At 52.6% G+C, this 238,307-nt stretch overlaps 13 protein-coding genes and 2 long non-coding RNA genes across 33 annotated transcripts; 8 read left to right on the plus strand and 7 right to left on the minus strand.

Annotated features, from left to right (window-relative positions):
• Positions 1–1,810: 1,810 nt before the first annotated feature.
• Positions 1,811–28,583, minus strand: MAPK14 (mitogen-activated protein kinase 14). Of its 2 annotated transcripts, none has more exons than XM_057404009.1 (12): positions 28,392–28,583; positions 21,545–21,674; positions 18,738–18,796; positions 16,721–16,832; positions 16,185–16,214; positions 15,721–15,768; positions 15,189–15,303; positions 14,109–14,180; positions 5,627–5,706; positions 5,060–5,138; positions 4,578–4,751; positions 1,811–4,163 (listed from the first exon to the last, which is right to left on the minus strand). In XM_057404009.1, exons 1-12 carry the CDS (start codon positions 28,505–28,507, stop codon positions 4,096–4,098), a joined length of 1,083 nt encoding a protein of 360 aa, XP_057259992.1. In that variant the 5' UTR covers positions 28,508–28,583; the 3' UTR covers positions 1,811–4,095. The 2 variants fall into 2 exon arrangements, with proteins under 2 accessions (XP_057259992.1, XP_057259984.1); XM_057404001.1 differs by lacking the exon at positions 5,627–5,706 and adding an exon at positions 7,856–7,935.
• A 3,567-nt stretch (positions 28,584–32,150) lies between these two features.
• On the plus strand, positions 32,151–51,305 carry SLC26A8 (solute carrier family 26 member 8). Of its 5 annotated transcripts, XM_057404055.1 has the most exons (19): positions 32,151–32,396; positions 35,355–35,494; positions 36,138–36,254; positions 37,129–37,286; positions 37,708–37,872; positions 38,556–38,705; positions 38,921–39,003; positions 39,373–39,520; positions 40,424–40,537; positions 40,617–40,694; positions 42,143–42,238; positions 42,775–42,881; positions 44,543–44,612; positions 45,662–45,754; positions 45,840–45,974; positions 47,525–47,866; positions 49,068–49,122; positions 49,251–49,429; positions 50,533–51,305. In XM_057404055.1, exons 1-19 carry the CDS (start codon positions 32,230–32,232, stop codon positions 50,719–50,721), a joined length of 2,586 nt encoding a protein of 861 aa, XP_057260038.1. In that variant the 5' UTR covers positions 32,151–32,229; the 3' UTR covers positions 50,722–51,305. The 5 variants fall into 5 exon arrangements, with proteins under 5 accessions (XP_057260038.1, XP_057260016.1, XP_057260005.1 ...); XM_057404033.1 differs by lacking the exon at positions 50,533–51,305 and having other exon boundaries at positions 49,015–49,122; positions 49,251–49,388; XM_057404022.1 differs by lacking the exons at positions 42,143–42,238; positions 50,533–51,305 and having other exon boundaries at positions 49,251–49,579.
• A 4,355-nt stretch (positions 51,306–55,660) lies between these two features.
• On the plus strand, positions 55,661–83,142 carry SRPK1 (SRSF protein kinase 1). 2 transcript variants are annotated; one of them, XM_057404068.1, is made up of 16 exons: positions 55,661–55,757; positions 55,850–55,910; positions 67,528–67,646; positions 69,385–69,493; positions 70,319–70,406; positions 70,615–70,702; positions 72,090–72,196; positions 72,844–73,009; positions 73,686–73,711; positions 74,200–74,413; positions 74,674–75,099; positions 76,705–76,805; positions 77,681–77,788; positions 79,071–79,140; positions 79,584–79,676; positions 80,688–83,142. In XM_057404068.1, exons 1-16 carry the CDS (start codon positions 55,694–55,696, stop codon positions 80,870–80,872), a joined length of 2,025 nt encoding a protein of 674 aa, XP_057260051.1. In that variant the 5' UTR covers positions 55,661–55,693; the 3' UTR covers positions 80,873–83,142. The 2 variants fall into 2 exon arrangements, with proteins under 2 accessions (XP_057260051.1, XP_057260062.1); XM_057404079.1 differs by lacking the exons at positions 55,661–55,757; positions 55,850–55,910 and adding an exon at positions 63,710–64,363.
• On the plus strand, positions 60,148–61,635 carry LOC130596461 (uncharacterized). Its single transcript, XR_008971526.1, has 2 exons — positions 60,148–60,212; positions 60,250–61,635. It is a non-coding gene; the product is annotated as an uncharacterized LOC130596461 (long non-coding RNA).
• An 842-nt stretch (positions 83,143–83,984) lies between the features above and the next one.
• Positions 83,985–87,989, minus strand: LHFPL5 (LHFPL tetraspan subfamily member 5). Its single transcript, XM_057403709.1, has 4 exons — positions 87,513–87,989; positions 84,847–85,083; positions 84,498–84,530; positions 83,985–84,240 (listed from the first exon to the last, which is right to left on the minus strand). The coding sequence occupies exons 1-3, from the start codon at positions 87,922–87,924 to the stop codon at positions 84,514–84,516; spliced, it is 666 nt and encodes a 221-aa protein (XP_057259692.1). The 5' UTR covers positions 87,925–87,989; the 3' UTR covers positions 83,985–84,240; positions 84,498–84,513.
• A 1,996-nt stretch (positions 87,990–89,985) lies between these two features.
• Positions 89,986–90,957, plus strand: CLPS (colipase). Its single transcript, XM_057403743.1, has 3 exons — positions 89,986–90,125; positions 90,618–90,740; positions 90,820–90,957. Exons 1-3 carry the CDS (start codon positions 90,030–90,032, stop codon positions 90,955–90,957), a joined length of 357 nt encoding a protein of 118 aa, XP_057259726.1. The 5' UTR covers positions 89,986–90,029.
• An 8,505-nt stretch (positions 90,958–99,462) lies between these two features.
• Positions 99,463–134,598, plus strand: LOC130596296 (uncharacterized). The gene is made up of 26 exons (XM_057403753.1): positions 99,463–99,523; positions 110,463–110,591; positions 111,718–111,862; positions 112,088–112,230; positions 113,048–113,162; positions 118,212–118,368; positions 119,288–119,378; positions 120,021–120,104; positions 120,939–121,124; positions 122,029–122,268; positions 123,812–123,904; positions 124,718–124,790; positions 126,599–126,797; positions 127,214–127,256; positions 128,698–128,833; positions 128,946–129,089; positions 129,608–129,742; positions 129,976–130,089; positions 130,201–130,335; positions 130,501–130,592; positions 130,777–130,950; positions 131,821–131,933; positions 132,360–132,468; positions 132,661–132,759; positions 133,033–133,204; positions 134,151–134,598. The coding sequence occupies exons 2-26, from the start codon at positions 110,487–110,489 to the stop codon at positions 134,282–134,284; spliced, it is 3,231 nt and encodes a 1,076-aa protein (XP_057259736.1). The 5' UTR covers positions 99,463–99,523; positions 110,463–110,486; the 3' UTR covers positions 134,285–134,598.
• On the plus strand, positions 117,113–117,576 carry LOC130596463 (uncharacterized). The gene is made up of 2 exons (XR_008971527.1): positions 117,113–117,346; positions 117,474–117,576. It is a non-coding gene; the product is annotated as an uncharacterized LOC130596463 (long non-coding RNA).
• Positions 134,599–139,332: 4,734 nt separating the features above from the next.
• Positions 139,333–162,866, plus strand: TEAD3 (TEA domain transcription factor 3). Of its 5 annotated transcripts, XM_057404113.1 has the most exons (14): positions 139,333–139,551; positions 151,109–151,362; positions 154,188–154,252; positions 156,233–156,295; positions 156,426–156,488; positions 158,908–158,919; positions 159,234–159,371; positions 159,586–159,629; positions 159,737–159,798; positions 160,121–160,254; positions 160,931–161,104; positions 161,451–161,591; positions 161,788–161,940; positions 162,564–162,866. In XM_057404113.1, exons 2-14 carry the CDS (start codon positions 151,227–151,229, stop codon positions 162,675–162,677), a joined length of 1,299 nt encoding a protein of 432 aa, XP_057260096.1. In that variant the 5' UTR covers positions 139,333–139,551; positions 151,109–151,226; the 3' UTR covers positions 162,678–162,866. The 5 variants fall into 5 exon arrangements, with proteins under 5 accessions (XP_057260096.1, XP_057260102.1, XP_057260111.1 ...); XM_057404119.1 differs by lacking the exon at positions 158,908–158,919; XM_057404128.1 differs by lacking the exon at positions 156,233–156,295 and having other exon boundaries at positions 139,334–139,551.
• A 3,637-nt stretch (positions 162,867–166,503) lies between these two features.
• On the minus strand, positions 166,504–167,303 carry LOC130596304 (octapeptide-repeat protein T2-like). Its single transcript, XM_057403767.1, has 2 exons — positions 167,284–167,303; positions 166,504–167,242 (listed from the first exon to the last, which is right to left on the minus strand). The coding sequence occupies exons 1-2, from the start codon at positions 167,301–167,303 to the stop codon at positions 166,504–166,506; spliced, it is 759 nt and encodes a 252-aa protein (XP_057259750.1).
• Positions 167,304–167,311: 8 nt separating this feature from the next.
• Positions 167,312–172,317, plus strand: SMPD2 (sphingomyelin phosphodiesterase 2). Its single transcript, XM_057404663.1, has 10 exons — positions 167,312–167,893; positions 168,312–168,408; positions 168,528–168,604; positions 169,463–169,556; positions 169,647–169,736; positions 170,079–170,161; positions 170,373–170,505; positions 170,579–170,683; positions 170,762–170,918; positions 171,598–172,317. The coding sequence occupies exons 1-10, from the start codon at positions 167,610–167,612 to the stop codon at positions 171,936–171,938; spliced, it is 1,461 nt and encodes a 486-aa protein (XP_057260646.1). The 5' UTR covers positions 167,312–167,609; the 3' UTR covers positions 171,939–172,317.
• Positions 172,318–172,601: 284 nt separating this feature from the next.
• Positions 172,602–181,126, minus strand: MICAL1 (microtubule associated monooxygenase, calponin and LIM domain containing 1). Of its 3 annotated transcripts, none has more exons than XM_057404279.1 (24): positions 180,843–181,126; positions 179,935–180,142; positions 179,716–179,832; positions 179,430–179,525; positions 179,195–179,350; positions 178,849–178,949; positions 178,341–178,598; positions 177,848–177,963; positions 177,641–177,767; positions 177,297–177,369; positions 176,672–176,822; positions 176,409–176,596; positions 176,194–176,303; positions 176,066–176,116; positions 175,904–175,981; positions 175,419–175,590; positions 175,247–175,329; positions 174,695–175,157; positions 174,534–174,604; positions 174,285–174,383; positions 174,099–174,189; positions 173,916–174,015; positions 173,752–173,825; positions 172,602–173,664 (listed from the first exon to the last, which is right to left on the minus strand). In XM_057404279.1, the coding sequence occupies exons 1-24, from the start codon at positions 181,089–181,091 to the stop codon at positions 173,534–173,536; spliced, it is 3,363 nt and encodes a 1,120-aa protein (XP_057260262.1). In that variant the 5' UTR covers positions 181,092–181,126; the 3' UTR covers positions 172,602–173,533. The 3 variants fall into 3 exon arrangements, with proteins under 3 accessions (XP_057260262.1, XP_057260255.1, XP_057260268.1); XM_057404272.1 differs by having other exon boundaries at positions 174,096–174,189; XM_057404285.1 differs by lacking the exon at positions 179,430–179,525 and having other exon boundaries at positions 174,096–174,189.
• Positions 181,127–186,187: 5,061 nt separating this feature from the next.
• On the minus strand, positions 186,188–206,446 carry FANCE (FA complementation group E). Of its 2 annotated transcripts, none has more exons than XM_057404364.1 (24): positions 206,273–206,446; positions 205,925–206,155; positions 204,879–205,503; positions 204,752–204,796; positions 204,474–204,533; positions 204,249–204,392; positions 204,047–204,170; positions 203,408–203,483; positions 203,237–203,303; positions 203,019–203,144; positions 192,544–192,695; positions 191,482–191,528; positions 191,041–191,117; positions 190,823–190,886; positions 190,458–190,533; positions 190,211–190,238; positions 189,480–189,620; positions 189,230–189,361; positions 188,598–188,745; positions 187,775–187,827; positions 187,134–187,184; positions 186,932–187,014; positions 186,738–186,851; positions 186,188–186,390 (listed from the first exon to the last, which is right to left on the minus strand). In XM_057404364.1, the coding sequence occupies exons 1-24, from the start codon at positions 206,314–206,316 to the stop codon at positions 186,231–186,233; spliced, it is 2,868 nt and encodes a 955-aa protein (XP_057260347.1). In that variant the 5' UTR covers positions 206,317–206,446; the 3' UTR covers positions 186,188–186,230. The 2 variants fall into 2 exon arrangements, with proteins under 2 accessions (XP_057260347.1, XP_057260354.1); XM_057404371.1 differs by having other exon boundaries at positions 205,925–206,151; positions 206,268–206,409.
• A 664-nt stretch (positions 206,447–207,110) lies between these two features.
• Positions 207,111–209,979, minus strand: LOC130596307 (probable E3 ubiquitin-protein ligase makorin-1). The gene is made up of 8 exons (XM_057403783.1): positions 209,588–209,979; positions 208,919–209,038; positions 208,526–208,824; positions 208,205–208,377; positions 207,896–208,116; positions 207,556–207,666; positions 207,355–207,484; positions 207,111–207,269 (listed from the first exon to the last, which is right to left on the minus strand). Exons 1-8 carry the CDS (start codon positions 209,638–209,640, stop codon positions 207,123–207,125), a joined length of 1,254 nt encoding a protein of 417 aa, XP_057259766.1. The 5' UTR covers positions 209,641–209,979; the 3' UTR covers positions 207,111–207,122.
• A 2,354-nt stretch (positions 209,980–212,333) lies between these two features.
• Positions 212,334–229,935, minus strand: PPARD (peroxisome proliferator activated receptor delta). 6 transcript variants are annotated; one of them, XM_057404761.1, is made up of 8 exons: positions 229,750–229,935; positions 228,876–228,965; positions 217,238–217,472; positions 216,445–216,596; positions 215,234–215,372; positions 214,473–214,675; positions 213,633–214,086; positions 212,334–212,660 (listed from the first exon to the last, which is right to left on the minus strand). In XM_057404761.1, exons 3-8 carry the CDS (start codon positions 217,371–217,373, stop codon positions 212,413–212,415), a joined length of 1,332 nt encoding a protein of 443 aa, XP_057260744.1. In that variant the 5' UTR covers positions 217,374–217,472; positions 228,876–228,965; positions 229,750–229,935; the 3' UTR covers positions 212,334–212,412. The 6 variants fall into 6 exon arrangements, with proteins under 6 accessions (XP_057260744.1, XP_057260738.1, XP_057260769.1 ...); XM_057404755.1 differs by lacking the exon at positions 229,750–229,935 and having other exon boundaries at positions 228,876–229,085; XM_057404786.1 differs by lacking the exon at positions 229,750–229,935 and having other exon boundaries at positions 213,633–214,083; positions 228,876–229,082.
• Positions 229,936–238,307: the final 8,372 nt, after the last annotated feature.

Genomic DNA, 238,307 nt, shown 5'->3' on the forward strand with positions numbered 1-238,307 from the left:
GCTGCGAGACAGGTTCATCCCAAGATCTGCTTGTGTCCCAGGCTTTGCCGGGTCTTGTTCTATCTCCTCCAGCAGATCTAATCCCTTCTCAGGCAGCACAGTGCTCAGGTTCACTGCTGCACCCACCAGGACCAGGCCAGCAAACCCAACCCGTCAGGAAGTCCATTCCTGGTGAGCACAGAACACCTCGACATTTTGCTGCAGCTTCAGGAGGCTCCGGTGGGGCTCCCACACGGGAGGTGGGTGATCCTACACACTTCCCGAAGGAAGTGACTAAGCTGTGCCTTACCAAGCCAGCCCGACCGCTTACAGAGTGCTTCGCCACCCTCACCCCAACCCTGCCTGTAGCCTGTGTGCCTTCCATCCATGCCACCCACAAAGGTGGCCCTGCTCTGAGTGCATCCGCATGGCAGGACCAGAGCCAAGCTAACCTGACAAATGGGAATTGCGGGGAAAAAAAAAAAATGAGGGGGTTTGGAAAAATTAATTTTACCTCCTTACAGGCAACCACTGTGGTACATATCAACCCTGACCTCTTCAAACAGCCACAGCAAGGTTCTACAAACCACCACCAAGGTGCTATGGCAATGTTTTATCCTTGCCTATGCAAATACATGTCAATAAACCACAGCAGTAGCAACAGCAGTCAGGAAACCAACCTACAGCAGGCTTGGTGCTATAAATACACCTGTGAGCAAGAGGTGTTACAGCAAACTCCCTGGACTTAAGCAAGCATGTAACTTGGTTGTTATTTTATGAACACAGCTCTTGCTCAACTACACATGCACACACAGGTCATCGTGCACAATTAAGGAGTTCTAAATATCTAGGGCATGTCTGGGCTGTAGAAAGATGAATTAATTCAAGTGACTGATCCAAATTGAATAGGAACCTTAAGTGATTTGATTTTGTATAAGGAGTTTGTTTCCCCAATCCAATTCTGATTTTAAAGGTTTTTTTTGCTAATCAGGTTAGATGACCTTGAAGTCCCTTCCGACCCTAACCATTCTGATTCTATATTGTAACTGAGCTCATCCTGGAATTGTCTATCTTGGGTACTCTGGATTTTTTTCCTCCCAGAAAACAGTGTCAGGTCCTGGTGGGGCTTTTTCCCTCCTCCCCTCTTGGTTTGCACCAAGGCAAGCAGAGGGTGAAGCAAGCAGGAGGGCAGCTCCCACACAGCCAAAAGAACACCCCACACTGTTCTTGTACTCACTGTGACTGCTGCTGGGGAGCACATGTGTGGTGGGTATCTGACCTGGATAAACAGGAACCACCTCAGCAGATAAGGGCACTGGGAACATCAGTTACTGAGGATTTGGTCAACTTCAGTCAGTTGTTCTTCAGCGTGAAGTGCACCAATACTCAACAGAAGTCAGAAAAGCTTCACCATGGAGCCGTGATGCTCCTGCCAACACCCTTCCACCACCAACTAGATGGCAGCTGAAGAGGAAAACAAATCACTTTTAAAAAGAGCAAACAAACACAAAGCGGTGCTACTGGGGAAGGGTCCCCAGTCTGGACAGGTACCAGGTTGCTGGTCTATTGTGGTTTTGTACCAAACAGAAAATGAAAATATTTTGTTCTGCGTCCAGTACTCGTGGACAGACTCTGAGCTATTTTTCTAGCAAGTAATTTCTTTGGGACAAGTACGGACACAATACAGTGTCAGCCAACAGGTCCCGTGGCCTCAAACCCCATGCCCCAACCACCACACACAGGATGCCCTTCAACACAAGAGAGGAATAGACACTGCGTGAGCACCAGCCCCTCAGAGCAAGAGGTTTGCAAGTACCATGAGTGCAGTAAATCTGAAAAATAGGTTTTATTTTTTAAACCAGTGGTATCACGACATATTCTCTGTCATAACCAATTACAGCAAAGTTCATGGATAGAACCCAAAGAGCAGATCTCTTCTTGCAAGTGCGTCCTGTTCAGGCTGCACTGCAGGCAAGGGAGTGCATCCCACATGGTCTGCCTCCAAGGACAAGCTCCGGATGGAACATTCCCACTCACACACAGACACACACACAGACACACACACAATGTCTAGATTGGGTTTTAAAATCTTTAGCAATATCTGCACAAAACCACACTGTAGCATCTACACATAAAATGGCAGATTAAAAATAATCTTGCTGTAGGTTTAGAGTGTATCTACATTTTCATTTGGATTCCTGGACTGCTGGTCCAGCAGAAAAGGGAGGGGTTTGTATCTTGATTTTGTCGGGCTGAGGAGAGTTTTATCCCAGAGCATGACGTAACTGCTCTCTTCACCTCACCTCACACCTTAATAAAGTGTTTGACCTGAAGAGATAACTGGAAAGAGGCCTATGAAGAATCAATTGTCCCATCCCTTTGTGCAGCCTCTCCAAACAGGGTAAAAAACACTACTAACGATTCCTCTCCATCCCATAGGTAACAAGGGTACAAAATACTGCAAAAGCCTTTCTCCTCACATACACAACTACACTGTCCACACATAAATGTCTAAAACCATCTCCTTGAAGTCCTAAAACTGGGCTCCTGAGCTCCCCAGGTGCAGTTCCAGCACACACACATGCTGGGAAACCTCCTTCCTGCAGGTCTCTACCTCTGGGTGTTTCACTCATGCGGAGTCCTATAAAATTCAAAGTATCTGAACTACGTTTGCATTCAAACAAACTCCCTTTTTCGTGTTTCCTCAGGCAGAGATCAACCTGCTCAAAAACAGCCAAGCAGCTCTTACCCAAGAGGGTAAAAAAAACCCACAACCTTTAGTAAATGTTAGGTTTTTATATATAAATATTTATATTTATAGATATAGACAGCAAAAGGGAGATTGTGGATTTATGCATGCTTATTTCTTTGCTTTGGATTCCAATACTTCTAAAAACATCTTGTCAGGAAATAACTTAAGTTGTGGCACAAGACGCCATAGCTGGTTCTTAGAATATTTTACATTTGATCTCACAAGAAACCCTTCATCCCAACCTCTCCTCCTCTGAAACCAAAAGGTCAGAACAAACTAAAAGGTGCATGTGTCTATGCCATATGTTTTCTCCTTTCCTCCTCAGAGCCTCCAGCATGGCAGGTATTTCACAATGAGCTGCAACACATGAGGAAGGATGCTGTGATTTCATGGCACTGGCTGAGGTACTCGGTGTTCACTGATGGTTTAACTGCCCCACTGCCATCCCCGAGAAGTAATGAGAAAAATCAAGCAGCTCTACATGCACAGACAGCTACGACATGCAAAACCACCCCAGCTTGTAAGGACAAAATACACCAATGTGTGGCTAGCAAGAATCTTCTCCAGCCTCTGTCTCCTGGGGATTAATGCTGGGAAGCCTCAGAATGAGAGGAGGGCAAGAGGGAAAGATACAGGAACACTCAATCCAGGGGTAGAGGCTGCTGCCTTGGAAAGTTATTTCCAGATAACACAGAGTTCATGCCTCACTATCTGGGAGCCTTCCCCCCCCCCAAAATCCAGCAGGTCAGATTTCAGCTCTAGACTTCATTTCCCCTCTCTCCCCATTCATTTAAGGCACAAACATATTTACAGGTTCAAACAAAACCTTTTCATGATCCATGAACTGGACATGAGAAGGCCTGTACACTCTACTGTACCAGGAAGACCTGGACATAAATCAGCCATCTGGCATTGAGCAAGGACATCCCTCAACACCACCTGCAGTCCTGTAGGAAACAGAGGACTCTCTAAGCCTATAAACCAACTTCCACTCTTTTGAGGTTATTCAGTTGTAGAAGAATTGATAAATGGCAATGATTGTAACCAAACTTAACATCACCTTCCCCACCTCGCCCCAGCAGTGCAAACTGTTTCTGCACTGTTACTCTGGCAGGACTAATGCGCGGGCACAACAGGTTCTTCAGAGGCTTGCTCCAGGCTGGACACAGAATACAAGAGAGCATGCAGCATGTTTACATAGACTCAGCTTCTTCCCTCCCCCTCCCACCCCCCCAGTTCAACACACACAAAACCCCTCCACCAAGGAGAATATTGTGACGAGGCACTTGAATGATAGTTGGAGAGTCCCTACGAAAAGGCCTTCCCCTCACAGTGAAGTGGGACGAGCAGAAGAGAGCAGTTTCTCAGGACTCCATCTCCTCTTGGTCAAGTGGTGGTGGCACAAAGCTGATGACTTCATCGTAAGTCAGGCCTGGTGGGAAAAGCACGACAGGACCTTAACAGGCAGTACTGAAGACATCCCTTGTGCAAGAAAACCTGCAACAATCTTAGAGGGTCCAACACTATTTTAAACAAAGAACGTGGTTCAATTAAGAAAGAGAATGGTTCCTCCATTCTCAGGCACTACCATGCACAATAAAAGACACTTCCAGAGCATCAAGGAGGTGTCAAGAAGTTTGAATATATGGAAGACATGAGCAACTATGTCACCTACATGCTTGTATGCTTACAGTAGTAATTAGCTACCAGGGACCATGCTCCTTTCATGCACAGCATGTAACAGCTTCGCTCATAACAGGACACCTGTGGTCTTAGCTGTTTCTTTTGTGCCTCAACTCCCACAGCTCACCAGGGATTCTGGCTCCCCTCCTGCCCCCCAACTCACTTTTCCATTCCTCAATCTCAAGTTCTCTGCTTTCAAAGGACTGGTCATAGGGGTCTGCCACTGGTTCATCATCCGGGTCATGATACTGAGCAAAGTAGGCATGAGCCAGTGCTTCTGCTGCGGTAATTCGTTTGTCCGTATCCAGAACCAGCATCTTCTCTAGCAAGTCCACAGCTGGGAAAGCACCACAACAGGAAAGAAAGGATTACACAGTGAGCTCTACAACACTGCTCCCTGAAGTATACGGTTGTCAGAGGAATTATTTTTTGAGGAATCTGTAGTTTCTGAGGACCCACTCACCATCCACAATCTCCTCCTCCTATACCTGCAGCCCACACATACTTTGTAAACTCTGGAAATGGGGCATAGTCCTGTTCTGAACTACTTCTGAAGTCAAAACTGCACTTAAGGAAGTCAGTGTGTCCCAAGACCCTCTATAGCTGCAGTCTCCAAAAGAGCATAGCATCTGAGAAGCTCCTTACCTAGTGGATTGGCGCCAATAAACACGTTTTCAAAGTTCATTTTTGGCATGTAAGACAAAGACTGAATGTAGTTTCTTGCCTGTGGAAATAAATGCTCTGTTGAAGCACAATACAATCCAGCCACCAAGACAAAGTACATCTCAATCATCCTGAAGCACTGATTACGGTCGGTCTCCTTGCTCTGCTTTCTCCTTACTTAGTCTGGTACTTACTAGCCCATCAGCAACAACTAAAGGCCACTCAAGACAGCAGAGGAAGAGCTGACAAGACTCAGGGTTCATGCAAGACTCGAAAGCAAAGAGGTGCTGCTCAGAGTCCCAGTGAGGCTGTGTGCAGCACAGTGTCAGCTGGGAAGCTGCACAATATGGCACACGACACAAAACCCACTCGCATCCAAGGCTCTCCCCAGTCTCTGAAGTGTATGTCTGAGTAGGTACAGTCTTCATTTAGTACAAAAGTCTTGCCGAAGAGCAGGTAGGGAATTGCCCACCCCATGCCACATGCGAGCACATCACTTCCAGAAGCAGCCCTGGCCCTGCAAACCCCCGTTGTCTGCTCAGATCTCACCTCGTGGCTGGGCATCCTGTTAATGAGATATGCAGGGGGTGTCCCCGTCAGACGCATGATCTGCTGAAGCTGGTTAATATCTTAAGTGCCTAGTCAAGGGCTTTGTTAAAAACAGTGCAAAAACCATTTTAAACACCAAACAGCTACATACAAAGCATCTCTTCTGCAAACCAAAACGCAAAAGCCATCAGCAATCATCAGGGCCCACTGATTTCTTCATAGACTCATGAAAAGTTTAGTAGTTGCACCAGGGAACACTTAAACCAACAAGGAATTACTGATCAGTTGGTAACAGTGTCAGAACATGAAGTACTTCTGCCCACCAGCAATAGCTTTAATTACAACATGGCTGCCTTGACATTTCCCAGGAGTTTTAAGCCACCACAGTAGATGTTTCCTTTGGCTAAAGCTGCTTGTCAGAGATTTCGCTGGGCTGCTGCATTTACATCCAGCCTCAGGAAAATGAACAAGAATTAAAACAGAAACAACAACTGTACTCCCTGCACTGGTTACCAGCTTTTTTTCTTGCTGTTCAGAAAGTACTTAAGTTCCTTAGGGTGCAAAGTGGCATTGGCTCACAACCGACACCTCCTTCTAAACAGCTTTGAATGCACTTTAAGATGTGGGTGAGGTAACAGAAGGCAATAAATGCAAAATTAGCAAACCATTAGCATTGCATAAGACAGAGTTAGCTGATGGCAGTGAACCCAGAGGAAGAGTAAGTAATGCAACAGGAAAACACAACTGGTTAATGACACGCTAAAGCCCTCAATAGTTTTGCTGTCTCCACACAATGGAGAGAAATAGTAGTAACTACCACAGAATCAGAGAAGCCCAGGTTGGAAGGAACCTCAAGGAGGTCCAACCTTTCTAGTTAAAGCATGACCTAGACTAGACATTACTGCATTTATTTTTAAGCAGACTCTTGATTTGGACCTGGCTAATAGCAATTATTCTTTTTATTGTGCACCGTTAAATAAAAAGACCGACTTCAACCTTATGTATGCGAGTTAATCTTGTGCTTGACCTAGTGAACATTTAAGCTTATCTCTCTAATCCCCAGCACTTCATATACCAGACTACCCTCAGGTCAGTTCACAGGGCAACCAGCTCCAGCCCCTTCAAGGGCAGAATAACCCAAGGCTCATTCTATTGGTCTGATACACAGCAAGTTACCAACAGATTCCAACTTGCACATATCTGCCTTTATCAACTGCAATTCAAGGCTAACCTCACATCTTGCATTTACTGTCATTGTTAGGTGAAAAAGAACATAAGGTGCTGTACAAAATAAGCTCATCATCACCCTCCACCATGCTGATCCTCTGTTATATATCAGGAACAGCAGACTGACTCACTCCAGTACACTGGTAGTTACCTCTACACAAGCTCATTGCGCACTGTGCAGTAGCTTGTTAATCCGTGTTGTTATGGCATGAATTATGGATTAGAGCAGCTCTTGCTCTAACTTTTATGCACTTCACCTTCAGAAACAGGTAAAATTAAATGCCATTTAATAGTGTCTCTGCTCAAGTTTCAGATTGCAAGAGTCAATAAAGAAATGGCTGAAAATAGAGGTCCCCATTTAAAAAGGGAACTGCAGAAAGCTTTTCACTACTACCCTGCCAGAAGGGCCCCACACACAGCAATACTCTTTAAATACACAGCACAATAAGATATATTCTCAGTAGACTCTGTGCCATGGAACTAGCTACCACGTAAAAGCACTTAAAAGGCATTTTGGCTTCTAGGCTACAAAACCAAAGACTGTGGCAGCAGTATTTCAGACTTAATCATACTACAGAAGGGACTGTGTGTTCAGAGGATAACACATCTGCCCCTGTTAAGAAAGAGCCCTGGGTAGGCTATCAGGAGAAACAGTAATTGAGATGACCCTCAAGCTCTCAGCTGTGAAAAATACTTCCCCAGCAGCACCTGAGCATATATTAGATCACAAAGTATAAACCCACAAACTGAAAGAAACATCATGAGGCAGTAAAATGAGACTAGAGAAGGAGGAAATCATACCACAGACAGAGGTAAGAGGAATAAAGATCAGATACACACAGCAGAAGAACTCAAAGCCATCAAAGAGCAAAGAATGACAAAGGAATTAAGAAAAAATAGAAAATAAACCCCAACACATACTACAGATAAGACTACAGGAGGGGAACGCACAAAGTGGGGACTTCCGAAAGGGCAGATATTACAATCAAAGTGTAAACTCACAGACTCTGAGGAGATTTTCTTCAAAAGCTCAGGCCCTGGGGTTCCAACGAGTCTCAAAATGAGCTTCAACTGATCAATATCTAATGATGGACCATAAAGGAAAATGCTGGGACAAATCAAAATGAAAAGCGTAATGTTATCAGCCTGTTGAAAGTTAGTTCCTGCCAAGGCCTCAACTGAGAAGCTGTTTTAAGCAAACTGCATTCATTGAATACCCCCTTATAACACAGCTCAGTCTGTACCCAGACAGATGGAACAACTTGTCTACAAGCGAACCACATGCATTGGATCAGCCACTGCATCCTTCACTACCACAGAGCAGGAGCCAGAGCTGCTGCTCCACTGGCAAAGGACCAATTCACATGCCCACTGTGCCTGCTCAGGCCACGCACAACAGTACAAGCAGTCAATAGGATTAGGCTGTGTTAGTGACAGATGAAGTGAAGCAGGCGACTCACAAGGGTAAGAACTGGTATTAACAAGAGTCAAGGCCTTCTGTGAATGCCTTCCAAAGTAATTCAGCCACTTCTAAAACTTAGAAAGTAAGAAAACAACTGGAGCCTGCTCGTGACCTGCAGCGTTGCTCCATCAGAAGATGGGGCTCACATTTAAAGTCTCTCCGCAGAAAGCCCTCAGGACATCGCACTGCAGAGGCAAAGAATGTGTTACCCACATACACATCCAAGCTACCCTCTCTGACAAGACCCAAGTGCCAAAATGTACACTTAAGGGAAAAATCCACTAAAGACACTGCTGTATTTCTAAACCTCACAGTAAGGAGACAAAGGTGTCTTTGATAAACCATTAGAAGAATAATCTCCCTTCCTCTCTGAATTGTTCTCCATGCTGCCCTTCAAAACCTACTAGTGATTTCAGACTATGTCTGTAATGTTTACATTTGCCCTTAAAATTGTATCAAACCAGTCACATATTTTCCTTTCCACAGAAGTAGTCTATTCACTAATCTATTCACTAGACTGGCCTACTCACCAGACAATGTTTCTTCCAAGATCAATCCCTTCCTCATGTTTTAACACACAGTTACAATTCCTGGTTAGAGTATGTTGAGTACTGCAAGAACTTCAAAACCCGTCTTCTGTTTCTTAAGCTAGCCTCAGTTCCTGCAATACTGGCAAACTCTATAAGAAAGGAATCACAAAGACTTTGCTAAAACCTTTACCTTTTCATGTAAACTCTGGTCTAAAGCTGATCTAAAGCTTTCCACATGACATGAATTAAAAGCCCTGGAAATAGTACTTTGTCAGAACAGCCGAACTAACTTCTCACTTCTCAAGTTGCCTGGCCAGCTCCCACCTACTTAAGACACTCGAAACCTAAGAGTAAATCCAATGCATCTAGTTGGATTTAGCTTAGCTGCTGAATTGCCAACTCTTAATTGTCAATGTTTAAAATGCAATCAGTATATCCAGTGTTGAGTTAGCAGAGGGTGCTATCCCAACCCCAGTTAGGATAGCATCTAAGCCAGCTGTTCTTCAGGGCCATTTCAAACAGCCCTTAACACAGAATCATAGATTCTTTCAATCATTCTTGTGCAAGAAACCCTTGTGCAAATTTCAAGCTGCTGCTGCTGTGCTTCAGAAGTCACATGCCATACCTATATTTAAATGCTTTTAAAACCATGTGCACCAGGTGTGCCAACAATATTGCTGACACCTCTTTTCCCAGGAAAAGTGCTACTGGAAGATCTTTGTGCAACATGCTTCAGTGGCTTCTCAGATAAGCAAGAGAAAACACAGAACATGAACTCTCTTGTATGGAGATTTCATCCTCCTTGCACACTGTGAAAAAGTTCCATAACTAATGAAGCAAGTCTCATGTGCTGCAGGCACAACAAAAGCCAACCCCTGCTTCTCAGGCTCCTTCTATAACCTGCTGAACTGCAGCATTCATTAACTACATGTCTTACCACATCCCAGAGTCACAGAACCAACTAGGCTGGAAAAGACCTTTAAGATCATCAGAGAAATAAGCCATAAACAATTAAAAGACAGGAAAAAGACTTAGTAAATACAAAGCAAAAGAAAATACAAGCCAGAAACAAACATGTGCATGGAGAAGAAAAGCCCAGCATGCAAACCCCAAGTGCCATCAGCAAGGCACCTCCAGTGAGGCTCAGTGATTCCAAATTTCAGAGAAGAACCTGCCAGCAAGCACTGCAGGGCTTTGAGAGCTTACCCAGGCAAAGCTATGTTCTGTTTTAGCTGCCACCACAAGCAGGAGCGAGATGTATCAGAAGAACATGTAATGTCAGATTGGTTAGTTATCAGGGAAGTTTCACACTACTGAAAAAAATAGTCACAAAAATGCTTTTCAGAGTTTAAAGGGAATACCATCAATTTAAAACATACAGAAAATTGGCTAAACTAGTACAAAACATTCAAGATTTTATAATTTTATGCAAGTCAACTTTCCTACTTATTTCTATGAATTGACAACAGTTGTAAAAACATTCAGAATATACATGGTTAACAAAAACTGATCCTGACACAAGACCAGTATGATAATACCCCCAAAAAGCCTCTAGCCAGGCCTCACATGAAAAGCTTGAAGGAGTCTGATTTTCATTACCTCCACTTTTTTGTCTCTGACTTGTCTTTCTCACAATCTTGTTGGCCTTCTCCACCTCCTGGCAGAGATCTGACCCATATTAGAAATCCAGCTTTCACCCAAGTATTTCCACCCCTAGATCACAACAGAACGATTCAAATAGTTTACATTCAGTCTGAAGTCCTGCACAGCTGAGCCACATTAATCAAAGGATTTTTTCTAAGTATATCTACAACTGTTTCTTTAAGTCAATGACAGCCATAGTCAGAATCTCTACAGATTAGGTCCTTCATAACTTCAAACTAAATTCAGCGTTAAGTTTATCACTGGCACAACCATCACAGCAGAGCACCATCTCAGAATACAACTTGATTACTTACCAGATTAACTTTACAGCCTGCCTGTACAATATATGCATCTCCAGGCCATATAAAGAACTATCCGATACCCTGGAAATAACATTACGCCATTTCTGCTAAATCCTTGGTGAAAGAGCCCAATGTTTCAACCAAGAGAATCATCTGAACAGGAGAATGACTCGGGGGTATTGGTTGATGAGAAACAACATGAGCTGGCTTCAGTATGCGCTTGCAGCCCAGAAAGCAACCGTATCCTGGGTTGCATCAAGAGAAGCGTGACCAGCAGGTCAAAGGAGGTGATCCTGCCCCTCTACTCTGCTCTCGTGAGACCTCACCTGGAGTATTGTGTGCAGTTCTGGTGTCCTCAACATAAGAAGCACATGGAGCTGTTGAAGCAAGTCCAGAGGAGGGATACAAGGATGATAAGAGGCCTGGAGCACCTCCCGTATGAAGAAAGGTTGAGAAAGTTGGGGCTGTTCAGCCTGGAGAAGGGAAGCTGTGTGGAGACCTCAGAGCAGGCTTCCAGTATCTGAGTAGGGCCTACAGGGATGCTGGAGACAGATTCTTCACTAGGGACTGTAACAACAGGACAAGGGGGAATGGGTTTAAACTTAAACATGGGAAGTTTAGGTTAGATATAAGGAAGAAGGTTTTTACTGTGAGAGTGGTGAGGCATTGGAACAGGTTGCCCAAGGATGTTATGAATCTTCATCCCTGGCAGTGTTCAAGGACAGGTTTAGACAGTCTTGGGTGACATCGTCTGTGTGGTGTCCCTGCCCCCGGCAGGGGGGCTGGAACTAGATGATCTTAAGGTCCTTCCTAACCCTAATTGTTCTATGATTCTATGATCATCATCCTGAGAAAGCTCTACCTACTCTGTCACTATATATGTCATTTTGGAATGTGAGGTTATATAGTGAGAAAATTAATGTCTTAACAAAAATCAAGAAGAATGTCAAATTTTCTGCTGTCAAACAGGAGCTGTTTCCAGCTTCCTGAACACACAGAATATAAACTCCCACTGCCTCCAACTGCAAAGTGAATTCCCTAGAACTGCAGTGGATTTGGATGTACTGTATCCTCAGCTACTAGAGGCATAGAATCAGAGTGGTCTAGGTTGGATGGGACCTTTAAGTTCATTCAGCTCCAACCCCTGCCACAGAGCAGCTTGCTCCAAGCCCCCGTGTCCAACCTGGCCTTGAACACTGCCAGGGATGGGGCAGCCACAGCTTCTCTGGGCACCCTGTGCCAGTGCCTCAGCACCCGCACAGGGAAGAGCTTCTGCCTAAGAGCTCATCTCAGTCTCCCCTCTGGCAGGTTAAAGCCATTCCCCTTGGCCTGTCCCTACATCCCTTGTCCAAAGCTCCTCTCCAGGTTTCTTGCAGCCCCTTTAGGCACTGGAACTGCTCTAAGGTCATCCCTTAAGGAGTCTTCTCCAGGTTTAACAAGCCCAGCTCTTTCAGGCTGGCTCCAAAGCAGAGCTGCTCAAGCCCTCGGAGCATCTTTATGTATGACTAATGGTAAAATAGACCCTGAATTAAGCACATTAGCTGCAAAGTCAGGCAGCAATTGCACAGTGACACTGCAGGAGTAGCACAGGCCTCAGCAAATCTGTGAGTACAAAGAAACTGTTAAGAGCCCAGAAGCACCCAACAGGATCTACATCGGGAAAATTCCTAAAACTTTCTCCCAAAATCATGCATGTATAAAGACTTCAAAAAGCCTTCTGAGGGAGAAGCTACAACCATTTGTAATGTTACTTCTACTTGCTGTCTTTAGATATGAAGAAAACTGGAGCGTAAACTGACAGCCTGGGACCTTTCTAGATACTTGGCTAAGAGTTACATGCACAAACAAAACTCATAACCACCAACCCTGCTCCCCTTAGAGTCCTAACCTCATGATAAATGGCACATATGTTACGTGAAGTCTGGAACTTGCACACAAAGACTGTAAGAACTATAGTACTACAAAATTTTATCTATGATGGGAAAGGATCAAGCCTTATTTTTCTTAAAATCTAACCTACTCAGAGCAGAAAAAGCATTTAATTCAAAAGTTTTATTACCATCTGTAAAAGAAATGGAGCATTTCAGGTAAAGAATCGCAAGTATCTGCTGGGAGACATAAATTAGTAAAGTATCTTAATATGCCAAAGCAAAAAATGTAGATCCTAACAGTAAACTTTAGTTTGCATTGTGGATATTATTTGTTATAATTTGGAGAGAGATTATGAAATGGAGATAGGCAGAAGAGAAGAAAAAAGATCAAGCTAAAGCACAATGAAAAGGGAGGTGAAACATGTCAAAACTGGAAAGAAAACCTCTCCCCCCATGAAAGAGTTTTGGAACTGAAACGCTTTCCGCAAGTAACCAAGTAAACAGGAGGCCAGCACTTCCAACACCAGTTTGTTGGGCTTTTTGTCCACCAAATGCTAATATATTTCAATTAACAAATATAAATAGTAATTAATAAGTTAAAATAAACAACATGTGGTTGAAAGAATAAGCATTGCTAAAAGGTGGGCAATGTCATTTTCTCTGGCAAACAAAGTCCAATTTCTTGGCAAAGAAAAACCTTGCTGGCAGTTAAGTTATCCCAACATGTGCCTGAAGGAACAGAAGCTGGAAGGTAACAGCTTGATTCAGGTCTTAGCTCGAATTTCATGGGGGAAAGTCTGACCAACTCTCCCAAAGTGCTCTCTCAAATCTGCTCAAGTGTCCTGCCCAGCCCACTTCAGTGCAGCAACAAAATGCTTTTGAAATGATGTTGTTAGAGGCTGATCTTTCATGTTGATATAAAGGTACAGTGAAAGAAGGCTCACAATCTGGTAACACTCAAGAATGGAAGTGGAACCTAAATGTTTCAGAGCAATATGGCATGAGTTATTTGGCACTAAAGCATCTGCAAAGGGGCTGCATTCACAACATTCCACCACGACACAGAGAAAGGCCAGAAGGTATGCTTCACATTCGCTAGGAACCTGAAGTGTGACGGGATTCTTAGCAGCCAGCCTACTCTATGCAGTTATTTTCTACAAAGTCAAAGAGCAATGAATTTAAATGAACTTAAAGAAAGGTACCTCCCAGAAACAAACATGCGGGTAGTTCTGGTATGTTAACAGACAATAAAGAGGAATAGAATTGCCTTCTTGCAGTGATTGTTTTGTGTGCAGCAAAATCACGAAGTCACCTCATCAGACTGTGAGTAAAAGAAGCCATTAATTTAAGAAGAGGATAAACCCACCCCACAAGCAAACCCAGAACTCTTACTGTGAAGCCCACTAAAGTGAAGATTCCAACAAATATATTTCTTTTAAAGGATACGGTCTGTTCCAGGGAACAACGTTCTTCCAGTCAACAGTTCAGCCATAATGCATCCCACTGACCAAATATCAACTGAACAAAATAAAACACAGAACAATGTAATGCAGAAGAGAACAGTCTCAATAGAATCACCCTGTCCAAAAAGTATGAACAGTTTTATCCTTAAATGAGCTTATGACATTGAAAGGACCTGAGATACAGTGCAAGGTAACTGACTCTGCTCAGTAACTGCATCATCTCAGATGTGTCCAGATAACAGAAGTCAAGATCAGGCAGATTTTGCTTCCAGAGTATAACATGTGTTGAACACCAAAGAGCTGGGCAGGAAACTACACAACCAGAGAGGAAGGAACCCATTCAGGACAACCCTGAGGAATGAATTCACATATGGCCCAAGGGAAATTCTACCCAAACCACCACCAGCTATTAAGCTACAGACGCAAGACAAGTCCACATACATGCAAGGGGAAAAGAGAAAAGCATCAAAAACAGTGGAGTATGAAAAGCACATTATTTGCTCTCCTGCACAAGAACTATTCTCAGCCTTTGCTTTTCCTCTCAGTGCCTGATCTAGAAGCATTGCACGGAAGCACAGTGTGCTGCTGAGAAGATACTGGAAACTGTGAGGAAGATATAATTGTGAAGGAGCTGCTGAGAAAAAAAGAGAGAAAAGGAAGGGAGATTTATACTTTATGGCATTTCTTCACACCTTAACTCGAGATACTTTTCAGCGTATTTCCAGTAGCTTCCTAGAAACACACCTTCTCCTCATCCAGATACATTTCATTCACTTTAAAAACCACCATGCTAAGATAGTATTTTGCTGATTATGATTTTGAAGGTTTGAGTTTAAAGAAGTTTTATGAATGCTATCACAGTGATTCTGAACTTACTAAGGTTCAGTAGACTGTAGTTCCAATACTCATTCCATGCCTTCCTTCTTTTAATTACCCTCACTGAAACGTAATTCCCGTGACTCCCAACTTAGGTGATGAAACGTAAAGCAGCACATGTTAAGGGTAACTTCTTTTATTCCACAATTCAGGAACTGAAAAGCCTTGTGTTAATTAACTGTGTTACCTGTCTGGTTGTAATGCATCCAGTTCAGCATGATCTCGGGGGCCCTGTACCACCGGGTAGCCACGTACCCAGTCATCTCATCATCCGTGTGTCGGGCCAAGCCAAAATCCAGGATCTACAGAATGGAAGAGACATCCACCAACTGCTGCAGTGAACAACTCAAACTAGGTAGAGCAATTAGCTAGGCAGTTATTGGATTGGGTGGAGGAGAGGTGGCGCAGCTGCAAAAGCAGATGATGAAGCACATTTCACAAGCTGTTAAAAGACACCAGAACAGCGTAAGACTCAACACACTGAATTTTGTATGGATACCATGTCTCTAAACCAACTAAACTCAAACCAAATTGTTAACTCTCATTGAAAACACAGAAACGGATACAGGAAAACATCCTTACAGCTGGGAAGGACATTAGTATTTTGGGCCACAAAAATATTTCTGCAGGAATTATTTTGTCCCTTTAGTTTCAAACAACATCCACGTGGCATTCACTCAAATCCCAGTCAATCCAAACAGAGCTTATGATCACACTACCTTTAGCTCACAGTCTTCATTTACAGCCAGGTTACTAGGTTTTAAATCCTAAAAAATGAAACATTGGCATTAACAGTGGTATATATGTTGTTTCACAAGTCTAAAGTAATTAAAATGCAAATGCAGAGCGAATATAGATTCTAACTGGTCATAAATATCAACTCTCCATACTCGGGAAATTATCCCAAAGCCTGTGTCACATCTAAGTGAAAACACATAAAAGATTATTGCAACACTAGTGCTGCAGATGTGTATTTAAATAGAGAAGCTATTTCACAAAGATACAAGCCAAACATCTGCAGGAACAGAAACTAAGGATCTTGACAACCACCTCCCACATTTAACCTTTTGACTGGTTAACCCAAATAATTCTTGGAAAATTTCTTTTTTTCTATAGGTGCTGCATTGTAAGATTCTGTGCTACAATTTTAAAGCCCTTGGTTCAGTACAGGATATATACTCACCCTGTGTATTATGTCAGCTGAATGGATGTACTGTAAAGCAAGATGACAAGTTTTATGTAACAGTCCAAGCAGCCTCCTTCATGTTTCTTCACTAGACAATTATTGTCCTACCCCATCCCTCCCAACCCAAACTCCACAGCTTGTCTGCAGGAGGAACCGGGCATTGTCTCACACTGCCTCTCCTCAGGATCACCCAGGGCAATGCCACCCTGGGGGGGAACACCACAACTAAACAAAACTGAAGAAATGGAAGATTCACAGTCAGAGCAGATGAGAGGGCAGCTCAGTTCATCATCTTTCAGACTCTGCCTAGAGGTATGTGCAAAAATATTTTCTTAAATGATAACTAACTTTACTATCAGAGCTCCAAAGAGGTATGAGTGAAAGAGTAGTAAAAGGTTATCCCATGATATGTTAGGAAAGTTACAGAACTCCCACTATGTATTGATATGAATCTCTGAAAAAATGACACTCATCATGAACATCCACCTCCCACTGATGAGCTTCCGACATTCAGGAAGGACAGGGACAAGTACCTTCAGTCCCCGAAGAATCTGGTATATGAGGAACTGCACATGGTCATCAGTGAGTTTTTGGCATTTCACAATGTTGTTCAGATCTGCTCCCATCAGGTGCGTCACCAAGTACCTAGGAATAAAAGAAACAGGCTATGAAGCAATCCTTTCTCCTGGATTAGGATAAGAACTCCCTATGAAGGGCCAGCAGCAGGGCTGACTGTTCCAAAGCATGTTGCTGAATGAAACATGGCTCATGACACTAAATACAGTCATGAACTCTATGTATCAGGAGGCTGATTCCTACAGCACTGGTCAATAAAACACAAGTGAGCAAGTCTGTTGGGTCCAGTAGTTTAGGATGTTCCAGGATCTTTTGTGTTGGAATTCAGAACTGCTCAAGAATGGTGGCAGATGAATTAAGGTGGCAAATACGTGTGTAATCATCTGGGACCTGATGAAATCCATCTGCGGGTCCTGAAGGAGCTGGCGAATGAAGTTGCTAAGCCACTGTCCATTATTTGAGAAATCATGGCAGGAAGGTGAAGCTCCCAATGACTAGAAAAAGGGTAATATAACCCCTATTTTCAAGAAGGGGAAAATGGATGACCCATGGAATTACAGACCAGTCAATCTCACCTCTGCACCTGGCAAAATCTTGGAGCAGGTTCTCCTGGAAGGCATGCTAAGGCACATAAAAACCAACAAGGTGCTTGGTGATACCCAGCATGGCTTCACTAAGGGGAAATCCTGCCTGACCAATTTGGTGGCCTTCTATGGGGCTACGAAACTGATGGACAGGGGTAGAGCACTTGACATCATCTACCTGGCCTTGTGCAAAGCATTCGACACTGTCCCACACAACATCCTTGTCTCTAAATTGGAGAGACATCAATTTGATGGATGGACCACTCGGTGGATAAAGAACTGGCTGGATGGCGGCATGCAAAGAGTTGCGGTCAATGGCTCAAGGTCCAGCTGGAGACCAGTAACGAGTGGTGTCCCTCAGGGATCAGTGTTGGGACCACTCTTGTTCAACATCTTTGTCGCTGACATGGACAGTGGGATTGAGTGCGCCCTCAGCAAGTTGGCCGATGACACTGAGCTGTGTGGTTCGGTTGATACCCTGGAGGGAAGGAATGCCATCCAGAGGGACCTCGACACGCCTGTGAGGTGGGCTGATGCCAGCCTCATGAGGTTTAACCATGCCAAGTGCAAGGTCCTACACCTGGGTCAGAGCAATCCCAGGCACAGCTACAGGTTGGGCAGAGAAGAGATTCAGAGCAGTCCAAGGAGAAGGACTTGGGGGTATTGGTTGATGAGAAAATGAACATGAGCCAGCTTCAGTGTGCGTTTGCAGCCCAGAAAGCAACCGTATCCTGGGCTGCATCAAAAGGAGCGTGACCAGCAGGTTGAAGGAGGTGATCCTGCCCCTCTACTCTGCTCTTGTGAGACCTCACCTGGAGCATTGTGTGCAGTTCTGGTGTCCTCAACATAAAAAGGACATGGAACTGTTGGAACAAGTCCAGAGAAGGGCCACAAGGATGATCAGGGGGCTGGAGCACCTCCCGCATGAAGACAGGCTGAGAAAGTTGGGGCTGTTCAGCCTGGAGAAGAGAAGGCTGCTTGGAGACCTCATAGCAGCCTTCCAGTATCTGAAGGGGGACTATAAGGATGCTGGGGAGGGACTCTTCATTAGGGACTGTAGTGATAGTACAATGAGTAATGGGTTAAAACTTAAACAGGGGAAGTTTAGATTGCATGTAAGGAGGAAGTTCTTTACTGTGAGGGTGGTGAGGCACTGGAATGGGTTGCCCAAGGAAGTTGTGAATGCTCCATCCCTGGCGATGTTCAAGGAAAGACTGGACAAAGCCTTGGGTGACATGGTTTAGTGTGAGGTGTCCCTGCCCATGGCAGGGGGGTTAGAACTGGATGATCTTAAGGTCCTTTCCAACCCTAACTATTCTATGATTCTATCTGGGAAAAGCAAGGAAGACACAAAAAATGTTTTGTTGCAGTTTTAAGAGAAGTTACCTACACATCATTGAATTCTTCTAGAGACTTGGCAGGGGTGAACACATCCAACAAGCCAATCACCTAGAAAGAAAACAGTACAGTGAAAAAGCTGGGAAATACATTCATAGTATAATATGATACAGTTACCAAGATCCTTTGTGGAACAGAAGCCACTCATTCCAGTAGCTGTTTCATTTCCAACTACATGAATTATTCAGATATAAACACATTAGTATTTATACAAGATCAGAAGCAAATGTTCAATTCTTGCATAAAAGAATAGTTCAGGTTAAAAATATACAGCTGTCTTTTCACACCAACCACCCAATTAGAGCATCAAATGGGAGCTGTAACTAAAGGCAGGTGTAAACAGTGGTTGAGATTAACTTACTTCAAAAAGCATCTAAAGTTTTGTTCAGGAAATAAATGGATGAGAAAACAACAAAAATAAACCACCAGACAAAACTGCCTACTTCCTGCTAAGTTCTTAGTTACACTGTTGACTCCATGCTAAAATCAGAATTAGGAGAGTATTACGAGAGCATCCATCAGGGACTGCAGTGATAGGACAAGGGGTGATGGGTTCAAAACAGGGGATGTTCAGGTTAGATATTAGGCAGAAGCTCTTCCCTGTGAGGGTGCTGAGGCGCTGGCACAGGGTGCCCAGAGAAGCTGTGGCTGCCCCATCCCTGGCAGTGTTCAAAGCCAGGTTGGACACAGGGGCTTGGAGCAAGCTGCTCTAGTGGAAGGTGTCCCTGCCTGTGGCAGGGGGTAGGAACTGGATGATCTTAAGCTCCTTTCTAACCCAAACAAGTCTGGGATTCTATGATTTGTTTCACTTGTCCCAAAGTAACGGGTAGAAAAATTCAAGGATCCATAACACAAGCAATGAATAATAACAACTACAATGGAAGAGTCAGGAAAACAGCCATGCAATGAGCACACAATTTTCACACACAGCTGACAGTTGTGACAGTGTCACTTGTATTTTCTGCCAAAAGAGCAGAAAGACTTTTCAATATGTACCTAACCTGCTGTATCAGAGAGGAAAAGGATATGCTTGTGTTACTCGGTGGGAAAGAACTCTACCTTATTATCCCATAATTGTCTTCTAGATCAAGCATTAGAAAAAAAATGTCCATTTGGTTGATAAACTTTATTCTTATTTTTCACTGAAATGTGCTTTTAAACCTTATTTTCCTCATCCTAATAGCAAATATTATTCTATGAATATATGAGCTGAAGAGACGGGTTCTCTTCATCTACCCCTAAAAACCCACTGAACCTTCCAGATTTGCCCCTGCCATCTGTACCACGCAAAACCAAGCAGTTTACTTCCAAATTGAGACTATTCAAGACACCAGCAGTGATGATCCTGCCTGAACCAGCTCTGAACATCTCTGCAACTGCAGGATTTTTAAACCACAAGCTAGATAAACTTCCCAGAGACAGATGACAGTACGATGAACTGATAATAAATATTTCCATATACAAACAACTTCCTTTTATCACTCACTCCTAAAGCTACATAGGCTTTTAGCAGCACTAATCCAAAAATATTAACTTATGTCAGACACAGAACTTCTGTAGCACCAGTCACAATATCATTTTCATTGCTTAATCTTATTATCTTAGAAAAAATGGATTCATATGCTGCTTGGTTGGTGGTGTTTCTTTTTTTTTTTGTATAGACACAGATATTAAAAGCTTTCATCAGCTATGAGAAAATGTCCAGAAGAATTCCAGGAGGTGGATATTACGCAGGATCAAATGCTACCTCTGCTGTTGAGGCATGGGTATCACACAGAGGTGCTGAGGAAGAACTGTTGACAATAGTGGGAATACGCATTAAAACCTCCAATTATATCAGTCACACTAAAAATGTCAAGAAGATTTAGGGGTAATGAGCTGCTGACTGCAGTGCTCTGAAGCCACAACGTACAGCCACCACTGCCACAAGAGATCTGAACAGACCATTCAAGGAGAACCTGCCAATGAAATCAGGCTCATTTGGCTTTCTGTGCTAGATAAAGGTCCTGGGCTTGCTCAGCTTACTTCCAAAACAGTATTTCCCTTCTGCTAAGCTGGAGTTTGCTCAGACAAAAGAAATCAAGAACCTTCCTTTCCTTTTGAATTCTGACAGCTCTACAGAGGGCAGGCTATGAAACTATTTGCTCCAAACAGCATGCAAAATAAATGTGACGGTATGTTAATGGCTCAAACGCACAGCACTGGTCAACCAACTTTTTTCTACACCAAACTAGGGTTACACCAAAACACAGTTTAATATAACACTAGTCACATCCTATTTGTTTTCCCTATTGATGATTTAAGTGGCTGGCTCGTATGATAAGCCATCCAATTCTCACCCCTCCTTTTACCTATAGAAATAGTGATCATCTGCTCCACATCCTCCTGACAGAGGCAAGCCAAACCAAATATCACTTGTGTCCCAAAACCTAAAGACAGCATGTACCTGCGAAGCAGCAATTTCCAGATCATTCTAGGAAATACTAGTTTGGTTATGTATTTAAGATACTGGTTATGTATTTATTGGGTTTGGGTTTTTCTTTTTATCTATGTGCTTTTCCACAGCTATCCCTGGACCACCAAAAGCCTTGTATTTAGCATTAGGAGAAAAGCACAGAATCATAGAACGGTTTGGGTAGGAAAGGACCTTAAAGATCATCAAGTTCTGACCCTCCCTTTTAATGGGTAGGGATGCCTCACACTAGACCAATATCCAAACATCCAATCCCAATGGATGCTCTCTGGACAGTCCAACTTCAGGCCACTTTTTCATACTTCACTTTTACTCCTTCAACTTACATTTTCATGTTTCATGTGCTTAAGCAGCCGCAGCTCTCGGTAGGTCCTCTTGGCATGGATGATAGACTGAAATGGTCGGGACAGCTTCTTTACAGCCACACGCAACCCCGTTTTTGTGTCAAAGGCAGAGCTATGACAAAGTGAAATCAAATTAGCAAAATCATTTTTTAATAAACACCTTCAAATCCACATTTGACAACTCCAGACAGCAGCTACCTGGGACACTAAACCACAGTCAACAGCATTTCTTCATCCCTGCAATGAAACTAACTTCTAGAGATCCTGGTCCACAATCCATGTCCCCACCCCAAACCCCCACATACTGACACAACTGTTGGTTTCTACAGCAAATGTATAGAAGATGAGTCTTGTTCACACAGTAAAGGGAAATATTGTTAAATATTAACTGTATTCCTGAACACATTTTCATAGACCACACTTCTTCACAAAATGCTGCGCTCAAAATACTTTTATGATTTAAAGTCCGTATAAAAATCCAAGGTATGTGCCTAATAAAAATCAACCGTGATGGTTAATCACATTTGAAGCTGAAGTCACATTTCTTCGGTAAATCACATGTAAAATTCAAGTCCTGTTACCAAAAACATGTATACAAACAAATCATATTAAGCTGTACATGACCAAAGCTTGTCCCTTTAGCAGAAACTTTGCATATATAAATAATATTTCTTATTAGAATCCACAAAGACTAACTCCATACGATCTGGTAATTTTACATGTATATATACACTTGGTATTTTGTAATGTAAAACCACCTTTTGAAGTAAGTCCTTATACAACTTCTTTATAATATTAAGAAGCAGAAGCCTAATATGTTTGAAACAAGAATCTCACACATTAAGAATTATGTTAAATTTCTGATACATTGCATAAAATCTTCCTGAGCACAGGGCTTATATTTGAGGAACTAAAGAACTGTAAAGCTATTTAGCTCTGAACCAAATTACTCCTCTTTCGTCTCTTCTTTGATGTTCTTACCTAAAACAGCTCTGGTTTATCAAAAAGGAAGGAGAAGGAGAAAGAGAGGATGTGAAATCCAGGTCATACAATACAAGGTAACAAACAAGAGGAAAGCATGGACTGGAGAAAGTCAGAGAAGGACAATACTTGTTTATTTTCCTGCTGCAGTTTGATTTAGGGCAAACTCCCAACTCCATTTCAAAGTGAGCATGCACTAGTTCTTGATAAGCACAGAACCACAGAATCAACTAGATTGGAAAATCCCTCTAAGATAAATGTGCGTAGCAGCTCAGCTAACAGAAGGTTCAAACCCAATCACCCCAGAACAAACTCACAAATGTATATTCCTTCTCCCCCCTTCCCCCCCCCCCCCATGTAGTTGTCATCTATTTTTAAAGCAACTAACTGGAATTAACTTGCAAAGACACTCCTTATCTCAGAGCTGCTCAGTTTCCATGGAACTTGCTAGATGAGGTTTATCAGAAATAGAAAACAAAATAAGAAGTTTGTTTCTACCAACAGCAATCTCCCCCTGCCAGATCTTGCAAGAGTGGGAAAACCCACTGGGCAGTCAGGAGGAAAAGCATCTCCTCTCACTGTAAAGGGGCACATTCACACACTGAGTGGGAAGAGCCATGGCCATACAGCTACACAGTAGATCACAGGATCACCAAGGATATGCCCATTACTGACTGCCCCAGATCATGCCCATTACTGACCATTTCCACTCACCAGATCCCCTCATTCGGCTTGGATGAACAAAAGCAGATATTAAGGATTCACTTTTTAACATTGTTTTCAAACCAGCAAGTTCTCACACCTCACTAGAATATTGGTATTCAGGTTTTTTTGAAGTAAACCATTTTGCAATATACAAACTTCCCTAATTCAGGCTGCAATTGTATTACAGTATTTTAATGATAATCAAGATGGTTTCTAGGATTTAGAGCAAAAATAAGGTTACTCATCATAATTTAACACATTGTTGGGAATTAATCAGGTATCTTTAGCAGTTTTCAAATGTTTTGAGTACAAAGGCAGCATACACCAGTATCCCTCTCATCTTGAAAAGAAGGGGATCCCCTTCATATTAACCATCTTCATGGCTACACAGTCAGATCCCTCTCTCATTTTCCACCAGGTTGTCTTTAAAACAGAATTGAGAGCCATCAACATCAGCTATTTCAGACTCCAAAGGAAATTCAATTTCATCTTTTTAATGACGTTTTGGGGGCCATATCAAGTCATCATTCCCCTGTAGATATACAACTTCCAACGAGAGATGCAATCGGCAGTACTGAGAAACCATTTAACCAACATAAAACCATTTAATCAACATAATGCACAAGCCCAGGAAAGAAAATTTTCTATTACTGTACATTCACAACCTAAAGCTACTCTTGAAGTCAGAAGAACTCTATATTCAGTCATATTTGAGGCCTAAAGACTATTTCCCTGCAGATAAAGGCATGCTGAATAATTTTCTGCCGATACACATAACTGCCTTATGTTTTCACGCGTAGAACACACACTACAGAAGAGCTGTCAGGCTGGAGAAGGGTTTAAAGAACATTAAGCTGACTTTCATCACAGACTTAAAACAGCTGCATTACACTGATGGTGTTTCAGCTAAAAAAAGCCCAGATAGGAAACAAAATGCATGAGCCACAGTTTTAAATCCTTTTTAAAACAAGATCAGCAGGAATTCTGCATTTATCATTTTTTTTTAACTTATTGCATGGTATTGTGCTATGGCACACAAACTGCATCCACCTCACCCTAAGCAAGCTAGAAGTATCATTCTGAGCTAACTTGAACTGAATCCAGAACAGAAGAGCTAGAAGAAAACAGCTATTTTAGAGAATATATCCACTGGTTCAACATCTAACTTCTAAATGTTACTTCTGTAACATTTGAAGTTCTCTGGGGAATTAAAGTACACACAAAATTAAAGAAAGCAATTTATTTAAACATTTGATAATCAGAACGTTAATTTTTGTGCAGACTTTTACCAAACAGCATGCTGCTTACCATCAGCACCTATGCCAATACCCAAGGCAACTGAACCTTTTTGGTGGTACCTTTGGAATTTACTTATGCACCTCTAGTTACAGGCAGAAAAAAACCACTTGGCAGCTTATCATGAACACCTGCTGCTGCAGAGTTCAGTCTACATGGGCATGTCAGTCGGTTCCCTCACAAAACACTATAAAAAGTCGTAAGTCTCATTCTCCTCTACTCTGTTGGCTGCTGCTTCTCAGAAAGTTGCAATAAAAATCTCTGTAGGACAGATGTGCTCACAGTGATGTCATTTCTTACCTTCACTTTCAGAGCTCCTCACCTGTGGAATTCCCCCCTCCCGTGTTCTGCTAATCCGACCTGTAAGGCTGCTTCATCCTACTCACTTTTATATCCTCTTCATATCACTCCTCACCTATCTACCACACCTTACTAGAGCAGCCGGCACCTGTACCTCCGAGTGCATACATACTCTGGAGGCACCTGAACACTTTTGATAAGGGATTAGTAAACTTAAAGTGCATTAGTAAAAAGAAACAAAAAGTCCATGGAGGCACAACAAAGGTGAATTTAGGGTGGTTACTTCATTTAATTTTCATTTTGAGGAACAGCTGAGGGAACTGGGATAGTTTAGTCTGGAGAAGTCTCAGGGGGGACCCTACTGCTCTCTACAGGAGACTGACCACCTGACAGGAGATTGTAGTCAGGTAGGGGCTGGTTTCCTCTCGAAGTAAAAAGTGACAGGACGAGAGGAATCAGCCTAAAGCTGTGCCAGAGGAGGTTTAGACTGCAGATTAGGAACAATTCCTTCCCCAAAGGGTGCTCAGGCATTGGAACAGGCTGCCCAGGGGAGGGCTGGAGTCACTGGCCCTGCAAGTGTTCACATACCATGTAGCCGAAGCCTTCAGTGCCATGGGTTAGTGGTAGCCTTGGCAGTGCTGGGGAACAGTTGGACTGGATGAGCTTAAACATCTTTCCCAGCCTGGTTGATTCTGTGATTCCTCTGGAGCCTAATGTTTCAAAATTTTTTAAACCAATAATGTTTCTATGTTAGTTTAAAAACAGGGAAATTATCTCAGTATCTTTGTAATCTCCAGGATATCCAGTCGGTGTTGGTACAACTGTGGGCCAAATGGGAGGAAGTCACAGGTTTTGGAAGGGCCACAAAACTCGACAGTCTACAAACAAGCATTCTCTACACCCCTCTCCTCATGTGGAGTATTACAAGACTGATATGTCAGGAGCCCACATGTCTTTTAGCGTAGACCTGGTTACAAAAATCTTCTTCATGCAAGATATGTTATATGAATATACAAAATTGTTGCAAGAATAAATGAAATAGCATTTCACACAACAGATGTCACAGCGACTGCTACGTGACTTAGTAATGATCAATCTGAGGACACATATCGGTATTTCTTGAAGGTTTGGAACTGAATCCCTACTTGCATCTCCACATACTTCCAGTTTTTTTTAAAAACAGGTACTGAAACCCCCCCAAGTTGGCCATTTGAATGTCATTTTTCTGATACTACATATAATACTTCAGAAAACACTGGGGTATGTGCTCTAAGCATGGTGCTCCATGCCCATTTTCCTTTAGAAAGTGCTTCTCTCCAGCCACTGACTGCAAAATAAAGTCGGGTTCTTGTGTTGGGGTGTTCCGAGTCACATTCACACTAGACACTTGAAGCAGCGTATAGCATACAGCTCCATAGTCTAAATTATTATCTGCTAGTTTAATTATTTTTTATTAATTCCCCCCTTCTACAAATTCATTTATAAATGCCTCATCTTGACAACTAAATGAAACCCAGAACATTTTATTTGCTCTAATATAATGATACAGTAGGCATACATGGAAGTATATTTAAACATTCAGTTTAAGGGTAGTTAAAACCCTGCAATTTACTATTCAAACACAGAGGGACAACCTCAAAGTCGCAAATGAAACCAGGTAACTTATTACTGAGGAGAAAAATCTCCAAAGGGACAGAGAGCAGGACAAGTCGCTGCAGGAATATCCTAAATACATCATCATTTGCAGCTTAATAAAAGATATATATGCAAGGGGGTTTATTTAATTCTGACACCCTTTCCACATCACCAGTCTTTCTGGACTATATCTTTTCTGAAACGTACTTTTAGAACATACAGAAAACCATTAACACAGAATGTAAAGAGACTCGTGCCACATGACTGGAATCGCTTCCAACACCGAACTGTTTCATCTGCTCTGAACACAGTTGCACAATCTTTGAAAATTTTGACACAGCAAAACAGGAAATTCATGATGCAAAGCCTCCAGTTATTGGTTGTGAAAACAAACTTTGTAAGTATCAGAGGCACAATGGAGATTGGGAAAAGGAGGGGAGGGAATAGAAGAGGCATGAGCTAGAAGGTGTAGGGGCAACCTTCAAAATACAATGGACAAGGCAAGGCACAAATTGAGTTCCCATTACATTTGGGGGGTGGTGTCATTCTGCGGCACTAACAGGGTATTTATCAGCTGTGGCAGAGAGGCCCAAATGTTATTTCCACCAGACTAAGCCCCTCTATGTAAAAAACCTCAGAACTACAGTGGATAGTCCTGCAACTTGACTTGACCAGCCTTTGTCATGAAATACAAGCATTTGCATACTTGAGGCATAGCAGCTTTAAGAAATGCCTGTTACTTAAGCTGAACTTCACCTACCGCTATAAAATTGCTGGTAAGAACAGCTGAGAACATGTTTTTTTTTTTTAAAACTGCAGCACATGCAAAACAGCTCCTTTTACTTTACTAGCAGACTGCAGCATGCATCCCTCCTTAGCATGGAACATGATATTCATAATACGAATTTGCATGTTATGCCAAGAAATATGCATGCCTGCTCAAATCTAGCAGCAATCATGATGCACACAGATTTGAAAATTGAGATCACACCTAGAGAGAGCCAAAGAATAAAAACCAGAATGTTCATGTGGAAAACATTTCCTATTTATACTGTGAACACGTTTGTACTACGTGACTGCTGAAGTCCAGACATCAAACTGATTCAAATACAACCCTGTCTTTAAGATTAAACGATGCATGCAATCCACTTAATTTATGTTTAATGATCCAACATACTTCAGCAGAGAAACTACATATTAAGTCAGTGCTGTATTTCGCATGTGTAACCAGTCAGATGCTCTGCTCCTGAAACATTAAAAACGAAACTCTTATCTTCAAGCTCTCTGTATCTCTGCAGCTCTCATACAAGGACTTTACTCTCCCAGGCAGTGCATACTGCAGTAATTCTGTCATTCTATAGCAATAAAACGAGTTTTCCTCTGTTGATCTACATTGCAAGAAAACGTCGATACTGGTAAACAAGGCAGGGATGCAAAAACAGCTCTCTTAGCCTTCCCTCTACTTTCCCTGCCCATCAACAGATTAAAAATACAATTGTCTCAAATATAATCTATTCTTCAGGTCCAGAAAGGCACAGGGACAAGAGCTGCCAGGCCCTCAGCTCTGCAGAGGGACTTGCCAGTCTCCATCCCTCTCCACCCCCCACCTACGAACTGCAAGGAAGCTCGGTGAAATATGTCCATATGAGATCACTGGGGGGGGAAGGGTTGGAACACGATTATCTTCCCCTGCAAAAATGTTTTAGTGCCACCTGCCATGTGGTGCAATCCCCGCCGCATTCCAAAGACCAAGACTGCGGCTTCCCGGCAGCACCGCTCCCAGATCGGGAGGAGCAGCGCTTCTTGCTGGTAAAAACCTTGCGGACTAATAGGAGACCGCGGAGGCCGAGGGAGCCCCCGCCGCATACACACACACACCACCACCACCCCCAGTCCCCCTCCCAGCACTCACCACACGGAACCGTAGGCCCCGGAGCCGACGGGGGAAAGGTTCTGGTAGCGCTCGGGCACCTCCCACACCGTCTTGTTCAGCTCCTGCCGGTAAAACTTGGGCCGCTCCTGAGACATCTCTGCTCCGAAGCCCGCCCCGCCCGGCCCGGCGGGAGGGGAAGGCTCTGCCCGCGGCTGCAGCAGCACCACCAGCACCACCAGCACCACCACCCCCCCACCGCTGCCGTGCCGCCACCTCCCCCAGCAGCAGCACCAACTTCTTCCTTCTTTCCTCTTCTCCTCTCCCCACCTCGCTCCTCCAGCGGGCGGGGGCGGCCCCGCACCAGCACCGCCCGCCCCGCCGCCGTCGCCGCCGTCGCCGCCGCCGTCCCCTCACGCCCGCTCGCGCGCGCGCGCGCCCCCTCGCCTGGCGCGGCCGCTTGCGCTGCCCGCTCCCGCCTTCACCTCACCTCAGGGGCGGGCGGCAGAGCCTGTGTGAGCGGTTTGCCGGGTGGGGGTGGGCCTCGCGGAAACGTTTTCCGGTGCGATGAAGCGGTAATTCGGGAATTGGAGCCCCTCTTTCTCCCGTGCTCGAGCCCTGCCTGGCTCTCCTGCGCAGTGTCCCTGCAGGCTGTGCTTTCATTAAGCAAAACGAAGGAACCCTTCTGAGGCGCAGGGTGACCTGCCGGTGTTCCTGCAGAGCAGCAGCCCGCCCCGTGTCAATCAGGGTAATTGCAGCTCTACTGCTTATAAAGTCTTACAAGCTCTTCCTGTGGACGCTTTGTTCCATTCCAGTGGCTGGAAGCCCGGTGAAATGGGGCGAGCGACGATCTCCCTGCCCAGATTGCCCTGATCTTCCTGTGTGTGTTTCAAGAATAGACGATACTGTGGTAGGCCTTGCAGTATCAAAGAGAGGTATGTGCTTGCTTTCAAGTACATGCTTAAGACTTCATGAAGTCAAGTGCTACAGGTTAAGCATGTTTTTGACTGGAGCCCATTGTGTCTTCACCAGGTTGTAAGTACAGAATCATAGAATGAATCAGGCTGGGAAAGCCCTTTACTCTCATCCAGTCCAACCACTGCCCAGCACTGCCAAGGCCACCACTAACCCAGGGCACTGAGGCCTCGTCTCCACGCTGTGTGAACACTTGCAGGGACGGTGACTGCAGCCCTGCCCTGGGCAGCCTGTTCCAATGCCTGAGCACCCTCTGGGGCAGGAATTGTTCCTCAGCTCCATCTAAATCTGCCCTGGGGCAGCTTGAGGCCGTTTCCTCTTGTCCCATCCCTTGTTCCTTGGGAGCAGAGCCCAGCCCCTCCTGGCTCCATCCTCCTCTCAGGCACTTGTAGGCAGCCATCAGGTCCCCCTTGAGCCTTCTCTTCTCCAGCCTGAACCCCCCAGGTCCCTCAGCCCTTCCCCATCACACTTGTGCTCCAGGCCCTGCACCAGCTCCGCTGCCCTTCTCTGGCCCCGCTCCAGCCCCTCAATGTCTCTCCTGCAGTGAGGGGCCCAGAGCTGAACACAGGATTCGAGGTGCGGCCTCACCAGTGCCCAGCGCAGGGGCACAATCCCTGCCCTGGCCCTGCTGCCGCACTGGTGATTGTATAGGCCAGGAATATCACAGCAAATAGGGATTTGTGTTTAAGGAAATATTGCTTTTGACCTCAAGTTTGAAGAAGATGAGTCTCATTTGCAGTCCTGTGCAGGACAAACGTATTCTGTTTTAAAAACATTTTTCCACAGCAAAACCCTTCTCTGTGCAGCATAATAATGTGGGACCCTGTCCTCTGCTGCTGCGAGCCATCACTGAAGTGCAAATAACGGGAGTGAAAAACTGTTCATTACCACTGCTTGCATCTAACAAAGAACTACTTCTTGGTGTGCCTTTTCAATACCTTCACTTTGCCAACTCTAGCATCTTGTTAATTTTGCTTCTTGATTACCTAGCCTTGAAAAGAGGAGATGGTGCTCAAAGATGTCAGCTCAGGCTTCAAATGTGTGGACTGGTTATAAAAAGCTAATGAAAGAAATGGCTCTTAAATTCATCTGTGAAAGACATTGATTTATCTCCTCTTTAAAATGAGGGAGAAGCTGTGCCCTAGGGAAGGTGTTTGAGACTTGCCTACTACTAAATCTCTGTGGTTTAGAATGACTGGGACTTGTGTATGTGTTGGTGGAGGTCTCACAAGACAGTAAATACTACACTGAGTTGCTGGATCAGAAGTAGCAGATCTCAGTGATGCAAAGCATTAGACCTATAAAAACTGATCCTGGTGGGTCAGGAAATTAAAGATGAGGAGAAAACTTAAATCCCAATGATTTGCCAACCATATCCTGGGTTGGCATGACCAGAAGGTCAAAGGAGGTAATCCTGCCCCTTTACTCTCATGAGACCCCACTTGCAGCACTGTGTGCAATTCTGGTGTCCCCAACATAAGAAAGACATGGACCTCTTGGAGCAAGGCCAGAAGAGGCCATGAGGATGATCCCAGAAGAGGCCATGAGGATGATCAGAGGCTGGAGCACCGCCCATGTGGAGACAGGCTGAGAATATTGGGGCTGTTCAGTCTGGAGAAGAGAAGCTGCATGGAGACCTCAGAGCAGCTTCCAGTGTCTGAAGGGGGCTCCAAGGATGCTGGAGAGGGACTCTTCATCAGGGAGTGCAGTGATAGGACAGGGGGTGATGGGTTCAAACTGAAACAGGGCAAGTTCAGGTTAGGACTTAGCCACAAGTTCTTCCCTGTGAGGGTGCTGAGGCGCTGGCACAGGGTGCCCAGAGAAGCTGTGGCTGCCCCATCCCTGGCAGTGTTCAAGGGCAGGTTGGACACAGGGGCTTGGAGCAAGCTGCTCTAGTGGAAGGTGTCCCTGCCCATGGCAGGGGTTGGACTTGGATGATCTTAAGTTCCTTTCCAGCCCAAACCATTGTATGATTCTATAGTATTTTTACTCGAAACTTAAACTGCATTCTGAGTAGAGTTTCAACTGCCTACTTGCAGACTTTTTATATTTCCTCTTTCTTAGTTCTGCCCATAGCAAAAAGTATGTTGCTACATGTCACCACCCTTCTTAAATTCACTTTTACTTGGTAGCTCTGGATTTGAATTTATTTTCTGCCTCAGCTGTTGGTATGAGAACTTCATCTTAGATCTGCTCTTGCACCGGCCTTTTACTTTATTCAGTATTCACTTTGGGAACACACAACTTACCTATTCTGAGAGACAGTGATTGAATTCAGATCTCCTTCCTGGTGCTAAAATTCTAAGGAATGCAAGTCAGTCATTTTCAGGATTTAAAAAGCTGAATGGTATCAGATACCAGTTTTATACAGCAAGTTGTGGCATTTTAACAGCCACAGATTTAGCTGCTCTCTGTATGATTCAGACTCAACCTTTTTTTCCCCAAGATTGGAAACAAGGAGAATTCAAACTGTTTCCTCAGCTGTGATAAGTTTATGGAGAGTGACTGTATTTAGTTCCCTAAACACAGCCCTGCTTTTGGGATCACAAAACAGAGGGGTGCTGCTTTTCCCTAGGAAAAGTAGGAACAAGACAAATAAGAACAAGACAAGTTCTAGAAGGACCCGGTATTCCTACAACTGATTTGGCAACTGATTTGTTTGATCCCAAGAGCAGCATGTCTTTCATGGATTTCAGTCTCCAGAGCCTTGCTTATCCCTGCTGTAACTACTGGCTTCACAGGACTTACTTTGGGCAAAAACTTACACTTTTTGGTTTGGGTTTAGTAGATACTTCATCAGTGATCCTGTTTCTTTCTTCCAGTCTCAGTGCCAAGAAGGTGTTTCTGGTGGTCTCCAGCGTTTGCTGTTCCTCTGTATGTGCCTGACTCTGGTCAGAAGGAAACCATGGCGCTCAACAACACCATGGGCACTGGCAGGCAACCAGCAGCTTACAGGGTCCAAAGAGAAATACAGACTGAGGAACACTTGCAGGCATACTATGAAAGAGAAGTGCCCTCTGCCTTGGGGAGAGACCTACAAATCTCAGGAAAGAACAGACGGCTGTATTGCAGGTGAGTTCAATGCTAGGTTTTTATCAGGGGTAAAGAAACCAAGGAGAATCTTCAAGCTCAAGTGTAAAAAAAAGATGCTAACTAAAATGCTGAACTGCACTGATTGGTAACCAAAGCAGAACACCCAATTACAGCAGCTTCCACCTGAAGCATGCAAGACTGCTGCACTACCAAAGGTGGTCTTTGCAATCTGCAAAAGCATCTGTTCACTTCAGGATTATGACAGAGAAGGATAGATGAAGTGTAAAGAGAAACTGCCAGCAGTTGTAGTTGTATCCATTGCTTCTGTCAGACACAGGCTTTCATTTGCTGTTTTCTGATTTATGCCTTTTAATACTTCTTACATTTCAAGAGCCTTTTTCGGTTCCCTCTTAGCTGAGGACATGGAAGGTTGCACCATGGTATGATTGAGATTGACTGAACTGCTTTTCATTATTTTGGAGCTATGTTCTTGTGTTTCTTGAGGAGAGTGGGTGAGGCCAAGGTACTGATAAGGCATTAAAGCTTCCACAGCCTCATCTTTCTATCTGACACAATTCTCTTTTGGGCATTTTACTGGTAATAGAAACATCTCTTCTGCCATAGAAGTCCTGCAGACTCACCAGAATGTAGCCTGCAACTCCACTTGGCAGTGAGACTCCTGTGCTGCTTTGTTGGCAGCAGAGGAGAATTCCTGATGTTCAACCAGCAAAGGAAATATAATAAAAAATAGGATGCCCATTCATCACCTTCCCCTTTAGTTTAGTTTGACGTAGGAGGGGATTCTACCCCTCTGCTGCGTACTGGGGAGACCCCCCTTGCAGTCCTGATCCAGCTCTGGGGCAGCAGCACACAAGAGACGTGGAGCTGTTGGAGTGAGGCCAGAGGAGGCCATGGAGATGCTGCGAGGGCTGGAGCAGCTCTGCTCTGGAGCCAGGCTGAGAGAGCTGGGCTGGGTCAGCCTGGAGAAGAGAAGGCTCCTGAAGGGGAGACCTGAGAGCAGCTCCAGTGCCTAAAGGGGCTGCAGGAAAGCTGGAGAGGGGCTTGGGACAAGGGCCTGGAGGGACAGGCCAAGGGGAATGGCTTTAACCTGCCAGAGGGGAGATTGAGATGAGCTCTTAGGCAGAAGCTCTTCCCTGTGAGGGTGCTGAGGCGCTGGCACAGGGTGCCCAGAGAAGCTGTGGCTGCCCCATCCCTGGCAGTGTTCAAGGCCAGGTTGGACACAGGGGCTTGGAGCAAGCTGATCTAGGAAGGGGTCCCTGCCCGTGGGCAGGGGTTGGAGCTGGATGAACCTTAAGGTCCCTTCCAACACGAACTAGTCTGGGATTCTATGACAACAAGTATCTCAGTTTTCTTTCTGAGTCACTTTTTGTATCCAGAGTGGACTGTCAATGGTTATGGCTATATCTACTCCACACAGTCCTCCTAAGAAAGTAAATACAAAATCTCTGATTCATCATTTATCTGGACTTTGTTTCAGCATTTACACTGAACATACACTGAAAATTAAACTGTCTTGAGACCCTGGCAGGACTTGAGACTCAAGTCTACTATGGGTGAGGTTCCACAAGGTGTAGTGAGCTAATCTATCAGCTTGCTATACCAGAGGGGACAGGACCACACAGGGAAAGGAAGGTAGGAGAGCCAGACCTCTCTCTTTCCGTATAACTAGCTCTTACATCAGCTCAGCTCCATGTGGGACTGCAGCCTAAAACTGTGGGTCATGTCTGATTTACACTGCTGTAAAGTAATTTCCTGGTGATAAGTGAAGGCAAATGGAGCCATGGTTTGAGTTGCTATTGTGTTTTCTACTTTTCACTTACCAGGAAGACTTGTCATCTAGATTAATCTCTGTAATAGTGAGATTCTTCAAGTTGTGCAATAGCCTTCTGTTCCAGTGCTGTCTTTAAATACAAAAAAAAAAATGAGTCAGAGAAATAAAATGACTTGGTCAAAAAGGTTGAATTGTTTAGAATTACAACATGTGGTCTAGAATTAAAAGTCTGTCCACCCAGAAACACCTGGTGCAATAAAATAAGTCTTGCCCAGCTATCAGAGGGAGAATTTTGCTTTAAAGTCACAGCTAATATTATTGGAAACTTTTATCATTGCACTCAATGCTAAATAAGAAAATCTCTTTATTCTCTCCTGCAACTTGTCATTGAAGAACTGGGTCTGCCTTGCTACCTCATACTCTTTTCCCTGTTTCTTTTCCACTTCCCTATCTTGTGTGTTTCCTCTGTTCTCCATTTTGTATCTGCTTGTCAGCCTGGTGCGTAGTCACCTTTGACAACAAAGTGATGTCGCCTGGGTTCAGTCCCCACAGCCACTGCACAAGGCAGCCAGGAGCCTTGGGCAGACGCTACATCACTTATATTTGGGTTGTAAATAAAAAATCACAAACATTGCCAAGGGATTGAAAAGGGGAAGAAGGAGCATGGGGTCATGGGGTTAGTCAGTTTACCTACTGGAAATTCTGATTCAAAACCATATCCACAAACTAAATCACATAGGCCAAGTCCTGCTTCCATCCCGTTAGTCAATCATGTCATACAGGAAACATTTAACTGGTTTTTTGGAGATGGGGTAGGTTTTTTGCCACCCCCGATGTGGTGTTTATATGCTTTTCTTCCAGATCAGGACAGGAGGAATCAAAACACCATCTCCTATTTGTCTGTGGTGTTAATGAGGTCAAGTAATTGATACATTCAGTGCTGACAGACTGTCATATGAATGCACATGAGAGTATTTGCAGTTCATCTGAATGGCATGCAAAAGCAGGGGGGTGCCTGTGTAGGATCCATGTTGGGTGCCAGCTGGATTCATGGGAGGCTGATGCCTATGTGGTTCACAGGACACCGTGCCTGCAGAGAGCTACCACAGCTGTGTGGCTTCTGTGCAGAGCGTGAGCCTGTGCAAAAGCACTGCAGAGACTGTAAAAGACATTGCCTGTGGCTTAGGTTACCTGGGTCTTTTCAGATTCTCTTGGAGAAGGTTCAGAAAGATGATACTCATGATGTTCCCTATCCTGAACTGGCTGTTTTCCTATCGATTCAGAGAATGGATCATGAGGGATCTACATGCAGGCCTAAGTGTTGGGATGTTTCAGATTCCTCAAGGTAGGCAGAGAAAAAAAAAACACACTAGTTTCCTTTGGTATATCATGCTTTTCATAATCTATCTTCTGTGTGTGCTTCTGTTCTATCTAACATCATCAGGTTGCACGGGAAGTTCCTTAAATCATTAACCTCTTTATTTGCATATTTGCAGATCTTCTTTTCTATAATCAGACATTACATGGTGTCATTTCAAGGACAGGACACTACTCAAAATACAAACTAATAGCAGCATTTTCCTATACTTCACACAAAATAACACAGTCTTTAAAATCTGCCTTGCAAAATCAGGTCTGTTAGATACTCACATGCACAGTCCCCTGCTAATAGGTGGCCTAAATGAAGAGTGGTTGCCCAGAGAAGCTGTGGCTGCCCCACCCCTGGCAGTGTTCAAGGCCAGGTTGCACAGGGCTTGGAGCAAGCTGCTCTAGTGGAAGGTGTCCCTTCTGTGATTTCTAGTTAGCAAGGGCCGTGTTGTAAGACAATAGCTGTTGTCACTAACTGTCCTGGCTTTATCAGGTCCTGAACTGGGATTTTTGTAAAGGTTGTCAGGTTTTTATCAGCAAAATTTTCCTTTAAAATAGTAACCAAAGATAGAGCACCTTCCCAATGTACTTGATTTTAGAAACAGATCTTTGCTTTCCAGGGCTTCTGGGAATTTGGCTGACCAGGTTACCTCTGCCAAATACCAATGGCTTCCTTTCCGCGTTCTGCTGCTCCATAACGTATGTTATATTTGGGACTTCACATCATATCTCAATTGGTGAGTTTTGTTTTGTTTTGTACTATGAAATGTTTCTACAGGACTTGGAGACTATATTCCGTGCTGCTTCAAAAAGCAGGTGAGATACCCTATCTGTATCATGTAAGAGGCGGATGCTGTTTAGGTGAGGTGAGAATCCAGGCCCCAAGATTCTCAGTTCATTGTTGTTCCACTTCTGCAGCTCATCTGTAGTGAGAATTCCACCAAGTCAGTCATGCTTCAGCTGTGAGGTCCTTTGTACCTCTGAGGATGTGTTAGCTCCTGTGTCACTCACACCAGTGCAAGGGAGATGCTGGAGTGTCACATACACAGCTCCTACATAAAGGACCAGTGGAAGCTTCTTCACATTTACCCCCAGGATGTGAATAATGATTTGGCTTCTGGGCTTCTGCATGGTCTTCTACATGCAGTTCTTGACATGACAGAACTCTTGATTTGTTCAGAAGCTAGTTTATTAAAACGCTATTATTTGTGAGAAGGCCTTTCATGTTACCGTACTATGTGCTTATGTGGAGCTGTGGCCTCTTAGATAATGTTGCAGATCTTTCTCTCTTTTTCACTCTTCCAGGCAGCTCAATTTTTTATACTTTACATTAAAATCTTCTTGTTGTGCATCTGACAAAGTGAAGATGTCATTTGTATAATGATAGGAATCTCGAATTTTCAGACAGGACTTTGAAAACTTTAGGTACTTACTCAGAAACAGTAAAAATTAATGATACATATTTGGAATATATATATATGAATGAGAATAGACTGTCTCATACTGCACAGGCATATGGTGGAGGGAAGAGATGGTTCTGTGGGTTTAAGATAAAGCTTTGTTGCAACATGTCATGCAGTTCCATTTTCTGTTCTGTTCTGTTGGTTCCAGGCTCATTCAGCATCCTAAATATGGCAGCAACAAACATTCTGAAGACTCTTAATTTCAACCAAACCTTGTCCTCTAATAGTTCACCAGACAACTACTCAGACCCTTCTCAGGCCTTGACACTTAGTGCATCAGTAACATTTTTGACTGGCATCATTCAGGTAGAGGAAGAATCTATTTTATATCCTTAATTGATGTATCCTTATGTGCATTCTTCATACAAATGGAAGGATTGGAACTGCTTGTGTATTTGTACCACAAAGACTGAGCTCAGCATATTTCAAAGTGGGACAGGAAGATCTGTCTCTTCCTGTCATGCTGTGTGGAAAAGAAATGGTGGGTTTAAGATTCATGTGCTCTGCAATATGTGGATGCTTATGTAGTCCTCCATAACTTCACACACTTGATGTGAACTGCTCCTGCTTTGGTTTGGCAGTGTCTTACTTAATTGTGCGTAATGAAAATGGTGTGTTCAAATAACTGTCCATCATGTGTGGCAGTGAAGAGTCACATGAAAACAAGAAGAGTGGGTTTAAACATTGAGAATTATATCACATCTCGCTTCTCATTTGTTCCATGCAGTTGCTGCTGGGCTGTTGTTGCCTGGGGCTCGTAAAAACATACATGCCGAAGACTCTCATCAATGCTTGCCTCACTGCAGCAGCAGTGCATGTCATTGTAGCACAGCTTACCTTTATTTTTGACATCGTGCTTGACATCCCTGCAAGGCCCCTGGACATTTTCTGTGTGAGTCAATTCATTATTAGTCAAAGAAATGAATGTTTCTTGGAAGGGAAAGAAAAGAATAGCTTCAGAAATGGAAGGCAACTCCATTCTAATTTAGTTGTTAAGGGATATTTGTGCCAGGCTCAGCTGTGGTTTACTTCACCTTCCCGGGGGCTTGAACTATATAGGGAGCCTATTGTGTGAGATGCAAGAAGAAAAGGCTGTGTGCATATTTTAATTACTTACATAGCTTTAGAATGTATTTTCAGCACCTCTATAATTGTAGAAAGGCAAAGGTTAGAGGAAAAGGTACTTTTTTCCTCAATAGATGATCATGGGCAAGCTGTTGGGCACACAGTATCTTTCTGACAAGAAAGCAGCAGACTCTGAGCTAAAGACAAGTTAAAGCTAATTCATTCTCATTTACTTTAATAATGTCAATCAGCTTGACAGGAAGGTTGTGTAGAAGAGAGAATGACAGTAGTAGATCTGAGCTATTTGTGCAAATCTGTATCTGCAGATAGACAAGATAGATTTCATTTTTAACGCTTTTATGCTCTTAGCATCTCTCTTTTTCTAACTGAAGATCCCACGGTTATCAGAGAGGATGAGTTCAAGTGTCAGGGCAGCCTATGTCAGCCTCCTGCAGTATAAACATAGTTGTATTATCTGCTCTGATCCGCTCTGTGATGGTTCTTTTTCAGAATCTATATCATTTCTTCCTGGCTATCCCAAAGGCTAATGCCACCAGCATATTGCTATTTTTGCTTAGCATGGCTGTACTACAAGTCACCGCATCACTCAGGATAGTTTATAAACGTAGTCTTATGGCATTTCCTATGGAGCTTCTCTTGGTAAGTGATCTTCAGAATGCCACTGAAATAACACAACTAACAGAGCATATAATATACTTTATTTCACAAAACATTTCACATATTCCTTGCACACCGAATCTGTGCTGAAGTCCTTTAAATACCCCTACAGAATTAACTACTTTTCAGAGATTGCGTACAGCTTCATGAGCAAATGCTGTCTAATCTCTGGTATTGTTTCTTGTTTTCTTTCCCAGATTATCACAGTCACCATTATTTCTAATTGCATTCGTCTTCACGCTGAATCTAATAATGCTGTGATCAGTATGATTCCTCAGAGGTTAGTTATCTTGCTGTTTATGAGGTTGTACTTTTGAGATAAGAAAGAGATCATAGATGTTTCAGCCTGTTGTTGAAATCTGACATGGGTTGATTTTACTGGCACATACAACTAAAGGAATAGCTCTTCAAAAGTTTTAACTGCATCAGCATTTCCAAGCATATGTAGAATTCAATCAACATTTTTCTGCATTAGGTTCAGGTTTTGTCTAGCACACAGAGGAAGGAATTTGCATTTTGTGTGAGGTACAAGTCTTACAGACTGAGAGCATCTTGTGTGGGGTGCAGGGTGCTTGTGATGGTGATCCTGGATTTGGAGTTACTGTGGACAGAGCTCAGGTCTAAACTCATCTGTTTTCTGATTCTGCAGGTTTCTGCCTCCTGCAGTGCCAGATGTATCAAACCTGAACAAGGTCATACTACATGCCTTCTCCATTGCTATTGTAAGCTATTTCCTCCTTGTTTTTGTTGGGGAGAAGTATGCTTCACTTCACAGCTACCATATCGCCAGCAATCAGGTGAGAACACAACTACACGTAAATTTCCTAGGAGAAGAAACAAGCTGAATTTGATTTGCAAAGCCACTAACTACCTGACAGTGGTAGAAATGCAAATGGATATGCCAGATGATGGTTTTGTAACAACTTGTTACCCTTTCCTATGGAAAGTGGATGTTGTAAGCCAATAATATGAAGGCAAAAACACGGCTGCCTTTGACCAAGAGGCTGTTGTATATTCACAGGGATTGGGATGAATCTCATGCACTTGTAGTACTGTAACTGACCATGGAGGACCATTGCTCTCACGAATCCATGAGACTGTAAAAGCATAATAGCTGGAATTGTAAATGGCCAGAGCAGCTGTAGTTGTTCTCTGTATGTGGCTGCTATCCCAGTATATGGATTCTCTGCTTAGTGTTTGAGAGGCTTTTAAGCTAAAACCATGTTAGCTTCCAGTGTGCTAGAGTTAGCATTAGGTGTTTTGCATGTTTAGCTTGTTATGATGGCATTGGATCTTTACTAGAATGGAACTAAGCCAGTAAGGAAGCTGACCTGAGTTCCCAAAGCCTCTGGGGATAAATGCAAAGGGAATGTCTTCTCCACTCAGCTTTTCTCCAGGTGCACTATGCTGCATACTGAGATTTGCCATTTGGCAGCTCAAAAGTCAGTGCTTCATAGCTTTGGGGTTCTAGGTGGGTTTCTTTGAAAAGAGGAACTGAATTGTTTGGCCCACGCAACACTCAGCTGTGTTTTAAGAGAGGTCCTTTAGCCCTGCTTTCCAGAAGGTTTAATGAGCTTAGCAGCACAAATGAGCAACCAGTAAGCGTGAGCAGAAGGAAAGGCATTCCTGATAAGCTACTTCTATGAAGGTAAGTCACTTGTTTGGGGTTTGCTGTGCTTCCTTCTGTGTCTGTTTTACAGGAGCTCATAGCTGTGGGGCTATGCAATATCTGCAGCTCATTTTTCAAAAGCTTTGTTGTTAGCTGTACTATTTCTGGAACTGTCATTCAGGAGAGGACAGGTGGAAGGACACAGGTGAGTTGGGTTTTCAGACTTTACTTACAAGGAAGTAAATGATTCCGCCAGGCCTGTCTGATGTGGGATTTCTGTTCAGTTAGCAGCAGCGATTGGAGCATGTGTGATGCTGGTGATTGCGCTGAAGCTAGGACACTTTTTCCAGATGATACCTAATGTAAGTGAACCTGAAGTAGTTCCAGCAGCAGCCTACTTACTTTTAGGCATATAATGAAGGTTTTTCTAAGCGTAATATGAAGATTTTTGTGGATCATTAAGGATTAATCAGGCTCTAGAGTTAAATTATTTTCAGGGATGGGCCAAACCAAAGCAATGACTCTAAACACTCCTAAATTTCAGCAGGCCAGCATCTTAGGTAATGGGTATGTCATCTCTCCCATCTCTCACTAATCAGTACAAGCTGAGCTTCATGGCCTAAAACTGCATTGCAATTTCACTGCCAGTCTCAGTAAGTTTAACATTGTGTTTCACTTCTAGTTTCACATCTTGAAGTGTTTGCACATCTGTGTAACAAATTCATCACTATAAGCAGTTCCAAGATGGGTGCTTCAAAATCTTTAGTGTAAATAAAATTTTTCAAATGGAAATTTGGGTTTAGTAGCTCTGATTCTATCTCAGTCTTTGAGGTTTATTTTAAAACCATGGAGTCTTAAACTGCCTTCTGTGGATTTTGCACTGCCAGTGCAATACACATAAACATTTTGTTATTGTGGATTATTGACTGTACTCAGTTTTCCACTTTCCCCTTATATTTTTATCTAGACTTTCCTTTTATTCAGTAAGTTTTCTTAGGGAACCAATTCCTGACATTTTTTTCCTGGCCTCCTTGTAAGATGGGAAAATAAATCCCTTTCCCAAAACCAGTCGATAAAACAGAATTTAACCATCTACTTCCCTTCAGTCTCCTCCTCTTTGCTAAGAGTCTGTTTCAACAAATGGTGTCAGACAACTTCTTAAATCTGGCCATGAACTGCCTGTGCAAATTGAAACCATTCTTTGAAACAGCAACTTGCAATGCTGCAGATAGTGTTGGCCTTTCTCCTAGTGCTGTAGAAGTACTCAGTAATGGAAACTACACAGAGCATTGCAAGAGGAAGTCCAAGTTGTATTGGCAGAAATAATTGTGAAATCATTATATGTTGGTTTCAAGTTGGTTTGCAGATCAGAGGAATGTTATACATATCTATAAGTGTCAGCTGTGATAGATCTGCTGGAGGAATGTTTTTAATTGCAAGAGGATCACAGAATCATAAAATCATAGACTCATAGAACCATAGAATGGTTTGGATTGGGAGGGACCTTAAAGCTCATCCAGCTCCCCCCCCTGCCACAGGCAGGGACCCCTTCCACTAGAGCAGCTTGCGCCAAGCCCCTGTGTCCAACCTGGCCTTGAACACTGCCAGGGATGGGGCAGCCACAGCTTCTCTGGGCACCCTGTGCCAGCACCTCAGCACCCTCACAGGGAAGAACTTCTGCCTAATGTCTAATGATGGAAATAAAGCTATGATAAGATTTGAACTTCAAGCAGGTTGTCATGGGTATCTGTTTGTGGCTACAAACAAAAAAATAACAAAATAATAGATGTTATTCTTTTGATTTGCACAGTGTATCCTGGCTGCTATTGTGGTATTTAACGTGTCCCCTTTTCTTCAAAATTTTCGGGACATCCGCATGCTGTGGAGACAGGATTTGTATCATTTCGTAAGTGCCAAGAAAACCACCTAGGATTTGGGATGTGTCTTAAAGGGAGAAATGGATGTTTCACAAGGGCAGGGCAAAGCAGTGGCCATTCCCTTGGGAAAGGGGTCCTTTGAAATATGTCCTGAAGAAAAGTGTATTGCTATCTCTTCAAATCAATTTTCAATTCATTCTATGAGGGAAAAATTATTATTTCTTCCCAGATCCCTTAAGAAGGCAACTGTCAAGCCGCCAGACAGAGTCACATGCTCATGTCAGCTCTTGTGCAGGATTTCTTATAAAGACCCTCAATATGATGTAGGTTTTCCTAACTATTGAGGCCCTGATAAAACGTCTCAAGATTTGAACTGGAATTTGCGATACTTGCGATGTTTGCAGCTGCTTCCAGGACTGGGTTGGTCTAGATGTGCCAACAAAGTTTTTCACATATTACCATTTCCAGGCCTTTATATTGTCTGCAGTCTGTAAATGCTAGGGCTGAGTTAGAGATAATTTTTCATGTTTTTAATGCTCATGTTCTCTCTCTCTCTCCTTCAAAGGTTATTTGGCTGGTAGCTTTTGCTGCAGTGCTTTGTTTTGGTCTTGATATGGGTTTAGTGATCGCCACAGGATTCGCGTTCCTCCTTATCACCATTAGGTTACACAGGTACTTATAACTTTTAAAACAAAATACTGGGGTTTTTTTGAGTTGATGTTTTAGAGAGAGTTATACATGTGACAGTGAAAAAGCTGTTTCATCTTCATCAATATTTAAGTCAGGTCATTCTGGATGACCTACTCATAGAATCACAGAATCATAGAATCATAGAATGGTTTGGATTGGAAAGGACCTTCAGATTGTGCAGTTCCAACCCCCTGCCAGAGGCAGTGACGCCTCACCCTAGACCACATCACCCAAGGCTCTGTCCAGCCTGGCCTTGAACACTGCCAGGGATGGAGCATTTACTACTTCTTTTGGCAACCTGTTCCAGTGCCTCAGCACCCTCACAGTGAGGAACTTCTTCCTTACATCTAACCTGTTGCTGTCACCATCCAGTAAACTCCTCAAGTTTATGGTCCCTTCTTCAGGTGTTTCATGCTCTTGAAGGCGGCTTATTGTACTGTAGGCATCAGCCAGGAGAGGTGATCTCTATACACACTTGTATAGGGATAAAATGAGATGTTGTACCTTTATTTCAAATACATTCCTCAGTCTTCACTGCCATCTACCAAGTTGCTTTATCTTCCCCGTCAACTCAGTTTGTGATAGGGGAGGGAAGTTATGTCAGGCATGCATTACTCAGTTTATTAGCTGCTAATCCAAATGGGAAAATCATTCATAAATCCAAGCCACACCTCATGAGATTTGCCATGATAGGGAAGCGCTTCTCTGGGTAGGCTGAAACCTCTCAAGCAACATGGAAAGAGTTAGGAAGTAACTCAGTTTCTGCAAATACTGAACTGCTCATGACCTGATCGAGAGTGGCTCTGTGAGGATACCTCCAGGAAGACTTTCAGTTGCTGTCTGACACTCACTGCATTAGCTCTGCTCAGTTATGCTCTTGGGTTTGCCTTGGCATTTAATGAGCATTGTGAAAGGGCATTTCTGCAGCCACAGTTCAGTTAAGTTTCCCTGTTGTCCATAGTACGTTCAGGATACATTAGTGCTTATCAATTTCCTACCAGTGAAGGCATTATGCTCAAAAAAACATGGGAAGTTATCTGCAAACAGATTGCCTTGAATAGTGTCTTGACAACAGTTTTCCATAAACCAGGGTACAGTCTTCCAGTTCCCCAGCAACCAGCCAGCCAGCCAGCCACATGTTTATTCTACTCATGCCCCAAACTAACCAGAACTTGCCCCAGAATCATGCAGCACCATTAGCAAAGCATGGTCCCCAAACCAGGAGATTCTCCTTCAAGGCAAAACCCTGAGTTAATGCTTCTGCATGAGCTCTGGATCAGATCCAGCCTATGTGCAGCTCCAAGCACAGGTTACAGCTGCCTCCACCAAATGCATCTTTGAGGAGAGCTGTGGGGAGACTAAAGGGAACATGCTTTCTAGTGTAATAACAATAACCCAAATGTTCCAGTGGTAGAAATGGGACATTATACACTCTTGAGGACACCAGTGTGACTGAAGGCTGTGCTTGTGTAGTGCTCCCCTACTCAAAGAACCCTGAATATGAGTGAATAACTTTTTGTACTCACACCCTCTAAGTTACAGTTGGTGTATCTAGTGGAGAGGAGAGAAATGGAGATCAACCTTTTGGGAACAGATGGTATTTCTTGGTTCTCTGTGAAAACCTAATAAACCTCTTGTTTCAGGATGAAGACGGTGATGCTGGGACAGATTCCAAACACGAATATTTATAGAAGTTTATCCGACTACAAAGCTGTAAGAGGAAACAAAAAAGAAATGTTTCATCTTTCTCTGTAATCCAGCTTCTTCCCTTCAATGCCTGGGGGTGATCATTCAGAGTCAGCTCATTTGATTCAAAAATCTGAAGAACACTGAAGTACTTGCAGTGTGAAGTGATGCATATACCTCGCTCAGCCTGCTCAGGCCTCTGCAGTGCCTTGTCCACCTCTGCTGCCTCCATGGTGGAAGCTGCTCTGCTGTCCTTTCCAGAGCTGTTTGGCATTTCTTTTTTGCTGAACTGCCTTTCTCAGTCTGGTTTTGTCCATACTGCATGTGTTTTCACAGTGGCTGTGCATGTACTAGACTGACTCACAGGTTCTCCCAGTGATGGGAAAACAGGCAGGACCTTTTTAACACGTTCTTTTCAAGACCTGCACCATACAGAGGTAGACAATACAGCAGTAGAGTTTTGCCTTTGCCATGTGGGTACATTCCCATTGCTATGCTAATGGTTTGCAAAAAATAGACTAATGTAAGGACAAGGTTAGTAAGACAAAGATATAGTGTATGTTTTCTGTGATGAGCAGTAAAAATAATTTGCTTTATTTTATATCAGAGCGGCCAAGTGTCAGCTGTGATAGATCTGCTGGAGGAATGTTTCTAATTGCAAGAGAATCACAGAATCATAGAATGGTTTGCATTGGAAGGGACCTTAAAGCTCCTCCAGTTCCAACCCCCTGCCCCAGGCAGGCACCCCTTCCACTAGAGCAGCTTGCTCCAAGCCCCTGTGTCCAACCTGGCCTTGAACACTGCCAGGGATGGGGCAGCCACAGCTTCTCTGGGCACCCTGTGCCAGTGCCTCAGCACCCTCACAGGGAAGAGCTTCTGCCTTAGATCTAACCTGAACTTCCCGTTTCAGTTTGAACTCATTACGTGTGTTCCCAATGCCACTGCCAGGGTAGTCAACAGTGAGACCAGCCAGACTCCATCCTTAGGGTAGCACCCTGCAGGCTACAACACAGTCAGTAGGGGCAAACCAGCTTCTGCTGATTACAACCCTAACAGATACAACTTTTGTTTTACAGGCAAAGGAGATTGAAGGAATCAAAATCTTCCAATGCTGTTCTTCCATCTCTTTTGCCAACATGAATTGCTTCAAAACCTATTTGTTGAACAAGGTAAATACCACTTTTTCAGTCAGCAGAAGTTTTATAAGAACCTGCATTAAGGAGATAAAAACTCAAATCTGCCTTTCTTTTTCAGATGGATGTGAAAACAGTGCCTCTAGATGTAAGTGAAATGAGGGCTTTTAGTTCACATCGTCTGGCTGCCACTACAGGGGGAAGAGAAGATCGTACATGCTTTTGTGTCTATGATCCACCTCTACCTCCAACTACGGTCAGCTTTAACAGTGTATTTATCTAGTCTGTTGCTCTGAGGTGCCTGGTTTTACATTACTGAAGAAACCATGCTTAACTTGCCAGTACAGCCCCAAAGGGCTGTACATGTATATATAAAGTATATATATATTTGCTGTATGAAAATAAGCAACCATTACCACTGTATTTCTTTACATATACTTTATGTGATAGAGTAATAGTAGCTCATCTTACTGGACAAATTTAACCAGCAGTTGAAGTATTCAACATATTCTCTTCACAGCTACAAGAATTAGGTGCTTAAGTAGGGATTTTCTTATTTCTCCCTATAGATTGAGGAACTCCCTTGCTTATGAGGAATTTCTTCCACTGCCAAGTGCAAGTACAAAATACCTCGGACAGCTATAAATATCATCATAAGATTATCATGTTTAGAGGATTTCTCATATTTGTAATTGTTCACTGTGCATCTTCTAGAGTCACTCATATCAAATACTCTTTATTTGAATTCTCTGAAATGTCTTAGAAAGGGACTTCATGGAATGGACAGTCTCCAGAAGATATTTCCCAAGCAGTTACATGTGATTTGTAAAAGCCATTGTACAAGAAATGGGTTGAAAGACAGTGGTTAGGAACACATCTGCAACACCAAGGTCCTTAGGAAGTGGATGTGGTAGATAATTTAACATCATCTTCTGAAGTACAAAAATGCAGACAGTGGCTTTTCCTTTCTTGCCTTAGAAAAAGGAACTATTAAGAAAGAAGACATGATTAAATTGGTTTGTTCTGTAAGCAGCTGCCGTCCAAGAAGCAGATGAATCAAAGGTCTAGAGAACTCAGCCAGTAAGGGTCAGCCTTCTGTTGCCCAGAAAGGCAGTGGTCACAGGCCGTCTTTTTATCTTCTTTTCTTTTCTGAAAGGTAGAGGTCACAAGTATTCCAGATTCCAGTATCACAGGCCACTGGAAGTCCAGGCCATTCCAGTATGGAAGAATGAGGTACCACTGTACTATAGGGTGGCTGAAGGTGCTCTGCTAACCACATCTGAGCCTTGCCCAAGATGACTTGCTACTTCACATACTCTTGTGTGTTTGTCCTATATTTAGTGTTATTTCAGATGTGTTTTTTACCATGAGAGAACTATTTTAGTGCCTAAAGGGCCAACAAGAAAGCTGGAGAGGGGCTTTGGACAAGGGCCTGTAGGGACAAGCCAAGGGGAATGGCTTTAATCTGCCAGAGGGGAGACTGAGATGAGCTCTTAGGCAGAAGCTCTTCCCTGTGAGGGTGCTGAGGCGCTGGCACAGGGTGCCCAGAGAAGCTGTGGCTGCCCCATCCCTGGCAGTGTTCAAGGCCAGGTTGGACACAGAGGCTCGGAGCAAGCTGCTCTAGTGGAAGGTGTCCCTGCCTGTGGCAGGGGTTGGAGCTGGAGGAGTTTTAAGGTCCCTTCTAACCCAAACCATTCTATGATTCTATGATCATATGATTTACAGCACTGTCTTGCAGCAGATAAATTCCCACCTCCTCAACCCCATTCGTCCACCCACTTGTGCACTCTCTGTTTTCCATCTTAGATACTATATAGAGAGAAACTGGTGAAGCGACATTCCACAGACAGCCAGTCCTCATCATCTTCAGTGAATTTGGTACGTTGGTCGAAGTATGGAGACAAACTCAGCTCCAGGACGTTGCTGGTGGGAGCTGCTGATGCATCCCCAGACTTTCACAGAGGGGTTAGGACTGGAAGGAATGAGCAGGACAGAAGAGCCTGCCAGGCACCGGGCTCTGCAATCGATAATTCCTCCGTACATTTTGATCAGGAACAACAGCCACTGCCCTGCCCAGTGCACACCATTATTTTTGACTTCAGCATGGTGCAGTTTGTGGATTTGACAGGTTCAGATTTACTGCAACAGGTAAGTAACCCAACTGCGCAGAGATGAGAAACTTGGAAGTTTACCCAATGTCTTGTGCTTCTTGTTAGCCTAAAATTTCCTGATATACAACAATCTGCACCTCTTCCAGCTGACCTTTACAGGCACTAGATTTATCCATGAAGTTTCAGAAATCAATAAATTCCCACTTTATTTTTACAAACAGAAGCCCCACTATGCGTACAAGAGATGCAAACCCCTGTCCTCCATTGTGACCAACTCTAGAATCATGTAAACTAAAAAGGCATTTATAAAAATGTCTACTTTGGTTTTTTTGCCATTTTGGCTGTTTATTTTTGCTTCTAACTGAACAATTAAAAAATGCTGTCCTCTCAAAGCATCCAATATAAACCCACCAGCTGTCTTCTCCTAGAGTGATTTTGATGTTACTAAACCCTGATTAGCCTTTTCTTTGACGTATGCCTGGGACTTTAAAGTCTTCAAGTGGGGATCCGAGCCAATGGAGATGTATCTATAGTAAAAATAGATGTCATGTGGATGTGCTTCTCAGCAAGATACAGTTCCAGGTGGATTCTTAGTCATCTCCCTCAAACTCTGTAGCTCAGAGTTTTTGTTTAATTAAACACAAATAAAAAGATTTGTTTTTAATAATTCCCACCTATTGGGAATAATTGTGGACTGAGCCAATGCCCCCAAATCCTTGAAGATTGACTTGCTACCCATTAAATGACCCTTCCACTGGGGAAGAGGGTAAGTCAAAGACTTTCCAGATTCCTTCCAGCCCCATGATCTGAAATTCTGTGATTCTCTGAAATAGCAAGTTTAATTGACTTAATAAAACCCCCAAACCAACTTTGAGATGTTTTAATTACAAAGGGTCAGGGATTGAGAAAACGATGAGAATCTATCCTCTCTGAAATCTGATTCCTTTCACACCAAGTTAAAGGACTATATATGATATATGTAATACAGATGTACATATATAGAGAGATATATAGATCTACAGAGATATACAGATACCAATACAGACACAGATACAGGCACAGATGTAGATGGCTGTTGAATGCTGAACTCAAAATCAGGATTTGAGATACAGGAATAAGGGTTTTCTTTGGAGATAAAACACTACAAGAGAGGCTTTATTTCCTTGTTTATCTTTCACCTTCTAGTGCACTTGTGTAATGAGAATTGCTCTAATGCCTGCATGGAATTCTTTCCACAGATCATTCATATGTTTCACAATATTGGCATTACAGTCCTTATAGCTGGCTGTCACTGTGAGTACAGTATTTGTTTATTAACATTGACTTATCTCCAAGGATAAGTTTTAAACTTAAGTGAAATGATTTAGCTGTACTACTTGGTGTGATTTTGCTACTTTATTTATTTCCCCCATTTTTTATAGCCTCCATGGTAGCAGACTTTGAGAAGAATGATTTCTTTGACAGCTGTATCACCAAAGAAAGGTTCTTTCTAACTCTTCATGATGCTGTGCTGGCTGCTTTGAACAAGCATCAGAAGCCAGATGAGCTAGACCAGGCTGTGAGAGAGTTCGCTGAAGGACCACCACCTGAACAGAAAGAGGTAGAATATTTAGCTTAACATTTAAGCCCTTTATGTTGTTAAATTATCCTGTCTGTAACTTAAACCTTGTCATGTGGCTGAGGAAATAGGGCAGAGCAGGTGCTCTTTTGGATTCTCTGGTTTTTCACAGGTACTCACCTTTTTGCGTCCGTAATCCCATTTGTTTATTTGAGCCCTGTATTCCTGTTTGGGGAAAGGCATCTTTGTGTGTTGGCTGGAAAAGCATCCAGCTGAGTTTTGAGGCAGGGAATGACTCTTGCATTTTAAATTGTTTCCATTTCTCTGACAGAGCAAGGACCCTGCCAGGCCAGAGCAAAAGCTCCAAGTGTTTTATTTCCAGAGGTTACTACACCAGCTCCCTTGGGGCTGATGGGGAAGCGAAGGACAGTGCTAGCTTGACTTCCTGAAGAACTGAAGTTTATGCACATGCTCTTTCTGTCTGTATTCTGCAATAATTTTTGAGCTCTCTGGCTGTCCCAGACAAGTTTGAACAGGGCAGAACAAGTTCCAGGAAAAGCCCTTGTTCTGAGTAGAAGGTTCCAGTAATTGCTCCACCTAGGGAAAGAACCCAGCTGTGGCTATGTGTACAGCCAGGCTGGGGTCCTATGGCTGAAGGAACCAAGAGTGAAGGCAAAAACCAACACAAAACTGCAGGAAAACAGGGTTCTCAAGTCTGCTGCTCATGGCAAAACTTGTTTAACTCCCCTATCCTGGCATGGCTTCGAGCAACCTGGTCTAGTGGAAGGTGTCCCTGCCCATGGCAGGGGGTTGGAACTGGATGAACTTTAAGGTCCCTTCCAACCCAAGCCATTCTACGATTCTATGAATAGTCTACCGCAAGGATGCTGACCTTCTGTGGTGTCACCCTCTAGTGTATATTCACCAGTCTCCCTTTCCTGGACATGGACGGGAGGGTTGGGAGCAGCCAGCAGGCAGGAGGTGACAGTGGATGGAGCTGGGCTGGGGTGTGCATGAGACCCCCAGCAGTGTGCTGCTGTGGCCCCTTCTCACTGCACACAGGATGGTGCTTTGGCACAGGAGCTGCACTTGAACAGCTCAACAGCTTGGCCACCCCCTACAGTAACATTTGTGTTATGTTTCAGAGGAGAAGTTTGCTCTCAAGGAAGAATAAAGATCTTTTCTCTGGAAAGAACTCTTACAACAAACACTGGCATGAAGATGCCTCATGCTCAGCGCCAAATGAAGCAGGTCCAAGCTCTGTCCAGCAGTATCATACTCAACCTTATCAATCGGATTTCCAGGACCCAGGCTGGGTGAGGAGATGGAAGTAGAGCAGCAAGGCCTGAATTGCAACTGCTGGAGAGTTGGGATTTCAGCAGAGAGAAGAAAAGTACAGTTAAGCAACAGTTCCGGTGATTTTTATGAGCTTTTGATCCTCTTTTTCCTGTTCCAGAGTTCTTAAAATATACAGCCTAATGCCTCCTGTAATTGTGCTGTTCTAAACAAAAAGCAACATTTATGTTATTATTTGCAAGTCTTTTCCAATAGATATTCCAGCCAGCAATGCTGAAAGCAGAGACATTTCAATGTGTGAGATAATTCCTAGTTTTGTAGCTAATTCTAGCAAATCATTTGCACTTGTTTTCTGAAACTCTGAAGAAGTTTAAATGTCCTAACCTAGCACTTCTTAGATATTTATTGCTGGTTAGTAAGTTAAATTAATCTGCCATATTTCAACATGCAGGCAGTTTGAGTATTCTCAGATGCATTTGGAATGATGTGAAGCTTCAAAGAAAACATTTACTGTTACTCTTCAACACTATTGTCTGCCCTAACATGACATGCTGCGCATTATTTATTCCTCAGTCCCTTTCTAATCCACCAGAACTAAATCCCAGTAAACAATCTAATTTTTTTTCATGGTTTTTTAGTCCTTTACTGAAATGGTTCAGAATGGGAGAATATCTTCACTTTGTTCTGAAGAAGCAGGAAAATTGTAGCCTTAGATACAGTTAGCACTTGATAAAAAACTCCACTTAGTTGTATTTTCTGGAGATCAGCCAGAGTTGGATGCAGTAATATTAGTACAGAGGCATATGGCAGGATTCCCCTGAAAGCAGAAGAGTTTTATACCAGCAGTACACATCACAAGGCTTCACCCTGCCCTCATCTGTAGGATTATCCCATAGCACAAACTGCCAAGGAGCTGCAGGTGAATTAACTTCAGCTGGATGGCCTGCACTGTGTATAAATACCATCCAGACCCCATTTTAGGGCAAAATTGGGTTTAAATGATGTATCCTTTGTGTACAGATCCTGGGCCCTGGGCTGAATTCGTTAACATGTGAACAGATCTGGCTTTTGCTGCTGGTCATCATGTGGTTCCTGGATGTGCAGCAACAGCAAGGTGGCTCCTCTGAATTCTGCTGCTCCTGGCTGCTAAAGTTTAGCAATAATACAATGGCTAATAGTAATATTAGTATTAAATTGTCTGTAATTTATTCCAGTGAGTTCTACTAATATATATATATATTCAATTTAAATTCATACTGCTTCCAAGCAGTTTCTAGAGGGAAGCCACAGCACTGCCTGTGAAAACTGCAGTGGTGAAGGATTTTAGTGCACATTACTGTGTGGAGCTGCTTACTGTAGAGGAAACTGAGTCCTGGAACTCTCATACCTTTTGGAATGAAAGACAGGAAAAACTGAAAGCTCAAATGGTATTGAGTAATTCTCAAACCACATATGCTTCCCTGCATTGTTTTGGACAGTGGCTTTACGCCAAGGTCCTCTGGGCTCTGTTCAAAACAGAGTAATACAAAACCCATGAACAGTATAGCCCTAATTTCCAGATTCTGTTGGCTCTCCTACAGCAGTCTTGATTTAAGATGAAATGGCATCCCAAGCTGTTTGCAACATAGAAAGTCTCTGTTGCAAACTTAAGAGTTGTTGGTGGTTTTTTGGCTCATTCAGCAAAGTTTTGAGTTTTACCTCCCTACCCCAGGACACCAGGGGACAACTCAGACGTCAGTGTTCAAATTATGGGTGTTCATGTTGCAAACCAAGTATCTTGCTGAGAAGAATTCCAGACAGTCCCAGTCCTTTTCCCTGAGAGCTGTGCAGTGCCATACCCCTGCTCCCGCATCCGTACACAAAGCTGTTGTGTTGAGCCAAGCACAAATCCCTGGACACAGGCTGTGAAATGACAAAGCACGTACTCCATGGCCAAGGACTTACACCTCTGAAAAGCCACAAAGTTGGGGTTCAAAAGCCTGTCTATAATTAAGTGTTTGCAGGCAGCTTGACGTTCTCGCTTGACCTACTTGCAACAGCTACGGTTGTTCTGGGCACACAGCAACTTCTTCATGTCCTTTGCAGCCTGTGTAATGCCACAATGTTTTTGTAGCAGGAAACCCAGACAGATCTCCCATTGCACTGAACTAGAGGATACAGACCCTCAAACATACACATTATCATTGCAGGTGGTGCAAAGCATATATAACCACCCACACCCCCGTTGTTTTATTATTGTCATACTCTGGTGTGTAAATGGCTGGAGGGGGAAGCTCAGGAGTCACACAGAGCATGGCAGAAGCAGTTCTTGTGGCCACGCACTGTGGTGTGTGACACTGCGCAGGAAGCAAGGAGGAAGGACCAGACAAACTAGTTACGTATGGGCATAGTCTGGGGCATTTATTCTGCTTTAAAAACAAGTGCCAGGCTGGTTGTGGAAAGATGATTCTGTCTTTGCTAAGGCCTGGCCCAGCAGCCTTCTGGGGGGGTGCCCCAGATTGTGTTTTTCTGTCCCAAATTAGAAGAGTCATGGAAGAAACCTGACAAGAGCATGAGTGCTCAGTAATAACTTGCCTCTGCAGCTGACCTGTGCACAAGGTCCTTTGGGCTGCAGCGTTCACCACAGTTCCCTACTGTTGAACGGAATATGATACATGTCCTCACACTTGCCTCACCCCAGGGTTTTCCAAACCCAGCCACATGCCATCTCTCATGTCCTCACGTGAAGAAACCCAGCCTAGGCCAGCAGCAGCGCAGAGCAGAGCCGGTGTGAGCATACACCAACTGTCAGGGACAAGCACAGAACAGCTGGAGGGCTACCTATAGATCATCATTACTCACACTGCGACTTCTCTGAGGTGGGAACTTGCTGTACAAGGGGGACCCCATTGTGCTTGAGGTCTTTCTGCTCAGTTACTTTGAACGCTGCAGCTGTGCTGAAATTTGTCCGTTTCTGCTGCCTCCCCATCACAAAATCTTGTGATTTCTCACATCTCTCCTTGCAGCAGAACAGATGTGCTAAACATCTGGTGCTTGTAGTGAGGAATAGAGCAACAACTACAAATTAGGGAAAGGGCTTTTTCCTGTCTTCCAAACGCCACACAGGCACACCTGCCCCTCCGTGGAAACATTCATAACCTGGTACCATGACACGTGGAGGTGCCGTGTCTGAGGAATTAACCCAGAGGAGCCGCCGTTCGGGCCCTGGCCACAGCCGGTGCCCGGGGCTCCCTCTGCCGACAGGAACGGGTGGCCAGAATCCCTGCCAGAGCCTGACACAACGTGGAACGTGCTGGAACGGGGCTGTGGGGAGTTCTTAGGAGTAAACTAATGATATGCAAAGCTACAGGGAGGAATAGAGCTTGCGGGAGGTCTGAGGTGAATGTACAAGCACCTTAAAACACGGGTTCTTTGTTCAGCACTTAACAGCTGAAGGCCTGAATGGCCCAGTTGCTGAAAAGTTTCATATTTTTCATGGTAATTACAAAGTAATTTAATATTCTCTCATTCTAATGGCATTTCACTGTGAAAGGCACACACCTTCCAGATCTCCTCAGTGCAAAGCTTGACAGGCTGAGGGGCGTGGCGGAGGCCTCCGGGCACCCCGCGGAGCACATGCGGTTCACCCTCTGCTGCGTGTCCCCCACAATGAGCAACCACCACCTTCTTGGGCCGGATGACAAGTCCTGGTGTCATGGCCCCGCCACTGTTCTTCCTCCCATGGGGCACCTGGGGTGGGTTACAGATTCATAGAATCATGGAATAGTTTGGGTTGGAAGAGACATTCAAAGCTCATCCAGTCCACCCCCCCTGCAATGAGCAGGGATGCCTTCAAGTAGACCAGGTTGCCCAGAACCACATCCAGCCTGGCCTGGAATGGCTGCAGGGATGGGGCATCCACCACCTCTCTGGGCAACCTGTGCCAGTGTTTTGTCACCCTCATTGTAAAGAATTTTTCCTCACATCCAGCCTGAATCTTCCTCTTTTAGTTTAAAACCATCACTCCTCGTCCTGTTGCAAGAGGCCCTGCCAAAAAGCCTTTCCCCATCATTCTTGTAGGCCCTTTTTAAAAAACTGAAACTCTGTGGTTCCTGACCACCATGACCGTCCATGAGTCCACCTCTCCAGCCTGTCCAAGTCCCACTGGATAGCTTCTTGTCCCTTGGGCATGTCAGCTGCACCACTCAGCTTCGTGTGTATCCTCTGTGAACTCGCTGATGGTGCACTCAGTCCCACTGCCTACTGTGTGCAGTGTCCTCAGTGTAAGGAGGACATGGAGCTGTTGGAGCACGGCCAGAGGAGGCCACGAGGATGCGCAGGGGCTGGAGCACCTCCTGTATGGAGCCCGGCTGAGAACACTGGGGCTGTTCAGCCTGGAGAAGAGAAGCTGTGTGGGGACCTCAGAGCAGCTTTCAGTGTCTGAAGGGGGCTACAAGGATGCTGGAGAGGGACTCTTCATCAGGGACTGTAGCAATAGGACAAGGGGTGATGGGTTCAAACTGAAACAGGGGAAGTTCAGGTTAGATCTAAAGCAAGAAGTTGCCTGCTGTGAGGGTGCTGAGGCGCTGGCACAGGGTGCCCAGAGAAGCTGTGGCTGCCCCATCCCTGGCAGTGCTCAAGGCCAGGTTGGACACAGGGGCTTGGAGCAAGCTGCTCTATGGAAGGGGTCCCTGCCCGTGGCAGGGGTTGGAGCTGGAGGAGCTTTAAGGTCCCTTCAACCCAGACCACCCCACGATGCGCGCACTGACGCCATCCACCACACACCTCCCTGTCGAACGCCACCGCGCCCGCAGCGCTCACGTCACAGCTGCCCCAGCCGCCGGCGGGGCCCGCGCCTCCACCACCACCACCACCGCCGCCGCCGCCTCCCCGCGCCTGCCGTGCGGCGCGGCCCCCATGCCGGTGCCGTGGCAGCGCCGCCTCGCGGCCGGCGGCCGATGGAGCAGCTCGAGCTCGAGCTGGAGCGAGGATGAGGCCTCGGGGCGGCGCGCGCAGGTGGCCAAGGCGCGCATGCGCATCCGGGCCCGGGTGCGGGGGCAGGGACGCCCGGCGCTGACGGCCATGGAGCGGAAAGGTGAGACCCGCGGCGGCCCGCACCGCACCGCGGCGCGCCCCGGGCAGTGCTCCTCCCGCTGTCACTCAGGTCTTTCCGTTCTCTCCCCTCAGTGCTAGCGCTGCAGGCCCGGAAGAAGCGGACCAAAGCCAAGAAGGACAAGGCCCAGAGGAAGTGAGTGCGGCCCCCGCTCCCCTCCAGGCGGCAGCTCCCGCCGCCTCAGCGCTGCCTCCTGCCGCCTCTTTGTTACCGCCGGCCCTGCCCGCGGGCACGGGGCTCACGGGGCGACGGAGCCTGCAGACCCCTCGGGCTAGGCGGGTGTTGGAGGCGGCTTTAATTGAAGGCACGTTCCGCGGCACGGGCAGGCGGCTGGTGGCCCGGGGCGGCGGGTTTTGCTGCCCCGCTCTCCGCCGGGCCCTGCCGCGGGTTCCTGGGCGGGCTGCGGAGCGAGCTGCCGGGGTGAGGAGGCTCCGCGGCCCCGGTTTTCGGTGGTGAGCTGCGGTCGTGCTCAGCCGCTTCGGGCCCTGCTGTGTCCCCGCAGACCCCGTCCTTCAGCCCCGGGCTGTGCCTGGGGGCTGCCGGCGGCATCTCCCTTCTCTGACCCCCCGCCAGGCAGCGTAGTAACTACTGCCTTTAGGAACCAGCTTCTCTTGAATCTTTCCCCACCACCCCTCGGCTTTTATTATTTAATCTCGCCGTAGGAACGCTGTGATGTGGTGTTGACTTCTTTTTCTACCTTTGATGCTCTCCTGTGGCTTCTCCTACCGCAGGAATGTCACAAGCCTTTATATGTGGTGAGCTTTTGAATGCATATATAAAATTAAAGGATCTCAAGTATGTACTGAACAGTGGCTCCCACCAGACTGCATTAAGTACTGCCTTCAGTGCTGCTCGGGATGCCTTTAGAGTAGAAGGCGGTGGAAATCTTAGTGCCAGTTATGTATGTTCAGTAAAATGCTGCTTCTTTGTGTAAAAACTTGGGTACCTCAGGAGGTTTTATACTCGCTGGGGCTTAAAAACAAAGGTATTCAGTGAGTAAGGCTTTGGGAGGGAGCTGGAGATGGTTTTCTTTAATGCTTTTTGGGTAACTTCCTCTGACAAATCATGAGGATTTAAAATACTTTCTGAATGTCTCCTGCAAAGATTCGGCTGGTTTGAGATGGAGCTTCTGAGGGGTGAAGAGCATTAGTTAAACTCCAGGAGTGCCTTAAGTTACCGTGCTGCTTTGTCTGTCTTCCTGGTATTTCTTGATGGCAGCATTAGGATAATTTCTTAAGAGCTCTCCTCTTTCTAACCATGATCTGCATCCTAATTTCTGAACGAATATTGTTGTTTAATTCTCTGTTACTTTTTCTTGCTTGGCTGCAGACACACAATACTGACTGCCCATAGAGTCCTGCAGTTGGAAAGACCCATTTCTGTGTCAGTTCTGAGGTTGCTGAATGGTAACTTTCAGTTCTGGATGGTATTTTAACTCCTTTTAACCTTAAGCCTTAACCTTTAACCTTAAGCCTGAGCAGGTTAACTGCACTGCTGCTTAGTTGGTGGGTTTACCACTAACCTTGATTTGAGTGAAGAGCTAGTTGTAAATTCTGCATTTATCGTCTTAAACATCATACTTCAACTCTCTTTCCTGGTACTGTGAGTTTCTTGGATCCTGCCTCAGGAACTTGCATGTACTTTTTATGTACTTTATGTTGTACCACAAAAAGAACCCAGTGTCAGCCTCTAACTTCAGGTGCAGCTCCACAACATTTATGCTCTTTAAATACAAAGCTGTTTTAGTTAAATCTTCTAAAATAAGCGTAGTTGGGTTGTTGCAAGATTTTTTTTCTATAAAATATAAACTTGAAACCACATGGAGCATCCTTTTAACATCTAATGTTCCCTTGTAGTTGGTTAGATCACATACATGTAATTTTTGCTGGATGAAGGGCAGTAAAAAGCATGAAAGGACTGATTTTAAAAGGTTAAGATTGGTAAGTATTAGGAATTATCTTTTTATAGGTAACTATAAAAATGCAGAGAATGTTCTGAAGGGATTTAGAGCAATTCAAAATAGCTTTCACTTTAGAAATGAGCTACACCTGGTTTAAGTTTCCCTGTCCACCCAATCCAGTTAAAACCAACCAAAACACCAGCTTGGATAAAAATAATCAAAATGGGCTGTGTATAGTACAAACCAGGAAAGTTAGGGCTTTTTTTCATCATTCACAAGTTAAAACTGCTACTATTTAGGTTCAGACAAAACCAGCCTAAATTGGCTATTTTCAGAAAACCCTTGTAAATACTAATTAAAGTTCCATCTAGATGATGATGGTTTTTTTTAATGTGAAGGTCAATCAAATTCTTCATTTACCACAAATTCAGGATGTTCCTGTTTCTTCCCATTCTTCCTGTCTTAAAAGTTTTATTTGGTATCAGTGATGGAGTGAATGTCCCCCTAGGATGAGGGGAATGGCTTTAACCTGCCAGAGGGGAAACTGAGATGAGCTCTTAGGCAGAAGCTCTTCCCTGTGAGGGTGCTGAGGCACTGGCACAGGGTGCCCAGAGAAGCTGTGGCTGCCCCATCCCTGGCAGTGTTCAAGGCCAGGTTGGACACAGGGGCTTGGAGCAAGCTGCTCTATGGAAGGGGTCCCTGCCCGTGGCAGGGGTTGGAGCTGGATGAGCTTTAAGCTCCCTTCCAACACAAACCAGTCTGGGATTCTGTAAGTGTGCATTTGTCCTCACATACTTCTCTGTGGAAAGGGCACAGGTGAGGTTTCTTGGTAATGCAAAGGAGAGGTATCCATGTCTTCTCACCTAAAATTACCCCTAATCTTTTGGTAGTCTGGCAGAACCATGAAACCAGATGTCTCAGATCTGCTTAGGAAGCTTCTGCTTGCCCACCTCATTGGTCCTGTGGTTGCAATTGTGGAGTTGGAAGAATATAATTTTCAGTTTCTTCTTATCTCAATCTTTTCCATAAAAAAGGCAAGGAATTAGGATGAAAATTTCTTTAAATTATTTTTGGAGATGAGAGGCAACCTTCTGCTAGTCTTTTCCTTAATACTAAGAACATCTCAGGAAATCCAGACGTCACAGCTGTAGTTGCTAATAAAGCCCAGGGAGTTTGATACATTGGCTACTGTGGTATGTACTGCTGCCAGGAAAGAGCTTTGCTGAAAGCTATCTGGGGTAATATTTGATGTGTTAATTTATCATTTTGTGAGCATCTTGGGCACTAAAGGTCAGTTGATTCCCAAAGGTGCTCAAAAAAAGCCCATCTTTTTAAAAGGAGCTTTTAAAAAGTACGCTTCCAAGCTTTTTTCTTACTAGAACTTTAATAACTTAAAGTCTTCCAACAGCTGTATCTGATGAGGTGCATCCAGGTAGTAATTTTTGCCCAATTGTCCATAATGCAGGAGATCCTTGCACTTTGAAGCAGTTAATAGTGTCTTTGAGGTTTGGTGTTGGCAGACAAATGCGATGGGCCTATTTACAGCCGTCCTTAGGAGGGTGAAGGAGCTGCTCAGTGCTTTCCTGGGAATGCTTCTTGTGCTCCTTTTCGTTGTCTGACTTGTAGGGAAGTGAGAACAGAACTACTCCTGTGTTGTGGTGGTGTGTGAGCAGTGCTGGATGGGGACATCCATGAGCACAGCAGGAGTAAGGAGTGATTGCAGTTGAGCAGTTCCGCCTTTCAGTCACCACGAGGTGGCTGCTTCTTGCTTTGCAGGTCCGCATGCCACGTGTGTGCGGTAAGGCAGAGTCTGCTCAGGAGGCAGTGCAGGCAAACAGGAGCTATAAAGCTTGATTTTTTTATTTTTCTTTTTTTTTAAAGACCCCAAATGCTGTTTGGAGGGGATTGTTGCTTGGACTTAGTTCCTGTATGGATATAACGTCCATTCCTGGTTGAAGTGATACTGGAGCATGCCATCTGCATGCTTTCAATTGCAAAAAGATTAATGTCCTGTGTTCTAAGGCTGTTGAGCTGTGTGAACCAAAGCCTGATACGTGAAGAAGATCTGGTACTTCAAAACCGAGCTTCTCTTTGAAAAGACAAGCTTCTATTTGAACTAAAATACAAATACAGGTGTACTTTACCAATGGCTTTATTAATTTGTAATATAGTCAAGCATGTTTGACTGTTAGACCATAACTGCCAGTAAAATACCCTGGGTTTTTTTGGTTTTTTTTTTCTGTGTTGTATTTTGCAAACCTTGAGAAGCTCAAACTATTCTCTTTGTCCTAGGAAAAAAATGAGGTTTTAGATTACTGCTGAGATTAAGACCCAGAGTTTTAAAAACAGGCTAAAAACCCCCATCCGGATTCAAAATAAAACAGCCAAGAAACTGAACAAAAAGTTCTGTGTTATACCTCATTTTCTCTGAAATGAAGAAAAATAGCATGTTACTAGAACTGGGCTTACAGAGCTGTATGATGTGTAGGTGACGTGTGCGGTTTTGGCAGGCCCAAATGATAATGCTGTTTCATCAAGTCCAGTGTCTTGCTTCAGCAGTGTCTTTTGTTCCAGGAGAAGCTGGCTGACTCGTGCACAAACCCAGCAGTTCTCTGTAAGGGATGTTGAACCAATTGTTCCTCAAAGCAGAATGTTATTTCTGTGAGCCTGCATAACTACAAAGGTAGTGGCAGCCCCCCAGTTACAGTGTGTGGCTTGTTCTGGAAACTCGAGCTGAAGTTGCTGTCTCCTAATTCTGTGTGTGCTGATGAATTTATTTAATCCTTTCTTACAGATTTACCGAGTTCTATAGAGAACTCGGTTGGTCTTTCTCATTTCTGAGTTCAGTTTCCTTTTGTTTCAGAAGGAAATTTAAGTGTTGTTTTTCTGATCTTTTTCGCTGTTCTTGTATTTGAATTTCCTAAAAAGCAAGTTTTCAAGTGAGCTCTTCAATATGAGCTTAAAAGATCTTGATTTTCAGTCCTTGTTTTTTCACTGGCATTCTTCAGCTCCTGGAGATTGTGTTGAAGTGCTTCTTTTCCAGACAACACTTCTTCCAATTCTTCTTTTAAGAGTTCCTTTTTCAGAATCCTGAATCAGGGATCTGTGTTGTATATATTGAGCTGCATTTTCTCCCTCAGGCTTCACAAGTAGTTGCTCTGGCTCCCTCTACCGCTGGAGGGAGGGCAGTGGCAGAGCTGAGTTGGTACCATACCCCTGTTTTACTTCCTCTTCCTTTTCCCAAATGCCTGCAATATCTGGTATTTTCAAGGAACTGATCTCCAGTTGTCTGCAATCTTCTGGTCAGACTTGTGACACGCAGTGAAGCCTCACTTCTTTCTTCCTCCTCAATAGAATTGCTGTGAAGAGAGACAAGGAAGTTGGTGATTTTTCCATCTGTGCTGTGTGGGGAGCAGAAGGTTCTGATCAGAAGTCTGATACTCCTCAGTCTGTTATTGCATCTCTCGCTTGCATTGCTTTCCTGCTGCCTTTGTGGAGCCCTGGAGTTCTGATAATCCTCTCATATTCTTCCTCAACTTCCTTATTCAGAGCTTGGCCTGGGATCAGGATCTTGGATTATGTTTTCCTCACCTGTCTTTTATAATTAATATCAGGGCTACATCTTTCATAGCTCTTTTGAACATAAGTTTAAGGTAGAGTCAGAATGCATCGCCCACAGGATTTTTTCGTTCACATACAGAAGTGATTATCAGACTGTGACAGGACACAACTGCAGATCTGCTGGTTTCCATGGAAGTCCCTTGGTTTGGAATAGCTGGAACAGCAGACGGTTTTACAAACAGCTTGTTTAATGCTTGTGTGGGTGAATGGGTACGGGGAGCAGGAGACTTGATTGCCTGTTATTTGTGTGCAGTGCTACTGTTCTGTGAAATTACTACCTATGTTCAAGACTGAACTCCCACGGAGCCACTGAACAAAAGTATGTCTTAGTACCTCTGAGCACTCTTCCTTCAAAACTAAACGTTAGACCATTTCAGGTCTTCTGAAGGTCTCAGCGGTGGTGTTCCCGTAGCCCTGGGACAGCTGCCCCACAGCAGCAAGTACTGTGCATTTGCCCTGCTGGCAGAAAATACTGGTTCTGTATTCGGAAAATTGGGATGCAAGAGTGAATGAGTGGCAATAATCACAAAATAATGTGGGTTATAGACTTTTAAGTCTCCCCTCCTAATCTGTGATTTATAATTCCCTCAGATCCCCTCAAAGCCTTCTTGAGCAGAACGGTAAAGTGTATACAAGCAAGGAAAATACTTTTATCAACTCAGACCTGAATTCATAGTGAAAGTTTGAGTCTAAGCAGTACAATATTTATCAATCACTGGGTTTGCCATCAGATCTGTGTGTAAGTGCTGGAGGCTGGCACCAGAAGCAGTTGTTCTGACTGGGAATGCCTTAACATGATTCTGGAATTACAGGCACACTATAGCATAGTAACGAGATGCAGTCTGACAAGCATACTGTACTTAAATAGGCATTGTCTTAATGCGTGCATGTGAAAGTGGGAGAGAAATTTGAAATCCTGGCTTTTCACCATCCCATAAGGAGCCTTTTTCCCCCCTATTTCCCCAAATGAAAATGATCTCAGTAGCACTTGGAGCAAGCTCTGGCTGCAGTGGGTGTGCAGCCCTGGTTATCCCTGGCTGGGTGGTTGAGGTGGAAAGCGATGCAGGAGTCCCTTAGTGTGTTGCAGGGCTCTTACCTGTGGCTCCTACAGTATGAGCTGGATTCCTCATTAGCCTTGCATTCCCTGAACTGAATTCTCTTTGGGGATGTTTCAGGTGTGTCATTTGAGCTTACAAATAAGGAGTGACTGTTTGTAAAGATTATGCTGCCGGTGGCTTAAAAATCACTTAGGAAAGCAGACTGGCATCCTCCCTGCAAGTGTCAAAGAAACTGAGGTGAAAAGGAGTCCAAGTATCTCTTCTGTTAGCACATATATAAGTATGTTCGATGTGAGAAAAGTAATTTGGATTAAATGCTGTCTTCCTTGCTTGGAGGTGGATGGGGCTCTGCTTTTGTATCTGCTCAAAGCAGGTAGGTAAGTAGTATGGGTGGTGATACTTCTGCCATTTTGGGGACAGGGAGAAACACTTCCTGTACAAAATAGAGTTTTGAAGATGTCAATGTTAATGCTCTTGATTAAGAGAATGAAACACCTCTGCAAGTATTTTATGTAAGTTACCGGGCTAGAGAAAGCAAGTTCTGAGGTTTGGTGGTGAAGTTGAGACTTGACCACTGTGATGGCTTCACTGGTGATCTATAGAGGCAGCCAAGGGGCCCATGCTGGTGCTGCTCCACAGCACCAAGAGCACTACTTTTCATTCCACTGCCTCTGCTAACAGGCATGACTGGTATCCCATCTTCTCATCCTCCTGATGCTGTTGGTTCCACCTCAGTGCAAATCTGTAAGAATACACATCATTTTTAATCACTTTTTACTTTTAGTGCATGGACCAGATAAATGATTCTGTGGGAAACTGGCAGGAGAAACTCTAGAAAGAAAACTCGAGACTCTTTGAACACTTTTTGTGAGGAATAAGTGACTGACTGAAAGCTTAGTTCCTGCAAATACCTGTTGCTGTCCCTGCTGGGCATTGCAGGGGGAACAGAGTTGTCAGGTGATACATTCAATCAGTGTGGAGCAAAATCTTGTCTACAGTGGAAAATACTGCATGTTGTTAATACCTCTTCTAATGTTTGTCACTGTGAGGCTGTTAAATGCTCACTGAAATTTGAACATCCTTTTAAGGTGAAGGTATGTTAGATCTACAGTCAGATGAAACCAGTTCTCCTTGGTTTAAAACTGCAGGGCCAGCTTCAGAGTGTCTTTCACTAATACACAGTCCTCCACAGCAGGGAAAAATCTCTAAATGACTGCTTGCCATGTCACGTTGTTGCTGACGTGTTTCCCCTATCACTTGCATAAATGAGCAGGATAAACAGGCACAGGAAATGGAGGATGATGATAAGTGCCTGCTACTTTGAAGAACCCTCAGTTCACCCTTTTTAAGGGAGATTTGACTCCTTCGTCTGCTTGTGTTGTTACTTTTAAACATAAAGGATCAGTTTTGTGTGTAATGCTGGATGGGGAGGTTTGGAATTACATCAGAAAATTACTCTTTACTTTGAAGGCCCTTTCTCTCCTGTGTGATCATGCTGGCATTTCTGTATCAAAAGGGTTGTACTGTCAGCAATTACCATGAGCCTTGTCTCCATCCACGCTTTGAATCCAGTGGACTATTGAATAGGCAAATAAAACCGGCTTGTTCAGGAAGATGAAGTGAAGTATCTGACTGAATTTCTACTTTCATTAGAGGGAAGATTGAGACAGGGTGTAAACATCAAGAGGAGGTGAATCTCTTTATGCTCAACCCCTAACATGAGTGAATTTGCAGGGAGATCAGTGGAGAGCACCCCCCAGCCTTGCTGCAAGGCCCTTCACCTGCAATGCAGTGCTGTGCAGCTGCAGCTAGGTGGTGGAGGCAAATCCCTTTTCTCTCTCACTCTTGCACAAAGCTTTGCTGCGTTTGAGAAGAACCAGCCCCTCTGCTTGCCCTTGATGTCCCCCTCTTCCTGACCAGTGTGGCAGCTGGGTTTTAATGGCTCTTTCCAAAACTGTTGGGCTGTCTTCAGGAATATCTTTATCAATGGGAGGCCGTGCTTCATGCAGGTAGGTTACCCTCTTCAGTTTTTTCTTCATCTTATGAATTTGCACTTCTTCAGGCATTCTTGAGAAAATAAGGACTTTTGGGAGGGTCTAGATATGGATATAGTTAGATATGAATAAAACACTCCATAAAAGATCTAGCATTTTGCTTTCCGTGTTGTTTTCCTTAAGTAAAATACTGCTCTATAGTTGTAGAGAGACCCTGCAAATACAGTGAATTCTGATGATGAAATAGCACATTGAGAGAGCGAAAGTAAAAGGTGATCAAGGTGTTCGTAAGTAGAACAGAGATGGCTATGCAAAGAAGTACCCCAGAACACTTCATTTTTTTTTTTTTAATGTGTAACCATTTTTATAGGCTCTTCATATATATTATGTGCACTTTGCAGTGTTGCTGGCAGCTGTATCAGTTGTCATCTTAGAATACAGAGTAAGGATTTTTCTGATGTCTTTAGCAGCCTTTTGTGCCTCTTCAAATACTGTGTGTATGAGGAAGCAGATGGATGAGGGCTGTGGTTTTGTGTGTCTGTTTTTCGTTGGTATTAACACATTCTGCACTGATCAGATCTCTGTCTGCAGCTGACATGGTCACTTTGGGGGAAGAAGGTGGTGGGATGTAGTAACATCTAATGAATGTTCACAGGGAGGGAGAGGAATGAGATTTGTTTTGGTGGTGATTTCATAAAGGAAATAGTGCAGTAAAAATGTATGTGACCTAAATGTAGCTCACTATTACATAGTTGGTATAATAGATGATAATATAGAAGCAAAATGCTTTTGGATCCCCAGGACAGCCTCAGATGCATACTACAGGGTGTGCAGGTACAAGGCTGTCGGCAGCACGATTCATCAGCCCTTTCTGAGAGAATGGGGTTTAGTGCTTCCAGTAACTTCTTCCTTGATGCATGAAATTACTATTACTGCAAAGCACTCGGGCTGTGGTTTTTCAGGTGAATTTTCTTTTGAATCCACTCAAATCCCTCCATCTTCGTCAGTTACAAAAGTGAAGATCTTTAAATGGTGTTTGGAGAAATACTCTACTGCTTATGCTATGGGTGTGGCTACTGGCCTTAAATACTCCTTTCTATCCAATTGTGCATCCTGGCTTTTTACCCTGTCAATAGGATCCTGTTATATAGGGAGCATCCAGTCTCACCTTCCACCATTCTGTCCATGGTCCTTTCTTGCCTTTGCTGTCCGCTCTTCATTTGTGGACAGTTGACTTTATTTGTAGCTTAGTCGTTCCCAGAGGAATGCAGCACTTGTAAAGCAGCATTTTGACCTCCAAGAGTTTTCCCCTCTTCCCCAGTTTCCTTTTACCTACCCCTGACTTGTAATTCTGTGGCTCATGGGGGCAGAAAGTCTAAATACTGAATATCTGAGGGCTGGCTCAAGCTACAGGTTGTTAATATAGGTCTTATTAGCCTGGCAGCAGTGGAATGGACTGTCTGGCAGGCTTGTTTTATTGTTTAGGATCACTAATCTGAGTTGCTTATCTCTACCTGAATTAAGATATCAGCAGGACTTGCAACAGACTGAAAATAAATGGCGAGTGGTTTAATTGTGCCCAGGATGACCTTTGTAGCTCCTCTTTACTTAATGAACTTCAGTGTCAGATTGTAAATGGCTACAGATTCAGTCATGATCAAATTGGAAAGCTCGTTTCTTCCTTTTTATGCTCCATAGATATTTAAGATGGCCATAGCCTGAATGGTAGTAATGTATTTAGTGTATGAAGTCTCAGCAGAGTGCATGTGTAAACACTGAATCTTCATTCTGCTGTATAACTAGTCAAAATTGAAATACTAGATTTGTCCTGTGGCATAAGATCAGTGGGACCGCCCTGATATGATGTGCAGGGCTCCAGCTCAGTTATAAGTTACAAGAACTGATCCAAAAGCCCACATTCATTAGCATATCCACATCCATTGCTGTAAAGAAATGTGTTGCCCACCTCTTTGGACAACTCCAGCTTTATTTAATATCTCATACTTCTAAGAAGAAAAGCTCAGTGTATCCTGCCGTGCTTTGCCATTAAACCTTGCCAATGCAAATGGACTATAGGCATTGCTTTCATGTCCTTGCTTCAGACAAAAGGGTAGTGAAGATTAAACTTTGTAGACATTTAACCATTCCCTGTAATGCTGAACCCAGGACATAAAGTAAATAACTTACCTAGTTTAGCATTACCATTTCAGGAGCTTTTTTGCTGTAAGCGGTGTGCTACCACAGAGGAAGAGTTGGGGTACAGGGGATGTGGGGATGCCTTAGCTCAGGGAACTTGGCCACAGCTCAAATGCTCGAGAGCAATGAGGTGGCCTTTGCCAACGTGATCACGAGCAGGAACTTGGAGTAACACATTTGGTGAAAGTTAAACACACAAAATTAATGTTTTTGTTTATAAATGTGGGAGTGGAAAGAAAATACCGCCTTGGTGCCTGATCTCAATCCATCTGCAGTCACAAGCTCTTTGAAGGGTTGACAGAACATCTGCTCTGTGGATTCCCACTCACCACAGCTCAGACAACTGTCACCAACTTTAGACATGCAGTGAAGAGGCAGACTAGGGATGCAGCCCACCACACTGAGAGCAGGAGAAAGCCAGCCCAGTATTGTGGGGTTTAGAGTTCTGAAGTGTTAGAAGCAGAAGGATCATTAAATGTTCATTTGATCTCAAAGGTGAAAGGAACAACGGGACCAATTTCTAAAACACCAGTTTGATTTTTTTACCAAAGGAGTCAAAATTAATTAATGTTAGTTTTTAAGATAACATTAACCGGCATTTAAATCTTCAGCTCTTATATGAGGTGACATCTTAAAATATAAATCTACTTTAGAGAAATCCTCACTGAATGAAAAACTGAGAAGGGGTTCAGTAATGCGTTGGTGGGATTACCAAGCTTTTTAACTTGCTCTCTTGTTCAGTCTTTTCTTTGTTCCACTGTAAAAATGAATCTAGGGCATTAAGTTGTATTTCTCACTATTATCTGAAAAATTGTTTGTGTCTACTTTTATACTAGCATAGGAGTAAAAGCATTTAAATGTGAAAATAGATTTCTGGAGGCTGATAATTGCATCTCCTCCATTATCAGCAATCCCTGATGTGAAATGAAAACTACTGAACTAAAGAGTAACGTGTGTGAGACATGCAGTGTGTTCTCTTTCAGACCCGACACTCAGCATCGGGGCCCTGCTGCTCATTCAGAGAATGATATTCCAGAGCAAGAGGAAGAAATCCTGGGATCAGATGATGATGAACAAGAGGATCCAAATGATTACTGTAAAGGTGAGGACTTGCTTGTTTCAGGACAGGATTTTCAGTGTAACCAAAAATTTCCTTCATTTTTCCATCTACTGTAGAGAATGAAAATAGACTCACTCTAACAGTTTTTTGAAACTGTATGACAATAGTAATGTTTTTCAAACTAACCTGAAAAGGAGGAACTATTTTCCAGGGTTTCCTCTGCTATCAGTCAATATTTGAGTTGAAGCTGATTTTAATGAAGGTATTTAAAGCCGTTAGCTTTACCTCTGTGCCAGAGGGCTTTCAGAATCAGTAAAAGCAAGTAGGCATTCAGTTCCTTTTTGATTTTCATCAGAAAAAGGACACCTAAATCCTTCAAATCAGTTTCAAATTCTTCATTGTTTTCTTTTGAAGATCATCTTTGTACCATTCTTCAGATAACTTTGTGTCTGCAAATATAGGCTTCCACTCTTTCTCAGAGTAGAAACTAAATACAGAGCAAATGGAAACACCACAGTATATAATTGTATATCAAAAGGGTCAGACTGGTTTTAACATGGCAAATACTTTAAAAATGACAGAACACTGATGATACAAATTTAACTCATCAATTACTAGAAGCTTGACTACGTGCCCCCACCTCCAAGTGCTTTGTAAGACTACTTCTGTGATACTCTATTGTCAATATAAAGGCAGGGAGAAGCATGTAACAAATGCCATATATATGGTATAAAAAATGCACAGTAAAATAGCACAGGGACCTCTAATTGCAGTGTTTCTTCTGCTTCAGTGCTTTACTTCAAAGCATTTACATTACTTCTGGCATGCCACCCAAGTATTTGTGGGATTTTGTTAGTTGTAAAGCAGGTGGGAAGAAGAAAAAGCCATTGTGTGACTGCAGTCGGTACAGCTGTCACTGTTGTAACTGAAATCTTCTAGTGAAGAAAAAGGACTTCTGCTGCTGGAGCTAACAAAGTAATGGATAGTAATTCTGCATTTTGTTTATGAACCAGCCAATCAAGAGAGACAAATCTTCCTGACAAAGCACGTGTTTCATGGGTGGTACTTGCTCACCACAGTTGAATAGTAAGTGCCTGGAATCGAGGGTGCAGTTCCAGGTTCTGGCAAAGATTTATACCTTAACAGTCACAGTTTATTCTCTGTATTCTGTTTCCTGCAAATTCTGTTGTCTTTGTGTCTTTGCTTCTGTCATGGAATCCTCCTGCATAGTCAGCAGCTTGGGAGATACTGGGGGTACAGGGAGGAGACTTTTGTGTTTGTAGTCATGTTACATGGCAAAGTGCCTTTCAGTCAGGAAAGCAGTTGCAGGGGGAACTCCACTGGGGTCTTGAGTTCAGTTCTCTTTCATGTTATGAGGACAAAGCAATGCTGGTATTCAACTGTAAGATTCTGCTACTGAACCTCAGAAGCAGTGCTTTCCGAAGGTGCTTAGTTCAGTAGACTTCAGATGCTTTCACTGAAGAAATGCTGTTTAGTGGTGCTACAGTGATGGCCTACATTAAAAAAGGAGGAAAACTTGGTCATTCTACTTCAATTATATTAAAGCTTTTCAGGCAACCAGAGGGCTGTTGGCAGCTCTTCTTCTGGCATGCTTTATATTTATTCCAGTGAGATCCAGTTAAAGAAACATTTGCATTTGTTTATATGATTAAAAATGTAAAACACATCAAGTCTGCCTCAAGTGGTGATGCTTGTTTCACAGACTGCTCTTCAGTGCTTGTGAGATCACTTCATAGAACTTTCCCACTGTTTTTCCTAGGTGGTTATCACCTGGTGAAAATAGGAGATCTCTTTAATGGACGATACCATGTGATTCGGAAGCTTGGATGGGGCCACTTCTCCACTGTGTGGCTAGCCTGGGACATCCAGTAAGTCTTTCTGTTCTAGCTGGTGTTTCTGGTGGGAATGCACATTCTAACACAAGAGTTTCTGTATTCTGGGCCCCTCAGTTCAAGAAGGACAGGGAATTGCTTGAAAGAGTCCAGCGCAGAGCCACAAAGATGATTAAGGGGGTGAAACATCTTGCTTATGAGGAGAGGCTGAGGGAGCTGGGTCTCTTTAGCTTGGAGAAGAGGAGACTGAGGGGTGACCTCATCAATGTTTACGAATATGTAAAGGGTGAGTGTCAGGATGATGGAGCTAAGTTTTTTTCAGTGATGTCCAGTGATAGGACAAGGGGCAGTGGGTGTAAACTGGAGCATAGGAGGTTCCATGGGAACATCAGGAAAAATTTCTTTACTGTGAGAGTGACAGAGCACTGGAACAGGTTGCCCAGGGGGGTTGTGGAGTCTCCTACATTGGAGATATTCAAGGCCCGCCTGGACAAGTTTCTGTGTGATGTACTCTAGGTTACCCTGCTCTTGCAGGGGGGGTTGGACTAGATGATCTTTTGCAGTCCCTTCCAACCCTTGGGATTCTGTGATTGTGCATACAAGTGTGCAAGAGGGAATTAACAGAACAAACCATATGTGTGGAAAGAGTGCTTGTGTGTTTGGCAGTCTCTGAACTATTATTTTATGAGAAATTACTATTAAAAAAAAGACTCAAAGACAGTCTTCATGAGTGCTTAAAACTTATTTTTCCATGATGCCTTAAATAAGTAGCTCTCTTGTACGCAGAAGAGTTAGTATAATCCTGGAAAATAAGTTCTTTGAGCATTAACAGTCTCCAATTTACTTATTCTGTGTGTGTAGAGGTAGGAGATTTGTGGCAATGAAGGTGGTGAAGAGTGCAGAGCACTACACAGAAACAGCACTGGATGAAATCAAGTTGCTAAAATCGGTGAGTGCCCAAGAGTGGGGTTCTGATGTTTTATTTTATTTTTTACTTCATTTGGGGGAGTTCACATTTATCATGCTTCATTCTGGATCATCTGGCTGCAGAGAAGTTGGAGAGCAACCTAACAGTAATGCAGTTGATCTGACTTCAAAATATATTCTGGCCTGGTAATTACCTCAAGAAACACAAACCTCTTTTATTTTCTCTGCAGGTCCGCAACAGCGATCCCAATGATCCAAGTAAAGAGAGAGTTGTTCAGTTATTAGATGACTTCAAGATTTCAGGAGTTAATGGTTCTCGTATCCTTTTGAGAAATAAAGGCAAAGAATTATATAAAGATGGGAGTTAGCTAGGTAGCTGTCACATCAGGACTGCTGCTCAATGTCCAGGCAGCCCTTTCACTTCCCAAGGAAACCTGCTGTTGAATTACCTGCCTCAGAACTGCCTGCTCAGCTTGAGAAGGATCATTCAGTCTGACATAGTATGTGCAAGTGGTGGAGACTGCACTGCTTAGTTATGCTTTGAACAGGAGAGATCATGTTAACATGAGGGTGGCTGCATCTGCTTTCCGATTGAGGACAGAATGGCTCTGTCAGAACCCCTCAGTTTCACAAGCAGCCTGGTAATAACCCCTTACTGAAATAAAACACTATAAAATACTAAGAGCAGTAAGTAAAAACAGCAAACACATGCACACTGTAACTTGATAGTAAGGTGGGTTTCTAGTTATGAAAGCATCTTACCTTGGACTTCATAAAAATTTCTAGGAGGTTTAAAGTGTATTGCTTTGAAAATCCCCTCTAGTTCTGTGAACAGCCTTCTTATGGGCAGTGATTTGTGGCAAGTCCCAGTAGTGAACCCTTAAAATTAGAAAGTTGGATTTCTGTGCTTGTTGCCCTTGAATTTGATTTCAGTGAGCTGTAGGCTCTAAACCTTCTAACACTTCTAGAAAACAGTAGCCCCATAATGTATCTCCTCTATGAACTTTCTGGTATTTAGCATCGAGTAAATGTTGAGTTCATCTTGAATTTATTTCACTCTTGTGAAACACTTTCTGCCAGTGTAGAAGAAAAGCAACCTAATAAAGTGGAAGTTTAGCTTCTAAAGCAAAAGCACAATAAGGTGTTACTGGAGTGACTGTAGCTGTTCAGAACTTATAGACAAAAGGCAGATAATGTAAATATTGTTGAAGTTGAGGCTTGTCAAAAGTTTATTTTGCTGGTAAAGAGGCAAGGGAGGGTGGAGAATGTTCCAAAGAAACTTATGAAATGCAAATTTTATTATCTTTTCAGGTAGTGCTGGCACAGAATGATCTGGCATTAAGTTTTGCCTGGGGCAGGAGCCTAGGTTGTTCCAAAATGTACACTCTTGGCTGGAAGCTGCCTCAATACTAGCAGGAGCTACTAATGCACACTTGCTTGTGTAGCTGGCTTTCGCTCAAAGCCAGAGACTGCTGCTGCTGTGTTAGGACCCGTGTCCTAGCCATCTCCATCCCTCTGTGCTTTACATAACAACACTGATGTGTGGGACAAGGTGATACTGTTAAGGAAGGCAGCTTGTGTTAGAAGGATGAGAGTTCTTTAATACAAAGCATATAGCTGGTATGGTTTTCTTTTGATCCTCAGTCCTGGGACTTCAGGGCTCCTTGCTTCAGAATTTCCATCTTTTTCCTTGACCGAGCTCCAGATATCTGTATGGTGTTTGAAGTTCTAGGGCATCATCTTCTGAAATGGATCATCAAGTCAAATTATCAGGGGCTCCCACTCCCTTGTGTCAAAAAGATCATCAAACAGGTCAGTTCCTGTTCAGTTCTGACTGCACTGTTCCACTCGACCCAGTGAGAACTCTTTCACTAATCCTCAGTTCGAAGAAAACAAAAAGCACTGGTATCTTTCTCATGCAAAACAAGTCATTCTTGGGTTAATATTTTCTTTCTCTACTGCAAAAACCTGTTATTTTCTGACACTTGAACCATGGTGGGAGGCCAGCTTTGCTTTTAACCTTTTGTTACCCTCGTTATTCCTTATAAGTGCAAATATTTTTCTTTTAAACTCTGTCTCAGTAAATATGGTGCTTAATGATGGAAAGAGCAAGAGAAACCTGTTCTTCATACTGGATGGTTGCCTAAGAAGTACCACACACCTACATGTGAGGTGAAGGGGCAGAGGAGAACATGATTTTATTGTAGGGTGTTAAGATTAGATTTTCAACTATGATAAATTATGAGAGTAAAGAGACAGTATTTTAAGTTCACAGCTAAAATCTATATGTGAATCTTGTATTTCCTGGAACTGAGTAGTAACCACTGATCACATTAGCTCTAATCTGGAGTATTCTCACAGAAGCCCTTCAGTGGTCATCTTAGGCTATTTTGAGTTTTCCTTCACTCTCTGTTTGCTTGTCCTTTGCTTTTTCTAAGGATCGGTTTCCCTCTCTGCAGGTTCTTCAGGGTCTGGATTACTTGCACACAAAGTGTCGAATCATTCACACTGACATTAAACCTGAGAACATTCTCCTGTGTGTGAATGACCAGTACATCCGCAGGCTGGCTGCAGAAGCAACAGAGTGGCAAAGATCTGGGGCTCCCCCACCATCTGGCTCTGCAGGTGACTTTTCCTGCAAATTGGTGTTATTCCCCCCCCCCCCCCCACATTGTCACTGCTCACACTAGGGAAACTTCCTGAGTACGGTGTAAAAAAGATGATTTACCTGGTGTTTTTGCAGAAGTCTGGAAAACTTGTAACAGAAATGGCTTCCTTAACGTGAAACATCCCTAAAGATCTGAGAGCAGCCTTTCTCTCATTCCCAGTTCCTTCTGTTTCTCTCCAGGATATCCATTGTACCTGTGACTAGTTGTGAAGAACAGCTGCAGTGTGTTGGAAGGCTGTTAGTCATAATCTTACAATCCTAACATTTAGCTGAGCCCATCATAGTATACCTTAGGGAAGCTCCCTCAACTTTGGTATTTTAATGCTTTGGTTTGCATTTTGTTTTTAGTAAGATGCGTAATACATGCAGTAAATGAAGCTGCATGACAGGAAGTTTAAGTCTGATATCAGTCAAGCAAGTCTATTCTCTGGAATTCTAATTATGCATTTCATGTTATTCTCTTTTTTTTTAATTCTTCTACTTCTGTAGAAAAATGAGCCTTCAAAATAACATTTGCTGATATATTTTTAATGTTACCAAACCACGTAGCAGATAGCTTACCTTTAAGATAAGAACACAGTTGCAGTTTTTACTTACAAACATACTAATTTACTGCTCTTCTTTCTCTTTCAGTGAGCACTGCACCACAGCCAAAACCAGTAAGTGTAATAGCTTTCATGTGTAAGTATCCATCTGCTTAGAGTATCTACTGCATCCTTTTATAATGCAGTCAACATTAAGGGAAAGCAACCTTGTATCAGAAGGTAAAGTGATCTGTGTTTGTCACAGACATAGGCGGCAGGTTCAGTGCTGTCTTGGAGATGTAAGCAGTGTTAGCTCATAAAGCACCAGAATAAGTAGTCTTTTTGGTGGGCTCAGGGTATGTTGTGAAGGTGCCTTTATTCTGCTTACTTGCAATTCCTTGTCTGGAGACTACCACAGGTTTCTCAGGTTAGGACAGAAATGCATGTAAGAGCCATAGACAGCTGTTCCAAAAACCTTAATGTGTGCTTTTTATTTGGAAGAACTGTCTCCAGAGTTCTCATCCCAGACTGTTTCCTCAGATCTAAAATAAATTAAACGACGCATTTTAGATTTGCTGAACTACCAAACGTTCAGTCCAGTTTCTCTGCTTGCTTCCACATAGGCTGACAAAATGTCAAAGAATAAGAAAAAGAAGTTGAAAAAGAAGCAGAAACGACAGGCTGAGTTGTTAGAGAAGCGAATGCAAGAGATAGAAGAAATGGAGAAGGAAGCAAGCCCTGGGCAGACACAGCCTGAAGAAGAGGAAGAAGCTCAGAGCCCTCTGGAAATGCTCATAAAAGTTAGCCCACCAGAGGAAAATGCCATCAAAAAGACAGGTATGGACCTAAAGTTATTGCTAAAGTAGCACAGTGTTGTCCTTTCACTTGTGCTGGCATGAATGAGCACCTTTAATAGAGGTGGCTGTTACTTAACCTGTTTCCATTGCATTCTGCCCATCTAAAGAGGCTAGGATATTTCCTATTAGAAACTTAATTCATAAATTACATGTTGAGAGCCTCCTACTTCTCCCTTGAGGCTCCCTTGAGCAACTTCAGCTATTACTTTTAGACTATGATCTTCTTTTCCACTCTTGCAGCTGAAGTTGTACAGGAGCAATCTGTTCTGATGGAAAGCAGTGTGGAAAAATGCTTAACAGAAATAAACTGCAATGGAGTAGTACAAATGGCAGACTTCCCAGAATCTGGCAATCAAGGATCTGTGCGACTTGAGGATGACCTTCATAATGCCAATGACTGTGGTGATCACACTCTTACACAGAAGAAGGAAAACTTGCATAGTTGTGATTACAGTCAGCGTAACGGTGACTTGGAGAATAGGCCTCAAGAAGCAATGTCGGACTCCTTTGTGCCCTTAGCTTCAGAAGATTCCATGGTGTGTCAGCCCACGTCCAATGAAGAGCAGTCATTCAGTGAGCAGGAGATTAATCATTTGCAAGAAAGCATCCGAACAGAAATACCTTCAGAGGACGAGAATGAGAATAATAACCCATCAGACAGCAAAGGTATAAGAGGAACCCTGTAAGGGCTCCTTTCTCCTTGGTGAGGGAGCGTTGTGTTCCAACGCTTCAGGGTATTAATAGGAACCTCTATTCTGGAGGCTGAATGGTTTGTGTTGGAAGGGACCTTAAAGCTCCTCCAGCTCCAACCCCTGCCACGGGCAGGGACACCTTCCACTAGAGCAGCTTGCTCCAAGCCCCTGTGTCCAACCTGGCCTTGAACACTGCCAGGGATGGGGCAGCCACAGCTTCTCTGGGCACCCTGTGCCAGCGCCTCAGCACCCTCACAGGGAAGAGCTTCTGCCTTAGATCTAATCTAGATTTGAAGTGATCAGAACCATCTGTTTGAGTGGTTTCCTGCCAGGAGTAATTAACATGACAGTCCTGCTCCGAGGTACTCACTGTTTGTAGCTTCCATTTGTAGCTGTACCTTAGTTTTGACTATTGAATGCATAAGTATTCCCACTTTTAAATACCTATACATTTGTTTTTCAGTATAGGAACGTTTCCTCCTTTGTATCAGGTGTTGCTTATGTGATTTTCATTGTTAGAAATATAAGTCTACAAATAGTCACTGGCTGTTAAATTATGGGATAAATACTGCTGTTCTGATAGTTCTGAACATGGAGCATAGGTAACTCCTCAGTTACTTAATACAAATAAATGCTCTCCCAGAACTGGAAATGCAGCCTGACTGAAATAAAGCATATACAGCATAGGAAAAAAACCCTCTTTAATGCTTTTGTTTAAACATGATTTGTTTCTGTGGGCAAAAACCGTAAGTCTTGTGGGTTTAGGAGAGCATAAGACACAGTGGTGAACAGCACTTTAAATCCATTCCAGGGGTGTCTGTGCTAAAAAACCTTGAGCCAATTACTAAACCTGTCCTTTTGCACTTTGAGTCAAGATCAGGCACAGTATATCTGCTTGGAGAAGGAAGGAGAAATTAACATCCACAATTCTTCCTGTAGCCTTTTCTTGGCAGATTACCACTGGAAAGTTGTAGGGATGAAAAGTAGCAAGTGAAATTTAAACTTGAACTGCATTTAGTTGGATGCCCCTGCTAGATAAGCTTAGGTGTCTTTTGCTTTTCACAGATCTCCAAAGTTTTAGAGCTTCAGCTGGATGTAATTTACTGACTTATTTGCTTTCTGTTGTGTCACTGTGGTTTTTCCCAATCTGTACCTTAACTCTTGTAACTGTCTACTACAGCAGTGAGTGATGGGTATGTCAGAAGGACGCTCTAATATGCGGACTCTCCTCCTTCAAATATTTAGGAAGACTTAAGGGTTGAGAGGGTTGTTTTGTTTCTGGCAATGCCCTTATTTAAATCTTCCTGTCTGGAAATGGACTTTTTAAGGCTGCGCAGAGAGCCTTGGAAACAGTCCCTCTCGCGTACACTTACTTGTCCTTCTGCTTTCTAACACCACGCGGGTCCTGATAGTGGAAGCTGTTCACAGTGCAGAGTGATTTTTATACCCAGGCTTTGGAGAGGGAAAAGTTCTGATCTGTGAGACCTTTCTTGTGTAGGGGGAGTGCAGTAAGATTTGGGTGACAGATGGTGACACTGTCCATGTAGCTTTAATCGGCTGTTGTACACATTGCCTCTAGGAAAATCAACTGCTGGGAATTTCCTTCTTAATCCTCTTGAGCCCAAGAATGCAGATAAGCTCAAAGTGAAGATAGCTGACCTAGGAAATGCCTGCTGGGTGGTAAGTGTGCAGTCTTTTCACATTGATTGTTTAAACCTGATAATTCATTCACAGGATCCCAAGATGGGAAAGAATTTGCAAAGTAGATCTATCTTAGACCTGCTTGTGAAGGTAGCGACAGTTTGAAACTACTTTGGGGAGAAAAAGAGAGGTGAGCAGGGATGCAATGAAAGAAATCATCCTTTAACAGAGGATTTCAGCCTGTGTGCCACAGTGGTCATTAGATGACTTGTGATACACCTGTGACCAGTGACACACATAATATGTAGAAATCTGTGAATATGAAGCTTCTGAAGGAGTCTGTTGTGCTCTTGGAGAAAGAAAAGTGCAAACAATTCCTCTGACATGCTGGTGCTATAGTTCATTAGCTTGTCAAACCTCTTCAGTGGATTCATCAGTACATGAAAGAGACTCATAGTTTTATTCTTTGCTTGTGCTTTTCTGCTTTTAGAGTTTGATGTTTCATGTAGAAGAAATGTCTGTTTTTTCTTGGCTGCTTAAATGGCAGAATACTTCAGATCGTATGGGAGAGATGAGTCCTAAACTCAGAACTGCATGTCAGGCTTGCAGTGTCTGGCAGGGTGGTCTCTTACATTGGTGTTGCTTTGCTTTTAAGGTAGCTGAGTCATGCTCAGATAGGAGAAGGGTGCAGCTTCTCAGTCTTCCTTTATGCTATTTTTGTGGTTTGCTGGACTCATGAGTGTCTCATGTAGAGCATTTGAACAGTATTTGTAGGAAGATAAATATTGAATGAGGATGTATATTTCAGATGAAGTGCCCTAGGAATGAGCTTTGAGCTACTCTGGCCTTCCAGGTTGTTGATTCTCCTCTTGTAAAGTCTCACAACTGTTCAGTAAAACATTTCTTCTGTTTAGCACAAGCACTTCACTGAAGACATCCAGACAAGACAGTACCGATCCTTGGAGGTGTTGATAGGATCAGGGTATAACACCCCTGCTGACATTTGGAGCACAGCATGTATGGTGAGTGCTGTCACTAGGGGATTTCTAACTGCTTCCATGGAGCGCACGGTGCAGCTCTTGTGTGCTCTGGGCTGCTGAGTTACTAACCAAGCCTGGCGAAAAACCCTCCCAGGTTTTAAGACAACTTCCAGACTCGATGAATAGCATGACTGCATACCAGAGTGGTTTCTTTATTTCCTTTGCCATATGTGGCTTTCCTTTTGAAAGTTAGTTTTGTTCTACAGGACCAGCAGATTTCAAAGATGATTGGAAGAACATGGCAGCTATGCAGTTCTGAAGACAAGAGCCTTTCTGCTGCATCCAGCACTGTTACACAGATGTCTTCAGTACAATTTCATATTTTAATTATCTTCTGCATTTTTCATTGGCATGAATGGCAAAAATTTTGTATTTTAATCGTCCTCTGCATGAATAATTGTATAATCTGAGTGATGCTGAGATGAGGTTGAAGCTGTTCCTGCAGTAGCTGGCAAATGTAGAATATGGTAATTAAAAAACCAAATCGGTCTAGCCAGTTCCTGTGTGTACCTCTGGTGTCTTCATTCTGTGTTTTCTGCAAATTCAAGGCTTGGCTTTTATATTTTAAGCTTGGAAAATAGCGAGTGAAATAATTTTCACTGTCTTGGACGAATGTAGCAGAGTATCTGATAGGATCGTGTTGACTCTGCAGAACCTGTGGCCAGAATCACACAGTGGCTACTCCAAGCGCCTGATTGAATAGTTTGACAACAGCAGTCTGTAAAGAAAACTTAAGAATACAGGTCAGAGGTTCTGTTTTGATTAAAAGTGAATATGTAAAGGTGTTCTGGAATTTAGGAATGGTGAGTTGAAATGAATGCAAATGTTTTTCTCATTTAAAACATGGTTTGGTATCTAGAGAAAAATGTTCAGAGAATGACTGTTTGAAAAAGGTCTTTTTCTGTCTGAAATCCAGGGAGAGAGGAGAAACTTTGTAAAAAGGAAAAACAGTCTGGAGTTTGGACGTCACATCATTTTTCAAAATGCTGTTGAGGCAAACAGGCTGAGTTTGTGAAATGCCTTTGTACCATTCTACACAGGATTACTTGATGCAGAGTTCATCCAAGCTATGCCTAGGATGGTTTTTACTGCAGTTGTTCAAAGTGTTGCTAAGTAATTGCACATCTTAAGATGATAATGGTGTACCAGAGTTCTGCAGGTTTTTTGCTTCTGGCCCACAGAGAGAATCAGAATCACCCTGCAGCACATCTCACTGTGTGAGGTGTATTAAAGTGATTTAACATGCTCCTTTCTGTGTGTTTAGGCCTTTGAATTAGCAACAGGAGACTATCTGTTCGAGCCTCATTCTGGGGAGGATTACTCACGGGATGAAGGTATGATTGTCAAAGTCTTCCCTTTTTCAAATGACGCATGAAATAAAATGCTTGCTTCCTCAGAATGAGCCTTCTCTTGTGAGTTATCAATGCAAAGGCTCCTTGTGAAAAGATCCTTTACCCAAATCAGCACCAGCTGTGCTCTGTGGTAACGCATGGTGCAGTAAAGTCCATGTTCTTGTTCTGGTGTTTCCAGTCCCTCCTACTGCTTATTCTCTTATCATGCTTTGCAAAATGATCATTTTCTCAAATTCTCCTTCCCTTTTTATTCCACTTCCCCCTTGACTTTGTCACTGCTTAGCGTAATCTGATTTCAAAGTGGATCTCAAAGTGATTTTTAAGGGAGACGATGTCTTTGTCCTTGTATCACAGAGAAGGAAACTGGGGCATAGAGATGTCTTGTGTGAATTTGTCTCACTGTCTTTTCTCTTGAAAAACTACAGATCACATTGCATTGATCATAGAACTTCTGGGGAAGATACCTCGCAAGCTCATTTTGGCAGGAAAATATTCCAAGGAGTTTTTCACCAAAAAAGGTAAAAGGAAACAAAGCAAATGTCACTTATCCCTCATCCTCTGTGCCAGATACATGAGTGCCTTGCTGGAAATCCCATTTTACAACAGATGCTTCCAAAGATGCTTCTTTAAGCCTTTCCTTTCTTTTATGAAAGACTTCATCAGTAAAACTACAGCTAAATATAAGGCATTCTTGTCTGACTGCTCAAGGTTTCCTACATCCTACTTGACATCTTGATGTTGATCAAATGCAGCAGGTAGAAAAACAGTACTGTAGATACTTCTTCAGACTTGATTTGGCTTTATTTAGCTGATCTTTGTCAGTTGGAGGTGTTGTCTCACCTTTGAAGTCTTCTGTAGACAGCTTTGTCCCATTTCCAGCCTGCCAGACACCTAAACAGTGCCTTGCATCCTGTGCCATGTTGCTCAGGACACTTTATACCCCTATCATAAAGCTCTAAGTACCCCAGAAGTATATTGAGCCTCAAGAAGAAGGTAAAATACTTTTATTAAACAAAACAAACCCTTTTTTGTCAGTAGTATATTGCTTCCTCAGACAGTGCTGCATGTATTGGACAGACCCTTGGGCAACACAGTCTAATGTGAGGTGTCCCTGCCCATGGCAGGGAGGTGGAACTGGATGATCTTAAGGCCCTTTCCAGCCCAAGCCATTCTATGATTCTGTGTATTGCATGTATTCCACAGTGTTTGGCACAGTTGTCCACCATGTCAACTAGTGTAATTGGAGATTTAATGAAGCTAATATTTGCTGATAATGGACCAGAAATAGCAGGAGGGGAAGAAAAAGAAGCCATCAAGGAAGTACCTTTACAGAGCAGTCTTCAAAAGTGGATAGAAAGGGGGTTTAGTATAATTTTTCTTCCTCCAGCATGCCCTAGCATTTTATGCTCCCTGTGCCCCAACTATTAGAACAGTTTCTGAGCTCAGTCTGTCTTGTTCGCCTGTTTGGCCTATTTTGTTCAGCTGCTCTTTTCCCATGTCTCACACCACCTGTCTGTCTTGGTTTTCAGGTGACCTGAAGCACATAACTAAACTGAAGCCCTGGGGCCTTTTTGAAGTCTTGGTGGAAAAATATGAGTGGTCCCAAGACGAGGCAGCTGCATTCACAGACTTCTTATTACCTATGTTGGAGCTGATCCCAGAGAAACGAGCTACAGCAGCAGAGTGTCTCAGGCACCCCTGGCTTAACTCCTAGAAGCTTCAGCCCAATGCCACAGCACTACACTCTGGTTTACAGCATAGCCTACATGCACCCAGCTGCCCCTTCCCCAGATCTTCTTTTATCCTTTTTCATTTTCGGTGTGAAGCTCTTCCTTCAAGGCTTCCAAGATTTTAGATAAATCTAACCTGTTCTGCTGACTTTGCTTGCGTGACTCCATGGGGACTCTCCTCAGCCACTGGGCATCATCTGTATTTTGCCTTGATTGGACTTTGCCAAAGACTGATTGAGTAGAATATGAAGTTTTTCCTGTGAGTCTCCTCACTGTTATGTCCCACGTGTTACAGCTCAGCTGTGCTCAGTAAGCTCCCTTAGCTAAATTTCAACTCTCTTCCCAGGGGAGGGGTGTGAAGATGTGAACACCTCCTTATCTCCCTGAGTCAGGAGTCAGTTTCCCACTGTTGGCCCAGAAATGGGGTGAGAAATAACAGATGGCACCAAGGTGGCATTAGTTCCTTGTAGAGCAAAGGTCTTGAAATCCTCCATAGTTTTCAAGGTGCGTGCTGCGTTCTTTGCTTTCCACTCACATAATTTTAGTTCTAGTTGCTTAAACCTTTTAAAAAGAGCTATTTAAACCTAGGTTTTAGGATCCTTTAGTTCTTCCTCCAAAGTGCCCTGCTCCTTTACTTTATCCTTCCCTGCGCCCATATAGAATAGTTTCTGAACTCGGTGACGTTTTCTACTGCAATGCCTGTGCCTCAAAGGTGACAAGCAAAAGCTGGAACTAACTCCACGCACAATCCTCAGCATACAGATGGGTGCACCCTTTGGGTGTAGAGAGGGAGCCTTGTTGCAGGCAACTCTTGAAGCATTTTAGTGAGCTGTAAGGGTTTTTTGTTGTTGGTTGTTTTGTTGGGGTTTTTTTTTAATCCCTTAGTGGCACTTTTTTGCCTTGCTTGAGGCAGCTGCTGTATCCATGGGGCTTTCACTGAGGCAGTTTACTCTGGCTTTTAATTTCTGACCATTGTCTTTTTTTCCCCAAGTGGCATCTGTATGACAGCCACACTGTAGCCCTTGACTTTCCAAATCAACCCCTGAAGGCCCAGTGTAAAGACCTTTTTTTTTGCTTGCTTCAGGTGCTGGCCTTCAGAAAGAACTTCCCAGGATGGGACTGCCTTTTATTTTCTGGGCCATTAGCACAAGGAGAGGTAGCAGAAGTGGACTTTCTCCATGTAGAACTGGATTAGAAGCTGGTTTTGAGTTACCCCAAGCCCAAATGTTCTATGGGGTTTCTGTATAAGCTCAGAGGGGGTTGGATATAGTGAGGAAATGGGTTAATTTTAATTAAATCACTGTGGCATTTGATAGTTTTATGATGGCTTCCTTCTAGACTTGCTGATCCTATTACAGATTCAGTGCGTCCTTCTCTAAAACAAGATTTGGCAGCGTTGAGACTTCAGAAGCACTTCCTTACCCTGGACCAAACAGGCCTTTGGATTTGTGGTGGCGCTCAGAGGCCAGAAGTCACAGCAGGAAAATGCTGGAGGCCACGTAGATGCAATCCAAGAGGATTACACTGCCAAAGCTGCCCAGACCACTGTTAATGTGTTGCTTCTGTATGAGCGTTTGGGAATCTGTTTTGTAAGGATCGTTGATTCATAAACCTTGGTGTCATTTAATCCACTTGAAAAGAGTTTCTCTGGTCCAGTGCCTGATTGGGCTTATAATGCAAATCATGCTGCATGTTCGTTTAGGGGTAGATCAGGTTCTCTATGCATATAATCTAAAATTAAAGGAAGGTCATATACCAAAAGAGTTTTAACCTGCTGATTTGACTTTTTCACTTTCACCTGGAGTTCTCCAGTTGTGTGTTCTTCCATACCTGTTACAGAAGGACTGCAGACAGGATTGGGTTCCAAAATACCTGCTCTCTGCATACTGTGAAGATACATTGACAAATTGCAAACAATTTCTGTTGTCTGGAAAGCTCACCTGGTCCTGTGCACTTGAGACTGGCCCATTAAAGATCTTTTCCTAGAAGGGATCTGCACCTTCAGCTCCAAGAGTTCCTTCCCTCTGCCACACCAGACTGGAGGAGGAAGGTTCTTCCGATGATGGCCAAGGCTAAAGCCAACTTGTGAGTTGAAGACGTGCAGAAGCCACTGTCAGGATTCAGTCTTGTACTGTGTGCTCATTTGCTTGGGGTTTGTTAAATCTCCAAATTGCCGTAAAGTGCTCACACTAAAGGATTTGTACTTGCTGTGTCAGTCTAAAACCTGAAGGAAAATACATTTTTATTCTTTCTATTTGGGTGCTTTGTCTTATTTTTTCCTTGTGAAAGCCGTAACAATAAACAGATTATTTAATGACTGAGCCCTGTTCCTCTTACGCTCCCTCTGTAAGTGTCCTTTCTGAGACATGGTCCAGTGATTGCATTTTCTTTGCTGGCAAGCTCTTAGTTGTGATTTGCAGAATGAGACACTGGAAGAGGATGCAGGTGAAGATTTTGTTGCTGATACTATGATCCATTTTAAAAAGAGAAGAATAATCAATAGCAGGGCAGCTCTGCTGCTATTTTCCCACTCTTAAATATGCTTTTCTCCAAGTCTCTCATATATCTGCTCTTCTTCCTAGCAAAGAGTCGCAACACAAGCATCCCAGACTGGAAGGTGTTTGTCAGAACCAAGGGAATTGGCTGCTGCAGGAACCAAAAAATGAAAGCAAGTAGAAAGAAAAATCACAGTCCAGGCTGCCGTGGGTTCTGACTAGGCAAGAACGGGATGGGGCGATGTGCTGCTTTGTTCTCTGTAGTCCAAAGGCTGGTGCAGGTGCTGGATATGGTGAGAAATGTGGCTAAATCAGATTACTCGGGTACTGCTGTGTGTTGCCCCTGCCTGGCAGCATCCACAGCTCAACATCCACTGTTGGTGGGTGCTGTTGCAGACCTGTGGCCTCACACACTGGGTTTTCCCCCCAAAAGTGCTCTCTTTGAAAGGTGCTGTGGTTACTGCTGCCCAGAGTAGTAAGCTGATACAAAGCTTTTCTAGGCATTGGCTGGGTCTTTTTAAGTACAACCTGGGACCTGGCAGACGACTTCCCCTGCTCCAAGGAGATGAATGAAATCCCAAACACTCATTCTTTTTAATTTGGAATCGATTTCCTTGAAAGAAGGTATACAAAACCCAAGCAGCAACAAATCACCATCCCTCCCCTCTTGCCAGGTTTGCTGGTGGACTCCAGAAGCTAAAACCTGAGTCCAGTTTGGGCTTTTCTGTCAAACCAGCTGCGGGGGTGCTCTGAGCCAGGCAGGAAGAGCAATTGTAGAAATCCACAGCAGTAAGTTTGAGGCTCTTGGAAAAGTCCTTTAAAGAGAAGGGCTGATGGAAGTTGAGCTCTGGGTGTCCCTAAGAAGAGGGAAGGTCACTTGTCACCCAATGCCAAATGACTTCAAACTGTAAGCTGGTTTTTTTTAGTCACTTGGCAAGGATTTATGTTTTCCCTGAAGGCAAAGCAAAGATTAATTCCCCTTTAACCACAACTAAACCCCGTCTGACTATAGCCCAAAATACAGAGTTGTCAATCCTTTAGTAATCAAAATACAACAGCAGTGCTACACATGCTGAGGAGAAACAGCAGAAATCACCCCGGGGGGATCACTTACATGGTGAGTAGCTCTGTTAGTGGTTTCCCTCTTCTGTAAAACAAAAAGAGAATGATGTTAATGGGTTGTGGTATAAAACTGAAGGTGTGGCTGTGTTTTGCAAGGTTTGCTTTCAAAAAGGAATAAAACCAATTTAAAGCAGGACGGGGTGAAGCCCCTCAGCTCAGTCTGGGTTCCTGCCTTGTGCTCCATTGATTTTCAGCCTGCTGCTGGCTCGCTGTAGTACTAGGACACAGCAAGATGCTCATTACAGCAATCCCACTTCTCCCATGGAAGGAAGTCACTGTCCTTCCAAAGAGCTGCGGTCAGAACCCTCAGCAGCAGGACAGGTGCTCACAGCTGCCTTTACCTTTATTTTCCACTTTAAAATCGGATGGGAGGAGGTTGTCCTGTCGGTTCCCCAAGACAAAGCCCAGGAAGGAAAGGATGAGAGCATCAAGGATGCCGATGATGCAGAGGATGTAGGCCCAGCGGACAGTGCAGGCACCCAGTGTGTACTTGTCCGTCTTATCCCCACACATGCGCTTCACCTCGGTTGAGTCCCAGCCGTCGGGGTAGATCAGACAACCAATCATCAGCCCAGTAGCTGTGGGGAGAAGGAGATGTGACAGCACAGAGTCATGGAATGGTTTGGGTTGGAAGGGACCTTAAACATCATCTACTGCCAGCCCAACTGCCACAGCCAGGGACAGCAGCCACAAGCTGCCCAATGAGCTGGTGTGTGGAGATGGCAGGTGGAAGATTTAGATCACACACTAGGAAGAAATACTTCCCTGTGAGGGTGCTGAGGCGCTGGCACAGGGTGCCCAGAGAAGCTGTGGCTGCCCCATCCCTGGCAGTGCTCAAGGCCAGGTTGGACACAGGGGCTTGGAGCAAGCTGCTCTGTGGAAGGGGTCCCTGCCTGTGGCAGGGGTTGGAGCTGGAGGAGCTTTAAGGTCTCTTCAAACCCAAACTAATCTATGATTCTAAGAGCATGACCATGATGCTATGGACAGATAAGATACTACGTGCCACCAACCAGGCTTAAAGAGCTCTGTGGTTGCTGGTCACACATGGCTCTGCTCTACTGCCACTGCTGCAGCCAGGGAGGAGCAGGGCACAGCGCACTGCATTCCAAGGAGCTCCCTATCAAGGACACACTGCTGCAGCATCTCCCTTTGTTGCGTTGCCCAGGCAACACCTCTCCTGCCTCCTCACACATCCCAGGCCCTGTGCCTCCAAAGAAACACTTCCTCCAAGCAGCACCCGGATGGGTTTAGTCTGTGCAAGGTGGAGAACCTGCTGTTGCTTCATGCCTGGCCAGATTTTAGCTTATGCTTTGCTAAGGTAGAGCTGCCGGCAGCAGCTCTGCAGATTAATTCTGCTTGTTCAGCTGTGGTGGTTCCAGCCCAGCCAAGAGCCACCAGCCCCTCCTGTGGCTGCTCCCAACACCCAACCCCAACACACACAGCCCAAGAGCTGCAGGCTCTGCACATTGCCTTTGTGGCTTTGCCACAGGAGTGGCAACAAACTCAGTGCCAAAGGGCCATCTTCTGCCAAAAATGTCCCAAGATCTCCAAAGCGCCTTTTTCTTTTTTCCCACACACACATTCAGAGAAATGGTGTTTGCTCGACAAGAATGACCAGGCTCAGGAGGGAGAAGCTGAGCTCATCCGTGAGGCTCTGGGGTGTGATTCAGTTGGACTTGATATCAGCCCAAACCATGGTTCTATGAAGCAGATGTTTGTCTCTGCTCTTCTTGGACATCTGCAGCCTCCTGCAGCAGCAAGCTGCTCCCTGCCATGGCCTCGTGCCTCTTCTCTCTCAGGGGACATTTGCCTCACGCTTTGCTGATGGTTTTTCCCTGGGGACAGAAGAGTGGCAATGCCAGCAAGCAGCATCCCAGACTGCAGGGAGCATTTCTCTTAATTGAGAAGCAGCTGTTTTTTCCTGTATTTGATTACTGTAGCTAGCAGGGAGCAGGGGCACAGAGAAATGGGGTAAGGTGCCCAGAAACCACCTCTTTGGGGAAGAGGCACCCTGGAGCACAGCAAAAGCCACAAAATAGATCCTCTTGTCACCGTCATAAAATAACCCTCAGAAATGCTGCAGCACCAGCCCCGAGATGGCTCCAAAGCTCTCTGTTTGGGGCAGAGAAACCAGCTAAGGGATGATTCAGGCTCATCTATGTGGGCTGAGCACCTGCATCAGGTTTCTCTCCGCCATCCAGCACAAAAACATATGTAAAAGCCCCAAATACAACAGCAAAGCCCTTCCCTGCTAGCGCTCCCCAGGAGGCTGAGCTGCCCCAAGCCTCTTATCAAAAACTTGGCTTGAGCTCACTTTTTCAGCCAGGATCTGGAGCAGCCCCGATGCCATGGGGGGTCCCTGCCATGGGACGATAGATTGAATCCATGAATGATTCAGGAGTGGCTGGGTTGGGTTTCAGCCGAGGCTTCAACCACAGGAGCTGGGTTACCAGTGTCTCAGGTGTCTTCTTGTGCCAGAGGAGAAATGGAGAAGGCTGGAGATCCACGGGGATGAGCAGAGGGATGTGGGGAAGAGCAGAAAGACAGGAAACTGTGGGTGGTGGTGCCGAGTGTTACAGTCAGTCCCCTCCTCCTGTTCCACTTCCCCAGTACATCATCCCCTGAGCTCAGGGAGTTACCACAATAACCCAGCAAACACCAGCACTGTCTCCCTGCTTAATTCCCGCAGGATCGGGCACACAGGAGGCCCTGCAGCGCTCAGTGCTCTTGGACTGATGATGCTCTGAAGTCTCAACCCCGCTGCTGCCTGGATTTGCAGCACGGAGCATGGAGCATCAGGAGTCTGCTGGGTCTCAGCTGCTCTGACAGGCTTTGCCTGCTGCAAAGTCGCCACTGGTAACCAGTAATGGAGCAAATGGTGCTTGAAGGTTGCACTGGGGACCACTTCCTGGCCAGGCTCTCCCCCGGCAGAAGCAAAGAGGGAAAAGCAGCTCCGGATGGAGCATCAGCATCCCCCGCCCCCGAGCATCACCCCGAGCCCCCTCACCTGCTGCCAGCTGCATCCAGGCACAGACCTTATAGACAGTGGCTGCGTTACAGAAGAAGAAGAGGCTGAAGCAGAGGATGGAGCCGATGATGAGGAAAGTGGAGATGCCTACGAAGAACATGGCTGTTTTGAAGGCGCTGGAGGGGATGGTGCCGAAGTCGAGGGGGCTGCCCTTGCAGATGAGCTCCCCGGTGAGCGCGTTGCCGATGCAGTAGGAGAAGAGGCCGAAGTAACCGGCCTGCGGCGTGTCGATGCTGTCACCGATCCAGTACGGCTGGATGAAGGTCACGACCATCAGGATGGAGAAGCAGAGGGTGAAGAGGGCCCAGAGCAGCCCCATGGCCCGCGCGTTCCTCACGTAGTTGGTGTGGTAGATCCGCGCCGCCTCCTGCGCCGGCAGCAGCTCGGGCATGGCGGGGGCTCACGCACCGGCACCGGCACCGGCACCGGCCCCGCACGCGGGCGCCCGGCGCTGCCCCGCCCCGGCGGGAGGCTCCGGAGGCGGCTGGACCGCCCCGGGGGGCGGCGGCGAGACCCCCCCCCCCCCCCCGGCACCGGCAAAGGGCAGGGGAGGAGCCGGGAGGAGCCGGCGCGACCCCGGTCCTGAGCTGGGGGAGCGGGAGGAGCCCCGGGATGAGGCCTGCACCGCCGGGATGTGCCCTGCGTCCCCAGGGTGAGCCCCGGCATGGGCCCTGCACCCCCACGATTCTCCCTGTGCACCCCCGGATGTGCCCTTGCGATGGGCCCTGTGTCCGCAGGATGCACCCGAGGATCTGCCTCTGGGATGAGCCCTGTAGCTCCAGGATGTGCCCTGTGCCCCAAGGCACATTGCCTCTGGGATGCGTCCCGAAGCTGTGCTCTGCACCCCTAGGATGCTCCCTTGGGATGTGCCCTGTGCCTCCACTGCGGGATGCACCTTGGGATGTGCCCAGTGCCTGTGGGCTGAGCCCTGTGTCCCCAGTGTGCGCACCAGGACCTGCCCTGGGCTCTGTTCAGGGTGCACCATGTGTGCTCTGGGGTGCACCCTGTGCATCACTGTGCCTCTCATAACATGCTGTGTTTGCTGGGTTGTGCCACGTTCCCCCAGCATGTGTGTCAGGATGGGCCTGGGCTGCACCATGCAACCCTGGGCAATGCTGGGATGCTCCCCAGGATGCGTGTTGCCTTAAATGTGTGCCTCAGGATGTGCCAGGGGATGTGCTGGAGCCCCCAGCATGTGCCGTGTGCCCCAGAATGTCCCCTGGGTGCTGTGCTCCTGTGGCTGCTCCCCTCTGCCCTGCCTGCTGGTGTCACCAGAGTCTTCCTCCACTGGGTGCTGCATCACCGTGGTGGGGGCTGGATGGCCTGTCAGCTCCAGGGCTGGCTGTAGCTGCAGGCAGGGAGGGGACTGCCCCAGAGTCCCATGTGGAAAGAGAAACAGTTCATGGGGCTGCCAAGACACCCCACAGCACCATGGGCAGCCCCAATGGGCTGTGGACACTTGCAGGGGACCTCTCTCCAGAATCACAGAACCACTGAACCATAGAATGGTTTGTGCTGGAAGGGCTCATCCAGTTCCAATCCCTGCTGTAAAGCTTCTCCAGCTCCAGCCCCTGCCATGGGCAGGGACCCCTTCCTCTAGAGCAGCTTGCTCCAAGCCCCTGTGTCCAACCTGGCCTTGAGCACTGCCAGGGATGGGGCAGCCACAGCTTCTCTGGGACCTCACAGGGAAGAGCTTCTGCCTAAGAGCTCATCTCAGTCTCCCGTCTGGCAAGTTAAAGCCATTCCCCTTGGCCTGTCCCTACAGGCCCTGATGAAGAGTCCATCTCCAGCATCCTTGTAGCCCCCCCTTCAGATACTGGAGAAGCCGCATCTGCCCCACATCCCAGGGGACCACAGAGGCATGTGCCAGCGCCATGGTCACCCCACAACCAGCACCAGCCTCAACATCACGCCTGCGGCCACTGAAGGCCATAAGCATAAGCATTGCCAGGCAGGAAAAGCTGTGCCGTTCCCAGGGCTGTTTTCCTTTCATCAGCCGCAAAATAACCAGCAGTATCTGGCAGGACACAGGCCCCCATGGGCTGGGGACCTCGGTGGGCTCCAGAGCACCCAGTGAGGCCACACCAGCAGGGGCTGGACTGGCTCCTGCCACGCTTTGGGACTTCTCGAGCGGATTTCTTGGTGTCTGTGCTGGTGACGTTTGAGGGGTGGAGGATCTGATGGAGCTCCTGCCATAGCGCCAGCTCTCCCTGTGAGCCCGTCATCAGTATCCAGCACAGAGGGCACCTCAGAGAGGAGGGAGGAGTGGAAATTCCCACTGGGAAATGCAGGAATGCCGTCACTTCTTTGCCAAAGGAGGTGCCAAGGGGGATGTGGGCATCGTGGGACTGTCACGTGGGGACAGCCTTGGCAGCACTGGCCTCGCTGCCCCGATGCCATGAGCTGGGGTGCGATAGGAGCAGCCGCATCAGCTGACGGAGCCACCGGCTATAAAGCACCCGCCTGCCCCATGGCAAAGCCACAAGCGAGCCCACCATGGCCAACGTCCTGTACCCCTGCATGCTCCTGGCCATGCTGCTCCTGGCCGAGGCTGTGCCCATGGAACAGGAGCGAGGGCTCGTCTTCAACTTGGTAAGAAGGACACTGACCCCCACCCTTGGGACAGCCCGAGTGCTGCAACGGGGCACGGCAGGGGGCTTGGAGGGGTACGAGAGCAAAACGTGCTGCGACTGCGGAAACTGAGGTGGACGGGGATGGCCTTGGTTGGCTTCCTAGGGTTGTGAGGGGTCCTGGAGCCTGGGAAAGCAGCTGTGTAAAAGGCGATGGAAGCCTGAAAGTGCACGAGACCGCAGCTGTCAGCTGCCTGTGCCAGCCATTCCCATTCACACAAGGAACGGGGACGGGGAACAGGCTTTCCCTGCGCTGCCCCCGCCCTATTCCCATGAATCCAGCAGAAAACAGCAGTCAGAGGGGGTGCTGGGGCCTGAACACGGCCCCGCTGCAGGGTGGGAGGCTCGGGAGCGCTGCTGAGCAGAGGAGAGGCAGAGCTGGCTCCCGACGCCCCCCAGAGCGGGGGTCAGGAGGGAGCAGCGACCCGGCCTCACGGCGCGCCCCGCGGTGCAGGACGCGGGGGAGCTGTGTCTGCAGAGCGCGCAGTGCAAGAGCCACTGCTGCCACCGCGACAGCGGCCTCAGCCTGGCCCGCTGCGCCCCGAAGGCGGCCGAGCTCCAGGAGTGCTCCAGGAAGGTACGTGCCGCCCTGCGCCCGGGGGCACCGCGGGAACCGGGCCGGCCGCCCCCGCTGCACCGAGCCTTGCTCTCCGCAGAGCCTCTACGGGGTGTACTACAAGTGTCCCTGTGAGAGAGGCCTGTCCTGTGACGCCGACATGTCCATCGTGGGTGCCATCACCAACAGCGACTTCGGCATCTGCCAAGACCCTGCGGAAGCCCAGCAGTCGCGATGAAGGAGAAGACCCCCTAGTACCCCGCCCCTCCCCCCCCCCCTTTTCCCCTCCCCAGGGATGCCAGTACCTGCCTGCACTGCCCCGAGGAGTCTGTCGAGTAAAGAGCATCTTCTACTGAGCTGCGAGCCGGCCTCTTCACTCCATCCATCCCTCCCTCCATCCCTCCATCCATCCATCCATCCATCCATCCATCCATCCATCCACCCACCCATCCACCCACCCCTCCATCCATCCATCCATCCACCCACCCATCCATCCATACATCCATCCATCCATCCATCCATCCCTCCATCCATCCATCCATCCATCCATCCCTACATCCATCCATCCATCCACCCACCATCCATCCATCCCCATCCATCCATCCCTCCATCCATCCATCCATCCATCCATCCCTCCATCCCTCCATCCCTCCATCCATCCATCCATCCATCCATCCATCCACCCACCCATCCATCCATCCATCCATCCACCCACCCCTCCATCCATCCCTCCATCCATCCCTCCATCCCTCCATCCATCCATCCATCCATCCATCCATCCATCCATCCATCCATCCATCCATCCATCCATCCCTCCATCCATCCATCCATTCCTCCATCTATCCCTGCATCCATTCTTCTATCCCTCCGTCATCCATCCATCCATCCCTCCATCTATCCATCCATCCCTCCATCCATCCATCCATCCATCCATCCCTCCATCCATCCACCCACCCACCCATCCATCCCTCCTTCCCTCCCTCCCTTCCTCCCTCCACCCACCCACCCACCCACCCATCCCTCCCTCCATCCACCCACCCATCCATCCATCCATCCATCCATCCATCCATCCATCCATCCATCCATCCATCCATCCATCCATCCATCCCTCCAGCACGGGCTGGGGACAGGAGGGCCTAGGAAAAGCCACAGGGCTGTGATGGCTTTACCCGTATGTGTGTGCACATCGTACGTAACTGTACAGTAACCTGGGCCTGGCCAGCAGTGAGCCATGGGGTGAGCTCTGCTCAGGGGGTGCGTTGGCAAAGGGGGTGCAGGGGAAGCTGCAGCAGTGCTGGGATCAGAGGAAGCCTTTGGGTTGGGCCAGACACGGTTTATTGGCTCCTTTCTGGTTGGAAAAGTCCCGTAGAAAAGGTTTGTCACTGGAGAAGAAGGACTTGGAGGTGGTGTGGAAGCTGGGGGTGCTCAATGTGTTGGTGGTCATGTCCACCTCTGCATGCGGCTGGCTCAGGGACTGTAGCGACAGGACAAGGGGTGATGGGTTCAAACTGAAATAGGGCAAGTTCAGGTTGGATCTAAGGCAGAAGCTCTTCCCTGGGAGGGTGCTGAGGCGCTGGCACAGGGTGCCCAGAGTAGCTGTGTCTGCCCCATCCCTGGCAGTGTTCAAGGGCAGGTTGGACACAGGGGCTTGGAGCAAGCTGCTCTATGGAAGGGGTCCCTGCCCGTGGCAGGGGCTGGAACTGGATGGTTAGAAGGTCCCTTCTAACACAAACCATTCCATGATTCCATAATTCCATGATTCTATAGAATCTATACAGACCCTGCACTCCAGGAGCCCTCCTCCTCCTCGGGGTCTGCAGACGAGGCCATGAGGATGCTGAGTGTGAGTCCTCCTTGGAAGGTGCCGCACAATGGCAGTGGCTGTACATGCCATGCAGGGGGATGGAACTGGATGATCTTAAGATCCTTTCCAACCCAAACCATTCCATGATTCCATGATTCCCCTCGTGTAGCACCTCCACCAGCAGCAACTCTGGGTGCAGGATGTGCAGGAGCTCTGGGAACTCAGGCTGGAGCTGGGGAAAGGCAATGGGGGGAGCAGCCCTGCAAATCCCCTTAACCCTGCCCTGGGCAGGGCAGCTGCAGGGGGTGATGCCCAGCTCAGAGCTGTTGGTTTGGGCATGGGAAAGGGATGCAGACCTGCTGGGGGGAATGAGGAAGAGGAAAAGGCACCTACCTGGAAGAACTGGGGGGGCAGCAGAAGGCGAGGGGGTCATTGCAGGGCGATTCTCTGGGGACATCTTACATGTTTCTACCCCTGGAGACAGAAGGAGCACCAGGCACCCACAGGCTCTGGAAGTGGCTCTGCACTGGGTTGGGGGGGGGGGGAGGAGGGACAACACAGAGGCCAATTCCTGAGGATGCCCTGCAGGAAGCCTTCTTTCCAGGGTTAGGGCATCTGCCGCTGCAGAACCCCCAGGGGATGCAGGTGGGAGGGTGCCGCAGACACCCGCAGAGGGGTCCCTGCTGCGGTGCTGGGGACATGGGCGGCAGCTTGGGGACAGGGCAAGGGATGCTCTAGGGCTCTTCAAGCCCGGCTCAGCAGAGGTGTGAGAGGGTAAATGCTGACCTGGAGTTTAGTTCTAAACCCGGGGTGGGTGGCAAGAGCCTTGAAGGTTTTGGCATTGTGACTGGGGGGTCCTGGGCAGGAGATCACCAGGTCCATGTCCTCAGGAGAGAAGCCCGGAGGAGGTTGAAGATGGGGAAAGGGACAGGGACAGCGGTGCCTCTCCTGTGGGCAGAGCGAGGGGACACAGGGACATGGGGAGACTCCCCAGCCTCACCATCTGCATGGGGTCCTCAGCCATTCCCCACTCCGGAGAGGCTGGTGTCACCCAGGAACACATCCTGAGGCTACCGGGAGCTCTGCCTGAATAGGACCAGATCTGTCTGGGGCTTTGCATCCCTGGCCTGGGCAGGATACGGCCAGGCCTGGGCAGAGGACCAGCAGAGGACCAGCACAAGACCAGCACAGGACCAGCACAGGACCAGCACAGGACCAGCAGAGGACCAGCAGAGGACCAGCACAGGACCAGCACAGGACCAGCACAAGACCAGCACAGGACCAGCACAGGACCAGCAGAGGACCAGCACAAGACCAGCAGAGGACCAGCACAAGACCAGCACAAGACCAGCACAGGACCAGCACAGGACCAGCACAGGACCAGCACAAGACCAGCACAGGACCAGCACAGGACCAGCACAGGACCAGCACAGGAGCAGCACAGGACCAGCACAGGACCAGCACAGGACCAGCACAAGACCAGCACAAGACCAGCACAGGACCAGCACAGGACCAGCACAGGACCAGCACAAGACCAGCACAGGACCAGCACAGGACCAGCACAGGAGCAGCACAGGAGCAGCACAGGACCAGCACAAGACCAGCACAGGACCAGCACAGGACCAGCACAGGACCAGCACAGGACCAGCACAGGACCAGCACAGGACCAGCACAAGACCAGCACAGGACCAGCACAGGAGCAGCACAGGAGCAGCACAGGACCAGCACAGGACCAGCACAGGACCAGCACAGGACCAGCACAGGACCAGCACAGGACCAGCACAGGAGCAGCACAGGAGCAGCACAGGACCAGCACAGGAGCAGCACAGGACCAGCACAGGACCAGCACAGGACCAGCACAGGAGCAGCACAGGAGCAGCACAGGACCAGCACAGGACCAGCACAGGACCAGCAGGGGGCAGCCGCAGCCCGGAACCCCCCTGCCGTGGGGATCCCCCCCCCCAGCCCAGGGGCAGCTCAGCCTCGGGTGTGCGACGGGGACCCTGGAATCCCCACAGCCCTGGAGCCCCGCTTTGGGGGTCACCCCTTCTCTGCAGAGGGGGGACCTTGGCGGGGGAAGGGTCAGCTCCTGGTGCCTACGATGAGGATTTTGCATGTACCTCATCGTTGGGGTGTCCTTATGTTGGCAGGAGGAGGATGGGGGAGGCGGAAAGGTGGGAATGGGGTGGCTGTGCTGGGAGGGAGGGCACACATGAGCACACCCCCCCCCCCCCCCCCCCATCTGTCCCTGTATTTACTGGTGAAGCGGCAACTTTATTTTGGCAGCTCGGGACTGGTAAATATTGGCTTAAACCGACAGCCAGACGCCTGACTCACGGCGTCTTGACAAACACAGGAAGGGGCCCCCAGCGAGCGCGGGGTGCTGCCAGCCCCGGGGGGGCCCTGCGCCAGGGTGGGGGCACCCTAAGCTGAGGGGGGGAACAGGGCATCCCCCCTGGGGGGAATGGCACGGACCCCCCCATCGGGGACCTTGCCTCATCCTGGGGTGGAAGCATTGGGGTGCTCTCCCCGCACCCCATCGCCGCACTCCGCACCCTCATCTCCGCCCGTTCACCCCGGGGCTGCCCCTGATGTGTGCCCCCCCCCGCCGCGGCCCTCCCCGGGCTGTTCCCCCGAGGGTACAGGATGTTCTCGCCTCCCTCTCCCCAACCTCCCTCCTCCCTCTCTCCCCCTTCCGCAGCCATCGGCCTTCACCTCTTCTCCGCCGCGCTGCTTTAACCCTTCCCTCGGCAGAGCCGCCCCTCCTGCATCGCTCGTTTCTATCGAGTTTCACCCCAAAACAAGGCCGTGACGCTCCTGCTCTGCACATCCCGGGGGTCCCTGCACCCCCAATTGTCTGCGCCCCCCCCTTGTACAATGTAGCAGCCTTCCCAGTTGGTGCCCACCCAAAGCCCGTCCTTGCAGACCTTGCAGACCTTGCAGACCCCTCCTCAGCACACACAGAGCACCCCCAACCCTGCCAAAACCCCCCCAAAAAGGGTGTTGGGGGGGACGGCCAGCCCCAGGGAGGTAATTCCTGGGGGGTTGAACTGGAGGACCCCAGGCAGGCAGCAGCCCCATAGCACCCTGCTTGGGGCAGTGATAGATGGGGTGATTCTCCTGTCCCCCCCTCCAGTTTGCTGCAGATTGGGGTCATGCAGGGGCCTGATCCTGTGGCAGGGCTGGGGGCACTCATGCAGTTTGGGTTGGAGAGTGCTGGGGGTGCCTTTGCTTCGTGGGTGCTTGTGCCATGGGAAGTCACCCAAGGGCTGCACGGAGGCATCTGGGGGTGCACGGAGTAATTTGGGGGTACCCCAGAGGGGGGCATCTGGGGCTGCCCCTCGCTTTTGGCTGGAGGTGGCCACTTGTGGCTGCAAGGCAGGGGCTGTAGGGATGAAGCACGTCCCTGCAGGGTGAGGGGCAGCCCAGCCAGCACCCGGGGCTTGGGGCACTCCAAATCCCCCAGGAGATGCTCCTGGTCAGTCACCTCATGCCCCATCCCTGGCAGTGTTCAAGGCCAGGTTGGACACAGGGGCTTGGAGCAAGCTGCTCTATGGAAGGGGTCCCTGCCCATGGCAGGGGTTGGAGCTGGAGGAGCTTTAAGTTCCCTTCAACCCAAACCATTCTATGGTTCTAACCCGTGCCTGCAGCAGCAGAACCCTCACAGCAGGTCCACAGTGGGGTGCAGCCACACCACGCACCCAGCTACTGCCTCTTTAGGAAAACCCGATGGGGTTTTCCTAAACCTGGGCCAGGTTTTCCCAGGTCCCAAGGAGGTGGTTTGGGATGGAGCTGATGTCCCTTGAGCTCTTGCTGGAGGAACCTTTCTAGCAACAGCAGAATAAATATAACGGATTCATGAAAAGCTCTGGTTTGCCTCTTCTTGCCAAAACCAATTGTTGAAGATTTCTCCCGGCCTCTCTGGCTTTGCCTTCACATGTGACGGAGGGAATAGCGCCTGATGCTCTCCTGTTTTTCCACTCTGATAGTTTTCCCGGGGGAAGGACCCGGTGGGAAGGGAAAACCTCAGCTCTGGGCAACCCCAAAACCTGGCTGGGGGTCCCTGTCACTCCTCTGGGTTGTTTTTGGGCTGGGAGCACGGCCAGGTCCCGTGAGGGACCTGTTAGGGTGATGCTGTGGAGATGCTGAGGAGTGCCAGGAGTGGTGCTGGTGAGGTCATGGTGGGGAGGGAAGATGCTGGGGAAGGATGCCGGGGGCCATGATGGGGGGTGACGCTGGGGGGGATGCCTGGGGAGGATGTTGGGAGGATGCTGAAGGGGATGTGATGGTGGGGTGCCAGGAGTGATGTTAGGGGCTGATGTTGGAGTGATGCTGGAAGGATTACCTGGCGGGAAGGGGAAATAGGAAAAGGACGTTGGGGGCTGCTGGGGGAGTGCCAGGGTGATGTTGGGGTGACCCCGGGGGTTGTTGGGGTGATGCCGGGGGGTGGCACTGGCCTCCGCGCAGCTCGCCAGCAGCCCGCGGGGCGGAGCTGGGCCGCGGGGCCGCTCTGCCCGGGTGCTGACTCAGGCTGTTCCCGGCGCTCCGCGGCCGGTACACGCTGTCCCGGCCGGGCCCTGGCAGCCCGCCCGCCGCCGGGACGGGGTGCTCCGGGCGGGGGCCGCTCTCGACCCCGCTCCCGCGCGGCCGCTCCGCGCTCCCGGTGCGGCTTCAGGGGCACAAAATCCCGGAAGCTTCGGGGTGTGGGGGGGGGGACCACGACAGCAGCAGAGGCCTGAGCCACGCTGCTGTGTGTGCTGTGTGTCCCCCCCCCGGCTCCCATCAGCGTTGGGGCACACAGAGCCGTGTCCCCGGCGTGGTTTTGGGGTGCAGCTCCCTCCGGCAGCAGCATCCCCGTCGCGCAGCGCAGTCTCCATCCCCAGGGGCTTGCATTCTCCTCATCCCTGCACCCAGCACAACGAGAGGGACCAGCCGGTACCCTCCAACCCCCCCCGGCCCCCCTATCCCGGCGGGGAGCCCCCGCCTCGGCGGAGGCTGGTACAGTTCGTTACGTCCAGACCGGAATGTACTTTGTGTTAGAAGTGGCCGCCGGCCAGGACGCCGGAGCTGGACTTTATTTATCCTCCCTGCTCCGGCTCTGCGGCATCCTGCCCCCGGTGGTGTGGGGCTGGGGGACCCCTGGTCCATGCCTACTCACCCCCGACCCCGCTCTCACCAGCCGGGGGATCCGGGGATTTCCCTCTTTTCCTCAGCGGGGAAATAATCTGGGAAAACAGCCTGTTCTTCCAGCCCGTGTCCGGGAGGCAAATGGGGACTCAGGGGTGGATCCAGCCTTGGAAAAGCCTCTGGCTGGAATTGCCCCCGCCTGCTTGCATGCGTTTGGATCACAAAGCTGGAAATTTATGGATTGGAAATGCACAGGGAAAGGGGCAGCCCTGGCCACACTGGGGGACGGGGCAGGCACTGGCCTGTGATGGAGCAGGGGCTGCTCAGGGGGTTCCGGGGCAGGTCTCTGCCCTTCTGCGGCTAAAATCTCATTGCAGGAGCCGTGAATCGAGCAATGAGGGAGAACAGAACCAGAGGAGGGACCATCCCAGGTTGGATCCGGTTGCTCACCACCGGCCAGGCTCCATGAGGACACCAGCATCCCTCCCACCACCTCTCCAGTGGGAAGATTTAGGGAGGGCTCATGCAGACAGCAGCTTGGCAGCTGCTTTGCACCCCCTGGGTCAAGCATCCCCACACAAAGCAGGGGTGAGGTCCTGCCCTGCTGCCCTCACCCCGTGTCCCCGTATGTCCCGTGTCGTTCCCCCCCCCGCCCGTCCATTCCCTGCCGCCGGTGCAGCTGCACCCACGGGCGGTGGTGAGGACACGGTGTCCTCCTGCACTCTGCTCCGGTTGTGCAACACCCGGCTGCACCTCCGGTAAACACCCGGCTTCCACCACGCTGCGCCCCTGCGCCGGGCACAACCCGGGCCCTCGGAGCGGGCACGTACCGGGGAAGGGGGGTGCAGGCGGTGAGACTATGGCATCACCCGGCTCCCAAAAAGCTCCTTTGCTCCCCAGAATGGGCATTGGGCAGGTATCTGGCTGCCGGGGGGGGGAGGAAGGATGCATTCGGGGTCACCCGAGGAGCATCCTGCGTGGGTCACCTGTCCAAGGCCACCGACTTACAGTCGGGGCCATCTCTTTGTGTCGTGACACGGGGAGAAAACCCATTTCCTCTGCTCTCCAACGCGCCCCCGAGTCACTGATGTGGCTTTTAGACGTGAAGCCGAGGCGGAGGGACGCGAGGCAGATTAACGCCGGTTATTTTTAGCAGAAGGCAAGGATGAATAAAAATATCCCCGATTTTTAGGTTTATTTCTGTTTTCGTCAGGAACTGCTGCTCTCACATCACACGAAGTGCTCGGGGATGGACGGTCCCTGGGATCTGCTCCTCGTTTTGGATGGGGGGCAAAGCTTCCCCCAGATCTCCTGTCCCTTCGGGGCAGAACATGTGCAGGCAGCTGGGGGAACAGGCAGTGTCCCTGGCAGCCACTCCAAACCCAACCGGGATTATTTATGGAACAGATTTCTTCCAGGTTGTGTTACAGGGATGGAGGGGACGAGGCAGACCCCAACACTAGGGTTCGGGCATCCCACCCCACAAGAAAGCAAAGTGAGCTGGTGCTGGCATCGCAGTAATTCGCAGATACCTGTTAAAACCCCACCCTGGTGCTGCTTTGCCCGTATTTTGAGTTTATATTGTATATTTTTAATGCAAACAAAAATTGGGGTGCAAGGACAGTTGGGGTGCTGGACCCCTTCACTGCTGTTGTCGGATGTTTCAGAGCTTGGGTATTATCTGAGGGGCCTGCACGAAATTCCTGATGTTGGGAACACCCAGTATTTCTTTGGTAAATGGGAATTTAAAGCTCCCGGGCAGGAAATGTGTAAAACCCGGTAACAGAATTCATCCCGGGTTGTTTTGCGGCCGGGGAGACTCAGCCGGTACTGGCGGGCTGGGTCACTCGGAGCCGGGCGGTGGCGGCAGCAGGTGGGTCCGTGCGCCCGTCGGTGCCCCCGAGCGAGGTGCCCCGGAAGGATCGGGGCTGCCGAGGGCTGCGGGGCCCCGCGTGGGGCTGCGTGGGGCCTGTGGGGCTGGGGCGGTTCCGTCTGAGGCTGGGGAAGCGCTGTAGGGGTGTGCGTGGGGCTGGAGAAGCGCTGTAGGGGTGTGCGTGGGGCTGGCGTGTGGCTGCGGGACCCTTCCTGGGGCTGTGTGAGGCGTTGGGTCCTTCGTGGGTCTGGGGAGTCGTGTGGGAAGGGCATGAGCACAGTTATTTGTGTGGGTTTTGTGTGCTGTTTCCTTGGAGGTGCCGTGGGTTTGGGTCAGGCAGTGATGCTGCGACTTGGATATGCTTAGGTTCTATCTCCAGCCTGGTGTTCCCCGAGCAGGAGTAACTTCCCAGGGGGGCTCAGTTTTGCAGCCCAAAGGTGGGATGCAGGGGTCCCTCACTGCGAATACTAGAGACCCTGTTGGGATGCTGGTCCTTGGCCCTGCTGTGTTGTAGGTGATAACAGCAACACACACAACGCAGGAGGATGAAGGTGAGGGTGTGATGGAGCTGGGCGCCCACAAGGATGGGATGCTGGTGGAGAGGTGTTTGGGGAGTTTTTTGGGGGGTTGGGACTTGTGCTGGAGGAAATGTGTGATAGCGTGAGGAAAAAAAGCCTTAAACCAACAGGTTTCTGGTGCAGAGTTATCGCTTCTGCTGCAGCCTGCTGGGAGGTGACGGGATGTGGCCTCTCTTACAGTTTCGGGCTTGGAGGATGGAGTGGGACTGGTGCTGGAGCCGTTTAGGGGGGAAGGCTGGTCCAGTGCGGCTTCTTGTCCTGCCCGGAGCAGAGATGGCTGCTGGCCTGGCAGCTTGTGCTCTTACTTTTCTTCTTTCTTACACAATTAAATAATCATAGCTTCCCAAGGTTGTATTTGCCCAGCACAGGCTTGAATTATGTTGATCTCCTTTCCCGGCGCTGTTAGAGCATCTTTCTGCTGGGATGAGCCAGCAAATAAGGGCAATTCCCAAGTAAAAAACCAAGTTGCATCCTTCAGGAGTATCACTGCTGTGTAACTGGGTGTGTTTTAACTGCCAGCTTGCAGATTAGCTGTAAAGCTCGAGATGCTCAGCACTGAGACCCTGCTCTGTCCAGCCACAGCTCCCTGGGCTGGCTCAGAGCAGGGGAATGTTCTTGAAGTGTTTGAGAACAATTGTTCTCATTTGTTTCTACTTCTATACTGTTTAATATTTTATTTTATATTCACTCTCTCATATATATGCATATAAAGTTGTTACAGCCCCTTGAGGGATCACTGGAGCTCGTGCCAGTCTCATGCATACATATCACAAGGAAATAATAAGTTTCTTAGCAAAGTTGGGGGGTTCTGTGTTTATTTAGTTTAATGTGGTATGTTTGTGGGTGTAAGGAAATGGCCATGACTGTTCTACTGTACGAGTTGTTCTTCTCATGGCCCTGACAGGCTTTTTCTGTAATCGGTAACTGTGACTGCAATCAGGATTTCTGCTTTTGCTAGTGAGTGTGTTGGAAAATGAAAAGAATCGGAGTAAAACTGTCAGAAGTGAAGAGGTGGGGTGAGGAAGAACTGAGATTAACTCTTCCTCTGCCCCATCTGCATCAATGGTAGCACCGCTTTTAGGAAATTAGCCTCTTTAAATCCAAGAGTACTTGAAATGGGAATATTTCTATCATAGAATGGCTTGAGCTGGAAGGGACCTTAAAGGTCTTCCAGCTCCAACCCCTGCCACGGGCAGGGACCCCTTCCACTAGAGCAGCTTGCTCCAAGCCCCTGTGTCCAGCCTGGCCTTGAACACTGCCAGGGATGGGGCAGCCACAGCTTCTCTGGGCACCCTGTGCCAGCGCCTCAGCACCCTCACAGGGAAGAGCTTCTGCCTTAGATCTAACTTGAACCTCCCCTCTTGAAGTTTTAACCCATTCCCCCATGTCTTACTGCTATTTATGTTCAATTTAATCACTTAATTCAATATAAGGAGTTGTGGGACGCACCACCTCACCAAGAGCCTCATCTCTGACGTGTGACCCCCATTGTGGCTCCCCCCTCATCCTTCAGCAGTTCACGTGGGTGTGTATGTGTGTGTGCACTCATGTTCACATGCATGTTTCCACTGGGCTGGTGGGAATGAGGGTGACCTGGTGGGTGTGTAACATTGTCCCCAAAGCCACAGCATTCTCAGCATCATCCTGATCCCCGAGTACCTTGCAGGGTCCCCCAGTGACGGCAGTCCTGGTCCTCCAGTGTCATTTTGGCCATTCGTGGCATTTCCTTCTCCTTTCCAAGAAACCCTGATTTGGCGTGGGAACAGGCTGGTGTTCCACATGCTGGGAATTGTCATTTGCGCGATGAAATTTGGCGTTTATAGAGCCCTGGTACACACATAGCTTCATAAAAAAGTTCCTGGGTGCCAGGTTATTTCTGGCAATGCCAGATGCCAAGTTGGGGATCCCTCCTTTGGGATCTCAGGATGCTGCCAAGTGCTTGTGCATGGGGATAAGTGAGAACATAAGGATAAAATACACATTCCAGCTGCTGTGGGTGACAGTGACTGGGTGGAAAGTTGTTTGGAGTCTGTTGCAAGCAATGAGATGATTTTAGAAATTAAAAAAGATGAAATAAATCCAAGTTCAATTGTCAAATTTATTCTGAAAAAGAAAAAAGGCCAGATTAAGACAGAATTGGCAGACAAGGTGTTCCTTGTTTATTCCCATTGGGTTTTTATTTTAGTTCCCCCAAGCTGGTTCTTAAAATGGGGTTTGCTCGCAATGGTGTAGCTGCTGCCAGGAGGATACTCTATGGAGGGATCAGTGTTACCAGACTGTGCTGTCCAGGGAATGGAACTTCATGTTTTATAGCCAGAGGTGGAATATTTCTTTCCAGTGTCCCGAAAAGCCTGGCTAGGTCTGTTCTCCCTGCTTGCGTTGACCAGGGGAGAAGACACGGTGAAAGGAGCCTGCACATTTTCAATGGCAGAAACCCCAGTTTGAGGTTGCCAGGGAGTGGGTCGCGGGATGTCGAGCACTTTCTCACTTTTTAGGGGTGGTTTATGTAACCTGCTTGACTATATTACTGTATTTTTTTCCCCTCTCCAGTTACATAATCCTAATTTCTGAAAGCATTAGGAAATGGAGTGCTATTCTGTGTCTGGATAATGGCCTCTGAGCTTCTTCGGATGCTGCGATGGGCCCCTCTGCCAGCAGTCTCCCGGGAAGCTGAGGCAGGGCTGAAACAGCCCATTCTACACTTACTATTACTGGTTCTTAACTTATTTTTTATGTTTTACCATCATCTGAGACCGTGTTAGCTCCTCCAGGAGTGGGGTGGGTGCAGGCTGTTGCCTCTCCCTGCTTTGCTGCTGGCTCCGGCATTCCTGGGTTTTCCAGTATTTCTGGGATGTGCTACCTGTGGCAGAGTCTTGTCTTGATTTTTGTGCTGGGAGCAGCTGAAATCCTCAGGGGTAGGAGCAGAAGAGCATCAGTGTGTAAAACCCTTGATCGTGTCCCATCCTGGTACTTTCTCCTCTTGAAAGAGCAGCAGCCCATAAATGTTTATGGCTTTTGCTTTTCCCAGCATGTGTTTGTGGTTTGGAATAAAGGAGAGGGAAAAATATATTGCTTGGGGGTTTTTGTCCATTTTACTTTAGAGGGTGTTGTGTCTCTGGGCACTCACACTGAGGGGATGGACCACGGGCTGCTGATGGGATGCTTGCTAGAGAGCCAAAACGAGCTTTATCCCTGCATCATCTTACTTGAAGCAACCTGGAAATAAATGATTTGCTAATAACCAGATTGTCTTTAATGGGTTTATATTGTAAACTGTGGTTGGGGGGCAACACCTTGTTGAAAGCCTTTTGCATGTTGCCATGGCTCCTGGGGGATGCAGAGGGGCTGAACCCATCCGTCTGTTGGAATATTTATCCTGGCAGGGAGCAGCAGCCATTCTGCTCAGTTGTTCTTCTCGCTGCAGCTGAAACTTGAGGGCAGCCTCTTCTTCAACATATTTAAAAAGGGAAAACCAATCATTTATGACTTGGATCTTAACTAAAACTGCTTCAGAAGCTCAAAAATATTAGCTGGGCAAAATGATTAGCTAGGCAAGTGTGATGGGAGCACATGCTGTTGTATTTAAGTTAGCCTCATGCAGTAGTTCCTTTCGGTGTTCTCTTAATTGCTTAAAACTCTTCCCTTGCTACCTCTCTTCTGTTACAGCACCAGCACCTTCTGGTCCTTGGGAGGTGGTGGGTGGGCACATCCCTTTCCAGGGTGTCCCGCAGGGCAGGTGCCACTGCGATGCTCAAGGGATGCTTGGCAGGTACCGGGGTCTCCATGGGCAGGAGTTACCCCTGGAGCAGCAATCATGGATAACCTTTGGTCCCTGGATCTGTTACGGTTTGCCCTGGCCAAGATGGAGGTTCGTCAGGGTGCTGGGCCATGAAAGCAGCTCTATTTGTGTTTTGGCTTTTTGTTTGAATCAGAGTGGCCGTGATGGGCCCAATGCTTGCACAATGTGCATGCTAGGATGTAAATCAATCCATGTGAGTCTTAGATAGAGATAGTTTAGATTTAATGGCTTCCCTATTTATGTTAAAGAAGGGGTGGGAAGTCAGAAACATAATTAATCTCAAATTGAAGCTGTGATGTATGAGTGGGAGAAGTGGCACTTGATGTCTGAGTGCATCCTGCTGTGTCGGGATGGGGCTGAGGGTTACGTGGTGCTGCTTTGGTCGGGTTTAAGAAGGTCATGTTTTCTCAGGAATCCCAGTTTTAATTTATTCCCAACTCACACACCATCTTCCTGGGTCTCTGCTTCTCGGGCTTGTGTTCCAGGAGCCTTAAAACACCCTTGTCTTGGGGAAAACATTGCTCCGGGCTTCCCTCTCCCGCAGTGTGGGGACTGTTCACTCAGGAAGCAGGGTCTCTGCTCCCAAGGAACAAGGGATGGGACAAGAGGAACCGGCCTCAAGCTGCCCCAGGGCAGGTTTAGATGGAGCTGAGGAACAATTCCTGCCCCAGAGGGTGCTCAGGCATTGGAACAGGCTGCCCAGGGCAGGGCTGCAGTCACCGTCCCTGCAAGTGTTCACACAGCGTGGAGACGAGGCCTCAGTGCCACGGGTTAGGGGTGGCCTTGGCAGTGCTGGGAATGGTTTGGCTTCATCTTAACAATCTTTTCCAGCCTGCTTGATGCTGTGATTCTCTGATTTTATTAGAAAAAACTAGTTTTTGTAATTAAGGGGAAGCAAAACCACGGTGGGACAGCGCAGAGAGCCTGGCTGCTGCGCTGGGTAGGCTGGTCTTCGTTATCTGCCGGTGGCTGCAGTAGGATCAGGTCCACAAGCTCCTGCCTAGTTCGAGGGCTGGGATTTGGGGCAGTGCTCACTGCGATTTGGGGCAATGCTTGTGGCATTTGGTGTGAGGGTCACCAGGATGTGGGGCCCCATGTTTCCCCCTTGCTGGTGCATTCAGATTTGCTGGTTTTAGTCTGACCTTTTGCATGTTAAACTCCCTCCTGTGTTGCAATCAAAAGCTTTTAAGGCTGTTGTGGTGCCATAGAAGTGCTTTGTGCTAAGTATGTCTAAAAAAAACCAAACCCCTGCTCTTATTTTTTCATCGTGCTAGTTTTCATCCTGACTTTCAGCACCGGTCAATAAAAAAGTTGGACAGAGTATAGCCTTTTCTGTTTCTTCTTTCTTTGTTCCCCCCTTTTTTAAGCTGATGGTACGATGCTGAGTGCTGTTTTATGGAAACAGACGGTCAAAACGTTGTCCCGTGGCTGCAGGGAGCAGGGGAGCAGCCATGGGAGCTTTTGTCCATGGTCTTATCACCCCTTTCTGACCATAGTAGAGCTGGGTTTGTGGCTTAAAACAGCCGTCTCTGTTCTCCCTTCATTTTAACCCCTGTTTGAGCATAAAGTGTATGTGGGTTTTTTATGTTACTGTCTTATTTTTAACTACTTCCTGTCTTCTTTACCAGGTTTTGGTGTGAAATCCTCACCCTGCCTCTTCTGGGTGCGCACATCCAGACCCTTCCTGGACTTCCCGACGTTCTCCAGCGATCGCATGGTGGCAAGGTGAGAGCCCTCAAACCCCTCCCCAGCCTTTCTGCTGCTTTCCCCTCGGGTGAGCCTCTGGCAGGGATCTGCAGCAGAAAGTTTCCATTTGGAGCTGGCAAATTCCCGGTATGCTGATTTCTAGGAAACGTGGCTCGGGCTCGTGTGCTTGGTGAAACCCTAGCATGTGTGATACCTGTCTGTCCTCAGCCCGGCGTTGGACATCTGCATCCCATTCTCTGCTCGGAAAATAAGAATTTTCTCCTGTTTCTTCAGGCTGGAAGATAGCAGCGCTCATGTAGAGAGGGAACTGCAAAACTAAACGGCTTGGGTTTATGGTGTGGATCTTTGTGCAGTGTGTGTTGCTGTTGTATGGTGTGCATCCTCCTGGTACCATCGTTGGAAAGGCATGTGCAAAGAGGAAAGGGCTCTGAGGTGTATGGGGCCGCTAGTGATGTGGTTTCGTGATAGATTTGGCATTGCTGGGGAAAAGGTTGGACTTTCTCTTAAAGGTCTTGTCCAACCTGGTTCATTCTGTGGTTCTCTGTGCCCACTGCATTTCTGCAAGTGCCCATGCAGTGCGCTGGTGTTCCTGCCAGCCTGAAAACCACACACCATTGAAGGGTAATGAAGGTGGGGAAGGCACCAGCCATTGCCCAGCTTAAAAAGACATCAAGAAAAGCCCTTTGTTTCACCTGCTTTAAAAAAATAGACAAAAAATGTTTAATTATCTGATGCCGCAGCTGAATTAATGTCTGTTTGGCAGTGCTAAAATGAGGAATAAAGTCACAACGGGACATGCCGGAGGATGCTCAGTCTGGGCAGCCTGGCCCTTCGCAGGCAGCTTGATTGCACATGGGCATCGACTGCTCATGAGTATCAGTCGTGGTGATGCTGCTTTTAATCTGGAAGAGGGAGCAATAATATTTGCAACTGCTGGTGCCAATGTGTAGGACAGTGTTTGGGAAACCAGCAGATTTGCAAGAAGGATGGATGCAGCCTTGTTGCTTTTGAGCAGTTGAAGGGGTGGATGAGAAGGTGCTGCAAGGGCTGGAGCATCTCTGCTCTGGAGCCAGGCTGAGAGAGCTGGGCTGGGTCAGCCTGGAGAAGAAAATGCTCCTGAAGGGGAGACCTGAGAGCAGCTCCAGTGCCTAAAGGGGCTGCAGGAAACCTGGAGAGGGGCTTGGGACAAGGGCCTGTAGGGCCAGGCCAAGGGGAATGGCTTTAACCTGCCAGAGGGGAGACTGAGCTGAGCTCTTAGGCAGAAGCTCTTCCCTGTGAGGGTGCTGAGGCGCTGGCACAGGGTGCCCAGAGAAGCTGTGGCTGCCCCATCCCTGGCAGTGTTCAAGGCCAGGTTGGACACAGGGGCTTGGAGCAAGCTGCTCTAGTGGAAGGGGTCCCTGCCCGGGGCAGGGGTTGGAGCTGGAGGAGCTTTAAGGTCCCTTCCAACATGAACCGTTCCATGATTCTTTGAGTTTATGTTCCTTTAGTGGGGCGGTGTGCTGGCACCGTGGGTCAGGATGTGCTGGTCCAAGTGAAGCGCGTGTTGCACACTTGTAGGAGGCTTCTGAACTCGCAAGCCTCCTTGTTTGCTCAGCTAGAAGCACTTTAATATCTTTTATGTTAATTAATGCTGAGATAGTTGCACTTGAAAAAGATTGTGTCCAGATGTTGAAACCTCTGGATTTCAAAGCTTGTTTATTATAACTCGTAAATGACAGATTATTACACTGAATTTTCAGGTCATCCAGTAGAGTGGGGACTGATTAAAAGCAAATGAAACCTCCAAACCCTTTCCTTCAGCAGTGAGGAATAAATTCATCCTTTTGTGTGACCTGGGGAGGGTGGAGTTGGTGGCTTTGGGTCCTGACCAGCGACTGGAGGTACAGGCCAGACCCCAGCACCGTGCTTGGAGCTCAAGCAGGGGTATTTGTGGGCTCCGGGCTCCTTCAAAGGACTTTGCTTCAGAATAGAGGGAATCAAGTTGTGCAGAACTGCCCCAAAGCAGCTTTCCTGGGCGGTGCTCTGGACTTTTTTACTCCCTTGTCTATGGCTTTTATTCTCTGTGCATGGAAATTCCTTTTGTCTTGGTGTCCTTTCAGTGATGTTCTGATGCATTGCAGGATTGCTGCCCGTCTGGGTTGAAGAGGGCGCCCCAGCCTGAGGGGGTTTAACTCTTCAGCACCCTCTCTTCCATATTTAGACCCCAGGGGAATAAAGCAGTGTGGGCGATCAGAGCGTTTAACCTGGCTTCACTGACAGACTGACAGCATTAAGCTTGTGGCTAAGAACAACGGGAGAGCAGGATCTGCTTCTCGTGTCAGAAATACCCAGAGGCTTTTGCACGGGGTAATGAATTGTTTGTATCCCTGCTTGTATCCAAGGCACACGTGGTCCTGCAGCGGGAAGATCCGCACTGACAGCTCCAGCAAGCTCGCAGGGCTCTCACCAGCAGTCCCTGGCTTCCCGGGGGTTAAATTCGGGGAGTAGCAGATATCCCCCCCAGCTGTTTGTTTCACATTAATTGGGATTTTGGACCCCAGCCAGTCTCCTCCCGTTGCTCCAAACCCGAGATAAGTGGGAGCAGCGTGGGGTTTTCTCTAACCTAGGTGGAGCCGCTCTCACTGGATGGAGAAGTCTTGAGCTCTTTCATAATGTGGACCTCATCTTCATAGCCGGTCTTGTGGGCTCCATCCCTCCCACTGCTTCTGACGCAGAGCGTGTCCCCTCCTGCCTGCCTTGGCCAGCTTCCCTGGATGACTCCACTAATTGCTTACGTAGAAAAATAATGAGAAGGATGCGTGTGGTGTATTTTTAGATGTCTCTTGGTGGGATTTAGCAACCGGCAAACCAGAGCCAGCACCTCCCCATCCATCTTCTGCATCCCAGCACTGGCTGCTTGGTGGACCTTGGGAGGTTCTTTCCTAGGAGGTGGAATTTCTTATGCAAGCTGCTCCCCTTTTGTGCTCCTCCTGGCCCTTAATACCACAATAAATGGGTTATGGATGTGGTTTGTGTCCCTGATGCTGCGCAGGATCTGTGTCGGGAAGCCCTGAGCCACAGTGCCAGTGATGGGCACCACCACTCCTCACTCAACTCCAGAAGGATGGCCATGGTGGTGCTAGGTGGCTTGGAGACCATATCAGCACCCAAATCATAGAATGGTTTGGTTTGGAAGGGACCTTTAAAGCACATCTAACCCAGCACCACTGCAAATACCAGTGACACCTTCCACTAGAGCAGCTTGCTCCAAGCCCCTGTGTCCAACCTGGCCTTGAACACTGCCAGGGATGGGGCAGCCACAGCTTCTCTGGGCACCCTGTGCCAGTGCCTCAGCACCCTCATAAAACACTGCTTCCAAAGTAACCCATGGTTTGTTTTCCAGTTTATCATCACCCAGAGATAATAAGCCTCTCCACCAAAGCTGCTGGTTTTAGTGGTTTTATTTAGGTTTATTATTTAGGAAAGGCAGCAGACAAAATCTTCATTCATGTTACCCCAAAGCCTGTGATAATTGAGCACTGCAGCAAGTAGTTTCTTATTTTTTTATTTGCCTCTTCCATTGCAGGACTCTTTGTGTCTCAGTGGCTTCCTGTGCTGGGGGGGGTGGCGAGTTCCAGCTCTTCCCTTTCCACTCGGGTGCGAGGAGCTCAGTTCTTCTTGCAGCACAACTTATCTGTCCTTGGAGCTGGAAACATCCTTTGCTCTTTTCGTACCCCCTGAATGAGTGTTTTCTCCTGCTGGTTAACATCAGCTTCCACACCAAAGACTATGGGAGCGTTTTGCAATTCAAGTGACTTTAATAGTTCTGGTTTATGTCTTAAAAAACCCATCACTTTTCATTCTCCATCACATGTTTCCTTGATTACGTGTCACGCAGCAGTGCAGCTACCAAAATAGCCTTATGGTCTGAAGGAAATCATCAGGAAATATGGGTTTTAAGCCATAGGCAATTCTCTTTTCACCAGGCACTGTTGGAAAAAGAATGTGTTTGACGAAAAAGCTTTTCTGGCGCCTTAGTGGTGACGTTGGGAGTGTGGAGCTCCAGCAGGAAAAAAACTCCACTTTCTTTGAGTCTTGCTGTGAATTTTCTCTTTATCCACCCAAATAGCTGGGATTCTTTTGGTGTTTGGGTTTAGTTTTTGGAGAAGATGCTTGCTGCGTGTTCAGGTCTTTCCGTGCAGGGGGATGCTTTGCTTGCCTGAGACTTGGAACCTGCTCTGTCTCTTTGGAGTGTTTCTGGTGGGCAAGAGAAATCAAAGTTTGCCTGGGATTGATGTGCTGCTTTCCGAATTACAGTGTCTCTGACAAAAAGGTGATTCCTTGTGGGAAATAGTCCTGAACTGTATAAAAGACCCTCAAAAGGCAAATGCTAACCTGGTACCTGTATTTCTAGCACCTGTGCCCAAGAAGTGCTCAGTTCTATGTGAGCCAGAAAGGATGGGTGAAGCTTGGTGGGCAAGGTGATCTACTTGAAGATGTCCCTGCTCATTGCAGGGGTTGGACTGGATGAGCTCTGAAGGTCCCTTTGAACCCAAACTATTCTATGATTCTGTGGTAGCCCCCAGGCTGAAGGTGAGGTCTGGGGACCACTGCGAGCGTCCGCACCGGTGTGGCCAGACAAAGCTGAGGGGCTGTCCCTGGGCACTGCACATCAGGGTTTCCTGTGCCCTATGGTTCAGCAGAGCTGGGGTGGCCCCTGGGAAGGGATTTTCCGCTCTGTACGCTTGAGATGTGCTCAAAGCTTCCTGCCCTGGCCCCACAGCACAGCGAGCCACTTACTTTCTTTAACCCTTTCCTCTTGCACCACTTCCCAAGGTCCTGACAGGCTGACGGGGTGGGTGTCGTGTCTCCCCAGGTCCGGGGCTTATGCAAAGAGACCATGACCACTGATGAGGCCACCAAGAGTGAAGGGGAGGTGCAGGCGGCGGCTCTCGCTGAGCATGGGGAGGACATCACACCGGCTCGAGACCGAGGGGTCCTGAAGGTGAGGGGGGCTGCCAGGAGGGTCCTGCCTTTCTTTCTGCATTCTGGGGAGCACAGTCACATTGGTGGGCTGCATCTCCAGCCTCTGGGGTCATGTAGTACTTCGAGGGCTGTAGGATTGGTTTCCTCTCTTTGAAGGGCAAAGGAAATGAGCATCACTTGTAATAAAGAAGGATGGAGTGGTATTTGGGACTGATGGATTCAGGCTGCTCAATCAATTTCACTGCTATTGTGTTCCTAATCAGATTATTAGCTGTAAATCCACAAGGCATTTTTGTGTGTGACTCAACAGACATTAAAAAGAGCACACCACTGAGGTCATGCAGTCTGCTCCACAACCCGTTTTTCATATTCAGGGCCGTTTCTGGATAGTTCTGCTCCCCAGCGCTTGTTCTTCTCCAGTTGAATAGGACCTTTCCTCTAAGAATAGCATCCTCCCCTGCTCCATCCTCAGCTCGAGAACTGCATGTTCCAGGCTTGTAGTATTCAAAAGAAGTGTTGACAAGAAGCGAGTAGTGAAATGACACACCCCTGCGAGTAAGATGTGTACGGGCAGAAAGCGAGCGCGGTCGCCTTTGCGTCGGGTTTCGAGCCACGGTGTTTATCCAGGCAGTGCCGCAGAGAACGGGCAGGTCTCAGCTCCCAGCCCTGTCCCATGGGGTTTATTTTTAGGGGCTGATGGAAGGACAAATTGAATGGCTCCCCCCCCCAAGCCTTCATTTGGTTTAGAGCAGCACTGAGGTGTATATGCATGTGTGTATATAGATTTTTATGTATGTGCATGCATATATTTATATGTATGTGTACATGTGTACATATATATGTGCATGCATGTGGTTTATGTATAAAAATGCATGTATGTATATATGAAAATGCATGTGTGCCTATATATGTCTAATATCTATGTATCTAAATAGGTGTTATATGTAATACCTTTAACTATAGCTAGGATCTATAGCTAGTATCTATAATATAGATACCTATAGTTAATATTGATATCTGTATGTATGTCTCTAATATCTGTGTATCTAATATCTGTGTCCCTATCAAATACCTGTGTATCTCTCCACATGCATCCTTAGCTGTCCCACAGCCTCCCTTTCTCACGGGTGGTTTCTCTCTCTCAGATCATTAAACGACCTGGGGGTGAAGATGAGTCCCCCATGATTGGGGACAAGGTTTATGTCCACTACAAAGGCAAACTGGCCAGTGGGAAAAAATTTGACTCCAGCCGCGATCGGAACGAGCCCTTTGTCTTCAGCCTGGGCAAGGGTGAGCTGGGCCGGGGGGATGCTTGAGGCTGGGATGATCCTGGAGGGGATGGGATGACCGTGGGGGTGGTGGGACCCTGTTGCTCAATAGATGGTCGGTGTAAGCCCTGCATTAAGTGACTTCTGAGGGTGCTTTTTCTTGGTTTGCCGTCCTTGGAGCACCCAGGCTGGGTATTCCCTGGGCTGGTGGTTGTTCCCTCCTGCCTCACGTGTGCCTCTCTCCTAGGTCAGGTAATCAAGGCATGGGACATCGGGGTGGCTACCATGAAGAAGGGAGAGATTTGCTACTTGCTGTGCAAACCCGAGTACGCGTACGGCTCCGCTGGCAGCGCCCCCAAAATCCCCTCCAACGCCACCCTCTTCTTTGAGGCAAGTAACGCCGCTGAGCCGGTGCTTGGATGAGTCCCTTGCTCCCTTCCTGCCTTGCCAGCCAGCTCAGAAAGGAAGAAAAACCCACCCAAAACCAACAAAAAACCCAGCTTGGATTCCTGAAACGTGTCCCTGCGCTCCAGGAACCGTTGCCAGGGTTTTCTCAGAAATGTGTGTCTGCGCTGGGAGGCTGGGACTGAAACCTCCGGCTGGGGAGAGCCCCGGAGCCAGGGGGTAGAGTGGGCAGATTCCTGCTTTAAACATGGATGTGGGAAGGAGAAGGTGGCTGGGAAAAGCCTCCGGGTGCTAAAAGCCCATTCATGCCGTGGGGCGGTTGGAGAGCCGAGGTTTTGGCACAGGGCAGGGCTCGTCGGGACCAGGCAGTGGGAGGAATGGGTCTGTCCACTTTCAGGCGGAGTCTTTCCAAGTCAAGTGGGGACAAAGCCGTGGGTCGGAGCTGGTCCTGGCTGAAGGGGAAGCTCCTGCCCACGCTGGTCCTGGGCAGCTTTCGCAGCATCTTGCAGCAATGACTGTGTTGTACCCTTACAGGCTTAATAAACTTATTTGTACTGTTACTTTGTGTTGTGCTTCAGGTACTGGATGTGTCCCAATTTCTAATAAATCGGGTGTATTATGCTGTGGCTTGGAGCTGGCTTTTATGAGCAACTTCTGCTCAGCAGCTGAATGGAGAATTGGTTGACTTGGCTCTCCAGGCAGGGGATGAACTGCTGCTCTGTGGCTTCTCTGTTGTATTTTCTCTTCTCCTTCCCCTCTCCCTGAGCTTTGCCCACCTTTTCTTTGTTGTTTTATTTTTTAGGTTGAGCTGCTTGACTTCAAAGGTGAGGACTTGTTTGAGGACGGAGGGATAATCCGGAGGATCAAGAGGAAGGGAGAAGGTTACTCCAACCCTAATGAAGGTGCTACAGTAGAAAGTGAGTGCTGGTTGCTGTGGAGGGAGGTGCTCTGCTGCAGGATCATCCCTCCAGCCCACTGGCAAGGAGCTGTTGGCACTATATAGGTTGCAGGTGTTTGTACATCGCAGTGGGATGCTGTGATGTCCACGTGGAGGCTGGATGAGATGGAGAGGTGCTGGAGGGCAGTGGTTCCCTGCCTTCCTGGGGATGTTCCCTGAGCTCTCCTTGGCTCTGCGGGAGCTGCTGGCTGGGAGGGTGGATTGGCCATGGGAGCAGCCAGAGATGCTGGAGGGACCGCTGCAGTGTAACCTGTGCTCTGTTCCCTCAGTTGCATTGACAGACATTGCTGTGAGCCCTGGAGCTGCTCAGCCAGGGCTAGGATGAAGGAAGCAAACCCTCACATGGGGTTTCAGGGCTGTGGCTTCTCCGCTGACCCTTCTGCATCCATTGTAGTGTCCAGGCTGCTCTGGGATCCGCTGGCTGCCAAAACCCCTGGCTGTGCCCTGCCTGGAAAGCATCAGTTGCCAGGACATCCTCCCTTAATGGCATCTCTTTTGGGCACTGATGCTGGTGCTCAGCAGCTTCTCTGGCATACTTGTTAGAATCCCATAGTGGTTTGGGTTGGAAGGGACCTTAAAGCTCCTCCAGCTCCAACCCCTACCACAGGCAGGGACCCCTTCCATAGAGCAGCTTGCTCCAAGCCCCTGTGTCCAACCTGGCCTTGAGCACTGCCAGGGATGGGGCAGCCACAGCCTCTCTGGGCACCCTGTGCCAGCGCCTCAGCACCCTCACAGGGAAGGGGCTGTTTCAGCCTAGATGGTAGTTTTGGTGGGGTTTATTGCATCTTTTGCAGAATGGAGCCTTTTCTTCCCCTGCGGCCAGAAGGCTGCTGAAGAGGGCAGGGAGGGACTGCAATGCTAGGACAAAGGGTGATGGGTTCAAGTTGAAACCAGGAAAGTTCCAGCTGGAGATAAGAAGCCTTTTAGTGGGAGGGTGCTGAGGCGCTGGCACAGGGTGCCCAGAGGAGTGGTGAATGCTCCATCCCTGGCAGTGTTCAGGGCCAGGTTGGACAGAGCCTTGGATGACATCGTCTAGAATGAGGTGTCCCTGCCCATGGCAGGGGGATTGGAACTGGAGGATCCTAAGGTCCTTTCCAACCCAAACCATTTTATGATTCTGTGAAATGAATCAACAGGGTTTGCTGGGGCCAGGATGGTCTCAGCTGATACAGGAGAATGAGGAGCTCAGTCTCACGGGCTGTTCCTGTTCTGATCCTGTTTCTGGAGCAGACATTATTTGGGTCTGGATGGGGGAAGCCAGGCTCATTGATCACGGATTCAGTGATCTTAAAGGTCTTTTCCAGCCTAGCTGATTTTATTTCTTTTCCTTCCCAAGAACCACTCAGCCACAGACTCAGAGCTTGTTCTGTATGGGAGCATTTCCTTTCTCTCTTTCAGAGCTCCCGTACACAAAGATTAACTCCCTTTAGCAAAGGAGAAATTGGATCTGAGCTGTGACAGCTCATAAAGCTCCCTGCCTTAGATGACTGGTTCTTCTAACGAGGCTTCCTCGTAAGGAAGAATGAGTTTCTGACTCAGATTGCACTGTCTGCCTCTCCCGCAGTGAGCATTCTAGCTGGGGACCAGCTGCGAGCCGAGCTTCGAGCTGGCTCCGCACCCCCAAAGATTAAACTAAAAGACTAAATGTAATGGCAGTCATACGGATTCAGCGTTCCTCTTTATTTTGATGATGTGTGAGCACTTCACAGGCAGCATCGTGCCCAGTGCGGAGGATGGGGAGAGCCCTGGTCCCTCTGTGGTTTTTCCCTTTGCAGCTTGAGGTTTTCTGGAACATGATGCTGCTTTGATGGCTCAGGAAGGGACTGAAGCAGGGAGGGAGGGCACCAGCCAGGAGTCATTTCTCTGAAAGGACATAAGGAGCCAAAAGTGAAGCTCCTCACACATGTGATAGTGCCCTCCTATTATCCCTGCTCTACCTATTGCAAATGAATGCGTCCATCAGAGCAAACACTGCAAGCAGGAGCACGCTTGTGGTCATTGTGATGATGGATGTCCTGCCTGTGGAGAAGGCAGCTACAGGGAATGCTGCTCTGATCCCACTGGCATCATCCCGCTGCCTCTGTTCGCAGCTTAAATGGCCCTCAATTCATTTAGTCCCATACATCCCTCTTCATCCAGGGGCTGGAGATCCTTAAATACATCACTGTGAGAGAGGACAAGGAGGAGCCACACAAGGCTGCCCTGCAGTGAGCAGTTTGGGTGCAAACTTACACCTCGAATCCTGTGTTCAGCTCTGGGCCCCTCACTACAAGAGAGACATTGAGGGGCTGGAGCGGGGCCAGAGAAGGGCAGCGGAGCTGGTGCAGGGCCTGGAGCACAAGTGTGATGGGGAAGGGCTGAGGGACCTGGGGGGTTCAGGCTGGAGAAGAGAAGGCTCAGGAGGGACCTGATGGCTGCCTACAAGTGCCTGAGAGGAGGATGGAGCCAGGAGGGGCTGGGCTCTGCTCCCAAGGAACAAGGGATGGGACAAGAGGAAACGGCCTCAAGCTGCCCCAGGGCAGGTTTAGATGGAGCTGAGGAACAATTCCTGCCCCAGAGGGTGCTCAGGCATTGGAACAGGCTGCCCAGGGCAGGGCTGCAGTCACCGTCCCTGCAAGTGTTCACACAGCGTGGAGACGAGGCCTCAGTGCCATGGGTTAGGGGTGGCCTTGGCAGTGCTGGGGAACAGTTGGACCGGATGGGATTAAAGGGCTTTCCCAACCTGGTTCATTCTAGGATTGTATGAAACACACTTTTTTAAAGTTAAACCCAAACCCAACAGCTGCAGCACTGTTCATGGTGAGCACTGTGCTGGGATGGCACAGCAGCCATGGGGACAGCACACAGCCCACCTTTGGGCACGGCTGTGACCCACGGGAGCAGCGATGGTTTCTCGGTGCCATGTATCTGGGAGGTGTTTCTTCCAGCCTAATTCCAGCTGGGATACCACATTTCCAGGAACAAGCATCTCCAGGCTGGAGTTCTGAAAGCTTTTATTTAGGTTTTAAGTTACACAGATCCTAAAATCACGGTTCTGGTCCTTAAAACCGGGGCTGCAGTTGAAATCTGGCATTCCAGCTTTTGTTACAACCTTTCCCCCCCATCCCTCCTCCTTCTCCGTTTTTAATCTGAGCACAAATTGCTGTCAGCACATCAAGTCCGTGTGCCAGCCGCACTCGGTACACTCTGTTCTCAGCTCTTCAAAAACAAAATCGCTGCAGGCACCGAGAGAACAATAAGTCAGAGCTGCAACCAGAGCGATGTTCCTCCGGAGCCTTCCCCCCTGTAATCCAAGAGCGACTGCAACCAGCTGACCTGCTCCTGGAAACCCAAGCGGAGATTCCCACCCCCCCGCTTCATCCAGTGTATTTTGTGTGCAATTAAAGTAGAGCAAAACAGTTCTTGAAGGGAAGGATCGCAGCATCCTCCTGTGCATCCTGTTTTAAAGAGGAACCTCGCCGTCGCTGCCACGTCCCGCTGGGGACAGGGAAAAGGGGAGAGCTGTAGTGCTGCTGCTTTGGGGCTTGGGGATTATGGATCCATGCTCTCTGGGAACATGCATGGTGCTGTGGGTTACCTGTATTTTAGGCTGAAATTTCCACTTTCTTATGCCTAAGACAACAGCTGCAGCTTGGTTTTGGGTAGTGCAAAAGCCAAGGTCAGCCCTGGAGGAGCTCTGGGTGAGCCTGCGCATGGTCACCGCGTGCCAGTGATGGGTGCAGGATGTGTCCCAGGGTGCTGCTGAGCTCGGGTCCCAGTGTGGCTTTGGTGGCAGGAGCAGGGTGGTGAGGCAGAGCTTGGTGTCCTGTCCCTGGGGTGGAGAGGGCATCCTTGGGTGGTTATGGCAGCGTAGCTGGACCTGCCCTGGGGTTGGAGCTCTGCTGCACACTCAGTCTGTGAGTCTCATTCTGGTGACTTCCCATAGGTTCTGGGACAGGGAAGTGTCTGTGGGGCAGAGCTGGGTGGGTTTCCTTCATCCCAGGCTGCAGCTCTCCCATATGGAGCCTGGACCCTCTTGTCTGTGTCTGGCGCAGCGTCTGCTTTGGCTTGTCCTTACACTTGCCTCCTGCTGCCCTGACACCAGGGTGAGGGGCTCAGTGCACATCCTCGGGTCACATCCTGCTCCCTCTGCTGCAAGGAAAGGTAAAGCTCATGTCCTTCCGTGCTGCGGAGCCGTTACACACAGTTCTAACCACGTCAATGCCCACTGTGGATTTTTCTCCTAACAAGTGTGTTTTGTGTTGGCTTTTTTCCCCTAACGGTACATCAGTTCCTCAGGAAACTGCTTTTACTTTACATTTGCCTGCACGTGTTGTGCCTTGTACCTTGCAAGCAGAGTGCAGAGAACATAAAACTGTCCCCAAAGCTGGGAACGGCTTCAGGAGGGAATAAATAAAGCAGAATCTTGCTGTGGAAAGGCAGCCAGCAGTACCAGGTGGTGAATGTGCCAGGTACCTGGTGTCCGCTCTGCCTGCGCTTCTGCCAGCGGCTGGGGCTGTTCCTGGTTGAAGATTAAGGGGGGGGGAAGAAGAGGCAAGTTTATCTTGTACTTTGAGTTCTTGGAGGCAGGAGAACACAGCCGTGCTCTCGAGGTGGAAGGCAAGGCGCTATAGCACTGTATAGGAGGTCTGTAATCGCCATGATAAACTGCGTGGCTGCGTGCCAGGAGCAATATCCAGTTCCAGTAAGACTTGACTCGTGCAGTTGAGAACAAGGGGAACATATTAGTCATGATGTTTATCTGTTGTCTGCTCCTTGGGTAGATGAGATGGGCCTGCCTTGCTCTTCAGCAGTGTTTCCAAGCCCTCCCCATCCCTTTCTCCTCCCCAGGGGCTCTTTGGCTACCCCCAGCCCTGTGTCTTCCCCACTTCCAGAGCTGGAGGTTTTGCCTGATTTCAGGAGATCTGCTTTGTATGCTGCTTTACAAGATGTTTTCTTTAGAGCCCACCTTGCCTTGGTTTGGGTGGCTCCAGGTGCAATCCTGCCCTGTCCCCTTTTCCCCTCGTAGTTCATCTGGAGGGATTCTGTGGTGGCACCAGGTTCGACTGCAAAGATGTGAAGTTCATTGTGGGTGAAGGGGAGGACCACGACATCCCCATCGGCATTGACAAAGCCCTGGAGAAGATGCAGAGGGGAGAGCACTGCATCCTCTACCTCGCGCCACGGTAAGGAGCACCCCTGCGGGGATGCCATCTAGTTCTAAGCTTCCAGCATCCAAAGTTGGTTTAGCAGTCATGGAAAACAGCAATCCTGAAAATAGGACCCTCCAGGAAAGCCTTGGGTTAGCGCTGGTGGGGATGGCAAGAGGGACCAGTGGCACGTAGGTAGGAATCTGGAGATGCTTCGGAAAATCAGGTAAAAGTTTTATCCAAGTCCTGTGGCTGAAAGGAAAATGTCTCCCTGGAAATCGCATGGGATTTGTCTTCACTGGATGGAAACCTGTATAAAAAGATGGATTTGATTCAGATTGGAATCATAGTGGAAATGGTGATTCCCACTATATAATGAATTGAGTGTTGTCAGGTATCTTTGTGGAGAGTAACATAGAATCACAGAATCCCAGACTGGTTTGGGTTGAAAGGGACCTCAGAGCTCCTCCAGCTCCAACCCCTGCCACGGGCAGGGACCCCTTCCATAGAGCAGCTTGCTCCAAGCCCCTGTGTCCAACCTGGCCTTGAGCACTGCCAGGGATGGGGCAGCCACAGCTTCTCTGGGCACCCTGTGCCAGCGCCTCAGCACCCTCACAGGGAAGAGCTTCTGCCTAAGAGCTCATCTCAGTCTCCCCTCGGGCAGGTTCAAGCCATTCCCCTTGGCCTGTCCCTACAGGCCCTTGTCCCAAGCCCCTCTCCAGGTTTCCTGCAGCCCCTTTAGGCACTGGAGCTGCTCTGAAGTCTCCCAGGAGCTGCCTTTTCTCCAGGCTGACCCAGCCCATGGCTGAACATCACCTTGGCCACGAAACACTAGAAAGCTGCAGATGTGGAGTTGGGGGTGAGATGGGAATTGGCAGCCTGGGTCTGAGTTCATGGCCAAACGCTGACGAAGGGAAGATTCCCCCTTCTCTGACAGCTCCTTCTGCCCGGTCAGGTACGGCTTCGGCGAGGCAGGGAAGCCGAAGTACGGCATCCAGGCGAACACGGAGCTGGTCTACGAGGTCACACTGAAGAGCTTTGAGAAGGTGAGGGCAGGCGCCAAGGTTCCCTTCGCAGTGCCCACCCTTTGCCCCTGGCATGGCTGCAGCCCAGCCCCTGCTGCAGGGGGGACGTCACCAGGGATCTCTTGGGCTGGGCTCCAAGCCTGGGTCTCGTTTGTTCCTCACCTTGTTCCTCTTGTACCTTCTTAAGTTTTTTTTCTCCTTTTTCTCCCCCCCTGCCCCGGGCTGCACAGATACAAGTCAGTGTGCCCAGCCACTGTGCTCGCTGGGATACTGGGGACAGGATGCAAGAGATGCCCATGGGATGGGCAAGTGACGCTGTCCTGCATCCCTGGCTGGGTCCCCTCCTCAGGCATCACTCTGGTCGGAGCAGGAGTGAGACCCACCACATCTCTCAGGGCTTTTCCTCCTGTAGGGTTCAGGTGGATAAATCACCTTGGCGCAGTGAGAAATCCCAAACCTGGTGGGGGTTCCACTCTTGTAAAAGGCTTCAGGTCTTCACCCCTGTACATGCTCTGGGTGTATCCTCATACCCATTGCTGCTGGATCTACCCTTGGTAATAATGCCCTGAGGAGTCCTGCTCATTGCAAGCAATCCTGGAAAGCTGTGTGGTCCTGCTGGATGCGGTGGGCTGCCACTGGGATTGCTCCAAGTATTTCTTTCAGGCCAAGGAGTCGTGGGAGATGGACACAAAAGAGAAGCTGGAGCAGGCTGCCATCGTCAAGGAGAAAGGCACGATGTACTTCAAGGTTTGTAAGGTTGACGATTGTGGAACAAGGGAGCTAGACATAAATTCGGGTTGACCATCAGATAGATGACTTAGTAGATACTAGATCAAGATTTAGATCATCCAGTTCCAACCCCTGCCATGGGCAAGGACACCTTCCACTAGAGCAGCTTGCTCCAAGCCCCTGTGTCCAACCTGGCCTTGAACACTGCCAGGGATGGGGCAGCCACAGCTTCTCTGGACACCCTGTGCCAGCACCTCAGCACCCTCACAGGGAAGAGCTTCTGCCTAAGAGCTCATCTCAGTCTCCCCTCTTTTAAGGTTGAACCCATTATCCTTTGTCCTATCACTGTAGTCCCTCATGAAGAGTCTGTCTCCAGGATCTTTGTAGTCTCTTCTCCAAGGAACAAGGGATGGGACAAGAGGAAACGGCCTCAAGCTGCCCCAGGGCAGGTTTAGATGGAGCTGAGGAACAATTCCTGCCCCAGAGGGTGCTCAGGCATTGGAACAGGCTGCCCAGGGCAGGGCTGCAGTCACCGTCCCTGCAAGTGCTCACACAGCGTGGAGACGAGGCCTCAGTGCCATGGGTTAGGGGTGGCCTTGGCAGTGCTGGGAATGGTTGGACTGGATGGGATTAAAGGGCTTTTCCAACCTGGTTGATTCTATGATTCACAGGGGCTGCACAGCAGCAGCTTGAGCCAAGCCCTGGTGGATTTGTAGGTACTTGGCATCGTCCTCCATTTATTTAGTGGACACCCCACGTTAAACTTGTAACCTGTTTGCAGGATGTTTCGGGAGCAGACTGAGCGTTGTCAGCACAGGTTCCTCTAGCCTCTTCTTCTTTGCTCCACCCCAGGAAGGCAAATACCTGCAGGCAGTGATTCAGTATGGGAAGATCGTGTCCTGGCTGGAAATGGAATATGGCTTGTCTGAGAAAGAGTCGAAAGCCTCCGACTCCTTCCTCCTGGCTGCCTTCCTCAACCTGGCCATGTGCTACCTGAAGCTGCGAGAGTACACCAAAGCTGTGGAGTGCTGTGATAAGGTAGAGGTGCACAAGACAGTTGGAGCATTCTCTCCTGCTGAATGTTTTCATTGGGAGTTTGGGGGGTTTTGAGTTTCATTTCGTACGAGAAGCAATTTCCAAATGGCAGTGTGATGGTGCCACCATCTCTTCTGCGCCTCAGAGTCTTTGTGGATGCTGTGTGTTTGGAGCAAAAGTGCCTTCTGGGGTTCAAAATCCACCTGGGCATGGGCTTAGGACAATCCAGATCCATAGAACTCGATGCTGCATGGGCTGGAAGCCTTCAGATACTGTTTGGGTCTGCCTGGGCTGGATATGGGCATTTGGTGCTGATCTGGGTACAGCAGGGACAGTCTGCTAGAGCTGCAGCTGATCACTGGGGGATGGGATGGGGCTTTGCCAGGCCCCTAAAGAGCAGCAACCTCATCCTTGTCAGGAAACTATTAATTCTTTCATAAAAGGCTTAGATGTGAGCATCTCCTCTTGCACCCGGGATTAAGGCTAGTTGCCTTAATCTGAAAGGTAAGTCATCTCCAAGATGCGTTTGTGGCTTTTAGTAAAGGAAAATAATGTTCTTGCTAAAGCAGGGACACAAAAGCACATTCAGTCCATTGATTCCCCACCTCTGAGCTGCCTGTGATCTTCTGGGCTCACGTTCAGCATTTACACCTGATTTCTTGCCTGTGGGTTTGTCTCCCATCGACTCAGCTACTCTCAGGGGGATTTTAAGCCTGGAGACATAAGTAAACCATGTTATCAACCTGCCAGCTGCTGATGGAGACGAGTCAGTTCTTCAGCAAGATGCAAGTGCTCTGGAGACTTGAAGCCACCTTGTCCTAATTTCTGCACATTTAATGAGGGTATGACCCTAAGGGGGTCAGTTGTGGGAGCCCCAGTTTGCTAACGGGGACCTGTGTGTTTGCAGGCACTAGGACTGGACCAGGACAACGAGAAGGGTTTGTACCGAAGGGGCGAAGCCAGGTTATTGATGAACGAGTTTGAGCTGGCAAAATGTGACTTTCAGAAAGTGCTGGAAGTGAATCCACAGAACAAAGCAGCAAAATCCCAGATCTCTGTGTGCCAGAAGAAAACAAAGGAACACAACGAGCGGGACCGGAGGATCTACGCCAACATGTTCACAAAGTTTGCAGAGAGGGATGCAAAGGTGCGTGTTGCCATCTAGCAGGATGCTCAGCTGGTTTGTCATGCAAAGAGACGAGTTAAAACGAATTATAGATCAGGTTGAGGATGGAGGGATAGAGCCTGCTGCAGTGGGAAGAAGTGGTTTATTTCTGGGTCTCTCTTAGCCAAAGGCTGCCATCAGATGCTCAGTCATCAATGGAAGTATTTGTGCTGTGAGCTCCCGAGAGCTGATAACAGGGTGAGCATTTGGACTCGATTTTGCTGTTCCCAGCCAGTGAGTGTTGATGACCTCTTGGTCACTGGTAAAATGAAATGTCATTCTGTCTCTGGCACGGCCAAGGGTATTTTGAGACATGATAGGATGGATTTCCTGCAGCTGGTAAGGCAATAGCCTGCTCCTGTGCTCGAATGGAGAGATCACCATCTTGTAACAGGCTCTCATCCAGCATTCCTCTGAACAAAACCTGGTGTACTGTAACAAGAGAGGACATGGCTTTGCAAGCCATCTGTGTAGGTCATTTATGGTTTAATCTCTTCTGAACTGGGGCCTGGCTGTGGAATAAGTGACTAGGAAGCAGTGTGCTGGGATAACCAGCTCAGGTCAGGGAGAGTGATGGCTGGAGCAGGCGTGGGGCTGTGCTGTGCCTTAGTGCTCCTCTCCTGCCCCCACAGCCAGTGTATGGGCTGTTACGTACAGCTCAGGCTCTTACATCCCCACTCCGATGTTGCTGCCTTAATTACTTGTCCTGCTGCCCTGTTCCTCTCTCCAGGCTTGCTCCATGTCAGTGCCTTGCTTCCATCATAGAACCAGACTGGATCGTGTTGGAAGGGACCTTAAAGCTCCTCCAGCTCCAACCCCTGCCACGGGCAGGGACCCCTTCCATAGATCAGCTTGCTCCAAGCCCCTGTGTCCAACCTGCCCTTGAACACTGCCAGGGATGGGGCAGCCACAGCTTCTCTGGGCACCCTGTGCCAGCACCTCAGCACCCTCACAGGGAAGAGCTTCTGCCTAAGAGCTCATCTCAGTCTCCCTTCGGGCAGGTTAAAGCCATTCCCCTTGGCCTGTCCCTACATCCCTTGTCCCAAGCCCCTCTCCAGCTTTCCTGCAGCCCCTTCAGGCACTGGAGCTGCTCTCAGGTCTCCCCTTCAGGAGCCTTCTCTTCTCCAGGCTGACCCAGCCCAGCTCTCTCAGCCTGATCCAGGTGGGTTGCACCATTTCCAGGGGATCCCATCCCTTCCCCAAAGGCTTGCTGAGCTGATGAGCTGTAACCTTGTCCAGCTGCTGAGCCAAGAAAACAAGAGCCCCCAGTGTGAACTGCAGTTGTGTACAGGCAGGGAGGATCTCACATGGGGAGGAATTCCTAGGATGGGAATTTTGGTTTTGTGGTGGCCTTGGCAGTGCTGGTGTAAAGGTTGGACTTGATGATCTTAAAGGTCTTTTCCAACCTGGTTGATTCTGTGATTTGCCTGCTCTACCAGGCTTGCCTGCACCCATCCCCAGCATCACTGTAACTGCCTGCTCTTTCTCCTGTTCCCAACTATGTGCTGTATTTGCCGTCCTGCAGGAAGCAGCTAGCAAAACCCGGGTTGAAAAAGTAGCAGAGAGAGCAGCTTGTGAAAAGGGATCAAAACCTGATGCTGAAGATGCTAAAGGACATGTATGATGGAGGAGGAGGGGAAGGGAGAGCCTCCTGCCCATAGAAGAAGATTGCTGTCAGACCTCAGGACTCGCCAGTGTTTTCTTGTAAGCTTGTTACAGTTTGTGTGATCGTGGAAGCAAAAAGGCACCTTGCAAAGGAAAATCCGAACCCTGTCCCACCGCCCTGGGCCGAGCGGGAGTGGCGGGATGCTGTGGGACCACCACACGTGGAACAAACAGTGTGGAAACGGAGAGAAAGACAAAAATCATCATCATCATCATCATAATAAAAATTGAAACTCTTGCCTCTTGGGAGGTTTCCGTAGGCAGCTCGTCCCAGCTCCTCTGGCTTTGTGTCAGCTGTCCTGGGTCCTCCTGGGATTGGGATGTGGGAGATGCTCCTTGTACACTGCAGTGCGGCCTCCGGTTGCTGGTGCCGGTGAGGGGAGTGCTGCTGGCATAGGCACGGGTGGCACCCAGCTCCCCACAGCACCCGGTGGTTTGACACCTGTGGGTACTCACTGGGGTGGGCACAGAAATGGGTCTTCTCTCCTGGTGGTTTCTTGTGTGGCCAAAAGGGTTGCAGTGTGAAGCCGGGGATGAGGGTGAGGATCTGCATCACCTCCATTGCAGCCACTTGGTGATAGGATGTGGCTTGCCTGTAACCAGGGTTTTGGTGAGCACTTTATCCTTTGAAGAAGCCAGTTTCTGTGTCCTTGGAGAGTAAAACCTGTCCAGCTGCACTGCTCGCAGGCAACCAATCCATGGCTTGCAGCGCATCCCTCAGCACCCATCTTTAAGTGATTTTATTGCTTATTTGGGCTCCTTACAGGGGAAGAAAAGAGCAGGGCTTGAGACGTTGTTGGATCTGGGCTGGGACCATGCGTTCACAGCTCGCTGCTGTGGTGAGGGGGGCTGGGGCACATTGTGTCTTTGCACCGGTGCTGCTGCCACCTTGGCTGTGGTCGCCCTGCATCCTAAAGGGACACTGTCAGAACAGCTTTAGTTTTCCTGTCTGTTCTTTGTAAAGCCCTTTTTGGAGCTTAAAAATAAACAACTGAAGAAAAGAATAAAGAAGTGTTTTCTCTGGATCCTGCTCAGCAAACGGGCTTGCTGGGGGGAGGATGTGGAGATGCCCCGGCTCCAGCAAGGGATTTGTTAAGGAATTTACTGGTGTCCCTTTTTACCAGCACCATCCTGGGGGGAGGGTGGCGGGGGAGGATTGTCCTGATGCTTTTGTTTTTTTGCCAGTGCTTACCTTTGGGAAGGGGCTCCGGCGTGGATGGAGGAGGTTTGTGTACCCTTGGTAGAGGGAGCAGAGAGCCATGCAGGTCCCTCTGCACCCTCTGCCTGTCCCTGTTACACCCCCTCTGCCACAGTCTTGGGGTATAACCCAGATTGTGTTAGAATTCCTCTTCTTTAGTCCCACCAGGTGATAGCTGAAGCACCATTTCTCAAGCCTGCCCATTTTCTTACCTGCGGCTGTGCTGCTGCTCATCCAGGTCTCTGGTTTTACAGCATCCCCCGGGTGTTTCGGAGCCAGCAAAGCATCTCTGGGGGTGCTGACCAGGGGCTCTGCGAAGAATTGGCTTCTTTTTGTTGCAGGCAAAGAAAAAAAAGTCATCTGAGGGCAGCCCAAGCCACATTTTCCATGGGAAACAGCACAAACCCCACAACTTGCTTTGCAATTCCTGGGTTCCCTTCCCTTCACACCCCCCCCCCCCAAGGAAATTTATTGCTTATTCCGCCCTGAGCTTTTACCCCCGTGGAAAAGAAACCGACCGCGGGCAGGTGACGCCGTGCGGTTTGGGGCTGAAAGCGGAGCGGGGAGCACTTTGCACCCAAGGCGCCGAAGCCGTCGGGGCGCGGGTGGGTCCCGGTGCGCGGTGCTCAAATGCCCTCTAGCGGCACCGGGAGGAAGTGGGGCGGCGGGGGGGGGGGGTCTGGGGTGGGCTGGGCAAGGCTGAGGGGTTATGGGGCGCACCCAGGACACTTGGCTTGTCCGGCTTTGCATGGAGAGCATCCAGGTGGCCTTTGGACGGGAATACAGTGGCGTTAGCGGGGTGAGGCAGGAGCAGTGACCTGAAGGGACCTGGGGATGGGGGATCCGAGTTGGAGCAGAGCTGTGGTCCATAGGGAAGTCCTCGGCATTGCCTGGAGTTGGGATGCTGCCTTCCCCCATGCACAACTCCCACGAAACAGCCCAAATCCTGCTTTTCTATCACAAAATAAAAGACATGCCCCATCCCTGGCAGTGTTCAAGGCCAGGTTAGACACAGGGGCTTGGAGCAAGCTGCTCTATGGAAGGGGTCCCTGCCCGTGGCAGGGGTTGGAGCTGGAGGAGCTTTAAGGTTCTTTCCAGCACAAAACATTCTGTGATTCCATGCTTTTTGGGTGGAAAAAAGCACATTAAGTGAGGTTAACCTCTGCATTCCTCTGCTCATACCAGGCTGGAGAGAGTGGCTCCACCATGCCAGGGAACCCACCCAGTGTGCGGAGGAGCTGTGCACCCCCAAAAGGCACTTGGGGTCCAATTGACCCCCTGTGCCCAATGTGCTCCCTTGGGGCTCCCTTTTCCTGGGATTACTGCCCTGCCAGCTGCTCTCCTGGCCGGCAGCCCCTGAAATCCTATTACTGAGTTTCAGGAGAAGTAAAAAGTTAATCATCTCCTTCGCCTGCTCTTCCTGCCACGGGGTTCACAGAGGTGGATGAGCTGATGCGGTGAGGCCGCTTGGACCATTGTGGCTGAGCCCATGGACCCAGCACCAGGCTGGTAGGGACCGCAGAGGTCAGCAGCTGGTGCTGGGAGGAGGGAAGGTTGGGGCAGGAGAAGGGAGCAGCCAGCTCGACACTGGACCAGGAACCATGCCACTGCAGACAGAGATCCTGCGCGAGGTCTGGGCTGCAGAGAGGTGAGTGCCAGTGGGCAGGATGTGACCTGTGGGCCGGGAAGTGTGCTGGGCTTCCCCATCGGTGCCTTTTTGTCCTATTTCCAGTTAAAATGCAATTTAAGGAGCTGCTTTATCCGGGTTGGTTTTTTGCTCTGGGGTTGGTGTGGTAATGCTTGTTGGCCTACAGAGAGACAGTGTTTGTTGGTGGGGGTGTCTTATATTAACATCATTGCTGTCACCCTCGGCCAAGGTCTATCCTGGGCTCCAGGAAGGATGCTATTGTCTGAGCTTCACCCAGTGGAGACAGGGCGAGTTGCTCCTGCAGCCAAATGAAGGCTGACTTTCCTCTCCCCAGAAATGGGGTGCTGCCTGGCCAGATGGTCTCGGAGATCATGGGGTCTCTGAAACCCCTGACCCCTTTTCTCTGTGCCCCACAGCCCCAGCGAAGAGCCGGGGAGCCCCCAGCACAAGCCCAAGCAGGTGAGAAAAAGCCCTTCCTCCCCCACCCCCAGCGCCACCATCCTTGGCTGCAGGCCCAAGGTCTGGAGACATCGGAGACCCCCAAACCCCAGGGCCCCACAATGAGACTGACTTGGGGCTGGACAGGATGCTCCTTCCGGATGCTGCACCCCAGGGGAGCTTTTGGGAAGTAAAGAAAATCCCACAACCCCCCCCCCCCCCCCCCCCCCGCTTCTTTGTGCATCCTTCCAAACCCCCTTCCCACCAGTTTCACACAGCCCTCGAGGTGAGCACTCAGCGCTCATTAAGGCTTTAATTAAGCCCCTCAGTTAAGCCCTTGGCTGTGACTCACTTTCCCCTGGCCATGACCCCAAGGGCCAGACCCTCCTCAAGGGGCTTCAGCCCAGCCCTCAGATGCTGCCCGGCCTCTGAGGGGTCTCAGCAGCGATTTCATTCACACCTGGTTTAATTAGCAGCCCCTCCTCAAAGGGCTTCCTTAAGGCCTAAAGGGGTTGTTATCCTCCACCCCCCCCCCCCTCCAGCTGCTTAAGGGATTAAAGGATGCAAAGGAGTTTTTAGCTGTGAGCTGATGACATGGAAGAAACCAGCCAGTTCCCAGTTCCATTATGGGACCCCCAGCTTTCCTCCCCCAAAATCCGCAGTGCTGGGATCCATCTAAAGCCCCTTCTTGCCAAACACCTTCACCCATCATGCTGGAGCATCTGGCAGGGACAGATGGCTGCATCACTGCAAGGGGCAAGGTGCATGGTTGGGTGGTGGGTGCACTGGTACAGCTGGATTTGATTAAATCACTTTCTGAGGGTCTCAAGCTGGCACCCATTCCTCAGATATCTCCTCTCTGAAGCCAAGCGCTGCCCTACATGCTCCGTGTTTGGTAAATGAAAGTTATTTATAGCCCTGCCTAACCAGGATTAGGTGTGTTGTGCCTAATCCTCTGCTTCCCCTCTCCTGTTGACCTCCATCTGTAACAGCCCCACCGCTCCTTGTCTTTGTTGGGAGCCTTTTATGGGACCAAGAGGAGATGGGGATGTGGAGTCAGGCTGTTGCTGTCCTCATGTCCCCTGTCCCAGCTCAGGTCCCCTGGGATGCCCATGGGTGCTTGGGGTGGCTCTAGGCCAAGGTCCCTGTGGCACAGTGTAGCTTGTCCCTCTCTGCTGGTGTGGTCCATGGTGCTGGGGCAGTGCCAGCATCATGTCCCTTGGCCCCGGGGCTGACATGCGGCTGGCTGGCTGCTAACAGCCCTTTTTGTTTTCCTCCCTCTGCCTTCTCGGTGGGGCTGCCCCATGGTAAGTCTCTCGTTTTAAGGTGTGAGTGTGTCCCTGGGGTCCCTGCTCCCATGTGCGAAAAGCCTGGCTGTATTTCGGAAAGGGAGCTGGTGCTGTATGATCGGGGTTTGCCTTGCCAAGGAAAAAGAGGTTTAAGGCAGGCACTGTCTCTGCAGCACCACCCGCAGGGGCAGAAGCTGAAGAAGAAGCGGCAGGAGCCTGCTCCAGAGCCCGAGGCAAAGCCCCGGCGGCTTCGGGTGAAGAAGCCAGGCGAGGGGGGGGCTACGGAGGAGCCCCGAGCCCTGGCACAGGGTAAACGCGGACTCCCCAGCTCCCATGGAAATGGGGGGACACCAGCGTGTCCCCCCATCCTGCACCCGCAAACAGGGGCATCTCTATCACAGGCATCTCTTGAAATACACAGGGGTGAAGAAGCTGAGGAAGAAGAAGGAGGAGAAGGGGGAGGAGGAGAACAACAAGGACCCTAAATTCACCAAGGAGCCTCGGAGGAAAAAGGAGAGCCCAGCCCCCCGCTCACGTGTGGTCAAAGGCCCCAAGAAGCAGCAAGGTGGGGGTTAGCACCCACCCCTCTGCAGGCACCCACTCATGGCATCCTATATCCCCATCTACCATGTCCCAGTGGTGCCATCGATGGCAGGGATGCCATGTCCCACTGGTGCCACCAGTGCAGGGACTCTGCATGCGTCTGAGGGGCTTTTGGACCAAACCCCAGCTGTGGATCTAGGAAGAAGGGGGATGTGGCAGGGGAGCTGTGTGCATAGTGCTGGCTGGGGAGCCAGGATTGGGTTGGGACACGCTCCCGGGACATCTTTCCGGGACAAAAAGCTGGGGCTCGTTCCCCCGCTCTGCAGCCAGGAGGTGGCAGTGTGCCTTCGCCTGCTGTGTCCGGCCCCGGACACGTCCCATGTGCCACTGGCCACCAGCCGCGGCTGGCCTGGTACCCACGGCCCCAGCACCATGGCCATGGTGGGATGGGTGCCGCGGGAGGTTCCCTGCTCGCAAACCGTGATGGCCCGATGCAGGAGGCCATCGCATTGCTGATGCCTTGGTGTCACCTCTGGGCAGAGCCAGCTGAGGACTCGGAGGATGAGGAGGAGGAAGAGGAGGTGGAAAGTAAAGATCCACCAAAAAAGCTCAAGAAGAAACTACCTAAAGAGTCCCCCTCGGGTGAGAGCCGGGAGAAAAAGCTGAAGCCAAAGGGTAAGTACTCAGGGGACAGGGATGGCTTGAGCTTGGTTTCGTTGCCACTTGAATCTGTCCTTAGTGGGATGAGAGGTCCGTAGCATTCCATCACCATTGCTCAGGTATCTGTGGGGCAATTGCCCCCTCCCCAAATCTCCCCTGAGCTCAACCCTTCCTGCCACTTCCCTGTGCCCATCACTGCCTGTACCTGTCCCCTGTCTGGCCACTCATCAGCTCCTCCATCGCACCAGGCGACAAGGGTGACCCTGACAGCAAAGCCAAATCTGCTAAAAGCACCAAGAAGGAGCCGATGTCCATGTTCCAGGTGAATGGGGAGAAGAAGGAGAAGAAAAACAAGAAGAAAGGTACAGGGAGAGCAGGGATAAGGGGTAGCAACCAGTGCTGCTGCCCCATAGCATCACCCTGAGCTGATAGTACCCAGTGCTGCATGACAATGTCTTCCATATCCCCTCCAGCCGCCACCAGCAGTGATGAAGAGGATGATTCCGATTCCAGCACCAAACCCATCAGGTCGGGAAAGAAGAAAAACCCAGCATCCCTCTTCCAGACCGGCGGGGACCCCCCTAAGGAGAAGAAAGCCAAAAAGAAAGGTGGGAGCCCAGCACTGGTGATGTGGTGGAGGGCGGTGGGTGCTGCAGGAGTGTGGGTGAGCCTGGCCATGGAGAGGGGGTTATGATCAATGGCTGTGGGTCTACACAGAGTTCAGGTTTGGGGTTCAGCAGAATCAGGCTCTTCCCTCCATGCCCTGCCTGCAGCTCCTCCCAGAGCAGCTGAGAGTGAGGACGAGACCCTGGAGACCCCACAGAAAAACTCCAACAAGAAGGGGAAAGGGAAGAAATCAAAGAAGGTACAAAGAAAACCCTTAGAGCCGTGGGAGGTGGCAGCTCTTCCCCCCCAGGGTGGGTTGGGGAGCTGGAGCATCATCTCTGAAGCTGCAGCACTACAGTCCAGGGGAGGTGGGGAGCAACGAGCTGGGGAAGGAGCAGGGCACAGGTTTGGCTGTGGGGCCACCATCCCCTCTTGTGCTGCAGCCCAAGGAGGAGAGAGCCCCATCGCCTGTTATTGAGGTGGACAACCTGGAGGAGTTTGTGCTGCGGCCGGCGGCACAGGGGGTGACCATCAAGTGCCGGGTGACACGGGACAAGAAGGGGATGGACCGGGGGCTTTACCCCACCTATTACCTTCACTTGGATAATGACAAGAAGGTGAGTTGGGGTTGGGATGTGGGGCTACCCCTGGGACTCTGCATCCATGCAGGAGCACCCTCAGGCTTTTGGGGAAATGCTCACCTGCATCCCAGAGGCACCTCTCCAGTCCAGAGGAGGACACGAGGATGCTCAGGGGCTGGAGCACCTCCGATACAAAGACAGGCTGAGAACATTGGGGCTGTTCAGCCTGGAGAAGAGAAGCTGCATGGAGACCTCAGAGCAGCTTCCAGTGTCTGAAGTGGGCTCCAAGGATGCTGGAGAGGGACTCTTCATCAGGGACTGCAGTGATAGGACAAGGGGTGATGGGTTCAAACTGAAACAGGGCAAGTTCAGGTTGGATCTAAGGCAGAAGCTCTTCCCTGTGAGGGTGCTGAGGCGCTGGCACAGGGTGCCCAGAGAAGCTGTGGCTGTTCCATCCCTGGCAGTGTTCAAGGGCAGGTTGGACACAGGGGCTTGGAGCAAGCTGCTCTATGGAAGGGGTCCCTGCCTGTGGCAGGGGTTGGGGCTGGAGGAGCTTTAAGATCCTTTCCAAACCCAAACCAGTCTGGGGTTCTATCCCACTGTGGTGGTGGGTCCCGGATGGGGCTGTTCCCTTCCCCTGCAATTCCTCCTGGGAAGTGCCTATTTCACAGGGTACCCGGGATGATGAGCAAACGTTGGCTGGAGAGCCATGCTGGTGCCAGGCTGGGCTCAGACCCTCCTGGCCCAGCCTGTATTGTGGGGATCATCTCCAGTCCATGACTTCCCCAAGCTTGTGACAGTGACCTGTTGGGCTAAGCCTTGTGCAGAGGGCACGGCAAGCTGGGGACAGTGGTGGTGATGGCCGTGATAATGCCCAGTTCCCACAAAGTTCCCCTGTCCTGGCAGGTATTCCTCCTTGCCGGGAGGAAGCGGAAGAAAAGCAAAACTTCCAACTACCTCATCTCCATCGATCCCACCGACCTGTCACGGGGAGGAGAGAACTTCATTGGGAAGCTCAGGTAGGGCTGGCGATGGCACCCCATTGCTACATGGGTTGCTGGCTGTCCCAGGCGATGGCTGGGTCAAGCAGGAGGCTAAATTCAGTGTTCCCTGTTGCTGGGTCCAACCTGAAGAGTGTCGGGGGGGCCGGGAGGGGAAAACCAGCTTGTCTGGTTCCTCCAGGCAGACAGGTTATGGCTGGAAACAGTGCCCGGCAAGTCCCAGCGTGCTGCACCGCTGGCAGCCGCACAGCAATTGCAGGGGAGCCCCCGAGGTGGCAGCACCCTCTAACACCCCGATTCAGGGGTGCCCTGAACCCAAGCAAACAGCTAAAGGATGGGAAGGATGGCACTGGCCATGGGTGTTACAGCTGGAGCAAAGCTGGGCTGGGGGCATAGAGGGGACTTGGTGGCACCGGCTGCGGCCATCTCCTGTCCTCACTGCAGATCCAACCTGATGGGTACGAAGTTCACAGTGTTCGACAACGGCGCGAACCCCGACAGGGCCAACGCTGACTGGTCCAACGTGCGGCAGGAACTCTCAGCTGTGGTCTATGTAAGGAGCCCCTGGGACGTCCTGGGCAGGGGCAAGGGGGTCCCTGACCTGCACCCCTTCACTGGGCTGCTGCCAGGGGGTGGCGGGGATGTGGGATGGGGCTGGATCCATTCCTGAGCCCTCCTACAGCTGCCCGCAAGAGGCTGCAGCCTGCAGTGGTTGCTGGTTTTAGGGATGGGGTTTCCTTTGCAGGAGACCAATGTTTTAGGGTTCAAAGGCCCCCGGAAGATGACGGTCATCATCCCTGGGATGAACTCTGACAACGAGAGGGTGCCCATCCGGCCCCGAAATGTAAGTTGGGGAGGAACTGCTTGGGGCCTGGATGTGCTGGGGATCACCTTGGATTTTGCCCATTTTAGGGTATGGAAAAGATTTCAGGTGTCCCTGAGATTCAAAGCACCTCCCTGGGAGGTGGGAAATGTGGTAGCTGTATTGTTTTCTCCATGCTGGATCCCAGCTCCCAGCTGGATACTGCTGCAGAGCATCCTCTGGGCACCCCATGGAGGGTAGCAGGGCTCTGGATACAGTCACCCCAACTCTGCTCCCCACTCTCACCCTCCCCAGGATAACGATGGTCTCCTGATGCGATGGCAGAACAAAAACATGGACAACGTGATTGAGCTGCACAACAAGGCGCCGGTGTGGAATGATGAGACACAGTCCTACGTCCTCAACTTCCACGGCCGGGTCACTCACGCCTCCGTGAAGAACTTCCAGATCGTGCACAGCAGTGACCGTAAGCTGGGATTGGAAGGGGGGTGATGGGGGAGCACCACCTTCAGCCGGCCCCAGCACCCCCTGGTTTTGCTGAGGTTTAATTTTCCCACGTGTGGCTGCTTTTGGGGTGCCGGGGTGAAGCCACGCAGGGCCTGAGGCACCGTGTGCAGGCAGAGGGAGCGAGCGTCATCTGTTGCCAGGCAGATTAGGGCAGTGACAAACCCCGCGGGGTGCCGAGCACCTCCAGGACGTTGACAGCCCCCCCTTAGCCCAGGCTGCCCCAGGGCATCCCCCCCATACGCACCCCACGCTGCCCGCGGGTCACCTCGGGGTGCGACGCGCCCTGGGGACAGTCCCTTGGGGTGGCAGCGGCTCTGCGCCGGCCGTCGTCACCTGTCGGGCGCAGTCAGAAGCCCTCGGGCTCGGGTGTTGGGTTACGGGACAGAAACAGCCCCTCGAGGGCCCCTGGTTATTTATACAGATTTCCTGTCACCCGCCCTCCGGTCCCAGCGGTCCCACGGGGGGGTCCCTGTCCCCTGCCGGGGGGGTCCCTGCCCCTGCGGGGGGACTGAAGGGTGCTGTGGTTCGTGCAGTGGGGAAATGATGCTTTTTGGTAATACGCACTGCGGTACTGGGGGGGCAGCAGGTTCTTTGGGATGTCACCATTGGAAAGAGGAAAGGGCCTCAAGCTGCCCCAGGGCAGGTTTAGATGGAGCTGAGGAACAATTCCTGCCCCAGAGGGTGCTCAGGCATTGGAACAGGCTGCCCAGGGCAGGGCTGCAGTCACCGTCCCTGCAAGTGTTCACACAGCGTGGAGACGAGGCCTCAGTGCCATGGGTTAGGGGTGGCCTGGGCAGTGCTGGGGTCGGACTGGATGAGCTGAAAGGGCTTTTCCAACCCAGTTGATTCCATGGCTCTATGGAAGGGTGGGATGGGTGCCCAGCCTCTCACTTTCTCTTCCACAGCTGACTACATCGTGATGCAGTTTGGGCGCGTGGCGGATGATGCTTTCACCATGGACTACAACTACCCCCTCTGTGCCGTGCAGGCCTTTGCCATAGCTCTCTCCAGCTTCGACGGGAAGCTGGCCTGTGAGTAGCACCTGCACAGGGACCACGTGCTGGTGCCCAGTGGATGCTCCTGTGTCCTTGTCCTGCTCCACTTCCTCCATTTCCACCTTCTTCATGGTGAATGCTCATGGTTACAGCTGCTCCTGTGGTGGTTGGAGGTGCACGACGCCTGCAGAGCACAGTGGGACACTTATCCAGGCAAACTGGGGCCAGATGGCAGAGTCAAGCTCAGGGTATATTTAGCAGATGAGGCTGACTGTGATCCCAATCTCATCCCTTTGAGACATTTCTTGGACTTAGATCCTGGAAACTCATCCCCCTTTTTTTATTTTTGACCGTTTTAGATTCTGGTTTGCATTTTGTAGCTTGGTCTCTCAGAGAGGGGGGGGTTGGTGGTCTCTGTGTTTCCTCATCTGCCTATGAGTGTGCACAGACACCCCCCACCCCACCCCCCCAGCCACTGAGCACCAAACCGCTTTATTCATGGAATCATAGAATCAATTAGGTTGGAAAAGACCTTTAAGATCAAGTCCAACCTTTTTTGCCCTATCTTTCCCTGGTGCAAGCAGCCATGCAGTGCCCGTGATGTGTTTGCACACCCAGGGCTCTCCATGCACTGGGTCTAATTCCACTACCTGGAAACCTTTGGGAATTTGGGTCCCTAAGGAGCAGCTTGGCACCCAGAGCCCTGGCACCGCGTGGGCACGTGCCAAGGGGAGGCACCGGCAGCCACGTGAGGCAGAGCTGGCATCACCAGCACGGGGCTGGGCAGGGGCAATGCTGCCAGGAGGGACCTGGAAGGGAAAACTCTGGGTGCACCAGGAAGTGCTGGTGGGTGACTCACCAGGTGTGGTGCGGTGCTGAGTCACACTCAGCACCCAGCCAGGCTCCCCGTGTCCCCCCATCCCTCCAGACCCTCCTGGGCTGGTGGTGATCTGGAGCCCTGCACACCCCATAGGTTCTTCCTGCTCATGGGGAGGTGCAGACGGGAGATGCCACCTCAGGACATAGACCCATGGATGTTACAGGGGTCTGGGGGGAGTCATTGGGAAGGAGAGGTGATGGAGAGGGCAGGTTGGGGGGAGCAAGGCAGCCTGTGCCCCATTTCCAGCACTAATGCACCTTTGTGGGGTGAGGATTTGGCTGCATGGACAGTCCCAAATTTGATTAATTCAGTGTGAGAAGCAATGGGACATGCCAAGGTGCCCCACGCTGTCCTTGACCCCCTAATAGTACTCTCACCAGTTCAGCTCATACACTGACCACAGGGTGGCCTGATACAGTTTGGGGTCCCCTTCCCAGGACACACACAGTTTTTTCCCCATTCTGTGGGTGATCTAAGCCTCCCAAGTTAATACTGTGAGAGGTAGCTGGGACAGAAAGGCTGAGGAGCAGGAGATGGATGAGGCAGATGTGGTTGTGCAAGAGGGATGCTCATCGTTGCTGCGCAGTGTCACAATGATGCTGTGGCCTGAAACTGTCTCTCACAGTGATTGCAGGACCGTGAGCTGCAGAGAGACCTCTGGAGAGCATCTGCCAGAGTGGCTTAATGGGTGGAGCCAAGGTTTTCCCACCATCTGCATGAATGTGGGCTCCGTGATTCATCTGCATACATTTGTGGTGGGGCAGATGAAGGCAGACAGCTCAGGGACAAAGGGACTGCGTGGGACATCGTTCCTTATCCTTGTGGTGAGATCAGAGACCTTCTTGTAAGCTAAAGGGAGAATCAGCGGTTTGGGACCAGCATCCCCTGGCTAGGTATGAGCACCAAATGTGGGGAAAGCAAGAGCTTTCTGTCCACAGATCCAGCTGTGATCCCAACATCTGTTTGGAATTGGGAGCAGCTTGGCTAACAGTTGAGCCTAACACTTGTCCCTGTCCTCTCTGATGGAAGCAGAAAAGCCAAAGTGGGGTAAGAAAAAGTAGTTAGGGCTCCCCAGGCTCTCACTGGAGCATGAGCTGCTGATACCCCAGCTGCTCCCTGGGGAGTTTCTCCCTCCCCTCACCCAAAAAGCTTTTGTGTTGCCTATTATTGCTTGCAAACCCCTTGGCGTTCCCAGCCTGCAGCCCAAGCAGAGTGAAACCCTCTGCCATGGGTGACCAATGCCATGCCACCCCATCCCAGAACCCCAAATCACTTATATAAACCCTCTAACCCAAACCAACTGCAGCCAAAGGAACAAATGCAAACAATTCAGTAGGGCGATGGATGCTCGGGCTCTTTGTTTGCGCTGGCTGTTAACACCAGAGGAGACAGGAATGGAAGCAGTTGAAATGTGTATCTACTTTGGCCGACGGAAAGTGTGACGGATGCGCCGGCAGACCAATGGTTGGGAATGCCGGGGGGTGCGTGGGTGTGAAAGGAATGCTTGCTGCAAGAAAAGATCAGGAAAAAAAGGAAAAGAGAAAGAGGGAGCCTTATCAACAGCGTTTGAGCCCAACGTGCCCATCTTCCTTGGAGAAAGGGTTTCCTCTTGCCCCAGGGATGATGCGTTCCCTACACCAGGAAGGCTTTGTGGCTTCTGAAGCTTCATTTCAGGTGGTCGACAGTGCAAGGATAGATTTAACCCCATGAAGCGCGCACAGGCACAGGCATGGCCGATGGCCAGTGGCGACTGCTGGCAGCTCCTCAAGGGAATCTCCTGGGAAATGTGCTTTAGTTTTTGCAAAGATGGCTATAAGGCAAAGGGGAGGAAAAAAATAAAGGAGGTTCCAGCCTGATGCTGAGCCAGGACCAACGTCACTGTGATGCTGGTGGCTCTTGCAGGCGCTGGGTGCTGCATCCCCATCCCGCTCCAGTGGGTGGAAGCACGCTGGTCCAGAGCTGAGCAGGAGGATGGAAATGGGGGGCTCTTCTTTGCTTCTCCTCTGCCCCAGACCCCATGTGCCCAGCACTGAGCACTGACTCACTCTCAGGGGGGATGTGGGGTATTTCTGCAGGGCTTCAAAAGGCCAAATGCCCCATGGATGGGGCTGGATGCCACAGGGGCTGGATGCCGCCTGTGGAGGGAAGGGGCTGGATCCGTCCCAGCAGGTCCAGGAGCGAAGGCCATGTGGGATAACTTCTTACCAAGCAATGGAAGGGCTAGAGCTGTCGGGTGGGTTCCCAGAGAGGGCCGTGCCCAGCGGAGAGCGCTGCCTCAGCTTTGGGGGCTCTTGCTCCATGCTTTGAAGTGGTGATACATTAATGAACTAAAGAAGTGATGGGGACGAGGTGTTTGTCTCTCCCTTGCCCTCTCTGTGTATTTATTTTGGGGACATTTTTGAGAGGGAAAGGCAGACTCGTGGGCTGTGGGTTTGCAGGATGGGCTCTCGCTTGCCACAGCAAGCGTCAGGCAGTACTGGGAAAGCCAATGTTTTCCAAGTGCTTTAGAAAGGAATCATTTTTTAATTAGTGAATCCATTCTGCAGAAGTGTTGGAGTTTTACAATGTTGTAGCTGTTCTTGGTGTCTTGCCTAGACTTGGATGTTCTGGCCATAAGAAAATATTATTTATGGCGTTGCTGCTTGCAGCTCTTTTATATTATAATTTGGGAAAGGAAGTTGCTGTTCCCACCAGTGGACGAAGAAAAGCAGAAACAGGGATTATGGACTTCTGAAGGAGGAAAAGAAATACAAATAAAGAGACAGGACTGAAACAAACCACCAAAGCAGGCTCGGATCATTGCAATCCAGAACCAGCTCATCCCAGTGGTGCCAGCAGTTGGGTTGGATTCTGTAGCCAAGCTGAAGCCGGAGCTGAACCAGGCCTGGCACAGCGGTGACCCCCTTGGTACTCCCCTGCATGGAGTTCCATGTGTTCCTAAACGTTTGCAGATCAGGCTTTTATTCATGGGCTAATGCACGCTTGTTTGCTCATGCCTTACTCAGCCTAAACTCCTATTGAACTCAATTAAGGCTGTCATCTCCAGGAGCAGTCAATGTCATTTTTGCCCAAGTAAGGGATGAGTAACGAGGGATCTGAGCGGCCCTTGGAGAATAGCAACCATTTTGTTGCAGTTTTGGAGCCAGATTTCTTACAACTTAGCACCAGGCCAAGGGTGGAAGAATGCGATATGGCTTTATTAATCACACACGATTGCTGAATGCGCTGGATGCTTTGGAGACCGCCGCTTTACAGGCTGAAGCGTTGGCTTGTCTTGTCCCAAAATGCTTCAATGCAACCGAGCTTGTCACGAAGATTAGAAAAACATGTTTTGAGAAGGGATGGGGTGCAAAGAGCATCCCCTCTCCAAGCAGGGCGCAGGGAGGAACGCTCTCCCTGATTTACCTTGGGGGCTTTTGGGTACCACGGAGCGTGCTGGACCCCATGGCCACTGAGGCCAGGGTTTTGTCACGTGTTGCCCGTACCCGGGGCCGCAATTCCCGACAGTCGGGCTGGGTCATGGCCAGGGATTTGCATGCGATCAGCGGCTGTGGCTTAGCACGTTACCACCCATCGGCTGGCTCCTGGCTGGGTTCCCCTGGGAAATCGCAGTGGCGTGGGCTGAGAGCCCCATCCTGGGTATCTCAGGGTAGGGTGGGTGTCTGGGAGAGATGGGTATGAGGGGCTGAGGGTGTGTATGGGGGGGATAAGAGGGGCATGAAGGTGTTTGGAGAGGGGTGAGGAGGGGGATGAAGGCGTTCGGTGGGGTGTGAGAGTGTGAGGATGGCGATGAGGAGGGGGATGAAGGTGTGCGGCACGGCGCGAGGGCATGCAGAGGACAAGGATGATGTGTGGAAGGGGAGAAGGTGAGCGTAGGGAGGTGGGTGAGGATGAGTGGAGCGGGATGAAGATGTACGCGGAAGACCCTGGCAGGCTGGCGACGGGGCGGGACAGCAGCGCCGGCCCTGGGCTGCATCTCGGGGCTGTGGGCTGGAGGAGGGAGGAAGAGGAGGAGGGTGAGGAAGGCTCCTAGAGGGCGCTGCCAGGGCGCGGGACGAGCCGGGCTCCGGGGCTGCCCTTTCCCTAAAAACGTCCCGGCGGAGGGGAAGCCGCGGAGCTCGCAGCCGCTGCCCCGGGGGTGAGAGCGGGAGGGAGGGCGGGAGGACCGGTGGGAGGAGGAGGAGGTCAGCAGGAGGAGGAGGAGGAGGAAGGCCCGGCCCCGCCGCCTCCTGATTGACTCCCAACTTTCTGCTCCTCCCTTGCATAAACTTTCCCGTCCCTGCGCCTGGCTCCGTGCGCGGACCCGGGAGCCCGCCGTGCTCCCCGCATTCCTGCCGCCCTCCCCGGCCCGGCCCCGGCCCGGTCCCGGCCCGGCCCCGGTCCCGGTCCCGGCACCCGCGGCCGGCCCAGCCCCTCCGGAGCACGGAGCAGGTAAGCGCTCGCCGGGAAGAGACTCCCAACCCCCCTTCCTCCTTCTCCTCCTCCTCCGGCGCCTCCTTCCTCCCGGCCCTCCGGCTGCACCGAGCCCCGCCGGGTGCTGGGGAGGCGGCGGGGTCGCCCCAGCCCTCGCCCCCCCAGCACCCGGCAGCCCCGCCCGTCCCTTTGGGGCTCCCCCCCGACGGGGGTGTTTGTGTGGGGCACAGCCGCGGTGTCCCCAAGGTGTCCCCAACCCCCCCCCCGTTGGGTCCCCAGGGTCCCGCCCCGTCGGGGCTGTTCTGCGCTGCTTCCCCGCTCCGGCTGTTCCCCTGTAGGGACCTACGGGGTTACAAAGAGGCCTTGTGTACGGTATAGCCCGTACGTCGGGAGCAGGCGCCAGGCGTTATAGAAAGAGATAAACGGCCCGGCTGCACCCCCCTCCCCCCGGGAAACAGCACGGGACTGGGGGGCTGAGCCGGGCGGGGGGTGGGGGCTACACGCATGTCACGTTACATGTGTGTCACACGCATGTAGGGGATGACCATACACTGACTGTATGCTAAACACTTTGTGCCTCGTCATAGGGGCGCATTGCTAACGAGGCAGCAATTAGGTGTATAATTTTCAGCCGTGTGTCATCTTTATTATTATTATTATTATTTTATTTTTACACCCTCCTTGTTGGGGTTGGAGTGTGTTTTTTCTTCCTTAACCCCTTTGGAAGGAAAATAAGGCCAAGCCCTCGCAGTGCCACCCGTCTCCACTCCCCGAAACTGCTCAGGTCTGTACTTGGGTGAGAAAAACACCTGTATTTTGGGGAGAAACCATCTGGAAATGGTAGTGGAGGCCCTGCCAGGGCAGTGGGCACCCTGCAGCCTGCCATTGCCGTTGGGTGGTTGGCACGGGGAGAGGTGAGGGCAGAGATCTGGGGGTTTTTGATGCTTTGTGGGGAGCCAGGGCAGGCGACCGTCCCACGGCAAAGCGATAATCTCCGGTGTCAGGCACGCTGGGGTATTTTGGGCTCCGGCGTCCTCTGTCCCCTCCTATCGCTTTACCCGGCACGGGTACGTGCGTGCTGTGAGTCAGGGCTTTGGCACTGTCCCGGGGGGCCCTGCCAGTGGGGCTGCCACCCCCCTACCCGGTTTTGGGCTGCTTGTGGTGATGGGTAGAGAACTGGGGGGCTGCCAGGCTGGTGATCCCCTCCCCTCCACCCACCGGCTCTGGGGGCCTTCATGGCACCAAAGCTCTTCCCTGCACCCACTTTTGGGGTGGGTTGTTTCACTTTGGGATGAGAGAAGAGGATCCCCAAAGTGGATGTGGAGCGAGGGCTCGCCAGGGTCACCCAACAGCAAAACTGGGGGAGAAATGGGTGTGGGGTGGTGGGGCTGGGACCCTGCTTGTGGGAAAAGTGACTGTCACCGTGGCGCTGTCTGAGTGACATTCCCGGCACTTCCCCACTGGAGAGGATGGGCACAAGTGCCCCCTTGAGAGAAGGCCCTGGATTTCGTTGTTTGGGTTTGTGGGGCTGGCGTTCCCATGGGAAGGGGTTGTGGATGAGTGTGGGGTGAGCAGTCACCCCCTCCCAGGTGAGTGACACGGGGGGATGTTTCGGTCCCCAGGAAATGCTGGGCACCCAGATCCCTGCCGGGGCTGGCACCGCACTGGCTTTTCTAACAAAAATAACCCTTTGAAAGCAGCGAGCTCCACAGCGGGCTCCAGCTGCCTTCTGTGAGTGGCACTGGGTATTGCAAGGACCCTCGTCCCCACCGGGGCGCCTGCAGTGTCAGGGCTCAGCTTGGAGCAGGGGGATCCTTCAACCAGGGCATTTTGGGGAGCAAAGTGGTGCAGAGATGAACCTTCCAGCAGCCATCTCACCTCTACCATCACCTTCCTGCAAAGCAAAACCGCCTTCAGCCCCCACGTGCATCAGTAAGAGGGACTTGCATCCATTTCCCATGACATACATGGGACATCACTATCTACCATGAGACCAGAAACAGCATCTCCCTGTAATTGCCATTTAATCCCCGTCTTGCCACCACCAGAGATGGTCGGGAGGTGAATCCCGGTGGCCCTGGCATTGTGCTGAGGGAAGGAGTCTTTCCTGGTGGTGTGGAGCAAGTTGGCTCTGGGAGGAGGGGGTGGCACTGCCAATCAGCTGTAATTAATGTATTAAATAGCGAGTAACTGCATGGCTCCTGTCAAAAGCAGTGAGCACGAGGCCGGTGGCAGGTGAGCTCAGCTGGAAACTGGGGGCATGGGCAATTTTGGGCTGTTTGCAGGAAAATAGTGTGTTTTCCTGCTTTAGTACCTCTTCTGTCCATGGAAGCAGAGAATGGAAGAGCAGAATGGGCTCCAAAGCCCTAATGAAGGGTGCTGCCAAGATTTGCATGGCAAGAGCCATCCCAGGGCTCTTTGTGGGGTCAGGATCCCATCACCGAATGGGACGGATGCTGTCCAAAAAGTGTCCTATCTCTAGGTGCTTACCTCTTACTAAATTCTAGATAGCAATTGCAAGGGGCTGGCGGGGCTGCGAGGTGTTACATCCACTGCTTTGGATGCGATATAACCAAATAGCTTTTATTTCAGGAGCTCCCATCCCTAGGGGATTTGCTGGGTGGCCAGGCCATGCTCTGAGCTCCTCATCCGCGTGTCCGAGGTGTAACCTGGGGTTGGTGCCCAGGCACCTGCGTGTTGCAGCTGGGGCAGGCTCCCGGCGCGCATGGGCGGGCGTTCGCTATTGCCACCGTCACGTGGAGGCTTATGAAATGTTTTTTTGGAGGGAGGAAGGGAGGGAGGTAATGATGGGGTGAGCAGTGGGGCCGTCCCCGTGCCAGCCTGCAGCGGGCACGTGGCAGGGGCAGCCACCCCCCCTCTGCGATAACGCGCGGCCGCATCCTGCTGCAGGTCTGGACATGCTGCTGCAACTCCCGGTGCTCTGGTTTTCCCCGCTTGGTGCAATGAGAGTGAGGGGCCCAGCAGAACCTCCTTGTGGTGCTGGATGGCCACTCGCCTACCCGTGGTGCTGGGGAGTAGGTGGATCATGGCACTGGGCACTGTTTTGGGGTCCCCATGCAGGTTGTTGAAGGGTTTGTGGTGAGCACATGTGGCTGAGAAGTTTGGAGGTGACAAGCTGTGAACCCCACGGTCTCATGCTTGGGGTGGCAGCTGGGGATGATGTTCGTATAGGGCTCTGCTTTGGCAGAGCTGATGGGGTCCATAGAAACATGAGTGTCCAGTTGTTGAAGAACATCTATCCTGGTGATGCAGATCCCATTGGAGTGTGTCCCCTCATCTGGTCCCAAATGGATATAATGCTCTCATGTCCCCAGCATCCCGTTTGTTGCCACGAGACAGCAGCAGCACCAAAACCCAGCATGCCCAGTGCCTTCCAGGGCTGTGTCATGAGATGTGCCAGGTCTCCATTGGCTAAAGCCAGCCCACATCTCACCCTCATCCATCCTTTTACAAGCCAGAAGGTGACTTCAGGGCTGCGTTTCACCCTGTAAGAAATAACCCAGGAATCTCTCGCTCGCAGGTGGCTTGCAAGATGCAAGCAATGGAGGAGGCTGGTTTATCCCCTTCCCCCTCGCTGCCGGGGGGGATCAGACGGACCCAGCGTGTGCTCCAGAGCTCCTTCTGCGGGGGGTGGCCGGGGATGGGCCGGCCGAGCTGGAGCTAATTTTAGGTGGTGGGCAGAGCCTTGCGGGAAGCAGCCGGCTGGAGGGAGGGATGTGTGCGGTGCCCAGAGCAGCGGGAGCGAGCACCAGGGTCTGAAGACGCTGCTGTGGGGTTCGGGGTGACCCTGCATTGGCTGGGAGCAGCCGCGGGGCAATGGGGCACACACAGGGCAATGCCTCCACGCCAGGTTTGCATTACCCAGGGAGATGCTGAGCCTCGCGCCGCTCCGTGCCTCAGTTTCCCTGCTGGTGGGTTGGAGGCAGGCGGGCTGGCCGGGCTCAGGGATCCTTGCCTGGGAGCGCCAAGCCTTATTATTTTCCCCCCACGACTGTCTCCTCCTCGCTGCTCGCACAATTAGATCCAGCTGTTCACAATAGCCACTAACTTCTCTCCGGAAGATGTTCAAAGTTTACAGACGCGGCGTGCGTGGAGGATGGGCTGCGATCCCCATGCCAGCTCCTCGCCGCCCGCCCTTCCCCCAGAGGCAGCCAGCTCCTGCCTTCCCCCCCCCCCCTTCCAAGCTTAGGCAATTCGGGTTTAGGACAAAGCACACCCGCACGAAGGCACGCGAGCCCCCGACCCAGGCAAGCGTCGGGTTTTTATTAGCAGGAAGATCCGGGTGCTTTGTAGACCGGGAGCAAAGGTCTGGGGTAGGAGCTGTAGGATCCTGCTTTTTCGCTGCCCGGCTTCTTACCCGCACTCTTGGTTGGGTGAGTTGGCCACGGTGCTGGCTCAGTGAGCCCATACTCACTGGTGGCACGAGTTTGGGTTCTGGCTCTCCCATGGACCTCACTTGCAGCCTTGTCCAGGCGGCATCAAGGAGCAGAGGGTCAGGGTCTGGCTCCGATGTCTGGGTGCTCCCCGGCACTCTTGGGCCACGCTTCTTGCCAGAGATCCTTCCTTCTTTTACCAAGAATCCTGCCCTCATGTATTTTTAGCAACTTTCCTCCCCGAGGATTCCAGAGCAATTTTTCAATCTGCGGGAGCGGGAGTCGCTGTGCCCGATTCCAGCTCTCAGCTTGGGAAGTGGTGAGAGGTGCTGGGAGAAGGCGATGCTCTGCCACGGGCACCCGGCGTGCATGAGGGCGCGTGGTAGAGTGGCGCTACCCCAGAAATATCCCTTTTTGGGAATAAATCACCGATGCAGTTTGGGCAGCTGTAATCACAGAATCAACCAGGCTGGGAAAGCCCTTTCAGCTCATCCAGTCCAACCCTTACCCCAGCACTGCCCAGGCCACCCCTAACCCATGGCACTGAGGCCTCGTCTCCACGCTGTGTGAACACTTGCAGGGACGGTGACTGCAGCCCTGCCCTGGGCAGCCTGTTCCAATGCCTGAGCACCCTCTGGGGCAGGAATTGTTCCTCAGCTCCATCTAAACCTGCCCTGGTGCAGCTTGAGGCCGTTTCCTGTTGTCCCATCCCTTGTTCCTTGGGAGCAGAGCCCAGCCCCCTCCCTTACTACAGCCTCCTTTCAAGCAGTTGGACCATCTCCTGTGTTAAACGCGGACTCTGAGCTTCATGCTCATCATGGTGGGGCAGGGAAGTGTGTCCCCTTCGCAGGGGTGGCACTGCTGTGTCACGTGGGGTCCCAGACCGGAGCATCTCTGTGCCTGAGCCCCCAAAACCTTGTGTCTCCGGTGCTGGGGGGGACCGGTGTTTGCGCCCCAGCCCCTCTGTGTTCCTCTCCCTCCCGGTGCTGAGCGCAGTGGTGCTGCAGCTCGGGCAGCTGCTCCCGGGGCAGGGTTGGGTTTCGCAGGGGTGGAGGCAGCCGGGGGTGGGTGTGAAATGCATTGCAGCCTTCCTCATCCTCCTCCTCATCCTCCTCATCCTCGCCTGCCAGCCGGCATCCCCAGGAAGACGCTTTCCCTGTCCTTGCTGCAATGGCATTAAATAGGGTCAGCAGCACCTGAAACTCCTCCATGCAGGCATTTCTCCACCCAGGAGTAGGTCTGAGGGCTGGAAGGTTATCCGGGACAACTGGCCCACCTGCATGAGGGGACACCAAACTACTGCTGGCCCTTAGGGCTTCCCTGCTCCCAGAGACGCTCTGGACAAGCAGTGCCAGGAGCCCCTTGGGATATGGGACACAGTAGCCACCCTGAGCTCATCTACAGGGGATGTTCAGTATGAGACATCCCAGGTTGGGTGTATTTTGATGCGGGACCAAAGAGAATTCAGCGGTCCCCAGTGGGTGCCAGTGCCTGGCACTGGCTGTGCCACTGGCCACCGGTGCTGGGGATGTCATGGGATGGCCACAGTGGTGGTGGCCTGTGCCCGGCAGGCGACTCCAACCCTGTTGTTTCCATCCAGAACATTTCATAACACAGAGAGCAATTAATGCTGCAAAAGCTTTCTATTTATGCTGGGTGAAACGCCCCGGCCTGGCTGGGCAGGGCGGCCGTAATTGGGCCAGGGAGGGTTACGGTGTCCATCTGTCCCCTGCCCTCTGGTCTTGAACCTGGAGGCTTGAGCAAAACTGGCTCAGGTCCTCCAGCAGCCGAAACCTGGCTCTGCTGCTCTACCCAGGCTGGAGGAAGAGGATATGGAGGGGTTGGTTTGACACCCATGGTTCTGCCGTTAGGAGGAAGCATCTTGGGCTGTGCCCCAGGGTTTGCCTGGTCCCCTCCCTCCTTCCTACCAAAATGTTTGGGGCCAAATCACTTGAGTTTCCTCTTTCTTCACCCTTTGGATGAAGGGTCTGAGCATCCCTCAGCCTTGGGCCGCTGGGTGAGGACCAGCCACATCCCTGCGAGCAAGGGCCTAGGGATTTGCTGGGAGCTTGGGGGACCCTTTGGCTGTGGGGATCCAGTCAGAGCTGGGAGGCACATTCCTGGGGCAGCCCTGGCAGCACCGTGGACCCTGGTGGGATGCTGCCACGTGGCCTCCTGCGGTTTCCCCGCTCCGATTGCTTCCTGAGCCGCCCGCCAAGCCGGAAGGGACAGGAAGCGATAGAGGGGAGGAAATTATTCGAGCTGTCTCACGGGGAGCCAGGCTGGTGTATGGGGGGCTCTGCCATTGCCCTGTCCCCAGTGCACTCTGGGGTCCCTTTGGAGTGAAGGTGGCTGATAGTCCCTGGCAGGGAGGTGCAAACCTGGGTGGGACAGGGCAGAGCGGCCGCTCTTCCCTTCCGTTCCCAAGCTAGGGGATCCCTCACTGCAGCCCGAGAGCTGTTTGCAAGAGGAGCACGATGTAAACAAACTTCCTTCCATTGCCCTCCCCACCGAGCGGGGTCTTGCTTGGCTGCTGTCGCCTGGCTCAATGGGTGCTGGTTGTCCCTGGGATGACTGAACGCAACTTGGATTGTGTTCCCTGTGGGACTGTGGTAGGCTCTGGGGCACGGTGTTCCCAAAGGGTCCCTGGTCGAGCTGCCAAGGGGTCCAGGATTCCTGTGAGAAGCACTTGGCTATTGCAGGCAAAGCGCTGTTGGGTCGTGCTCAGCTGAGCTCCGTGCCTGGCGCTGGGGTCGGCAGGGGACAGGGCAGCATCTTCCCTGCTGTGTCGTGGTCTTGTTGGGGTCCCCTGGGAGCCCTGAGGTTTCTGGGTTTGCTCTGAAGGGCTCTCCAGGCTGGTGGCCGTGGCCGTGAGGGCAGCGTTTATCCAGGGCCTGTTCCCAGTGTCACGGTGTGGGCAGAGGCAGCAGCAGGAACACTGCCCTCAGCCAGTGGTCCCCTGCCTAACACGAGGAGCACGTTAACAAAGGCCTCTGCCTGCCTGCAGCCTGCTGTCAGCCCCCCCAGCAATGTTCGTGCTGAGCCCCATGGGCTGGGGAGGAGCTGGGGTGTGCAGGATCCTCAGCTTTAGAGTTTGCTCATTTGGGGTCTCACAGAGCGGGCTATGGGGGTCTGCAGACTCAGCACGAGGGGCGATGGGGGCTCCTTCTTTCCCCTCACCCCTGGGTGTGGATGCCACTGGTCATGGTGATGGGGAGGGCTGCCGGTGGCCTCGCAGTGCTGCGGCTGTGAAGGTGCAAGGTGAGCACTGCGCGGTGCCAGGCCTGCCCGGGCTTGTCCATGAACTTTTATCCTTTTGCTGTGGGGTCTGTGTGCAGGAGGGAGGGAGAAGGGCTGGATCCCTCCAGGCCTCCTGCACGGGAAGGTGGGATGGAGCTGGGATGCAGCCAGACCCCCCCACCTGGGGTCTGTTGTCCCACCAGTGTCCCCAGCACCGCAGGTGATCATCCTGTTGGGTGCTGGTAGTGCCCTGCCATGGGTTGGGGGAGCCCCCCTTAAGGAGGGAACCTTGGTACTGCTCTTGTCCCCTCAAAAATGGTCTCCACAGGGAACGCTCTGTGCTGCTGACCCCCTCGTGGGCAGATGCTGGTGGCCATGCCCTGAGTCCCTGGTGGACTGTGGCAATAGCATCGCAAAGGGCAATGCTGGACCCAGAGATAGGTGACACAGCCACCAGCCACGGAGGTCAGGGGTGGCTGGGGTAACGCTTTTGGGGCTGAGCACACTGGGGGAGAGGAATACCCCATTCCCCCCATCTTGGTGGCATGGGACAAAGATGGGGACAGGGAGCTCCCCATACCCGGGGGCTTTGTGGGGCTGACAGCCTTGTGGCCCTGCAGCCCTCAGCAGTGATGTCCCCGTGCTCCCATTGCTCTCCCCTGCACTGATCCCTATCGTGGCTGGTTGTGCTGGTCCCGGCAGCACCCTGCTCCTGAGCTCGGCACCCGCACCCAGCCCCAGCGGGTGCCCACCGACCGCTCTGACCACAGACCCTGCCTCCACAAGATTTCCTTCCCGCCACCCAGCAGAAAACACCCTGTCTGAAGCAGCCTTCCCCTGTGCAACCTCCCCTTTGCTTTTGCAGGGGTTAAAGAGGCTTCTTGTGGCTTTTCCAGGCTCTGCAGCCCTCAGCAGCTCTCCCTGACCTGCACAACGGTCTGCGTCACACCCCCACACATGGTGCCAGGGCCAAGCACTGTGATCCTGTGGGAACACCATCCCCTGGCACAGCCTTGGCCTTGCAGGGAGATAAGGGCTTCCCCGGCAACATCCTCCCCTGCCTGTTGTGTGCACCCATCCTGCCACGACTGCGGGACCTTGCAAGGGTGCAGCCCCCTTCCAGCACCCACTAAAAGCCTTGGACTGGAGCATGGTACCCCACAGAGGCATGGGAAGAGGGAGCTGGACGTGGGGGGGTGGTCCCCCTGGTGTGACTGCCAGCCAGTATCCCTGCTTATGGGGGCAAGCATCCCCATGGTGGGGCAAGCATTCCCATGGGAGGTGAGCATCCCCATGGGGGTGAGCATCCCCACCACAGGTCAGTGGTCCTGGGGTCCCCAAGCCCTGCAGAGGTGCCTGCACCACGGGAGGGGTTTTGTCCCCCGGTGCCTGGGGAGCAGCCGAAGGCAGGAGCTGGTGGCATGTTTCCCAGCAGGTCCGGTCACCTCCCTGCCCGGAGCAGGTCTGGCCGGTGGTCCCTCCGCAGCCCGTCCAGCCACACCAGTTTCCTAATTGCTGCTGTTGGTGGTGTTTTGTAAGGGCAGGGTGGAGCGCGGCCCTGGCCGTGCCTTGCGTCAGCGCAGCGCCTTGCACACTCCCTCCAGGAAATCCAGTGTCTCAGCCCAGCCGAAAGCAGGTTCGGTGGAAGAGGAGGAGGAGGAGGAGGAGGAGGAGGAGGAGCTGCTTCCTCGCACCTTGGCAGGAACCCCGGCATCACGCTCCCTCCTCTCCTGGCTTCCCTGCAAAGGCTGGGCTGGGATTTTCCTGCTGCGGGGGGAGCAATGGAGTGGGAAGGGGCTGGGGAGCTCTGGGCTGGGGGACGTGAGCTGGAACCCTGCCTGTGCCTGCAGCGTCTGGCACAGGGACGGTGACCCAGGGCACTGGTCATGCTGCTTGATCCAGGATCATGCCTGCATTGGTGCAACCAGCCCCATAGATCTGCTTGCAGACCTATAGCTTTGTCCATGGCCCTATAGCTTTGCCTTTGGTCCTGTCGCTTGGCTATAAAAGCACCCTTCAGCTGGGGAGGACAGGGGGTCTGGTGGCTCCTCCTGGCAAAGCAAAGTCACCCCCAGCATTAGCTTTTGGGGTTTTCCCCTCTCGTGGTGCTGTAGGGTACTGGGATTCTGGGGGTCCTGGGCTGGTGCAGGCCTGTGGGGCCCAGGCCCCCATGGGCTCTGAGGGCTGCAGGGTCTTGGGCTGCTGTGCTGCAGCTGCGGGATCTCTGGTTCCCCTGTCTGGGGGTCCTGGTCTTCTGGGTGTTCTTGGGCTGCCACAGTGGAGCCAGGGCTCAGCACCCAGCGAGGCAGTTGTAGGTGCCACACTGGGACGGAGCCCTACTGCAGGGGAGGACCCACTGGGGCCATCTCCATGTGCTACCTGCATTATCCCTGCCTGGCACCTAGTGTCCTCTTATCCTCCTATATCCTGGACAGTCCACTCGGTTTGGGCAACACATCCCTCTGGAGGGCTGCCCTGTGGAGCAGCACGGCAGCAGGCACAGGATGCTGTGGGATTTGAGGTGCTGTTGGTGTGCTATGGGACTTGGGATAATGCTCAGGATTTTGTGAGACTTGGGGTGTTGTGGGACTTGAGGTGCCACAGGACTCGGTGTGCCATGGGATTTGGGGTGTCATGAGACTTGGAGTGCCATGGGACTCATGGTGCCGCAGAACTCAGTGTGCCATGGGACTTGGTGTGCTGTGGGACTTGGGATAACGACTGGGATGCGGCAGGACTTGGGATAATGATTGAGATGCTGTGTGACTTGGGATAACGGCGGGGGTGCGGTGGGACTTGGGGTGCTGTGGCACTCGGGATAACGTGGGACTCATCCTGCCACAGGGCGCTGCGGGACTCGGGTGCCCCGGGCCCATCCGGCACCGCCGCCGCCTTGGCCGCCTGGCTCCATCCTGCAATCCAGTTCTCCTTATTTGGCCACAGCGCTCGGCAAGAGGGGGAGCAGCAGGCGGGGGGACGGCGGCAGGGGCGGGCGGCAGGGACCAGGGCGGGGCTGACATCACATCAGGACGGGGGAAAGAGAGATGGGGACGGGATGGGGACGGGATTGGACGGGATGGGGGGGGGGGGATTTCTTGTTTTATAAAAGGAAAAAATAAAAAAAAAAAAAGAGAGAAGAGAAGAGAGAAAAGAGAAGGGCTCCGGGCGCCGGAGCCAGCGGCGGCTCAGTTCCTTTAAAAGGAGATGTCTGCGCCGGAGACCTTTGTACACTCCCAGCCCGTCCGGGAAGCGCGGCGCAGGAGACACCTCTGCGCTCCCACCGCCCGCAGCTGCCGCCAAACATGTTATTGCAAAACAGTGCGCGGGGAGCCGGGCAAGGGCAGGAGGAGGAGGAGGAGGGGGGCTGAAGGCTCCCCAGCATCACCGCGGAGCGCCCGGGCAGAGCATCCTCAGGGCCGGGGGCCTCTCCCGGTGCCAGGGGTAGGGCTCTGGCACATGGTTCCCATTAAGGGGGTCTGGCTTGGAGCAGCCCAATGTCTCCTTTCACATCCCAGCTCTGCCTTTGCCAGCAGAGTGCGGGGTTTGGGGCTGGGGGCAGTTTTTGAGTGTGTGTGGGTGCTGGTGTGGGGCTGGGGCTCACAGGCTGTGGGGCTGCTGCTGCCCCGTCCTGAGGTGTCACCCATGGGCACCATGTGCCCAAGCTCCTCATGGATAATGCAGCATCTGGGCTGTTTCCTTCCCCAAATTTTCTAGTTTGACCCTGGGAGATCACTGGTGGCTTGGATTTGGGAGTACTCATAGAAATCAAGGCTCTGCCCCCAAGGAAAGCCTGTTTGTGGGTGTGATGCCTTGCACCAGGATGCTGCTCCCAGCTGTGGGTACAGCAGGGGACAGGGCCAGTGCTAGGAAATGACCTTCATGCTGTCACTGCAGCTCTAGTGAGGGTCTCTGGGTCTAACTGGTGTCCCTGTGTCCTGCAGGTTGTCGTGTGTCCGTGGGGGCTCGGGATCGGAGCCCAGAGCAGCCAGCACCATAGCGTCCAACAGCTGGAACGCCAGTGGCAGCCCCGGGGAGGGGCGGGAAGATGGCCAGGACGGCATGGACAAGAGTCTGGACAATGATGCCGAGGGTGTGTGGAGTCCGGACATCGAGCAGAGCTTCCAGGAGGCGCTGGCGATCTACCCCCCCTGCGGCCGGCGGAAAATCATCCTCTCGGATGAGGGCAAGATGTACGGTGAGTGATGGGGTGAAGCAAAACCTCCTGCCCCAAACCCACACTGGGGCATCACCTTCAAGCATCCCCCAACAGCAGAAGCAGCTACTCTGGGTGCATCCCAGAGCTGGACCAGGGAGGTGGCAGTGACCCGCATCCCCTCCCTCTGCCTGGCTCTCCCTCCTGCTCCCTCCCTCTCTCGGCCCTGCCGGAACGACTGGTTTGGTGAAGCCGTGGGGCAGGGAGCGGGTGCGGGACTGCGGGGCCAGCACCAGCCCTCCCGTTCCCGCGCGCCTCCGCATCGCTCCCAACCCTTCCCAACCGGACCTGGGGATGGGCAGCACCCTGTGGTGAGAGCCACCAGCCCACCCTGAGCCACCTGCACCTGGCTCAGCTGTCAGTGGCTTTGCTGGCAGCAGCAGGGCTGGTTGGCCCCACTGGTGCAATGAGTTTGGGAGTGCTCTCAGCCTAGTTTCTGGTGTCTCTTGGAACACTTCCGTCCTGGCAGCTCTGCAGTGGGGAGGAAGAGGATGAGGATGGATGATGTGGACAGGAGGTGATGCTGGCACGGGGTGTATGGTGCCACCAAAGAGCAGGGGAAGGTGTCATGGTGTCCCCGTCCCTCCTCCCCTCCACCTCCCATGTTGTCACCCCCAGGGCTGGTGACCTCGGGCATGGCTCACGATGTCACCATCACCCTGCAGTGCCAAAGGCTGGCACCTCCGTTCCCAGCCTCCAGAATCCACCCACCCAGGATGTCACTTGCCGTGGCTCACAGAGAAGGGCAAAGAGGCTGAGGCTTGGTGGTGATCACCGTGCCACTGTCCCCATCCCCAGCTCCCTGTGCCAGCCTGCTTGCTGGGGCCCCCAAAGCGGAGTGGGGGGGGTAGCACAGGGCTTCCCAAGCGGGTGCATTTTTTGGATTTCTCCGGGAATAGCTGAAGTGCCGCCGGGAGCCTGGCCCTAACGCCGAGCCCCGACCGGTTTTTCCAGCCTTTCGGAGACATCTGGCAGCTGCTTAAAGAGGCAGCGCCCCCCCCCCCCCCCCCCCCCCCCCCCCGGCAGATCCTTTTCATCTCCCTCCACCCTCCCCAGCACCTCCCCACTCCAGGACCCCCAGCCAGTGGTGCTGAGCTTACTGGGGACCCCAAGAGCCACCGGTGGCACCGGCGATGCCAGCATCTGACATAAAGGTGCTTTGGGGCCGCTGCTTTCCACCACCCACCTCTTCTAGGGTGTCCCATGGGATGCCCATGGCCACAGCAGCCTGTGCCCCACTGATGCCAGCAAGCAGGTGGGAGCTGGGGGGCTGGGACTGGCCCCCGCTCTCCACTCGCTGCCCGCCGGGTTATTTTTAACGCAGCCCGTCCAACTGGTTCACGTGGTGGTGTCAGGGGAGAGGAATTTGGGGAATGTGGTAATTTGGAGGAGGACGTGCCCTCTCGGAGGGAATGGCACGAGCCCTGGTGAATCACGGGGGACAGGGACCGGCCTGGGTGAATCATGGGGGACAGGGACAGTACAGCCCGGGGTGGTGGCTGGGGCGAGGTGCGAGGCAGGATGGGTGCAGGAGGTGCTGGCTGCTGCCCACAGGAAGGCACCCACATTTATTTCCCTTATTTATTTATTTCCCATATTTATTTCATATATTTATTTCATATATTTTCCTTGGTCTGGGTAAGGAGAGGAAGAGACTCAGGAGCTGATGTGACCTGGAGGCTGCTGCAGGGCTGGGTACCCCCAGGCTGGGGCTCAGCACTGGATCCCCTCCACCCACACCCCACAGCAGGCATCATCTCCCTCAGCTTTGGAGGACACCCATGTGGCCTTTCCCTTTGTTAGGCACCGACGAGGCCAGGGCGCAGGCTGGGAATAGCAGCAGCAATGGGAGCTGTGCTCAGTGCTTCAGGGTGCCACTGGGATGCGCCCCATTGCCAGCACCCATCTCGAGCACAGCGCAGCCATCCCCTATGGCACCTGGCCCTGTCTGTCCCTGTGTGTGTCCCTCCTCCTCCAGGAAGTCCCAGTTGCTCCAGGGCTGGTTGTGCTGGAAGGATGGGGGGGGGGGGGGGGAGTGATCGTAGATCTACTTTTTAAGGGATGTATTTTTTTGAAGCCAAAACCCGCTCCAAGGGCATTTCGACAAGTTCCAACCGCGACCATCTGGTCCATGGAGCTCCATGTGGCGTTCCCGGCCGCCCCCGAGCGCGGGGGGCACGGCGGGGGGGGGCCGCGGCCGGCACAAGAAAGCTCCCGGCTGCTCTGACGTTCGAGCAGAGATTGGCCACAGCTGGCCCCCAAAATGTGGTGCAAAAGCAACTTCTGCTTCGAATTAGACCCGGGACGTTAGGAAATAGTGGTGGAAAGGCCAGCGCCAGCTTGCGAACGGGAAGCAGGGAGCCGGGGGGGGGGCGCCCCAGGGTCCTGGTGGGAAGGGATGCAGGGAGCGGGTTCATGGGTCCTCTCAGGGTGCCCTGTCTGGGCTTTGAGGGGTCTGTGGAGACCCGTTTGGGGACAGGGCTGTGGTGGGGTCCGTGGGGGGCCGCTGTCACCCCCCTTGAGCCCCCTTGTGTTTGGGGGCTGCCAGACCCAGTGGGTGCCGCTGGCCTGGAGGGGTCTGGCCACGTCCCCTAGGGTCACCCCAACATCCCGTCGAGCCACCCCATGTCCCCTCGGGCCAGAGAGCTGTCGTGGCAGCGCCATCTCCTGGCAGTGCCTCCTTCGTTAAGAACTTGCCTCATTTAAGGAGTAGCCTCATTAAGGACCAGCATCTTCAGCCTGGGTTGGGGGGTGCTGGTGCCCCTGTCCCCCATTTCCCCCGGGCTGACCCTTGGCTCTGCTGGCAGGTCGTAACGAACTGATAGCCCGGTACATCAAGCTGCGGACGGGGAAGACGCGGACAAGGAAGCAGGTGAGGGCATAGCTGTGCTTCTCCTCTTGGGGGGACTCTGGGGGTGCAGGGGGAGGGGTCAGGTAAGCCTGGGGGCGAGTGGGTGCCCGGCTGCATCACCCATCCTCTGTATCCCCTCCTGGAGCCACCGTTGCTGCCAGCAGGACCCTCATCCTCTGCAAGGAGCTTTGTTTTCAAGCACAAACACCCTCGGGATGGTCAGTGCCAGCCTGATCTGTGGGTGCCCTGAAATCTGGGGTATGGGGCAGGCAGCACCCAGCCCTTCCTGGCTGTGCTGGGGTCACCCATGGGAGCAGGAGCCTTGGAATCTCCCATCTGAGCAGTGTGTGCATCCACGCACATCCATGCATCCCTTTGCTGCTCCACCTGGATCTGGAGACCGTTCCCACCTCTGGCCCTTAGAATCATGGAATCAACCGGGCTGGAAAAGCCCTTTAAGCTCATCCGATCCAACCTTTACCCCAGCACTGCCAAGGCCACCCCTAACCCATGGCACTGAGGCCTCGTCTCCACGCTGTGTGAACACTTGCAGGGACGGTGACTGCAGCCCTGCCCTGGGCAGCCTGTTCCAATGCCTGAGCACCCTCTGGGGCAGGAATTGTTCCTCAGCTCCATCTAAACCTGCCCTGGTGCGGCCTGAGTCTTTATGCTGATTGTGCCAGACACCACAGTGAAGGCATCCCAAAGCCCCCAGGCTGATCCCAAGGTGTCCCCATCTGGCCAGGGGAGAGGCTGTGCAGGTCCTGGGTACCTGGGAGTCCCACAGAGCCTCGCTGCCCTGTAAGGATTGGTGCTGAGGGAAACCGGTGCCAGCAGGGCAGGGAGCAGGCAGTGGTCCTCCATTGCCTGCATGAGCAGGGTCTCATCCATCCCAGCAGCTTCACCCTTCTGGCAGAGATCAAACCTGTGTGAGGACACACTGCCCTTGAAGGGATGTGTCTGTTTATCACATGTCTGGTGGCTTTTTCCTCCCCTCTGTGGTGGTCCCCAGCCAGGAGCTGGTGACCCATGGTGCTGGGAGTGGGTTTGTCTCCCACTGCAGGGGACTCATGGGTTTGGAGCATGGGGACACTTGTGTTGGGACTGTCCCGTGCCACAAGTCCCTTCAAGGGAGGGACACTGGTCCCCAGGCACTGGCTGGGGGAGATCCCTCCAGGACTGATGCTGGAGGGAGAGGGACCAGGGTTCAGCCACTGTCCCGGCGTTCAGACCAGCGCTGAGAAGTGCTTTATTTCTGGCTTGAAGCCTCAACTGGCTCCCTGGACCCCTTCTTCATGTGGGGAAGGATTCAGTGCTGGGTGACAGCACTCCCAGGGGAGAGTGCATGTGGCACTGTCCCCTCTGTGCAGTCGTGTCCTGCACAGCCTGTTGTCCAGCTTGGCGCTGGTGGGAGAAGTATCTTGCCTGTCCCCTTCCTGCCTGTACATCAGCCCCTTTGCTTTGGATCCTGCTCTTAGGAGGGCCTAGACACCAAAACCTCACAACACTTCTCACCTTTCCCACCTGCAAAATCAGCAGGAGCCTCAGGGGAATGAGCTGGTCCCTCCTGGAGCTCCCTTGGGACCTGCATACCCGCTGCAGGATAACCCAGGGGCCCCTCAAACCAGCCGGTTTGTACCCTCAACACTGCAAGCAGCAGCTCATTGCACTCACAGGGGCTGGGGGTTCTGTCTGGGAAGCCCCAAGACATGGTAAACATGGACCCCCCCCGAACTGCATCAGCTTCACTCTGAGGAGCTTCGCCCCAAACAGGGGGGCACAAACCAGCATCAATCAGTGCAGCAGCACCAGAGCCCCTCCAGTTTTGCTCTCTCCAGCTCGTGGCAGGCACAGGACCCTCTGCATCTCCAGGAGCATCACCCCCTGCGCTCCTCCCCTTTTCCATGCTCCCTTCCCCAGGAACATCATCCCACCTCGCAGGGATGAACACATCTTCACGCTCTCTGTGTTTTCCTTTCCGAACGGCATGGCGGGCGCTAGGTGTCCAGCCACATACAGGTTCTAGCTCGGAAGAAGGTGCGGGAGTACCAGGTTGGCATCAAGGTACGTTGGTGCCCTTGCCCAGGTGTCCGCGGCGGTGTCTCTGTGAGCATGGGCAGCCCCTTTTTCCTCCTTCCTCCTTTCCTCTGGTTGACGGCTCTGCTGTTCCCCCTCTCCTGCTCTCTCTCTGCAGGTCTCTAGCCACTTGCAGGTTCTTGCCCGGCGGAAATCTCGTGAGATTCAGTCCAAGCTGAAGGTACGCGCCCGCCGCCGCGCCCGCTGACCACTAACGCCCTCGGCTCTGCGGTGTGCCGCTTGCTTTCCTTTACTACCTCTGGTTTGGTGGTTTTGGTTTTCCTTCCCCCTCCCTCGGCTTCTGGGACCAGATGGGTTTTTAGAGGCATCACTGCAGGATGCACAGAGAAGTGCAAGGATGGGAGGGGAGGCAGAGCCCTTCCTTCTCCCCCAGAAGAGTGAATTTGGGTGCCAAATCCCCTCCTGTCACCCAAGCAAGGACTCCACTATGGGGAAATGGGGGTTTAAACCTCCTCTGGTGATCCGTGGGGCTGCACCCCTCTTTTGGGCTATCAGGAGTTCTCCCAGGAAGGGTAGGACCTCCTCCCCAAGAGCAGCCAGCAAGACAGTGAGGGTCAAACAAGGGGTGCAAAGGGCTGTCCCCCTGTAAGCTGAGACCTGGCCCCACTGGTGACGGGTGCTGGTAGGACATGGGCAGAAGTAGGGGGGTCCTCGGGTCTCTGCAGGCTGCCAGCTCAGAGACTTCTGATGGACGAGGGTCTGAATATGGCCAAGGTGGCAGCTCAGGGATGAGGACGGCAGTGGGTCCAGATGGGGCCATGCTACTGTGGAGGGGACACAGGGGTCCCAGGAGGAGAAGTGGGGGTGCCAGGGCAGCCCGTGATTCCAGGAGCCAAGGGAGCCGAATGAGGAAAATCTGGATCATCCTCTCTTCTCTGGTTCGCTTTTCTTTCCTTCCTTCCTCCTAACTGGAGCCCAACTAACCCTTCCGTAACTGGTCCCACTGTGCTTCGTGGCGGTGGTAGGGAGGATGATGATGGGGCACGGGCAGGACTGGGGGCATTGACAAAGGACCGAGCCCTGCTCAGATTGGACCCGCATGGTGCAAGGTGTGGAACAGAGTGGTCCTCACTGCACTGCCACCCATTGAGGACAGCAGCTCCAGGCTGGGCTGTGCACGCTGGGGTGTTCCCAGCTTAATCCCAGACTGTCACACCAGGAAGCATGTCCATGGGCAGGATCCATGGGGGACACCTGCTGCCTTGCCGAGGAGCCCAGAAAAGGTTCCAGCTCCCTGCCATGACCTCCAGGTCCCAAAGGCATCATCTGCTCCCTGTGTCCCTGTCCTGGATGCTGTGCCCGAGTGTCCAGCACTGAGGCTGGCAGTGGGGCCACTGTCAGAGCTGGCGCTTGCATTTTGGCACCCAGAGCTTTAACAAGCTCTGGCTCACCCTGCCCGGGAGCCCACCAAGCCATAACCTCCACATCCCTTCAGCAGGGACACTGGTGCCCCATGAGTGGGGTGCCAGGAGTGCTTCCACCCCCTGTAGGTTTGGTCTGGGGGGGAAGCTAGGAGAGGGCACCCAAAACTATTTTGGGAGGCTCCTCTGGGCTCATGCACCTTAAACGCAGCTCCCAGCCCCGAATCAAATAGATAAAAACCAGCTTCCCTTATTGCAGGGCCCAGGGCAAGGGGGAGTCAGAGGCAGGAATGACCCCTGGAGTTGGGATGGAGGCCAGTGTCCATGGCTGCGCTCTCCGTCCCTGGCCATGCTGCCTGGAGGAATCCAGCAGGGAACAGCCAGGGCAGGGATCCCTTTAAACAATACACTGTGGATGCGAAACATCTTTTCCCAGCCATCCTGGGAGGCAAAGCCGGGCATGGGCACCCCTCTGCCCTCACCCAGTGCCTGTCCCATTGAATGGAAACTCCCTCCCGTGAGCAATAGAAGTATTTTAAGCTGCAGTCATGCACGTGTTAGTGCTGCGTGCGGCTGCATGCCCATGCTCCTGCGCTGCCCCAGGTGGAAACAGATGAAGTGATTGATCCCTGAGGAGGGTTCAGAGGGAAAACAGGCTGTGCGGTGGGACCAGCACCATGTGTCCTGGTGATGTGGCTGGAGGAGCAGCCCTACCGTGAGGGAAGACCTCAGAGCCCTCCGCTCCTGCCCAGCAAAAGGCAAAGGCAAAAAGAATTGGTCTCCTATAGGAACGTACACAGGGCACAGATGGGTTGTGCCCAGGGTCTTCCTTGTGGTGCTGTAGGGAATTTGGGGCTGGGCAGGACAGGAGCTGGTGGCTCTTCCTCTCTGTGCCCTGGCTGCAAGTGTTGGGGTTTGCTGAGGAGGTTGTGAAGGATGTTAAAGGTTGCAGAGGTTATGACAAAGCCAACAGAGATGCTGGCTGACAATCCCCCAAGACAGTGGGCAGGCTTTGGCGTCCCATTCGGGGGGGCTGGGGTTAAGCCCAGGCATCGGTGCCCACCATGTGCATCCCGTGGTCGAGGGGCTCAGTCCCCAGACCAGGCTGTGTTGATGAGCTGGGGGGGGGGGGGGGGGATACCCCACTGGGGGTGCACACAGTGCCCACAGGCTCCCACGAGGCTCTAACCTTTGTTTTTTCCTTTCTTTTGTGGACAGGCCATGAACTTGGTAAGTTGAGCTTGGGTTTGTGATGCCTTTTGTTCCCCATTGCTTTTGCCTGCTCCTGTGGAGGGGCTCAATCCTCTGCATCCCCGAGGGGGTGGACAGGGGCGATACCTTCCAGCCCCAGCGGCTCTTGCCCAGGGGACGTTTGCAAGCTTCAAGCATTTATTAACAAGAGTGCTTTTGGGGTGGGGGGGGCATCCACTTGCCCTGGCCCTTTGGCTGGGCTGCACGACCAGCTCCAAGCTTTTGTACACTCAGACTGAGGGGGGGTCTCAGTTTGCCCCTATAACTCCCCATCTCCCTCCTGTCCCCCCCAGGACCAGGTCTCGAAGGATAAGGCTCTGCAGAGCATGGCTTCCATGTCCTCCGCGCAGATCGTATCAGCCAGCGTCCTGCAGAACAAGCTCAGCCCCCCTCCTCCTCTTCCTCAGGCTGTCTTCTCCGCTGCCCCCAGGGTGAGGACAGCCCCACGAACCCATACAGGGACACCCTGGGGTGGGGGGGACACGGATCCTGCACAGGGGACAAGGGGATAGTGTTTGATGGCCATGCTCAGCCCTGGTGGCAATGCAAGGGGGGATATGGGGACTCAAGGCAGTTTGAAGCAGGCAAGGAGGGGAATTTGGGGGTGTCACAAGCCGCTGACTCTTCCCTGTGCTGTTCTCCCAGTTTTGGAGTGGGCCTATCCCAGGACAGCCTGGACCCTCTCAGGAGTAAGTATGAGACCCCTCCACTGCCCAGTGCTGGGCAAGACCCCCCCTTGGTGAGGGGCTGGGGTAACCCAGGCTTCGTTAACCTAATGATGCTCTTTGCTTTCCAGCATTAAACCATTTGCACAACCAGCTTACCCCATCCAGCCACCCATGCCTCCATCACTAGCCAGTAAGTGCTACCCTTGCCCTCCTTAGAGGGACTGCAACCTGCTTGGTCCTGTTTGTCCTCTGCCCTGTGCCACCCTCCCACCACCTCCTGCAGGTTCTAGGGGAAAAAAATGGGTTTAAACCCAGCAAAAAGCTCCAGGATGAGCAGGACCCTGCTGCTCCCGGCTCTGTCTCCTCCCACCTCCACGTCACTTTCCCTTTTCATCCCATGTTTTGGCCATCCCATGGGAAGGCCCCTGTGCTGGGAGATCTGGGTGGGTGGGGGATACAATAGGACAGCAGTGCAGGGGGGTTCACCCCATGGTGTCCGTGTCCCCCTCCAGGTTATGAGCCCTTGGCTCCGCTCCCACCAGCCGCCTCGGCCGTGCCGGTCTGGCAGGACCGTACCATCGCCTCCGCCAAGCTCCGGCTCCTCGAGTACTCTGCCTTCATGGAGGTGCCACGGGATGCTGAAACGGTAACGGTCCCCTGCGTGTCCCCAGCACCTGGGTGGGATGTGCCTGTCCCCATGCTTGGTTTGGGTTGAAGGGACCTTAAAGCTCCTCCAGCTCCAACCCCTGCCCACGGGCAGGGACCCCTTCCACTAGAGCAGCTTGCTCCAAGCCCCTGTGTCCAACCTGGCCTTGAACACTGCCAGGGATGGGGCAGCCACAGCTTCTCTGGGCACCCTGTGCCAGCGCCTCAGCACCCTCACAGGGAAGAGCTTCTGCCTTAGATCCAACCTGAACTTCCCCTGTTTCAGTCTGAACCCATCACCCCTTGTCCTATCACTGCAGTCCCTAATGAAGAGTCCCTCTCCAGCATCCTTGTAGCCCCCTTCAGACACTGGAAGCTGCTCTGAGGTCCCCACACAGCTTCTCTTCTCCAGGCTGAACAGCCCCAGTGTTCTCAGCCTGGCTCCACACAGGAGGTGCTCCAGCCCCTGAGCATCCTCATGGCCTCCTCTGGCCTTGCTCAAACTGCTCCATGTCCTGGAGCAAGCAGGCTCCATGAGAGCAGCGCAGAGGGGCAGGATCACCTGCTGCTACCTCTTGTTTTGATGCAGGCCAGCACAAGGGTGGTTTCTGGGCTGCAAGCTTACCTCCTGCTTCACCTCACCTCTCGTTTTCATCTCCCCACCCCGGTCCTTACAGTACAGCAAACACCTCTTCGTACACATCGGGCAGACGAACCCCTCGTACAGTGACCCACTGCTGGAGGCTGTGGACATCCGCCAGATCTACGACAAGTTCCCCGAGAAGAAAGGTGGCCTCAAGGAGCTCTATGAGCGTGGGCCCCAGAACTCCTTCTTCCTCGTCAAATTTTGGGTACGATGCTGGGAGGATGAAGATGGGGAGGGTTGTCCTTGAGCCATGGGCTTGATGCAGGTTGCCAGCATAGTGAGAGCATCTTGGGCAGCTCATAAGCTGGTGTCCCCTATTCCCATGGAGAGCTGGGTGGTATGTCACCTAAGAGGACCCCATCTCTGCTCATTGTAGAACCATGGAATGGTTTGGGTTGGAAGGGACCTTAAAGCTCATCCAATTCGAAACCCCTGTGTCCAACCTGGCCTTGAACACTGCCAGGGATGGGGCAGCCACAGCTTCTCTGGGCACCCTGTGCCAGCGCCTCAGCACCCTCACACTTCTTCCCTCTATCTTACATCATTTCCAGGCGGATTTGAACAGCACGATCCAGGACGGGCCAGGGACTTTCTACGGTGTCAGCAGCCAGTACAGCAGTGCAGAGAACATGACCATCACGGTCTCCACCAAGGTGTGCTCCTTTGGGAAGCAGGTCGTGGAGAAGGTGGAGGTGAGTCCCACGCCCCACTGCATCAGGAAGGGGTGGGAATCGGGTCCACAGTGGGTTCCAGGATGGAGAAAGCCCCAGAGCTGGGTGTAGGACTCATGGGAGCGGAGAGGCCATCTTCACCATGTCCCAGTTGGCCACTGTGTGGTTTTCCGTGTGCCATTGGGTTCCCAGTGCTCACCCTGGCTGTGCCCCACAGACGGAATATGCACGGCTGGAGAACGGCCGGTTCGTCTACCGCATCCACCGGTCTCCCATGTGCGAGTACATGATCAACTTCATCCACAAACTCAAGCACCTCCCTGAGAAGTACATGATGAACAGCGTCCTGGAGAATTTCACCATCCTGCAGGTAATTCCCTTCCTTTTCCAGGGAGCATTTCCCACCCTGACACAGCCTGCTGTGTGCTACCTGATCCCAGGGCACTCAGCCTTGGCAGTGCATATACACCTGAGCCCCCAAAAACTGGGTAGCAAGCTCTTGGTAGTGCAGTTAAATTGGTTGTGCCTAAGCCTGTGCAACACCCCAAATGTCTCTACAACTGCCTGACAGGAGGATGGAGCCAGGAGAGGGCTCGGCTCTGCTCCCAAGGAACATGGGAGAGGAAACGGCCTCAAGCTGCCCCAGGGCAGGTTTAGATGGAGCTGAGGAACAATTCCTGCCCCAGAGGGTGCTCAGGCATTGGAACAGGCTGCCCAGGGCAGGGCTGCAGTCACCGTCCCTGCAAGTGTTCACACAGCGTGGAGACGAGGCCTCAGTGCCATGGGTTAGGGGTGGCCTTGGCAGTGCTGGGGTAAGGGTTGGACTGGATGATCCAAAAGTTTTTTTCCTACCTGATTGATTCTAGGGTTCTAAATAACAGGTAGCACATTTTTCATGGTGCAATTAAAGTGTCCGAGCCCATCAACCCCACGAGTAACAGCATCTCCCCATGGGCACAGCCCCATCCTGATGCACTGTGTGCTCTGCCGCAGGTTGTTACCAACAGGGATACCCAGGAAACTTTGCTCTGCATTGCCTTCGTCTTCGAGGTGTCCACCAGCGAGCACGGCGCCCAGCATCATGTCTACAAGTTGGTCAAGGACTAGGGGCCCTTGGGGACAGGTGGGGGTATGAAGGGTGCGGGGTGAGGGGGCTGTGCTCAGCAGGCACCCGCGCCCACTGCCTCGTGAGGAGTCATTTGAAGTGAGGAGGAGGAGGAAGAAAAACAATAGCCAAAAAAGACTGACTTGTGACGCAGATGTTTTCGACTTAGGAACAGTTTCTTTTTTTTTTTTTTTTAAATAAATAAAAAAAAAAAAAAGAAGAATGGGAAAGGAAGTGTAGGGAGAAAGGAAAACCGCATCCAGAGCTGGATGGGGAGAGGCTGAGGAAGGCCGGGAGCCCATCGGTCCACTGCCAGCAGCGGGATGTCGGAGCAGAGGACAACCCCTCCTCTCACCCCGCACCTGAGGGTCCTGATCCCAGTCCTGAGCGGAGAGGAGCGAGTACGGATGGGCTGGAGGGTATGGCAGCAGCATCACTGCAGGTCTGATCCAAATCCGATTGGCATCAGTGCTGCCTGGAGGCTGGTGGGGACATGGGGATGGAATGTTGAGGTTGGGGACATGGGGATGGAATGTTGAGGTTGGAGCAGGGTAGGACAGGGTGGAGAGGACCCAGGATGCTCCTTCTCCATGCCCCGGTGAGGCACTGGGAGCTGGTGGCACAGAACTGGGAGGCCATTGACGATGCAATCTTGGTTTTTTATGGCTCTTTTTTTTTCCTTTCTTTTTTAAATTAAAGTGCTTTTTAATACTTTTTAAGAAGACACCATGCTTGTAACCAGGACTGTGACCCTCTGTGGTGTCCAGGACCTCCTTTCACCCCCTGTGCTGGTGATGGAAGAGGTGACACAATAGTTTGATGGGTCAGAGTCATGCTGGGCTTGGGGAACAGCTCCTGTAGGGAAGATTTGGGGGTGTCCCCATTCCAGGAGGGGCTGCAGACGTGGCAGTGGGATCCCCTGAGCTCTGCACTTGGGGTGACCCAGGCTAAACGTACCCTCTGTGGTTGCTTGCTGAGGAGTATCAAGGAGAGAGCACTGTGGGTGGATTTGCCTGATTTACTTTGCATTTTCCATCCTTTTGTTGGAGTTTATTTCACCTTTTGGACTTTTTTGGTGTTGACTGTTGTGGTTTCAGCTGCTCCCCGCAGCCGCTCCGGCTGGCTTGCCTGTATCCCATGGGAAGCAGCTGGGGAGGCAGCTGGAGCAGGGAGAAGCAGCGCATTGTGCAATGCAAGACCAGGCTGCGAGCGGGCAGAATTTGGGACAGAGAGGGACAGAGAGGGGGCAGAGGACAGGAGGGACACCAGAACAGGGGACTGGCTCTGCTTGGAGGTGCTTTTGTGGCTGCATCCCAAAATCGGCCCAGGCAGCATGTCCAGTCCCTAGGCTCTGCATGGGCTGAGCATCCCCAGGGTACAAGAGGGATGCAGAGGGGCGGAGGTTGGGATTTGAGGGGGTGGCATGGTACAGGGTGGCAGGAGGCTGGCAGGGGGACGAGGAGCCTGCGATGGGCAGGTCTGGCTGGGTTTCTTGTGGAGTGAAGGCAGCGGGAGGTGCAGGACTGGGTTGAGGGGTGCTGGAGCCAGGGGTGATGGGACTGGGGGGGGTTTAGGCTTGATGCTGCCAGGTGTAGAGAGCAGGGACAGCCCCAGAGCTTTGGAAAGGGCCTTGGCTGCCATTGTGGTGCCACGTTCCGTGAGATGCGGGGACTTCAACCTCTCGCTGCTGAAAGAAGCCACTCGGTGGTGGGCCTGGATGGAGCAGGGACAGCAGAGCATGGGGGAAGGAGAGAGGGAAAAATCCAGGGAAAGGCATGGGCACCCCATCCCAGGGCTGTGCCGGGGCTGCCCGGCCGAGTTCTCATATGTAGCATGCTTCTTTGTTGTTTCGTGGTTCTTTTTCTTTCTTCCATTTCACTCACTGACCTAAAAACTCTGGGAATGAAAACTCAGCACTTCCCCACCATAGAACACAGGCGTGCGCTGCTCCCGGCTCTGCTGGGGGACAAAGCTCTTCATGAACTGGACTGGTCTGTGCCTCCATCCCTGCCTTCATCCCTGCACCCTCCATCCCGGGGTGCCCACCCGCACCCCCCGCACACGCTGCCTGGTACCCAGAGACACTTTCTCATCCCCCCCCATCCCCTCTGTTCTCCTCCAGTGTATTTATGAATTTCACATGAAGTACTGTTTTATTTTTTTAACGACTTTGTAAAGCTTACCAGGGTTACAATCACCATTTTTAGAGCTGTGTCAGTCCACAATGTTAAAAAAAAAATCCTTTTTTTTAATGTATTATATTTTTTGTGTATTTTTTTTTAATCCAGCTGTGATGGGTTGTATCATATATTTGTTGTGTTTACTGTATCTGTCCAACTTCAAAGAGAGGAGACTGTGGAGCTCTGAGAAAACTACAGTCTGCTGAAAAGAAAACCATTAAAATTATTTGTTCATGGGTTGGCTCAAGTGGTTCTGAAGTTCATATTGGTTTATTTCTTGTGGTTTTCTTCCACCAGACAGGACCATGAGGGTTGCTGCAGCCCATGAAACCCCTTGGCTGGGTCGCGCTTCACCCTGGACCACAGTTCTGGGCATTGCAACACCACATCCAACAGCATTTTGCTGTGGTTGCATCACCAGGGGTGGTTTTGTAGGGAAGGTGACTGCTGGATTAGCCCACCCTGGGGCAAACGCTCCACAGCATCACTGGGTTCATGGACACATATTTTAGGGGGTCACATCCTTGCCCACACTGGCATCAGGTGACAGAGGACTGAGTCTGACCAACCACTGAGAAATGCAGCCCAAAGGGCCAACCATATCCTGGGCTTCATCCATGGCAGTGTTCAAGGCCGGGTTGGACACAGGGGCTTGGAGCAAGCTGCTCTATGGAAGGTGTCCCTGCCTGTGGCAGGGGTTGGAGCTGGAGGAGCTTTAAGGTCCCTTCCAACACAAACCAGGCTGGGATTCTGTGATTTCCTCAAGCCTCCAGAGACCTCTGAAAGTCATCCCATCAAAGAGCAGTAAGGGGAAACTGCTTGGCTTGGGCAGTGCTGCTGCTGCATCAGATAATGACTGGTCCTTGGCTTGGGTGAGAAATGACCTGGGGAAACTACCCATCCCAGAGCACAGCGGCTCTTTGCTGTCACTTGAAGCACCACAGGGCCTGTGCAGTGTGTGGTGTTTGCCAGGTCATCTGTCCCTGGGGGGGAATTCACCTCCTTCCATGATTCTGTGGTTAAGGCATCCAAGAGACTTATTTCTAACCAGGCTCCCTGTGGAGCTAATCCAGCCTGAGCCATAGGCTGGGAATGGCAACAGAACACACAGGCAGGATCGAGAGAGACCCTGACAGCAGAGTCAGGCTCACCAGCACCCCGTGCATAGCCCCTGCTTGAGAGCATCAGCGCTCCGGGAACAGGCTGTAGGACGTGCATGCAGTGCCATCATAAGGGCTGTAAAGGAGGAGGCAGGGGAAGAGGAAAGCTGCTCAAATACTGGGCACTGCCGCCTTTCCCATGAGCCCATGGACAGGACCTGCTCCCTCCAGGACACGAGTAGGGAGCGGAGAGCAGGAGAAGGGGCGGGGAGGGGAAGGGAGAGATGCCCGGAGGGCTGCGGGATGCTCCCGAGTTAGACCTGGGACCCGGGTGCTAACGAGAGAGGATGTCAACGACATCACGGCGGATCCCACAGGCCTCCGAGAAGATGCTGCGATGGGCGCCCGAACTGCCAGGAGCTGCGCGGGCTGCTCTGGGGAGGCGCGCAGCAGCGCAGCCGCCGTTACCGCTGCTATCCCCCAGTGCGCCTCCCAACGCACCCCATCAGCACCCCATCAGCACCCATCACACCCACACCCGGCCCCATTCACACCCTCCCGGCCCTGACCCGCCTCCCGGGGCGGCCCCTTTCCTTCCCCTTCCCTTTCCGTTCCGCTCCGTTCCCGTTCCGCGCTGCCTGCCGGGACGCGTAGTCCCGCGGCCTCGCACCGCTCCCGCTCGCACCAGGTCCGGTCCCAGCCCGCTCCGCGCCCGCCGATCGCTCCGCGCTCCCTCCGCTCCGCTCCGCTCCGCTCTCCCCCCGCTTGTTGCGCTGCTCCCGGCCCCTCTCCCGGCCCCGCTCCGCCTGTTGTTGCTCCCGGTCCCGATCCGCCTGTTGTTGCTCCCGGTCCCGCTCCGCCTGTTCTTGCTCCCGGCCCCGCTCCGCCTGTTGTTGCTCCCGGTCCCGATCCGCCTGTTCTTGCTCCCGGTCCCGCTCCGCCTGTTGTTGCTCCCGGCCCCGCTCCGCCTGTTGTTGCTCCCGGTCCCGCTCCGCCTGTTGTTGCTCTCGGCCCCGCTCCGCCTGTTGTTGCTCTCGGCCCCGCTCCGCCTGTTGTTGCTCCCGGTCCCGCTCCGCCTGTTGTTGCTCCCGGCCCCGCTCCGCCTGTTGTTGCTCCCGGTCCCGCTCCGCCTGTTGTTGCTCTCGGCCCCGCTCCGCCTGTTGTTGCTCCCGGTCCCGATCCGCCTGTTGTTGCTCCCGGTCCCGATCCGCCTGTTGTTGGTCCCGGCCCCGCTCCGCCTGTTGCTCCACAACCCCATCACCGTTCCACGCCCGGTCCCGTGGGGAGCTGGGTGGGGGAAGCGTCCCCGGGGGTATTACCGGTAATACCGGCGGGTACCGCACTGCATGGGGACGAGATGAGCCGCCCGGTGACCCGCCGGGGCAGGCAGAGCCCGGCTGCCCGCACCCGTCACCCTGGAGCCCCGGGTTACTTTCCTGAGGCTTCTAAGCGGGCAGCGCTGGGGCTGCTCCGGGAGCTGCAGGGTCCTCCCGGGGCTTGGGGTGTCCGAAAGTGTCCATGGGCTCCCCAAGCGCGGAGGGGGGGTGGGTGTCCCGTGCCCGTGCCAAGCAGATTCACTTTGAAACTGGAGTTAAAGTTCCAGGGCTTGAGCCCTGAACCCCATCCCTGACTCACTGGTGTCCTCGAGCGTGGGATGCAGGAGTCACCCATCTTGTTCGGGTGCATGGGTCCCTGTTTAGGGGCAGGTTGGGGTTTGGGATGGCCTTTGCAGGTGGGAGAGGAGGGGACGGCCTGGGCCAGGCTGGAGCACCCCGGGTGCTCCTTTATCCCAGCCTGGCTCCCCAGATCTGAGCCGTTCTCTGTGCCAGCTCCCCGGGGCTGTCACCCCAACCTCATCCCTACAGGACCCCCTCTGTCCTGGCGAGCAATGGAGGGAGATTCCACCCTGCAGCTCCGTGTCTTTGACCTCAACTGCTGGTGAGTCCAGGGGCTCGCTGGGGTGGGGATAGGGACACCTGCACTGGTAGATGGGTCCCAACCTTTGTGTCCCCTTTGTTTCAGGCTCACACTGCTCTCCCAGCCCTGCACTTGTCAGGGTTGTGCTCCCATCCCCTCTGTGCCTGCTCCTCCCAGAAAAATGCCCCCCTTCATCCCCCAACCAGGGATGAGCTGCCTTGATCCTGCGGACAGGAAAAGCTGTCCCCAGTGAGCCTCCTTGTACATCCCTCTTGTCCCCATGTTCCCCAGTGGCCCTTGCCCCCTCCCCTCTCCGTCTGCCTCCTGCCCATTGCAGTCCTGGAGCCCTCACTCCCCCATTTCAGGTGCTGGCAGCCCACATCACCCCCTGTCCCCCCGTGTCCCCCCCCAAGCTGTGACCACCCCTTCTCTCCATCAGGGCCATCCGCTACCTGAGCAAACGGCGGCAGGAGCGCGTGCGGCTCATCGGGGACGTGCTGCGTCAGGAGCGCTTCGACCTGGTCCTTCTGCAGGAGGTGAGAGCAGCCCGTGAGCTGAATGCGCCTGTTGTCAGCCCCGCGCTGTGACACGAGTTGCGCCCGTTCTCAGCCTGAAACGAATGTGCCCCTTCTCGGCCCATCCTGCTGTTCTCCAGGTGTGGAGTGAGCAGGACTACAGTGAGCTGAAGGCGAAGCTGGGAGGCTGCTACCCCTTCTCCCATTACTTCCGGAGGTGAGAGGGGCCAAGCTCAGGGCTGCCTGTGGGGCTGTGACACGTCCTTGGTGTTTGCAGCATGGAGACACCAGTGCAGGTGCTGTAGGTCACCTCTGTCCCCATGTGGAGAGTGGGGTGCTCACGGGAGCACAGTGGGACCCTGGAGTCTGAGGAGCCCCTTGGCTTGGGGCTGGCAGGAGGTGGTGGTGGGGGCACCATATACTTGTGGTTAAGCCAACCATATACTGGGCTGCACCAAAACAAGTTTAACCATCAGGGCGAGGGATGTGATCCTGCCCTTCTGCTCTGCTCTCATGAGACTGCACTTGCAGCACTGTGTTCAGTGCCAGTGTCCCCAACATAAGAAGGACATGGAGCTGTTTGAGCAAGTCCAGAGGAGGCCACGAGGATGCTCAGGGGCTGGAGCACCTCCTGTACAGAGCCAGGCTGAGAACACTGGGGCTGTTCAGCCTGGGGAAGAGAAGCTGCGTGGAGACCTCAGAGCAGCTTCCAGTGTCTGAAGGGGGCTACAAGGCTGCTGGAGAGGGACTCTTCATCAGGGACTGCAGTGATAGGACAGGGGGTGATGGGTTCAAACTGAAACAGGGGAAGTTCAGGTTAGATCTAAGGCAGAAGCTCTTCCCTGTGAGGGTGTTGAGGTGCTGGCACAGGGTGCCCAGAGAAGCTGTGGCTGCCCCATCCCTGGCAGTGTTCAAGGCCAGGTTGGACACAGGGGCTTGGAGCAAGCTGCTCTAGTGGAAGGGGTCCCTGCCCGTGGGCAGGGGTTGGAGCTGGAGGAGCTTTAAGGTCCCTTCAACCCAAACCAGGCTGGGGTTCTGTGTCTACACTTCTCACTGTGCTTTTTCCCCCCTGCAGTGGGGTGATCGGCAGCGGCCTCTGCGTCTTCTCCAGGTTCACCATCCTGGACACCCTCCTCTACCAGTACTCACTGAATGGGTACCCCTACATGGTGAGTGGGGTGGGGGACGTGTGGCATCACGGTTCCTGGCCCCATGGAGCCTCGCCAGCCCCCCAACCTGTGCCGCTTCTCCTCTGGCAGCTCCAGCACGGGGACTGGTTCTGCGGCAAGTCCGTCGGCCTTGTCATCATTAAGATCTCTGGGATCATCTTCAATGTCTATGTCACCCATGTGAGTGCCCTGGGGAAGGACCTGGCACTGGGGGGACAATGGGGAAGAGGGGGATGAGTGGCTGTACCCCCCCTTTGCTGTCCCCTTGCTTTAACCACTGCTCTGCACCGTATCTCATGGGACTATGTACTGATGTAATGAAATACTGCTTTGGAGAGGGGCAGAGACCCCTAACCTGGCTGAGCATCCCAGGCTGTCCCCAGGGGGGTGAGATGAAGACAGAGGGGTTATCCAGACCCCAAAGGGACCATCTAGAGGGGCTGGGTAGGTGTGCAGGGAGCCAAGGAGCAAGGAAGGTGCCAGCATGGGGGTCATGGCCACTTTGCCCCCCACCCTCACCAGCTACATGCGGAATACTGCCGGGAGAAGGACGCCTACCTGCCCCACCGCCTGGTGCAGGCCTGGGAGCTGGCCCAATTCATCCGGTGAGCAGCTGTGGGGTGTCCCAGTCCCACGGGGTTCCCCATTGCAGGTCCCCGGGCTGTGTGTGGTCACCCCTGTGCCTGGGGCTTGCACTGCAGAGAGCTTCCATTTGCATCAAGTCCCAGTCAGGAGTAAGGCTGGGGAACGCTGGGGAGGGCCCCAGTCACCCCAGTCCGGTGTGGGGCAGGGGTTTAGCTGTCTCCATCCCCACAGACACACCTCAAAGGCAGCTGATGTGGTGCTGCTGGGGGGAGACCTGAACATGCACCCTGAGGACGTGGGCATCCGGCTGCTGCGTGGCTGGACGGGGCTGCAGGATGCCTTTGCTGAGGCCAAGCACTTTGAGGTGAGCAGCAGGGGGGAAGCAGGGTCCTGGGGTGCACTGAGAGCCACCCACCCACCCAAGTGCTTCATCTCAGGGCTGTAAGGATGGCTGCACCCTCATCCCCAACAACTGCTTCACCATCAAGACAGAGCTGCTGCCCTTCCCGCTCGGCATTCGCATTGACTACATCCTCTACAAGGTAATGGGGGTCCCTTGGCCATCAGTTGGGACTAGCAGGGGGGAGAAAGCATCATGACCCCCCTATCAACTCACCCAGGCCATCTCCAGCTTCATGGTAAAGTGTGAAGAGCTGAAGACCACGACGGGGTCAGCTCCAGGCAGGGACATCCCCTTCTCAGACCATGAAGCTGTGATGGCAACGCTGCACATCAGGAGGCAGCGAGAGGCTGCGAGTGCCACCCTCAGCACAGCTGGTAAGGTGGGGGTGCTGCCAGGGTCCTCCATGTGCTGTGGAATAGGGGCTGGTGGATGGGCTGATGGAGCTGGATGAAGCAGCCAGAGGAGGCCACGAGGATGCTCAGGGGCTGGAGCACCTCCTGTATGGAGCCAGGCTGAGAACATTGGGGCTGTTCAGGATGGAGAAGAGAAGCTGCAGGGAGACCTCAGAGCAGCTTCCAGTGTCTGAAGTGGGCTCCAAGGATGCTGGAGAGGGACTCTTCATCAGGGACTGCAGTGATAGGACAGGGGGTGATGGGTTCAGACTGAAACAGGGGAAGTTCAGGTTGGATCTAAGGCAGAAGCTCTTCCCTGTGAGGGTGCTGAGGCGCTGGCACAGGGTGCCCAGAGAAGCTGTGGCTGCCCCATCCCTGGCAGTGTTCAAGGGCAGGTTGGACACAGGGGCTTGGAGCAAGCTGCTCTATGGAAGGGGTCCCTGCCTGTGCAGGGTCCTTTCGAACCCAGCTCGGTCTGGGATTCTATAATTTGGATGGCGTTTTGGACGATGTTTCCCCTTGCTTAGGGCATCCCTTGGGGTGCCTGCGTGGGCAGGCAGAGCAGAGCAGTGGGAGAAAAAGGGCTATTGGGGGGGGGGGTAAAGGGCAATGGGGGATATTGGAGGGTCCTATGCTGCTGAGCCACCCCTGTCCCCCGCAGTGCCGGCACTGGTGGACGTGGTGACGGAGGCACGGACAGAGGTTGGCGTGGGGCTGCGGGCAGCGCAGCGGCAGCGCTACTCCACGGGCAGGCTGGCGGTGCTGGCATTGCTGCTGCTGCTGCTGCAGGCAGCAGCCGTGCTGGGCACGCTGGCGGGGCTGGGCGGGCAGCCCTTCCCCAAGCTCTCCTTCTCCCTGCTGGCCTTCCTCGCCGTTGGCATCCTCCTCCTCGCCACTGGCCTCCACCTCTTCCACACCATCGAGGTGAAGATGCTGCAGGGCACAGAGGAGCAGATGCGGATGGCGCTGCGGGTGCTGCAGGAGCGGCCCAGCGATGGCTGAGTTGGTGCTGTGGATGTCCCACGTTGGCCCCACAGCCCCATCCTGGCCTCTTTCGGTCCCTTTTTGTAGCTGACTTCTGATTTTAGGTGAGCAGCGCTGTGGCCGGATCGGTGGCACAGGTTCACAGCCACCTCTCTGGGTGAAATTAAGGTTTTTGGGGGCAGATTCATCATGTTGGCCCCCATGGGAACCCGAGGGGTGGCAGGTTTTAATTGCTTTTTTAACACAGCCTTGTTACCTGGAGGGATCCACCAGCGTGGCCGAGAGGCTCCAGAGGCTCGGCCTGGGGTGGCCTCAGGGGCTCCTGGTGAAAGCTGGTGCTTGCTCCAGCAACCAGATTTGACTCGGGCAGAAATAAAGGTGACGTTTTAGCCCTTGGTGTTGGGCTGGGGAGGCTTTATTCAAAGGAAGGGAGAGGGTGCAGCAGGATTGTAGGGCTGGTGCAGACACAAAGTGGACAGGAGGGTGTGGGGAGGCAGGATGAGGAATGGAGAGGGGGGTGTATTGCTAACAGAGGAGCCCGCGCCCAGGACCTCCATGCTCGGCATAGCTGGTGCTTAAGCACTGTCTGGCCGTGGAGGCCGCCCCACAACAACCGTGGCATTGCCAAGCAGGAGAAACCCCAAAGGGACAAGGAGGACACAGGCCTCAGCCTCGTGTCCCTGAGCACAATCCCTTCTGGGAGCTGCTGGACAAACAGCCCTTTCCCCAGCCCTGGGGCATCACGGGGTGGGGAGGGTCTGACTGGTTTCCAGCAGTTGCTGGGGACAGCATGGATGTGGCACTCAAAAGCAGCGATGCAGAGTGGTGGGGTCAGCCCCGTCTGTCCCTGGCTCCACTTGCAGAGCCAGATGTCCCTGGAAGAGCTGGATGTCCAGTGTGGGACGGATGTCCTGGGTTAGGATGGATGTCCCAGGGTGGGATGGATATGTTGGATTAGGATGCATGTCCTCAGCACGGATGGGTGCCCCAGGGTGTCTCCCAAGGGCTACTCCTGACACTGCCTCTCGACATTTGGCATCTCCACTGCGACCTCCCTGTTGTGGCCATGGTCACATCTCCAGTGCCCAGAGCTGGACAGGTTGTGATGAGCCAGCTCTGTCCCACCAAGAACGCATCCTGAGGCAGGTTCAGCTCGAGCACGAGGGGCTCTGCTGACAAAACACTTTCCATGTCCCATCCAAGCCTCTGGGCAGCATCCTCTGGAAGAGCTGATGGCTGCAGGACCTCCTGCACTGAGACCCTGCTTCCATGCAGGGCTGCTTCCTCCTGTAGCAAACCCCAGGCAGAGCCACCACAGTCCCCGTGTCCTGTAGCCTCCCGCACATCTTGTTCTCAAGCAAGCTCAAGGCAAAGGCAATCCAGCCAAGCGTGGGGAAACCCTCTCTGCACCCCAAAGCCAGGGTGCTCCCCGGTGTCTCCCTACACAGGTATCCACCAATGGGTCCGGCCTCTCCATGGCAGCTTTGGCAAGCAGGGAGCTGGATTCACCACAGCACCTCAGGCGCCACCTCCAGAGGTGATGCTCAGCCACGCTGGGGGGACACCTCTTGTCCCCCCCCGGGAGGAACCGGTGTGTCCTGAGGCCACACGAATCAGGGCTGCAGCTCACTGAGCCGCTTCTCCTCCTGGATGTGGATGAGGACGTTGCGCTTGTTCACCACGTCCAGCAGCTGCACCAGGATCTCCTGCTCGGCTGCGCGATCCTCAGGTGTCTTCAGGGATTCTATGAGAGCAGGAGGCTGGAGCAGGGCTAGGGGGGGCACAGCCCCATCCTGCTCCCCCCACCAGGCACAGGAACCCCACAGCTCACCCTCCTTGTTCATGTAGCCCCGGAGCTTCTGGTCAAGCTGGCACTGCTGCTCCTCCAGCTTCAGCTCCTGCACGCTGCAGGGAGGGAAGGGGGATGCTGGGCTCAGGGGGCTCGGGTGAGCTGAGCCCCCCATGCCAACCCGGAGCATCCTCCCCAAGCCTTACGCGATCATGAGGTCTGACTCCTCAGACATCAGGCTGTTCTTCTTCTGGACCAGGTACAGCAGCTGGTTCATCCACTGCGTCTTCTGGTCGGCCGGGGTGCCTGTGGGGCAGGGAGGTTGTGAGTGGGGCGCAGACCCCCTCGTTATGGTGGTCGTGGCACCCCATCCACCCTAGATTTACCACCCTCATCCCGGAGTAACTTCTCGAGCTTGATGCCCTGCTGCTCCAGCTCCCGGAATGTCACCTCGATCTCCTCCAGCCGCCTCTGGATGGCCTGCAAAGCGAGGGCAGTAATCACCCATGGGTGGGCATCCATGGGATGGAGGGGATGGGGACCCGGCTCTGCCCCATGGGTCCCCATGGAGCTACCTGGGCTTTGCAGAACCTCTTCATCTGGGCTTCCCTGTCCCGGCGGGTCAGGGTGCGCTTCCAGGTGGGGTATTTCTCCTCTTCCCCCAGGTCCAGGCCCTGTGAGGGACAGTGGCATGGGCAGGGGTCAGTCATTGCCCCAGCAGCTGTGTCAGAGCCTGACCCAATGGCTCTGTGAGAGAAGGTGCCAACAAGCGCCCCAGCACTGCCTGGGCTGGTGTGGCCACTGCTATTAGGGAAAGCACTCACCGACTCCACCCTGATGCCAAGGTTCGTGCCTTCCTCCTCCTCTTCCTCCTCACTCTCACTCTCCTCCAAAACTGCCCCAAGAAAAGAACCGTTTTGGACCATTTTGGAGTAGTGGAGGGACCCATAGCCCTGCTCAGAGACTCCAGCTTGTAGCCACCTACCTTCCTCCATGGCCATTTCCTCCTCCTCCTCCTCCTCCTCCTCCCAGGCATCTTGTCCTGGCCACTGAGCAGGGAGGGCCTCGGGTGCTGCTTGGAGCCACAGACGAGCTGGCTTCGGTGGTGGCTCAGGCTCTGCTTCACTGGTGAGGTTCAGCGTGGACAGCTTGAGCTTCTCCAGTGGTGTGAGGACGATCTTCCTCCTGCTGCCAGCCTCCTCACCCTCCTCTGCCACCCGTCTGGGCTCCGCGCTGGTACCCTCATCCTCTCTCACATCCTGCTTGGGCTGTGCCAGCAGCTGCTCCTGCTGCTCCATGTCACCAGCATCATCCACAGCGTCCTCCACTGCCCCTCGCTCTTCCTCTAGCCGTGGCGTTGCTGGTGGGGGCTGCAGGGGACCTGGTGGTACGCCGTCCTTGGGGGACACACATGGGCTCCCAGCATCCGAGGCCATGCAAGCAGCATCCTACAGCAGAGGGGTCACGCAGCACAGGAGCATCCCCCTCCACCCCCCTCCACCTTCCCCCTTTTCCATGGGGATTTACAGCAACTTACCCCGTCAGGCAGCACCGGGGGCTCATCCTGGGCCGGATCCATGCCGGTTGGATTGGGGTAATGAAGCGAGCAGTAAAAATGACCTGGAGGGGGGGGGAACCCCAAACCCATGCGATGACCTGGCTGCTGGAGAAGCCTTCCCCTGAGCATCCCCTCTCCGCCGCCCCCTCACCGTGCTGCTCATCGCAGGCGTAGTCGCCCAGGCGCAGGGTGGCCCCGCACTGCCGGCACTGGAAGCACCCGCGGTGGAAGAAGCGTCCCTCGGCGCTGGCTCGCTCCAGGATGTAGACGCGGCGGCCGCAGAAGTAGCAGGCGTCGCTGCTGTCCCCGCGGGCGGCCGCTGGCTGCGGGCACACAGGACAGGCTGCGGGGGCACTGGGGGTGCTGGCGCCCACCCTGCCCCCCGGCTCTGCCCGCAGCCTAGAGGGGTTGGGGGGGGCTCTCCGCGGGGTGCTCAGGTTTGCTGGCACCAGCAAGGGAGTGGCAAAGACTTGGCTCTGGAAAACCAGTTGGGTCAGGAAAGAGGCAGGGAGGAGCCGGGAGCATGTGGGTGTTCGCTTGCACAGCTCCAGTCCCAGCCCTTGGCTCAGCCCCACCGGTGCTCCCCCAAGCGCCCACCCAACCTAAAGCTGGATCCCCCCCATCACAAGGACCAACCTGTCCTGGGTCCATGGTGGTGGTTTGTGGCGGCTCATGGGCGTCATCCAGCATGTCTCCATCCAGCCCTGTGTCCAGCTAGAGCAACCCAAGGGAGGGTCAGTCCACACTGCTCCCCAGGACCACTGTGCCCTGAGGCACAGCATCCCTCTGCTGACCCACCTCAGCATCCCTGCGGCTCCTCTTGGCCTCAGCATCCTTCTGGGCACTGTCCTGCAAACAGGATAGCTAGGATGGGGAAGGGGGCATGGTTTTGGGGTGTCACAAGGGTCTGGATGGGGATCCCTCACCTGGCCACGCTTGTGTGTCAGGCTCCGGCTCTTCTGCTGCTTGCTGAGGAAGAGGATGGCTCCTCGTGTACCAAGTGGAAACAGCGACTTCTTGGTGACCTCCTCTGCCTCTGCACAGAGGGGACACAGCCATGGGACCCAACTTACAAAGCAAGGGGCACCCAGAGAGCCCCAGTGGGGCATCAGGACAGGATAAATCACCCCAAAATTCATACCTGGAGAGGTCTTGAAAGCTTCATAGAACTGGCTGAGGTAGGTGATGAGCCCCAGGCGGTCGGGCTCTGCCATGGTGGCCATCTCAATGCTGGAGAGGACAGGCTGGATGCCCAGCTCCTGTTCTGCCACGTCCAGCATCATCTGGTGGTTCCGGATGGGATCCCGGGGGTCCACAGACTCAAAGTGCCTGCAGGGAGACACGGGTGGCATCAGGGTGTGCTCTGCAGCTTGGGGGGTACCCGGTGGGGGTCCCAACACTCACACCAGGTCGGGGCGGAAGCGGTGGATGAGGGCGCAGAGGGCCAAGCCGCTGGTCCAGGAGGTGGTGAAGTTGGTCACCTCCACACCGCGGTACCCAGCCGTGCTGGCCTGGCACCAGCTCAGCAGGTCTTCATAGGCACCTCTGGAGACCACTGGGGAGGCAGCACACGTATCCCCACCCCAAAGAGGCAGGGGGCACCCCCATCCCGCTCCGCAATCCAGCATCAGTGCTTTAGTGGGGAAGGGGTCTCATGGGAGTGACACAAGATGCCCGCCATGCAACCACACCCCCCCCCCAAGGCTCAATAAATGGGTTGACAAAGCATCTGTCAGTATTTCTTAGCTCAACACCAGTGCAGGCCAGAAGGAGACAACAACCTCCCCCCTGAACAGCAGCTGCAGCTGTGTCCCCACAGGGCACATGGGCAGGGGGAATGGAAACCAGCAGTGCCACCGGGATGGAAACGCAGCTGGTGCTGGGAGGAGCGTGGTGGGCAGATGGACACGAGCCAGGGAAAAGAAGGATGGGGAGGAAAATCAGGACAGGAGCTGCTCTGGCTTGGGCTGCTGGGAGGAATGGGGGGTCCTGGCACTGGGGGGGCCGGGGCAGGACCAGCTGCTCCTACCAGTGCTGAGTCTGTTGTCACTCTTCCTCTTGTGGTCCACCTCCACCGTGCCCACGAGGTAGAGGTCCCGGACCTGCAGATGGGGACACACCAGTGGTGGGTCACTACCTGCACAGAGCCAGTGGCACCTTGCAGAGAGCTGAGTCCAGCAAGGGGACACCCAAACACCCCAAACTCCCCAGAACCACCTGCATCCACAATGTGCAATGCATTAAATGCACTGGGGACCACCACCTTCAGCTTCACACCCTTCTGGGACAGGAGACCGTGCAAGTTGGTGTCACCCTGACCACTGGGGAGGCTGGGCTGGGTGGCTGCCCCATGGCAGGACCTGGGCTGGGTACCTGGTTGGCTTTGATGGCCTGCAGGTTGATGTTGGGGTAGCGTGTGGCCGGGTCGATGCTGTACTGGCTGATGTTCTTGTTGGTGTTGTCCGGGGAGGTCTGGGAGAGGTGCTGGTAGACGCTCTCCCTGGGTGGAAGGGGCAGGGCTGGGGTCAGTGCTCATCCCCACTCGCTGCGGGTCCAGCCCAACAGGACGGGGACATTCACCTCTCAGCCAGCACCTCCAGTGGGGGGGTCCCGGCTGCCCATCGCCGCACCATCCATGCCGCATCGAAGGCGGCAAGGAAGCCCCGGGCCACGCCGGTGCCCAGTGGCCAGAAAGGCTGTGAAGGGAAAGGCAGAGATGGAGCTGGAGCAGCACGGCCGGTCGGGACGGTTGGGAAGAGACTGGGAGCTGCCAGGCTTGGCTGGGGATGAAAGCAGGGAGAGGCAGAACGCACAGCGAGGACGGTGTCCGTGCCCTCCCCAGCCAGTGCGGCTGCGTCTGGAGAGGAGTTGGGCTGCTCCTCCACCCTGAACCCATCCCAGATCCCTGGTGGGGCCAGGGAAGGTGTAACCCCACCAGAGCATCCTGATACTGGGACTTGGGGATGGGCAGACGGGGCAAGAAGTACTTAGGGATGGGGAATATATTACAACCAACACATCTTGCAGGGAAAAGGGAAACTGAGGGACATGGTGCTGCAAGGGGGACCCTCACCTCCACCAAGCAGTCGCCCACCAGCCCAAGGAGCAGGCGGACCCCGTTGTGCTCCCGCACCAGCGCCGCGTTCTCTGAGCGTGTCATGCAGGTGAAATCAAACATGTCAACATCCGGCAGGCCCCGGTGGTTGAGGGCAAACTCCAGCTGGGGAAGGCAGTAGTTGGTGGAGAAGTTGGCAGCTTCTTTGGCATAGCTGAGGAGGGCGTCCCGGTTCACGTTCTCCGGGGAGAGGAGGCTCTCGATGTCCGCTTTGTCCTGCGAGGATGGGGTGAAGCTGGCTGGGACGTGGGAGGTGGCGTCTGCCCCCCAGCCTGAGTGCAGCCCGTTCTAGGGTGATGCTCTGCCACTGAGCCTGGGGTTGTGAGCCCTACAGAAGGATTCTTCCCCTGGCACAGGCTGCCAAAGCCCTCAGCATCCCAGGGGTGCGGGGTCAAACCAGCACCCATGATCTGCATCCTACCCTCCATCACTATGGGAGCCCAGGGCTGGATCCTGCCCTTCTCACCTGGAGGATGACCCCCTTCTTGAGCAGGCTCTGCTTCTTGGCCGTCATGACAAAATAGTGAGTGTCATCCTTGTAGTAGACAATATTTTCCAGGTCGATGCCTGGGAATGAGGAAGGACCTTTGCTGAGCCATGGGACAGAGCCACAGGGAGCCCCCACACTGAGCTCAGCCACTAAATGTCCCCTGCTATGAAGTACCATGCAGGGACACGCATCCAGGGGACACAATCACAGAATCAACTAGGTTGGAAAAGACCTTTAAGACATCCCAGGGCTGAGCCTCCAATTGCACCAGGAGGGGACAGGGACCCCCGGCACCCCCCATGCCGGGGCTGGGACCACGGACCTGTTTTGTTGTAGAGGTTTTGGAAGAACTTCTGGTTGTAGATTCGGGCCACGCCGCTGATCTCGGCCACCTCCACCTCGGCCCGGCTGTGGCGGTTGATGAAGTTGGTGGTGATGCCAATGGCCAGCTTGCCCCTCATCTCCTTCCGCTTGAACCCTGCGGGATAGGATTGATGTGAGCCCCCACCCAAGCCCCCTGTACCGATCCCATGGGTGCAGGGACCCGCTGCTGTCACCTTCAGGGACAAATTTGCCTCCACCGGCTGAGATGAGGACGTCGAACTCGTAGTGGCTGAGGGGAGAGGAGCTGGGCTGCAGCACAGCGCGCCAGCCTGCGGGGAGAGCGGCCGTCACGAGTGTGCTGCCTCTCAACTGGGACGTGCTCCAGGGCAAGGGGGAGAGGGTTGCATCTCATCCCCCTGCAAAAAGGCACGTCCTGGACTAGCAGAGGGCTCGGGGGGGCTCAGAGCAGCCACCCACATCCCTGTCCTTGTCCCCAGAGATGCCACAGTGATACCTTACCCTGTCCACCCGCTTTGCCCACTGGGGGGATGAGACCGTTGAACTGCACGTTGATGTGCACCTCCACCCCCAGGAGCAGAGCCACCTTCAGCAGGATCAGCTGGAGCTGCCGGATACCTGGGATGGGAGCAGGGACACTCAGGGCTGCAGCCCTGGTCCTTGTGGGGACAACGGGGGGACATGGAGGGTGCAGAGCTTGGCTCCCCCTTAAAGACTCACTGATGTGGTCCAGTGTGCCGGTGCAGAAGTGTCCATAGAACTTCTTGGCGCCCAGTGCCCGCAGGTCGTGGATGGTGAAGGGCCAGAGGTGCAGGACGTTGTTGCGGGAGAAGGAATCCCGCTTCTCCAGCAGCACCACGCGGGCACCCAGCAGGGCCAGCTCGATGGCCACCCGCAGCCCACAGGGGCCGGCCCCCACCACCAGGCACTGCCAAGGGGATGGGTGGCGTGAAGGGGACGGGCACCCCACAGACAGCAGGAGTATGGCAGCGTCTCCCTCCTTCCCCAGGCCAGGATCTGGCTCTCTCAGGTAGTCCCCTTGTCCCCTGGGCTGCATGCACTGCTTCTCTCTGCAAAATGGGGGGTCCTGTGGGGAGCCCCTCTCTTCTCTGGCTGCCTGAACCTTGCCTTTACCCGGGGCAGCAATTCATAGTGCTCAGTGAGATAAAGCACAGCCCAGAATGGGCAGATCTCACCAGCAACAGGCTCAAAACCAGGACTTGGGTTCCATCTCCTGCATAAGGCTGGGGGGATGATGGGGCACCAGCACTGGCGACAAAAGCTATCAGCTCTTGGACAGAAATAGGATGCCCAAGCCCCAGGGAAGCTCCTGTCCTCCAAAAAGGGCTTGGCAGGTCCCTTTGCCCCTTTGCAGCCTCCCATGAGGTGTCCCCAGTGAGGAGCAGCCAGGAGGAGGAAGGACGCTGTTGGCTGGGTGGCACTGAGGTGACATCATGCCATGGGGAGAGGAGCGGTGCTAATTAACACCCTGTCCCATTAAACCCCATCAACCCCATGCCGCATCCTCCCGGGGTGGGGGCCAGGGTGCCCCAAATGATGCTCTCACCCTGACGACAAGGACACAGAGCAAGGAGGGACCCAAACCCTGCACTCCATATGCCCGGTACCTTGGTGCTGGCACAGGCTGTGCCCTGGTCGTAGTCCTTGTGCCCAGCTTTCTTATCCAGCTTGCTCCACAGGGCCTTGGCACTCCAGTAGTTGAGGGCAGCCTTGAGGCCATGGTAGAGCTGCAGCCCGCTGCCCTGCAGCCCCAGCTCCTGGCACAGCTCTCTGAAGCAGCCCAGCACCTCCCGGCACTCCCCGGCACGCAGGAACCTCTCGAAGATGCCGTGGGCTGGGTTGGCCGGAGCATTCATCCTGCTTCACCCTGCAGCCTGGCGAGGGGCAGCAGAGGTAAGCAGGGAGGGGACCCTCCTGGACCCTCATCCTCAAACCCACCCCAGTCCCATACCTGGTCTGGATGCGAGGTTTCCCACCCGGGGGTGCTCTTGGGCGGCTCTTCCTGGCAGCGGGTGTTGAAGTGTCCCCTGGGTGCTGCACCCAGCGAGCCACGGTGTCACCCTGGGCAGTGACGTCAGGGGAGGGGACGGCTGCGGTGGCAGCAAGCGGCTTCCTCCATACAGCGTGTGCCTGCAGCGGAGCGAGGTGCTTTGGAACAAACCCACCGCTTCCTTCCTCTTCACCTTCAGCCTCACCAGGGGAGGGACTGGGAGCTGGGTCCTGGGTGCTGGGACAAACCAAACGCAGCCAGACCCAGCGCTGGGGAGCAGGACTGGACCCATCCCACCAGCCTGGCTTTTTGCAACCGGAGCGGGGTGACTTTTCCCCCCATCTCTGCCTCTGCCACCCCTGGAGCAGGGCAGAAGCAGATGAGCACAGAGGAAGTATCAGTGGGGAAACCCCAAAACCCAAACCAGCATATGAACGGCTGCCAGGGAACCTGCAGGAGGAGAGGTGCAGTGCGCTCCCCATGGGTACCCCAAACCCCCTGCATCCCCGGGAGATGCACTCCTGGCCTCTCTCCTGCAACCAGCACTGCCTGCATCCCTATCCCACTCCTGTCACTGCCCCCTCAGCACCGTCCCATGCCATCCTCTATTTGCCACCCCAAGCACGAAGCACACAGCTTTGCCTTGGCCCTTGTTGCCAAGCCCCAGGGCTGGGAAAGCCTCCCCCAGCCCCACAGATCTGTGGCGCTGCCAAGGAGGAACTGGTGGAAGCCTTGGGAAGCGGGAACACTCCCACCTTTGAACCATTGCTCTTTGCCCTCTCCCGCTGGTGTTACTGGCAGGAATGAGGTGGCACCCTGAAGGATGCCAGAGAGGGAATGAGGCAGCATCTGAGCCCGGCTGCCCTCGGTGGGGTGGGGGAATGGAGGGGCTTAAGCCTGGGCTTAAATTTAGGCTGGAAAGGCCAAATTCTAGACGGGTTTCAAGTTTGGTCTCACTCCAGCAGCTTCCCTATGCCTGCAAGCGCTTTGCAAAGCACTTCTGCAGGTCACCTTCCCTCACAGGCAGGAAATCCGGGCACTTTAACCTCTTCCTTCCTGGGCAGACACATGGACAAAGCATCCAGCCGGCACGGAGCAGGAGCTGGCACCCTCTGGTCGGTCCCCAGACCAGCAGCATGGGGACAGAGGACAGGACCGATGCGTTCCCAGCAGGGCGGTGAGACCCGGACCCAGATTCCTCCTCTTCCCCCGAGGGCTCCAGCCCTTCTGGCCACACCAGGGGCACAGACTGAGCCTGGGAAACTGAGGCAGTGCTGCAAACCTCAGCCACCTCAAGGCCTCAGTTCCCACTGGACACGATGCCGGGGGCAGCACGCTTCCCAGGAAAGCTTTCCAGCCCCGGCGCTGGGCAGGGGAGCTCGGAGGAGGCAGAACAACACTCCCGGTGTTACACCGAGTTTCCTACGGAAACGATGCCTGTGCTGGCACACATCCCCTTTAGTCGGCTCACCCCCAGCGACTGTCAGCATGGACAGAACCCCAGAACCGCCCGCCCCCCGGACACTCAGTTCCTGCAGGTTTGATGCAAACAAGCAGCTTTCAAGCACCAAAGGCCAGGGATGGTGCTGAGCCAGGCTGCCTCCGGCTCTGCTCTCCCCATGGATGCCTTCTGCATTTCTTCCCTTAAAACCGCTCCTGGAAGCTGGAGGGAGGAGCTGGGGGGGGGGTAGAATTGAGCCAGCCCTGACTCAGCTCATGTTGGCTCTGGTGGGGATATCACCCAGGAATGACGCATGTGGAGCGTCCCTGGAGCAGGGACATCCCACCCTGCTTTGTAGGTCGGGGTCTCTGCTGTGTCCTTGCATGAAGAGAAGCAGTAGCCCCTTGGGAGATGGCCAGGGCGGGCTGCGCTGGGGGTGCTGGGCTGCAGGCGAGCTCATGTGTCTTCCAGGCACATGGAAATGGGGTGGGGAAGGACACGGCTCCATGCGGAGCTAATGAAAGCCGGGAGGATTTCCAGCCCCAGCTGAGCCTCTGGGAGCTGGCTCCCAGCATGGACCGGGCTGCTCTGGGTTTGGGATCCAGCCTGGAGACCCCTGGACCCCTGCTGAGCCAGGCCGGGCCCCGGGAAGCCCTTCCAGCAATCTCAGGGAGGGCCCTAAGGCCTCCAGTTCTTGAAGGGAGGGGAAAATCCCTGTGAATCCTCTGGTTTGAGCCAGGGATGTGGGTGCATGGGCAGAGGCCCCCAGCACGGAGCTGTGGGGAGGAGAGTGGAGGAGAGGGGGACAAACGAGCTACCAGCAGTAGCAAGGGCAGAGCCTGGCAGCAGGGTCACGGTGGGGGAGCTCCCCCCCCGGAAAGCAGACGCCAAAATCCCCCCTTGGAGGTGCAGCCAGCAGCAGAAGTGAGCACTTCTTGGGGCATTTTGGTGTTCCCTTTGCAGGGGATTCACAAGCCACAGTCCAGCCACATCCCAAGGAGAGACAGAGACAGCACCTGGGGGGTGCATAAACTTGCCCACCACCAGCCCCATGGGGGGAACTGCCTCTTGTAGCTGAGTTTTGGCACAAGAAGAAGTCTGCCCAGGGCCAGGCTTTGCATCCCACATCTTTGTCATGCTCCTGCTTCTCCTTCACCCACAGCTCCTGTTGTCCCCATGGGGTCTTGGGGTTGGTACTATGGATTTGGCTACCCACATGTACTGGAGTCTTCATCCACCCCAGGCACAGGACTGTGTCCCCCAGGCTCAGCCCTGGGATGGGACCAGCCCTAAACCCCCTCTTAGGACTCACTCCCGAGGCCCTTGGAGCATCCCACTGGGCAGAGGGGTGAGATGTGGGAGAAGCGCTCAGCAAAACTCTTCCCACTCCATCCCACTACGGCACTGGGAGCACTGGCAGTACTGGGAGTGGAGACGAGGAGGAGGAGTGGGGGCTGCTCTCTTTTCCTTTTGTCCCGGGGACGAGAAGCAGCGAGAATGCGGCAGGGGGACCGCCGGAAGAGACTTCGGGGATGGGGAAGTGAAGACAAAGCACTTCCCCCCCCCCCCCCCCCCCCACGCCAGAGAGCATCCCTGCTCGGCATCCCGAGCATCCCACAGCACACGGGCACGGCGGGGCTGAGCATTTCCCTTGTGTTCCCCTCCAACCAGCACCCCAAAATCACCCCTTGGCTCTGGCATCCCCCCATCACCAGTCAAGTCCCGTGGGCAGAGGGGACCGGTGGGTGGGATGCTGCCCGCGTCCGAGCTGGGGGACACGGGGATGGGGAGACAGCAGAGCCCTGACACCCCCACGCAGGGATGCTCTGCGCATCGCCACTCCTCACTCACCTCCAGAGCCTGCCGGAAAGGGAAACTGAGGCACGGCCCGGGGGCAGCGCTCGGGGCTGCTTGCAGCGGCAAAAGAAAGCAGGAAACGGGCTCCGGCTCCGCAAGCGGCTGCGGGCTGGCCCGGCCCTCCCCTCCCCTCCTCCTCCTCCTCTTCCCTCCCCCTTTCCCACCCTGTTTCCCCCCGCCGGCGGACCCGGGGGGACCCGGGCGTCTCGGCTGCTGCAGCGCGCTGCTGGTACCGGGGGGCTGGTGCTGGGGTGCTCCGGCTTTGCTGCTGCAGTTGGGGTACCACAGAGCTGGAGGCTGAGCCCACATCACCCACCCGCGAGTGGTCCCCAAGCTGCTCTGGGAGGTTTGGAGCAGCTGGATGAGGAGATGCACAGCACAACCTCTGCCTTTTGATTGTTGGGGTGTGTGTGTGTGTGTGTGTCTTTTTGTTAGTTTTAGGGTGAGAAACTAGACTTTCATAAAGGAAATACAAAGATTCAGGCGAGCAAACCAAACCACTTCACTTTCTGCCCCGGCTCTGCGCTGTAATTCCCCCCCCCTCCCCCCAGCCAAAAATAGAGACCAGGAGGGAGCTGTGGTACAGGGGGACCCGCTCGGTGACAGCCCCGCACCCCAACCAGTGGCCAGAACCACCACAGACCCCGGGGGAACTTTTGGGGTGATGGGGGGACCCGGGTGGGAATGGTCCCTGTAGGGTGAAGGTACCTTAGGGCAGAGGATGGAGCCGCTGCAGTCACTGAAGGTCGCTCCTGGCCTGGTGCTTTGGGGTGGTTTTGGGTGCCGGTGTCCTCAGGGTGCTGCCGGACACTGGGCTCCGGTGACACACGGGGACAACCTGCCACGAGGCTGGGGATGGTGACTCAAGGGCACGGGGCGGGGGTTATGTCGCCGTGAGTCACCCGTGGCACCGCCGGTGGCTTCGGCCAGTGGGGCCACCCAGCGCAGCACCTCCATCCCTCCTTCCCATGGCCCCTCGGGCCTCTTCCCCCGGGTCCTGGTGCACAACACCCCCATACTCCTCCCCCCCCAGCTCGGGAGGGGTGTTTCGAGCCCACCGGCTCCCCGCAGAGCTGCTGGATGCGGAGCCCATCCATGCTCCGGAGCAGAAAGAGCCCGGGGCGGACGCGGAAACGGGGCGGACGCGTCAAACCAGGCGGTTTTCCCAGACGCTGGAGCGATCGGGAATAGCTCCCCCTGTTTGTGAGCCATTTGTGGTGCTAGGAGAGAGTCTGAACGCGACCTGGCTCCTTCCAGCCCCACCTTTATCCCCAGGGCAGCAGCAAATGAGCATTAGATCTCAATTACAGCTCCCCAGGAGCAGGGACCGAGGACATGTCGCGATGGAGGGTGTCCAGCCAGCGGGGGGGGAGGAAACATGACCCTAATGCAAACCCACTGGCCATGGGCAGTCTGGTCTCTGTCCACAGCACAGGGGGATGGTGTTCTAGCATCCCTGCGCCCCTTGGTGTGCTGAGAACAGGCAAACTCATAGCATAGATGAGAGCTTCTGCAGGTTTGTGAGCCCTTTGTGCCTGTAAGGAGGTGCCAGCCAAACCTTAGATCCCACCACAGGATGTTCCCTGTGCTCCAGCATTACAATCCTCCCATTTTCCCTCCAATTTTATTATTCTAGGGATGTGGTGTTTTACAGTGTGAAGAAAGAGCAATGATGGAGACTGAGGGACCTCCCCTTCCTGCTCAGGCTTAGGCCTTGGGCGATGCCACAGACTGTAGCTGCTGCAGCTCCAGGGCACGGATGAGGAGGAGGAAGGCGATGCTCAGGAGAAGCAGCCAGAAGAAAACCCAGTAGTGCTGTGGGAGGAAGAGCCATGGCCGCCACAGCACCTCTGGGGACCCCTTGGACCTGGAGAGAAGGTGACCAGGGACACTCATCAGCCAGGAGAGGAGAGCGAATCACTCCTCTGCCCCAGCCGGGGACGAGGAGGGAGTTCAGCTCAACCCCAGACCTCCCTGGCCCTTTTGCAAACCCAAATACAACAAGCCTGGGAGGGCACAGGCAGCCCACAATACACAGGGGAAACTGAGGCAGAGGAGGGTCAAACTGGGGCAGACAAGCAACATCCCAGCTTTACATCACCAGATTCCCCAGCCCGTTTCCCATGTGCAGTCCTAGGACCACAAAGAGCCCAGCAGCCACAGGCAGGTACTGGGCACACATAGGGTGCTGGGCACACGTAGGGGTCTGCTCACATCAGCCCAAGCTGCTCCGGCTCCTTGTTCCCTGCGCTTGAGCCTTTGTCTTGTGCCTCAGCCTCTGGGTCCCCGGTCACGGCACTGCCCTGGCCCTGTGGCTCCAGCTCACTCCTGGGGAGAGAGAGGACCCGGTGCTGTGCCGTGCCCCGTGGGGCAGTGGCAGCCGGTGCCGTGCCACCCGCTGCAGTTACCTCTGGGTGCCGCGCCAGCGCTGGGCCCCGTCCCTCTCCAGCTCACCGGCCAGCGCCACTCGGCTCTCAGGGCTGGCACCTGGCTGGGCACCAAAGGTGGGAACATCAGTGGGGACCCAGCGCCCCGGTAGCGCCGGGCCTGGGGACACGTCTGACAGCGGGACACAGAGCTCTTGTCCGTCCCCGCTGCGCGTGTCCTTACCAAGAGCTGCTTGGGGATGACGGCGATGCTGACTCTGCGGCGGGCAGACCCCTGCAATGGAGGGGCTGGGGGTGAGCGCTGCCCGTGCTCCCCATCCCCTCCTTCCCCATTGCCTCCCTAGCACAGGGACACCAAGGAGAAGGGACACCGTGCCAGCCTCCCACTGGCCCTGAAGCTAAGGGGGGAAGCCTGAGAGCTGGTGGGATGAGGGAAGGTCAAAGCCAAGAGGTTTGTGCCTGTCCTTACTGCTTCAAGCCGTGCCAGCGGGGCTGCCTAACCCCCTCCCCGAGCGCTCCCCTACCTCTTGAGCTGTAGGGGAATCAGTGCCGAATTCGAGCTGGTGCTAGAGAACAGCCAAGCCTGCGCCTCTCACGCTATGACCCTGCAACGCAGAGGGACCTGCCTGAGATCTCTGGGACAAGCAGCACCCAAACTCGGGCACCCAGTCTCCCTGCAGCCCCCCGAGGCCACCCCTACATTTTGCTTCATCCCCGGCACTTCTAGCAGACCTTGCCCGCAGCAAGCAGCTGGCAGGGATGGCATCGCCTGGGGACAGTGGGTGCATGGGGACCGCAGGCGAGGGAGAGCAGCAGGGTGCGGGGAGGTGGTGGCTCTGGGGCTGCTGAACTGGGACCAGTTACCTGCTGGAAAGTTCGCATCAGGGGATGAGGCCTCAGCCGTGGCTCCGCGTCATCTGGGATCAAAGAGAATCAGCCTTACATCACCCCCCAAAATGAAGACAGGGCTGATGGTTGCAAACCTCCCTCACATTGAAATCTGTCCTGGCTACATGCTCAGTGCTTGGTACAAGTCATAGAATCCCAGACTGGTTTGTGTTGGAAGGGACCTTAAAGCTCCTCCAGCTCCAACCCCTGCCACGGGCAGGGACCCCTTCCATAGAGCAGCTTGCTCCAAGCCCCTGTGTCCAACCTGGCCTTGAACACTGCCAGGGATGGGGCAGCCACAGCTTCTCTGGGCACCCTGTGCCAGCGCCTCAGCACCCTCACAGGGAAGAGTTTCTGCCTTAGATCCAACCTGAACTTCCCCTGTTCCAGTTTGAACCCATCACCCCTTGTCCTACTGCTACAGTCCCTGATGAAGAGTCCTTCTTCAGCACCCCAGTCACTCATGTGCCCCATCCGAAGGGACCTTGCTTTCACACATGGCAATGGTGTGCATGGGGCATGGAATCCAGGGACAGAGCATCCTTTGTGTGGCCTGTGCCCCCCTGCCCTGCATTCCCTGCAGTATGATGGCATTCCAGCCACCTGCTCCCACGCCGCGTCTGCTGTTACACCAGCATTGGAACCCACATTTGTCATCGGGTCCCAGCTGTCACCCCTCCCCTGTCCCAGCCTGCTCAACCCACTGCCTCTCGGTGCAGGGTCACGCTGACCCCCTGGAGGGGTTTGGGACCAAATCCCATGGGATCGCTCCACGCACACCCCGCAGAGCCCACCTCACCCTGGCTCTCTGCCAGCTGCCGGTTGCGGGAGTTCTGCTGGATCAGGCGCTTCATCTCCTCCAGCTCCGTGTGCTCCCGCAGGTGGTGCCGCTTCAGGTTCTCCACGTGCTGGACCATCACCTCCGCTGCTCGGCTCATCCGGGCCTCCTGCGGCCAGGCAGCATGGGAGATCAGGCTCCTCATTCCCTGGCCCCTAAAGACCCAGGTCCCTGCCTGTCCTGCATTGTGCATCCACCCGGGGGGTGCAAACACTCCCAATGGCAGGCAGATCCCTTGCACCCGGTACATGCAAACATAGAATGGTTTGGGTTGGAAAGGACCTTAAGATCATTCAGTTCTAACCCCCTCCCATGAGCAGGGACACCTTCCACTAGAGCAGGCTTCCCAAGGCTCTGTCTAACCTGGCCTTGAACGCCACCAGGGATGGAGCATTTACCACTTCTTTGGGCAACCCATGCCAGTGCCTCACCACCCTCACAGGGAAGAACTTCTTCATGTCATGCCATGTTCATGAAGTCAACATCAGCACCACGAGGAGGGACAAACCCCAGCAAGCCCAGGGATGGGTCCCCAAGTCCATCCACAGCACCCCTCATAGCTCCCAGCCTTGCAGGGTGCAGACATCACAGACCTGATGTACAGCCCCCAGCTTCTCTGCAGCACTGGTTGCCCGCTCCACAGCAGCCGCCAGCACGGCCAGGCTGTGCTGAAGCTGCTCCAGTGTCTCCCTGCAGCCGCTGTCAGTGCAGAATGGACCCAGCCTCTGTGGAGGGAAAGGACGAAGCTGCTGGAGCCAGGACTTTGGGTTGTCCAAACCCCTCTGGGGCTGGATGCTGGATGTCCCCAGCAGATGCCAGCCCCCTGCCCTGTTGCCCACCTACCTCCAGAGCAGCCCGGCACTGCCCCAGCTCCTCCTGGATGTTTTCCTCTGCCGCATCCCGTGCCCGTTTCTCCACCTGCACCCGCTGCCGCAGGGTGAACACATCACAGCGAAAAGCCAGGGCGAGGTGGGCAAAGGCTGCCTGAGGGCAGGAGGGAGAGAGGTGGGACACAGGGTGACGGGGATGCCGCCTTGCCATGCGCTGCTGTCCCCAAGGCAGACAGACTCCCTTAGCAAGGCACCAAGCAGGGCAGTGTGAAGGATAGCTAGCATTTACCCCAGAAGCCATTAGGCTGCTGTGTGATGGGGATGGTCCCCATGAGATGCCATCCTGCCCAAGAGACGTGCCCCATGGGTAATGCATGTCAATCCCAAGCCCTCCTGGCAATAGCACACGCCAGGCAGATGCCAGCCCTCACTGCAGGTCCCAGATGACAGCGGAGCCTGACTCAGCCCTGGCACTCACAGCAAACTGGTTTTTATTAGCACAGCTTCCACCACCTCCCCAGCTTAGGGGCGCTTTTGGCAAGCTGCAGAGCACCCGGTGGGAATGCCGAGGATGGGCTCATCTTGCTGTGGAAATGCAGCTGCCTCCGAACGCCAACAGCATCGCCAGGAAAGGGATTTGTGGCTGCCAGGGGACTGCGGTGCCTGGAGGGTGGCCAGGAGCAGGGCACAGCCCTGGGACCATGAGCCAGCAAAGTCCTTGTGTCCCCCTTCCCCAGCCCTCACCTCCACATCCTGCTCTGTCAAAGCCACCCTGTGGAAAGAGAAGTGCTGTCAGGGATGGACTGCGTGCTGAAAATGCCCTTGGTCTGCTCGCAGGGCTGCCAGCCACCTCCAGAAGCCCAAGTGCCCCTTGTTTGGAGGATGGCTCTTGTACAGTGGAAAAGGAGGTGAGTCCAATCCCTGGAGCACACAGTGCCCTGCTATGGGACCCCCCTGCCCCATAGTCCCCAGAGGTGCTCTCTGCTCTTACCCATGCAAGCCGAGTCTCTCCAGCACTGCGAGCTCACTGGGGAAACTCAGCAGTGGCTCCTCTGGGGTTTCTGCATCTGCAGGAAGGCAGCAATGCCATGGGAGAGACCACATGTGAAGGCTTTTCCTTGGCCTTTCATCCTCCCTCTGCCCTCCTGTCCCAGCAGATAGCAAGTGCCCATGGTGTGGGACCATCCCAGTCCTCCCCCCAGCATCAGGGGGGCTTCAGGCCCCTCCAGACCAGTCTCCCTTCCCCATGTCCCCATCAAAGGGATGACTCTCATCAGGCCACGCTGTTCCCACACTCATCCCCAGCTTCTCCGAGCCTTCCCTTAAGGCAGGGATGTGGGAAGGGGACTCACCCACCTTCCTTGGCCCCAGCACTGTCCCTGGTGTGCACAGCCACCTCCTGCCTGTCCATACCTGGCACCTGGGGGACACAAGGGCACTGTTGGAGCAAACCCCTCCCTGGTGCTGGACAGCATCCTAACAAGAGCAGTACCGAGAAGCTGGGGGCCCACATGAGCCTGAGATGGTTTGAGGAGAGAGCCCCCCCAACCTGCTGCCCTCCTCTCCCCTCTCACCTCACCAACGTGCTCCACACTCTCCTCACTCCCAGCCAAAACCCCGTCTGGGTGTCCCTGGGGACTGCTCATCCTCCCTGGGGACAAAACAGGGTGTTTGGAGCTGGGCAGCAGTGTCCCCTCCCCAGCCTGACACCACTTGAAGGGAGATCCCAAAATCCCCGCTGGCATTTCTGCAGGCTCTCGGGACAGGTACCCCCCAAAATACCCCTGCGGGGTGAAGGGAGCTGGGCCAAGGCAGTGGGAGGACGGTGAGGTCACCGCTGTTGAGGCAGATGCAGGGAATGGGGTTGGGGTCCCAGGGCTGGATGGGTGTGGGGTTGCAGACAGCTGCTGCCAGGCCAGGGGACACCCTCCTGCTGGACCCATATGATGCTGCTCCAGGAGGGAGAGTGCAAAACCGACCCTATTCCCCCCATCCCCATGCTGGGATGTCCTTACCTTCATCTGGAGACACAGGGAGCCTGGCCAGCTCTGCCTGCTGCTCCCTATGGAGAGAAACCCGGGTAATCCCCAAAGAAACTCTGGCAGCAGAGGCAGTATCCCACCCGCTCTGCCCTCCTCCAGCACCACAGCACCCCGCGATGAGTTGTTACTCCATGGGCTGCTGCTCCAGACCTGGGTCCTCTCTGAGCATCCCCTGCAGCCCGCTCTGCCTCTGTCCCCGCTGTCCCTGGCACGGGCGCAGCAGCCGCAGCAGAGCCGGCACGGAGGAGCCGGCCGGAGCCGTTTCCAGCCAGCAGTGAGTCACCAGCCCACGGCCCTGCTGCTCCTCAGCACATCAGTGCTTTATTTCCCTTTGCCCTGGCTGCTGAGCACCCCTCGCTGTGCACCGGCCTCTGCCCAGGCACAGCAGACCCGGCTGCTGGCAGAGCCCAGGCGCCATCTCACATGACCATCACAGGGACTGCACATGATTTTGCCCCCCAAAAAGTGCACCAGGATGGTCTCGCCACCCCAAAACTCTGTTCTGGGTGCAAGGAAGTCTGGCAGCTCTGCAGCATCCCTGCTCATTGGGATGATGGAGCACAATGGGGATGGCAGATCACCAACGCATGGAGATACAGGGGCTGCAGCCTCATGTTGGAGCCCAGCAGCTAACTGGGAAGGGGTTTGAACCCCAAAACTTTGCTCCTGGCTCCAGAAGGGGACAGAGTTGGGCTTTTCCCCCTTCTCCTTGCAAACCTGGGGGTCATTCTCCAGGAATGGTGGCTGCAGAAGAAGCGGCCACTGTGCCAAAATGGTGCTCGGTGCCTTGTGTTGGAGCCCAGCACCCAAATGGGAAAGGATTTGAACCCCAAAACTTTGCTACTAGCTCCACAAAGAGCTACAGTCGGGCTACTGCAAGCCTGGGGGTCATTCCCTAGGAGTGGTGGCTGCAGAAGGGGCCCTTGTGCTGAAATGACGCTCCAGCCGGAATGCCCCCTTGCCTGGCACTGCCGTCCCCATCCCATCCTTGCCAGCACCCCAGGAATCCATGGGATGAGCTTGTCATGCACATACCTCTGAGGTGAGGGGCTGGGCCCCTTTATCCTCTGCCTCTGCCGCCGTCGGCGCCCCTGGGTGAGCCCCTGTGCCTCCTCTTCCTCCTCTCCCAGCGAGGTCCCTGCGAGCGGCTTCATCTGCGAAGCGCGGAGGCTCCGGGACCAGCACACCTATCACGAGAGACACATATTAACTGCGCGCAGATGGGAGAACGCCTCTTAAATGGTATATTTTTAAAGCATTTTCTCACCCAGCAGGAGCTCCAGGCTCCTCTGCTTTAGTGTGGAGGCATCTGTGGGAAAAGAGGTGGGGAGGCCCGCTGCAATTTGGGAGGATGCTGCTGGGATTCGGGCGGGCACAGAGCGATGGAGTGAGGAATGAATGCAAGCCCCATTCCAGGGCAGTGTTGAAGCTGGATTACCCCCGTTCCCTTCCCATGGGACAACTGGGGCTCCTGATGTGGCTCATCTCCATGGCGGGGAGATAAGTTTGCACCTACCTACATGGTGGAGAATGGGAGAGACCTGCTGTACCCCAAGCATCCCCCTGCCAGGCTGGCTCCCAGACAGACAAATAGAAGAATTCCCGAGACCAAGGGAGCTTAGACATCTCGTTTAGGCTGTTTTGCAATGTTTAAAAATCGGAGAAAGACAGGAGAAAGTGCACAGAGTGCTGTTCCCAGCGCAGGGTGAAGGGATTCTCCTGCAGGATGTGTCTCCTCAGGAGCTGTGCCCACAGACACGCAGGTATGTGGTAGAAAGAGGGGTTTTTAGGGCTAGGACAGGAAATGCAGCAGAGATTGAAGGGGACAGAGAGCAGGGACTGCTTGAAGTCCCACCCGCCTGCACAGAGCCTTGGCCAAGCTCAGTATAGGTCACTCCATCACCAAGCAGGGCCATCACCCATCTTGCCCCCATCCTGAATCACCGATCTCCCAGACCTCAGCCCTGATGAAGATGTAAAGCAAGCAGCACTTGGTATGTGACAAAACAAGCCCGTTTCATGCCTATACACTGGAAATTGTCCCTGGTACATCTACCCAGTGGCTCAGGAGCCCCCGGGCCATCAGGGATCAGCCAAACCCATCACAATGGAGTTTTCCTCAGGGCTGGTCCCTGATGCAAAGCCCTTGCTCCGTAACTGCCACAGGAGACCCTGCTGCGGACTACAGCTCAGACAGGCTCCCAGCCACTCACTCTTTATGATGGAAATAGAGCGGCATGCAGCACGGCACGAATAACCCCCCGGGAAGCGCTTCTCCTCGGCTCAGCCGCTTCACCCAGCTCTCCCCGGGCCGTTACCTGCCTGAACGTGTCTCATGCAGCTGCAGGCAGGTGCTGGGGCCCCCCAGCTCGGAGCCAGCACTCAGTCCCCGGCAGACGGGGGTTGGGGGTGCCGGGGCCCCGCGCGGTGCGAGCTCCCCGGCGGCGAGAGCGACCGCATCTGCGGCAGAAGGAGCTGCCAGGGAAGAGCTGGATGTGAGAAGGCCTTTAAAGGACATGCATGAGAGCGCCTGGGAGCTCCCGCACGGGGCTGGGGCGGGCTGGGTGGTTTGCAGGTGGCCACAGAACCTCTGCTTCTGGTGCGGGGCCGGGTCCTGCACCCCCTCTTTGGAGGTGGCAGAGCTGGGAGAGACCATGGCTGCTCCCTCCGTGCCTGCAGAGCAGAGTGGACCTGAGTCTCAGCACCTCCCTGGCAGGAGGCTCAGGGCTCTGGACCTCCGAAGAGTTGGGACCCCCTCATGGCTTCATGGGGGACACAGCGCCACGTTAAACCAGGATAACAGATGAGGAGCCCCTGTAGCATCATACGTGCTGATACAGGGAAGCCACTCTCCCAGGACCCAAATCCCTCTTGTCCCTCTCAGCAGCCCTACTTCCCCCCCAGCCATCATCCCCACTGCCCCTTCTGCCCAACCCTTTGTACAAATCCTCTAAAGCTGCTTCCTTCCCCTAATGAGCTTATATGGAGTCAGACTCGATGCTCAGCACTACAGGGGACCAGGCTGCAGGCAGGCAGCTGCTGTTAGCCTATGGGACCCTAACACATCAAGAGGAACAAGGCAGGTCCTTGGGGTCTGCAAATCTCTTAAGCCCTGAGAGGTCAGCCAGCAAACGGCATCTCCCAGTCCAGGGGCAGGGCCAGCCCAGCATCATATCCATCAGCAAGAGCCGGAGCACAGGATGCGGCCCCAGGGCATGGGAGGGCTCAGAGAACCCATTTGCAGCTCCGAAGCAGGATCTGTGCCACAGTGGGATAAGGCTTTAGAAATGGCCATCAACAGTGGTCCCCACCAGGTCAGGGCTTCCAACGTCCTTGTAGCTCCCAGGGATGGGTTTTCCCCCTTGGGGCAAACACCTCCTGCTTTGACCTGACCCAAAAGCAGAGCTGCTGAGAAATCACGAGTCGTCTTAGGGGAAGGATAGCCCCACATTCCCGTGCTGTCTTCCCTGTAACACACATACCCAGCAACACAAGCTGTGGTATGCACGATTAGCACAATTAATGACAACACATCGTAAGTTCACACTGCCAGGACACAGGACATGCTGAAAGGCAGACTTCAACTGTCACTCTCTGCTTTCAGTCTTACACATCCCCTGCCTTTCCCTAAAATTACTTCCCCTGGGATTTCCTCTCTTCTCCACCCCGTTCAGTTTTCTGTCCATCTCCTTTTCTGTCCATCTCCACCAGTTTCAGGTGCAAGGGCTGACCACTTAAGCTTCTTTTTAGAGAAGGATTTGCAGAGACACATTCCCTGAAGCGAGCAGGGTGCCTGGCCCAAGCTGCAAGAGAATGCTCAGGGCTTGGGATGACAGAGCTGGATCTGTTCTGCAGGAGAGTACATCCATGCATGGCCATCCAGAGGCAGCTGAGTGCTCTCCCAGTTTCCCAGTGAGTTTCCCAGCTGGCTGCTATCTCAAAACACTGCTGAAGTCTCCAGGCATAAAGTCAGGTTTGCATCAGCACTGCCAGTCCTGGGCTGCCTCACCTCCAGGCACTGTTTCATTTCAGAAAGGGGAGACCCAAGCAGATGAGAAGACCCTTGCTTTGGGCTGAGACTCAGCAGATGGAGCCCCATCGCCCTGATGCCATTCCCCTCCTCCAGGATCTGCTTTGGCACATGGATCTAAACTATTTATTTTAATGCTGAGTGCTTTTTCTAGCCAAGCATGTGCTTCCTCCTCAAGAGAGACTACAGCCAAGGCTCCCATAACAGGGCATGGAAGTAAAAGCACCTTCAAAGCATGATGCTGAGCAGAGTATACAAAACCAGGGGGACAGTGGACAGCCACCTTTGCACACCAGTGCCTTGCCACCAGCGCAGCCTCGTGTAGGAATGAGGCCCTGAGATACGTGGTGAAGGGATTAACACACTGTGGTAGCTGACCAAAACTCAACTTCTCCCTCACTTACGTATAATAAATACACCAAAGGGAGAGAGTGGCTGCTCCCCCCATCTATGACAGCAGCAACAGGTAATTTGACTACAGCCTCACCTCCACTTCTCCCAGAAGTATAAATGTGGCATTTGAATAGGACCCCACCTTGCAGACAAGTTGATGGGCTTGCTCCTCTCTCCTCCCCATAGTAAGATTTGCAGCTCCATCAGGTGATAGCCAGGTGGAACTAAGCTTAATGAATCACCAGGTGGTTTTTTCCACATGAGCTCAATCAGTCACTGGCTAGCTGTGGATCTGAGAGCTACCGCAGTAACAGAATTTATCAACAGCAATTCCAAATCTGTATTTCTGTTGCTTCAATAAACTTCACTATCCACGAATCCATAATCGTGAAAGTTCTGATTTAACACAACTGGATGCATAGTGTTAAATAGGTGATAATCAGAAATGAAGCTGCACTCGGCCCCTCTGATCTCTGAGGACTGGCTGGAACACAAAGGAGTTTATTGGTTTATTTTCTGACAACCTTCTATATTCTTAATACAACAGCAGTTCCTGCTGGCCCTGTACCCCCAGAGACCCTGCTTCCGCCCTGAGAGCAGCAGCCTGGCACCAGGCAGGCAGCGAGTCAGGCTCTGCAGCCTCTGCTCTGTGTCCTGGCATGTCCATGGCTGCACCCAGTTGCTCTGTGGGGGACACAGACCTTCAGACACCATCACATTGGCTCCCCACAACAGAAAAGAGTGTTTCTGCTCAAAAACTTCTCTATTCCCTCCCCACACACATGTGCTTCAGTAAGAGGCAACGCTCCTCTTTGCGAACAACCCCATTCAAGAAGCTTCTAAAAGCATTTAATAAAGCACCCGGGGATTTCTATGCCCTTATTTTTAACGTATGAGCATCTAAATCATGACTGCAATCCAGGTGTTGTAGAGCAATAAGCAGAAGCAGCCCAGCTCCCCGTGCACAGACCTGTTCTGCAGCGATGAACAAGACCCTGCTGGGAGATCTCCAGCCCCAGGAGACGAGCAGCAGTGAGGGGCTGTGGGCTCTGGCGTTGCCCCTCGTGTCTCCTTCCAGCGAGCTCCCAGGAGCAATGCAGCAACCTATTGCATCGGCATCTTCCCAGGGCTCCTCCTGAGGCTGGGCTGAACTTGCAGCTCAGATCCCAGAGCCCATGGGCATCTGGATTATTCACTTCTCAGAGCAAAGCTGCTCAGACTGACACTGGCTGCTACTGCTGATGCGGCAAACGTGATTTATTAGGTCTGTGCAGGAGGCCCGAGCATAAGCAACAGCCCAACCCTCCAGCTAATTCATCTTTGTGTGACCCTGTCTCCCCAGCTGACAGAGACCTGGCAGCCACCAGACTACACAAGGGAGAACACGATTCTCTTACCATGATTAAAAGGTTGTTGGCAAAAGACAGACAAGAAAGAGAGGGTTCGCTTCTTCTGATTCAGTTTTAAATTTCAGGTTGAATTAAAAGCCTGCTAAGCCTTCCCCCGAGTGGCTCAGCCTCACATCTGGGTGTCACAGCCACCAGACCTCAATCCAAAACTGCAGCAGCATATTAGGGATTACATGCATGTGACTCACAGGCTGTCATTGAAGCTCCTCCAGGGAGAAGCAGGGGGACTAAGGAGGTGATCCTGCCCCTTTGCTCTTGTGAGACCTCAACTGGAGCATTGTGTGCAGTTCTGGTGTCCTCAACATAAAAAGGACATGGAGCTGTTGGAACAAGTCCAGAGAAGGGCCACAAGGATGCTCAGGGGCTGGAGCACCTCCCGTATGAAGACAGGCTGAGAACACTGGGGCTGTTCAGCCTGGAGAAGAGAAGCTGCGTGGAGACCTCAGAGCAGCTTCCAGTGTCTGAAGGGGGCTACAAGGATGCTGGAGGGGGACTCTTCATTAGGGACTGCAGTGATAGGACAAGGGGTGATGGGTTCAGACTGAAACAGGGGAAGTTTAGATTGGATATAAGGAGGAAATTCTTTCCTGTTAGGGTGGTGAGGCACTGGAATGGGTTGCCCAGGAAGGTTGTGAATGCTCCATCCCTGGCAGTGTTCAAGGCCAGGTTGGACGAGGCCTTGGGTGAGATGGTTTAGTGTGAGGTGTCCCTGCCCATGGCAGGGGGGTTGGAACTGGATGATCTTAAGGTCCTTTCCAACCCTAACTATTCTATGATTCTATGATTCTATGACTATCAGCTCCCTGGCAAGAGGGGACATAGCAACTCCCTGGACATGCCTGTAGGGGAAAGAGGCAGCCCCTCAGGGGATGGACATGGACCATTTTGAGGAAAAGGAATGGAAATGGAAAATGAAAATTAGTTTCAGCACTTCCCACCAAGGTGTTGCATGGACTAAGGTGGTCTGGCTCCTATGTGGCTCTGAATAACATCTGTGAGTGCAGCATTCACACGCCCCTGCCCACCCAAAGGAGGTACTCCACTGTCCCACCATGACACCAAGATGCCACTTAGGGAGTGGAGATATCATTTTATCATGAAACTGGTTCAAAACTCACCATGGGAGAATGGGAAAGCAGCAGAGTAGAGAGAAAACCCATGCAATTGCATAATATTAATATCCTTTAAAACAAACCAACACTGTTAGGCCAAAAGGGGAATTCCCCTCCATACCACGAAGGAGGTAAATCTTTACAAATGGAGAAGGAAGCTGATAAGGAACCACTGTCAAATACCCCGAGTAAACAGGCTGAAAATCATACACTGCCTTCTACATACACTTGTAAATGTGGAAGACAAAGCTTCAGATCTCTCCCTTCACCAACGCTGCTAATAAATCAGGACAAGGACAAACCCAGCCCTGGCTCTCCCTCCGCTCTTGGATAAGGTTCTGCTGAGCTATAAAACCTGACTGATGTCTTATGCCGCATCCACCTCTTTGAACTGTTCAGGCTGGATTTTAAAGTTCCTAAGAGGGTCAAGAGGAGTCAAAAAGTGAAGTTTTCCATGCGGGTATTACCAACCACCAGCTAAACAAGGAGTCTTCCACCAGCATTTCTAGCATCTTCAGGGTTTGCTTCCAGTTCTCCTGCCATGGCTGTTATCTTGCACAGCCCAGAGATATCCACAGTACATGATAAACTGCAGCCAGGAGCAAAAACAGGGCTAAGGCGGCTCTTTCTACAAGACAATGTTATGCTTCCCAGAACAGGACTCCCCTTGCAGTTTGCAAAGCTGATCCCTCACTACTACTCCATGCAAAAACCACATAGGCTGGCCCAAAAGGCAGCTCCCAGCACATCCAGATGAGTTTAGGAGTGCAAAGATGCATACTGCACATAGCAGCCAAGAACAGCCTGTGAGAGTGAGCCTGCTGCCTAGAGAAACCAGTAAGGAGCTATGAAATCAAGGAGAGATGCACACTGCAGCCAGGAGACTTCAAAGCCTTCACTGCTGCCCAGTCCATAGAGGCATTGGTGCTTCCCCCGTGCTCTAGGTATACACGGCCCGTCCTTCCAGGTCTGGGGCAAGGACACCAGGAAGCTGATGACCAGGTGAGTTTTGGAGATGAGTTTGTCCTCAGTCATCCTCATGTGACCGACAGCCACAGCCCTGGGGGCAATGACACCGAGGTCACTGGGAGAAGCTTTGCAGGGAATCTATAAAGACCGCAGGCTGCTACCTAATAAAGCCAGAAGAGCAGGCTTAGACCTTGGTGATCAGGGCACAACTTCTATTTATGTCATAGTTTGGGCAGCCCTACAATAGCTTCAATATGCTCAGCTATTAACTCACTGGTATGCAAACACATCAACAATTTGGCTCCCTGGAAGGTTTCTTCCCTCCAGCTAATGTAGACTTTGAAGCCTCATCAGTCCAGTGTCACCTAAAATAGCTTAAGAGATTCTTACTATAGTCAGAAATCTGTGCTCTCAGCATTAAGAGCATCACTTAATGCTGCAGAGTTTCGTTCCTCTGGCTGGATCAAAACGTTAATGAGCAAACTTGAAGCAGTAACGTGTCTCACCTACATGCTTTAATCCCTCTTCTCCCTTTGTAGATGGAAATGTTTATGAATTTTTAAACAGCTCCTTCCTGAAGTATGCAATGCTTCAAAACCTCCATTAAAACTCCAGCACTACCTCCCTCGGAGTCCATCCACTCCTTCCCATTGTTATCTTTCCAGTCCTCCAACCAAAACGTGCCCAGATGAGGTTTCCAGTGGGTGCTTTCAAGGACACAGGATAAAAATCTGGAAACAGTCACACTATAAAGCACTTTTTATTAGCACATCACCAAGCACCTTGGAATGGGCAGTGTCATCATTGCCGCATTGAAAACCAGGAAGGTGACATACAGAGGTCCCTGTAAAGCAGAAAAAAGGCAGATTTAAAGCAGAAAATTCAAGTTTACCAGGTCTTCATCTTAATCCCACTCTCCTGCATCCTGAGATTTGTAAATCCCAGCAGACCTCGCAGATCACTGCTGCACCACCCAGAGATCGGCTTAGCCAACGTGCACAAAACATACCCCTTGTGCCTTGGCGCCTTCAAGCCATGACAAAAATCACAATGGTAAATTAAACCTGGTCCAGAATGACAATATTCAAACAGTCTCAGATCAGTTTCTGTCTTAATTCAGCCATGTGTTAAGGGCATTAAGAACTAAGGACCTGCAAACTCCACCATGCTATGTCGCTTGCTAGGTGTTCTGAGCCACCACAACGTTGGAAAAACACTTCCAATAGAAAGTGTTTGGGCAAGGTGACTTCACTTTGGCTACCGGGATGCTACTGTGGGCAAGGAGAGGGGGAGCTTTGCCAGCTTTATAGACTCGTAGAGTCATTTAGGTTGGAACAAGACCTTTAAGATCATCAAGCCCAACCATCGTGCAGACCTGGTGCCAGGAAGGAGCAGCCCCATGCTTTGAGCACTGACGCTGAGGAGAAACGAAACAAGGCTGCAGGCACACAAAGGAAGCCCTGCGGCTGCCTTGCTCTGTTTTGAACCAAGAAGCAGATCCAAGTTGATTAAAACAAGAAGTGGCACCTGCGAACCAGACCGATGACACACTGGGATGCTCAGCTCAGCCCAGCCCAGCCCAGCCCTGCAGGGCTGCAGGCACCGGTCAACAAAGGGGCTGCAAGCAGAGGAGGGCTCCTGCTGGCTCCTGGCTCTGCACTGCCACGCTCCCAGCTCAGGCAATGGGGGACCTGCTCCCCGGAAAACCTGTCTGTCTGAGAGCACGCAGGGAAAACGGGCAACGCTTCCAACGTGGGCAGCGGCCTCAGGGGCGGCATCGCTGCAGGCACCTTCACTGGGGGTGCTCCTCAAGCACGCACGGGCCAGCACTAGTTCAGCCATAATGCAGAAGTAATGGGGGTCTGCCCCCCGGTTAAAAAAGCCACCTTTCTGGTGATAGGTGGATTGACTCCACAACTCGTTACAGTTGTAAAGTAGGTATGCTTTATTCAGCGCTGAGGCGCATGGGGGATCGCTCCTCCAAAAGCATGCACACCTTTCCTTTGCCACTCAGTTCATTTATATTACCTATAATGACTACCTAAACATGAGATTGCTTCACGCCTAATACATATGCAAAACCTATTCCCATCTAGTATTATAATTAGTTTTCTGGCATTCGTCCCATTGGTGCGCCTGCGCAGTGCCTCGTAGTGGTCCTTAGGGGGTCGTGAGGATGAAGGCCTGTAGCTCCTCTTCATCACCGCGAGTAACCTCTTGCTTTCAGGCAGACTCAACGGGGTTTCGGCTCCTGTCCAAACCTCAGGTTTGGTACAAGCTGGTTTTATGTATCTTAAAGCAGAAACTTGTCAAGTTTGCAGATGTTACTCTGGCTATCTTTTGTTCCTTTGCTTTCTATGGATACTGTTTGAACAAGAATGTCTTCAATGTTAAGTTTTATGAATCTTATCTACTACAATTCTCCCTAGCAGCTGTAACTCCTACAATTCTGCTTCACCGTTCTAGCAACTTTGACCCCTACGTTCTGCTTCACCAAGCACAGCAACTGCTTAAACAAGCAGGCACAATGGTAACCCTTTATTTCCCGGCATCAGTGGCACAAATCATCTGCAAGAGAGTCACCTGGATGCAAGTTCCCCCTCCCCCGGCGATGCTCACCCCAGCCACCCCTCACACCCGTGGGCTCTCTGCGGACGTGGGGCAAACCAGGGATCCCAGCGGGCCCCGCAGCCCGGGCCCTGAGGCATCCAACAGGCCAGCCCCTCCATAGCTCCTCCTCTACCGCCATCTTGGGAGGGGCGTGGAAGGCGCCGCCACCTTGAGTGTGGCGGGGAGGGAAGGCGGGAGCCGCCATCTTGAGTGTGGTGGGACGGGAAGGCGGGGGCCGCCATCTTGGGTGTGGCGGGACGGGACGACGGGGCCGCCATCTTGGGTGTGGCGGGACGGGACGACGGGGCCGCCATCTTGGGTGTGGCGGGAGGGGAAGACGGGGCCGCCATCTTGGGTGTGGCGTGGCACCCACAGGAGGCCACTCGGACACAGAGCAAAGAGAGAGACAGCTGAAAACGTATTCATTGTTTAACCAAGAAACCTTCATCTTCAAGCCTAACGGCATGTGTGAGGCTGGGACGGCGCTGCCCAGTGACAGCCCACCTCAATCTAGGCTGGCCAAGAGCAAGGCACTACTGCAAAGCCCCAGGCAAAGGCAGGGGTGCTCCGGTCCCAGCCCACACCCAAGGGTCTCCATCCCGCTGCTGGTGAGCCCGAGGAGGCGCTGGGCTGCAGCCACCACCGCCTAACAGCAGGCTCTGCCCAAGGAAGCCATCGCTTTGTGGTTCTCTTTGGTGCTCACCTGGATGAAGGAGAAAGAGAACATCAAGGAAGGGAACCCCTCTGGCACCACGCTCAGCACGGCTGTAGCGGGTACCTGTCTGCTGCCCATCCCCTGGAGCACAGCATCCCCCTCACCTGGGCCCCTCCAGCACCGCCTGCAGTGACCTCCTCAGAGCCGCATTGCTGTGGCCCAGCGCGGCGGCCAGGCTGCTCCGGTGGGACGGGCTGACCTGGGGGGAGAGGAGCCAGGAGCTGCCCCGCCAGAGACCCCCGGGGCCCGAGCCCGGGCCCGGCCCCACTCACCTGGCTCTGGTACGTGGTGAGCACAGCCATCACCAGCCCGGCGTAACCCAGCGACGTGCCGAGGGCTGGGGCCTGCCGGCACAGCGCCAGCACCAGGCCATCAAAGAGCTCCGGGGGCAGCACCTCCTGGAAGAGCCCCAAGCAGGGAGGTGAGCAGGGCCTTGCTCTGGGGCTGCTGGAACCGGCAAGGAAACGTGTTGGGGTAAGGGGGTCCTCACCTGCCGCCCCAGCACGGCCTGAACTATGGGCAGGAGCTTCTCCGACAAAGGCACCTCCAAGACTTGGCTGCAAAGGACGGGGAAGAGCAGATGTGATGCTCCCGTGGAGCTGCCGGGTGGTTGGAGCCGCCGGACCCACGGCATGGAGCTGCTGCTCCTGTCAGCTCCCACCTCAGCACCAGCCGCACAGAGTCTGGCTCCAGGCACTCCTCCACCAGCTCGCACACCAGCTTGGTCTGCTCAGCACCTGCAAGGGTAACGCACAACGGGCAGAGAGCCTGACGAGGCTGCCAAACCCATGGGGATGTGCCCAACCGTCCCTGGCACCCCTTCACACAGGGGTATGCCCAGAAAGCATGTACTGCTCCCTTCTGCTGCTCAGGATAAGCCTGTGCCCATCTGCAGCAAGGGTTTAATTCATAACAATCCCTAGGAGAAGGGGATGCTGCTGTGGCAGCGATTCCTGCAGCACCCTCTTCTCATGCCAGCAGAGCCTGCCTGGGGCAGTTTTGGCCCCAGCATTAGGAGCTGGCAGGAACCCCCTAGTCCATGGAAAGGGATGGCAGCTTCCCTTTGGGAGAACTGATGCTGGGAGCCAGCCTGGCATCTGTAAACCCATCTCCCATTCTAACTCCCAAGTGTTCACCTGCCCAGATAAACCCAGCACCATTCCTCCATGGTTTCTAATGTATTTTGCACAATAAATCGTCTCCTAGGAGAAGAGAATCTGGGGCTCCCCTTGCTGATGGATGCACCCCATGACCCCTCTCCATTTGCTACCAGACGAAGCCTCCTGCGAGCCCATCACACCTTCCCCAGGCTCCTGCAGGACCGCAGCCACCAGGACATGACAGAAGGGCTGGGAATACTTGGAGCAAAACGAAGTGAGGGCAGCCATAAGGTGTCGGGAGGGCGGCTGGGTGAGGGACAAGACCTAGGGACAAGGAAGGGCAGATGGGGATGGTGGTGAGGGAAGCGGGGGCCAGGAAGTCTCTGCTGCTCTCGCACGTACTCGCCTGAGGAAGAGCTGCTGTGCCAGGGTGGCCGCGCTGGTGTAGCTGAGCTCAGGGCTGAGAACCAACAACCAGCTGCAGAAACGCACCAGGAGGTGCTCCGGGCACGTGGAGAGCTGCAGGAAGGAGCACAGCCCCTCGAGCTGGGATGGCAGAGGGGCAGGCACATTGGGGACACTAGAGACAGCAGCACCAGCAGTTGCAGTGGGGATGCTGAGACTTACCTGGGCAGGAGAGCAGCTGTTCAGGACGTGCAGCTCAGGCGGGATGCTGAGATCTGGGTGCTGGAGGGAAACCTTGAGTTAACAATAAACCAACCACAGAACACAGCTCCAGGCCTTTTCTCCTCACTGCCACCCCCTGCACTGTGACAGCAAACCCCTGTGGGCAGCAGCCTCCAGCCATCGCTGTAAACCCACATCCTCTCCCATCCCTTCCAGAGCCCCTGTCTTCAGCCCCTTGAGACCACCAGCTCCAGGAGACAGACAGAAGCAACACTTACACTGGACTCCTTCTGCAGCAGCATCTTCAGTCTTGGTCCATGCAGCTGAAGAAAATGAGATGAAGGAATAAGAATCAGAGTGTAAAGGCTCAGTGGCTGGAAGGGGGAAGCCAACCCTGCCCGGTACCTGGAGAAAGGACTGGACCTCCACTGCCACCTCTGCCTGGGAGATCTTCCTTGGAGCTTCCTGCTGGGAGCCTTCCAGAGCAGCCCCACCTGGGCTTTGTGCAGATCCATCTCCCGAAGACTCCTCTGGCATCTCCTCTTCCATCCCTGCCACATCCGCAACCTCCTGCATTCCCGGGGGGTCAAACACCACCTCCTCCAGCAGCATCCTCTTCCCTTCTCTCTCCTCATCCAACTCCAGGCTCTCCTCGGACACTTCCTTGTGCTTCCCATCGTGAAGCACAGAGTCAGCCCCATCCCCAGTGCCGCTGGGCTGTTTGCTGAAGCACCACTTCAGTTTCCTTCGCCCCTCTGGATCGTTCTGGCCAATTCTCTGGCCCAGGCATCTAAGCTGCTGCTGGCACATGGAAGACAAGAGACCAGGAGATGGGCAGCATGCTGCTGCCCTTGCTTCCTGCCGGAGCAAATCCCCCAGTGCCCGCACCCAGGGATCCACATGGGAATCCCGCTCCAATGCCTGGAGCAGCTGATCGAGGCAGCTCCCCGGCACCAGGGCTTGCACCACGAGCAGCAGGGAGAAGAGGTTTCTCTGGCACACAACAGGGAGCAGCAGCAGCCGGGGCTTCCTGGATAAGGGGAGAAAAGGGAAGGATGACGCACCAGAGCAAATCCCTAAATCCTTGTTTCCCACAGAGCAGAGTCTAATGGGCCCAGGAAGCAAGAGGAGGCAGAAAACACAGAACGCCTCAAGTTGGAAAGGACCCATAAGGATCATAGCGTCCAACTCCCTGCTCCTCACAGGACTACCTAAAGCTAAACCATATGGCTAAGAGCATCGTCCAAATGATCCTTGAACTCCGAACCCAGGTTGAATCATCTCTTATATATATAACTTCACCAACTTTTGCAGGCAAAGAGCAGCAGGTCCCTGGCACAACCCTGACATCACTACAGACCATGGGAAAGAGGATGTGCGGTGCTGAACCGGGCACCTGACACCCCAAACCTCCTGCAAAACACCCAGCTGTGGGAACATATCCAACTCACACAGCCAGGGCCCCCTCCGGCCCGTCCAGCGCAGGCTCCTCGGCACACAGGGCTGTAGTAAAGGTCTGCCAGGGAAACACGGGCCCTGGTCCCTCTCCGGGCTGGACCCGCTGCAGCATCCGGAGCGCAGCCAGCGTCCCACGGGAGCCGGAGGCCAGCGCATGGAGCAGGAGGCGGCTGTGCTTGTCCAAGCTCTGCAGCCAGGGCAGCCCGTGGGGCTCCATCGCCTGCAAGGGAATCGGGGAGAGGCCTCACATGGGGCGCACCGGGGAGGACGGGTCCATCCAGGACACGCTCTGCAGCGAACCTCCCTCCCCAGCTCCAGTCTGGGGGCTGCCCTTACCTGCAGGGGGGGCCGTGGTTATCCTCACCACCCGCGGGTGGAGGCGCATCACCGAGGAACCCCGCCGAGCTCCCTAAACCCGCTCCCCTCGCAGCTCCCCACCACCCGCTCAACGGGACAAGAGGGGAACCGCTGGGCGCTGCTGGCGGTGCCCCCGCCCGGAGCAGCCCCACCGCCCCCGGGGACCCGCACACCGCGGCACTGGGGCCGGGTTATCCCGGTGCCCGCCCCCCGCTGGGACACACACACCGCGGGGGGACACGGGAGGGGTCCCGGGGTACCCCCGCGCACCGCCCGGTGCCGGTGACCCGGAACCCGCGCCCGCTCCACTTCCGGGCCCGCCCCCCTAGAGAAGCGCGCCACATATGCAAATCAGTCGCCCATGCACGTTGGATTCATTATGCAAATGAACCCTAAAGGCAAACCCTGGCATCCCCGCCGAGCACAGCCGCGGCGGTGGTCGTTTAGAGCCCGCTTTATTTCATCACGTCCACGTTGGCTAAAAGCAGTTTAAAACAGCGCCCGCAGCTCCCCCCCGGCCCCTTGTGCACCAAACCCCCGCCAGCCTGAAACCCAGCCCCGGCCCCCCCCAGCCGGTCTCCACCACCAAGGTGAGGGCAGGAGAAGGGGGGGCCTGTGCCCCGCTGCACGGAGACCCCCCCAGCTCCATCACCCCCTGGCTTCCCGTGGGATGTGGGACCTGCTGGGGGTCCATCAACACATTTCCCCATCCCAACCCCATCCAGGGTGCAGCACCCCAAAACAGTGTTGGGAGCGGCCCAACACATCAAAAGCTGATGCTTCCCCCTCCCAGAGGACATTCCCTTGCCACCAACAGTGGGGCACCCCACGGCTTTAGTCAGAGTCGCTGAATTCCACAAGGAGCACCTCGTGGCCGTATCTGGAGTATCGGAAGTCTGCTTCCACCACAGCCAGGCTGAGAGCCCACTCCAGCACACAGAGCTCCTCATCTTCCTCGTCAGAGCTCTCCAAAGGAGGGTCCTGCAGCACAGGAGACAGGATGAACCCCAGCCTGGAGCCATGCCCCGTCCCCCCCCCCCCCCCCGGGATGTGCCACCCCGCTTACAACGGGCACCCTTGGGTGCTGCTGCCTGCGCCGTGGTGGCTGGCGGGCGGGCAGCTCGTGCAGGTAGATGCAGTCTGACTTGAATGGGCAGCACCCGCGGTTCTGGGCAAAGAACTTGCACCTGATTTTCCTATGGGGTCAAAGCACAGCTGTGGGCACAGGTCCCAAAGCAGCGCAGAGCCTGCAGTGCCGCACACTCACCCTGTCCGTGCCTTGAAGGTCTTGATGAGCTTCTCCTTCTCAGCCCCCTCCGAGACCCAGTATTTGTGGGGGATGTAGTAACTGGAGGTGATGCGGCATTCTGGGCAGGCCCTGGCAAAGGAGATGGGTGCAGGGCCCAAAAAGGGAGCGGGGAGCATGGGCCTAGCACCCACACTGGCTGGTCCCACCACTACAGCCTCATCCAGCATCCCCAACCCTATCGCAACACCCAAATGCCTGTTCCCAAAGGGAAGTTGTTCCTTCCCAAGGCCCAGGGGAGGATTTCAGGGTGCAGAAAGGGTGACGGTGACCACCCCCCCACGTCCGCATCCCCGCTCACTTGATGACGGTGCTCTGGAAGTCACGGCTGCGGCGCCACTTGCGGATGCAGCCCAGGCAATACGCGTGGCTGCAGTTGGGGAGGATCCCGAAGAGCCGCTCCTCTGGAAGCGGCTTCTCGTACACCCGGTCCATGCAGATGCCGCACACCACGGCCTCACTGCGGGCCCTCAGTGCCTCGCTGGACACCGGTGCTGCCACAGCACCCGGCTCCTTGGGGACCTGCAAGAGGAGCCCCACGGCATTGCCCATTGGCACTGCCCCACAGGGACTGACAGGGCCTGCCCAGTGCAGGAGACCCCCAGCCCACCTCTGCGAGGTCAGTCCTTGTCACCATCTCCTTCCCAGGGTCAGAGGAGTTGGGATCCAGTCCCAGCACTCGCGCCTGGGAGCCTGCAGGCAGGAGAGCTCTCAGAGAGGAAAACCACATCCCACCCCACCATCCAAGAGGCAGGATGGCTGCTCCAGAGCACAGGCTCCACAGTTACGGTCCCAACCCCAATCAAGAGATGCTGCCCCCATCTGGGCATTGCCCACAGATGGAGGGAGGTGCGGAAAAAACATGCATGGAGTGCACCACCGTGACCAGCCACCGCAGCATCCTCAGCCTCGCTCATCCCCAGGCACCCACCTGAGGCCCCCCGAGCTCGTGCAGGGACAGCCTCTCCGCCGACGGCCCCACGAGGGACATCATCGGGTGCAGGGATCTTCTCCTTGGCTTTCCTTTCCCCCTCAACCTCCACGCTTGGGAACTTGAAGGCCACGTGTGTCACGCTGGGGGCAGGGGGGGCCAAGCTGCGCCGGGCTCCCCCCCAGCCCCGGGCCATGGCCACGGGCGCAGGCTCCAAGCCCCAGTAGCTGCGGGGAGCAGGGGGCACGGGGCCATAGCGGGTCCCCACCGGCACTGGCTCCTCTTGGATGTGCTCGTAGCTGGACAGACAGAGGTCCCGTCAGCCCAGCCGGACACCTCCTGGCTCCCGGCGCATCCCGGTGGCAGCAGCCCCCCTCCTCGCTGCCCCTTTACCTGCACCTCTCTCCGTAGCTGCAGAACCCGCTCTGGAAGTACCTGCAGGTCTGGGCTGACTTTCTGTCGTGCGAGAAGCGGCAGTTCTGGCCCCAGCGGCAGAACCCACGGGCGAAGTTCCTGCCAGCCGGAGAAGCGGCACGGCCGGGGTCAGACCCCAAAATCCCCCCGGGCACCACCCATGTTTTCAGGGCCCCCGGGCTGGTGTCTGTGCTCAGGAGCCCTCCCCAAGGGCAGATCCCAGCGGGAGCCAGGGCTCTCCCTGCCCCATCCAGCCTCCCCTCCTCCTGGCTAAACAAAGCCCAGGGCTGGGCTGTCCGGGGGGGCCTGGAGCATGAGGCTGGGGATCTCCCTAGGGCTGGGGGAGCAGGGAGTCCCACTGGAATATGGAAGGCATGGAAAGGGGCAGGAATCCTCAGCCCGGGGCTGGCAGGGAGGGGGGGGGTCCCCTTGGGGTGCTGCTGGGAACCCCCAGCTCCAGAGCAGGGGAGGCAGACAGGACAGGCCCGGTCCCCTCCATCCCCTCACCCTCCAGAGGATACAGGAAAGGGGGGTTCTGGGGCACCACAAACCATTCCCTGTCCCCAGAGCAAGGGATTCACAGCCCCATCTCCAGCCTTTCTCCCGCAGAAGCTGCTCCCAGCCTCCCCTTTCCCCTCAAAGTCCTACCTGCACAGGGGTCTCAGGCAGCCCCCGCGGGCCACCAGCGAGCCCGGCTCCATTTTCTCCTGGCTGCACGAAGGGCTGGGAGACCTCCTGGGACTACTTCTGGCCTTGGCCCGTGTCCTGCTTTTGGCTGGGACAGAGTTAATCTTCCTCCCAGGAGCTGGTGCAGCGTGTTTTGGATTTGGGGTGAGAATACCGCTGATAACACACGGATGTTGTAGCTGTAGCTGAGCTGTGTTTACACTGAATCAAGGACTTCTCAGCTACCCAGACTGCTGCAGCAGCAAGGATGAGGGGGGCACAAGGAGCTTGGAGGGGACACAGTGGCGACAGCAACCCCCACTTCCCAAAGGGATATTCCAAGACCATACAGTGTTATGCTCAGGATATAAACTGGGGGGGGAGGAAAGCTGGCCGGGGGCTGCTGCTCAGGGATGGGCATCAGTCAATGAGCAATCACATTGAGCAATCAGGGGGAGACCTTAGAGCAGCTCCAGTGCCTAAAGGGGCTGCAGGAAACCTGGAGAGGGGCTTGGGACAAGGGATGTAGGGACAGGCCAAGGGGAATGGCTTTAACCTGCCCGAGGGGAGACTGAGATGAGCTCTTAGGCAGAAGCTCTTCCCTGTGAGGGTGCTGAGGTGCTGGCACAGGGTGCCCAGAGAAGCTGTGGCTGCCCCATCCCTGTCAGTGTTCAAGGCCAGGTTGGACACAGGGGCTTGGAGCAAGCTGCTCTATGGAAGGGGTCCCTGCCCGGGGCAGGGGTTGGAGCTGGAGGAGCTTTAAGGCCCCTTCCAATTACAGCTCTACTATTCTTATAAAGGAAGGGCTGGGGCAATTGTTTTCCCTGGGGGCACTCGAGGGGGGGCAGAGGGAAGCTGGGGGGTGGCAGCTGCTCCCCACAAACTCTCGGCTGTTGAGACCTGACAAATCCTTGAAATCATGGCAAATCCATGGAAATCACACCAAGTCCCATGGGAGCTGCTGCAAACCCTCCCAAAGGGCAGGTCCCCAAGGGGCCCGAGTGAAACCCCACACAGAAAAACTGGATGCTACAAAGGTTCTTAAATACGTAGTTCAGATTTATTTAAAGTCAAGTCAGTTTGTGGACACTATTTATATTATTAAAAACACTTGGAGGTTGGTACTTCTAGCAAAAATATACATTTCAGTTTGAGGGTTGTTAACGCTGGCGAGGAGGGAAGAGCAAATGTTCCCCAGGTGACGAGCATGAGTCCCATGTCGGCCACGCTGAGGAGGACAAATCCCCTGGGATCCATCCAGTGCCTTCCCCCAGAGGGCTTCAAAGTGCTTTAGAAACGGTCATTCATAACCCCCCTGTGAGGTAGGGAGGGGAAAGGGAAACTGAGGCACGACAGGAGCTGGGGGGCAGCAGCAGGGGCAGGTTTGGGGCCAGCCAGCTCTGGGAGGGGACACCCAGAGCAACTCCCTTGGGGTTTTAAAGGAATTATTGCACCAGGGAAATCTGCTACCCTGAACAGGAGGAAAGTAAAGTAAAACCGACTGATTTGCTCCCACAACCCCTCCTTGGGAATATCGGGATCACAATAAGGCTGCTCAGGACATACAGGACACAAGCTGCAGGTGGGCAGGTCCCAAGAAGGACTGAGCCCTTCCTGGAGCTCTGTGTCTCCCAGAGGCTGGGGGACAGGAAGCTCCTGTTCATCGTTGGCAACCCACCCTTGGTCTCCCCTTTTATAAATCCTTGGCATTTCTACTGGTTTAGAGCTTCAAAGCTCTTTGCAACCAACACACCACCTAATCCTTGTGCTCCTCCTCCGAGCAGAGAAGAGACAATCCAGCTCACTTTCACATAGGGGAAACTGAGGCAGGACAGTTAACAGGTCAATGCCCTTTCAGCATCACAAGCACTTTGGGCTGGCTGTGGCTCTCCCCTTGCTGGTGTTTCTGAAGGCTTTGCTTGCTCAGGTACTGACAGGGAGCTGCTGCACAACCCCCTGAGCCCCCCAGGCTGGGGAAGGGGCTGCAGGACAAGCCAGAAGCCCTGCACCTCACCCTGACCAGCCCCAGGCCTTGCACAGGCCTTTCTGGTAACTGACATCCCTGCAGGACAGCCTGGGGAGCACAAAGACTCCATCCTCTGCTCTGAAGGTGGGTTCTGATGAGCCAAACCCACCTCCTCGTCCCTCCGTCTCTCACATGGAGGTGCTGAGCAGCAGGATCCCTTTGAAACAGTGGTACCGGGAGCAAGGGAAGGCAGAGATCACACAATCCCTCTGGGAGACAGGAACATACCACACATCGAGGGAAGGGGGCAGCAGTTGAGGGTCTCTGCTATGACCACACCACCCACCTTCAACACTCTGGCTTTTCTCTGGGATAGGGAGAAACATCCTTTCATTACACTGTCCCTCACGGCTCAGGACCACTTCGGAGTGCAATACAAAGGTCAAGACACATCGTCGGTGCTGTGGCTGGCCCCAGAAGGTACCTGCACCACGCTCGGGTGTCCTAATGACCACATCATCTCCCACCATCCCCAGACTGCTGGAACCCCCACCATGTAAACCGCGTGGTTGCTCCAAGGAGCAGCTGAAGAGCTGGGCTGTAGTAACGGAAACTGTAGCTTATGATTTGCCTTTGTACATTTGTTAGTGTGTGTTAACAGGAGCCCTGGGCCTAGCAGGCGGTGGCTGATGGCATCTCGCCCTATGTACCGTACGTCAGGGTCACGTAGAAAAGAGTTTCCAGTAGAAGAAATGGAAGACGTGGGGGGAAAGGTTTTCTTTGTTTCTGTACAAAGAGTCTTGATGGGAATCATGGCTTCATTTGCATAAATAACAGGTCCTTAGTACATGTCCTTGTAGATCTCCTGCAGAAGAGGGTGCAGAGATGTCTCAGTCTCTGTCTTCTTGATCTTCTGCACGAGCTGGGCGTGCTCTGTCACCAGCTGCCGCAGGTCTGCCATCTTCTGCAGCAGCTTGGGGAAGAGGTACTGGGCATCCGGGTGGTTGGACTGCAGGTGGAACTCCAGCGCCCGCAGGATGTTATCCTGGATCTCCTCCACTTGCTTCACGTTCATCAGGCCAGGGCGGTCTGTGGAGAGGAAGCTGCAGGGTTATGGTGTAGCCCTCCAAAGCACATGCTCCTCCTGGGAAAAGGGAGACGGGGACTGTAACCCACCCACCATGACTCCAACCTCAGCAGCTACACCAGGGGAAGCGTGCCCTCAGCCAACACATCCCACAGCAGCATACAAGGAGGTGCCACTTCTCACTGCTGGTCAGCATGACCAGCAGGTCGAAGGAAGGGATCCTGCCCCTCTACTCTGCTCTCATGAGACCCCACTTGCAGCACTGCGTACAGTTCTGGTGTCCCCAACATAAGAAGGACATGGAGCTGTTGGAGCAAGTCCAGAGGAGGCCACGAGGATGCTCAGGGGCTGGAGCACCTCCCGTATGAAGACAGGCTGAGAACACTGGGGCTGTTCAGTCTGGAGAAGCTGCGTGGAGACCTCAGAACAGCTTCCAGTGTCTGAAGGGGGCTACAAGGACACTGGAGAGGGACTCTTCATCAGGGACTGCAGTGATAGGACAAGGGGTGATGGGTTCAAACTGAAACAGGGGAAGTTCAGGTTGGATCTAAGGCAGAAGCTCTTCTCTGTGAGGGTGCTGAGGCACTGGCACAGGGTGCCCAGAGAAGCTGTGGCTGCCCCATCCCTGGCAGTGTTCAAGGCCAGGTTGGATGGAGCCTTGGGTGACACAGTCTAGTGTGAAGTGTCACTGCCTGTATCAGGGGTTGGACTTGGATGATCTTAAGGCCCCTTCCAACCCAAACCATTCTATGATTCTACACACCTTGCTCTCAGTTCAGGCTTGCCAGGCATCAACTGCCATGAAGAAGTGCTGGTTTTGGAACTGTTCTGTTCTTCTCCCACCCCCCTAAGACACCCCTGGCTGATCTCTGGCACCCCTGAGCTGCAGCTCAGGTCCCGCAGCACATCCCAAACCACCTCTAGGTACAGGAGGACTCTTCTTGACACTTTCATGGCCAAGAGCACCCGCTCACCTCCGCACAGGATGATGGCAGCCACAAACAGAGACAGGTCACTGTCATCCAGCTCCAGCGCATTGAACTTCACTGCGAACTCAAACTTGGGCTCCATGATCTCGTTGAAGGGCTTGCGCAGGCTACGCAGGAACTCACGGGTCACAAAGCCATTCCCATTGGCCACCAAGAGCCCATCCTTGTTCATGATAGAGGCCAGCATGGCAAAGATGGCCTCGTGCACCCCGTATTTCAGCAGAGTCACTTGGTCGTTCAAGTAGAGGCCTATGAAGCTGGGGATGCTCTTGGCAAACTCGGTGAGCTCCCGCACAGTCTCGACCGTGGTGCACTGGCAGCGGTAGAAGACGTGCACCCCGATCTCCTTGTAGGGGGGGATGCCATTCACTAGCTGCTTCCACACCAGCCCCTTTTCTGCCTGCCATAAGGTGTCCATGTCATGGATCACAAAAGGCTGCTTGAAAAGAAGCAAGCAGTTAGGAACACATTTATGACCCTGCTCATTGAAGGGGGGTTGGACTAGATGGCCTATGAAGGTCCCTTCCAACCCAAACTATTCTATGAACATGCTGCAGGGACTCAAGACACCAGCTCTGCCAAGGACACTTGCACTTGTCTGCCTGTCCCTTTGCTGTTCTCTTCCTTCTGGGGCAATCTGTACCCCCAGAACAGCACAAGTCTGCAGAGGAACAGGAATTTGCCCAGCCAGGGGCAGGATCGGTACAGCCCATCTGGCTGCAGCTGGGAGCTGCTGCATGGGGAACAGCCACAGCAGGATCCCCCAGAGAACAGCCCCCTGTGTTGGTCATGGCCAACCCTGCCTGCCCTGGTGAGGGAACTTACTGGGGTGCTGCTGGCCTTCCCGGTCAAGATACCTCTCGCCTTCTTTTTGGTCATGTTGAAGTTCTTCAGGTAGGCGTTGTAGATGTGCTTGGAGAATGCCTTCAGGTCGGCCACCTGCGGGTTCTGGCAGCTGATCTCACTCGCTGTCAGCCCTGCCACCAGCTTCCTCTTCTCTGCCTCGGGCATGCGGCCAAAGCGGATTGCTGGGGGGCAACACCAGCTGGTCAGGACACTGGGGATGATCCAAGGGGATGCATCCAGGGAAGCAGCATCTGCTCTGCCACCACAGAAGTCTGCTGGTGAACACCGACACAATGCTTCTCTGGGGAGGCAGCTCCTCCAGCACTGACACCTTCATGAACCAGCTGTTACTGCTCCTGATTACTCTTGCCAACACCAGCTCCCATCCCCACTCCTCTGGGCTCTCACACAAACCCCTTTTCCCACATAAAGACCTTTACTTGCCCCAGAACAAGATGGTTACACCTGAAGCTTAAAAATCCCAGCACAGAAGAGCAATCTGTGTGTCCAGCTCCCTCTGGGCCAACCCATAAGGGAAGGCCACGTGGCACCAGCCAGCTGGCATGGTGGGGACAAACCACCCCTTCTTGTGGAGAAGGGGATGAAGAGGCAAAGTCTCAAAGCATTGTGTTTGAAAGATGATTCCCTTAGCAAGATGACAGCAATGGGCTAAAGCAAAGGCACATAAAACCCCTCACAGAAGGGCAGGTGGCCCCTTGGCACCCAGCAGTGACACTCACCATTATGGGACATTCCCAGTGAGAGGCATTTCTGGAAGCGGCAGTACTGGCACTTGTTCCTGTTCTTCTTCTGAATCTTGCAGCTCCTCTTGCACTTCTCATACTCCAGTTTCATGCGGATCGTCCGGCGGAAGAAACCCTGCAGGTGGTGGCACAGAGGGGCACACAGAGCAGGGGGACAAGGGAACAGCAGTGTTAGCACCTCCGGCTGGGGACAAGGGGGGGTCTTATCCTTAGGAGCCTCATGGGGGTTCGGCCGGGTGGGGAGGAGCAGCCCTGGCTCTCTGACACAAGCAGTCTCCACCTCAAGGAGAGGTTGTGTGGTGGGAGAAGTGGCTGCAGAGGAAGGGCTCTGGGCTGGTGCTGGGAGCTGTGGGTGTGATTCTGCAGGCAGAGAGGAAGGCAGGGACAAGCGAGCCCCAGCCTGCAGGAATGTCTGGCAGGGCCTGGGCCCAATGCAGCCCCACTGGCATCTGCTGTGGGGGAAAGAATTTCAGAGGTGCATCCAAGCTGTGGCCAGTGATCCCAGGGGGATAAACACACAGCTCACTGCTGAGCTGCAGCACAGAAAGCATCTTTAACAGCAAAGCCAGGGTCCCCATGGGGACAGGCAGATTTGCCTTACAAAGTAAATCATGATGGGGCAAGATTTAGGCCTTACACATCTCAACTGCCTCCCCCAGGTCAGTATCTGTCTGCCTGTACTCTCCACACTGGTTGCAAATGATGTTCAGCCTGGAGAAGAGAAGCTGTGTGGAGACTTCAGAGCAGCTTCCAGTGTCTGAAGGGGGCTACAAGAATGCTGGAGAGGGACTCTTCATTAGGGACTGCAGTGACAGGACAAGGGGTGATGGGTTCAGACTGAAACAGGGGAAGTTCAGGTTGGATCTAAGGCAGAAGCTCTTCCCTGTGAGGGTGCTGAGGCGCTGGCACAGGGTGCCCAGAGAAGCTGTGGCTGCCCCATCCCTGGCAGTGTTCAAGGCCAGGTTGGACACAGGGGCTTGGAGCAAGCTGCTCTATGGAAGGTGTCCCTGCCTGTGGCAGGGGTTGGTGCTGAAGGAGCTTTAAGGTCCCTTCCAACACAAACCATTCCATGGTTCTAAGTTTCTAAAATCACTCAATCCTGCATCCCTGTTTTGCTGCAAATCTGCTGTCTGAAGATATCATGGTCCCAGGGGTCAAGTCCCTGCCTGGCCCAGCCCCTCACGCACCTTGCAGCCCTCGCAGGCGTGGACACCATAGTGAAAGCCCGAGGCTCTGTCTCCGCAGACTCTGCACTCCACGTTGAGCGCTCCCAACGCTGCCTCCTCGCAGCCCATCTGCAGTTGGTCCGACAGGGAGGGAGAGGAGCTCTGCGAAAGGTCTGCAAGCACACAGCAGGTACATCCCTTTGGGCTGCAGCCACAAACCCAGTGTTCTGTCCAACTGGGATTGCCAGCACTGTCCCACCCTGCCACTGGCATTGCAAGTGGGCAGTTAACGTCTGAGATCAGGCACTCGCTGCGGGCAGATGCCAAGCACAGAGCCAAAAGTGCCCTCGGTGTGAGAGACATCAAATCAGTGCTGATTTCTCCCCTCTAGGCAATGAAATCCAACCAGCAATGTTATAATCCCCAGTTGGCAGGCGGCTGGCACAGGGCTGCCCAGCTGGGAAGTCCACGGCTCTGGAGGAGCATTTTCAGTAGTAAGAGTTCTTCCCACTTCAGCTCCTATAATCAGTTTGCACTGGAGACTTCAAGAAGTAGCCAGGGAAGCATTCTCAGGCACCCTGGGAGTCCCCTCACGTTACCCCCCTATCCTTTTAACTTCCATCTCCTAAATCTCTGGCAATGGCTGTGCAGTAACTGCACAGAAAGAACTAAGCCTCTCCCTAAGCTGGCTCTCAATGCATCTTCTCGTAAGGGGGGAGATTAAAAACAAGCCACCAAACTCCATTCAGGGGCAGGTCCTCTGCCCTTGCAGCTGAGCATGTGGATGCCTGGATGCTCCCAGGGCTCCACTCACCTGTGTAGCTGCTCGAAGGCAGCGAGCTGTCTGGTCCTCCACTTGCGTCTGAGGCTCCGCCTCCCACCATCACTGCCTCTTCCTCTTCCTCCTCCTCTTCCCTGACCTCAGGTACTTCCTCCTGTAGTTGTTCCATAATTGATCACCCCTCAGTGCCAAGACTGCAATCGCTGTCATAGCTCTGGCATCATCCGCGTCTATTCGAGATGGACCCTACCAGGCTGTTCCTGTTAGCCTGTGGGAGAGAGAAGAAAGCACCCGCTGAGCACCCCAGCAGCAGGGCAGTATGGCACCACACCAGGACCCCTCTGCTTTCCCTCCTTAAGCCAGGGAGACAAGCAGGACCTTTAGAGGTCACTTTACACTCTGGTACAAACACTCTGCAGGCCTCAAGGAAGCAGAAGCTCACTGGAGCTGTATTTAAAGCCCAGCAGACAAAGCCCAGACCACAAACCAGCCCAGGCATCACGCAGGGACCTGCAAGTCCCACAGCAGAAACACTGCCCCAGACAATGTCCCGTGAGCAGCCAGCACCCTGGGGTGGCACAGTGGATGCTGAGGCCAGGTCTGACAGCACCAACACCACCAGAAGGATTCTGATAGAGCTGCCTTCACCCTCCACCCCCGGAGCTTGGAGGGAGGGCAGCAGCCAACCAGGGCACAGCAGCTCTGTGTGGGTGGGAGATGCTGGTAGAGCCAGGCTCAGTTAAGAGCAGACAGTGGCTGAGAGCCCCTGGCCTGTGTGAGCCATCTGCAAGCCTGATGCTCCCTGTCACGCTCCTTCCCATTCCAGCGCTGCCAGTTCCACCAGTTGTGTTTATTTCCACTTGCTGTGTTGTAACTGGCCTCGGCTCCTGTGCCAAGAGCTGGGTTCAACGCGTTGCTGCTGCTCCGAGCAGCTGCTGGGCTGTGCTCAAGCAGTGTGATCACAACAGCAACACAATCCAGCCTGTGTCCCAATCCCGGGTTTCCTGCGGGAGGAACGGCCCCGTCCCCCCTCCTGCACGCTTCCGCTCCTTGTTTGCCTTAGTCCATCCCAAACAGCCCACAGAAAACTCAAGCTGTGTGAATGGTGCATCCCCACTTCCCATCTCCCTCCTATGCATCCATGCTGGATCTTGCCAGAGCATTCACCTCATGCCTCAACATCCCAGTGCTCTTTTACCTCCAGATCTTGGGTCCTAAACTGACTCTTGCTTGAATAATTAATATCTCAAGCCCAGTTTATGTAGAGTTGCATCCAGTTCCTGAAAGGAGCTATTTTTAAGTGGAGAAATAGCCACTGAAATCCATCTTCCACCAGCAAAGCCTCAATTTGCATGCGTTAAACTGATGCAGCATCCTCGAGCCCACAGCAGAGGGAAATGAGTAACCTACTCACAGGGAACTCGCACAGGATCAGCCTCCAAGCACCAGGATGGTCTGTGATCCATGCCCAAGCCAACACCACAGCACTGGCCTTGACGGGGGACAGGAGCAGTGAGCCCAGACTCCCTGGGCTCATTTTCCCTCCTGCAGCAGACCCTCACATTGGCACTTGGAGCTTGCGCCACAGCCAGCTCCTTGGACTCACTGGAAAGCCATCAGCAAAACCTGCAAGCAGGAGGCTGAATGCAAACATGTCCCAAAGCCAGGGCACAAGTCACCTCTGGAGCCTGGGGCTCCTGCAGGAGAGGGGGCTTTGCTCTTCCCCTCCACACTGGGAATACCAGGGGCAGGGCAGATGGCTTTGTTTCCAGGAGAGCTATGTTAGAGGCAGCCAGCAGCCCCCTCAGAGCAGGAGCAGGAGCAGGCAGAGGGGTGCTCAGACAAGGGCAGAGCACTCCCTCCCTGTGCCTCCACAAGAGCACTGAGGGACCATTGAAGGGCTGTGTTATCCTTGGCCTCCTCTCACACATCCCCCATGGTGGGACATGGCACACGGCAGGAAAAGCAATTCATGGGAGACGGAGGGAAACGAGCTCCATGGGTTTGAAGGCTATATATAAATGAATGTACAAACATCAGGAAAATGCTTGTGCCTGGAAGAGCAGTTAGCGAGGGAAGCTTGCGGCAGAAGAAACTAGGCTGCAGTGGAAAATACAGCCTGCAGCAGCTTCATGAGATTCTTAGCAGCTCTCTTTTGTCTCTGGCATCCAGCACAGGCCACTTGCTTTAAACCCAGTGCAGATGAAGCCCTCTGCTTCACCCCAATTGCCACTGGAACAAGGTGGACGCATCACTTTAGCGGCATCCCTGGCACACTGTCCTCCATCCGCCTGACCTGCTCAGGGCTGTGCGCTCCCCAGGGTGGCAGCAAGTCTGCAACACACAGCTTACACTGCCAAACCCACCAGAGCAACCCCAAAACCGTGCTGGGGTCAGTGCCTGGAGATGGGGGGGCAGCCCTGAGAGGGCGAAAAGTAGGGGCTGGGATGTTCACAGAGTGCAAGGCCAGGCTCCAGCTAAGACTCCCCATGTAAATGCAGGCGTCAGGGGAAAGATAAGGATTTGGATCCCACCCTTTGAGAGCGGACCGAGCCAGAGAGAGAGAAAAGCTTCTACCAGAAGGCTCTGAATGTATTGTTTTAGTATCTCCTTGCAGGCCAAGAGTGCAGGGGCCTGGCCAGAGGGAAGCTGTGAGCACTGTTTGCACACCTGCCTTTCCCTCAGCCATTCCCCTGTTTTCTAAACACACACAGAGGGAGGGAAGAGGGAAAACGGGATTGATTCCACACAGGAGGCTGCACCCCTGCCCTGGGGCCAAGGCAGCCACCGCCCGGGTGAGAGGCAGGGCACAGGCTGTGCCTGCACCCCAGCATGGAGCCAGCCAGCGTGGCAGGCACCCCCCCCCTTCCCCCGAAGAGGTGCAGCCCCCAGCCCTCCCCTCTGGGCCAGGGGCAGCACATGGAGGCTGTGGGGCTGTGCTGAGGTTTCACACATGCTCCTCTGCTCCTGTGAGCCCCGTGGTGCAGAGTGGGGTGTCCTGGGAAACCAGAGCTCCCCAGAGGTTCCTCTGAACTCTGAGCATGAGCACAGCCATGGGCAGAGCTGTCACAGCCCCGCATCCTTGTGGGATGGTGCTGGGGATGGCAGAGGATGGCCAAAGGGCCCATCTCAGCCCCAGGACCGCTCCATCCACTTGGTGCCTTCGCATCCAGCTGCAGAGCAGGCAGAGCCAGAGGAGGGATGACTGTCTCCTCCCCTTGGCTAAAAAGCACCAGCCAGAGCACAGCCCAAAGCTTTGAGCTGCAGCACACAGCCTCCTCCTTTTCCTGTTCATCAGCTGTTACAGGGCACCGATGGAAAGAGGATGGAAACATGGACACAGAAAGTGAATTACTTCCTAAGCGCCTCTGGAGAATCCAGCAAAGCCGTTTCCTTTCCTCTTCCACAGGATGGAAATGAGCAAGAGGGCAATCATCTCGTGACTTGCTCTGCCCTTGCCTCAATCCCCGTTCCAAGGAGCTTTGGTAAGCCTGGCAGAGGCAGCAGCCACCCTCCAGGGAGCCAGCAGCAGTGGGGCTGTTTGCTGGCTCTGGGCTTGGGCAGATGCCTGCTCCCATGCTGCAAAGAGCACTGCAACAGGTTTATCTTCACTAGAAGTGGGAGCTGGCATCTATGCCAAGCTAAACCATACAGCAGGAATGGGGGAGAGACACGGCACAAGGGGAGGAGGAAAGAAACCAGGTTTCTCACCAGTGTTCCTGTCCCAGTGCAGCGTCACAAGACGGGGACGTGTGTTCTAACACAGACACTCAGGTGCTGGCACCCAGACAGCCCCAGAGCCAAAGCAAGGAAGTGCTTGTAATTAGAAAGATCTCATCTTTAACCCAAGTGTAGTTTCACTGGTGGTGAGCTCGAACAAGAGGTGATTTTGGTGTGCTCACTGGCCAGGACACATGCTCCCACTCCCCTCCAAGAGACATCCATTTGTTTCCAATATATTTACCCAGATGGGATTGCCCAAGTCCCCACTGCAATCTGGAGGATCATCCAGTGTAAGATCCTACCCTGGAAGATGGGAGTTTCCAGGCAAAGCAAAGTGCCAAAGAACAGGTCCAAACCTCCCTAGGGCCAAGTCACAGAGCTGACCCGCTCAAAGCAGTTGTTCAAGTTACTGGAAAAGAGGTCACCAGGAATTGCAAAGGGAACCAGTTTACGGCAGGAGCACTTCCAGCCTGTGTTTGTATTCCTCTGGGTTGGAGTTTTAGCCAAATTCCCAGTCAACAGAATTGAATCCCTTTGGAAGGGGCAAGATGAGAACACAGCCCTCTGTACGCTTCCCGTGACGCACAGCACATCACAAATCCACAAAGAGACATTGAACTGAATCCATAAACAAAATGTGATTGCTGCTCCTTGGCCATCACTTGCGGATGTCCCCTGGGATGTGTCACAGCTTCCGATAGCTGCAGACCAAGTACCTGTTTCTGTTCCTCCTCCTCGACATCAGCTACTACCAACAAAAGCCAAATAAGAGCTAAGCAGATGCTGCAATAGAGGAAAGGTAACTTGAGTACACCGAAGATGTTTTTGTTTCTTAAAGATCATGAGCTAATGAGATCTCAGCAGCACTTACTGCCCAAGTGCTTCCCCCCTTACTCACAGGCCTCAAGGCAGACTACATCAGCTGGGGTGGAAAAGCCCTTTAAGCTCATCCAGTCCAACCACTGCCCAGCACTGCCAAGGCCACCCCTAACCCATGGCACTGAGGCCTCGTCTCCACGCTGTGTGAACACTTGCAGGGACGGTGACTGCAGCCCTGCCCTGGGCAGCCTGTTCCAATCCCTGAGCACCCTCTGGGGCAGGAATTGTTCCTCAGCTCCATCTAAACCTGCCCTGGGGCAGCTTGAGGCCGTTTCCTCTTGTCCCATCCCTTGTTCCTTGGGAGCAGAGCCCAGCCCCTCCTGGCTCCATCCTCCTCTCAGGCACTTGTAGGCAGCCATCAGGTCCCCCCTGAGCCTTCTCTTCTCCAGCCTGAACCCCCCAGGTCCCTCAGCCCTTCCCCATCACACTTGTGCTCCAGGCCCTGCACCAGCTCCGCTGCCCTTCTCTGGCCCCGCTCCAGCCCCTCAATGTCTCTCTTGTAGTGAGGGGCCCAGAGCTGAACACAGGATTCGAGGTGCGGCCTCACCAGTGCCCAGCACAGGGGCACAATCCCTGCCCTGGCCCTGCTGCCGCACTGGTGCTGATCCAGGCCAGGATGCTGGGGGCTTCCTGGCTGCCTGGGCACGAGCTGCTCGTGTTCAGCTCCATCAATCAGCACCACCAGGTCCTTCTCCATAAACTGCTTTCCAGCTGCTCTTCCCCAAGCTTGGAGCGCTGTTGGGGTTGTTGAAGTAACATGCAGAAATAAACTCAGAGCCAGCAAGGAAGAGCCCTTCCATGTGCCCCTGGCCAGTGTTGACAGTCGGGGCCAGACTTTTCTTTTGAAGCATCAGCTCAGGCATTGTACCATGAGCCAGCCCAGTGCCATGATGTTCTCCCCAGTGCTGGCTGCATTTCACCAAGCACGAGCCCTGAAGGTTGAGCAGCAGGGTGCTGCCAGAGCTGCTATTGCCCTCTTGCTGCCCAGGGAACTCAGGAACACGTGACAGAGGGTGCAGGAGATTCCCTCACTTGCCTTGAGCAGCCAAAATGAATCACACATCTACCACATGTTTTAACTCACCCACTTCCTGGACACTGAATGGAAAACAAAACTTACGAAGGTTACAAAACTCGCTGATCCTTCTCTTTATGCACCACAATTGCTGCTGTCCACAAAACAGAATCACAGCTCCAAAATGAACTTCCTGCTTTCTTGCCTGTGCTGAGTTTCTTCAGAAAGCAAGAGGTATGGTAAAAACAGAAGCAAATCAAACTTTGGGCAAGGAATTCATGTGTAGAAGGCAGTCTGCCAGGCTGCTCTGCTCTTTATTTCATCCTCCAGGAGCTGCAGGCACCCCTGGCACAGCAGCTCCATAGATGTACTCAGAAACTGGGAGAGGGTTAATGCTTTCACAGGAATCATCCCTACACCTTCCCATTGGAGGGAATCCCCGCTCTCTTCATCATCTGAGCAGCTCTGTAGCTGCCTTTAGCAGAAGGGGTAAGAGCATGGTGGGAGGTGAAGAGCTGAGCAGTTGTCAGCTCTTCTCTGAAGTCCTTCTTCATGACCTCTAGCAAATTCCATCAATCCCAAAACCTCCATTTCCTTCATCATCATAAAAACCCCCAACAACCCAAACCCCACCCCCAAAATAACCAAACCCAGGACTTTGAGTGCTTCCTTCCTGGCGCTGCGTTAGCTCACAGCCACGGCATGTTTTGGATCCATCGGTGCCAAGTGTCATTGTTTGTTCCCCACTCACGGATTTGGACCCCTGTCTGCAGTCACGCTCCCAAGCCTGGCCCAGGTCAGCTCAGCACACTGCTCGTGACCCCTCCTGTTGCACGTTCCTAATCCAAGCGTTGCCAGGATTAAATAAACGAGCACATCCCCTCCTGGCAATTGCTGACCAATATTTCTGGTTTGCTGTCAGCTCAGAACAGCCCAGGATGCCCATGGGCAGGAGGGGAACGTGGCTCTGACCTGCTGGAACAAGGACCACAGCCAGGAGACAAGCAGGTATCAGAAAGGTGACACCAGCAGGGCTGCTCAGAGCTGGAAACTCATTGAAGTGCTGCTATTTGAGAAGATCATTAAGTCTGGTAAGGAGAGAGGCTCATCCCACTGCACTCCAGTGGTGCACTGGCTTCACAGCAGAGGTGGCTGTGAAGCCCTGGCAATGCTTTGGGAACAGGGTTGCAAAGAGCATACATGGAGCTGGCACAGAGGCACAGAGCAGCTTGTACGGGGCTGCAGTGATGATTGAGGGTCTAAAGGGACTCTTGGACCCACAGACCTTGCTCCCATCTCCTGGTAGGGACCCACCAACCCAGCCCAGTGGCCCCTATTTATGTTCTTTCAGCAGCCTCTGCTGCTGTCCCACACGTGCCAGCTTTCACATTCCTGTCTCTGGAAGTGCCACAGAAGCTGTCTGGGATATATTCCCTTTACCATCCCGAAGGTGAGCCGGTTGGCAGCTCAGAGAACCCACCACACCACTGTAAGCTGATACTTTCCACAACTTCTTGCAGTCCCCTCACACTTTACTCCAGGGCACTCTCTGCTTACAGACCCCTTGTCCTGAACCTGAGCAGGACACATGGAAGGATACAGTTTCAGGAACATCAGTAATTATAGAACAGGGCTGACAAGGGAGGAGCTCATGGGAAAAGCAACACCACTTCCCAAGGCAAACAGCGGGCACAGGCTGTTACAGACTCCAAGCAGCATTTCAATGGAAAATGAGGAAAGCAGCAAGTGGAACAAGTGCAAACAGGAGCAGTGCTGGCAGCGAGCAAGGCCATCAGTTGGCAGTGCTGCAGGTACCAGGAAACATTCTATTTTTGCCCAAACAGTGTTACTGGGACACCAGCAAGTGTCACCCCAGTGTCTGGATGGGGCAATCAGCTCCCCAGAAAAGCAATGAAGGGTAGAAAAGTAGCAGCTGGCCAATGCCACCCTCTGGATCATACATATGTGTGCAGGCTGCTGCCTGGAGCCAAATACCCAGTAAGGTTACAGTTAGGCTTCCAGTGCTCCCAGATCCAGGAAAACACCCACAAAATCAGTAGCAAGACAACTTCTTCTCTGCCAACTGTGTGTTCGGCTGCACGCCCAGAGAGTGAGCACAGGCCAGGGAGGGGATCCTGCCCCTCTGCTGTGCTCTGGGGAGACCCCCCCTGCAGCCCCGATCCAGCTCTGGGGCAGCAGCACGAGAAGGAGGTGGAGTTGCTGGAGCGAGGCCAGAGGAGGCCATGGAGATGCTGTGAGGGCTGGAGCAGCTCTGCTCTGGAGCCAGGCTGAGAGCTGGGCTGGGGCAGCCTGGAGGAAGGCTCCTGAAGGGGAGACCTGAGAGCAGCTCCAGTGCCTGAAGGGGCTGCAGGAAAGCTGGAGAGGGGCTTGGGACAAGGGATGTAGGGACAGGACAAGGGGAATGGCTTGAACCTGCCAGAGGGGAGACTGAGATGAGCTCTTAGGCAGAAGCTCTTCCCTGTGAGGGTGCTGAGGCGCTGGCATAGGGTGCCCAGAGAAGCTGTGGCTGCCCCATCCCTGACAGTGTTCAAGGGCAGGTTGGACACAGGGGCTTGGAGCAAGCTGCTCTAGTGGAAGGTGTCCCTGCCCATGGCAGGGGTTGGAGCTTTAATGTACCTTCCAACACAAACCACTCCATGACTGATTCTCTTTGCAGTGACAGAGATTTTAGATCTCTGGGCTAAACAGTAAAAACCCCCATAACTAGACAAGAATCCTCCAGCTTATATGCAGGTTTTGTCACACTTACATTTGCACTCCCACAAAAGTGCTACTGGTTTTGTAGACCTTAGCAAAATATCCTGGGCACGCTGCTCTGCTCCCAGGATGTGGCTGACAGTGAGCAATTATGCTCAGGCCCAAGTTCAGATGATTCAGCAGGGCCTAGGAACAAATCACTGTGTTTGCTGCATCTCTATTTTAACCACAGAGCAAGGAAAAAGAGCGAGTCTGACTGTGAACATCTCCATACAGAAAACCTCAGAGAACATTATATTAGCCTTGTTACACAAACTAGCTCAACAGCCTCTTAGGGAACTACAGGGGAATGATGTTTCCCGACTATTTTTGGCTACATTCACACAACCAGAGCTGACTGCAGAAGGAGGTTTCCCTGTGTTTTCAGCAGCGATCCAAGCAGCAATCATGTCAGCAGCATCCTGCCAAGACTCCTCTGCCAGTTAGAGGATCACAGCACGCTCTGACCATTTGGATTTCCACCTCTTTAGAGGATCACAGTGTGCTCAGCTGGATTTCCACCTCAGGCCCCAGACCCCAAACATGTGAGCAAAGCATTAGCATCTTTTACAACATCCTCATGTCTTTGGCATCATCTTGGGGGTACAGATAGAGCAGGCGAAGTACACAGCCAACAACGACCACTTCCTAACACAACCAGGTCAACCAGCTCCTGGGAGCTCAGTGGGTTCCAACAGCTCTAGCTCATGCTCATCAATGACCCTTTCCCAGAGATTCCCATGTCCTTAAGTCCCACAACACGCCACAGTCATGAGAACCCACTGACCATCAGCCCTCATGGATTTAACAGCTTTCAAGGTCCAACAGCTCCAGCAGAATCCACAGAAACAACTTCAAGGTGAAAAGCAGGTTTAGGCATTTTCAGAAATATTCCAGACTGGCATTAAGATAGAATCAAGAGTTGCTTTAAAAGAAAACAAATGTTTGTAAGAAATGGGGCAGGACAGGAATTTGAGGCTCCCATCACTGAGGTGGCTGCACAAAACACTGCTTAGTTTGAAGCCATCTCACCCATCCTCTCTTTGGCCTGACCAAGCCCTTCCTAATGAGACATTCATTAGTAAAGTTTGTCCTAACAGACCATCAAATAAATGCTTCCCTATCAGCTCAGGTAAGAAAGCTTATCTGCCTTTCTAAACCACCAGAGCTGTTCCCCGTCTCCATTCCACGTCTCTATTATGGGCTTGAATGTGCATGTTCTGGTTTTTGCTATTCCAAATCTCAGTTCCCAGACTAGGGCAAACCAGAAAATGCAGAATGAGGGCAACAGTTCTGGTTAGTATAGACATTATCTGGCTGTTGTTCTCCACAAGCCTCAGACACGTGCTCTGGCTTGACCCAGCACCACAAGAAGTGTTTGTGCTTCTGTCTTGTGCTTTCATTCTATCTCCTCCTCCCCAGTCAGGATTCCCTGCAAACCACAGCCTGCACAAACCCCAAACCTTTGATCAGAACTTGGCCATGGGGATCCCTGGAAAGCACCTCAACACACACTCTGGAACCCTCTGTGAAACCAATTTGAAAGATCTGACTCAATGGATCTTGATGTGCACAAGCTCTTGGAAGACACACATTTTCCAGATGCTATGATCCTAACAAGGAATATTAGAGCATTTCAAGATCTCATCCTGAAAGTAAGATACATCCCGAGTCAGTTCTGCTCTAAACCCTTCTTGCAACCAAGAAGGGCTCCACTGAACCCTGGGTTGGGTTCATTGGAGGGCTCCAATGAATGCCCAAAGCATTCATACTGGGGAAGATGCCTTGATCAACAGGCTTCATATTGGCATCAACTGTTCCACTCTAAACCCAGCTTTGGGAAAGTCATTTCCGAGGTATTCTGCCAATGCAAGCACATTGCAGAGTATAAAATGAAATAAAATAAAAGTTCTACAGAAAAATCTTACTTGTACTCGCTCTGGAAATCACTTCTGCTTGTCTAGGCTTCCCCAGAGTCTCCAAGATTATTCCAGGGATAAGCAGTGTATCTCTGAATGGTGACACCTCTAGAAAAGCAGATATTCCTCTGCAGTCCCTGATAAGAAAGCAGCTGCACAGCCTGAACAAACCTGTGGGTATGAGCATGGGCAGCTGTTCCTGCTATAAAGCAAAAGAGCTAATACAGATCACAAAATAAACCAACATCTCCCAAATTTCAGCCAGGACAAGCCAGGCTGAGTCCTGGCAGCACCTTTCTACCTTTTGGGCAGAAGCACTGTCACAGCATCTCACCCAGCTAAAAAATCATTTATGTGTCAAGTCCTGCTGCACGCAGCAGCCCCGGAGTCTCTGGTGGTTCCAATCCCTCTGTCTAAAAAGACATTTGCAGATTTACAGTTCACAATTCAACAGCTACAGACAAAATATTACCAAAAGGCAACAAGATGTACTGTACAAAGATACATACTGGTCAGCAGGCAAAATGCTGGAGAGACAGAGACCATTAACATCAGTAAGCAGCTCTGTACAACAGTGCTCTTCTGATCAGCAAAGCCTCATGTGGCTCATTACAAAATCGTCTCCACACACTGCAAAGATCCTTGGAAGTCCATCTCTCGAATGCCAGAACAGAGACAGCACAACAGCTGCCCCAACCTGACACAGAAACCACATCTCTGTCCAGCTGAACACCTCAGATGTGTGTTGCAGCAAAAATAACTCCCCCCCCCTACACACAGACAGCCACAGCACCCTTAGAGGCTACACGCAGCACAGGGCTGCAGGGCGACTGCAGTGAAGACTTTGGGGCATCATTTCAGGGGTCTGTGGGCAGGACAATGTTCACCCAAGGCCGTGCTGACCCCCTCCTCAAACTCCCTGCCCCAGCTCTGCTGTAACCCACTCAGCTTTGTCACAGTAAGGTGACAGACAGTACCAGCACTGCTGCCAGATCACATGTCTGGATCGGGAGGTTACCCAAATGCAGTCCCTGATCTCATGTGCCCTCCCCAGTCTACAACAGCCACCTTCAGTCATAAAAACCAGTGAAATAACCAAATATTAGGTCATTGCACTTTGATAGTAACAGTTGGCTTAGAAGAACAGGATTAGACTATGATACTCGCAGCATACTCCTAAGTGTAATCCATTCAGATTGCATTCAAAAACTGAGCAAAAATAAGGCATAAAGTTTAAATTTAAAAAAGCAAGTTTAAGCTCATGGACAAAAGGAAAGCTTGCTGAAAGCAAGCTGCACTTCCTAGGCTCTTCCCTTTCCCAAGTTTTTAAAAACATAGGTAGGATAAATGCTTTGGTAGATGGAAGGGAAAGGGTTACCTCTCCGGAGCCACTGTCCCCTGTCTGCCTGTCGCTGAAAGCCACTCTTCAGTTACCATGTCAGCATAGAGAGCTGAAGACTGAAGCAATCTGCAAGAGAACACAAGGGGAATTTGCAGGGCTCTGCTGAAGGCCAGATATTTATGCTGCTGGAAGAACTGGGCTGGATCCAACAACAGCTCTGCAATTTAAACACACGCTCCCTCTACCGCACGCTGAAACCATAGGCGGGGTGAGTCCCCTCGCAGCGTCTCCTGGAGCTCCAACAGCTTCTGTGAGCCAGGGAGGAGAAGGAAACCCCCAACAGAGCCAGCCCCAACCCCTCACCAGGCTTTGAACACCGCTGCCTTAGGTCAGAGGCCAGTGACCTTGAGTTTTTATGACAATGCATGAAGCAGATGCTGGAAAAAGGTGTGTGCTGGCTGTAAGGTGGTTTGTTTACTCAGTTTGCTTAATCCACCTTTAAAAGGCTGCCAGAAAGTTACTGCAGCTTTAAACTTCCTTCTCAGTGGTGGAAATTCGAGGATTTGACAGAGTTCATTCACTCTTCTTGGTTTTCCTGATAACTTTGCAAACAGCCTGAGAATTTCAGGCTCAGGAGAGCATTAAGAGACCACGGCTGGGGAGAAAAAACTGGCTTGTGAGGCTTTGAACTAGAGGGCTCGGAGAAAATGCGCTCTATTTTTAGATACAGTTATGCAGACTAACTGGACTAACATATTAAATAAAGATGTTGTGAACATGATGCTACTTGAACCCTTGTACCCTGCCTGACATTACCCAAGCTTAGTGGCTCCTCCTACCCAACAGAAAAGCCCCTTTTGGGATTGCTACCTCCAACACAGCATGATGCACACAGCAGCGGAACACTGACCATGAACCCAGCAAGAGGGGTGCCTCAGCAGTCAAGGGGGGCAAATTCAGGGCAGAGAGTGAATGCCACAACCTCTGCACACCCTCCTGCACCTCCTGGGTCTGCCACAGCACCCACACCTGCTCAGAAGAGGATGGGAAAAGGAAGTAAATTCCCTGCCCCAAAAGCTGATGCTCCCAGCACACCAGTGTGAGTGTGGAGAGTGTTTCCTACACCACCGACAGTCCAGGTATGCCCGGGGGAGGGTGTGAGTGTGAGAACCACAAAAACATACCCAGTCCTTTGCACTGGAGCGTCATTTGCATGAGGATGGCTCTTTCTTGTGGTCAGTGATAGAATAAAATCACAGTTCCCACCTTGAAGAGTGTCTGTCCTGGTAGGCAAACACGTCTCTACCTGGTAGGTACAGAAGAGCTTGACTGCCCTGGGTTTGCAGGCAGAGAAGAGAGTGGTTGCACCAGCTTTACAGGCAGAGGGGCTGAGACCTGAGCCAGGACAAGCCTGCCCAGAGGTCATCTGGGGAGGGAAGCACAGATCCAGCGCCCAGCTCTCTGCTTTAATGAGGGCCATAAACCCACACACAGAAGCTTCACTTTCACAGTGGGACACTGAAGCTACAGCAGGTTCTCTCCCAAAACACAAGGTGGTTTTTCTAAACGCCCAAAGTTTTTCTTTAACCCTCCTGGTGAGACGGCAATAAAGTCTTTACAACCCCGCTGGCACACCAGGAGCGTGCTTACTTCCCCTGCACCAGCAAGAAAGCCTGTCCCTGATTCAGGAACAAAGTGAAACGTTGACGCTGTCAAGGAGGGCATGAATCACACGCTGGGAGTGCACAAATCACACCCTGAGCTCTCACCCATCACTGAGCAGAGCACTCTGCTGCTGCCAGAGAGCTGAGCATCAGAACTGAATTACTGGCTCACCTTGCCCTGCTCACAGCTAACTGCCAGGGCATGCCCCATCACCACCACACACAAGGCAATACTTGCACCAGCTCAGCAGGGTGCAGAGGGAACCTGCCAGCACATCCCTCCTGAACGCTTCCTCTTGTAGCCCTGGCTGACACACCACACAGTCACAGAGAAAACTCCCACCTCAGCACAGCCTGGAGCATGTTTGCAACAGGAGAAGAAAGGGATTTTCCACTGAAGGCAGCCAGGGAGATTGCACAGAGAGAGATGGCAGGAGGAGGGCCAAGAGTAGTAGAAATGGGATGTGGGCTGCTCAAACCAGGTCACCAGTGCAAGAGATCGACACTGCTACCAGCCTTCAGACTCCCACCACCACTGCATCCTCTTTCCATACTCAGATCCCTCTGCATCACCATGATGGACAATACCCAGACCCTATGTCACATCCAAAGTCTGCTTCTCTCTGCCCAGCCCCTGCCCATTCAAAGGGGCTTTCCCAAACAGGAGGGCTCAAGAGACCCATTCCTGCCCACAGACATGACTGTCATTTGTGTGCAAGGGGCCTCCCAGCACAGCTGTCAAAGGAGAAGGTGGCCAAGGCTGAGTAAGTTACACCCAGACGCTGTTTAAAGCCCTGCAGACACAATACAGTCGGTGACAGACAGATGCTTTGGGAAAAGCATAGATGGGATCATCACAGTGGGGGATGTACTCTGTCCTGCCTTGCTGACAAGCTGCATCTTCAGCTGCCTTTCCTCTCTGTGCCTCGAGTTTCCATCCAGAGACCCTAAAACACACCTACCTCATAAATAGGTTTTGAACTTTAATTCACTGGCTTCTCTAAGTAGGGTGGAGGCTCTCTGATCACATGATTCTATGATCATAGAATAAGGCTCTTAAACATCACCTGAGGTGCAGTCAGTGCACACAAACATCTGGAAGTATAGCAAGGTCAGGAGGCCTTCAGACCACCTGGAAAAGGGGAGGTCAAAACTCATCTGGTGATGAACAGTTCAATGTAACAACAGAAAACCGTGAAAGGGGGTTGGAACTGGATGATCTTAGGGTCCTTTCCAAACCTAACTATTCCATGATCCTAGTTGGTTATAACAACAGAGCTTGGAGCTAGCCAACAAGGAAGGGAAAACTGCAACAGGTTGGCAGGACAAAACAAAAGAAGAGAGTACCTTGACAGAAAATTAGGTTTCCTGCTTCAAGTCCTACCACCTACTTCTGTGCACTCCTTCACCTAAGGTTTTTTACCAATGGTAAAGGTAATTTTTTAGGTTTTAAAGGTAATTAAGGGTTACACTCAAGACAGCCAACATGCAGGTACCACCTTCCTGCACTCAGCTATGAGTATTCACAGCATGGGACAAGCGACCTCATGCAGCAGTCTCAGGTGCTTCAGAGCCACAATTTAATAGTGCAGCATGACCCCTGCTTTATAGGTGGAAAAAAGCATGGCAGAAGAAGTAAGCATCTTTTATCTGGGATCTCAGGGAAAGCAGCAGCACAAAGTGGAGATACGAGGCATAAGAAAAGGATTCTCAGACCCTTTCTCAAGCAACCCCTTGCCTGATGCACCACTGATGTGTCATCCTGACCCTTGTGCTTCTCCTCCTTCCAACCCCACACCCCAGCAGTGCCCCGCGCTGGCACCCTAAAACCCCTGGGGAATTCCACCTCTGCCACCCCAGAGCTGGGACAGAAGAAAGGCAGACTGCCCCATCCTAGCCCCCCACAGCCTCCCCTGGTTGGGCCGTGTCCTGTCCTCCATCTTCCCCTATTTCCCATGCAGTAACATAAGCCTGAGCCCTAAAGTCACTGACGTGCCCCTGCTGCCCACCCCCTGCAAATCACTGCCCCCCAGGTCCCTGCCCCTCTTGCACCCCCTCCCTCAGAGAGCCCCCATGCATCCCCTCACCTCAAACCTGCACCCACAGCGAGCCCCGTCCCCACCCTCCACCCCGTCATCACCACCCCACAGCTCAGCTGCCCCTCTGCCCCACACCCGGCCTCCTCCCTGCGGCCAGTGCCCCACAACCCCCGTCCCTGCCCTCCCCTCACACCCCTAGCCCCACTGTCCCACACCCCCTGGACCCCACATACCCAACTGCCCGACAGCCCAGAGCCCCCAAATACCTCCACCTCCACCTCCAGTCCCGCACGTCCTGCCCCCACATACCGCCATCCCCACTGCCCCATAACTCCTTAACCTAGTCCCCCACACTCCTGGGCCCCACACATCTCTACCTCCACTGCCCCATAAGGCCCCCTCATGCCCCTGTCCCCGCTGACCCACACCCCATGTGGATGTGTCCCTCCCCCTCTCTCCACACCGGGCCCCGTCCCCCCTGCCCCTCCTTCCGGAGCCCAGGGCGTCCGGAGCCGCCGCTGCCGGCGCCGAGGCACCGAGGGGCTGCGAGCACTGCGGGGACGGCGCCTGCAGCCCTGCCCTGGGCTGGGCACCCAGTGCCGAGCACCCAGTGCCGAGCATCCAGTGCCGAGCACCCTGCTCCAGTGCCGAGCACCCAGTGCCGAGCACCCTGCTCCAGTGCCGAGCACCCAGTGCCGAGCACCCTGATCCAGTGCCGAGCACCCAGTGCCGAGCACCCTGCTCCAGTGCCGAGCACCCAGTGCTGAGCACCCTGCTCCAGTGCTGAACACCCTGCTTCAGTGCCGAGAACCCTGCTTCAGTGCCGAGCACCCTGCTCCAGTGCCGAGCACCCTGCTCCAGTGCTGAGCACCCAGTGCTGAACACCCTGCTTCAGTGCCGAGCACCCTGCTCCAGTGCCAAGCACCCAGTGCCGAGCACCCTGCTCCAGTGCCGAGCACCCTGCTCCAGTGCCGAGCATCCTGCTCCAGTGCCGAGCACCCTGCTTCAGTGCCGAGCACCCTGCTCCAGTCCCGAGCACCCTGCTCCAGTGCCCCGCACCCTGCTCCAGGGCCGAGCACCCTGCTCCAGTGCCGAGCACCCAGTGCCGAGCACCCTGCTCCAGTGCCGAGCACCCTGCTCCAGTGCCGAGCACCCTGCTCCAGTGCTGAGCACCCTGCTCTAGTGCCGAGCACCCAGTCCTGAGCACCCTGCCCCAGTGCTGAGCACCCTGCTCCAGTGCCGAGCACCCAGTGCCGAGCATCCAGTGCCGAGCACCCTGCTCCAGTGCCGAGCACCCAGTGCCGAGCACCCTGATCCAGTGCCGAGCACCCAGTGCCGAGCACCCTGCTCCAGTGCCGAGCACCCAGTGCCGAGCATCCAGTGCCGAGCACCCTGATCCAGTGCCGAGCACCCAGTGCCGAGCACCCTGCTCCAGTGCCGAGCACCCAGTGCCGAGCACCCTGCTCCAGTGCCGAGCACCCTGCTCCAGTGCTGAGCACCCTGCTCTAGTGCCGAGCACCCAGTCCTGAGCACCCTGCCCCAGTGCTGAGCACCCTGCTCCAGTGCCGAGCACCCAGTGCCAAGCATCCAGTGCCGAGCACCCTGCTCCAGTGCCGAGCACCCAGTGCTGAGCACCCTGCTCCAGTGCTGAACACCCTGCTTCAGTGCCGAGAACCCTGCTTCAGTGCCGAGCACCCTGCTTCAGTGCCGAGCACCCTGCTCCAGTGCCGAGCACCCTGCTCCAGTGCTGAGCACCCTGCTTCAGTGCCGAGCACCCTGCTTCAGTGCTGAGTACCCTGCTTCAGTGCCGAGCACCCTGCTCTAGTGCCGAGCACCCTGCTCCAGTGCTGAGCACCCAGTGCCGAACACCCTGCTTCAGTGCCGAGCACCCTGCTCCAGTGCCGAGCACCCAGTGCCGAGCACCCTGCTCCAGTGCCGAGCACCCTGCTCCAGTGCCGAGCATCCTGCTCCAGTGCCGAGCACCCTGCTCCAGTGCCGAGCATCCTGCTCCAGTGCCGAGCACCCTGCTTCAGTGCCGAGCACCCTGCTCCAGTCCCGAGCACCCTGCTCCAGTGCCGAGCACCCTGCTCCAGTGCCGAGCACCCAGTGCCGAGCACCCTGCTCCAGTGCCGAGCACCCTGCTCCAGTGCCGAGCACCCTGCTCCAGTGCTGAGCACCCTGCTCTAGTGCCGAGCACCCAGTCCTGAGCACCCTGATCCAGTGCCGAGCACCCAGTGCCGAGCACCCTGCTCCAGTGCCGAGCACCCAGTGCCGAGCATCCAGTGCCGAGCACCCTGCTCCAGTGCCGAGCACCCAGTGCCGAGCACCCTGATCCAGTGCCGAGCACCCAGTGCCGAGCACCCTGATCCAGTGCCGAGCACCCAGTGCCGAGCACCCTGCTCCAGTGCTGAACACCCTGCTTCAGTGCCGAGAACCCTGCTTCAGTGCCGAGCACCCTGCTCCAGTGCCGAGCACCCTGCTCCAGTGCTGAGCACCCAGTGCTGAACACCCTGCTTCAGTGCCGAGCACCCTGCTCCAGTGCCAAGCACCCAGTGCCGAGCACCCTGCTCCAGTGCCGAGCACCCTGCTTCAGTGCCGAGCACCCTGCTCCAGTCCCGAGCACCCTGCTCCAGTGCCAGGCACCCTGCTCCAGTGCCGAGCACCCTGCTCCAGTGCCGAGCACCCAGTGCCGAGCACCCTGCTCCAGTGCCGAGCACCCTGCTCCAGTGCCGAGCACCCTGCTCCAGTGCTGAGCACCCTGCTCTAGTGCCGAGCACCCAGTCCTGAGCACCCTGCCCCAGTGCTGAGCACCCTGCTCCAGTGCCGAGCACCCAGTGCCGAGCATCCAGTGCCGAGCACCCTGCTCCAGTGCCGAGCACCCAGTGCCGAGCACCCTGCTCCAGTGCCGAGCACCCAGTGCCGAGCACCCTGATCCAGTGCCGAGCACCCAGTGCCGAGCACCCTGCTCCAGTGCCGAGCACCCAGTGCTGAGCACCCTGCTCCAGTGCTGAACACCCTGCTTCAGTGCCGAGAACCCTGCTTCAGTGCCGAGCACCCTGCTTCAGTGCCGAGCACCCTGCTCTAGTGCCGAGCACCCAGTGCCAAGCACCCTGCCCCAGTGCTGAGCACCCTGTTCCAGTGCCGAGCACCCTGTTCCAGTGCCGAGCACCCAGTGCCGAGCATCCAGTGCCGAGCACCCTGATCCAGTCCCGAGCACCCTGCTCCAGTGCCAGGCACTCTGCTCCAGTGCCGAGCACCCTGCTCCAGTGCCGAGCACCCTGCTCCAGTGCCGAGCACCCAGTGCTGAGCACCCTGCTTCAGTGCCGAGCACCCTGCTCCAGTGCCGAGCACCCTGCTCCAGTGCCGAGCACCCAGTGCTGAGCACCCTGCTTCAGTGCCGAGCACCCTGCTCCAGTGCCGAGCACCCTGATCCAGTGCTGAGCACCCTGTTCCAGTGCCGAGCACCCAGTGCCGAGCACCCTGATCCAGTGCCGAGCACCCAGTGCCGAGCACCCTGATCCAGTGCCGAGCACCCAGTGCCGAGCACCCTGATCCAGTGCTGAGCACCCTGATCCAGTGCCGAGCACCCTGCTTCAGTGCCGAGCACCCAGTGCCGAGCACCCTGATCCAGTGCCGAGCACCCTGCTTCAGTGCCGAGCACCCAGTGCCGAGCACCCTGCTCCAGTGCCGAGCACCCAGTGCCGAGCACCCTGATCCAGTGCCGAGCACCCTGCTCCAGTGCCGAGCACCCAGTGCCGAGCACCCTGATCCAGTGCCGAGCACCCTGATCCAGTGCCGAGCACCCTGCTGAGCCAGTGCCGAGCACCCTGCCAGTGCAGAGCACCCTGCTCCAGTGCCGAGCACCCTGATCCAGTGCCGAGCACCCTGCTCCAGTGCCGAGCACCCAGTGCTGAGCACCCTGCTCCAGTGCCGAGCACCCAGTGCTGAGCACCCTGCTTCAGTGCCGAGCACCCTGCTCCAGTGCCGAGCACCCTGCTCCAGTGCTGAGCACCCTGCTCCAGTGCCGAGCACCCTGCTCCAGTGCCGAGCACCCTGCTCCAGTGCTGAGCACCCTGCTCCAGTGCTGAGCACCCTGCTTCCCTGCTTGGTTCCTTCCTTCCTACTGACTGACTGTGTGTCAGGGGAAAGCCCCGAGGCGCGGGGAGCTGCTGACACCGGCTCTGCCGGGCCCTGCCTCCTGTCGGCTGCTGGGGGACCATGGCCTCGCTCCAGGTCCCCGCCGGAGCTCGGGGCTCTCCTCCCCTTCCCGGTCTCGGCCCTTCTCTGCGTTGCACCCCGGGGCTGCTCCGCTGCCCGCCGGGGGGTGCAGCTTTCTCCTGTCGGTGCCGTTACTCGAGGTCTGGTCCGGAGCTAACCTCGGGCCTTAGCACGGGCTGGGCCACGGCCGCGGCTGGGCCGGCTCTGCTCCCGCTGCAGCTCGGGGCCGGCTCTGCTCCCGCTGCAGCTCGGGGCCGGCTCTGCTCCCGCTGCAGCTCGGGGCCGGCTCTGCTCCCGCTGCAGCTCGGGGCCGGCTCTGCTCCCGCTGCAGCTCGGGGCCGGCTCTGCTCCCGCAGCAGGCACTCCCCTGACACCTCCCCAGTGCAGATGCGGCCTTGCCGAACATGTGCCCCAGGACAGCAGGACAGCGGAGCCTGGGCAGAGCTGTGGGCCTGGGACTGCAATTCTGGTGTGGAGAGCAGCAGGGTTCGTGTGTGACCCTGCAAACACTCACACGGGTGATGTCACCCCATGGAGAGCTCCAGGTTCCCCACAGGAAGGGCAGCAGAGCCCCATGGGGTGGTTGGAGCAGCAGAGCTGCCCTTCACCAGTGCCTCCAGAAGCTCTCCCTGTGATCCTGCTGCACTTTATTCCTAGTCGGAGGCGCTGGAGCGCATCAACTGCTGACTTAGGTGAGCTCCAGCCCTCAGTTGGCTGCTCCGGGAGGATGAGACAGATCTGGGCACATCCAAACCTGGCAGCAGATCAAAGGCAGGAGCTGACACTGGTTCTGGCTGCTGCCTCCACGCCTGTCCTTGCCTGCAGCAGTCAGTGTACAGCTTTCTGCTGCATGGGAACTCGGCGCTTGGGAGCAAGGCAACGCTCTGGTGAGCTGCTTTGAGGAGGGATGAGGCAGCCCTGGAGCTGGAGAACAGTGATGACACCAGCAGGGATGTGGTCCCACATCTAGGGGCTGTGCATGGGGTGACGGCCCTTGTGACAAGGCACAGAGCCATGGAGGCAGATGGAGGTGGCCCCTTCTCCGTGCCTATGTGGTGTGGCACATACCTGCCCCAGCGGCTGGTCAGGGCAAGGCTGAGCTAATGAAGCTGTCTCCCATCAGTGCATTTCCACCCAGCACATTTCCTTCCCAGCAGAGAGCATCGTTTGACACACTCCCTGTTCTTGCTCTGCCTCTGGATCACATGGAGCAATGAGCAGCTTTGCCAGGGTCACCCTTCAAGGCTGCAGCAATTCATAGAATCCCAGAACCCCAGAGTGCTTTGTGCTGGAAGGGAGCTTAAAGCTCCTCCAGCTCCAACCCCTGCCACGGGCAGGGACCCCTTCCACTAGAGCAGCTTGCTCCAAGCCCCTGTGTCCAACCTGGCCTTGAACACTGCCAGGGATGGGGCAGCCACAGCTTCTCTGGGCACCCTGTGCCAGCGCCTCAGCACCCTCACAGGGAAGAGCTTCTGCCCCAGAGCTCATCTCAACCTCCCCTGTTCAGGCGTGAACCCCTTATGCTATCACTTCAGTCCTTGATAAAG

The sequence above is a fragment of the Pezoporus wallicus genome, unplaced genomic scaffold, assembly GCF_028554395.1.
Source record: "Pezoporus wallicus isolate ANWC-B61680 ecotype Strahan unplaced genomic scaffold, APGP_CSIRO_Pwel_v1 contig_5863, whole genome shotgun sequence".
NCBI lineage: Eukaryota > Metazoa > Chordata > Aves > Psittaciformes > Psittacidae > Pezoporus > Pezoporus wallicus.

Excerpts from the sequence above, each read along its gene's own strand:
- MAPK14 (XM_057404009.1), bottom strand. The coding sequence starts at position 28,507 with ATGTCTCAGGAGCGGCCCAAGTTTTACCGGCAGGAGCTGAACAAGACG. Across the intron at positions 18,797-21,544 it reads AGCACATGAAACATGAAAAT|GTGATTGGCTTGTTGGATGT; the intron begins GTAAGTTGAAGG and ends TTTTCTTTCTAG. Across the intron at positions 15,304-15,720 it reads ATGAAGACTGTGAGCTAAAG|ATCCTGGATTTTGGCTTGGC; the intron begins GTAGTGTGATCA and ends TCCATTCTGTAG.
- SLC26A8 (XM_057404055.1), top strand. The coding sequence starts at position 32,230 with ATGGCGCTCAACAACACCATGGGCACTGGCAGGCAACCAGCAGCTTAC. Across the intron at positions 39,521-40,423 it reads ACCATATCGCCAGCAATCAG|GAGCTCATAGCTGTGGGGCT; the intron begins GTGAGAACACAA and ends TCTGTTTTACAG. Across the intron at positions 40,695-42,142 it reads TTTTCCAGATGATACCTAAT|TGTATCCTGGCTGCTATTGT; the intron begins GTAAGTGAACCT and ends TGATTTGCACAG.
- SRPK1 (XM_057404068.1), top strand. The coding sequence starts at position 55,694 with ATGCGCATCCGGGCCCGGGTGCGGGGGCAGGGACGCCCGGCGCTGACG. Across the intron at positions 55,758-55,849 it reads GACGGCCATGGAGCGGAAAG|TGCTAGCGCTGCAGGCCCGG; the intron begins GTGAGACCCGCG and ends CTCTCCCCTCAG. Across the intron at positions 79,141-79,583 it reads GGATTACTCACGGGATGAAG|ATCACATTGCATTGATCATA; the intron begins GTATGATTGTCA and ends GAAAAACTACAG.
- LHFPL5 (XM_057403709.1), bottom strand. The coding sequence starts at position 87,924 with ATGCCCGAGCTGCTGCCGGCGCAGGAGGCGGCGCGGATCTACCACACC. Across the intron at positions 85,084-87,512 it reads CTGGATGCAGCTGGCAGCAG|CTACTGGGCTGATGATTGGT; the intron begins GTGAGGGGGCTC and ends TTCTCCCCACAG.
- CLPS (XM_057403743.1), top strand. The coding sequence starts at position 90,030 with ATGGCCAACGTCCTGTACCCCTGCATGCTCCTGGCCATGCTGCTCCTG. Across the intron at positions 90,126-90,617 it reads GAGGGCTCGTCTTCAACTTG|GACGCGGGGGAGCTGTGTCT; the intron begins GTAAGAAGGACA and ends CCCGCGGTGCAG. Across the intron at positions 90,741-90,819 it reads TCCAGGAGTGCTCCAGGAAG|AGCCTCTACGGGGTGTACTA; the intron begins GTACGTGCCGCC and ends TGCTCTCCGCAG.
- LOC130596296 (XM_057403753.1), top strand. The coding sequence starts at position 110,487 with ATGACCACTGATGAGGCCACCAAGAGTGAAGGGGAGGTGCAGGCGGCG. Across the intron at positions 113,163-118,211 it reads TGAAGGTGCTACAGTAGAAA|TTCATCTGGAGGGATTCTGT; the intron begins GTGAGTGCTGGT and ends TTCCCCTCGTAG. Across the intron at positions 123,905-124,717 it reads CTGAAGATGCTAAAGGACAT|GGGAAGAAAAGAGCAGGGCT; the intron begins GTATGATGGAGG and ends GGCTCCTTACAG.
- TEAD3 (XM_057404113.1), top strand. The coding sequence starts at position 151,227 with ATGGACAAGAGTCTGGACAATGATGCCGAGGGTGTGTGGAGTCCGGAC. Across the intron at positions 151,363-154,187 it reads GGATGAGGGCAAGATGTACG|GTCGTAACGAACTGATAGCC; the intron begins GTGAGTGATGGG and ends CTCTGCTGGCAG. Across the intron at positions 160,255-160,930 it reads TGCCACGGGATGCTGAAACG|TACAGCAAACACCTCTTCGT; the intron begins GTAACGGTCCCC and ends CGGTCCTTACAG.
- LOC130596304 (XM_057403767.1), bottom strand. The coding sequence starts at position 167,303 with ATGCAGTGCGGTACCCGCCG. Across the intron at positions 167,243-167,283 it reads ATGCAGTGCGGTACCCGCCG|CTCCCCACGGGACCGGGCGT; the intron begins GTATTACCGGTA and ends TCCCCCACCCAG.
- SMPD2 (XM_057404663.1), top strand. The coding sequence starts at position 167,610 with ATGCAGGAGTCACCCATCTTGTTCGGGTGCATGGGTCCCTGTTTAGGG. Across the intron at positions 170,162-170,372 it reads GAGCTGGCCCAATTCATCCG|ACACACCTCAAAGGCAGCTG; the intron begins GTGAGCAGCTGT and ends CCATCCCCACAG. Across the intron at positions 170,919-171,597 it reads TGCCACCCTCAGCACAGCTG|TGCCGGCACTGGTGGACGTG; the intron begins GTAAGGTGGGGG and ends TGTCCCCCGCAG.
- MICAL1 (XM_057404272.1), bottom strand. The coding sequence starts at position 181,091 with ATGAATGCTCCGGCCAACCCAGCCCACGGCATCTTCGAGAGGTTCCTG. Across the intron at positions 180,143-180,842 it reads CAGCCTGTGCCAGCACCAAG|TGCCTGGTGGTGGGGGCCGG; the intron begins GTACCGGGCATA and ends TCCCCTTGGCAG. Across the intron at positions 178,599-178,848 it reads AGAAGGGGGTCATCCTCCAG|GACAAAGCGGACATCGAGAG; the intron begins GTGAGAAGGGCA and ends CCATCCTCGCAG.
- FANCE (XM_057404364.1), bottom strand. The coding sequence starts at position 206,316 with ATGCGCCTCCACCCGCGGGTGGTGAGGATAACCACGGCCCCCCC. Across the intron at positions 204,534-204,751 it reads TGCTGCAGAAGGAGTCCAGT|CACCCAGATCTCAGCATCCC; the intron begins GTAAGTGTTGCT and ends GTTTCCCTCCAG. Across the intron at positions 187,185-187,774 it reads TGATGCGAACTTTCCAGCAG|GGGTCTGCCCGCCGCAGAGT; the intron begins GTAACTGGTCCC and ends CCTCCATTGCAG.
- LOC130596307 (XM_057403783.1), bottom strand. The coding sequence starts at position 209,640 with ATGGAGCCGGGCTCGCTGGTGGCCCGCGGGGGCTGCCTGAGACCCCTG. Across the intron at positions 208,378-208,525 it reads ACGAGCTCGGGGGGCCTCAG|TGTGGAGCCTGTGCTCTGGA; the intron begins GTGGGTGCCTGG and ends TGGGACCGTAAC. Across the intron at positions 207,485-207,555 it reads ACCTTCAAGGCACGGACAGG|GAAAATCAGGTGCAAGTTCT; the intron begins GTGAGTGTGCGG and ends TTGACCCCATAG.
- PPARD (XM_057404761.1), bottom strand. The coding sequence starts at position 217,373 with ATGGAACAACTACAGGAGGAAGTACCTGAGGTCAGGGAAGAGGAGGAG. Across the intron at positions 215,373-216,444 it reads ACGCCTGCGAGGGCTGCAAG|GGTTTCTTCCGCCGGACGAT; the intron begins GTGCGTGAGGGG and ends CACCACCTGCAG. Across the intron at positions 214,087-214,472 it reads GGAAGGCCAGCAGCACCCCA|CAGCCTTTTGTGATCCATGA; the intron begins GTAAGTTCCCTC and ends CTTCTTTTCAAG.